The sequence below is a fragment of the Chionomys nivalis genome, chromosome 14, assembly GCF_950005125.1.
Source record: "Chionomys nivalis chromosome 14, mChiNiv1.1, whole genome shotgun sequence".
NCBI lineage: Eukaryota > Metazoa > Chordata > Mammalia > Rodentia > Cricetidae > Chionomys > Chionomys nivalis.
This window is the reverse complement of record NC_080099.1, coordinates 27,716,904-28,005,261: the sequence shown is the minus strand read 5'-3', so window position 1 is coordinate 28,005,261 and position 288,358 is coordinate 27,716,904. Positions and strand designations below refer to the sequence as shown.

Sequence of the window (288,358 nt, the reverse complement as noted above, 5' to 3'; positions counted from 1 at the left end):
CTGTCTCAAAAAACAAAAAAACAAAAAAAAATTCCAGGCCTTTGCTGTAATAAACTCACTTCAAATGCAAGTCAGTAATCCCTTGGTAAATTTTGCTTATTTATTATATTTTATTTATTTGTTGTGTGTTTGTGTCACACAGACGCAACCAATGTGTGTGTGCATGTGTTGCACGCATGCTGCTGAGGTATGTGGACATCAGAGGACAACTTACACAAGTTGGTTCTTCCACCCATTCACCACGTGCACCCCAAGGATCGATCCTCAGCCTGAGAGTCTAAGCCGCAGTTTTCCTCTTATGCATTTTAAAATACATGGTGGATATTTATAATCACTTTTGGCCGGTTGACAATATTAACAGGTTTTATTGCTTGTTCTGCCTATGTGCAGTTTAACTGCTTTTTAGATTGTGGTTGAGAAGATGACACTGTGCTTTGGCACTGAAAATAGAAGCTATTACCCACATAGAAAGCTTTGGAAGCAAAGCAGAAAGATATAAAATAGATGTTTGCAAAGCAAAGGTTATTGCTCTAAGGATTACAGTTCTACACAGTCTTGTGAAGAACAACCGAAGACTTCATAGCACCTAGAATATCAAGACTCTGAGCCAGATGAGTTAGCACACACCTGTAAGCCCAGCACTCAGGAGACTGAGGCAGGACATCCATGAGTTCAAACCAGAGTGGATTATAGCAAAGGCTTGCCTTACAAGTGAACAGAACATAGTGCCAGGCATGGTGGCACACTCTTTTAATCCCAACACTCAGGCAGATCTCTGAGTTCCAGGACAGGCTGGCATACAGAGCAAGTTCCAGGACATTCGGAGGTACACAGAGAAACCCTATCTTGAGTAAATACATAAATATAAGCAAGACACACACACACACATATATATAATATATAATATAAATTACATATTAACTATAATATGAAGTATATAATATAATTAATATAAATTAAGATTGTCTTCAAAGAATAGCTACAAGAAGACGAAAAGAGCAATAGCTATAGAGAAAGAAGTGACATTTAGCTCCTGAGAGAGATATGTGTAAAAAAAAAAAATGTACTACAGACTAAATAAAACAACTGGATTTAGGAGAAATTGGCAAGTCCCTCAGAATAATTAATGCATTTTATAACAAGCAGAGGAGAATGAACCATTGTTATTCATTTTTCAGGGATATAACTAAGGCATTACGCCAATTTCATTGAGTCTATTTTCCTAGTGCCATGTTTAAAATGGTCTAGTTCAGCTGTTGGAATCTTACATCAAGGAGACATGAAACATCACTTAGTTTCTCCTACATTATCTACACTCCCCTATACCCCTCCCACGCCACAACCCTTAACTGTTTTACTTTTCATTTTTGTTTAGTTAATCTGACTTGGACCCAGACATACAAATGAATTTTGAATGGGTTTCTATTTCTTTATCTGCTGTCATTTCTGATCTTGGACCATTTTGCTATGTATAATATGCATATAAGTATCTATAGGCTTTATACCATTATTGCAAATCATACCACTTAATATTATTAGTACCTGTCCTGGTTGGGTTTCTTGATTTGTTTTGTTTTTCGAGACAGGGTTTTTCTGTGTAACAGCCCCGGAACTAGCTCTGTAGACCAGGCTGGCCTCTAACTCACAGTGATCCACCTGCCTCTGCCTCCCAAGTACTGGGACTAAAGGCATGCACCACGACCGCCCAGCTCCTGGTTGGGTTTCTAAAGTTGTAATAAAGATCATGACCAAAGACAACCTGGGAAAGAAAAGGTTTGTTTTACACGTCCCAATCACATTCTATCGCTGAGGAAAGCCAGGGCAGGGGCTCAAGAGCGAACCTGGAGGCAGGAACTGAAGCAGAGACTTGCTTTCTGTGGCTTGCTCAGCCTGTCTCCTTACACAACCATGGACCCTCTGCCTGTGGATGGCACTGTCTACAATGAGGAGCCGAGCCTCTCTACATCAATCATTAATCAAACAAACAAACAAACAAACAAAAAACGCCCCACAGGCCACTCTGAGGGAGGCATTTCTCAACAGGGGTTTCTCTTCTCAGATAGCCCTAGCTTGTGACAAGCTGACAAAGACGGAAAAGGGCCGTCCTTGTCCTTGGTCTTGTTTCATGCTTTTTCCCCCATGAATCATTTTTGCCTGAAAGTAAGATGTCTCCTGTCCGTCTTTTATTTTCAGCCTTTGTGACCCAAAGTATTTTCCTTTCATACACATTACGGTTTGAACTGTGGCTTTGTGATCCGTTCTGGGGGTCACTTTGTTTCCTGATGGGACTTCAAGCACTCTTACATTTTCCTCATATGACAGTCACATCTGGTCTTGGTTCTATTAATTCCTTTTTATTTCCTGTCTTTATAATTTTTTTCAGTGTAATTTGTTTTCTTTGTTCTTTTGGTAACTCTAATATTTGTGGAAGTTGACATTTTTATAAATTTTATGATTAAGGATAGTTTTCTGGAATTTGAGGTATAGCTCAGAGGCAGGCACGCACTTAGCACATGCAAGGTCCTGCATTCAATTCCAGGGGTTTCTTTCTGTCCTGGCTTTGTTTTGTTTTTCAAACTCTCCTGTATCCCACGCTGCCCTTGAACTCATTTTGCAGGTGATCCTCGTGCCTTCACCTCTGAGTGCTGGGATTATAGATGTATGCCACCACACCTGTTCTATGTAGTGTTAGGTGTCAAACGCAAAGCTTTATGTATACCAAGCATGAATTCTACATACCAAGCTACACCCTAGCAGCCCCCTCAATGGTTTCTCTATAAAATTTATATTTTTTCAAACTGTGTATCTGGTAAAGTGTTAATCTTAACAGCAAGAATAAGACTAATAGAAAAAGACAAGATCTCCTGAGTAAATTGGGAGCATGGGGACCTTGGAGGAGGGTTGAAAAGGGGAGGAGAGAGGCAGGGAGGGGAGCAGAGCAAAATGTAGAGCTCAATAAAAAATTACATATAAAAAGAATAAGACTAATAGGTTTCTCTGCCAATGAGGTAGGCCAGATCAAGCTGAGCTGAAAAAGTAAAAAAACAGGTTTATTTGGGGAAAGCAACTCCCAGGTGAGCCCTCCAGCCCCAGAGATCCGGGTATAGAAGTCACATGCCCAAGCTAAAGCAGGGAACTGTAGGCAAGGGGGTAATGCTGTGTCCTCCACAAGCTGGGTTTGTGCCCGAGTATGTTCAAAATTGAGCACTTTAGACGGAGTCTTGGGCCACTGGCAACATCAGGGAAGGAGCTGCTGTAGTCGCTAAGACTGCAGACCTGGGCTTTTTGCCACTTTTCTTTGTTGGAGATTCTCTGAGAGGTCAGGGTTCGAAGAGAGAGGAATGAGGCTCTCTGGATCAAGAAGGAGTGAGCTGGAGGTTCCAGCCTAACAAAGACCACTACCACAATTTAAACCAATTCGAAGCAAACTTGATTTTTTTTATTGGGGTACAGTCAAGAGCTGGCCAGCAACCACCTCCTAAAATGGGTTAAAGAGAGTAGCCCTGGGGGCTGGAGAGATGGCTCAGCGGTTAAGAGCATTGCCTGCTCTTCCAAAGGTCCTGAGTTCAATTCCCAGCAACCACATGGTGGCTCACAACCATCTGTAATGAGGTCTGGTGCCCTCTTCTGGCCTTCAGGCATACATACAGAAAGAATATTGTATACATAATAAATAAATAAATAAATATAAAAAAAAACAAAAACAAAAAACGGGAGGCAGAGGCAGGCGGATCTCTGTGAGTTCGAGACCAGCCTGGTCTACAAGAGCTAGTTCCAGGACAGGCTCCAAAACCACAGAGAAACCCTGACTCGAAAAACCAAAAAAAAAAAAAAAAAAAAAAAAGTAGCCCTGAATTTGTTTATTGTGCCCCCTGTAGGGAGTAAAATCATGAGTAGTTTTACAGAAGAGAGACAATGGAACAGTAAGGAAATACAGAAAAAATTCTCAAAAAATATCATGTGGTCACTATGTGATTAGGGAAGGTGCAGGGAAGGCCAGGGTGTTCTCAAAAATAAGTCAAGGTTGCCAGGCAGTGGTGGCACACCTTTAATCCCAGCACTCGGGAGGCAGAGGCAGGCGGATCTCTGTGAGTTCGAGGCCAGCCTGGTCTACAAGAGCTAGTTCCAGGACAGGAACCAAAAGCTATGGAGAAACCCTGTCTCGAAAATTAAAAATCAATCAATCAATCAATCAATCAATCAATAAGTCAAGGTCATGAGTTGGGGAAGGTCAGGTTCCAGAAAACAGAGAGCAACTCAGTAAATAAAAACTTATTTTTACCAATACAGCAGAATGGCTCCTGCCTTCAAAATGGCGTCAGGCAAGTTTCTCAAAGGAAACTGTATTTGTAATATATAAATGGCAATTCACTAAGAAAAAACAAAAGCAACCAGGTGTAGTGACACAGATCTTTAATCACAGCACTTGGGGGTAGAGGCTAGTTTGGTCTACAGAGGAGGTTCTAAGACAGCCAGGGCGACACAGAGAAACTCTGTCTTAGGGAAAGAAGGGGGGGTGGGGAGGAGAAAAAAAAATGAACACACCAATGTAAAAACAGCCAAGCATTTTGAATAAATAGTTCTCCAAAGAAGATGCATAAATAAACATAGAAAGATGATTAACATCATCAGTATTTGGCAATCAAATCAAATCAACAAAAGATTTATTTATTATGTATATATAGTGTTCTGGCAGGTCAGAAGAAGGCACCAGATCCCATTACAGATGGTTGTGAACCACCATATGGTTGCTGGGAGTCGAACTCAGGACCTATGGAAGAGCAGCCAGTGCTCTTAGTCTCTGAGCCATCTCTCCAGCCCCATGATACCATTTTTTTATTCCCTATGTTATATGCTGACTATTATGTATCTATAATTAATATGCTGAAACTCTGATTCCCATGTCACCACATCTGGAGACAGAAACTTCATGAAAGCGAGGAAATAAAAGTGATTTTATAAAAGTCGTTGGCTGATGAGGTGGCTTAGAGGGTAAAGGGACATCTTGCAAAAGCCTGGAAACCTAGCTTTGATCTCCAGAATGAACATAAAGGTGCAAAAAGAAACTTTATTGTCATGTGGTAGATTAAAGACACGCACGTACCTTTAATCCCAGCACTCAGGGGGCAGAGGCCGGGGGGGATTTCTGTGAATTTGAGGCCAGTTTGGTCTACAGAGTGAGTACCAGGACAAGTTCCAAAGCTACAGATATGCTGCCAAGAGGCAAGATGGTTAGGGATAGAACTCAAACAGCCCAGTGAGGATGCTTGGAATAAAAGGAAACACTAAGGCATGTTAAGGCTCTTCTACTGCTATTATTCCACGTAGAAACCACATGTTTCCATTAGGTACAGTACCTTTGTTTTTCCAAGTTTTCCTTAGTTTTCCATATAAAATCTAGAGGCTCGACTCCTAAAGATATTTGTAGTTTTGTCTTTTTCTTTTTTAATTAACTATAAGCTATCTGTTCCATTCTCTCTAAGGACATTTAGTCAAAGAAAGTGTCAAAGGACAAATGTGTGATCTTCATGCCTTTTGCCCACACCACGCTCCCTGAATATCTTCCTTGTACCTCGAAAGCCTCACCCAGTGAGCTACATCTGAGTCATTCTTGGCTTTAGGCCAAGCATTCCATTTTGTGCACACTTGGAATTACAAAGCCGCTGGTGTAGGTAAAGCCGAAAATTCACGTAAGCATTTATAGTAAATACCCTATGACCACCCCCAGACCAAATTAGGAAATCACTAGAGGGTCCGGAGAGATGGCTCAGCAGTTAAGAGCACTGGCTGCTCTCGCAGAGGACCTGAGTTTGGTTCCCAGCACGTATGTGACAGTTCATAGCAGTGGTAACTCCAGTTGCAGGGATCTGAGGTACTCTCCGGCTTCCTCGGGCATTGTATGCACACTGAGCATGTCACTTCATGCAAGCACACACGTGTGCATAAAATAAACAAACAATCAAAACCATCTTTAAAAAGAGAATCTGCCAGAGCATAGGAAGAAAAGAGGAAACATCATACTCAGGTACTAAGGAAGAGGCTCGGCGTTGGACTGGACCGTGGAAGCCAGTGTCAGCAATAACTAGAGGCCGTTGAGTGTGGGAGGTAGATTGTGGTCTGCTGGGTCACTTTGCTAGCTGTCCTGGAGGTCTGGTGATGGTCAGTCTTGTTCAATCAGGCACCCAGGATGGTCCATAATATACCAGACACTTCTTCTATGAGGAATGCAAGGCGTTTTCTCAACAAAGCCTGGGTATGGGATTCCCCTCTTTATGCTGTAAATATATTTTATTACCATTGGTTAATAAAGAAGCTGCTTTGGCCTATGGCAGGGCAGAATATAGCAAGGGGGGAAATCCAAGCAGAGATAGTAGTTGCCAAAGGAGAAAAATGCCAGACCTTACTGGTAAGCCGTAGCCTCATGGTGATACACAGATTAATAGAAATGGGTCAATTTTTTTTGTTTGTTTTTTTGTTTTTGTTTTTTTGTTTTTTGTTTTTCGAGACAGGGTTTCTCCGTAGCTTTTGGTTCCTGTCCTGGAACTAGCTCTTGTAGACCAGGCTGGTCTCGAACTCACAGAGATCCGCTTGCCTCTGCCTCCCAAGTGCTGGGATTAAAGGCGTGCGCCACCACCGCCCGGCTAAAATGGGTCAATTTAAGACAGAAGAACTAGCTAGAAATATGCCTGAGCCACTGGCCAAATGATTAATATAGTTTCTGAGTGATTATTCGGGTCTGGGCAGCCTGGAACCAAAGTACAAACTCCATTTACAAAGCCTTGTCCACCACAACCATTCTCAGTCCAGATGCTCAGCTCTCCTTTCCCTAGGCTGATAGCTCTCACCTGAGAAGGACCGTATCTGATAGAAGCAGGTTTGACCCTCCACTGACTGGCACAGGAGATAGCACCTTCCTTACACTTCTACCTGATCTTAGGCCCAAGCAGTAGGTAGAAGAGTTGGACAGATGGAGGAGAATACCTCAGAGCTCACATTTCACACAACACTGCTTTCTCTGCCAACTCTGCCTGTAGAAGAAAATCCCCCCCACGAATGGGCCTCCCCGTAAGCAGAGGAAGGGCTAGTCTTAAGTGGAGTCATGTCCGTGCACACACTGAGGAGTGTAGGGGAATTATACCAGTGGGTTTGGGCTATTCTTCAGTATAAAAAAAACAAAAACAAAAACAAAAAAAAAAACAAAAAAAAACAAAAAAAAAACAACTCATTTCATTGCTTTACTTCCAGAGTGAGATATCAGCCCGCCTTGGTGGTGCAGCCCTGTAGTTCCCATAGGAAAAGTCAAGAATTTCATGTCCTGAGACTGGCGGGCTGCACTGCTCACACAACCCCCACCCCCAGCAGTGTGTGCTGGGTAAAGTTACAACAGCAGAAGTCCAGATGTGATTTAAAATACTGTCACTTACATCCTCGTCGCCAAAAAAAAAAAAAAAAGAAAAAGAAAAAAAATACTGTCACTTACATCAAGAAGTATGAAGTCATTTATTTGGGTCTATTGAGTTAGCCACAGCTGAGTTTTTATGAGGCTTTTTAAGCAACCCAAATATGAAACTTTTTTTTATTATTATTTTAGAAAAGAGTCTTTGACTGATTCAATATAGGTTTGCCGGTTCAATCCTCAAACCAAAAGGGCGGTGGGGGGGGGGAGCTCCCATGAACCTGGGAGTTCGTAATCCTAAGAATCTGACAGATTCCTTGTTCTGTGCCAAGTATCTAAGAACTGCATTTCTAAGCTCTGTAAACTCGGCCCTGATACTTTCCTTGTGTAATGCCGACTTCAGAGGTTCCAAGCGCCCCACAAAGTCGAACCAAAACAAAAGGGAAACAGCCAGGTACTTTGCAAAGTCCTATGCCAATTTCCTAACAATCACTTATTTTAATTCTTTTCTCTCTCAAACGTTTGGAGGCTAGAAGGTAAATGACACACATACATGCATGCACACACACATCACACCACACACACACGCCACACACATACACACACACACACACACACAACTAGCCTGGACTCCTAATCCTTCTGTGCCCACCTCCCAAATGGTAGGATGACGGGCATGCACCTCCACTGCTGGCTCCCAGGAGTGGACCTAGGCTTTGTGGTGACAAATACGGTTATTTCAGGTACAAGTCTTTCCAAACAAGGCTTTACAAAGTTCCACAAACTATTCTACAGGGCCTGGGATATGACTCAGTAAAGGATTCAATGTGATTAACGCATGTGAGGCCCTGGGTTCGAGTCTCAGCGCACTCTCACGAAGCTCTACTCTACTGCTGTTGTTTTTGGGTTTTCCCCAAGAATCTGCAATATTAATTTTTCAGAACTGGAATAGTAAAGATATTGCGAAATTGAATGCTGAAATTCCAAACGTGCTCATAATCTTTTGGGCTGCTCTTTTATCAAAACAGCGATAGGAATTTGCCAAATCTGGCATCTTCACTGATGTTTATAGGATACCCAGTCATGCCCGGAGTAGTGGTGATACCTTTAGTTCCAGTACTCAGTAGGCAGGCAGATCTCTGAAGCCAGCCTAGTCTACAAAGCGAGTTCCAGAACAGCCAGAGCTACATAGTGAGACCCTGTCTAGAAAAACCAAGAAAAGGAAAAAAAAAAAAAATAGATGGTCACTCGTTTAGGAACAGCCACAACAGGTTGCTGAATGCATGGAACGCACAGGATTCCCTGGAATCTGGAAGACTGGACCAGTTGTTCCTAGGAGTTTCTCAAGCAGCCCAATAGTTGCCTGGAGGGAAACAAAAGCAATACCTCACATAAAACTGACAGGGGAAGGCAGCCAGCAGTTGTACCAGCCATACCCACTTTGAAGTTTCTCCATCTCCCACACAAAAAGCCCTCCAGGACAACAGTATGATCCCGGCCTGTTTAAATAAAAAGCATAGGGACCTGCCACTCTTTCTTCCCAGGAGCATGGCAGACCATTCTTACTAGGAAAAACAGAACCCCTTTGAGTGTTCCTGGAGAGAAAGCTGGAGACTTTAGACCCCTAAGGCTCCAGCAGGTTTTGACAGGGAAAACAGAAGGTCCCAGGTTGCCTGAGGGTTTTTTGTGGTTGATGGTTAAACTCAGACTGCATCGTTTTAGACAAAAGGACAAATTTCAGCTTAATTTGTCTGTTTGCTTTTGTTTGTTTTCTCAGTCTGTAACCCAGGCTGAATTTATTACATAGTCCACAGGGACGCCGAAATAGCAGTAACCTCCCTGCATCAGCCTCCCTAGTGCCTGAGCTTACAAGCCTGAGCCACTATGCCCAGCTTTTAGATTCAATGTTCAAAATAACATGTTCTTGATGTGTTCTGAACATAGGTTGAAGAGGATCCAGAATCCTGGTTTCCATCCTGATCCGGCTCAAAACTGTGGAAGGTACTCAGCAACAAGATCTGAACATCAGGTGTGTGCTTCATTAGATGAAATTTAAAGTTGCTCCCATGTCCAATGTGAGAACTCTAGAATTTCACAGCAATCGTGCAGAGGAGCTGGAGAGATGGCTCAGTGGTTGCTGCATTTGCGGAGGACCTGAGGTTGGTTGGCAGAAACCACATCAAGAGGCTCAGTATGGCTTGTAACTTCAGCTCCCAGAGATCTGATGTCCCTTTCTGATTTTCTTGGGCGCCCACAAGTGTTTGCATTACACAAGGATATAGACTCGTAATAAATAAATAAATAAACGAAAGCAATAGTGTAAATTCTCTTCAAAGTGTAACAGTGCTGGGTGGGGTTGTAACTTGGTGGTGGAACACGGGCCTAATATGCATGAGATTCAGGGTTTAATTCCCAGCTTTGAAAAAACAAAAGCCTGATGTTGAAGCCAGGCATGGGGGATGTTGTTGAAGCCAGGCATGGGGGATGTTGTTGGAGCTACTTAGAAGCCAAGGTGGGTCATTTCATGTGTGCCTGCAAATTGCAGAGCCACCTAGACAGCAAAAATGCCTCAGAAAGACCTAACTAAGGTGTTCCGAATTATAATCTCGGCACAGAACTGCCTCCCGCTCGCAGATCCTCAGTCAGATTGTCAGTATGTTCAGAACCTGGTCTCTGAGTCCTCCTTTCCTAATACATTACGAATCCCCCAACATACTCACTTCAACGATTGACTGGTCCTGCTTGCTGAGTCTCACCCCTGGTACCAAATACAGATGCCTGTCCCATATGCCTGGCATTCCCCCCCCCCCCCGCCTTAGAGACATTCCCATCTGAAGATGGCTGTTTTAACACAGAAGGTGCCACCATGCTGCAGACAAAGGAGGCCTGATATCACAGCTGAGACAAAGTCTGTCGTGAGTGCTTGCTCTTGCTTGTCATGTCTGAAGCAAAATGGCCAAAACCTCGTTTCTGCTGCATAGAGACCTTGATCTTGTCAATCATACGGCATGGACTGTTAAAAGGAAAGCTTTATTAGAGAGATGATAGGTAGATATAGATGATAGATAGATAGATAGATAGATAGATAGATAGATAGATAGATAGATAGATAGATTAGATAGATGACAAATTGTGTGTGTGTGTGTTTGTGTGTGCATGTGTGTGTCAGAGAGTGTCAGGGTGTGCAGGTGTGGAACTCACTCTATAGTCCAGGTTGGCCTTGAACTCATAGATATCCCCCTGCCTCTGCCTCCCAAGTGCTGGGCTTAAAGGCTTGCAACACTATGTTCCAGCCCACTCAGCCTACTTTCTTATAGAAGCCCAGAGATGGCACCACCCGCAGTGAGCTGGGCCCTCGCACAGGCCAGTCTGGTGGGGGTATTTTCTCAATCAAGGTTCCTTCTTTTCAATGACTATAGCTTGTATCAACTAATAAAATACCGGGACAGCAGATAAAGGTGTTTGTTACCTGAATTCTATCCCCTGGATCCTTAGGGTGGAAGAAGAGAACCAGCTTCTTCCCACAGGTTAGCTTCCGACTGCCACACACATGCTGCGGCATGCATATGTCTCCACGCACAAATTGTGCAAACGCAAAATAAATAAATGTAATATAATACTTCATTTTTAAGGGAAGAAAGAGCTCTAAGTGTCTGGAATTTCGGGACTTTCTGAAGGCAGCTGTGTTTGTGTCCTACTAAGCAGACATATCTGAAGGCCCCAGATCCCATTGCCTTCTTGGTTACTTTTATTTAGTGCTGTGAAAATCCTTGGTTTTCAAAGCCCCAATCTGTCCTAGCAGTTGTGAGAACCGAACTCCTGGAAGGTGGTGAGATTCAAGTTCTCCTCGTCTGCAGCTCCACTCTATGGACATGAGGTCCCGAGGGCAGCCCTGTGTCCCCCTCTGTCCTTCACGGACTCAAGCTGGCACTCTCAGCAAACTAGAATTTAATCACGGGCAGAAAAAGAAATCAGAGACATGGCTGGCCTTCCAGTTCGCTAAGCCTTCTCCACCACAAGGAGCATAAGCTCTTGGCTCCTACCATGAATGGTACCCATGAGATGGGTCCAACCCCTCAGCTTGAGACACGCCCTCATCACAGCACACACACACCCTGCACATATCAAGAACCTCCCTCCATTTGGGGCTTCAAAGCCCAACCATAAAAACTCATTAATCAGAAGTACATGCATTATCTTTTCCCAATGTATCAGTTTAGACAAGCCGGAAAATGCTTTCTCTCTCTTATTTCTTTGGCTGTCTGTCTTTGTGTGTGTCCCTCCCTTCCTTCTTCCACTCCTCTCTCAAAACAGGGTTCACACTGCAGTACATGCTGGCCTGGAACTGTGTAGCCTAGGCTAGCCTCCAACTTGCGGCCAGTCCTCTTGTCTTAGCTTCCCGGGTGCTGGAACCGTAGGCTGGAGCCACGGACCCAGCTCCTATCTGTGAGAGACAAAATAAGGAATGATGAAAATAAGAGAGAAAAAGTAAAGGGGAGGAGGAAGAAGAGAAAAAGGGGAGGGAAAAGAAAAAGAAAGCAGATTCTTTCTTTTAAAAACAGGGGGCTGGACTGATAAGTGGACTCAGCTGGTAAAAGGTGCTTGCCACTAAGTCCAAAGAACAGAGTTCAATTCCTAGGACCCATGTGGTAGAAGAAGAGACTTGGGCTCTGAAAGCTGTCTTCTCATCCTCACATGTGTACAGTAACATGTATACGCACACACACACAGACACAGACACTAAGTAGAAGCGCAATAATAATACAGTTTAAAGATTAACTTAAGACAAAGAGAAGAGAACGGGGAGAAAGAAAAGAAGCCATTTCTTCCTTCATAACGAGGCTGTTTGTCATCAGCAGAGGCCAGGTGCAATTTGTCTTCGCTGCACACACACATCTTTGTTCTCGGCCTTGATTATTTTCTTAGTCTGGATCCCACTGAGCTAAGAGCTTAGACATCTGTTAAGCCTCTCCGGACATATCGCTAGGTTCTCCTTTGGCTTGCTTGGCCTGTGGAAAGCTCCCCCCGCCTCTACCCCCGATTTACCAGGACATTTTAATTCACCTTGCCTATAGTGTGCTTATAAGGTTTGGATGAATCAAAGTTGCCCCTTTCCAAATACTCCCTAAAAGTCAAAATGACAGCAAAATCCCCAGAGATGGCCATGGAACATCTGTATCTTTTGCTGTCATTAACAGGATTTTTTTCTTGTTTTCACCGATACATAAACAGTCCGGAGCTGGGAGATGACTCAATAGTAGACGCACTTGCTGTCCAAGCATGGGGACCTGAGTTTTGATCCTCAGTACCCAAAGCAAAAACAAAAATGCAAGGGTGGTGGTCCACACCTTTGATCCCAGCCCTCCAGAGGCTGAGACAGGCTGTTGTCTGTGAGTTCAAAGTCAGCCTGGTCTACATCATGAAAGCTAGTCATGACCACACACGTCTATAACCCTGGTGCTAGAGGTGGACAGGGAAGAGGGCGGGCAGGGACTGGAGGATTACTGGGACCTGCTCGACCTTAACTGACAAACGAAAACCTCTGTCTCGAGAGAATAAGGGGAGAGAGATAGAGAAGACCGAATAGCCTCTCCTGCCTCTATACATAGACACATCCCCACACGTGCACACCATTGCATCCATACACACACAGACCACACACACCTGTGTGCTTGTATGTGCATGCGTGTGCACACTCACACACACAAATACACCTCTGTGAAAAAGAAAAGAGAGAGAACAGGAGCTGAACCCCTTGCTGTGCTTCTTGGCGGAGGCACACCTCACCCTCAGGCGCCCTGAAACTGTTGGCCAAAGTACACCCTTCCTCCCTAATTACTCCTGTCAGGTGTCTTGTTACAGCAGTGACAAAGGTGACCAGCACAGCTGTGCAGCTGTAGTTTAATGCTGAGCTGGATTCCATTTGCTAACGTTTAGGATTTTTCTCGGCTAACTCATCCTCGTTGGTAAAGTACATAATCTTCAAAATCTAATATAATCACATAATTTCATTCCTTTATAGCCATGGGGATGATTTTCTCCTTTGACTAATTTTGAAGCAGCTTAAACGCTTTCGAATGTAAGCATGTTGCACACCATAGACTGGGAACTTGGCTAGGTATGTTATGCATAACTCCCTTAGTTTCTGCCATGGACATTTGGAGTCAGCACAGTGATTCCTGGTTTACACAAGAAAGAAACTGCTCCTATGGTTAAAAAAAACTTGTCAAAAAGATCAAAGTTAATCAGTGTGAGAGCTCCACATGTTCCCAAAAGATGCGAACACATTTGCCTGTAGGTAGCTCGGATGCTACTCATTTGAAAAAGAGGATCTCAAGCAGTAGATCACCAAGACGCTGGACCAGCAGCATCTGTGACCTTGAGTCAGAACTTTAGGCTGGAGCCTAGAGAGATGGTTCAGCAGTTAAGAGCACTGGCTGTTCTTAGAGGTCATGAGTTCAATTCCCAGCAACCACATGATGGTTCACAACCATCTATAATGAGATCTGGTGCCCTCTTCTGGCCTGCAGGCATATGTGCAGACAGAACACTGTATACGTAACAAATAAATAAATCTTTTAAAAATTTAAAAAAGAAAAGAACTAGCCAGGCGGTGGTGGCGCACACCTTTAATCCCAGCACTTGGGAGGTAGAGGCAGGCGGATCTCTGTGAGTTTGAGACCAGCCTGGTCTACAAGACCTAGTTCCAGGACAGGCTCCAAAACCACAGAGAAACCCTGTCTCGAAAAACAAAAACAAAAACAAAAAAAAAAAAAAAAGAACTCTGAGCTGCATCCCAGCTGTATCCCAGCTATTTCTGCATAGATGACAAAAGGAGATGCTAGAAGTGCAGCCTTGTTACTCGATAATTCAGCGGACCCTGGCTCAAACAAAAGGGAAGGGCAGATTTAAAATTTGGAATGGAATCTTCTGTTGTGTCTTTTGCTTTTCTAGGCTGATCTCTTTTTCCTTTGAGGAATCTGTCCTCCACAGCAACACAGTTTTGCAATTCTAGGGAGGACAAATAAACAAGACTCCTGTTCACAAGTGGGCTCCTGATGTTTCAGGCTTTTCTAACATCCTTCCAGCTTTCCTAATCATTCCAGGCCAGGGTATGTACGTAAACTGGACAGTTAGAGTCCCTGGGGAGAAACTGCTTTCCCTTCTGTACTTGGGAACAGACAAACCTAAAGCATGCCCCTCCCCCTCCCACATGTGTTACAGCTCTGAGGGAAAGGTATCCTGACTGTCAGGAGCCAAGGGATACCACAAAGTCACACTGTACAACAAACCTCACACAAGAGATTTATCAGGAGATACTCAAGAGGCTGTCTGCCTCTGCTTGAGCAAGTAGAACTGCTTCTTGGGGATGGGGTTTTACAGGGTGGAGATTTGCAGGGTTTGTGGGATTTCAAGGCAAGCTCAGGGATTGGTTGGATTTCGAGCTCAGGTATTGGTGGGTTTGCCAAGGACTGGTGGGCTTTGGTGAGTTTTCAAACCTGGAAGTAGACTCGGACCTTCTACCCTACACCCCAGCTCTGTGGGGGAAGCCCACCTGTGGAGAAGAGACCAGCTGCAGAACACTGGGACCCTGGCAGCGACAGCCACCACCACCTCAATTATCTGCTTTGTGCTGCCCAACAGCCCAGCACTCCAAGGCTGAGGCACTCCAGGTACATAGTGAAACCATATTCTAAAACTAACAAACAACAGGTGGCGCACGCCTTTAATCCCAGAAGCAGAGGCAGGCGGATCTCTGTGAGTTCAAGGCCAGCCTGGTCTAGACAGTAAGCTCCAGGACAGACTCAAAAAGTTACAGAGAAACCCTGTCTCGAAAAACCCAAAAAAACAAGACAAAAAAAAAAAAATTCACAAATTCACCATAAACCTAAACTGAGAGAAAAATCTTACAAACCCATCTGAGACATTAACTCTCATCTTGAAACCAGCCCCACCTTGAACACACTAATGACACAAACTGTCTCACGCTGTTTTGAGTTGGGTTTCTGTCCCTTGGGAAGGAAAATATGTCGGCTACTGCAGAAGTCGGGACTACACAGAGGGTGTTAATCTACTTAACAAGCATAATATTTTAATTCTCAAATCTATTAGTATTGTGGCAACATGGAAATGCTTCATGTCAATTAGATTTTTATCCTACTCCGGAGCTTAGACGTGTGTCATTAAAGAAACTTGACTTTTCTCTCTTGTTGGTCCAGACACTTGGCTTCCTTCAGTTTTTAACCCAAGCTGTCACTTCCATCTGTCATCAGGAAGCTACGACACTTTTGCTCCCCTACAGCTGGGAATGGCCACAGAATAGGGACTCTAAACCAGGACTCCTTGGGGAATTAGTTGACTCAGAAAACAGAACAAGGCCAGTGTGAGCATCTGTGTTCTTTTTGGCTCAACCATAGGGAAGACCCTGCCACAGGAGGCACTCAATAAATCTTTATTAGCGAGTGAAATGAAAACCCAGTAGAATTATGGCTTAAAAAAAAAGCAAATAAAAAACCGTTGAGGATTTTGTTTCAGCAACCATGCATGAATTTAGGAAATTTATTCTCTTTGGCAAATGTTTAGTGCCAGCGGAGTACCAGTCTCGGAGGCTAGATCATGGCATCCGTAAAGCTCGGGCAAGCACTGTGGGCACACCTGTCGCTCACAGCTTGTGCCTGGAGCTTGTCAGGTGGTAGATGGACTTGGAACGTTCAGCCACTGCTTATCTCTGACCCAGCTTTCCCTTCTCAGCTGTCTGGGTGGATTATTGAATTATCTTGGCTCCTGGCCAAGGCTGGCTTAGGCGTGTGTTTCTGAAATGTTTGTGGTGGGGGAGAATCCTGTCTGCATGTGCTAAGAGCTTCAGTCTGTGGTACGGTTTCCTGTGAGATAGAAATCCCAGTATGAAGTCAGCTCCCAGGCCTCTTGCATCCGATTGGTGGAGCAGCAGATTCCCTCCTGACAGCATTTTTGTTTTCTGTGTTTCTAACATTTTTGAAGACTGATTTTCCTAATGAAGAAAACAAGTAGGTTTCCTTAGAGTCTTCATTTTGTCCCTTAAGGCAATTCATGTAACGTGCAAATTTAAGTTTTTACGGCTGAACCTAAGAAGTATAAACTGGGGGCAACTGTGATGGCACAGGGCTTTAATCCCAGCCAGGACAGAGGTAGGTGAATCTCTGGGAGTTTGAGGCCAGCCTGGATTACAAAATAAGTTCTAGGACAGCCAGGACTACACAGATTGGGAAGAAAAAGGCTAAATTTTAATATTTATTTATTATGTATACAATATTCTGTCTGCAGGCCAGAAGAGGGCACCAGACCTCATTATAGATGGTTGTGAGCCACCATGTAGTTGCTGGGATTTGAACTCAGGACCTTTGGAAGAATAGGCAATGCTCTTAACCGCTGAGCCATCTCTCCAGCCCCTGAAAAAGGCTAAATTTTAATACACAAACTTGTTGCAGAAGACATGACAGCGCTATCTGCGTGCAGTCCAGCTGCTGGCTCAGCCTTTCTGGGCATTCCTGACATTCCTAGAATAGAAAGGAAGATTTCTTGAGTTTTTTTTTTCTTCTTCATGGTGGTGGAGTTCAAAACCAAGGTCATGGTTCCTTTTCTGTTGCTGTGATAAACACCGTTACCCAAAGTAACCTGGGGAGCAGAGTGAAAAAAGGAACTGTCGTGCCCAGTCCATGGGATCCCCAAAAGACCACCAGAGAGACCAACTCGCTGAAATGCAAAAAGCAAGGTTTATTACTGTGCATGTAATTGCAAGCCGGCCTGGACCTCATCAGCGCAGCAGCAAGAGGAGACACCCCACCCTTCTAGAGAGCACTATTTAAGGAACTAAAGAGGAAAGGAGAGAATGTGGCTGTTCCTAGGTATGGTGGAGAGTTCATTGCAGACCTGTGGGAGAACACAGTCAGAGGCAGGGACATCTGGGAGAGTCCAGAGTGGACAGGACCAGACTGAGCTGGGCCATGTGGAGTGGGGAGGGGAAGGGACAGGGGAAAGAGGGGAACCAGGTATGGCAGCCAGCAGGCCAAAGGTTCAAAAAAGGGGCAGATGGTATAGGAAAAGTCTCTGGAGGAAGGGCAGCTCAGCCGCTGGACTGGAGAGTTCAAGATAGAGGGCCAGCTATGACAGCCATACCCTGCAAAAGGTAGGGCCTGAGGGATGCTGGGAGAACCTGGACACCCCCCCCCCCCAACTCCAGCCTCTTGCTCAAGCCAGGGTTTCTCTGTGTAACAGTCCTGGCTGTCCTGTAGGTCAGAATGGCTTCAGACTCAGAGATTCACCTGCCTCTGCCTCCCGAGTGCTGGGATTAAAGTCATACACTACCACAGCTGGCCAGAGTGCTGTCTTATACCACCTAGGAACATCTGCCTAGGGGTGGCACCACCTAGAATGGACTGCGCCCTCCCACATCAACCTTTAATCTAGAAAATGCCCTGAAGACTCCCCCCACCCAAACCAATCTGTTGGAGACATTGTTTCAACTGAGGTTCCCTCCTTCCAGACGGCCCTAGCGTGTGTCAAACTGACAAAAGCAAAACAGAAAAACCCTCAGGCCAACAAAAAGTAGCAGTACAGTAAGCAAGCTCCCTTTCTCAACCTCACCTCAGATCTTCACGTTTTTAACCAGTCATCTATTTGTGAGGCATTTTGATAAATGGTATTTCTACTAAATAGCTTGTTCTTGTTTTTGTTCTCCTCTGTCCTCTATGCTTTGTCTAAAAGCTTTGATTTAGTTTACTATGATTACGATCACTACAACAACTACTACTGTTATTGTCGTGTGTAGACACATGCATGTTGTCATGTGTGCTAACACATGTGGCCATGTGCTAACATGAACGTCAGAGAGTAACTTTCAGGAGTCCTGTCTGTTCTTCCATGGTGGGTTCTGGGTCGGGTTGTCCGGTTTATGTGGCAAGCACTTTCAGCTGCTGAGCCGTCTTGTTGCCTCCCAAACCTTGAGTTATCACGGGGAACTATTATTATGTGGATGGGGATTTGGTCAAGTAACTGAAAGGAGCATTTAGCTGGGTGAGACCTACCCAGTGCAAGCACCATCCTTGCAGTGGTCCAGATGACAGTGCAATCTCCATCCTTGCAATGGTCCAGATGACAGGCCTGTGATGTTCACACAACTGGTTCCACCTCTTCATAAAAAGCTGGATGTAGGCGAGTTGGCTCAGAGGGATCTTTGACACCGTGAGTTCAGGGCTAGTCTGGACAAGGATGATTATATAAGCAGATAACACAAGTGGATATATGTGCGAGATTTTTCTGTGAATGCCATCCCAGCATAAGCACACAGACACAGTCCTCTGATGGTGCATGTGTGTGTATATGTCTGTGTGTGTATACTTCTGAAGAAAAGATAATCCTTTTAACAGATTGGGTTTTGTGGAGTTTGGGAGATCATTTCAATTCCCTTTATGTGGTTGCGAAATAATCAGTCATATTGTTTGTTATGGAAATGTTACAAGCTCCCATTTGCCAAGGTAAAGTGTCAAAGCAATCAGAAGTGAGGCACACCTGGGAGGTTCTGGCAAGCGGGGATGTGGTTCCTTTGTTCTCCTTCCTTCTCTCTTTACGCCTGCCAGATGAAGGCGAGTACCTTTTGAATGGTTTAAGAGGCGCTCCCACCAGGGTGAAATGTAAACCAAGACAACAAAAAAGACAGTTCTTCCCACAGAAGATGTGTATGGCTTTACAAAAGGGGAATTTGCTCGTTTTAAATATTTAAGAATATTACATTATGAGACAGGTGTGGAGGCACACACTTTTAATCCGAGGACTCAGGAGGCAGAGGCAGGTGGATCTCTGTGAGTTTCAGACCAATCTGGTCTATAGAGCAAGTTCCAGGACAGGCTTCAAAGCTACCAAGAAATCCTGTCTTTAAACCCCTCCCCCCCGAAAGAATATGACATTGTAAGAACATGTCTTAGTTTGGGTTTCTGTTGCTGTGAAGAGACACCATGACCATAGCAACTCTTACAAAGGAAAACGTTTAACTGGGGCTGGCTTGCAGTCTGGATGTTTAGTTCATTATCATCATGACAGGAAGTATGGTGGCATGCAGGCAGACATGGTGCTGGAAAAGGAGTCAAGAGTTCTACATCCAGGTCTGCAGAACGCAGGAAGTGAAAGTCACTGGGCCTGGCTTGAGCTTCTGAAGCCTCAAAGTGCACCCACAAGAAACTTCCTCCAGCAAGTCCACACCTCCTAAGAGTGTCACTCCCTATGAGCCTATGGGGATGTTTTCATTCTAACCATAACAAAGGGTGATCTTTTAAAAAAAGTTAAAAGTATTTGATGGATCATATAAAAGCATAGGAGTATGTAAAGTCCTGAGTCTGATATCTGGATCCTACTGTAGAAGGAGACAAATGATTCCTGGAAGCTGTCCCCTGACCTCTACATACTCGGCTCCTGGGTCAAATTAAATAACGAAAATTTCTTATACAAACAAAATTATTAAGGCATGATTGCTTGCTGCTCTTCCAGAGAACCTGAGCTTTGTTCCAGGACCCATGTCAGCAAGCTCACAAACGCTTCCAATTCCTGTAACAGCCCCTTCTTCGGCTCCCGTGAGCACTAGTGCATGCACAGCATCCACTTGTCCAGATATACACACATAAGTGAAGCATTTTTTTAAAAAAGAGGTAGCTGTAGTGGTACACAACTTTAATCCCAGCATTTGGGAGGCAGAGACAGGTAGATCTCTGAGTTCAAGGCCAGCCTGGTCCACAGAGCAAGTTCTAGGACAGTCAAGGCTGTTACACAAAGAAACCCTGTCTTGAAAACACAAAACAACAAAGTAACAACAAGAGACTGTGTTGTGTCGCATGCCTTCAATCCCAACACTTGGGAGGCAGAGGCAGGCAGAGTTCCTGGTGAGTTCCAGGAGAGCCCCAAAGTGGCTTACAATAGTGAATTCCAGGACATCCAGGGCTACATAGAAAGACTCTTGTTTCAAAAACAAATATTTTGAAAAGAACACAAATATTATATTATTTATCCTTATTTTAGTTTCTTGAGACAAGGCCTTATGCATCCCAGCTGGACCTTAAATTATCTGAGCCTGCCTCCTGCCTGAACCTCCAGAGGGCCGGGACTACAGGCTAGGACATTTAGCTTTTTGCTTTTCTGAGACAGGGCCAGCCCAGGGTGGCCTCTCACCTGTGAGTCTCTTCCCTAAGTCTCCTAAGCACTGTGATTACAGGTCTGTGCCACAGGCAGGTTACACTGAAGGACGAGGATTTAGACTCCCGGACAGGCAGACAATGAGAGGAGCCGTGGCTCAGTAAAGAAGGTGGCTAACGTCCAAGAGGGATGCCCCCCCTGCCCCCACCCTGAGACAAAAGGTAGACGCCATAAAACAAGGGCCTCCCGGGCTTTTTTCTTCTACCAGGAAGCTCCCTGCTGATGGACCGGCTCAGCAGGTTCCAATCGGGCCAGGACACCTTTAAGTATCAGTTGTGCGGCAAGTCACCAGCCCGCCAATCTTCAAAATGACCAACCCATAATTAGGGAAGGAAAGACCCTGAAGCAACTTAAAAAAAAAACAAACAAACAAATAAAAAACAACCCAGTCTTCAAGAAGTGCCCGGGTTCTGTGTGTCTGCTGTTTGAGTGTGTGACTCCTCAACCCCCATAAGAAAAAAAAAACTGCTCATTTCTGGGTGCCGTGTTGAAGATTTCTCTGCCTGCCACCTGTTGAGCCAGAGATTTTCCTGCCTTTATAACTCTTTAACTGGTGAGAACGCGAACCTAAATCAAGGCCCCTAGGAGGTTACAACCCACTGCTTTGACTAGCAAACAGGTGGAACTGGAGAGTTTTACTTTCTATAAACACCAACTTCTAAAACTCAGTGGTTTGGTCAGCTCTCCCAGATACCGTAACTTAAACTGATCTTGTTCCCAGCTATGCACTTTCTTCTTCCCACCTGTGAGTCCACTGTGAAATATTCTTCAGTCAGTAGGCTATAAAACTTAGCGTTACGTGATGATCGTGCCTCTAAAACCGACTCAGGCACCTTTTTCTCTCCATCGTAGGGAACATTCTTTCCTCTCCACCCCTAGTGCTGGGGACAGAATCCAGATCCTCTTGAACACTGAGCAAAAGCTCTACCCCTGAGCCTCTGAGCCCCACACCCCCGACATTCCTTACTCTTATCTGCCGGGCAGCTGGACTCCCCTGGCTCTGCGCTATCTCCCAACACGACCTGAGGCTACTTAACTGGTAGTTTGGGGCACACCTCTCTGGCGGCAGCCTTTGCCGGCTTGTGTCTACCAGCAGTTAGCCTCCGGAGAATCTCCGGTTCCTCAGCGCGTCCCTCACCACCACAGGGGTTATCCAGAGGCCTCCAGTTCTCCACTACTCAATCTGAAGGGTGGAGCCACTGTTGCTTCAGCTATTCTTAATTAGACCCTTTGGGGTCTCAGGAGAAATGACTCAGATTTTATACCCCATCCCACTCCCGGGATCTGTGTGTGTGTGTGTGTCTGTGTGTCTGTGTGGTGTATATTTGAAATGACTTGTATGGAATTCATTGTATAGTCCCAGCAAACTGGCCTCAAACTCCTGGCAATTCTAATCAGCCTCCCAAGTGGTGGAATTATGGAGAAGAGCCACCATGCCCTGCCCAGACTGTATTTTTTCTTTTAAGAGGGAATATATTGGCCACATGTGATGGCTAATCTTGGTTTTGTCCACTTGCCTACATCTAGAGTCAACTATAACGCAAGCATTTGGGCACACCTATGAAAGAGTTTTTGATTGGATCATTTACGTTGAAAAGACCCACAATAAATCTAGGTAACGCCTTCTGGTGGCAGCCCAAATAGAAGGACATAGAAGAAGAAAGCTTTTGCTTTTTTTTTTTTTTGCCTGCTGTTTTAGTTAGGGTTTCTATTGCTGTGAAGAGACACCATGACCAAGGCAGCTCTTACAAAGGAAAACACTTAATTGGGGCTGGCTTACAGTTTGCTTCAGAGGCTTCAGAGTCTATGGGAGCCATACCTACTTAGACCATTACACCTGCTCGCCCCCATTTTTGCTGGTAAGTTCTAGCTTGTAGTTGAAGCATTCCTTCTCTGGTACTAGAATCTATGTCTTCAGAATTTCAGTGCAGACTGAAGACCAGTAATCCTCTAGGAATCCTCAGGGACGCCATCGCCAGGTTGGGATGGATGAGACAACCAGTCTATTGGACTGAACAACTACACAAGTCTTGGCTCTCCTGTTAGGAGACAGCCATTGGTGAATGACTCAGACAGCTTGTCAACCACCCTAATGAAGCACTCACATACATGATGGATAGGATACACTTGTTCTAACTGTGTTGCTATTCTTTTAGATAACCTTAACATACTACACTTACACGACAAGACAGTCTTCTTGAAAGTGACTTTTATTTTCTGCGAAAAGAGATGTTAATCTAAAAAGTTTTTAAGGTGCTAGTTGGACATGGAGACAAACATCTGTAACCGCAGCAATTGGGAGGGAGAGGCAGGAAGGTCAGGAGTTCAAGGCCAACCTTTGCTACAAAGGGAATTTAAGACCTGCTGGGCCTACATGAAACATTGTCTCACACACAAAAAGATTTAATTAAAAGCTTTAAATATACTTGGAGGAAACTGTTTGTTTTGTTTTTCAGGACAGAGTTTCTCTGTATAGCTTTGGTTGTCTTGGAACTTACTCTGTAGACCACGCTGGCCTCAAACTCAGAGATCCGCCTGCCTCTGCCTCCCAAGTGCTGGGATTAAAGGTGTGCACCACCATAACCCGGCTTAGATGAAACTTTTAACTGTTTGTAGCTTTTATATTTTAAACATCACCCAAAACTTATAGGCTATTGCTGTTGCCCTTCGTTGTCTCCTATAGGCTGAAGGTAACACCCTGTTGCTCTAGACAGCATGGACTTCGGACCCAGGACTTGAGGAATCAGAGCTGGAGCTGACCTGAAAGGCCTCCTCCCTGAGGAATAGCTGTCTTAAAAGATGGTACACAAGCTGCTGAAGGAAGGAACCAACCAATAGTCTACCCTGCTGAGATACTGGTGTAAAACTGGCATGAGTGAACCCTGGCAGGTGGTCCCATGATAGGTGAGGGACAAACATGGCCAGGCAGACAGAACATGAGTGCAGGGTTTATTGAGAGAAGGATAAAGGGGAGAGGAGAGGGGGCAGGGAGAGAGAAACACAACAGAGAGAGAGAGAGAGAGAGAGAGAGAGAGAGAGAGAGAGAGAGAGAGAGAGAGAGAGAGAGAGAGAGAGAAACCCTCCTGCCTCTTCTGAAGAGCAGCGGATGAGAGTGGGAGTAGGCGGGACTTGTGTCTTTTTTTTTTTTTTTTTTTTTTTTTTTTTGGTTTTTCGAGACAGGGTTTCTCTGTGGCTTTGGAGCCTGTCCTGGAACTAGCTCTTGTAGACCAGGCTGGTCTCGAACTCACAGAGATCCGCCTGCCTCTGCCTCCCGAGTGCTGGGATTAAAGGCGTGCGCCACCATCGCCCGGCGGACTTGTGTCTTAAAGGGAACTTTGTACCTGCTTAGAGACTAGGACCCTGGACTACGACGGGGCAGGCCAGCATAATGCCTGAATCCTAACACCTGGGATCCACAGTAATGATCTGCATGGTAAGATATCTGTACGGATGCAAGGTGGCATGCATACCTTAGTAGTAACCACCAGCCATTTGATGGTTACTACTTAAGACCTGCTGCCCAAGAAAAATATTGTGCCTAGTGCTAGAATCCTAGCCAACTACTCTCAGCTAGAGAAGTCCTGGATCTTAGAGGGGAAGTTACTTGACTAAACTGTCGTAATCCCTAACTGCACTCTACATACTTATCCTTAATCCCCAACTGCACTCTACATACTTATCCTTGTACACATAGATAAATGTAGGTCTTACTCCTCATCAAAGAAACTGAAATTACAACTGGTCTGAAGGCAGAGAAGAAGTGATTGTGGGTTGCCCTGCTGAATATAAACATCTACAACGCAACTCCTGTACCTAAGGCTCGGAGAACACTATGGAGGAGGGGAGCAGCAAGCTTGTAAGAGCTAGAGGAGCAGGAAAACTGGTGTGAGATTGTGTTTCCTGGAAACGACAGCGAAGCTTCACCAACGATACGTCAACAATATCGCTGCCTAAACAAGACCTGAACAAGTACAACACCCATAGACACACCACCATGGAAGGGGAGAATCTCATGGGGCCTCACTCATGACAAAGAACTACGGTCAAGCTGGGTGGTGGTGGCGCACTCCTTTAATCCCAGCACTTGGGAGGCAGAGGCAGGCAGATCTCTGAGTTCGAGGCCAGCCTGGTCTACAAGAGCTAGTTCCAGAACAGGAACCAAAAGCTACAGAGAAACCCTGTCTCGAAAAATTTAAAAAAAAGAAAAAAGAAAAAAAGAAGAACTACGGTCAATTAAGGAGAGCACGAGAAAAAGTCTTCCCAGAAAACCTGTACATAAAGCTCACACTAAATGAACAGAGCAGGACGTATTTCTATATTCATGCATATATGTGTAACAGTGACAATTAAAGACAAAGAGGCCATTGATTTGAGAGGTAACAAGTCGGGGAATGTGAAAGACTGGAGGGAGGGAGGAAATGGTGTGATTATATTTTAACTTAAGAAATTTGAAAAAAAAATAAATACATAAATAATAAATTAAAAGCTGAGTACAGTGAAGCATTTCCCAGGAACAGATAGACGCCAATGTACATATGATGGAGAGGGCAAAGTCTGCTTGGGCATGCTCAGGGTCTCTGTTTGCGGACGATAAGAGTAGTAGTTATTCAGTAGATCTTTAGTTTACAGAGTCCAACCTGAGCTACAGATGGGTTCAAGGCCAGAGCTGGAGCAGGAAGACGCCAGGGAAGGCACCTAAGGTGGCGGACATGACGGACATAACGCAGGAGAGGGTCAGTAGAAGTGAGCAGATAGATATTTATTATTTGGTTTTCAGGTATGGTTTCTGAATCAATCCCAAATCCCTGCCTTCCAAGCCCCACATCCAAGTCAGATTATAAAAACCCGAACTGATAGAAAACACCAACCTTCCCTGTCTGTAAAAAAAGCAACCACAGAATCAGGTGTTAAACAGGAGACAGACCAAATCCACAATCATCCAATTAAAATAAGCTTTATTAATACTGGCCAGGATTATGAATTCCCAAAGAATGGTGGTAAATTGTGGTAGTCAGGTGCTCAAAAAGGCAGAACCCACAAAGCTATGGTACTTCCTGCCTTTGCCCAATCAGGGCAAGCATACATCCTGATGGACTTCCTACCTACATACCTCCCGCCTCTATGTGATCAAGCACTTCCTGTACAGTTGGGACAACCAACTTCATCTGCAAAAGTGAAAACCAACACAGGGCTTGCTATCTTAAGTGAACAACACCCACCAGCAGTCGAGAGGAAGTTATCTGTCCTTGGGCAAGTGGAGCTTATAAATTAACTTTAGCCCTTACTTGGCGTCATAAAAAAATCCTAAGCACAAATCAGGAAGTTGTCCTTGTAGCTCAGGCTGGCTTCACGCTCACTCTGAGAATACAGCTGAGAATAGCCTTGAATTTCTGATCTTCCTGCCTCTCCATGGAGCACTAGGATTACAGATACGCATTCCACACCAGATTGTACCACTAGAGATCAATCAAGAACTTCGTGCATGCTAAGCACTCCAGCAACTGAACTACATTTTGTTTTTCTGAAGTACTGTTTTGCTCTGAAGTTTATGTTAGTAGCCAGGTGCTCCCCCAGCCTTCCTTCAGCAACTCAGCCCCAGCAGTGACGTCATCACCAACCGCCAAATGGGACGTGGGTACCCTTTAAAGGTCCCTGCCATCACAGCCCACTTGCTTGTTCTGTCTTTCTGTCTCTCTCTCTCTCACTCTCTGTCTCACTTGTCCCTGCTCTGAGGTGCTCTTTGATCCTCTCTATCCCAAGTCCCCAGTAAATCTCTTGTGTTGATCTGTTGTGTGGTGTGATCTTTGTGGCATCCCTTGGCATTCCTCAGCTAAGCCATAATAGCTCAGGCTGCCTGGAACTCATGACAGTTCTCCAGCCCCAACTTCCCTAACGATAGGAATACAGGCATAAGGGATTATACATGGCCAATCTTATTTTTGTATTCAGGTATTTTTCTGTTATCTGAATAATGTCTTTTACAGCAAAAGAAAAACCTAGGTAATATATTATACAGTGTGTTCAGTGTGGTATCTCTTTATCTGCCTTTAATTAGAGGTAATTAAAAAAGTATCTTCACCATATTAAGATTTTTGAAGAGTCCAGGTTGTTTATGATATAACTCCTCAGTTGAAGTGTGCCTGAGGTTTCCTGGCAACAAAAAGCAAACGGCAGACATTTCCACAGAAATCCTACACATTCTGTCAGAAAGACTGTAATGGGATAACACCTTGTTCTCTGAGCAGACTCTCAGAGGACGCATCTTCCATTAGCCAGTCAGCTTTCTCTTCATGTCTCCAGGGCCAAACCTGAGTTCCTTGGTTGTTATTCGCTTCCTTGCTGTGACAAAACCCAAGGAAGCAAGGGGTTGTCTGGCTCCAGGTTCTCAGTTACGGTCTATTGTGGTGAGCAAGGCTTGGCGGCAGTCATGAGGCGACTCTTCAGGGGACAATGGCAAGAAAAGCCTGGTAAGAGAAAAAATGCCTTTTGTTAAAGTTTCCTTTATGGTAAGCTGGTGCGTGAGTACCTAGGCAGTGGAAGAGGTGGTTGGCGTCATTCTGCACAGAAGATGAGATGCATGTTCACGGTAAGTTGGAGTTTTTAATGACTTTTGCATGTGGATCTGTTTACATTTGCAAGAGAACTTGGTGACCAGATATGAAGACTTTCTGCACCTTGATCAGTCTTTCCGCCATGCGGCAATCCAAATCAGAACAAATCAAACCAAAGTAGAAAAAGCCCAGGTTTAATGGGTAAAATACTCCTGGATAATCCCCCCCGTGCCCCAGAGAGGGAAGAGAGATTGGAAAAACCACCAGTCTGTTTTCTGGGGACCAGTTTAAATACCCTGTGGGAGTTGTTCTTGAACATCTTTGGGGGTGGAGTCATGTTTGGTGGGCTTTCTGGGATGAGGCAGAATTTGAGGAGAGAGGGGAGGGGAAATGAGGATGAGGTGGAGCTTCCACCAGAACAAGATATTACTGTCAAGCCAGGTGGTGGTGGTGGCACACGTCCTTAATCCCAGCACTCAGGAGGTAGAAGCAGGCAGATCTTTGTGAGTTCAAGGACAGCCTGATCTACAGAGTGAGTTCCAGGACAGCCAGAGATACATAGAGAAACCCAGTCTCAAATAACCAAAAAGAAAAAAAAAGATATTACTGTCCCACTATTTTATTAAATATATGAGAGCCTGGGGTGTCCCAGAGGCCCAGAGTTATGTGTTCCAGCTGTAAGAACTGGATAGATAAAAAGGTTAAAGAATCCCAAGGTGGGCCAGTGAGATGGCTCGGGCTGGGGGACTGGCGGCACCAAGTCTGATGACTGAACCCTAAGGGTGGAAGAAAGAAGCAACTTCTGAAAGTTGTCCCCTGACCTCCACACACATGGCCGTGGTGCGTGTTGCTTCCTTTCCTCAAACAAGAGGATGAATGAATAAACAAAAACACGCAAAAAAGAATTAAAATTATAATAATCTCAAGATGTAGCAGAGTGGAGACCGAAACCCAGACTCTGTGTTCACAGTGCTGGGTTCTCTAGTCTTTGTCCAGTTCCTCACAAACACAAAGCAATGTGGACATAATTTATGATTGTGGTATGATTTCCAGAGATTGCAACTCGCTTGCCAAGTTTTCGTCTGTCTGTGTAAAATTATCATAATATAAAATAAATTATTAGTCATTTTAAAACGAACATTTTGGCTAGTGGTGGTGGGACACACCTTAAATCCAGCAGCCAGGAGGCAGAGAGAGGTGAATCTCTATCAGTTCAAGGTCAGCTTGGTCTATATAGTGAGTTACAGATCAGCTTGGTCCACAGAGTGTACTATAGGCCAGATTGGTCTATATAGTGAGCCCTAGGCCAGTCTGGTCTACATAGTGAGGCCCTGTCTTAAAATCTAAAATCAAATTAAAAGGGTGCAAGGTCTGTGTGTGGGAAATGGCTCAGTGGTTGAGGGCATTGGTGTGCTCGCAGAAGACTGAAGTTCTGTTTCGGCGTGGGGCAGTTTACAACGACCTACAGCTCCAGTTCCAGGGGATCTGACAAGCTCTCTGTTCTCTTTGGGCATCTGTATACATGTGCACGCACATACACATACACTCATGCACACACATGCGAGGACATGTGCACACACAACACACACACATACAAATAATATAAACGAGTCTTCAAAAACAAAACAAAAAGCATACGTTTCAAGCAGTGGTCCGAAACTATAATCCCAGCACTTGGGAGACGGATGAGAAGTACCAGAAATTCACTGCTGTCCTTCTCTGCATAAACTGCCTTGAAACACCAGTGAATAAAATGAAGCCAAAGCATAATTAAAGCATACGTTTCAGTGGGTTTCCCTATTAGAGCCGCGAAACTCTTGCTGACATGTGAAATTCCATTGGTCCCTTTCCTCTTAAGGCCCAGATAAAGAGTTGGCTTTCAGAGTACGATATGTGATATGTAGAAGTTTCTTCGACTTAGGAATGTGTGCAGGATTGTTGGGGTGGGGGCGGGGTGGGGCACTGAGTTAACCCCTTTGTGAGCACTCCCGATGACATCCCGGAAGCCAACTCTTCCAGGCACATTATTTCACGACCGGACTTCTGTTGTTTTATTCTTCCTGTTGACTGCCAGCCGGGTCTTCTGGGATCTACAGATTTATAGACTGGCAGAGATGAGGATGCCGGTTTGCCGCTCAAGGTTGAGCTCAGTTATCAGCACCAGAGCAAAAGAAGAGAGAAGAACAGGGAGAGAGGAGGGTGTCGGGACAAAGGCCTCCTCTTTAATTGACGCTTGCTGTGGTTTAAGTGCTACGCTCTCACCCCACCTCACCCTTCAATCCTCTCAGGTCTTCTGGGAGGTTAATTGATATGGTATGATACCTGTGTCATCTCAAGAGAGTACTCATTGGGCTCGGAGGCCCATGCTTTTAATCCCAGGTCCCAAAGAAACCCTGACATCTTGCTCAGTACCTGTGGCTCCTCCCAGTTCTTCCCCGCTCCACCTCCTACCCCAAACCTCATGCTTTCCTTACTCCCCAGCTTCCGATCTCTGTATAAGTCAGCCATTTTAGCTATGTGCCCTCTTGGACCTCTTGGCCACCTCTCTCTTCCTCTTTTGCGTCAGTCCCCCCCATATTATATAAAGTATATGTATACTTTTGTGTATGTATTATATATGTAAGTATATATAATACAATATTATATATAAGTATTATATACTTACATTTATTGCAAAATGAATAAAGTTGTTTTGTGCTCATAGTCTTTCATTTAGAAAAAGATATTGGACTGGAGATCTGATTCTGTCTCTTGCCACATAGTTTCAGGACAGGCTCCAAAGCTTCAGAAAAACCCTGTCTCAATCAAAAAAAAAAAAAAGAAAAGAAAAAAAAAAAAGAAAAGAAAAGAAAGAAAGAAAGAAAGAAAGAGGGGAAACCCTGGTAGCCTACATGACAGTTTTGGTTTGACTCATCAGCCAACTGAAAAGAACAAAGTGACTCTTTATGAAACCTTGTTGGTGACAGTCCTCAAGATCAGAGGGTCCCATCCTCAGACCAAAGGGTCCCATCCTCACAATCAGTAACGGGGTTCAATTAAAGACTCCAGGATGAGCTAAAGGGGGCTAGAAATCTGAGGATAAAGACCTGAGAGGTAAGAAATCTACTCACAACAGGACCTGTCTGTTCATATTTCTTTTTTTTTTTTTAAATATTTATTTATTTATTATGTATACAATATTCTGTCTGTGTGTATGTCTGCAGGCCAGAAGAGGGCACCAGACCTCAATCCAGATGGTTGTAAGCCACCATGTGGTTGCCGGGAATTGAACTCAGGACCTTTGGAAGAGCAGGCAATGCTCTTAACTGCTGAGCCATCTCTCCAGCCCCCTGTTCATATTTCTTTATTCTTCTCTCTTTCATCCATTATTTCTCATTGTTCCTTCTTGTTCTCCCTTGTTCTCCTTTGTTCTACCTGTTACAAATGTTCCCTGTCATATATATCCTTAAAACCAGCAATTCCTCAGCCCTAGCAGGTTCAAGGGCTGGAATTCTTAAATCAGATAAGGGTCTCTCTCTTTCTCTCTCTCTCTCTCTCTCTGTCTCTCTCTCTTTCACACACACACACACACACACACACACACACACACACACACACACACACTACACACAGATCCATGGGAGTGGACAGTACACGTCTGGTGAACTTCTTAATGGAGAAAGTTAGTTTTTTTTTTTTTTTTTTTTAGTTTTTCGAGACAGGGTTTCTCTGTAGCTTTGGAGCCTATCCTGGTACTAGCTCTTGTAGACCAGGCTGGCCTCGAACTCACAGAGAACCGCCTACCTCTGCCTCCCGAGTGCTGGGATTAAAGGCGTGCGCCACTACCGCCCAGCTAGAAAGTAGTTAAGAAAGGAATTAAACTATCATCAGGAGATTCTAGAGGAGAAGGTTAGTGCACTACGCTACAGTTTTAGGTGGTAGATAAAAGATTAAAAGGTTTATTTACAGTAAAATTATGAATAGGGAATAAATTGTTTAAGTCAGCATGCTGCTTCTCTTCTCCCAGTATGCACAGAGGCTACCAATTAACCAGGTAACCTATGTAAACAGGGAGAAGCTGGTGCCTCTTGATCAGATAGCACATACACCAGACACTGCAGTTTCTATGGGCCGAAGTCTGGAATTTGACTTATTGCTTTAAGGGAAGAAGAGACCCAGGCATCTAAATTATCAGTTCTAGTGTATGCTGTTATCAGCTGTTCTGGTCTTGGGGGTAAAACCAGAACAGCAGCTTGGGCAAGTAGTAATTCTTTGTTCTTGGAGATCTGTGAGTATCTTAGATGGGATGCTCTATGCCTGGACCCTAAGCACTGACCAAATGCCTGCTGGTAAGATAATTGCAGATCTCTGAGAGGAATGAAAGTCTGGCAGTGGGAAACTGTTTTCACGAAACAGTTCTGAACTGGGGAATTAATTCCCAAATATGTAGCAGAAGGAAAGTCAGCTACAGCAGAAAATCTACAGCAAAGGACAGCTACTTTATTCACAAGGCAATAACGCCGAAAAGTCTTGCCTTTTGGTTTAGCCTTTACCAGATCCCTTGGTTCTGATAAGTCGCTTGTGAAAAGATGACTCAGCAATTACTGTATAATTTTGTGGCTTATAGTAAGTCAGAGGGTCACATCCTCAGGTCAGAGGGTCCCATCCTCAGGTCAGAGGGTCCCGACCTCAGGTCAGAGGGTCCCATCCTCGGGTTAGAGGGTCCCATCCTCGGGTTAGAGGGTCCCATCCTCGGGTTAGAGGGTCCCATCCTCTGCTCACAGGGTTCCATTCTCACTGATTTTTCCCTAAAACACCGCTTGCCAGTATTTACCTCTTGTTGGGCCCCGCATATCTGATTGGAAGCCTAAAGCCGTGTTGTTTTTGCTTGGATTTTACTTGCTTCACTTGTCTGGTTTTCACAATTTAACCAAAGGATTTTTGTTTCTGCTTTTTTGCTTTGTTTTATTTTGTTTTGTTTTCTAAGACAAAGTTTCTCTTTGTAGCCCTGGCTGTCATGGAACTCTGTAGACCAGGCTGGCCTTGAACTCACAGAGATCCACCTGCCTCTGCCTCTCAAGTTCTGGGATTAAAGGCCCACACCACTACTGCCCGGTTTTGACACTCTTAACAGCAGGCTTGATACTAGGTGTGAGAGATGTAAAGATGGATTACACAAAGTTCTGGTTCTCAAGGACTCAACAGATAGTACAGTTGGGATTGCCCATTTCAACTGATACTAAGACACTTACTGAGAGTAACTAAAAGACCACAAAGTAATGTCTAAAATTCTCATTTAGAACAAGTAGAGTGTGGCCTTATATCTTACACAAGGTGTTGGGGAGGTGGTTGGCAGAGCGCTTGGCTAACATGCACAAAACCCTGGGTGTGATCCTCAGCACCGAATAAATCAGATGAAGAGTTCAAATCTCAGTCCTCAGAGATGATTCAAAGTGAACTAGGCTGTTAGCACATGCTTTAATCCCAGCACTCAGGAGGCAGAGTCAAGCATCTCCATGGGTTCAAGGGTAGCCCGGTCTATGGAGTGAGTTCCAGGACAGCCAGGATTACACAGAGAAATCCTGTCTCAGAAGACAAAAACAGGGCTGGAGAGATGGCTTAGTGGTTAAGAGCATTGCTTGCTCTTCCAAATGGTCCTGAGTTCAATTCCCAGCAACCACATGGTGGCTCACAACCATCTGTAAGGGGGGTCTGGCGCCCTCTTCTGGCCTTCAGGCATACAGACAGAATATTGTATACATAATAAATGGATAAATATTTTTTTTAAAAAAAAAGAAGACAAAAACACCACAAAACAAACAAGCAAAAAGCAATGAATTAGTGGGAGTGTGGAATTCATTCAATGACAGGATACTGTAGTTAGCTATCCACTGGAACTCCCATCCAGATCTCAGTGTACCCGACCTGCCCTCGGTTTTAGGTCATTTCTTTGGGGACCAAGGACATAACATGGATGATGCTCAGCAGTGTCCTGAGTGCAGACTTTCAGGTATCAAGGACGAGCTTTGCTGCTCTCTCGTAGTGGGCTGGGGGAGGGTAGCAACAGCCCCTTGGGGACTTAAATGATGCTGCTGCTGGCTCCACACTGAGCAGGAAGCATCTAGCACCTCCTGCTCGAGCCTATGAGACAGTAACATAGACTGTGGCAAGACGGGGCCCTGCCTGGTTTTGCTCCATTTCCTCCTATTGAAGCTTTGTTTTTTTTTTTTAAACTTTACTGGTGTATAGTGACTTAGGACTCTCACTTCCTGTGTCTGTAGACAAGAACGTTCATGTCTGATGACTAAACTCAAGAAGAACCGTCTGGCTAGGAGAAGAAGATGGGGCTGGAGAGTTGGCTCAGTAATTAAGAGTGGAGGACCCAGGTTTGAGTTCGAGAACCCCCATGGTGGTTTACAACTCCAATAGCAGGGGATCTGACCTTCCTCTACTGACCTCCGAGATCCCCAGGCACACATGTGAGACACATACATACAGGCAGGCAAACACTCATGTACATAATAAAATAAATCTGAAAAAAAAAGTTGAAAGATCTGTGTGACTCTGAAATTCTGAAAAAGTATATGGACTTTCCTCAACTTTAATCACTAACAGGCCTAATGTTTTTCTGCGAATACCTTAGCTTCTTGTTTTCCTTTATTTCTGGTTTGTTGGTTGGTTTGTTTTGAGACAGAGTCTAACTTTGGAGACCAGGATGGTCTGGAACTTATTGCATAGCCCAGGCTGGTCCTTTTTTTCTTCTTTCTCTAAGTGTATATCTGGGTGCAGGGAGGCACGCATGTGCCGTTGTCCGTGTATGGAGGTCAGAGGAACTTTCAGGAATCACTGGACAGACTGAAAATTTTCTTCTAGGGACCCAGAAGGGATCAACACACCTGCTGTGTTAGCAGTTTCCTGAAGCATTAGCAGGAAGATGGCTTCCAGCCCAGCTCAGCCTAGCCCAGCCCTGCCCAGCCCAGCCCAGCCCAGCCCAGCCCATCCATCTTGGTTTCTAAAGTTCATTGAAGCTTGATAGTCAGGCCAGGAGTGCAGAGGTGAGCTTCCTGCCTACTTGGCAACATTTCTTTATTCCCAGAGAACATAGAAAGCAATTTCTCCTTCTTCAAGGCCTTTAAAGTTTGTGAGACTCCTAGAACTCTTTACTACAGACTGAAAAAAAAAAAAAAAGATCAATATATATATTAATTGTACAAAATAATGGGTTTCTTTGCACAAAGTGCACAGCTGAGTGGCGCTCTGCGGTGTGTATTTTCTTTGTCCATTCATCGGTTGGTGGGTACCAAGCTGCTGCCTTTTGGCTATGGTGAACAGTGCCATGATAAAGAAAGCGGGACGGTATCGCTAATGCTCACAAACTCAGATTCCTTCAGCTTGTACCCAGGAGTGGCAGAGCTGGGGCATGTGATGGTTCTGTATTTCGTCTATTGAGGAGTCAGCACACTGGCCTCACAGTGGCTACCCTAACTCGCATTCCCACCCGCCATGACAGAGTCCCTCTCTTCCTCTCTCCAGTTGATGCTGTTGCTTGGTGATGGCCTTTCTGACCAGGGTGGGATCTCAACGTAGCTTACTTTCCTCTGATGGCTAAAGAACATTTTTCTGTTTTTCTTTTTGCCTTATTCTGATTTCTTTCCGGTGTTTAATTTCTTGAGTTGCTTGTGGATTCTGGATATTAATCCCTGTCTGACTAATAGTTGAAAAGGTTTTCTCCTATCTTATAAATTGCCTCTCCATTCTAATTCTTCCCCTTGCTGCACAGCAGCCTTTTAATTTACTGATTTTACTTCTTGGCCCTGTAAGACAGGGATACATACGGTCTCACCATGCAGCCCAGGCTGACCTGGACTAGCTAGGTTACCCAGGCCGGCCTTGAACTCCTAGGAATCTTCACGTCTCAGCCTCCCAGGTGCTGTAAATACATGCATGTTAGCAAGACCAGCACACTTTTCAATTTAAAAATTATTTTATATACATGAGTGTTTTGCTTACATGCATGTAGCTACACCGCAGCATACTTGGTGACAGAAGAGGAAGTCAGATTCCCTGCGACTTGAGTTACAGATTGTTGTGAACTGTCATGAGGGTGCAGGGACTCGAACTCATGTCCTCTGGAAGAGCAGGCAGTGCTCTTAACCCAAATCTTTCCAATGCCCTCTCCTTTGTTTTTCTTTTCTTCCTTTCTTTTTTCTCTCTCTTTCGTGTGTGTGTGTGTGTGTGTGTGTGTGTGCATGTCTGTTTGAAACAGGGTTTCTCTGGGTAGCCAAGGCTGTCCTGGAATTCACTCTGTAAGGCTGGCCTCTACCTCTCTAAAGCTGGGACTAAAGGTGTGCACCGCCACACCAGGCTTGGTGTGGTGGCTTGAAGAAAAATGGCCCTCAATGGCCCATTAGGGAGTGACATTAGGAGGTATGGCCTTGTTGGAAGAAGTGTGTCAGTGAGGTGTGTGTGGGGGGGTGGGCTTTGAGGTTTGAGAAGCTCAAGCTAGGTTCTGTGTCCTCTCTCTTCCTGCTGTCTGCCAATTCAGACGCAGAATTTTCTGCTACCTCTCTAAAACCTTGTCTGCCTGTGCTGCCACGATGATGGACTAAACCCCTGAAACCGCAGGTCAGCCCCAATTAAATGTTTTCATTTATAAGAGTTGCCAAGGTCACCAGGCAGTGGTGGTGCACACCTTTAATTTCAATGCAGGCAGAGGCAGTTGGAGCTCTGTAAATTCAAGGTCAGCCTGGTCTATAGAGAGAGTTCCAGGACAGCCAGTGCTACACAGAGAAACTCTGTCTTGAAAAAAACAGAAACAGGGGCTGGAGAGATGGCTCAGAGGTTAAGAGCATTGTCTGCTCTTCCAAAGGTCCTGAGTTCAATTCCCAGCAACCACATGGTGGCTCACAACCATCTGTAATGGGGTCTGGTGCCCTCTTCTGGCCTGCAGGCAGACACACAGACAGAATATTGTATATATAATATATATATATATATATATATATATATATATATATATATATATATAAACAGAAACAAAAACAAAAGCCCACCTCATCCCGGGGGAAAAAAAGAGAGAGAGAGAGAGAGAGTTGCTGTGGTCATGGTGTCTCTTCACAGGGATAGAACACTAAGATACCACGTTTTTATTTTTGAAACAGAGTCTCACTATGTATCCCCGATTGACCTAGAACTCACTATATAGACCAGGTTGGCCTCTAACTCACAGAGATTCTCCAGTCTCAACCTTCTAAGTGATGAAATTGCAGATATTAAGCCACCATGCCCAAGCCCACTTATCATTTCTCGCTATTATTTCCTAAGGTAGCAGAATCCTAATTAGAGAGTAAGCACTGATGTCGGTATCTTGAAGGCTTTCCTTATGGTTGCCTTTTGTTAAGATTTTTTTGTGTGTGCTGTGTGTATGTGTGCTGGTGCATGTGTCAGGACACGTATGTGGAGGTCAGAGGACAACATGTTAGTCAGTTCTCTCCTTTTACTACATGCATGTTGGGAATCTGACTTAGGTGGCCAGGCCAGGCCAGGCAGCAAGCGCCTTTGCCTGCTGAGACATCTCAGTGGTCCCTCTCTAGCAGTTTTAAAGATTCGGGTGCTGTAGTCAGGTCTTTGATCTGTCTTGAGTTGACTTTTGCACAGGGGTCAGGCTTCATCCTTCCACATCAGGGTATCTGGTTTTTCCAGTGCAAAAATGTATTAAAGAGTTAAAAGAAAGACATGATCTCATGAACTATTCTCTCCTTATCATTTGATCAATTGTGATTTTTCAAAGTAGCTTTAAAAATCAACTCTTGGCCAGGTGTGGTGGTGCATGCCTTTAATCCCAACACTCAAGAGACAGAGGCAGACAGCCTGGTCTACAAAGTGAGTTCCAGGACAGCCAGGGCTACACAGAACATAGAAAAACCAAAAACCCAAAACCCAAAAAACAAACAAATCACCAAAACAAAACAAAAATCCTTGCACAACTTTATTATTGAGAATTGTATTTATTTTAGTTTCTCTGTTAGTTTCGGTCCAAAGACCATGACAGCACATTGGTCACTCAATAAACACCTCCAAGGGAAAACAAACAATAAAACAGAAAAAGGAAAGAAAAGGAGTGAGGAAGAGGGGAGGGAAAGGGAAAGAAGGGAGGAAGGGAGGGATAGAGGAAGGAAGGATGAAAGGAAACACCCTGGTCAGGCTGGTTAGACTACGCCTGTCCTGTAACACCAGGAGATAAAGGCAGGAGAATCAGAAATCAGAGTTCAAGGTCCATCCTTAGCTACAGGGCGATTTCAGAACTAACCTTGGTGACGTGAGACCTTGTCTTACAAAAAAAATTTTTAAAAAATTAACAAAGCAAAATTGCTTTCCGGATTTTTCCAAATAAAGCTAATGAGTTTTCATTTCCCCTGTCAGAAGGAATCCCAGAAACCTGGGCGCAATGCTCCCAGTAGAGCCTGGGGAAGGCCCATTCCACCGGCACCACACTCCCAGGTTATCCAAGAAAGCAAAGGTCGCTTCTTTTATGGGAGTTATTTCAGCTGATTGTTCTGGCGAGGTCTTCCAGGATGGCATACAGGGAATGCATGGTTTGCTGTCAAGCGTTGGCTTCCAGTTTCGTTCTCACGCGGCAGGTCACGGTTCTGGAACAGGCGAGGCTGGCCCTGTACCTGGCACACGGGCTGAGCACAGTACTGCAAGGGTAATGATTACCCGGTGTTCTGCCTCGGAGGGACGCCTTCCTCCCTGTGGGGAATGGACGTTATACAAAGTGCCGTCCAAGAAATTTAACTGTAGTTCTCCCCCAATTCACAGAACCCCGGCACTTCGTTATTTGTTTTTAATTTATGATTTTTATTTTTGAGACGGGGTCTCCCTTTGTAATCCAGGCTGGTCTTGAATTTAACACCGATCCTCATGTTTTACCCTTCTAAACGTGGGATTACAGGCGTAAACCACCACACCTGACTTTTATTTTTTCACTTTGTGTTTTTGTGGTGCTGGGGGGGGGGGGGTGGAATTATGCCCCTAGCTTTGCACTTGGCATTCAAAAGCACATAATAATTGAGATACACAGCCAGTTTTTTTTTTAATTTACTTATTATTTCTCTCTGTCTCTCTATATCTGTTGGTCTGTCAGTCTGCCACTCACCCCCAACCCCATCCAGTGTGTGTGTGTGTGTGTGTGTTAGGGTTATGGCATGTGTGCCAGGGTCAGAGGACAGCTTGCCACACTCAGTTCTCTCCTTCCACTCTGTGTGGACTGAACTCAGGTCAGGCTTGGTGAAAAGAATCTTTACCAGCTGAGTCATCTCCCCAGTCTCCCAGCACTTGTTTTTAAAGAAGAGAGTAGAGGTGGGCAGGGCTTCTGATTCTGGCTCTTCTGTTTGCATTGCGAAACAGCAAGATGCCTTGAAATGAAAAGGGAAACCTTATCCACAGCTTTTCATGCCGGTCTAGGTAATCAAGACAACGGACAGGCCTTGTGGATGTCCGTGTGCCTGGGACACTGCTACTCTGTCACACAGGGGAGGTGGTTGGGGGCTCACCAGAGTAGGGCGTGTGGAATCCTAGGGTTGGTTACAGTCCAGGGCTCATTATTTCGGATAGGTAAGCTAGACATGGGAGATGTCCACCATGAATGAAGTCCTGTGCAACTAGACTAGATGCCTATACAATGATGGAGTGGATCTCAAGGCCACGCTGAGGGAATGTGGCAAGAGACAGAGTCAGATCTCCAGTCCAATATCTTTTTCTAAATGAAAAAGCATGAGCACAAAACAACTTTATTCACTTTGCAATAAATGCAAATATATATGTATATACACTTATATATAATATTGTATTGTATATACTTACATATAAAATACATACACAAAACGTATACATATATTTTATATATTATACATTTCTATATTATATAAAGTATATGTATATTTTTTGTGTGTGTATGCACGTCAAAATAGATCCAGGTGTGGTGGCATATGCCTGTACTTCTAGCACCTGGGATGTGGAGCCAGAGGAGGACCAAGAATTTGAGGCTAGGGGTTAGAGAAACAGCTCAGCAGTAGAAAGCACTGTTTGCTCTCCCAGAGTCCAGGTTCCCTTCCCAGCACTCGCATGGCACTCAACCTTCTGTAGCTCCAGTCCCAAGGGATCTGATGCCTCTTTCTGGCCTCTGAGGGCACCAGGCATACATATGGTGCAGATGTGCTTGGAGGCAAACATTCATACACAAAAATAAATGTAAAAGAAAGAGAGAGAAGAAATTTGAGGCTAACCTGGGTTGTATATTGGGAAGTCCCCCCAAAACAAAACAACTAGCAACAACAAAGATGATTGCCCTGAGGGTAAAATGCTTGCCTCACAAGCTTGAAGAGAGGACTTGAGTTCAGGTGCGCAGAATCCATGAAAAAGGCACATACCTTTAATCCTAGCAGCTCGGGAGGCAGAGGCAGAAGGATCTTTATGAGTTCGAGGACAGCCTGGTCTACAAGAACTAGTTCCAGGGCAGGCAACAAGACGACACAGAGAAACCTTAATATTCTCACCTGACTGGAATTGCAGTATAAATATAAATATTTAGACAGCACGTTGGGTTCATGCTAGTTTAACTACACTACAGTAGTGAAGTCACCCTTCCCCCTACCCCAGGGCCTCAAAGCTTCTCAACCATCAGTTTTGGACCGGGTTTAAAGTAATGTACACAGGTTCCCTCCTATAGTGCAGGCCTCAAATCCAATCAGAACACAGGTGGTTGCTCCCATAACAATTGTGCCACTATTGCCACATCTTGTCTGGCAGGTTGGTTAAGATGATTGACGCTTTTTCTCTCCTAGTGGCCTGAACAACAGCTTCTGGGGTTAGGAAAGCTAGCCAGTAAGAAGGAAGCTCCCATTCTGATTCTAACTAGATTTATGGTTACAGCTCTGTGTGACCACGCTAGACAAGCACTCTACCAACTGAACTGTATCCCCAGCTACCACATTAGCATTTCTGAGCTCCTCCATCACTGCCCTTCCTGGTTGAAAACATCTAGGTGCTGTGTCCGCAAACATCATTTTGAAATCAGTTGACTTGTATCGAAGGAGGCACCCTAGCTTGGGCAAAAGAAAGGGGAAGGAAGCATTTTGACTGAACCCCGAAAAGCTTGCAGGGTCCGGATGTGTGCTGATAAGTAGAAAGGACATTCCTGGAATAGAGAACAGCTAGAATAATTACATGGAAATGGGCTCGTCCAGGGCCAACCCAGGTGCTCATCCAGAAGTGAGGAATCGGTGCAGGATGTATCTGTAGAATTTGGTAGATGCGGTCTGTGGGGCAGCTCTGACCTTTAGTCAAAGCTGAATCTGCTGAGAGCTTCCAAGCACGTTATCTTATGAGTGAGTCTACAGCCATCTGCTGCTTTTTTTTTTTTTTTTTTTTTTGGTTTTACGAGACAGGGTTTCTCTGTGGTTTTGGAGCCTGTCCTGGAACTAGCTCTTGTAGACCAGGCTGGTCTCGAACTCACAGAGATCCGCCTGCCTCTGCCTCCCAAGTGCTGGGATTAAAGGTGTGCGCCACCACCGCCGGGCCTTTAAAAAATGTGTAGCCCAGGCTGGCCTCGAACTCGTGATCCTCCTGCCTCTGCCTCCTTCAGCAAATCCTACCAGTGTGCGCCACCACAACCGGCAGCCATCCACTTTTTATGTGAACATCATAGATTTTTCTGAAGTCATCTTTTGCTAAGTACAATGTTCATTTTCATTCGCTAGTTCTTAACTCCTCTCTGGCCAGGTTGCCACATTCTAGGTAAGGATTTTGTGTCGCTTAGCATTTTGTCTGAGACAAACCGTTTGGGGAGGAAGGTTTGGCTTGGCTCATGGCTTTGCAGTTTTTGGTCCTTGGTCACTTACTTGGCTCTGTTGTTCCTGGGCTGGTGTCTGGTGAGACCGAAGGCTAATGTGACAGAGAGCACAGTGTGGCAGATAGGAGGAGGGTTGGGGAGGGGAGAGAGTAAGGGACTAGAGACATGCTCTTCCAAGGACTTATATCCTAGTGACCTACTTCCTCTAACTAGGCCCCACCTCCCAATATACCATTTCACTATTGTGTTAGTTGAGCTCTATTGCTATGAAGAGACAGACAACACGATCATGGGAACTCATAAAAGAAAGCATTTAACTGGGGCTGGCTTATGGTTTCAGAGGTCTGGTCCATATCATCATGGTGGGAAGTGTGGCACCCACCATGTAAGCAGACACAGAGCTGGAGAAACGGCTGAGGGTTTTACATCCAGATCCACAGGCAGGAGGAAGAGAGTAGACTCTGGGCTTGGAATGGGCTCTTTGAAACCTCAAAGCCCATCCCCAGTGACATACTTCCTCCAACAAGACCTTACCTCCTGATCCTTTGAAAAAATGGCACTCCCTGGTGACCAAGTATTTAAATCTGTGAGCCTATGAGTCTATCTCTTTCAAACCACCACAGCTACAAACTCCTCAATGAAATTAGTGCTCTCATGATCCAATTATCTTTCAATAATGCTACTGGATAGATACCAATATTAAATGCTCAGTTGGAAGCTCCGCTTTGGTCTCATTGCCCCCAATTCCAAACCTGGCCCTTCTCAGAAATCCTACCAAGTGGAGACTCCTCCCCCAGAACTGTTCAAGACCTCACCTACAGGGTATTTAAACTGCCTCCTAGAGAGCAGTCACGTGGTTTTATTCCAGTCTCCTCTCCCAGTCTCTTCTCTGGGGGCTGGGAAACTCATTCAGAAATGTTTTGCCCAATAAACTTGGTCTCTTATTCTTCTTTTTCCGTTATCTGAGACACGGTTCTCTGCATGACAGCTCTGGCTGTCCTGGAACTCACTCTGTAGACCAGGCTGACCTCAAACTTGCAGAGATCCACCTGCCCCTTCCTCTGGAGTGCAGGAGTTAAAGGCAGGCACCACCACTGCCCGACAGTCTTTTATTCTTAATTCGGCTTGATTTGGCTTACTGCGTTGGAGAAGAGACTTAATATCAGAGTATGGAAACCTTTCATTAATCACCTGAAGACTTTATGTCCAAATGATAACAGACATTTGTCTTCCCCAGTTTGTTTTCGGTTTGGCTTTGTTGAGACAAGGTCTTGTACAGCTGTGGCTGCCCTTGAACTTGCTTTGTAGTTGGTGATGATCTTGAACCGATTCTACTGCCTCTTTTTACTGAGGTATGTAGCATTGCACCATGGCTTGGTTTTATGGAGTTCAGGGTATTGAACCCAGGGCTTCGTGCATGTTCAGCAAGCTCTCCATCAACTGAACTACATCCTTGGACCCACTTTTCCTTCTTATTAAGTCTCTGATGTATTATTTTAAACCTTGAGGCATGAGTGATTCTATTATCCCCAATTATCCACAGCTAATGTTTTGGGAAAGGAGAGTGACTAATTGATCGTCTATTAGACAAAAGGAACAATTTCTCAGCTCCTTAAAAGAGGAACTGCTTGCCGGGTGGTGGTGGCGCACGCCTTTAATCCCAGCACTCGGGAGGCAGAGGCAGGCGGATCTCTGTGAGTTCGAGACCAGCCTGGTCTACAAGAGCTAGTTCCAGGACAGGCTCCAAAACCACAGAGAAACCCTGTCTCGAAAAACCAAAAGAAAAAAAAAGAGGAACTGCTTAGCACCAAATACCAAATATTTAGAAGATAATTTGGGGGAAGGCAGAGGCAAGGGATCTCTGTGAGTTCGAATCTGGCCTGGTCTACACAGAAAGTTCCAGGACAGCCAGGGCTACATAGACAGACTCTGTCTCAGAAACCAGAACAATTAAATAAATGAAATGTGTGTTGTTTTGGATTTTGTTTGTTTGTTGTTTTGTTTTTTGAGACAGGGTTTCTCTGTGTAGCTTTGGAGCCTGTCCTAGAATTCACTCTGCAGACCAGGCTGGCCTTGAACTCACAGATAGGCCTCCTCGAATTCATAGTGTAGACCAGGCTGGCCTTGAACTCACAGGGACAGGCCTGCCTCTGCCTCCAGAGTGCTAGGTTTAAAGGCCTGTGCACCACCACCACCACCTAGCTATGTGTTAAATATTCATAAAACAAAATTTGCAAACTTCATATTCTTCTTAAATTTGTCTATGGCCATACCACCCTGAACATGCCCGATCTCGTCTGATATTCTTCTTAAATTTTACATTGATTTGTTTGTGAGTGTGTGTGTATGTGTGTGTGAATATGTGTGATACAGAACACACATGGAGGCAGGACAGTTTATGGGAGCCAGGTCTTCCCTTCTACCATGTGAGTCCCGGAAACCCAACACAGGTGTTGGGCTTGACAACAAGTGCCTTTACCCAATGAGCCATCTCATTAGCCCTTTATCATTCTTAACCACAACTCAGTGACGTTAAATATGCTCATAGTATGGTGTAATCATCATCATTATCTCCTTCCAGAGTTTTTCCATCACCTCAACGAAAATGTAGAAAATGCTGCTCTACTATCTGTGATGACTGCTCCTTGTTGTCAATTCGACTACACTGGGAGTTAACTGAAGGCCCAAGGCACTCCTGGAAGGGATTTTCTTAATCAGATTATTTGGAGCAGGAAGACCCATCCTATATCTGGGCCACACCTTCTGCAAAGGACACGGAAGAAGGAAGCTTTGTGTCTGTGCTTGCCCTCGCTCTTGCTGGCCAGTGGATGTGCTGTTGTTCTGCCTAGTGCTGAACCCAGCTTCTTCAGGATTCCAGCCTGGACTGAAGACCAGCAGCTCTTCAGAAATCCCCAGGTCTTCAGCTCCAGATTAGGACTGCAGAAGATTCAGCCTTGTGGACCGAGCAACTGCAAGACTGTCTTCTGTTGTGAGACAGTCACTGTTGGGCTACCTTACCTGAACCACATCCTGTAAGCTGGTCTGATAAATCCCCCTTTCCTGTCAGGCTGTGGTGGTGCATGACTTTAGTTCCAGCACTCAGAAGGCAAAGGCAAGTAGATTTCTGGGAGTTTAAGGTCAGCTGATTTACTTAGTGAGTTCCAGGACGGGCAGGGCTGTGTAACAGACCTTGTCTCCATAAAACAAACAAAACTCACTGTTTAAATGTATATATTCATTATATTGGTTCTGTTCCTTTAGAGACACCTAACTCATACACTATCTGATCAAACTTGGACTGGAAGTGTTTGGGCTATAAAGGGGGTGGGAGGAGAGACAAAGAGTCAGTCTCTGCCCCTGGCTTTCCACCAGGGTGCTCATCGAACCCCAGCTGCCTGTTGGAGTCTGAGCAGGGAGCTACAGATTCCGAAGCATCTGCCTTTACCTCTCGGGATCCATCTGTTTTGCTCTTCTCCAAGCCCCAAGGCTAGAGTTTCTTTTCAGGAGACCTGAGCAAAAGGAAACGGCAGACCAGAGCTCTTCAGATACTAGTCCTGCATTTTGCCTAAGTTTTGGGACCCGGACCTTGATAAAGACAAGCTTTCTCTTCACTGCTTTCAAATATCAGTAAAAGCCTCTTTCCCTCGATAGAAGCAAAATACACACATGTTTACATTAATCACTTTGCCCTTAACTCATGTCTTTGTGGGTAGAATATAGTTTTTAAGAGATCTTATACCCCCTTTCCTCAATTCTGCAACAGGTTCCCAGATATTGGCACAACTGACTCCATGATGAAAGAACCATTCAGACCATAAAACTCAGCACATAGACAGCACCACCTGCCAGAATGAAAACAAAGATCCAACCTAACCCATCAAAGTCCGTAATTATTGGGGAAGTGTAAATGGGCTAAGCTTGCCTTTTGGCCTCTGTAGTTCTGCTTCTGGAACTGCGCTTGTTAACCCAGGACGTGATTTTTGTGCTTAAAAGCTTCCCTTGAGAAAAGCTCAGGACTACACTGGGGTCCTGATCACCCAGTGTAGCTGCAGGTCAGCTAATAAAGACTTTCTATTGGCTTGAATCCATGTCCACGCCGTCTTCTCTGGTGGAGGTCCCACAACAATTCCTAGAATTTTTAAATTTTTTCCCTTTCTCCTTCCTTCCTTCTTTCCCTCACTTCCAAAGAAATTGTGTGTGGGGGTGGGGTGGGGAAGTGCTGCGGGTGTGGAGATCTGAGGACTGACAACCTCAGGTACCGGTCCTCACCTTCCACCTTATTTGAGACCAGGTCTCCTTGTCTCTCACCGTTGTGCCAGGCTAGAAGGCTCTGGAGCTTCTGGGGATTCTCCTCTGGCTGCCCTATCCCTCTGTAGGAACACCGGGACTTTCATTATTGCACCAAGCCTCTTCATGGTTCTGGCGATTCAAACTCAGCTCCTCACAACCGCCTGGACAAGGATTTACCCTCTGAGCCATCTTCCCATCCCTTCTTTTCTGTTTGCTTTTTGAGACTGGGCCTCTTGTGCACTGGCCTTGAAAGTGCTGAGTAGCTGAGTATGATCCCGAACCTCTGATTCTCAAGCTTAAGATCAAACCTAGGGCTTCAGGCATGCTGGGCAAACACTCTACCAACTGACCCACAGCCCCTGCCTATAATCCTTTCTGAGTCACTATTGGATGCTGCTTCTCCTAGAGCTCTTTGTTATAGACCCTAGAAAGTGACCTTGGCATAAGCAGAAGAGGGAAGTACTGAAAATGTGTTGTGTAGTTCTCAGACTCCTGGGAAGGCTAGAGGTTCAAGGTCGAAGAAGGCTGTGTGCAGGAGTCCTAGACTCTGGTTAGATTGTTCTTGCTGCCCAACAAGCATGGTCTGTTCAGCTGCCATCCCACAAAGACTGCCACCCAGAACTGGATGTGGCTACCGAAATGACTCACCACTCTTATTTCTTTGAGTCACTGGGTTATGGATCAGAATGTGGACCTGGTTCATCTAAGTGATGATTTCCTAAAGTTGCCAAAGAAATGGGTAATTGGAGGTTTAGCATCAAGGGTGGGAGGTGGTTTTGATCAAAGATTAGAACTGCCTTCTATTATTCTTTCCCTTAAGAATTAATCCTACTGAAAATGGGTGGTGGCACACGCCTTTATCCCAGCACTTGGGAGGCAGAGGCAGGCAGATCTCAGTGAGTTCGAAGTACCCTGGTCTACAAAGTGAGTTCCAGGACAGCCAGGACTCTGTTTACACAGAGAATCCCTGTCTTGAAAGACAAACAAAAAGAGACAAAAATTAACCCTACTGAGTCTGTCAGTCACCTAGAGACCACCCTGCAGAAAAGCTGACTCACAAGAAGACATTCGAAGAAGTCAGGAGGAGCAATTATGTTCTTAATGAGATGCTATGCTTAGCCGCCATCCCTGGAGCTGCCATCCCTGGAGCCGCTCCCCAGTTCAGAGCTTCCAACAGCAACACTGTTAGGCCCAGGCTTGTCTGCTTTTCTGAGTTCAAACGCAGAAAAGAATAACCTTTCCTTTCTACCTTTCCATATCTTCTTTGGCTACTGGTCAAAGGCCCGAGCATCTCTGGGACTTCTCATTTTTCTTCTGGAGACCATCCCCTTCCTCCCTCTCTCTCTCCCTCCCTCCCTCCCTCCCTCCCTCCCTCCCTCCCTTCCTCCCTCCCTCCCTTCCTGTGTGTGTAGGGGGCTGTTTTGAGACAAGGTTTCTCTGTGTGGCCCACACTGTCCTGGACTCGCTCTGCAGACCAGGCTGGTCTTGAACTTAGAGATCCGCCTGCCTCTGCCTCCTGAGTGCTGGGATTAAAGGTGTGCCTCACCACCGCCCGGCCTCTAAACTGCTGTCTTAGAGCCAGCTCTAACGTCACCTCGTCTGTCCTGCTCTTCTCAGCCTCCTCCTTCAGAGGCTGCCCAGCGTTACATCTTGTCTAACAAAATGGTCCTTGTACTTACAAAAGTAAAAAGAAGAAGAGTGGGTGGGAGGCGGCCCCTGTGGCTTGCTAAATTTCGGCGGTGAGGAATTCCCCAGACATTGGAAGCAGTAGAGTGGGTGAGCAGCTGAAAAAGATAGAGTCTCCCACAGGTAGGAACATTTGGGGATCTGTATGGATCTGGGTCCTGGGTTCATTTCATCTAATTTAGAAAAATATCCTACACAGAGTTTCTTGGCCTGTTATTATAATAAAAAGAACACACAGGCATTTCCCTGGATAATTGACTTCATTCCGTGTCAAAAACCTGAGGCTCTTTCTTTCTCCAGGTCTACGCTGCTGGGTCTGCAATGTAATCGCGGAGTGAGGCTTTTCATCCCAGGCTAACTATAGCCCCTTAATAACATCCTAACCGGATTCCGATCTGAGTCAGTGAGAGGGCTCTGAGTTTTTAAGACTGTTGCCTGCTGGACAGACAAAGGGTAGTTTTAAAGGTGCAGCCGCCAGCTTGCCCTGGCTCCTGGGGAGGCTAGACATGCTGACTGGCACCCTTATATATTATATGTGACATATATGCAAAGTCTATGATGGCAGTACAAGATAGGGAAAAAAAGGCATGCCTAGCCACAATAGCCCAGGCAGAGGAAGGTCGATCTCTGTGAGTTTGAGGCCAGTCTGGTCTACATAGTGAGTTCTAAGACAAGCAGAGCTAAATAGTGAGAGTCTGTATCAAGAAAAATAAACAAAACCCAAACAAATAAAAAACCCAACACAACTCAGAACAAGAACAAAAAGAGAAAAAAACATGAGTATGTATGTACCTGTGTGTGTGCGTGTGTGTGCACGTGTGCGTGTGTAAAACAGGAAAAACAGTGGTACAAACATCACCTTATCCAGATCAGTCAATCCTCAGACAGATACGATCATATTTCTTCTGTTATTAGCTACTTGGTACTTACTTATGGAAGGTTCAAAACCTCCAGAATCTTAGTCTGCCTTACTGGTGGTCTATTTCTGCTGAGTCTGCCTAAGAACTGGCACCTTTTGCGCCGTTACTGCGTCAGAAGTATACCCCTCACCGTTTCCTGTGACTTCATAGCAAGAGGCATGATATTCACTGCACAGTTTTTTTTTTTTTTTTTTGGTTTTTCGAGACAGGGTTTCTCTGTGGTTTTGGAGCCTGTCCTGGAACTAGCTCTTGTAGACCAGGCTGGCCTCGAACTCACAGAGATCCGCCTGCCTCTGCCTCCCAAGTGCTGGGATTAAAGGCGTGAGCCACCACCGCCCGGCCACTGCACAGTTTTGAATCCCATTTCTGTCCCTAACTGTCTAAGTCACACTGCTGGGAGAGAATCTCTGCAGGAACTGGGCTCTTGGCGATCATCAAACAACTGTCAATAACAAAGCACACTAGATCCCACACTTACCAGCTTTCCTAGACAGAGAAGAAAGGATGCTTTAGGTGAGATGACAGGGGCTAGTGAGGGGCAGGGTATGGTTGTGGGGACACAGAAGATAATCTGTGTAATTTCTTTTGAAATTTTACAACTCATGTCCAAAAGTTCTGAACCCTGGTTTTGTCTTTCTAGGAGGTTGAACATCTATGGTTTGCTCCAGCCAAAGGAAGCTGGAAGGAACTGATGTGGGCAGACAGGATCACCCAGCCAGATGGTGGAGGCATGATGGTAAAGAGTGTGGAGGTGGGGTAAGGGTGCCAATTAGCATGTCTAGCCTCCTCAGGAGCCAAGGCGAGCAGATGGCTGCACCTTTCATGGTACCTTCCTCTGTCCAGCAGGCAGCAGGGGTTGGTCTTGTGCAGAAAGTGCACATAGACTGTTCTTTTCAGAATGTGGAAGTGGTGGACATGCAGCAGAACGATTTAAATATCATGTCGAAGAGAAGTAGATCTTATCTCCTTCAGCCTCTTGCAATAGCTTGGTGCCTGTTCAGAGGCTGACACCACAGGAAAGTGATTGGTCGTCACTCAGCAGCCAGAGCAGCTTGTGCTTGGAGAGAGGCCAGAAAGTCCACCATGGCCTTTCCCCGAACACTCCAGTGGGATGATGGGGACTGCCTCTATCATTTCTTCTCTCTCTGGAGCTGGCTGCAATTGTATTCACTGGAAGTTTGTTAAATCAGCCTTAATCCCAGCACTCAGGAGGCAGAGGCAGCTGGATCTCTGGTCTACAAGGTGACTTCCAGGATAGTCAGGGCTATGCAGAGAAACAGTCTTGAAAACAAAAACAAAACAAAAACAGATGGCAAAAAAGAAAGTGTGTAAAATTGAATCAAGCTGTGACAATTCAGTTACTGCATGCACGATTCAGCATTTTCTGAATATGAATGCTACACCAGGATAAATGGTCACATGATAAAATACAATGGCCAACCCTGGAAAGGCTTTCTTTTTCATTTCAAACCGAATAATCACTTTCAAAAGTGTGAAGTAGCCCATCCCAGCACTGGGAGGAAGAGACTGGAGGATCTTGAGGTCAAGACTATCTTTGGGGGGCTGGAGAGATGGCTCAGAGGTTAAGAGCACTGCCTGCTCTTCCAAAGGTCCTGAGTTCAATTCCCAGCAACCACATGGTGGATCACAACCATCTGAAATGAGATCTGATGCCCTCTTCTGGCTGCAGACACACAGACAGAATATTGTATACATAATAAATAAATAAATATTAAAAAAAAGACTATCTTTGGGTACATAGCAAGTTCAGGCTAGCCTGGGCTACATAAATCCTCCCTCAGTACCTACCCCAGCCACGCATATGTGCGTGTATCTGCATGTATGTATGCTTTAGGTAAGTGGTTGACTTTCCCCTTTTTCATCAGTAACTGAGACCAGCTTTGCGGGCAACATTTTTAATATGAAATGTATAAATATGAAACCGAAATCGGGCAATGCCATTAGAGAGTCTCCATGTTTTTACTGTTTTCAGTGCCTTCTTAATAACACTAGATATACAGTATGTAGTCACTTAAAAACCATTACAGATCAGATTATTACTTTCAGACAGAATAGGGAACAGGAAGTCAGGCACACATCTTGTGTAATTCTTACAGAGAATCGCTTTAAAACATTTCAAAAGTAAGAATCCTGTCTGTTAGCAGTTTGCTCGGAGGGAGGTCAGTTGACTTCCACGTGGGTGTGCTGTTGCATGTACCACTGCACACCTCTCTCTCAAGCACATACAGACACACACACACTCACACACACCAGAGTCTTTTGCTCAAAGGAAATACACCCAGATATCTCTGCTACTTTAATACCTTGAGAGAAAGGGGAGGAAGGGCCTGGCGAAGGCCAGGACACTGAGACCACCCTTTGTCTGACACTGTCTACTGGCACATGGGTAGGGGACACAGAGGTGACGGTATAGCATCATGGCAGTGTCCCTAAAAGTCATGCTGAATCCTAAATGAGAAGGCACATGGTGTGGGAGAATGGCACGCTAGTTATTTCTGTAGCAGATGCTTTTATCCACTTGACTTGTATTATTTTATATTTCGTTTTTCCAAAATTTATTCATTTTATTTTATGTGTGTTTTGCTGTATCATGTATTTGCACCTTGTGCATTTCTGGTGCCCATGGAGGTCAGAAGAAGGCATCAGATCCCTAGTATCTGGCATTATGGATGGCTTGTGAAATTACACCATGTGGGTGCTGGGATTTGAACCTGGGTCTTCTGCAAGAGAAACAATTCTCTTAACTGCTGAGCCATCTCTCCAGGCCCCTACTTTTATTTTTTAGTTTAAAAATATACATTTATTTATTTGTGTGTGAATGCATGCATACCACAGCACTCATGTGGAAGCCAGAGGCCAGTAACTTGTCGCAGTCTGTTTTCTCCGTCTACCACGTGGGTCCGAGGGACTGAACTCGTGACATCAGTCTCGGCTGCAATCACCTTCAGCTGATGAAGGGTCTTGCTGGCCCTCACTTTATTTTTAGCAGTAAAATGTTGCCCAGCTAATTCATTTACAACACAGCTCCTGAACCTAAGACTCAGGGATCATTGTGGAAGAAGGGCAGAAAGGAATGTAAGAGCCAGGGGAATAGGACATTTGCTGGGAGATTGTGTCTTCTAGAAAAGTCAGATGTTACACCATGAAATTTTACCAGCATGGATGCCTAAAGAAGACTTGAATCAGCCTGATGCCAATACACATGGTAACATGAAAGGGCCTTAACCCTAGACAAAGAACTATGGGCAACTGGGGAATACTGAATGGGAGAAATGGTCCTCCCTGAGGAAGAGACCTCCCAGTTGGTTATCCAACAGTAAGTCGTCAGTCCTGAGATCATATATGTATAGGTGACATTATATGAACTGAGCAGGTTGTATTCACGTATTTAGTCATATGTGTGTGTGTGTAGATATATGTGTATATGTTTAATAATGAAATAAAAAGAGGCCATGAATTTGAGAGCAAGGGAGGAATAGTGTGTGGGAGAGGCTGGAAGAAGGAAAAGGGGTAAATGATGATGTAATTATAATTTCAAAGAACAAAAACATTTAAAAACAAGAAATAGAAATGTTGGACTACTGTAATTTGGTGACTTCCCTTTTTCCTATGACAACTGAGATTTCATTTCTCCATCCTTCATTTTACGACCAACCAACTGAAATCCCTTACAGGAAGTATAGTAAATGATGGAAACAAAGTGTTAGATTAGAGAAGTGCAACCTATTTCTTCTAAGTGACTACACACTTCTGGACCTCTGTGCAGGGGCTAACACGGGGAGGGTGCTTTTCCCCAGCAAATGTGGAGGTGATGGAATGTTTCTGCAGTCCCAGCTGTCATGGTACCTCGTCTGATCATTTTATTTCTGATCCAATCCTTGATAGTTCTGTATGCAACTCAGGATCCTAGTGAGCTGAGGCTCAGCACTTAGTCTCACACCTCTGTGTTCTCCCAGCTGTGTCTCATCCGTGTTCTCTGTAGCTGTGTCTCATCTGTGTTAAAGACAATTGTGAGCTGCCATGTGGTCACTGGGAATTGAACCCAGGTCTTCTGGAAGAGCAAACAGACAGTTCTCTTAACCGCTGAGCCGTCTCTCCAGCCCTCTCTCTTTTAAGATTTCTTTTCTTTTTTTGTTATTTGAGACAGGGTTTTTCTGTGTAGCTTTTGGAGCCTGTCCTGGAACTTACTCTGTAGACCAGGTTGGCCTCAAACTCAGAGTCTGCCTGCCTCTGCCTCCCGAGTGTTGGGATTGAAGGTGTGTACCGCCACCACCACCGGCTTCTCTCTCTCCTTCCTTCCTTTCTTTTAAAATTTATTTATGCATATGGATTTTATGTGAGTACTCTACATGTTTCTCTGCTTGCCAGAAGAGAACATCGGATCCCATTATAGATGGTTGTGAGCCATCATGTGGTTGCTGGGAACTGAACTCAGAACCTCTGGAAGAGCAGTCAGTGCCCTCAACCAATGTGCCATCTCTCCAGCTCCCAAGATATTTATTTATTTATTTATTTATTTATTATTTATTTATTTATTTATTTATTTGAGAAAGGGTTTCTCTGTGGCTTTGGAGCCTGTCCTGGAACTAGCTCTTGTAGATCAGGTTGGCCTTGAACTCATAGAGATCTGCCTGCCTCTGCCTCCTGAGTGCTGGGATTAAAACCGTGCAGCACCACCGCCCAGCTGATTTATTTCTTTTTATATGAGTATTTTGCCTGCGTGTATGTAAGCATACCACTCCAGTGTTTGTAAAGTATTCATGAAGGCCAGAAGACGGTGTCAGACCTAGAACTGCAATTACAGAAAGCCAGATCATTGCTGGGGATAGAACCTGGGTCCTCTGCAAGAGCATAAAGTGCTCTCAACTGTTGAATCATCTCTCCAGTCCTTATAAATCTCTTTTCAAATATACATACAGAGCAGTGCCGTGCACACAGTAGGTACGCAAGAACATTTCCCGCTTAATTTCCTATTTTGTTTTAGATAAGACATCACTATTATGTTTGTGCCATATTAACCAACTTACTTGTTTTAATAATAATTTCCTCAATTTTCCATTCTTATTGACTGGCGAAGGCCAGCCCAGTGACTGAAATGTACATCCCTCACCACTTCCTGAAGTACTCCCCATGTGGTATGGTTTAAAACAAAAAGCACAACATATGGAGATTAGGGGTGCCACATGAGAGTTCCCCCAATTTCCCCTGGAGGCTGTGGGTTGTCATTTTCATGCCCCTACAAGGTACTGAATCCATTTGCCAGTCCCTGGAGGGCGACATTCTTAGAAGCCAGCTCATAGAGGTCTTTTGTGCTTCCCCCTCCCACACAGAGCCCTGCCTAGCCCTACAATGTGTTCCTCCATTACTTTCTGCAGGACTCTTTAGTACCTGGCACTTGGAGGCCTAGATGATTTATATGAGAGCTTCGAAGTGGGGATCACCTACCCCAGTGTTTCCTGGCTGATATGTAGATTACACAGAATGTTATACCACCGCGTGCATATGTTCAACAGATGTCCAAACCTTTCCTGTCTCAACCCCTCACTTCAAGCTGCAGGTTTTCTTAGCTCCTTCACACCCTTTGGAAAGGTAAAGGAAGGTGCATTAGTCTAGTTTCCCTAAATGTCTCCCAGATAGACAGGAGGTATATTTACATAGGGCAGATGTATTTTCAGCAATCTGCTCAAGACCGGCAAGCATAGGTAGAAAGCTGGAGAGCAGGGAGAGCTGATGGTCAGCTGGAAGTTGGCTCATAATCCCTTTCCTTCCTCAGAGGAGAGTCCTGCCTCGTTTAGCCTCCCAGTTTCTGAACGAGACCCATGCACTCAAAGACTACTGAATGAAATTAAATGTCACCCAGACACCTTCCAAAAGCATCTAGAACGAAGTTTGACTATTAAGGTATCTGGCCCGGCCCAACTAACCATCACAGGTTACTGTGCTGTTACTCTTATGCTTTATTGCTTGCTGCCTTGGGGTTTTGTGCTGGGGATGAGCAACAGGAAAGTGTTCTGCTAGCTAGCCGCAGGCTCAGCTAACGAGCTCATGCTGCCTCTGCTGTCTTTTGGATGCTGCTGACCACCAGAGTTCCAGCAAGGCTGCTGTTGGAGTCTGATCTGCTGCTCTGACATGGAGGGAACGGGGGACTCTTCCGGTAGCCTCAAGTCACCTTTACTGACTGTTTGTATCTCAAACTCTACCTCTGCCTCAGCCAGCAAGTATGACTAGGAGCTGGGGTCTCACAGGATGCCTGGCTTCCAATTGTCCTTTACCCAGTTGGAGTTTTTATTAGGTGTGGAAGGATTCTGGTGGAGGGGACTGGTTCAGCCAGACTCTTTCTGGAAATCATAGCCCCGTCTGCAGTCTCAGAAAGGAGAACAAAGTAAAGATGAGACAGAAGAGTGGGGCTCATTGGTCGGGCTGAAACTTCATCCTTTTATTTTACCATGCATTTCCCGCTTGGCTTCCCTGAACTCAGTTGCAGGACTGGAAAGGAGGCTGTCTATCTTTTCAGACTGGTCTCAAACGCGGAGCCTTCAGGAACTGTGAAGAGGTCAAATGGGAAGGTGTATTAGGAAGTCTTTATAGCTCCTTGACAATTATGCTGATGTGTTTGTGTGTGTTGGTGTGTGTGTGTGTATGGATGTGGTCAGGGGACTGGGGATTGAACTCAGGTCGTCAGTTGTGCCAACAAATGCTTTTCCTGCTGACTAATCTCACTGGTCCATCCTTACGATATTGGACATGTATATATTTGATGATTTTCATCCTCATTACCTTTATAGCCACCTCCCACTCCTTCTGAACTGTTTCTTTTTTCTAACAAGTCTCCCTCATCTTTTTATTTTTGAGACCAGGACTTTCCGGGTAGCCCTGGCTGTACTGGAACTCATCGTGTGGGCCAGGCAGGCCTCACACAACCTGCTTCTGCCCCCAGAGCTGGCATCGAAGGCTGTGACACAATACCCAACATCACTGTTATTTTCACATCTTCCTTCGTTTTGGTGACCCACTGAGTTTAATAAGGGTTGCGGGCATGAGTATGTGTGTGTGTTGGGGGTGTGTGTTGGGTGTTCCTTAGTGGAGCATAGGCAACTTATCAGTGCCCATTGAAGAAAAGTGACTCCTTCCTCTTCAGTAACCATTAGCTGGCCACAGTGCTTCAGGGAGAAGAGTCCCATTTCCGTAGTAGAAGAATTAAGCTAATAAACTTAGCAGCTGCTGGGTAAGCCATACATACACCTCAAGGTAAAAGGAGTGACCTACCTAAGGTTGATCCTGAAGAAGGAAAACTCCTAAGGCTTTGAGCTGGGCCAGTTCCAATCAGATTAGAAGCAGCCAAATTATCTGCAAACCTCACACTCCCGACACCAATAACCAATAAAACACTGCTATTTTTAAATCACGCCCAAGGCTGAGATGCACAGTGGAGGGGCAACCCTTTTAAGATTAAACAAACATTTAAAGAACAGATACATAAACATTGATTTAAAAATGCTTTAAAATGTTTACAATGATTCCACTGTTAGAGCATTATGATTACAGTTTGTCATGTGACTCATGGCTAAGTAAGAGTACAAATCACTAAAAGAAAAAAACCCTAAGCAAGTCAGTAGTAAAATAAAACTATAAGTTGTGCAGTGTGACACTGCTTTAATATCAGTACTTGGGAGGCAGAGGGAGGCAGATCTCTTGAGTGTGGTGCCAGCTTGGTCTATAGAGTGAGATCCAGGACATCCAGGGTTACCTGGGAAAAGCCTGTCTTGCAAATAACCAAAGCAAAGCAACCCAACCAAATGAAAATGAAGCTAGAGTCAAAAGACATTAACTCCATTTATCCTATTGCCAAATGTAGAGATTTAACAAGTGGATGTGGAAAGCAACTTGGAGTATTACATACACTAGCAGAGGCTGTGCCATGAGTACAATCCTAGTCAAAGATGATCAGTGTACTGCACTTTATATCTTCTGGACCTTTTTTTTAACATACAAAAAATCATAATCAAGCCGGGCGGTGGTGGCGCACGCCTTTAATCCCAGCGCTCGGGAGGCAGAGGCGGGCGGATCTCCGTGAGTTCGAGGCCAGCCTGGTCTACAAGAGCTAGTTCCAGGACAGGCCCCAAAAGCTACGGAGAAACCCTGTTTCGAAAAATCCAAAAACAAACAAACAAAAAAAACAAAAAACAAACAAAACAAAAAAAAAAACAAAAATCATAATCAGAATTGGAAGAGATCCTGCATCTCAACCTCTTGAAACACAATTTATTCTTACACTTTTACAAATGGAAAAAGTATTTTGCAAAGCAAATATGAAGCAACTGAGATCTATAGAAGATCATGTGTTCAATTATTTCTACGTTCATCCACTCAGTAAGCACATACTGAAGAGTAGCCTTTAGCAATTCCTTCTTCTCCTTCTTCAGTTTTATGCCTCTGTCTGAGCCATCCTATTTGCACAGATTGTACGCTCAGCTATCTGCCAGATGCCACTCTCCGCTCCTGGGACAAAAGTGGGTGTGCTAGTACCCCCCTCTCCCCACTTCCTCTACCTTGCCATCCCATCCCAGTCTGGTCCCCTTCTTCCCAGATCTCTTGGGTATCCCACATTTTCCATCCCAGATCCAAATGATACACAGGAAGTTGGGCAGAAGCCATGTAAGCTCTCTAGAAGTAGTAAGTGGTAGTGACCATTCCAGTTGACTATAGAAGAGGAAAACAAAAGCATGGCATGCTGGAACTTGGTGGGGTATATATAAAACAACCATTAATTAGATATGTGCCCTGACAATTTTTATAGGATAAACAACACACTATATTTGAAATCATGATATATATATATATACATACATACATATATATTTCCAACATAGAAGTATTCTCATCACAAAGCAATTTTTTAGTTCTAAAACTCTGGAGGTGATGGGATTTCAGAAATCATTTGAATGAGGAGGACAGGAAAGAACCAGGGTAGGACACACACCCAGTAGTTAGGTGTGGAAAAAATAAAGCAAGTGTACATTTAGCAAAAATATGTGGCCAAAAATGGGCGACTATCTAAATCTAAATTTTTTTCATTGCTTTGATTGCAGAAATTGAATAACATTTACCAAGAGTTACAATGTTTCAACACATTTCATATAATTTACTTAATCTTTACACATCTTCTCTGGAAATCGTGGAATAATAGCCTCCTAATGACACACCTCTCTGGGGTGGCCAGGACAGATCAGCTGGTAAAGGTATTTGTTGCCATGCCTTGTTCCCTTCCATCCCGGGAATCCACGGTGGAAAGACACGATGTGTCTGGTCTCCTTTGACCCCTTTGAACTCACACACAAAATACAACGTATCAACTGCAAACCTGCAGTCTGAGTTTGAGAGATTCTATCCATAGAAGCACAGGTTGTGGAAAGCAGTGCAAGGTTGCTATCACTCTCCACAGGAGGTCTGAAAAAACTTCGAAAATGACCTCAAGGTGGTAGCTCTTACCAGTAAACCCAGCACTCGGGAGGCCAGATTGCCACAAATCCTAGATTAGCCACCGGGACATTGTCCCAAAATCAAAACCAATCTAGCTGCCAATTCTGTTATGGAGTAACTTTTTAAAACAAAACAAAAGTTATTTCAATTTTCACAAGCCCAGACTTTTTATTAATCTTAATTTAATGAACCACGACAACAGCTTATCCTATTAGTCGTGTTAAGACGATCATTCGTGGGCTGTTTCTGATTTGACAAAACCCTACACCAAGAAACGGATCCGGGGCCGCAAACCATTACTAGCAAATTCTGATTTCAGAAGCAATATCGCTTTATCCCGTGATAAACAAGCTGTCGGCTTCAGCACAGCTAGGGGCTGCCGCGAACCGTTTCCCATCCTAGAGAGGCTGGCACTGGGGACCGTCAAGCCGAGCTGGGGCCCGCAGGCACCCATTTAGGTCAGGCCTCCGGGCGGAGGTCGCGGCGCCCGCGGCCGGACTCGTTTACATTTGAATTTCCCTGAACGGTCAGCAGCAGGAGGCGGCGCGGACCCGCCCCGGAAACCTCGGGCTCTTTCCCGCCATTTGCAGGCCCGGCCCTTCCAGGGGTCCCCAGGGGGAGAGCACGAGCTCCGGCGGGCTCTGGGCTCCCGGCTGAGGAACGAGCAGTTCGGGGCGCCCCTCCCCGCCACGCCCAAGCCCGAGAGCGAGGCCGACGGTTGCCCCGGGGTCAGATTTTGAATTTCCAGGCCGGGCCCCCTCCGCGAGTCGCAGGGGCGCGCCGCCCGCTCGCCATTGGCCGGCGGCGGTCACGTGGGTGGCTCCGCCATGTTGCGGAGCGCGGCCCGTGCCACCTCCGCCCCCCGCGCCTCGCCTCCTGCCCGCCTCTCGCCGCCCTCCTCCCAGGCCCGCCCGCCGCTCGGAGCAGCTCGAGAGGAAACAAAGTGCAGCGGGCGGGAGACTCGCGTCCGCGGCGTGCACCCTCTCGGCCTCCGGGCTGCCCCGGCCTCTTCCCGCGCGCGTCGGCGAGTGTGCGTGTGCGCTTACAAAGAGCGTCTCGCCGGCGATCGCCCTCTCCGCGGCCCTCCCGCTTCGCTCTTTGTGCGGTAGCCGCCGCCGCCGCCGCCGCCGCCATCCCAGTTGCCCTCGGTACCCGCCGCCGGCCTGCCGTTTGTACCTTCGATCCCGCCGCCCCGCCATGGCGACCGCGACCCCCGTGCAGCAGCGGGCGGGCAGCCGCGTCAGCGCCCCCTCCACGCCGCTCAGCCCCACGCGCATGTCGCGGCTGCAGGAGAAAGAGGAGCTGCGCGAGCTCAACGACCGCCTGGCGGTGTACATCGACAAGGTGCGCAGCCTGGAGACGGAGAACAGCGCGCTGCAGCTGCAGGTGACCGAGCGCGAGGAAGTGCGCGGCCGGGAGCTCACCGGGCTCAAGGCTCTCTACGAGACGGAGCTGGCCGACGCGCGCCGCGCCCTCGACGACACGGCCCGAGAGCGCGCCAAGCTCCAGATCGAGCTGGGCAAGTTCAAGGCCGAGCACGATCAGCTGCTGCTCAAGTGAGTACGGGTTCGATCGTCAACGCCGCGAGGCTCCCGGGACGCCATCGGGCTCCGGGGAAGGGACAGCACAGGCCGGGTGCCTCGACCTTCCGAAGGGGACAGGGCCCTCGTGTCTTGAAAGCAGAGGAGGGGATCTAATGATTTAGAGTCGAACGGGGGTGTCATGGAGGGGTACTCGAGTTGTAGAGACGGTGGGGTCGTGGCGATAATTTCTAGGTGGTTGGGTTCAATGCGGGGCCTGGGACTTGGTCCCGGGACCCCATATCCCCCCCATCTGCAGGCCCCGGGTGCGGGGAGCTGATGCCACTGCGCGCGCTCGAGTGCACGTCCCGGTTTCCGGCGGGTGGGAGACAAAGCATCTGGTGGGTTTGCTGGACTAGGGCGGCTGGGCCGGGTGGACTCGCCAATCGCCAGAAGAATGAATGAGTTCTAGGCGGGCGGAGGAAGGGGAGGGACGGGCCCCGAGCATCCGCGGCTCCCGGGGGTGGGTCTTGCTTTGGCGCGCTCAGTCTCGGCCCTGTGACATTTTGCCAGCTATCTGCGCCCTGCCTTCACGACGCTGGAAGGGCGGGGACTGAGCTGCACGCCTTTGGCCTAGGGCTAGCTGGGCTTCCAAGCCGTAGCGTTTGCTTTCTGGTAGGATGTCCTCTGGTGGCTCCCGGGTCCTGGGTACTCTGCGCCCCAGATTCCTTTAACTGGGCTTTCCGTAGGCCACGACCGTCAAGCCTCTGACTCGCGAATCGCCCATCCCGCCAGCGATAGCGCTGTCTTCCCTGCTTCAGCCCTCCTGTAGAATAATGCTTTTCCTAGAGACGCTACTGCGGACCCACACCCCGCATACCTGCGGCCTGTGATGCAGTCACTGTGCCACGGAAAATGTGTTTGAGTGAGGAAGAGCTTGTAATCCCGATGGGGACTGCAGACATCTTTGTTGTCCTGTCCTTGATTTTCTGATGGGTAAAATGTGTGACTCAGTTGAAGGCAACAAGTGCTGGCGTCACGTTACAGATTTGCTGCATTTCAGTCTGGAATTTACGATCTTTTTGCCACCGCCAGCAGATTTGTTTGGGAGGTATCTGATTCAGACTTTGACCATTTGCCCCGGGATATCTTTCTGACGTTTTCCCTGACTCGTTACTTTTCTTTGGGAGCTTGCACCTTATCAGATATTTAAGAATGACTTGTAAAAGTGTGTGTGGTAACAATAAAACAGTGTATAGGCTGGTTTAAAATGAACATTTACTTTTTTCCGATACAAGACGGTTCTCTGTTCTCCAGGCTGGCCTGCAGCTCTTGGGCTTGCCCATCTATTGCAGCATGTCTTTCCTGCCTCTCTCATTATTTTAAGTGTATGGGTGTTTTGCCCTCGTGTGTCTGCACCACGTGTGTTCCTGGTAGAGGCCAGAAGAGAGTGTTGGATCCTCTGGAACTAGAGTAACTGACTTAAATAAGCCACCACGTGGGTGCCGGGAATGGAACTTGAGTCCATCCGAAGGGCATCTACCCTTCCTAGAAGTTAGGTGCTTCTAACCGCTGAGCCATCTCTCCAGCCCTGATTGTTTTTTTGAGACTGAATCTCACTGTGTAGCACTGGATGGCCTGGAGTTCTCTGTAGACCAGGCTGGTCATCAAATCTTAGTGTTCCACCTGCCTCTGCCTTCTAGCTAGAATTAAAGGCATGCAGTACTATGCCCAGAGCTCTTTTGTACCCTCACCCCTTTTCCACTTCTATTTTGAGAACGGTTTTCAGTTGCTGAAGCTGGTCTTCTACTCTTGAACTTAAGCAGTTCCACCGTGCCCTTCTTCAGTGTTGGCGCTAAGGCCCAGTGTCTGTCCTGGCAGCCACAACCTTTTTATTTCTGTGTCTTGGATTTACCAACACTTGAGGTCATCTTTTGAAATAAGCATTCATTCACTGATACTGTTTTCTCTTTATCTTCCTCTTTTTTTTTTTTTAAAGACAGGACCTCAACTATGTAGTCCTGGCTAGCTTTCCCTTGCCTTAGTGCTGGGATTAAAGGTGCTCCTCACCTTCTTCTGATATTTTCTTACTGCATTTCTTCAAAGTTTAGATGTCAGTGCTTGTAAAACTTGGCGACTGTGGGGCTGGAGAGATGGTTAGAGCACTGACTACTCTTCCAGAGGACCTGGGTTCCCAGCCCCCACATGGCAGCTCACAGCTGTCTGTAAGTCCAGTTCCTGGGGAATTCCACACCCTCACATAGACATACACGCAGGCAAAACACCAGTGCACATCGCAAAGAAAACAAAACTTGGCAATTATTAGTGCATCACTAGAAAGAAAAACAAAATCAGGGCTAGCCCGTGTCTTGGACCCATTCTCAATTTCAGAGATATTAAAGTGTTACATAGATCAAACATCTGGTATGTACCAGTTACTGTTTTGTGTATTGAGGTCACAGATTAAAAAAAAACCTAATTTTCTAATTTTAGCGTGCAGTGGGAGAGACCACACAGCAAATAAACAGAAATTGTCTTGTGTGGTCTGAGGCATTTTGATGCTGGGACTCTTGATAATCTTTCCAGAGGATACCATTGGAGGTTTGCTACACAGTGGCAATACTGCCACCTGGTGGACTGTTGTTGTAAATGTTAGGGACCAGTCACATGTTGGCTTTAGCAGGATTAAAAAATGAAAACAGCATAGGATTGTTTCTGTATCTTAGAATATGGTGTAATTTAGGTGATAAACAATGAAAGGAGAATAAAGTTGAGCAGCAAAGAAATGGGAAAGTCAAGACATGCCTTTCTAAAAGATGACAATTGGAAATGATCTTTCGAGGTGTCTTGGGTATATGTTCTTTTAGATTTGTGTCACAGTACATAGACTTCAAAGGTCAGGACCAGGTGCATTTCTAACATCACAGTTCTCCACTCCAACACTCCAGTGGTAGTGTCCTTTTATTTGGACTTCGTCGTGTTCTGTGTAGCTCAATAATGGCATTAATTTTATTTTGTTTTGTTTTTGAGATAGGATCTCTCTCACTATATAGCCTTGGCTGGCTGGGAACTCACTGTAGAACAGTCTGACTGACTGAACTTACAGAGATCTACATACCTCTGCTTCACAAATGCTGGGATCAAAAGGTTTGCATGCATCCTGATTATTATTTTTAATTTGTGGGTGGGGATTGTGGGTGTGCATCCTAGGGCTAGTGTAAGGGGGTCACAGGACAATTCTGTGGGCCCTGGTATCCCGTCTACCTTTCCATGGACTTTGAGGATCCACTCTGGGCAGCCAGGCTTCCTAACAAACTCCTGCATCTGTCTGAGCCATCCCACCAGCCCACAGTTTTCCTTTTGAGATCAGGCCTCACTGTGTCACCTTGGCTGACCTGGAACTCTATGTAGAAGGGACTGGCCTTAGCCTTCCAAACGCTGAGATTAAAGGCTTGTGCCACCATGCCCATGCTCTTCACCTCTAAGCCATCTCTCCAGCCCATATGGACACTTTTATTTTGAGCCAGTGTTTATGGAGTAATTACCATTTAGGCAAACATATATTAAGGAAGCAGTTGTAGTGTGGTCTTAAAAAAAAATCACTTTTTGGTTCATTAATGTATAGCAATGCCTTACTCAAGAATTGATGGGTCCAGGTGTTGTGGGCACCTGACATGGCTGCCCTTGGAAAGCTGAGACCGGAAGGATGCAAGTGTGACGTCAGCCTGAGTTATTGACAGAGACTTGTCTCAAAAAGTCTCCCAAATCAAAAACCCGAACACCCCCTTGCCAAACCAAATCAAATTCCAGAAGCATTCATGAAAATTCTTGGTGCTCCTGGAATCTGGTAACTGCTTTCCTACCCATGGCCTCAGGCAAGCTAGTCTAGGCTCCCTGACAGCCATTACTTCAGTATACCTGGGACAGGCCTTTAACACATGGGCTTTGATGGCTAAACCTTTCAAACAGATGTGAAAGTCCAGGGAACAGCCCTAAGTCCAATCCTTTCTTTCCTTTGTTTGATAGAAAGATAGAAAGATAGCTGTTGGAATTGTTGGTATAATTTAGGGTATAATGCAGTCTTTTGGAGTACTCGGTTTCAAGGAAGTAAACATAGGATGGAAGACGAAGCACAATTAACTATGTTGTCCTTTTCCTCTTTGAAGTCACTGGTTTGGTGTGCTCTTTCATTTGCCTAGATATTACCTCTGATGCAATACCCGAGTTAAAGGTCTACTGTGCACACGTGATAAGAATGAGCCCAGTTATTAGCTGGTGACAGGTGTCTTATTTCTAGGCTCCAAAGATGGCCACCAACCAGTGAACCCCTCTCTTTTCGTATTCTGTATGATAAAGAGACTGTGCTTTGGCGATTATCTTTGGGGACTTAAAAATGTTTTCAGGGTTGACTAGAGGGCTCAAAAAGTAAAAGGGCTTGCTGCCAAAGTCTGACCTTAGTTCCATCCACGGCAGAAGGAGAGGACCAACCCCTGAGCTGGCTTCTGGCCTCCACTGATAGTGGTACACGAGCATCTGTGAGCATACACACATACAGTAATAAAATTAAAAACTATACGAGAGAAATGAAAAAACAGATGAACACTAAGCAGAAAATTTAAACCACCCATCTGTCTCCTAGAATTAAGAGTCTGAGAATCCAGTGGTTCATACTTGTGATCCTTGTACTTAGGCTGAGAGGCAGGAGGATCACTTGAGTTCAAGGATGGGTTGTGTTGCAGAGTGAGAGCTTGTACCAGGATAACAAGCCACGGCCAGTGACATGGCTCTGCAGGTAAAGGCACTTAGTCTTCCTGAGTTTGCTCCCCAGAAAACAGACTCAAGTTGTTCTCTGATTTACCCCTGACCCCCACCTCAATAAAGCATGTTAAGAGATGGAGAAAAGTTCTGAATAATTGTGTGTGACAGAAAAGAAGTTTATAGGCAAGTAATTTTTTTATTTAAGTTTTTTTAAATTAATTTTATTGAACTCCACATTTTTCTCTGTTCCCCTCCCTTCCTCTCCCCTTCTTTTCAACCCTCTCCCATGGTCCCCATGCTCCCAATTTACTCCGGAGATCTTGTCTTTTTCTACTTCCCATGTAGATTAGATTCATGTATGTCTCTCTTAGGGTCCTCATTGTTGTCTAGGTTCTCTGGGATTGTGATTTGTAGGCTGGTTTTCTTTGCTTTATGTTTAAAACCCACTTATGAGTGAGTCCATATGATAATTGTCTTTTTGGGTCTGGGTTACCTCACTCAAAATGATGTTTTCTAGTTCCATCCACTTGCCTGAAAATTTCAAGATGTCATTATTTTTTTCTGCTGTGTAGTACTTCATCGTGTAAATGTACCACATTTTCCTTATCCATTCTTCGATTGAGGGGCATTTAAGTTTCCAGGTTCTGACTAAGACAAACAATACTGCTATAAACATAGTTGAGCACATGTTCTTGTGGCATGATTAAGCATCCTTTGGATATATACCCCAGGTATTCCTGGGTCTTAAGGAAGGTTGTTTCCTAATTTTCTGAGAAATCGCCACACTGAAATCCAAAGTGGCTGCACCAGTTTGCACTCCCACCAGCAATGCAGAAGTGTTCCCCCTCCCCGCAACCTCTCCAGCATAAGTTGTCATCAGTGTTTTTGATCTTGGCCATTCTTACACATGTAAGATGGAATTTCAGAGTTGTTTTGATTTGCATTTCTCTGATGACTAAAGATGTTGAACATTTCCTTAAGTGTCTTTCAGCCATTTTAGATTCCTGTGTTGAGAGTTCTCTGTTTAGGTCTGTACTCCATTTTTTTTATTGGATTATTTATTCTTTTGATGACCAATTTCTTGAGTTCTTTGTATATTTTGAGTTCTTGTTTTTTGTTGTTGTTGTTTTTTTTGTTGTTTTTTTTTTTTTTTTGTTTGTTTTTTTGTTTTTTGAGACAGGGTTTCTCTGTGGCTTTGGAGCCTGTCCCTGGAACTAGCTCTGTAGATCAGGCTGGTCTCGAACTCACAGAGATCCACCTGCCTCTGCCTCCCGAGTGCTGGGATTAAAGGCGTGCGCCACCACCGCCCGGCCTATTTTGAGTTCTTTGTATATCTGTCTGATGTGGGGTTGGTGAAGATCTTTTCCCATTCTGTAGGCTGACATTTTGTCTTGTTGACTGTGTCCTTTGCATTACAGAAGCTTTTCAGTTTCAGGAGGTACCATTTATTAATTGTTTCTCTCAGTGTCTGTGCTGCTGGGGTTCTATTTAGGAAGTGGTTCCCTGTGCCATTGCGTTCAAGTGTACTTCCCACTTTCTCTTCGATGAGGTTCAGTGTGGCTGACCTTATGTTGAGGTCTTTGATCCATTTGGAGGCTAGTAATGTTCTATTATACTTTTCCGGTGCACTTTTTACATGGTGGTCAGTGTGTTCAGTGCCATGAGTAAGCATATTTTAAAGGTGTGACAGGATAACTTGTATCGGCCCTGTCGTTTGCTATGACCAAAGAGAGAAACTTTGCACTGACTGAAGCCAGCCAATATCTCGGGCCAGAGTGCCATGTCCATCCAGGAGCCTTCTGGCAAGCAGTGTCAGGTTACTGGTGGTTACATGTTGCCTAATTTGCTGGTTAAGTATTAGCCACTGGGTAAAGGCATGGCCGTTTTACTAACATTTGGTCCTAGGAGCAGTGGCTAAGTTTCTGGAAGTTGATTCTAATTCTTAGCATTTTATGTTTATGGTGCTAACAGCAAAACTTTCTGTCTACCCTGGAATCAAAGTTGAATAAATGTCATTTGTGCTAGGCTTTGGCTAACCCACTTGCTCGGTCTTTTAAAAATGTCCTGTTCTGATGCTTTCACTTCATTTAGATCTGTTGCTATAGATCGAGTCAGGGAACTTTGGCTGCTGATGGAGCAGTAGAGGACAGACCGGAGGGCTAGTGTCTCACTTCCCTTTTGTTCTGGCGGTCAGACTGGACTGGAAGCTTTTCCACAGATCCCGTGGTGTAAACTCTGTGATCACCCCGCTGATGTAGGAAATGAGGCTCTGAGGTTGTTTTGTCTGAGGTTCTAGAGATGAATGGTTGGAGGTGCAGTGATGACTGCTCCGCCTGTCGAACAGCTCTGGGCTCTGCACACTCGTTTCATCGCACTGGTGTGGTCTGTAGGGCTCCGCTGGTTTCCTGACAGGAAGCAGTCTCCCAGAGCACTGACATCTGACATTTGGACGCGAAATCTTACAGGACAGCTGGCTTCCAGGGCCCACAGGTTGCTGCTTTTGGCAGTGGTACCTACCGGCTGTGTGGTTTTCATGGTGCTGGTAGTTTGGGATTTGTCAGGAGGGTACAGTGATTTAAATGCTGTTTGAAATACTGAGGGTGTCCTTTGCTTATAAGTAGGTGAAGATGGCGCTGGAGAGGTGGCTCAGTGGTAAGTGACTTATTGCTCCTCAAGAGACTCAGCTCTACCCCTACCCACTTCAGGTGCCTTACAAGCACCTGTGACTCCCGCTCCTGGGAATCTGACACCTGCTTCCCTAGGCACCCTCACTTCTGTGCTCAAACTCAGACACATACATCTTTTAAAGAACTTAAAACTTAAAATGCTTTTATGTGTATGGGTATTTTGCCTGCACATATGTCTTTGCGCTAGATGCCTTTTTGTTGCCTGTGGAGGCCAGAAGAGGGCGTTGTATCTCCAGGACCTAGGGGTATAGATTGCTGTGAACTGCTCTGTGGGTGTTGGTGGGAACCCTGGCCTGAGCTCTGATCAGCCAGTGCTCTTAACCACTAAGCCATTGCTCCATTCCCAAATAAAATAAATATTTTTTCTTAAGAAATGGGTGAAAGTAAATTAGTAAGCTTTCTTTTCTCCTTTGTACAAAGCTGCTGTCCTATTTTACTTGATGCCTTAATAATTTAAGAGAAATTAATGCCTCTCTAAATCTTTAATCCCTGTAACAGAAATGTGGCTCCATTTTGTACTGAGCACCCACTGGAACAGATCCGTGTGCTAAGTCTCTGCAGCAGGGGGTGGGAACAGAGCAGGACACTGTCGTCTAGAGTGGGAATCGAAAGCCAGCATTGCAGTACTGTGATACCGTAAAGTGCACTGGTGTAGGCAATAAGCGCTACGACATCTGGTGCTCTAGAGAAACACGGCTACTGCCTAAGGCTAAGTAGGAGTCAGGGGAGGCGGTGATGTCTAAGTATTGAGTTCCTTTTTCAATAGAAAAAAATAGGGTGCAATTGCCCTGAGTACCAGAAATTCATATAACTAAGGTCTATGGGGAGGATTGCATCTTAGTTCTGAGGGACCTCTTACAAGAGTGACATGGATCTGGCTGTGTTAGCACAATAAAAAGACAAGGACTATGGGACACTAGGAAGTAAGGAAAGTAGCCCTTGGACCTGAGGTTGTCAGGCACGAGAGAAGGTGGATCTAAGAGATTCGGGTGGGCATAGGGTTTAGGAAGGAGTCTAGGGTGACCACTGTGCATAGCGTCGTGTCAGCCAGGGATGACAGAGGTTGCTAGTGAAGGAACTGTTCTGAAGGGTCCTGCCTGGGTAGTGACAAGTTAGTGGTGCTTGTTTGGCTTTGAGGTGGAGATGTCAGCTGGCATTTAAGAGTTCTGAGATACTGGAGGTGAGGTAGAGGGTGGGGGAGACTCAGTAGAGATGCTCTGTAATATCAGAGAAAAAGAGTTGTCATTGAACTAGATGGGGTGGGGAGTGGTTAAGACCTAAAACGTGTCTATTGCCTTTGGTGCCTGAGAGATGGCTTTTGTTGTGGGGAAGCCTGGTGTCGGAGGAATGTAGAGGAACAAAGGCAGTGAGAGGGCACAGACCATGGTTTAACCCACAAGAACGTTGGCAGCGAAGGGAAGAGGACTTTAAGTTTGCTGCTGTGTTAGTGCTTGAACCAGAGCCTTGTACACGGCGGGGCAGCCGGGCAAGTGCTGTGTGGGAGATGTCTGTGTGTGCGTTCCTTATATGATGTGTGTGTAGGTTCCCACCCTGCCCCCTCCCCCAGGGTCTCTCTATGTAGCCCTGGCTGTCCTGGAACTCCCTCTGTAGATCAGACTGGGCTTGAACTCACAGAGATCCGCCTGTCTCTGCCCTCAAGTGCTGGAATTAAAGGCGTGTGCCACCACCGCACCCCAGCGCATATGTGGGTAGTCTTGTCTGTGCATGCACTGGCAGAGACCAAAGGGAAAGTTCTAAGGCTTGAGGCATCCTGCTCTGTTTCTTCTTACTCCTTTTGAGACACTCTGACCCAACCTGGAGCTGGGCCTGGTGGCTAACAAGTCCCAGTGACCCCTCACCCTGTGTGCCCCACCTCCACGGGTACTGATACAGGTGTGTGCAGCTGTCTGTTTGCTGGAATCTGAACTCTGCACACCAAGCACTCCTTCCTACCTACTGAGCCATTTTTCCAACCCTCAGGAGAGATTCTTTCATAATTATTACATTTTTTTTATTGGTGTTTTGCCTATATGTATGTCTGTGTGGAGGGCGCTAAATCCTGGAGTTACAGGTCTTCTGGAAGAACAGTCAGTGTTCCTAACCGCTGAGCTATCTCTCCAGCCCCTCTTTTATTTTTTATTTAGTGTGTGAATATTTTGTTTGCATATGTGTCTGGGCGCTACATAAGTGCCTGGTGCCTTTAGAGACCAGAAGAGGGTGTTGTGTTCCTTGGGTGTAGATGATTGTGAGCTGCCTTGTGTATGGGTGCTGGCATAGAACCCGGGTCCTCTCGAGGAGGACAGCTAGCACACATGAAATGGTCTTGAGCAAATTGGGACTTGTTGCTCTACCTAAGTAAGGTTCTTCCCTTGGTGGACTGGCTCCCTGCTGTGTGTCTCCCCCACAGTGCGTGTTTCATCTGATTGATGCATATCTGACTTGATGTCTACTGATGTGAAAGCCATTACCAGGTTCCCGCTCTCCGGGCTCACCGCTGATTTAGTCAGGGAACTCTTACCCTGACTTCTGATTCAGACTTGTGATGCGTACCTTGAAAACAAGCCACAATGACCATCCGAGGTGTGCCCATGTATGTGTGTGCTTGTCCATGTATGTGAGAGTAATTTAAGATTGCCTTCCTTTTCACTTCTGGTCTTTACATCCACGTGTGAATTGCATTATTGACTGGGTGCTATGTAGTGGTGTTGATCTCTCCCATTCTGCTTTGCCAGCATATCTTCCGTAGTCTAGAATTTGGTAGGACCACTTAGATCATCACCTTTAAAGTATTCCTCGTGCTCTCTTGGAAATGCTTCTGTGCCGTTGGCTCATGTGACTAGTAGAGAAATGATTTTATATAATTAATACATAGTTAGCTCTCTACACCGAGATTCAACTGGAAGTAAAACTTGCATCCATATAAATATGTAAGGACTCTTGCCCGTAATTCATCAAATATAGTAGAGCAGTGGTTCTCAGCCTTCCTAATGCTACGGCCCTTTAATACAGTTCCTCCTGTTGTGGTGACCCCAGCCATAAAGTTATTTTCTTTCTGCTTCATATGAAGCTGTAATCTTGCTGCTGTTATGAATTGTAATGTAAATATCTGTGTTTTCTGATGGTCTTAGGAGACCCCAAAGGGGTCACAACCCACAGATTGAAAACCGCTATAGTAGATCTTTTTCATGGCGTTCATATTGTCTTAAGTGTTATAGGTAATCTAGAATGATTTAAAGTTTGGAGGAGAATATTTGTAGATTTTATATATATATATCACAAATTATATCACATACTACTTTAGAAGAGGAAGTTACTGGCTATGGCTATTTGTGTAAGGACCAATCTCTTAACTGATACGATGAGAGAAATGTTCCGTAGTTCAGTTCCAGTCTCATTTATTGTTTTCCTATTTTGATTTGTTTGAATTGCTTTGCTTCTTACTGGATTTTGCGCATTTGTCAATAATGGTTTATTCTACCATTAGTGACCCTAGCAGCTCTTAGCGTGCGTAACACCTTGTATACTCTTTGCCCGTGTCAGAGAGACCCTTGCTGATGGGAATTGTTCTTACGGGATTATTGGGTATTTTGTGTAGTATACTTACTTTAATTGCAGGGAAGTTCATTAGGTTTCCTCACGGGAAATACTGTGGCTCATGTCCTTTCCCCCTTCACACAGTTTTGAAAATGATCAGTAACATTGGAATAAACTCATGTTATCATGAAACTGGAGCCTATTAGGAAATAGGACTATTTGGTTTTAGGAAAGCAGATTTGTTTATTTTGGTAACTTGGTCTTTGTCTCTAGTTGGCCTTGCCCTTGAGCACTCTTGCTTCAGCCTCCTGAGTGTAGGATTGTTGGCCTGACTGGCAATGAAGATGGCATAAATTTCTTCTCTCTCTCTCTCTCTCTCTCTCTCTGAGCTCTGACATTATTTGTTGTGTGAGTGAATGGGCCAGTGTTTGGAGTGCAGCTGCCCTCCACGGCTGTTCCGAAGAGCCCTATGGGAATTAGAACAGGAACAGCCTAGAGTGCTGGGCCACAGTGACTTGGTTTCCAGCCATTTAAACATTCTCTTTTTATGTGCTGCTGCCCCTGATGATGTGCACCTTTAATCCCAGCACTGGGGATGGGGGAGTGAACACAGACAGGTGATTTCTGAATTCAAGGCCAGCCTGGTCTACAAAGGGAATTCCAGGACAGCCAAGACTACACAGAGAAACCCTGCAAAACACAACAAAAAAGTCTTTTTTTGGTGATAATTAGAAATAATAACTTTTTTTTTTTTTTTTTGATTTTTCGAGACAGGGTTTCTCTGTGGTTTTGGAGCCTGTCCTGGAACTAGCTCTTGTAGACCAGGCTGGTCTCGAACTCACAGAGATCCGCCTGCCTCTGCCTCCCGAGTGCTGGGATTAAAGGCGTGCGCCACCACCGCCCGGCTGAAATAATAACTTTTTATAGAATAACTGAGATTACAGCTACAAGCGAAAAGTTATGTGTCCCCTTTACCCTCCAGAATTGCAGAGTGAGAATAGTCCTGTAATTTTCTCACTTAGCCAGCATCTTTGGTCCTGTCCGCGTCTGTGAAAGTGTTAGGAAGGTTCCTTGTACATTTAGTCTTTAGAAATGACCTTTTTCTCAGACAGTAGCTATTCTGCCAACCCAGACACCAGTGGTTTATGTCTCATTGCTCACTCTTTTGTTGTTGGCTTTGAGACGAGGTTTCCAAATGGAATTGTAGCAGGTCCCGAGCTTGCTTTGTACTGTAGGATGACCTTTTTCTCCCGGGGAAGGTTAAAAATCTGCTGGCACTGGGATTTCCTTCCTCCACACACTGGAGGTAAATGATAGCTGGTCTTGATCTTGCCGCCCACCTCCCCTGCCTCAGGCTCTTGATATTAATGTTAGGGCGTGTTTGCTTGCCTGTGGAAGCCAGAGGCTGTCCTCCTGTGTCCTAACTCAGGAGCTCTTGCTGGGTCTCACTGTTATCTGAGGCTTGCCGAGTAGTAGGCCAGGCTAGCTGACTGGTGAGCTCCAAGGATCTGTCCCCAGTACTGGCATTAGAAGTAACTCATTAGCCCCTTAACGTAACGTTTACACATATCCTTTTGTATGTGAAAAATCGAATAACAAGGACAGATGTACTTGAGAAAATAAAAATTGTAACACTCGTGTAAAAGGATCCCAACTTAGGCATTTTTCTCTGTCTTGACCTAAAGGTGCATAGATTCTTCACCCACAGCTACACTGAATGGTTTAGAAATTGTTCATTCTTTGTAGTGTATGACTGGTCAAACTAGAAATTTCACTTGAGTGAGCATTTATTTCTGTCAGGTGTAATACTAGAAGGGCAATCATTTCCTGACAACTAAAGCTATTCTGTAATGAGCTTCTAATTAGGTTCATTTAAGTGGGGGCAGAAAGGAATTCACTGTGTTATAGTTGAGGCTGGCTTTGAACTCTGCATGTCCCACCCTTAGTGTTCTGTAGATGAGTGCCACTCACTACACCTTGCTTGTTAGGATTTAAGTATTTGTTCCTAGAATTTGGCCTGATGATTTTTTTTTTTTTTGCTTCATACAAAACCTCGATTCTCCTTTTAATTAGTATAATTTTTTTCAAATGTTTATGGTGCACGGCTAAGTATACCTGTGATCACAGCATTTAGAGATGGAGGCAGGAGGATCAGGAGTTCAGTGCCAGACCTTTTCCTATATATAGTGTTAAAGGCTAGCCTGACTATACTCATACTATGAAATGTCAAAAATGCCTTTGATCCCAGCACTTGGGAGGCAGAGGCAGCCAGATCTCTGAGTTTGAGGCCAGCCTGGTTTACAGAGCTAGTTCCAGAACAGCCAAGGCTACACAAAGAAACTCTGTCTCAAAAAAACCAAAAAATAAAGGAGAAAAGAAAGAAACTAATATATTAATATGTACGCGGAAAATACTGATATGGTTTAGGAAGAAAATACCGATATGATGGACTTACTAGTTTATTTTTAAGTGGCCATTGTTATCAATATAGGCCTTGAGTAATTTTCTGAACATCTATTGAGGTGTGTGTGTGTATATGTGTGTGTGCGCGTGCATGACTCTGTAGCCTGGCTGGCCTGGAATTCATTTGCTGTATAGATTAGGCTGGTTCTGTCTCGCGAATGCTGGGATTGAAGATGTGTGCCCAGCTCCATTGAGCATTGTTTCCAGTGGTGCTGAAACTGTTTTAGTTGGAAAGACTGGTGGAGATAGAGTAGAGTGTTCCTGGAAATGTAGGACACAGACAGGTGGTGATGGTCAGACACAGTTCCAGAGCCCAATGTATCATGCTGAAGCCTGGGTTTACATGATGATCCGAAAACAAGTCAAGGCTAAATAAAAACAACTCATTAAAACACCCTAAATACCCGCACATTCAGAGGTGGCTGTGCTGAGGAGCCACGCGTGAGCACAGAACCAGGAAGCACATTGTTGTGTTGGTGCAGTTAGGGGCAGTTTCAGTTTAGTTCCTGGAGAGTGGGGCGTGTCCCCGGCCGCTAGCTCTGTTGGGAAAGTACAGCTCCCGCTGGCTGCTGTTGGGCTCTCACATTTTAATGTGAGTGGACAATTGCCAGCTGATTGTTTTTTTTGTTTTTTTTTTTGGTTTTTCGAGACAGGGTTTCTCTGTGGCTTTGGAGCCTGTCCTGGGACTAGCTCTGTAGACCAGGCTGGTCTCGAACTCACAGAGATCCGCCTGCCTCTGCCTCCCGAGTGCTGGGATTAAAGCTGATTGTTTCTTTTTTTTTTTTTTTTTTTTTTTTTCTTTTATTTATTTTTTTATTCTTTTTTAATTAAAATTTCCACCTGCTCCCCGTTGATTGTTTCTTTAATGATGAGGTTAGACCTAGTTAATTGCTTACTGTTCCTGGTGAACTTAAAGTTTACTTGAAAGGAAAATTAACTCTGGATGGAAATTCTTCATCAAGATAGAGTACTAACTACAGTGCATAAAACTGCTTAGCTCTTGGATGCGGCTGGCTTTGGTTCCTGTGTGAAGTGTCTGAGGGAATGTTTTATGACTTATTTTCAGTGGTGTGCATATTTATAGCATTAGATTCACGTGTTGAATTTAATTGAAAACTGATCTCTCTGGAGGTAGACATGGTTGACTCGGGCTGGTCGTAGCCCTGAACAGATCTGCAGTCAGGAGGATGTATTGCAGCGCCGTCATTGCCTCTGTCAAGTAACTTTGGATTCCTGTCTGAGTGACCCTCACAGTTGTCAGGTGTCACACAACAGGTGATACCGTTGTTTTAGGATGCCAGCCTGCAGCTTCCGTGCTGCCCTGTATGCTGATGCAGTTGGACTCTGTGCCATGTTTAGTGAATGAAAACTAAGAAATCTGTTGGAGAGGATGTCAGATTTTTTTTTTTATTTTTTTTTTTTTTTGGTTTTTCGAGACAGGGTTTCTCTGTGGTTTTGGAGCCTGTCCTGGAACTAGCTCTGTAGACCAGGCTGGTCTCGAACTCACAGAGATCCGCCTGCCTCTGCCTCCCGAGTGCTGGGATTAAAGGAGTGCGCCACCACCGCCCGGTGGATGTCAGATTGTTAACTCACTGAATGGCCTCCACGTGCCCTTTGCATTGGCCACTCAGCTGACATAAAACTTCTTGACTGATGGCCCTCATCTGGAGATGGGTGTAATCTTGAGAATGTTTTTATGAATCATCGGCATTGGCAGGGTCAGAGGGAGGACATTTAGGAAAGTGAATATCAGAGATGTAGAAATGTTGCTTTTTTTTTTTTCCTTAAAAGACATTTTATGTTGGGTGAAAGACCTGGGAAGGTGTTATTTTGGTACTATAATTGCACTCTCGGCTTTGTGTATGACAGGCACGTACTCTATTACTGAAATCTCCATGGCCTCAGATTCATTTAACATTTAACAAGACTATCGTTATCTTCGGATTTTCTGTATAGGACATTCAGGAATGTCTCTACAGAGGCCTTGCCCTTCTTTGAGTCTTCAGTCTCTTGAGGGAGTTAAGTTTCCCACAGTACTGGGTCTGTCTCTTGTTACAGTGGGCTCCCCTCCCTTCATGGGGGGGGGCTGGAGGCACCTGCATTTCCCTGTTGATGTTGGGGGCTGCAGGAGGAGAGGAGAACGATGCATGAACACTGAGCATGTGTTTGGGGGTGAAAGGTGCTTGGGGTGCTATGGGATATTTTGATTACACCCTGAGACTTGCCAATAGAGTTACACCTTGAATTGGGAGGGGGTGGAGCCAGTGACTAGCTGACTGAATTGGCCATAGAGAAGCTAGCAATTTGGATAGAGAAGACACTCAGGAAAGAAAGGACGGGACTTGAGTTTGGCACTTCCTTTTTGGTTCTGAGACAGGGAAGAGAGTCTCTTGTAGTGTCTCTGGCCATAAAGCAAGGTCAGCTAGTTGAAACTCAACCACTCTGGGCTAGCAGGTTTTCACCCCAGCCTTTGACTCCTGCATCTTATTGATAAATAGAATGATAGAGACTTAATTTAAGCCTACATATTGCAGCTGTGGGAAAGCCGGGGCTGCAGGATCCCCACCAGGCTATGACCTGAGTGGCTAGCAGGGTGCTGACTGCAGGGTGCTGACTGCAAAGCCGTGGGGGCCATAGATGATAATCAAAATATCAGTAGATTTGTGTGTACCTGTAAGCCAACAGAACAACATCCCTTGGGATATAAGAGCAGCTGCAGGGAATGTCTACCGCCAGCTTCCATAGCAGGCACACCCACAAGTCCATCTCATTCTTTCCCTAAAGCACCAGACAGCTACGTTCATAAGCAAAGTCCGCTCTGCCTAACTTGCCTACCTGCTGTTTTAGGTGGCCTACACTGAACCCTCAGTAGTGTTTGCTCAGTTAAATGAATAGGTGTCCAAGTTTAGGAACTCGACTGAGCCTTCTGTTTCTAACTTATGGGCCTGTGTGTGAGTGGCTGATGCCGGAGCCCTCCTTGAGGTCCGGTACAATACCTGTTTTCTTACTGCAGGGAAGGCCGTGGTGGCTTGTAGGGCAGATCTTGATTGAATTGGTCTCAGAGTAAGTGTGGTTCCTGTAACCAGAGGGTCATCACTTCACACTGATATTTTTGAGTTTTATGTGTACGAGTGTTTTGTCTGCATGTGTGTCAGGTCACCACATGGATGCCTGGTGCCCCCAGAGGTCAGAAGAGGGGCCAGATTCCCAGAAACTGGAGTTACATAGGTAGAGAGTCACTCTGGGTACATGGAGGTGCTAAGAATAGAATCTGGGTTCTTTGCAAGAAGAACAAGTGCTCTTGACTCCTGAAAAAAATCTAGCAATTTCTAAAAATGTGGGTTTTTTTTTTTTTAAAGGGGGGATATAACTTGGTTGGTAGAATGCTTGCCTAATATATATGAAAGCTTGGGTTCTGTTCCCAGCGTGCAGTAAACTGGTTGTGACTGTGTCTGTAATCTTAGCACTTTGAGGTGCAGGCAGGAGGATCTAATTTCAGGGTTGTCCTTGACTGTGTAGTGAGTTCTGGACTGATAACAGGCTACATGAAACTTGTCTCCAAAGAGTGATTTTCCCTTAGATTTTAGCTAGCATGATATATATTCAGCACTGGCCATTTTATGGTAGGATAAAATTGTGCCTTTTTCACAGGCTTCTACATGGGATTCCTGTGGGGACCCAGGGTGTGAATCAGCTCGTTTGGCTGTAATTCACCAAGGTTGAATCCTTTTTAGAAAAGAGGTGTATGACTGTCTCTGTGTGCTCTTGAATGCAGAAGAGGGTGTAGCCCCTTGCAGCTAGGGTTCAGAGTCTGGAGCTCCTGATAGAGCAGCAAGTGAGCTTAACCGTCTCTCCAGCCCAAACAGAAGATTGTTATTTGTTTTGTTTTAATTCAAATTTCAAACGGTTGCTTTGCCCCTTCTAGACTAGTTTCAGCTAAAGTCTGCCATCTCGTGGCCTTAAAGCATACAGGACTTGGCCAAAAAAAAAAAAAAAGTTGTGTTGGCTATATTTGTCATACCCCAATAATTCTTCTCCTTGAATTATGCTTTCTTACCATTGAGTCAATTTATTTTTTGTTTTATTTTAATATTAGCAGTACTCCAGTTTTAATTAAGAGCAAATATTCAGAATCTTGATATAATGAAGGCTTTCCTGTGTAATTAATGGTAAATACTTATTTAATTGCAAACATTATGTCTTTTAAAATGTAATTGTTCACATAATTATTCCCTGGGCTTGGTGGCACATACCTTTTACTCTCCTAGCACTCAAGAGGCAGAGAAAGGCCGATTTCTATGATTTTGACACCAACCTGATCTACATAGAGAGTTCCAGGTTAGTCAGGACTATACAGTGTGACTCCCCCCACCCCTATGGAATATCTATATAAAAAACATTGCTTTCTAACATAGAACTCCATGTAATTAGGGAAATTTCAGATCACCTTATTAGAAGTAGAAGGTGCTTGCAAGCCTTTTGGCATCAACAGGCAGTTGTTACTATCAGATTCTATGTGAATGAGTGTTTGCTGTCATGATGTCTGTGCTGCATTTGTGCCCAGAGCCGGTGGAAGCTGGGAGAGGGTGTCTGAGTCTTGGAACTGGACTTAACAGATAATCATGTGGGTGCTGGGACCTGAACGTGTGTCTTCAGTAAGACCAGCAAATACTCTTTTTTTGTTTTATTTTGCTTTTGTTTTTAGAGACAGGGTTTCTCTGTGTAACAGCCCTGGCTGACCTGGAACTTACTCTGTAGACCAGGGTCGCCTCAAATTCACAGAGATCCTCCTGCCTCTGCCTTCCGAGTGCTGGGATTAAAGGTGTGTATGTGTGTGTGTGTGTGTGTTTTGACAAGTGTTCTTAACTCCAAGCCATCTCTTTAGTCCCCAGAGACTGGGTCTTATGGGTTTCTTCATCCCACAGTCATTGGTTAACATGTGTTGTGGGAAAAATGTTGTTTACCCAGAAGTCTTTGCTCTGATGCTCCTGGGTAAGCTTCTGTGGCTTCAATAAATTCAGGTGGCCAGTTTTAAATTGCCTTGATTTCTTCCTTAGGCAGGCAAGGAGAAGGTTCCAAGGCAGGGCTTTGATGTTGTCTGTGCTTTTCTGCTATTACAGTTATGCTAAGAAGGAATCTGATCTTAATGGAGCCCAGATCAAGCTTCGAGAGTATGAGGCAGCCCTGAACTCTAAGGACGCAGCACTGGCTACTGCCCTTGGTGACAAGAAGAGTTTAGAAGGCGATCTGGAGGATCTGAAGGATCAGGTTGCCCAGGTAAGATTCTGCCTCTGACCAGTGTTTGCATGAGGAGTGGTTGGCATTCTTAAGCATGGTCTGCAGATTTATTTATTTAAATTTAAATTATTTTTTTAAATGAACCCTCGTTGTGTTCTTTGGCTTCCCCATGGTAGCTTCTCATCACTTCTGGTCTGGGTTCTGCAGATCTTTCTGTTCTCTTGGGTACACCCATCCTCTTCACGTTCAAAGCTTGTTTCATTATTGTACTAGAACATTGATGCGAGAAGGATTGCCCTCTGCCTCTCTGCTGAGGACTCGTCTGATAGGTGATCTGAGGTGACGTCCTGCGGTAGAACCAGCAAATGACTGGATTTAAGATGAGATGACCATGCTAGTAAATACTTACAAGCACTAATGCTTGCTGTTTCTTATCTTAAGTCAGTACCAGATTGCCATAGAATCTTTATCACTATTTTTCCTTATCACAGCTGGAAGCATCCTTGTCCGCCGCCAAAAAGCAGTTAGCAGATGAAACTTTACTGAAAGTGGATTTGGAGAATCGTTGTCAGAGCCTCACCGAGGACTTGGAGTTTCGTAAAAATATGTACGAAGAGGTAACTACATATAGTTTTCTTTTTGAAGGAAACGAGACTGGGCGTGGTCGCTCATCTGTATCCTAGCATAGGAGAGTTAGTTTGAGAGTAGCCTGAACAAACAAGGGCAGGTGAGATGTCATTTGCTGCCCTCCCCAACAACCTGAGTTTGATCTCAAGAACCCACATTGTGGAAGGAGAAGCTGCTCCTGCAGACTGTCCCCTGGCCTCTGGGCGGTACAGTCACTTCTGTGGGACACAGCCCCCCGCTAAGTAAAGATAACAACAAAGTATTGTTTCTTTCCTATAAGGAAAAGATAGCTGATAAAGAGATGGTAGGTTTGGGGGATAGGAGACACTTTGCGGGTGCCAATGCTAAAAACACTAAAAACTGAAGCCGCTGGGTGCACAGCACTAGGTCACCTCTGATGGGCTTTGTAACAGCTGGACCGTCAGAGATGCTTAAACAATTGTTTCTGCTATGGCTGCCCAGCAGATTTCTCCAATTAGCAGTTTAGAATCACAGTCTTTGATCATCTCACTGTTTAAAGATATGGAACCTGGAAGCTGGGCTCATGAATCTGTTGTCAAGCTTTAGCTGGGCTAGAAGAACCGCCTCTGAGCTCACTGTTGGCTGGAGGTTGGAGGCATTAGTCCCTTGCCACTTGTCCTTCCTTTTCACACGGTTTCTTAGGATGTGCTTTGTTCAGAGAGAGCCACGAGAGAGTGAGCAGAACAAGGGAGAAGCCACATTCTCCTTTATTGACCTAATTGATGAAGTAATAGACCATTACTTCTGGTGCATTGTGGAGAAAGGGACTACATTAAGTCTGAACACCAAGGATGAAATTATTTAGTGGCTTTATTGAAATCTGGCTACTCGCAATATTTATAGGTGTTTATATAAAACATGAGTAGCATTGACCATCCTTGCAGTGATTGAAGGGTCAGCAATACAGGTGTGACCAGAAAGAGGAAGCTGTGATGTGTGTTTCCAGAGGGTTGAAGAAGATAGGCATGAATTAAGGAGGAAGGTAAGCCATTAAGGAGTCAGTGTCTTTTAGAGTAGTGTGGTTGTGGAAACATTTGCTAACAGTGACTCTAAAGTTACTGTAGGAATTAGAAACAAGTTTGTTTAAATTAGAGAAAATAACAAGAATTGGTTCAATTTTGTAAGAACAGTATTTAAGATTGGTATTGTTGGGACTGGAGACCTGACTCCATGGTTAAGAGTACCAGCTGCTCTTCCAGAGGACCCAGGTTCAAGTCCCAGCATCCGTATGGTGGTTCACAGTCATTCTTAACTCCAATTTCAGGGGCTTCATCTCCCTTTCTGACCTTCTTGAGCACAAGACTTGAAAGCAGTATAGATATATATATGAAAGCAAAATAGTCATATACATAAAATTAAAAAAAGCAAAGATATTGCTGTTGCCAAGTGAACTAGAAAAGCAGTCAGATCATGGGGACAAATTGAGTCAGTTTCTTATTTAAAATTGAATATTGGCTGGGGAAATGGCTCAGTAGATAAAACACTAGCCATGCAATTTTGAGGACCCCAGCAAACATGTGACAAAGCCAAACAGGCAGGCTATAGAGATGGCTCAGTGGTACTGGCTGCTCTTCCAAAGGACCAGGGTTTAATCCCAGCACCCACGTGGCAGCTTACAACTGTAACTCCATCCTAGGAATCCGGCAGTCTGCTGGTCTCCATTAGTGCTAGGCATTTATGGAGACAAAACACCCATATATATATAAATTAAAAAAAAAGGAATGAGCTACCGTGCCTCATAATAATTAAAAAAGCCAGAAAATCCCAGCACTTTAGAGACAGATACAGGAGATCCTAGACTAAGCTAGCTGCTGGACTACTGAGATTGTGAGCTGTTCTCAGGGGACCTTGTGCTCACACGTGCATTTGAAGAACAAACAAAACACTGGCCCTACTTCTCCACGTAAGGAGTGGAAAGAATCAGAATGAATACTGCATATAAAAGTTCCTTGTAATGTGTAGCCAGCCTGTTCTCTAAATTGTTAATAAGCATTGAATTATCTAAGTGGATTTATATTTTTGTTTTGCTTTGTTGTGACTATGCCTGCTCTGCCATTTGTCTTGTTATTGGTGAAGAAACTAGAATTGTTTCTTGTACATAAGATAATAATTGAGAAATGGCAACAGCAACATAATTCAGTATCTTTTATAGCAGGAAATATGTTTGAGTATTTGGTGTCTATCTTTCTTTAGAATGATCTTGAAATACTACTTAATCCTCCTAGTCTTTTCCAACATTGAGGACTCTGCCCAATAAAAATATTTAATCTTTTTATTACAAACAGTTAAGGAGGAAGGAGAAAAAGACCCAAGGAGGTTGACAAGGATATGCTGGTAGCTAGGGCTCAGTTTTTCTCTAGCCTTGTTTCCTCAAAGAGCCCTTAGCTCCAGGAGGTCGGGAACAGAGCTGTGATTTCAAGCCTGGGTTTCTGATTTTTTTCCACCAAGTATATTTTCTTTTTTAATGGTTAAGAGAACCACAAAGAAATATGAAGGAAAATACATTTAGGAGTAGGCATTAGGTAGGTGATACAATATGTACCTAACCTGTGAGCTCTTGGGGTCAATCCTTAGCGCTATACAAATTTATACAGTCAACTCTAATGGGTTATAGTGCCCCCTTGTGACTTCTTTAATTATTCCCACTCGGGACACATGCTCATAATGAGAAGCTAAAACAGGCAATTTTTATTAGTGGGCTTCTGTACCCAGCCACATTCCCTATTCCAGGTTATTTGGGCAATTTCTGTTTTGTTTTGTTTTGTTTTAAGACAGGGTTTCTCTGTAGCTTTGATACCTGTCCTGGAGCTTTTGTAGACCAGGCTGGCCTCGAACTAGCAGAAATCCACATGCCTCTGCCTCCCAAGTGCTGGGATTAAAGGTGTCCGCCACCACCGCCCGACTTTGAAGTTTCTTAACACAGTGAAGGGTCACAAGTGCTCTATGAACTACGTTAGTGGATTGGGTTAGTCAAGGAATAGTGCTGTGAATAAGACCTACTACACTGTTACTAGTGGTGGAACAGCAGATTCTAAGGAGTCACGCACCCGAGGTTGTGCTGTCAGATTTGACCTTCCGTGTCTTTTAGAGGTATCCGAAGGATTGCCAGTAAAGCATCTTAGAAACACAAACCCTGTTTAGTGTTTGTGTCTAGGTCCCTATAGTTATGTAGCGCTTTAGTGAACCATCAGACCATTTCTTGCCATCAGTGAAGTGAAATAGCTGTTCCCCTGAAAGGAGCTGGGAGGTTCCTAGGACGTCGTCAGGCCATTAGTTATGCCCAGAGATGTTCTACCTGAAACAGAGGCAGCAGGGATCGCGGGCCTGTTCTGAGGTCAGTATATGAAGCATCAGATAGGTAGCCCTGGGGTTTCTCAGACTGGTGCTAGTGTGACCTTGTAAGCGACTTGTTTTTATGTTATCTCTCCCTGCAGGAGATCAACGAGACAAGACGGAAGCATGAAACACGTTTGGTGGAGGTGGACTCTGGGCGCCAGATTGAATATGAGTACAAGCTGGCTCAGGCTCTGCATGAGATGAGAGAGCAGCACGATGCTCAAGTGAGGCTGTACAAGGAGGAGCTGGAGCAGACCTACCACGCCAAGGTGAGCACTGCGGCTTCGTTTGCATCTCAGTCGTCCTGAAGAAGGCGACTTATTTCTTTTGTTCTAGGTTTTTCTTTTAAGTTTTATTTATTTATCTATTTTATGTGTATAGGTGTTTTGTCTGTACATCTGCATACCAGAAGAGGGCATTGGATCCCATGGAATTACAATTATAGATGGTTGTGAGCTACCGTGTGTGCTGGAAATTGAACCTGGGTCCTCGATGAGCAGCCAGAACTCTTAACTGCTGAGCTCTCTTCATCTACAGTAATCCTTTTTAGAAACCAAAATGAGGGTCTGGAGAGATGGCTCAGTGGTTAGGCACTTGGGCTGTTTGCTCTTTCAGGGTGTAAATTCAATTCCCAGCACCCACATGGCAGCTCATAACTGTCTATAACTGTAGTTCCACGGGATACAGTACTCTCCCTTTGCATTCAGTGTGGCGTACAAGTATACATGCAAATAAAATACCCATACACATAAAATAATGAAAGAAAAATTTTAAAGAAACTTTAAATAATTAGAAAAAAAGAAGGAGCTGGAGAGATGACTCAGAGGTTAAGAGCACCAACTGCTCTTCCAAAGGTCCTGAGTTCAATTCCTAGCAACCACATGAAGGCTCACACGCATCTGTAATGAGGTCTGGTGCCCTTTCTGGCAGGTATGCTTGTAGGCAGAATACTGTATAGCACTGTGTACATAATAATTCTTAAAAAAAAAAAATAGAAGAAATGGCCGGGCGGTGGTGGCGCACGCCTTTAATCCCAGCACTCGGTAGGCAGAGGCAGGTGGATCTCTGTGAGTTCGAGGCCAGCCTGGTCTACAAGAGCTAGTTCCAGGACTGGAACCAAAAAACTACGGAGAAACCCTGTCTCGGAAAAAAAAAGAAGAAGAAATGATTATCTTATTGAGGAATAAACATGAATATATTTTTAGTGTGCCTTCATATAGACTAAGTGCTACTAGGATGTAGATGGAAATGGGTTATTCCAGTATTACTAGAAGTAAAAGGTTATGTTTGTGTTGGCGACCACTCATGTCACATCAGAGCAATTAAGCCTGAAGCATTTTTTTTTTTAATATTTATTTATTATGTATACAATATTCTTTCTGCGTGTATGCCTGAAGGCCAGAAGAGGGCACCAGACCTCATTACAGATGGTTGTGAGCCACCATGTGGTTGCTGGGAATTGAACTCAGGACCTTTGGAAGAGCAGGCAATGCTCTTAACCACTGAGCCATCTCTCCAGCCCCAAGCCTGAAGCATCTTAAATACCGTGCAGTCCCAAGCACTTCTGGAGCCTTTCTGCACTGCCGCGGCTTCTGATGTCCACACTGCCAGTGTATGTAGATGTGTTGCTCCCTTTGGGTGCCTGTTCTCTTTTATAGAAAGGACAATGGGAACTCTTGACAGTGTTCATTTTAGAAGTGTGCAGACAGCCCACGTTCATGAACATATCACATGATACGTCTTTTTTGTTTGCAAATGATTCTTCTCTTATGTTAAATGTTATCTGACTAAATGAAAAATATTAGTTCAAGGCAGAGTTAGACAATCAACGCAGTCATTTAGAATAATTTCCATTGTTCGTCCTCACACTGATCATGTTAGTGCTGGCCATCTAATGAAGCGAGTTGAAGCCACCCCGCACTTGCTGAGTGCTGGCATTGAGCTAGACAGTTGAAGAGTGGAAGAGTCCCACAGACTGGATTAGAGAAGGAACATTGAAACACTTTGCCATCTCTAGTTCTCATTCCTTTCTATAACACATGTGCACATGCGCACACACGCACACGGCACATGCGGCATTTGGAGATGGAGGTGTTGTTTTTATGAGATCCACTTTTGCTTCTGAAAGGAAGAGTCTATTTGTTACAAAGTCTATTCTGTGTTAGATTTGGTGGGTTTGGAATATAGATGGTTTGCTTTACAAACATCACTACAGCCAAGTTTTTATTGTCGTTTGTTAGTGCTACCCTAGACAGTAAATGTTCAGTGGATGGAAGACTGAACTAGATTCATTGAAGTTGTTTAAATCCATAGCTTTAGAAGTGAGTGAGAAAAGACAGTTGTTTAGTGATGGCATCAGTGGACCAGTCACGATTTTCCTGTTTCGTCAGCCAGTTACTGTCAGGGCTTAGGTTGGAAGTGCCTTGGTGAGTCCTGCTTCCTCATTTGTTGATTAAGACTGAAGGCTTCCTGCTTTTACAGCTGGAGAACGCCAGGCTGTCCTCAGAGATGAACACTTCCACGGTCAACAGTGCCAGGGAGGAGCTGATGGAGAGCCGCATGAGGATCGAGAGCCTCTCCTCACAGCTCTCTAACCTGCAGAAAGAGGTGAGTAGGCATCTGCCTGGGGCAGAGTGGGAAGTTCGCTGGAAGGCTGGCCACCTGTCATCACATAAATATCCCGTAGCTTGGTGCACACCAGCAATCCCGGCACCTGAGAGACAGGGGTACGAGGACTGCAAATTCAAGGCCAGCCTGGGCTAGATAGTGAATGCATGGCCAGCCTGGGCTTTGTAATGAGATCTGTCTCAAAATTCCCCCTTCTTCCCAAAACACCTGAACAGCACCTTATTCCTAATTAATTAGGAGGTTATGTGGCGACCTCTGGGTCCCTCTCTGCACACATACACCACTGGTGTGCTGAGACCGTGCTCAGTCTCACCTCTGCGGCCCTGCTCCCACTCTCTGGACACACACACCAATGGTGTGCCATGATAGTGCTCTGTCTCACCTCTGCGGCCCTGCTCCCACTCTCTCCTTTTCTTCACACTTTGAAAACAAAATGAAAGAAAACAAAATTGTGGGCGAAATGCCTTTTTCCCCCCTTGTAGTTGAAATTCCTTAATGGTTATGAATCTCTGCATCCATTAGTAAGCCACTGGCCTCAACTTACCCATAAACCTCAGTGACAGGTGACTGCATTTCTGTTTGTTGATGGAAGCTGTTGTGGTGGCATGGCTCCAGGTGAAGTGAATGTAGACCTGGATGTGGCTCTGAGTCAGTTTCATACAGAGCAATGCTGGGTAAATCAAGCTGACACGTGGAATCCCGTGGATTCAATATTGCCGCTCTCTTAATTATGTGGGAAGTAATTCCAGCTTTTATTTTCTTTCCTGAGCGGAGAAACTTGTTTAAACTTTATGCTATTTATTGAGCAAACTTTCCTGTTTCTGTTTCTTTTTTTCTTTTCTTTTCTTTTTTCCTTTTTTAACCGAAATCTTCTTAGAGGTATAAAAGCATTTATTGTGAGCTTTGGAAAGTGAAACAGAAAGCAGTCACCTGAAATAGGACAATAAACAGCCAACACGGATTTTACGTGGCTGCCTGTGCTCTTTATTACCCGTGTCATAAAGCTTTCCATTATCTCAGAATTAGTCTGGAGTTTGAACTTTTCATCTAGCAATGATCAAGCCACAGACCATGGCGAGTTTAATGACTTGCCCAGAGGCGTCAGGATACCAAAGGGTTTTCTCTTCCTTCCCAGGATTCTTTCATACCCAACTCTTGTTGAAAATGTTCTTTGAGGAATTTGTTCTCTGTTGCAACCCAGTCCTCTTGAGCTGCCCAACAAAAGGTTATAAACTGCACACGTGTGTGCACACATGCGTGCACACACACACATCTCGGGTCTTCATGGTTGCTTGTCGAGCATGTCACTCACTGAGCTAGTTGCATAGGCCCTGGTTCAGGATTGGGAAGGCTAATACCAGGGAGGACTGAATGGTGAGACTATTTCCATTTCCTTAGATCAGGCTCTATCGTGTCTTCTTGTAGTCGAGAGCCTGTTTTATGAAAGTACTAACTCTCGTTGGGAGGAATCAACAGAAAGATCGTCTCTCTTAGTTCTGTCATGTTGGAGAGTAGGATTTTCAATGTGACTTTGGGGCAACATTAACTAGTAGCTTCTGGAAATGGGCCATTGTGCTCCTTCAATGAGTTGATCGATACCAGCCACTCACCACTCCTCATCAGATGGTGCTTACATTTGGCTTTACTTCTCTTGGGGCTGATCTTTGTTTTACAGCCTAGGAGGCAGAGACTGACTGTGGTTAAATAGTGGTAGGTCTGGGGACTTGAATCCGGTCTAGGTCCTGACCCAGTTTCAGTCTTTTCCTTGTTTCTCTGCTGTTTTTACTCCTTCCCTATAAGTGCCTTCAGGTTAGTGGATTTTAAGCTGGCGTCCTTGGGGTTTCTAGGAGCCTACTGCCCTAGTAAACAAGCTCCAGCTAGGTTCTAGTTTATCAGGGCAGAGGGAATCTTTCCCACTAGGCAGTACTGATAGCTTTTATGTGGAGGAATAAATGAAGACATTCACACATACATGTACGTGTAGTGTAGTCCTCAAACTTGCTGGGTGCCTGGGCAGGCTTCAGACTTGCTCAATCTTCCTGCCTTATACTCCAAGTACTGGGATTGCAGGTATGTGCCACTGTATCCAGCTTGATAAGAGGTTTTGGTGATTGTTTTCCATCTTAGGAAAGAGAACAACAACAAAATACCTGCTTAGTGCTCTTCTGTTGTGTGTCTGAGTGTGTTGAGTCATGGTAGTTTCATCACGCTGCTGTTGGGACATAAGTTTCCTCCTGCGAATGTGACCCATCGCTTATGACGTTCTTAAATTTCAGATTGAAGCAACCTTTCAAGAAATACTTTTAGAAGATAGTTTAAGTGTATAGATGATAGCAATATTGTTTTGGCACTAGGAATTTTGTACTTGTGTTTGATCTGAGTCTGCCTGCCTTACAAGAGTCTACAGTGGCACACCAGAGACAAGTGGCTCTGGTTTTCTAACACCCAGCTCTGGGAACTGTTACTGCATCTGCATCATAAATGAATCAGTACCACTGTGTTGTTATGAATTTTAAGTAAGACTGGGAGCTAGCACAATGACTCAGTAGTGGTTAAGTGACTTAGTGTTCCCTTTGAAGATCCAGGTTTGGTTCCCAGAACCCAAAGTACAATTCAGAGCCATCTGAGTCCAGGCTCAGGGAACTGTCACTCCTTTCTGACCTCTGTTGTCACCGGGCACTCATCTCATGGTCTACATACATGGTTGCAGGCAAAACACTCAGATCCATAAAAATAAATGAAGTCTTAAATATAAATCTGAGATCATCGATGTCAGGCATGAAGTTGTAAAGTTGAGGCAGGATCTGGAGGTAAGCTTGTTCCGTCCCTTTGTTGTATAGTGTGGGTGCTGGCTTAGGCTAGCCGCAGCTGTCCAGGAATGAATGGCAGATCTAGGGGCATTTGGGTCTGACCTTTTTTTACGTGTCTACAAAGGTGTAACCAGATAGTCAATGTAAAACTTAAATATTTCCATTTAAAATAATGAAACAACTCATAGTGGTTTAAGAAGGTTTTATACCTAGGTTGATTTTTTCACTCTTAATTCTGTATTGTCAAAAGCACTATGCGGTAGAGACATTTGGTTTCGATGCATTGTCTTGGTGCTGACTTGTTGATTTTTCTTCCCATTTATTTATTGTATGTGCAAGTATGTGTGCTTGTGTACCATGGCACACATGTGGAGGGGAGAGGATGATGTGTGGGAGCTGAGTCTTATCTCCTCCTTCCATGTGGATTCTGGGGATTGAAACTCAGGGCAAGCACCTTCTGCCCTCTGAGGCACTGCACAGGCCCGGCCCTTCATTCGGGGTTTGTTTTGTGGCTCATTGTGTCCTCTGCATCCCACATGTGAAATAAAGTGAAGAGATTCAGGACTGGGCATTTTGAATTTAGCTTGTTTAGAAAGGAACTAGAGACCAAGTGGATACAGCATGGTTCCGCAGTGCAGTTCAGTGGAGGATCTGAGGCCACCGTGTGGTCTCCCTCCCTTTTGCTGTACCCTCAGTAGCTGGCTTGTGTGGAGGTCAGAGGCTGCTTTCTGGAGTTGGTTCCAGGCATGGAACTCTGGTTGTCAGGCTTGGTGGCAAGTGCCTTTACTGGCTGTATTGGCCAAATTTTAGATTCAGAGTAATGTAGAAACAGGACAGTCCTGTTTTACCTGGTTTGCTTGCTTTAGCATCTTGTGTTACCTACCACAGGACATTGGTCAAATGCAGAAACTGGCAGCGGTGTATTGCTGTTGACTAGATTGTAGACTACATGGGTTCTGCCAATTTTTCCCTTGTTGCCTTCTTTCTGTTCCAGGGAACCACATACTTCCTACTTTGCTTGTCTAACAGTCTTGTAGGATATGCCTGGTTTGGTTTTTTTTTTTTTTTTTTTTTTTTTTCATGGCTTTGAGTTTCAAGGAGAATGGGACTGGTGTTCCTCTAGCTACTCTTGAGTCTGGGTTTGCCTGGTGTTTGTCACATGATTGGCCAGGCTGTGGGTTTCAGGTGTCCATCACTGGGGATGTGTTACTGGTGGGGGTTACCAGCTGTCTTTCACTGTTTATAGTCAGTGGTCTTTATTTCCTGCTGTCTGGCCCACCAAGACAAGAATTAGTAAGTTCCATGTCCTAGTTATAAAACTGCTCTATCAAAGCCACCAAGCCACCTCTCTAGCTCGACCACTCTTGGAGGTTTTGTTTTCTGTGTTGCTGGGGATTGAACCCAGGACCTTGTGCATTTTATGCAGGGCCACCACTGAGCCACAACCCTAGGATCATCTATTTCCTGGTTTTAAAATATGCTTTCTGTTTACCATAAATTTTCTGTGTCCCAGCCGTAAAATCAAATATTTCTCCAAGAAGTCCTGGCTCTCTTTACCGGATAATGGTTTGTGAGATCTGGACACTAGCGTGCTCTGCGTCCTCTCATAGGACAGAGTTAGCACCAGCCCCCGACACCCACACCTGTATATCTGAGCATTTTCATGGAGCAGGTTATACACTCACCAACACACATTTGGACCCCCATAGAGCAGGATATTCCCCCCTGGGCCTTGTAGACCAGGCTATTTACTGCACCCCCACACATCTGGGCCTTCTCATAGAATGGACATGAAGTGCAGGTGTGCGTGCATGCTCAAACACAGTATGCCTTTTGGTGTTGGTAACTGCTTCCTGGCCATCTTATAAAATAGATTGTGCACGCACATGTCTTCTTGTAGAACAGGTTATATACCCCTTGTGCACACATGCACATGCTAATTTAGCATAGCCATAATCTGTAATTGTTTTTCTGTCTAGTCATATGTATTTATATTAAGTTTTTGTTTTAATTTTTTGAGACCAGATTTCTCTGAAGCTTTGGAGCTTGTCCTGGAACTTGCTCTGTAGACCAGGCTGGCCTTGAACTCACAAAGATCCACCTGTCTCTGCCTTCAAGTGTTAGGATTAAAGGCGTGCACCACCACTACACAGTGTATTTATATTAATATTAAGTTAAGCAGAAATTCATGCACTTGTCTCATGGTACTGCAGGGTTATTTTTTTGGCTTCTCACCTGTTTGTAACCTCTGTCTGGGAAATTTTGTTTTTATCATCTAGTTACTTGTTGAGCCCCAATATGTGCTTAAAATTTTGAGCCAATACTTATTCAAGGAATAAATTATAATAGTGCAGTATTTAGTACGGTGTGTTTTTAGATTTAACTTTGTTCACAGTAAGTCCCTGTCTCTGCCACTGGGTGTGGATACTTGGGATTCTTTTTTTTTTTTTTTTTTTTTTTTAAACTCTGTATGCCAGATACAGCTTCTGTATTTCTGGTAATGTTTTTATACATATCATCATGTAGCACGTGTGCTTTATAACTAACTGAACAGGGCATGGTGGGGCTACCCTAAAGAGACGGGCACATTCAATACAGTAGCCAGAACCCTTTTCTTTGGTTTTTAGAATGTGCCCTAACAGTGTGTCAAAGCTTGCCCTCACATACCCAGCACTGTTCCCTTTGGCGTGAGGACCCTGCAGGAAAGTCAGACTTGAGGGTTCCTTGGCTATAGGGGAAATGTTCATTTGGCCAATACTGACAACTTACCCATACATTTCCAAACTTTAATTTGAGAAATAGTTCTTTTTAGGCTTTTGTTACCCAAAGCTTTTATTTTATTTTTTTTTATTTTTATTTTATTTTATTTTTATTTATTTATTTTTTTTTTTTTGGTTTTTCGAGACAGGGTTTCTCTGTGGTTTTTTGGAGCCTATCCTGGAACTAGTTCTGTAGACCAGGCAAAGAGTCACCCAAAGCTTTTATAAGAGCTGTGTTTTATATTTTAAGGAGTTGGGGTTTAATTTCTCACAGTCAGGATCTTTTGAGCTCTGAGTTAGAGCTCCTGCAAGGCTGTGTTTGCTCAGTTCAGGAGATGGTTTAAAATAGCTGCCTTGTACTCGTGTTGAAATGGTCCTGGAAAGTGAATGTGCTCCTTTGACTCTGAAGTCTAGAGCGTGTTTGGAAAGGATTCAAGAACTGGAGGACATGCTTGCTAAAGAGAAAGACAACTCTCGCCGCATGCTGTCTGACAAAGAGAGAGAGATGGCAGAGATAAGGGACCAGATGCAACAGCAGCTGAATGATTATGAACAGCTGCTTGACGTGAAGCTGGCCCTGGACATGGAGATCAGCGCCTACCGGAAACTCTTAGAAGGCGAGGAGGAGCGGTAAGGTTCTCTGGCATCCCCAGGCCCGCAAGCTAGGTTCTGCGCCCGCTCTCTCTCTCTCTCTCTCTCTCTCTCTCTCTCTCTCTCTCTCTCTCTCTCTCTCTCTCTCTCTCTCTCTCTCTCTCCCTCTCCCTCTCTCTCCTCTCTTCTCTCTTCTCTCTCTCTCTCTCTCTCTCTGTCTCCCTCCCTCTCTCCCTCTCATATCCAGTATTTTAGAACTGCCTTAATTCAAAGCCTTGTCTTCTGTCTCATTAAGACATTTATCATTTGTCTTAATGAACAAAACAGCCCAACTAGGATTTAGTATCCATGCAAGGAACTCAAGCATTCCAAAGTGTCTCTAAGAAACCTAGAGCATCTCAGCAAGGTGAACTCCTTTAATCCCAGTGCTCAGGAGATCTCTGTGAGTTCAAGACCAGCCAGGGCTACATAGAGAAACCCTATCTTGAAAAACAAAACAAAAATAAAACCTAGTACATTCTTCAACATGAATAACACAACCATTCTAAGTGGTTTACATGCCTTTCAGTACATATTTCCAAATGTATTACATGGGATGAAATTGCATTATTAAATGCTCTCACTTGTAAGGAAAAGAAAACATTGCTTTTAAAAAGGAAGAAAGTGACTTTGAAATTTTCCGTTATCAGTTTTAAATAGAAATAGACATTTTCTTTAATGATTTATTTATTATGAATAGTGTTCTGCCTGCATGTGTGCTTGCACACCAGAAGAAGCCATTAGATCTCATTACAGGTGGTTGTGAGCCACCATGTGTTTGCTGGGAATTGAACTCAGGACCTCTAGAAGAGGAGCCAGTGCTCTTAACCTCTGAACCGTCTCTCCATACCCTAGAAATAGATCTTCATTTATTGTTATTACTTTAAATATCAGGTGGGCTCTTTCATTGGAGATCTCAACTGCTTTAGTAATGTGATAAGAATATCCCAGCATGACTGGATATTGCTTTAGGTAAGACATTTATTGGTATTGTCTAACATGGTGAGGGATTCCTTGCTTTAGAAATGCCCACGGAGACCAAAGCCTAAGTGAAGCAGAACTTTTCTTCCCTGTGCAGGTTAAAGCTCTCTCCAAGTCCTTCTTCCCGGGTGACCGTGTCCAGAGCGTCGTCCAGTCGCAGCGTTCGCACCACTCGAGGAAAGCGGAAGAGGGTCGACGTGGAAGAGTCAGAGGCGAGCAGTAGTGTTAGCATTTCCCACTCAGCTTCAGCCACCGGGAATGTGTGCATTGAAGAGATAGATGTTGATGGCAAGTTTATCCGCTTGAAGAACACTTCTGAACAGGTAAAGGATGGACCTATCTCCCTGGGCCTGGTTTGCAAACTGCTGTGGATAGCAGTGGCTGTCCACCATGTGTGCTTCCGTCTTAAAGACTTTCGTGGCCTAAAGATTTTCTTTGTTCTTTTTTTATTTGGTGTTGGTTTTCTGAGACAGGGTTTCTCTGTGTAGCCTTGGCTATCCTGGAACTCACTCTGTAGACCAAGCTGGCCTCAATCTCACAGAGATCTATCTGCCTCTGTTTCCCAAGTGAAGGGGTTAAATGCATATGCCAGATTTTCTTTGTTCTTTTTATGTTTATTTATTATGGTGTAGGGTTGGTGTCCATGTGCTGGGTATGGAGGTCAGAGGAGTCGCCTCTCCTTCCACCATGTGGGGTTCTGGAATTGAACTCAGATTACCAGCCCTGATGGCAACTACTGTTACCCATTAAATCACCTTCCCAGCCTAAGATTTTCTTTGTGAATCTTAATTTATAAAGCTGCTTGACCTCTTGCCTAGACTTGGCCCTTTCATGATGGCCTTCCCAAAGATGGAGCAGAAGTTTTCTGCAGCCAGATTGGTTTAGTCACAGTTATTAATAAAAGCTTTGTAGAAGGATGTGGGTGCAGGCAGGTATATTGAAGGGGCTTTTTCCTCGCAAAGTTAATGAACAAATGCTCTTTATCTGATTCATATAAACATAGTAATAACATGATTCTCTGTCTTGAAATAGTTTATGTGAACAGGAAGTATCCACCAGAGGGATTTCTGAGGTTTGGAACCGGGACTCTAGGCTCTCTGGTTCTCATGGTGAAACTGTGAAGATGTGGGTGGTGCTGGGGGAAGCAGAGTTCAGCACAGGGAAGGCAGTGTCACTTGAAGCAATTATTCAGGGTTTGCTAAAAATTGTGAGCTCACTCCCTTTCTTACCAGACTGTTTAGTAAGTCGGAGACTGGGCTCTGGGCCTGGTTGGTCACGACTTGGAAACAGAGTAGCGACCATTGCTCTAGCTTGGTCTTTCAGATCCCAGAAGCGTGGCTAGCCTAGAGGGGAGCCTGATTGCTTTGCTGTCTTTCTGGCTCTTAGCTTTAAACCCTTAGTAACAGTTTTAAAAAAGATTGTTACTTTTGGGCAAAGCTGGCCCAGATGCAGAAGACAAAAGAAAAAATTCCCTCCTTTGTCAGCCGAGAGATTGTATGATTTAAAACTGGAAGACATTAGGTGTTTTGTTTGTGATTTCATGGCTCAATTTTGTTCTAAGTCATGAGGGCCTATCTGGTTATGCAGTGAACCCTAGGCTTTGCTGTGTTTTCATCTCTCCCCGTTTTGTCCCCTTTAAAACTCAGAACCTTCCTGGTGGGCTGCAGCGTTCATGGAGTTACTCTTTACTGGGGGACAAAGTTCAGTGCCTATCATGGGAAGGCCCTAGCTTCGGAGCCTGTGTGGGTTCATGGATCTGATTATTTCATAGTTTTCTGTATTTGTAAAGTAACCTTGTCATATTGTTTTGTGACTAGGATCAACCAATGGGAGGCTGGGAGATGATCAGAAAAATTGGAGACACATCGGTCACTTACAAATATACCTCAAGATATGTGTTGAAGGCCGGCCAGACTGTTACAGTGAGTGAACTCAGTCATTCCTTAGCTTCACTGTCTTAATCACAGATAAAACAGTTATAGTGGAAAGTGAGACAACAGCTTGGCTGAAAGATCAGCATTTTAGAAAAGGACTGTAAATGTCTATATTAATAAGTTATTATGTGTGCTGTTAAAGATTAAAAATTCAGCCTTAAGAGTGGTGCAAAGAATTGATTTTTTTTTTTTTTTGTCTGAGTCGTGGGCATGAAATAGGTCCCTCCTTTTTTTCTTTTTCTTTTTCTTTTTTTTTTTTTTTTTTTTTTGGTTTTTCGAGACAGGGTTTCTCTGTGGTTTTGGAGCCTGTCCTGGAACTAGCTCTTGTAGACCAGGCTGGTCTCGAACTCACAGAGATCTGCCTGCCTCTGCCTCCCGAGTGCTGGGATTAAAGGCCTGTGCCACCACTGCCCGGCCCAACTGGCTAGGTCCCTCTTGACTGATGCTTGTACTTAATGCAATCCAGGATACTGTAGGCATGAAGAATTGTAGGGAGCTAATACCAGCATCAGCCTGAAGCAGCGGCTGCCTAAATTTCCTTGGACCAACTTTAACCTGTTGATACCTTGGTTGAAGTTGTGGGATTGGATTTCAGCAGCCAGATATTGTTGGCTGCACATGCCTGCAACTCTTTCACTTGGGAGGTGAGGCCAAACATTGCAAGTTCAAAGCCATCCTGGTCTGCATTTTAGCAAGACTTTGTCTCAAATAATGTGCTTAAGGTAGAGAGATGGACGAGTTGAGAGCTCTTTAAGGTGGAGAGACGGACCAGTTGGCAGCTCCAGCCAGGTGAAATCCCAGCATTCAGGGGAAGGTAGACATGAAAACTCACCACTAGCTGAGGGGCCATTGGCCTTTGATAGTTGTGGGGAAAAGAGACTCAGTTTCCTTTAATGTCTTTGTGACTCCTCAGGCTGACCACATTCCAGTTCCAAGACTGGCTGGGCAACACCAGCTGGGCTTGATGGGGAAAGGTAACAAAAGTCATGTAGCTGGGAAGGGCTGGGAGGAGAAGGCAGGAAGGGGAGGAGCCGGGGGCAGGGCAGGAATATGCTAAATTACTTGGTGTGAAAAATCTCAGGAATTAGAAGAAAATAAAAGCCAGGCCTTTAACCCAGGGCTAGGGAGGCAGAGACAGCTATAGATCTCTGAGTTTGACCAGCCTGGCTTATAGAGTTCCAAGATAGCCAGGGATACACAGAGAAACCTAGTCTTAAATCCAGAAACACCCATTTGCTACTTTTCCCGAGGACCAGTTTCAGTCCCAGCACCCATATTAGGTGACTTAAAAACCACCTGTGGATTCTGCTCTAGGGGACCTGACACCTGCCCTCTTCTGGACTTCTGAAGGCACCTACACAGATGTACAAATGCAAACAAACAGACCACTGCCCCTCAAAAATGTCCTCCCAGGCAGGGATAGTGTAGCAAGGGACCACTTGTTTTGTTCCCAGCTGCCTGGCAGCTCAGACCCAAAATAACCGCACAGATACTGTATTAATTAAATCACTGCGTGGCCCATTAGCTCTAGCTTCTTATTGACTAACTCTTACATCTTAATTTAACCTATCCCCATTAATCTGTGTATTGCCACGTGGCAGTAGCTTACTGGCAAAGTTTCGGTGTCTGTCTCCTGCGGGGCTACATGGCTTCTCTCTGACTTTACCTTTCTCCCAGCATTCAGTTTAGCTTTCCTGGCCTACCTAAGTTCTGCCCTGTCAACAGGCCAAGGCAGTTTCTTTATTAAACAGCGGTATTCACAGCATACAGAGGGGAATCCCATATCAGGATAGTACCCGGTTATTCATAGTGCTAGACTTTGGCATAACATCATTTAAGTTTCTAGATTTTGAGAGGTGGGCTAAATGGCATTCTAATTCTTAGTTCTAGCTTAGCTTTCTACTGATATGTTCTAAAGCACATTTAAAATAGTAATATGTTGAGTTTAAGAGAAGTGTAAATCAATAGCAAGCAAAAGATTCCTTTGGTTTTACTTAGCAAGCAAATTATGAAACAGGAAAATGTGTTAAGTTTATTGTTTTCAAAGAAGGCATTTCGTCCTTGAAGAATGTAGATGTGACTGCTCTTTGCTCTTATGGATTCTTAGAAAAAATAGCAAGTGCTGCTGAGTGTGGTGACCACACTTAAAGAGTCCTGGCTCTTGGGAAATGGAGGCCAGGAGTCTAAGGCCATTCACAGCTACACAGTGAGTTTGAGGCCAGCCTGGGCTGTATGAGGTCCTGTCTCAAGGAAACCAAAGGTACCTATTTTTAGCACATTTATACCACACGCGCACACCCTTCATTTATTTATTTAATTTATTTATTTTTCCTTCTTGAGACAAGGTCTCTGTAACCTTGGCTGTCCTGAAACTTGCCCTATAGATCAGACTGGCATTTGAGCTCAGTTTGCCTCTGCCTCCCAAATGCTGGGATTAAAATCTGACACCACCACACCTGGCTTCCCTCTCCCTGCCGAGGTCTGCCTCTATCTACAGCCCAGGCTGACTTTGAAATGATCACAACTCTGTCTTAGCCTCCCACATATTTATAATTTTTCTCGATACAAACCTTACTATTTAAGATGAAAGGCTCAGAATGCAGGTTAGAACTCTTTAAAGTATAGAGAGCTTTGACATCTCTCTGAAAATAGCAGGGGTTAATTTTGTAATAATGGGTGAAAAGGAGAACAAATATCCTAACTGCTCTATTCTTCTCTTTAGTAATTATAGCGAGAGAAGATTGCTTGGTTCTATTGTATGTCGTAGGGAAACTGCATAATGTGTTTAAAAGAATTTGCTATTTTAATTCAGAAGGTTTAGATTTGAATATTCTCTGTCTCATAATGTGGAGCCATTATGCCAATCATCTGCTTTCCCCGTTGGATGTACTACCCCAGAGACCAACACTGTAGGTGTGATGTGGAAGGACTGTTAGCCTATGAGATAGATAACGCAGTGCATTTTTTCTTTAGTAGCTCTCATTGTGATCAGCTTTTTGGGACATAGTAGTGAGGGAGATTTCCCAGACATTGTACAAGGCAAATGCAGGATCAGTCCAAATACCAAGAGCTGAGATGAAAACCCTATGTATGCTTTTACAAATTTATTGTTAGTTTTTGTTTTTTGAGACAGGGTTTCTCTGTAGCTTTGCAGCCTGTCCTGGAACTTGCTCTGTAAACCAGACTGGCCACAAAACTTACAAGAGATCCACCTGCCTCTGTCTTCTGAGTGCTGGGATTAAAGGTGTATGCCACCACCGCCCAGCCTTGTTAGGTTTTAAAAACTTAGAGAGATATAAAGTTAATTCTGGAACTGTTGTTCAGAGTATTGTATCAAAGCAGGTCATAGTGGGGCCCGCCTTTAATCTCAGTACTGAGGAGACAGAAGCAGGCGGATCTATGAGTTAGAGGTCAGCCTTGTCCACAGTGAGTTCTAGGACAGTCAGGGCTACACAGAGAGAAACCTTTGTCTCAAAAAACAATCCCTCCCCAAGACAAAGCAAAACAAAACCCATATCAATAAAAAATTTCTTAGTTAAGTGTGTTAACCCTTTCCTCAGTTTGTGAGATGTGGGTGCACAGCATATCTTTTATTTGATTAGCCACATTTCAGGCACTGACACCTCATACTGACATTTATTCGTCACACTAAACCAACTGTGTGACTCTGTAGATCAGTGAAAAGTACTGCCAGAAGTACCTAAAGCTGGTTCAGGTCCTGTTGCATTTTCCAGTTATATCTGGTAAATGCGTCTTTCAATTTGTAATGCTCATGGAAGATCTTGATACCTCCAGGGGCCTTTCTGCCCAGAACTAGAGGAGTAATTTGGTATCTGTAGGGTGCATAGGTCCAGTCACCTCCTTGTGGGGGTTTAGGTACTCCTGCTCCAGGACTGAAACCCCACAAAGCCTGGTTTTCCTAAGACAGCGACTGAAAGGAAGTTTGTATGGAGACTCAGAGACTCCCGCATGAGCTTGAATCTGTCATTTGCATTTTTGGTGATCAAGTCTTTCATAACCAACAACCAGTTCAGTTTTTCATAATTTGTAATTTTTGAAGATTAGGGCTGGCTAAATCTGACTGCGAGGATAGTGAGACCACAGAGGTATAATGATTTGTCTAGGATTTATCTATTTGTCTAGGTTTTCTTTTCCTTTTTAAAAAGACTGTTTTTGTACTGCGTAAGGTTTGTCCATGCACATAACCCCCAGGGGCCGACTTCAGATTCCTTGGAACTGGGGTTAGATGTGCTCAAGGGAGCAGCCATGTGGGTGCTGGGAACTGACTCTGGGTTCTCTACAAGAGCAGTGCACACTTCACTGCCGAGCTCTCTCTCTCTCTAGCCCTCCCTCGATACTTGGGGTTTCTGGTTTTTCTTTTTTTTTTTTCTTTTTCGAGACAGGGTTTCTCTGTGGTTTTGGAGCCTGTCCTGGAACTATCTCTTGTAGACCAGGCTGGTCTCGAACTCACAGAGATCCGCCTGCCTCTGCCTCCCAAGTGCTGGGATTAAAGGCGTGCGCCACCACCGCCCGGCGATACTTGGGGTTTCTGATGGCCATTTTTTTCCATTCTGCCTGTTTCCTTCTGCCAAGAAGTACTTTTAAAAATACGGCAGAAGCCGGGCGATGGTGGCGCACGCCTTTAATCCCAGCACTCGGGAGGCAGAGGCAGGCGGATCTCTGTGAGTTCGAGACCAGCCTGGTCTACAGAGCTAGTTCCAGGACAGGCTCCAAAGCCACAGAGAAACCCTGTCTCGAAAAACCAAAAAAAAAAACAAAAAAAAAAACGGCAGAATTTCCATGCTGATGAAGGGAATGCATTTATTTTCTTTGGTTTATTTCAATAGCAATTATGTTTTACCTGGAACATTTCCTGTGTTCTCTGTGGACATAATTTGAGATGCGCTGGGGCACTGTGACACTGCTTCCAACTGGGGATGAGCCACTCTCCTGCATATAGACTGTTAGCTATAGAACATCATCTGTTGTTGAAATTGGAGGGTGGTATGCACATGTATGCGTGTGTGTCTACCTGTGTCCGTATCTCTTGGAAGGTGGCCCTTGACCCATAGAGCAGAGGTTCTCAACCACTGGAAAACACATTTCTGATGGTCTTAGCAATTGAGACACCTTTAGTAGCAAAATTACAGTTAGGAGTAGCAACAAAAATAATTTTATAGTTTGGGGATCAGCACAATGTGAGGAACTGTATTAAAGGGTCACAACATTAGGAAGGGTGAGAACCACGGCTCTAGAGCAATTGTTAATCGTACCATTGAATGAGCAGCGATCCCACCTATCATAGGTACCATTGTTGCCCATGTTTGTGGGTCAGCTGTTTTGTGGGGTGGCTAGGCCAGAGTGTGGCAGCTTTATTTCAGGGGCTTGTGTGTCCATGTGTTTATCATATGAGGAAGCGGAGGCCTGCAGAAGCTCTGAACTGTGCTGACCATAGGCAGCTGGGCAGACAGTTCACAGACCATTAGAGGAAGAGTTAAAGTCTCATTGCGTTGCTGAACTTGACGTGTGTGAGCCCTGGGCTCTGGGTGTACTTAAGTCCTTTCTCTCTTCCAGATTTGGGCTGCAAATGCTGGAGTCACAGCCAGTCCTCCAACTGACCTCATCTGGAAGAACCAGAACTCCTGGGGCACTGGTGAAGATGTGAAGGTTATACTGAAAAATTCTCAGGGAGAGGTATGGCCATTCTTCCAGTGCTGCTGTGGCCCCCATTTCACCAGTCCAACGTCTTAGCAGAATCCCACTGAAATTGAAGTGACTGAAGCTTCAGTTAGACCAGGGCTGCCAAGAGATTGATACTGAGTAAATGGAAACTGTCGCGCATTGGAAATAGTGTTTTAGAGGTATTGATTTATTAGCACAGACGAGGGCCCAGTTGTCCTTGTCAGGGTCTGTCTCCACTGCGTGCTGACTTTGGGGCTTTGAGTAATTTCACCTCTGAATGTTCACATTTTATCAAAACAGCATCTGATACAGAATGTTACCTGGTAAATGCTTACGCTGTTAACCTTGTGAATGCTTACACTGTTAGCCTACTAAATGTGCGTGTTGTCAGCCTCACTATGCTAGCTCTCAGTGCTCAGGAAACTAAGTGTAAGATCGTGGCACGCATCTTTTGGGTACCTTTTTGGTATTTTCTCCATGTGAGCCCTAGGATTCTTGTCAGAGAACTGTAGCTGCATTTGATGTCTGCTGTAGGACTCGGGTTCTGCATTATAATACTGTTGTTTTGGTTAGGACAGGCTGATGTTTATGGGCGGATTGTGTTTGTAAAGACTGGCTTCACAGAACTGAAGCTTCTGGCTGGGCCTCTAGCTTCCTCCATCCTGCTACACTGATTCAAGTCCACACAGAACCTGTCTTAGAGGCTTGTTTTATTTACAAACCATGCCTTGGATATGCTTTACATTGACAGATGCGCTTCACATGAAGCCGTTCCCAGGATACTGTCTTCGTGACACTGTCTTTTGGGGTTTCTTAGTCCTGTTTTGTTTTGGTTTTCAAGACAGGGTTTCTCTGTATAGTTTTGGAGCCTGTCCTGGAACTCACTATGTAGACCAGGCTGGCCTTGACCTCAAAGAGATCCTCCTGCCTCTGCCTCCCGAGTGTCGGGATTAAAGATGTGTACCACCACTGCCCGGCTGGGTTGTTTGACCGGGTGTGTCTGTTAAAAGCTTCTGCTGAAGTAGTTCCACTGTGTTTTCTTGAGTGACCTTTGGTCTTGGGGTGCTCAGAACACTCTCTAGGATATATTCATTTACTTGCTGCTAGATCGTCAGGTTAGCCTTGTGCTTGACCGGCAGCGTCTGCCCAGCTCATCTTTCTCTCCAGCATTTGAGCTTTTAGGAGAGTGGAGAGAGGTACTTTCTGTGCACCTTCATGAATGGTCAGAGCTCTCCTTCCTAGTACATCTGGACCTCAGTGCAATGCTGCTAGTAATTAGTGCTAATCTGTCCTGCTCCCAGCTGCTGATGGAATGAAAGGTGCTGTCTTTGTCTAGGCACTGCTCAGGTGGTCCTGCTGCCACCGTGTCCCTGAGGTACAGCAGTTGGCCTCCAGCTTCTTTTATTCAGCGTTTATTTAGCACCTTTTCTTTGCTCAGAGCTAAGATCTTTAAGCAGAGTTCATGTTGAGTTTTATAGAGAATTTAGTATGCCAAGTGACTTGCACAGAATTTTTAGTAACAGAATAGGACAAAAAGCATTAGAAACTGCTCAGCAGGTATTTCAAATTGGATCCCAGTAGCTCCCCTGCGGGAAAAATTGAAGGTCTACTAACTGCTGCTAATTACACAAAATTCACTAGCTAAAGCTGCTGATGAAATGGCTTTTTAAAAAAAAATCCTTGATACAGCCATGCTGTTCCTTAAGCAAAGGAAAGGGCCTCTTTCCCATGGCTTCTAACTTGAAGTTTGCTATCTTGCTTCTAGGAGGTTGCTCAGAGAAGTACAGTCTTTAAGACAACCATACCCGAAGAGGAAGAGGAGGAGGAGGAGCCCCTTGGAGTGGTTATTGAGGAGGAGCGTTTCCACCAGCAGGTACACTTTGTTATAATTCTAATGACATGGTGTGGGTGCCCTTGCTGTTTGTGGCCCGAGCAGTGGCAGGTCACCACTGGGTGTGCACTCAGCAAAGCAGTGCTCAGGGCAGCCAACTTGGTGCCCTGGGAAATAGTAGTCCCTTTCAGTTCTGTTTTCTCTTCAACTTTTACTTTTGTCATTTGTTTTCTGGTGTAGAAAGATAACGTGTTGTGCTGGACATGTGTGTTACTTGCAGATGCATAGATTAGCTCGTGTGTCTTGAAGTTTATTTATTGGATTCTGAAAAATTTGTGCTACTGAATGAGCGCAGCATTCCCATATAAGCTCAACAGAAAACAGAACCTAGAGTCATGCTGAGCCTCAGAGTGCAGCAAATCCATTGCTGTTGTATTAAGTTACCATTCATTAAGTAATTGTAAGAGTTTAGCTAATGCATGGGCTTTGTATAAGTCTTCAAATAAACCCCAAATTCAGCTTTAACTAATTAAATTTGGAAAAAATATATATTAATATAACTAATGAGCCTTCAACTTAGATTCTCAAGCTGTCGAGCATGGTCATTAATTGGTCTCTTGTTGTCTGCTTGTCTCCATAATTGTAATCTAAGTTGGCCTTGTTTATTAATCGGTGTTCTGTTGTGAAGAGACACCATGACCAAGGCAACTCTTTTTTTTTTCTTTTTTTTTTATTAATATTTATTTATTTATTTATTATGTATACAATAGTCTGTCTGTATGTATGTCTGCAGGCCAGAAGAGGGCACCAGACCTCATTACAGATGGTTGTGAGCCATCATGTGGTTGCTGGGAATTGAACTCATGACCTTTGGTAGAGCAGGCAATGCTCTTAACCACTGAGCCATCTCTCCAGCCCCCAAGGCAACTCTTAAGAAAATATTTAACTGGGAGCTGGCTTACAGTTTCAGAGTTTAAGTTCCTCATCACGGTGGGGAGCGTGGCAGCATGCACAGTGCTGGAGCAGTAACTGGGAGCAAACATCCTGATCTGTAAGGAGGAAGTCATCTGGCATGGGCTCTTGAAACACTTCCTCCAACTACACACGTCCCTTTCAAATAGTCACTCCCTGATGACTATGATGATGTGAGCCTAGGGGAGCATTCTCATTCAGACTACACTGCCCTCAGCAGACCTCATGTGTGTGACCTCGTGTGTGACCTCTCGTGGTGGGATTTTCTTCAGTCTGGATGCCTTGTCATTTTGCTGGCATAGTTAAGGAAAGTATGTTATGCTTGACTTTAATGGAAAACAAGCACCAAGATCCATTTCCTACCATCAGTGGAAACCTCACAGAGTAGAAGGAAGATAGCGTTTGAGGACAGTGATCTGTATGGGTCCTGCCAGGTCACACTGGAGAGGGCATTCTAGGCCTGGAGTGCCACTGTGAACAGTTGTGGGAATACTAGTGTTTTGAAGGATAGGACATTGTTTGGGTGAAATGAAAGCACAAAAGATACTGTCTGAACTACTGTCTCAGGGTACACCGCACTGTTTCTCAGTCTCCATGAGTCTGTGGTTTGACTGGGCAGCTGGCAAAGATAGTTAAAACAGCAAATGCTAGGCCTCCCAAAAGCTGGGCCCAGAGCCCTTTTTATCTCATTTTCTAGAAGTAAGCCAATGCCACCCAGCACTCGGGAGAAGGGAGTAGTCTTTTCCTTGGTGAAGGAGGGACCCACCAAGAGTTGTGGATGTCTTGTGGTTTTGTGGGTCAGACCCGGAGTGCTCCTGCATGCTAGGGAAGCACTCTGCCATTGGTTGTCACAGCGGAGCGAAGTCATCAGTTTGTCAGTTGTGTCATTGGGTTTGTGGGAAGGATAAAGTTGAAAGCCTGCTGTTGAGCTCTTGGTTCACATTGCCCAGGCCTGTAGTTTTCACACAGTCTGCAGCAAAGAGAAATGAAATATCAGAATATCACTAGACAGACCAAGTTAGGGGTTGACTCTGGAGCCACTGAGGAGGTAGGTAAATGCAGACTCCGAGAAGAGAGAAGAAAAGAAACAGTCTGAGGTGTTTTAAGTTTTGCGCTTGTGATCATTATAGATGATAGTAACCTCAGAGTTCAAAACAGCCAAAAGAGGGAAACCGAGCACAGTGGTGGGGATCCAGTACCCCGGAACTGATAACCTTCCGTTTTAGTTCAGTTTAGTTTTTAGTTTAGTTAGGAGCGAGTCACACAGTGAGCGAGTTTTGCAAGTGACCACGAGTAATGCCCCAGCGCTATAAAGGTTTAAAACCTTTTTATCTTATGTGTATGAAGGTTTTACCTGCACATCTGTGCACCTTACCATGCGGTACCTGGGGAGGCCAGAAGAGGGCATAGGCTCCCCGGAACTGAAGTGACAGGCATCAGACCCAGGTCCTCCTGGGAGGGCAACAAGTGCTCTTAATGAGCCGTCCATCTCTCCAGCCCCTGTTGCGGCTCTTTAAAAAACACTTTTTAAATTTTTTTCTTATTTATTTAAGACCAAATCTTGCTATGATTGTAACCTCAGCTAACCTGAGTTTCTATTTCACCATGGTGTTTTCAGCTCAGTTACATAGGAGAATTACTTTAAAATTACAAAGTTAAGTAAGAAATTCTTGTTTTCAGGCTTTGATCAGCTGTTGGTTCTTTGCTTTGTTTTTTGTTTTAAAACCCTGGTGCAGCTAGTGTAGAAGCTCAATTGTGGGATTTGTTGAAGTGAGTCGTTATGATAATGCTAAAAAGAGTGACCTGTGACCAGGCCTGTTTTAAGTAGGTATGCAGGTCTTTAGTCCTTATTTTGTTTTTAGAACATTGTGACATTGTTAATTCTGATTGTTCCTTCTGTTTCCCCTCTCAGGGATCCCCAAGAGCATCCAATAGAAGCTGTGCCATTATGTGAACTTGTCGTGTCACCTGTCTTGGTCAAGATAGGAGCATGGTGACCCTGTCTACAGTGCAGCGCCTCCTCAGAAGCACACAATATTTTTGTATTTCCTTTATGTGAATTTTTAAGCTGCGAATCTGATGGCCTTAATTTCCTTTTTGACACTGAAAGTTTTGTAAAAGAAATCTTATCCATACACGTTGATGCAAGATGTGAATTATTGACACTGAACTAAATGTACTGTTTGGAAAGGGGCCCTTAAGTTTTTGGCATTTTTTTGTATGTGTGTATGTATTTTTTTTTTTAAGTTCTTTTAAGAAGGGGAGGGGAGGGTAAGTAAGTATACCACTGTGTCCGGGCATAATTTGAAGACTGCTCTGTCTAGTTGGGCGGTCTGCTCTTGATCAATCTCTGCTATATATAAAACGGTGCTGTTTGGGATGGGGGAAGCAACTTTTTCAATATATTGAACTTTTGTATGGATTTTTTTTGTAATAAGTGATCAAGGTTACAAATTTTTTTAAATAGAAAAGAGAAGAGGCATTTTGTAAGAAGGCAATATTAATCCAGTCATCATGTACGTGCTCTGGATGGAGGTATTCCACAGAGCTGTTGTCTGTTCAGCTACTTCTCTTAAATTCCTGATTCTTGGGGGGGGGGGCAGGTGGGGTTGGGGGAGGGAGGGTTCTCCTCAATGCGCTAGTTGTGTTTTTTAAGATAGTGTAACATGCTTAAATTTCTTATGCGACATTAACAAATAAACAGCTGTTTTACTATTACTCTGTTGTCCTTTTAACTCTAGGTCAGAGGTTCTCAGTCTGTGGATCTCAACCCCTTTGGGAGGTTTCGAATGACCATTTCACAGGGGTTTTATATCAGATATCCTGCATATCAGATAATTACATTATGATTCATCATAACAGCGAAATTATAGTTGTTATTATAAAGTAGCGATGAACATGTTATAGTTGGTCACCACAACATGAGGAACTGTATTTTTTTTTTTTAAAATTTATTTATTTATACAGTATCCTGCCTGTAGGCCAGAAGAGGGCACTAGATCTCATTATGGGTGATTCTGAGCTACCACGTGGTTGCTGGGAATTGAACTCAGGACCTCTGGAAGATCAGTCAGTGCTCTTAACCGCTGAGCCATCTCTCTAGCCCGAGGAACTGTATTAAAGGGTCACTGTAGGACTAGGACGGTTGAGAACCACTGCTTTAGACAGATCTTGACAGGGTAGACATGTATTAGTTTTGATTGGCTTGTGCGAATTGGACTTTTATGTTATTTAAATAATATTTTTCATTTTACATATGACCTCAGTTTCCCCTCCCTCCTCTCCTCCCAGGACCCTCCCTTCCACCCACAACTGAACTTTTCTGGGGTGCATTCAATATTGAGGAAAGAGAAATAGATTCCGAGTCAGAGACTCCGGTGCTCTGTTGTCTTGCTCTTCAGCTTCTCAGCAGTGGATGAAGACACAGAGTAGGTGTGCACAGTGGAGAAGAATAAGATAGACAGGGAAGGAAATGGATTTAGGATCCCCTCTGGAAGAGGAACTGAGCAGCAGCGAGTGCTGTGGCAGGTGGCCTGGCTGTGTGCTCCTCGCTGGGGCATCATCACTTGTGGATTTGAGGAGTTTCTGTCCTTTGGTTGGTTCATCTTGTAAGAGCAGAATGTCAGAAGCCTCCCTAGAACACATGGATGATATTTCAGAAGCTAACCCAAGGGGTTTGCTCTCCTGAAAATACCCTGCAGAAAGCTGTGTAGAGACTGCCAGCTTTGGCTTGGAAACGACTCAGAAAGCCCCAAATTACTGTGCTCACAGATTTACTGCGTGCACCGCCGCCGCAGACACGAGATAAATGCTGGGTCAGAAATTCTGTCTGCTAAAGCAGATAAAATGATAACTTCTCAACACAGATTTATCTTCTGAATGGCGAGACGGAAGACAGCGAACATGGGTGTGAAATATTTTGTTGCAAGATGGGGATCTTGTCATCAACGTGTACTCTGGGTTCTTTACCACCAGATTAATTATGCTATTAAAACCAACACTTTAGCCGGGCGGTGGTGGCGCACGCCTTTAATCCCAGCACTCGGGAGGCAAAGGCAGGCGGATCTCTGGGAGTTTGAGGCCAGCCTGGTCTACAAGAGCTAGTTCCGGGACGGGCACCAAAGCTACAGAGAAACCCTGTGTCGAAAAACCAAAAAAAAAAAAAAAAACAAAAAAACAAAAAAAACAACACTTTAGGTAGACATTAAGGGAATAAATGGCAGTTGTGACACAGTAGAATGTTATTTGATCTGGTGACATTTATAGTAAAGATCCCAGGGTTCGATTCGCCAAAGTAGTTTGGAGCTTTGGGCTGTTTTTAGGGGTTGGCTACTCTGAGTCTGTCCTGTGGACTTTGGGGTGCTGGGGATACTGCACCCACATCTCCCTTGGAGGCCAGACACAGGAACATGCTTTGAAATTACCCTTTTTTGTTTGTTTGTTTGTTTGTTTGTTTGTTTTGGAGACTGGGTTTCTCTGTGTAACAGCCTTAGCTGTCCTGGAACTTGCTCTTGTTGACCAGACTGGCCAGACCACCTGTCTCTGCTTCCCGAGTGCTGGGATTAAAGGTGTCTTTCATCATTGCCCACCTGAAATTATTCTTCTTTTATAACAAGTGGGAGTTCGTTTTCTCCCTTGGTTTGTCTATTTTGACCTTCGTGTTTAGCTTATTTTCGTTCCTCTGACTTGGGTCTTGGGTCTCAAGTTCTGGAAACCACGTCGCCGATGTTCTCTGGTTTGTGTCCTTGTCCCCGTTGTAGACCAGGCTGGCCTTGAACTCACAGAGATCCACTGGCCTCTGCCTCCCGAGTGCCAGGATTAAAGGTGTGCGCCACCACCGCCCCCCAAACCTCATTTCTTATGTTATAGATTTCTTGGTGCCATGTTCTAGTAAGTCCTTTGTGCTTGTCTCACTAATTCTCCTCTTAGCCCTGTCTACGTTGGCATTTGTCCAAGCCATTGGGCTTTGATTTCATTGGCTTTCTGAAGTTGCCTTTGATTCTCTTAAAGGGAGGAAGGTGGGGAGAGACAGGGAAGGAGGAGGAGGGGTTGGGAGATGCGGGGTGCAGAATGAGTGTGTGTAAGCCAGAAGACGACCTTGGGCATCATTTCTCTGGAGCTGCCAGCCTTATTTTGACATAGGATCTCTCTTGAGGCCTGAAAGCCCCAGAGTTCTGAGGGTTGCTTATTTTTATTTTTTTGTTATAGGTGCATTTGTTGACTTCCTAATAACAGGTGGTTTGCCTCTTGGAGTTTTCGGATTGTGACCATTCCTCAGCAAGAGTGGCTGTTTTGTGAGAAGTGCTAGGATGTTGACTGTCGTCCTGTACCATCCCACTGAAGAAGACATGGCCGATTCTATTTTACCAGTCTTAGAGTGGAGGGGGGCCTTCCCTGTGCCGTTTAGTTTATTGTTGTGTACATATGTGTATAGATACATGAGGGCTTGCCCGTGCCATCTTAATTTGTTGTCATACATACGTGTAATAGATATATGTGTGCATTTTTAGGGTGTGATTATCCCAAGTCATGTGCCTATTGACTTACGCCTCATCCTCAACTTAAGCACCATCATTATGTTAACAAATATTGCAACGTTCCTTTTCGTGGCCAACATGCATTTGAAAATGAGAAAGGTTCTCACCCTGCACGAGGTAGCTTGCGCCTCATGAGACTGTGAAGGAGAGTCTGGTCCAGTGTTGCAATCCCTGAAGCAAGGGTTTGATATTTTTATGTATGGCAAAAGCCAGAATTCTGACCCTGGGGCTGTTGTGCTTCCTGAAGCGATGGTGCCGATGCGGGTGTGATTTAGAATTCCATTTCTTCTGTTTGGCCACCTTTCGAAAGGGATAATCATCCAAGTTGATGGGAACAGGAAACTTCTTAGGTAAGATAGAGGCGAAATGTAGAGAAGTTGCATTTCCCATAGCTGGAGGATTGGCGTCTTGCTTTACTAAGTGTGGGAAGGCTATCTAATTCACGGGTTGTTCTGGGCTAGACGCTGCTAGACTGGGCTGGTGTGGAGGTGTCAGGGTGCAGGCAGAGAACAGTACACAGAGAGGCCAGTTTGCCCTGGAGACCTGCACCAGCTCCTACCTCCCGTGCCCACTTCCACGGTACTGCTTTCTCTTTCACTTTGAACAGCTCAGTAAATCTGTCGTTGGCTGACTTTCTCCAGAGACAAAGGGCACCTCTCAATTTCGGGAGACAGCCTGCACGGTAGCTTAATGACTTTATAACAATAAAGCACAGATTCACCCAGATTTATATGCAAGTCCCTCTCTCCGCGTGTGAGTTGGGAGTCTCGGCTTCCCTGGCAGCCACCACCCTCTTCTGGTCCTGGCCTGCCCGTTAGACCCACTTTGCTTCTGCGGGGCCCCCTGAGAGCTTGGGGCTGGCTCTTGAAGAACCTCCTCGTTTGTATGCTGTTTTAAGCAAAATTGGTGTTGGTTTCTTTGCGTTAAATGAACCCTCACAGGCTGGAGGAGATGGCTCAGTGGATAAAGTGCTTTCTAAGCCAAGCCTGGCTGCCTGAGATGGGCTGAGTTTTCCTGGGGTGGAAAGGAGAACTGACTCCCCAAAGTTGTCCAGTGACCTCCACACACCTGCCTTGGTGTGTGAGTGCACAAACAAACAAATACAAAAATGACCACAATAAGCCAGCACTTTGCAGCTACATTTCATGGCCTACTTGCTCAGCTTCCTGCCCCCCACCCCATCCCCCGCGAGTCTGCCTTCGAGGAGACCACACCTCAGTGTGACAGGGCAGAGGTCCCTGTGCCCAGGTTTTGTTTCCCTCACTTTTGTGACTCACATTCTCAAACTGTCGGGATTGCTCAGTTTTTTTTTTTTTTTTTTTTGAGTTGGTTTTGTGTTTTGAGCTCAGGTCTCACTCTGTAACCCAGACTGCTGCAGGCTCGTTTTTCCTGCCTCCCTTTCCTGAGGTGTGGGGGTCACGTCAGGCACCCCATCCCCCAGGTTAGCTGGTCTGGGGTGCCCTGAGGAATTATCCATGCTTATTCAGCCAAACCTCCTTGTGGTCCTGGGACCTGAGTCTGGCCACAGGTGTTAACCACAGAGTATCACGTGTGCGCAGGAAGGACAGCTAACTCCTGTTGGCTTTCTGGCGTCCTCACCGAGTATGATCTCCATTACCCAGCTCCCAAGCGGAGTGCCAGCTCTGGTTTTCCCTCCACCCGAGCCAGGGAGCTTTCTGGCTCACACTGCCTGTAACAGCACCAGGTTTTTTTGGACGTCAACCCTGCCATTCATACGTTCTGGTCCAGTGCCCGAGGCCATGACCCTGCCTTCCCCATTTGGCTGCCAGTTTCCCATTCTCTTGTTCTGGAAGCTGGGGCCGAAAAATTCCTGTGAACCATTTTCCCAGATGAGAAGTCAGAGCGTTTCCCCTTAAGAGTTTGTCAAGAGATTTAAACTCGGGGGTGGGGTGGGGTGACAGACATACATGGCACCGACAGTCCAGAATGCTCATTCTTCGTTATAAAAGAAACAGTGGTCTGGGCTGCACCCCAGAAGCTTCCTTCCCTGCAGTCGACAGAAGTGCCAGTGCCAGTCCTGGAAGGGGTTTTCTGTGTAGAAAAAGGCTGAGGGCACGCACGAGGGTGACCTTATCCCAGATTCTTGAGAGAAGGCCGAACTGGCTCCCTTGGGTTTGTGCCTCAGAGCTGAGGGGACGGACACTTGGAGAACAGGCTTCTAATACACGGTTTTCCACATGGGGTGGGGACAGAAAAGCCACCCAAGAGCGGGGAGGGGGAGGGCCACATTCATTGAATATTAATAGTCATTGACTCAAATACTACCTTCCTCACACCTTGTTAGCTGGTGGGATTCTCTGCAGATAGGATACTGAACGGGCTCAGACGTCAGGACTACCAGAGGGAGAGCCATTTCCTTCTGACTGGCCAGATCTGTCCTTGACAGCCCCACCTCTCCTGCCATCCTAGGCAGTGGGCAGCGGACAGTTCACCCAATTACAGTTAGCTTACCGCTCACTGGCGGTTTCAGGACAGAGTCTTTCTCGGGGAGGAAATTAAGTCTCCTGCGGGGGGAGTCGCTGTTCATAAGCCATGCGGAGGCTGTGGGGGCACAAGAAAGCAGTCGGAAGTAACTGTCCTGAGTGAAGCAATGTGTTGGCAGTGTTTGTGAATTACTGAGTGACCCAGCGCCAGGGGTCAGTACCTCCCTTGTCTTCTCCTTGTGGGGTGGGGGTGGCTGTGATAGGGATTATGGGAACTGGTGATTCAGCTGTGATTAGAATGGAGGTAACAGTGACCATTGTTTAGGACATGCCAAGTGTAGTCATGGCTATGTTCCAAATTCGTACTTTCCCAGACAGGCCTCCATTGACAGGGTTCAAACGGAATAACATTGATGACCTTTAACCTAGTTCTCTGAGTGGAAAGCCCCTTATAAGAGTGGCAGTCAATGGCACCAGTGCTGTTAGTCAGAGGCATGGCCCTGGAAAACCGGACATTCTTTTACCTCCATGTTGTTAGGTGTGAGTTTAAAAACCCAATCCAGTGTTGGTGGAAGAATTCAGTTAGGTTGTGGTTGTAGGTGCATAGGAATTCGAAACTGAGCTGAGGATGATTTGACCAAGAGAATCGGGGTGAGGGTAAGGAGACTTGGGATGGGATGGATGGTGGGGTTCCTGCGGGTTTTAAGTGCACAGTGTTGGTCAGAGTCAACATTTCCCCTTGAGTTTGTCAGTGGCTCGGCATGGAAAGCCGCTGAGAGCACCGGAAGCGACACGGATTTCATTTGAGTGAATGATTCAGCAGGCCTTGTCAGTCATTTATTAACTGCCCTGCTCAGCTGAGACCCTGATAGTGCGGCAGCCCTTCCCTGAGCCCGACATATGTGAAAACCCCAACTCCTGGGTGGGAGCTACCACCCGTGCTGTGGGCGGGTCTCACAGCACATGGCCTCCAGGAGGGAAGCTGGTTTCAAGAGGACAGTTTTTTTTTTGTTTTTTGTTTTTTTTTTTTTTTTTTTTTTGGTTTTTCGACACAGGGTTTCTCTGTAGCTTTGGTGCCTCTCCCGTAACTAGCTTCTTGTAGACCAGGCTGGCCTCGACCTCCCAGAGATCCGCCTGCCTCTGCCTCCCGAGTGCTGGGAAGAGGACAGTTTTTAACTCTGAGGTTAGGACCATCATGGCCCCACAGCCCAGCCTCTAGTCTGTTTCTCTGGACTCCTCAGGTGGTTCCTGTGGGGCACAGGGGAATAGAAAAGTAACTGGTACTCAACCTGTTGGTCCCAATCCCCAGAGCAGCCCTTCCACAGGGGTCACCTGTCTGAAAACAGATATTTATGTTATGATTCGTAACAGCAGCTAAATCACAGCTAGGAAGTAGCAACAAAGTAATTTTATGGTCTAGAACACACCATACACGTTTGGCCATCATTTCTGGATTTCCCACTGAGACACTAAGCACTAAGGGTCTTTTGGTTCCCGCCAGATAGATGGCCAACCTCTGAGCGCTTCAGGAGGGCATGCGCCTGCGCACTGTTGAGCCGGAGCCGTCTTCCTCGCTGGCCGCTCGCGCTTCCACCCTGAACAAAGCTGGGTACCGCTCTGCTTGATTCACAGACGGGAGACGATGGCAGCGCTCCCGTCCTTGATGAAAGCCGTAGTTTTATGTCGGACTGTCGTTTAAACAAATACTGGAAGCCTTTAGCTAGGACAGAGGATTGATGTGCCAACAGACAGCCTCAGGCATGATGGAGCCGCAGCTGCCCCGCGAAGGGCTCGGCTCGGCTCCACTCCGCAGGCTGCTGAGAAGTGACAAGGTATCTTTGGCAGCTGTTTAAAAAAGAAAAGTTGTTTTGGGAGGTTGGGAAACGCTGCATTATGAAATAAAGGAAGAGGAGTCTTTTGTCATTCTTGGCACCAGTTCGCAAGATACAGGAATGGGACCCGCCCATTTTCCCACAGCCCCTAGGAAGGGCCGACTTGGCTGAGGGATGGGACGGTGATAATGGGAACAAGTGAACGCCAGGACTGCCCTGGGGAAGGAGGGAAGCTGAGCCTTGCGGAGATGACTGTTAGGAGACAAGATGGGACAGACAGGGGACAATGCAGGTGCTGCCTGCTCGCCGCCTTTCATCACAGCAGTGGATCGCAGTGGATGGTCCCTGTCAGGGAGGGGGCATGGGGCTACTTCATCTCTGGCTTCCTGCTGGGCGACCTGCTCTTAGTCCTGCGGCAGGCCCATTTTTCCTGGCTAACATGCTCATGTGGCCCAGCAGGGCAGTCTTTGGGAGTGAGACAGGAATGACAGAGGGAATAAGGGGGCTTTTCAAGGGTTCCCTTTGAGACTGGCCGTCCTGGAATTCCTTCATTGTTCTGTGTCTTTCACAGGTTTTTCTGCTTGTACTTGTGCACACATACGTGCATAAGAGGACATGTATACATACAAGAGAGTATATGCCTACATACGCGTGTGGCTGAGTTATTTTCCCAGTCAGAGGAACCTTAGTTTCCCTGAGTTTCGCTCTCTGATAGTTTTGTTTTGTTTTTGAGACAGTGACTCTCTCTACATAGCTCTGGCTGTCCTGGAACTAACTTTGTAGACCAGGCTGGCCTCAAATTCCTGATCGCAAGATACAGGCATGGATGGTCTGCCTCTGCCTCCTGAGTGCCCAGATTAAAGGCACATGCCACCATGCCCGGCTTCACAGGGCCACTTCACTTGGGCCACTGAGGGCTCTTGTGTTGACAAAGCTTTCTCGTCTTCATTTGAGTGGTGGAGGTCTCTGCAGTGTCCAGTTGCCCACACTGGGATGGGAACCAGAGACACTGTTGGCTGCTGCCGGACAGGGTGAGGTGGATGATCCACAACTGGGAACAGACTTGAACACATTCCTCACACCTCCCCTGCCTCCATACTGCAACACTCAGCATTGAGAGCGTGCTGGAGGAGGGGATTTCTCTTTGCGTAGTCTCAGCCCACCACCTCCACCCCCTGCCGGCACATGCCGTGCCAGTGAAGGCAGTGCCGGGGTTTCTGGTGCCTTGCATGGTCTATTTCTGGCGAGGAAGGATGCTCCCCTTCACTGCCCTGTCAGCAGTGACCTCTAATTTGAAGACGACACAGGTTTGATTTTTTTTATCTTTAGCCAGATGCTCTGAGGCTTGTTGGTCTTCTGCTCACGATCAAATAAATAAATAATAGATAAATAAACATGTTTGGAAGCAAACTCAGGCCTCTTCCCTGACACCCGTGCATCTGGGCAGTGACTGACTGCGCAGTCGGTCCATGCTACTTGACTGACACCAGGTTTTGCTTTGATGTACACAGTGCCTCTGTAAACCAGAGGGCCGGCTTTGAACCTGTTCCCCCCAGAAGCTGCCAACTGCCCTGGAGCCCCTCCCCACTGTGTATGCTTTAAAACCTCACACATGCCCCAAAGTCTCTCCCCCTTATACACGCCCGAGAGCCCCTCCCCTTCATATACACCAGAGAGCCCCTCCCCCTCATACGCCCTAGGGCCCTGCCCTCTTGCGCTCCGCTGAGGGCCCCAGAATGTTGCTGTCTTTGTGGACCTTAGGCAGCCAGCAGAGAACTCTGACCACTAGTTTTATCCTTAAGCTGTTGCCTGCAGGACCGAGTCCAGGGCCCTCACACAGATGTACTGGATGATTTAGCCTCACGCTGCATTCTGTGGTCTCTCCATCTCTGTCTGATCAGGCCTGTCTGGGCATGGCTAACCTCCTGGTATCGTGTCACCCAGGCTGGGCCACCCAGCTTCCTCAAGAGCTGAGCTGGAAGCATCCATAGTGAGCCTTGCAGTTGCTAGGCAGGGGCAGTGAGAAGGAAAGTCGGAGATGGGAAAAGCCTGGTGACATTTCGTATATTAGCAAAGCTAATTGCAAAATGCCATGAAGCTTGTCTGCGCCGCCCGTTTTAAAGGGTATGGGGGAAAGTTACATTGTAAAAATATTGCAACCAAGCCCTGCCTTGGTGGCACTGGCGACTTGGGGTTTCCTGCAGAGTCACCCTCACAGACGCCTCCAATTAGGAGCTGAAAATCACTGCACACAACTAATCCTAACAGCAGCAACCGCTGAATTCCATCAGAGCAACTGCATGGTAGGTGTGCAGCTGGGATGGCCACAGCTGCCTCCTTCCTAACAGCAGCAGCCACGGAATCCATCGAGTGACTACATGGTAGGGGGAGCAGCTGGGATGGCCACAGCTGGGATTGCTACAGCTGCCTCCTTCCTAACAGCAGCAGCCGCTGAATCTTATCAGAGCGACTACATGGTAGGGGGCACAGCTGCCTTGAGCTGTGCGTCGTTTTTTGTATTGGAAGACACTGTTGGGCTGTCCTACCAAGTACTCTTAATTACCCTTTGTACTGAATAGAATCACGCCCCAAAGCTGCGGAGCCAGTGGATGCTGCCCAGAATGTTAAGGACTTAACATTCCAAACACTGATATGTAGCAGCTGGGCCCCCTGCTGTGAAATCCAGCCCAGATGTCCACTCTGAAGCTGGAGAGTGGTTGATGCTCGTTCTGGGGTTACCGGTCTCTTTCCTATGCCATGCCCCCCAAAGCAGTTCAATGGCTCTACGATGGTCATTGTGCTGGGCAGCAGGTATGCCACCTCCGCCAGCTGCTCACCCCAGTCACTGCTGGAAGGCCACGTGTAACAATGGATCTGGGGAAACAACAACCAGGGAGTGTGGAAGGGTGGAGCTAGAGGCGGTCACAGTGCCACCAGCAGTTAGGGAAGGCTGGACTGCAGTACCTGCTCACCCAGTAGATGCATACAGTGTGTGCAGGCACATGGGTGAGCCACATGGAATTCCTTTTCGAAAGCTCTTCGCTTGAAAAGGGCAAGCTGGGGCTGGAGAGATGGCTCAGAGATTAAGAACATTGCTTGCTCTTCCAAAGGTCCTGAGTTCAATTCCCAGCAACCACATGGTGGCTCACAACCATCTGTAATGGGGTCTGGTGTCCTCTTCTGGCCTGCAGGCACACACACAGACAGAATATTGTATACATAATAAATAAATAAATAAATATTAAAAAAGAAAGAAAGAAAAGGGCAAGCTGATGACAGTCTATGGAGGTGGGCCCTACAGGACAGCAGCAGGTCCCAGCGTGAGGTATGGCAAGTGAGGACTGGCTAGGTCTGTATGCAATGCCAGAGAATCTCTGATGGGTACCCGGCCCTCTTTCACCCCCGAGGGAAGCAACTCAACCACCAGTCCACATTGCTAGCCTGGTAGTTGTGGTCCCCGGAGAATTTAAGAACGGGAAAAACCAGCCGTGGAGATAGAGGGATGAAGGCTGACCAAATGGAAGCTGATGGAGTTCACTAGCTCAGAGTCTTGGATTATATTTTTAAAGTATCCATCAGTATGTTGTCCACAGGGGACTTAGAAGGTTAGGGGTATGCTTAGTACTGAGTAAAAGATTCTAAACATCGAAATGGACAGGTGGGATATTAGCATATTTTGGTAAGAGGAACACTGTATTAAGATGTGATGATAAACATCAATATAATACTTAAATACATAAAGTAAGACAAAGGAAAACTAGGCAACAGTAATTAGAAATTTATTCCCTTTTCAGAAATAGATCGAGCTAGAAGAAGCAAGATTCAACCTGCACAATACGCTGTCGTTTCTACACATGGGTAACAGCTGTTTAGTGTGTGCACGCATGCATTCACGCATGCATGTGTAGTGTAGATGGAGGTGTGTTTGCAATGGTCAACCATGTGTTAACCCACAGAAATTCCATGGTTTTAAAGAATGCAGATCACAGTTGATCATAATAAGCTAACTGAGACATAGAAAACCCCACCTCTCAAACCCCTGCTTATTGATAGATGTGAGAAACTCGCTATTAAAAGGCTCTTAGGCCAAGGAAGGAAATGAAAAATTCAAAAGTACTTAGAACTAAAACTGAGAAATTTCAAAAATTAGAGTAGCAAGATCATACTTAGAAAAAAAAAAGAGTAAACTTAAATACAAAAGATTGAACTTGGAAGAAAACTTGTGAGTCTATGCCGTTTGTCCTAAGGCAAAAGAGAACTGAAATGGACTGAGTTGAAGGAGAAGGGAGTAGTGGTTCATATAATAAGAGTGGGAGAGGGCAGTGGACAGTGAGTAGGGAGAGAAAATTAGGAAAGGTCTAAGTTTAGTGGTGGTGCACACCTTTAATTCCAGCCCTCGAGTGGCAGAGGCAGGTGGATCTCTGAGTTCAAAGCCAGCCCAGTCTATAGAGTTTGAGGACAACCAGGGATACACAGAGAAACCTTGTCTCAGAAAAACAAACCAAACAGCAGCAAAAATCCCACTGAATTTCTGCAAAAAGACTGCTGAAATCCATATTGCTAAATGAACACAAAAAGAATGAAATAGAGGGACCACTAAACTGTGGGGTGTTTGTACACTGTGTGAAGGTGTATTGCTGTGATTGGTGTAATAAAAGGCTGAACTGCCAATAGCTAGGCAAGAGGTACAGGCAGGAATTCTGGGAAGAGAAAGGAAAAGGAAGAATACGGGTATGCAGGAGAAGCCAGGAGATATAGAGAGGAAACGGGAGGTAAAGATGGAAGAGGTAACCACGTGACAGAATGTACATTAATGTAAATGAGTTAATTTCAGTTATAAGAGCTAGTAAGGAACAAGCCTAAGCTATAGGCTGAGCTTTCATAATTAATAAGTCTCTGTGTCATTTGGGAGCTGGCTGGAGGGACAGAAAAAGACTCGCTACACCAAACAATGCCAGAAAAGATGCAAAAGGAGAGGATTATCAGCCATTGGGTACATCACAGACTGGGCGACATTCAAAGTGGTCACGGGGTGGAGGGCGGGGCTAGTGGTGGAGATGGAGATGCCTTCCATGCAGGGGGAGTGATTTAATAAGCAAAGAGCAGGGATGATGAATGCCAGTCTCCTCTCAAGACAGGGAGCTATAAATAGGGAGATGGAGTCTACGGCCATACCACCCTGAATGCACCCGATCTCGTCTGATCTCGGAAGCTAAGCAGGGTCGGGCCTGGTTAGTACTTGGATGGGAGACCGCCTGGGAATACCGGGTGCTGTAGGCTTTAAAAAAAAAAAAAAAATAGGGAGATGGAAAAACACCAGACAGACAAGGTTCTGTTATCGGGCACTGCATGGGAATGGTGGTGTTGGTGTGAACTTTTGGGTTTTAACAGAACCAGACATAGAAAAAAAAATCCTGTTAAAATACATTCAGCAGCGGAAGAATGGCGTTACATTAGTGAATCTCACTAGAGTGGGTTAAAATAGAAAATTATACATATTTCTCAATGTTACTATATTTAATTACCTTAATAGCTTTAAAAATATTAGGAATAGAAAAAATTCAGCGAGATTACATGAGGGCAATTGGAGGAACTGGGTGCATTGTGCCTGAGAGAGCAGCAGGCACTTTGCTGCCACAGAAAGGTCGGGATGGGCTGAGCCGCTGCATTGGGATGGGAAGGCACAGGTTAGGCGGCTGGAAGTGCCCAGGATTATCCAGCTGTGAGAGCAAACACAGGCCCCAGGAGAGACACTCACTGCCAGATTAGTGTTCTCATTGGCGCCCAGGGACTAGGAGGTGGCTAAGGAGTCAGGATTGGAATTGTATGCAAATTCCATGACAGAGCACAAAAAGTCGGAGCCAATGGGGTGTGGAGCAGCTGGAAATGGCAAAGACGCTGACTTTCATGAAATCGAGTATAAATTCACTCGAACCCAGATTCTTTAATTCCAGCAAGACTGCTGTGATTTAAAATTTCTACACTAAAGTAACTAATTTGATAATAAATAAGCCGATCTGGGAGTGGGGGTGGAGTCGAAAGGTAGTGGGAAGCTGCTGTTCTTCCTTGAGGATAGGAGACTCTGGGAAGTCACAGGAGAAAGGTGCGAGCAGACAGGTGACAGCAGGAAATGGTCCCCTAAAGCAGACGGAATTCCTGGAACTCAGCGGAAGACCTGGTTGACAGGCCAGGGACTGAGCAAGGGAGAGAGACTGTTTAGTGGGAAATTAACCTCTCATAAGGAGACACCTGACCCCTTAGACCACAAACAGGTGGACTCCAAGCCTTTTGTGTTTTGGTTTTTCAAAGATAGGATTTCTCTACATAGCCCTCGCTGGCCTGGAGCTCACTCTGTAGACCTGGCTGACCTTGAACTCAGAGGTCTGACTGAGACTGCCTTTCCTTCCAGAGTGCTGGGATTTAAAGGTGTGCACCACTGCCACCAGCACCCAGGTAGATTCCAGGACTGTTAAGAGACTGAAGGGTGGAATACAAAACCATAAAGCTGGAGAAGGTGGTTCAGGAAAATAGTTTCGCATTTGGAATGAGACAACACTTTAAAAATAAGACCTCTTGCAGATAAAGAAAACACAACCAGAAAATTAAGGATCTATGAAAATTAAGGATCAAAGATCCCACGTGCCAACTTGAAAAGGGAGAAGGAGCTGGAGATGGCTCAGAGGTTAAGAGCATGGACTGCTCTTCCAGATGTCCTGAGTTCAAGTCCTAGCAACCACATGTCCTGAGTTCAAGTCCTAGCTCACAACCGTCTATAATGAGATCTGATGCCCTCTTCTGGCATGCCGGCATGCATGCAGACAAACAATGGATACATAATAAATTAGCCTTTAAAAAAAAAGGAGAGGAAATAAGACAGCCTATTACACTGACTGGGGACAGTAGAGGTGAGAGAATGCAGCAAGAAATAGAGAAATGTAAAATTGACCCTGAACGAGAAAACAGGTTTATAAGATTGGTAAAAATGAACACATAAATACTAGTGTTGTGACCGGAGAGATGGCTTCGTCGTTGAGAGCACTGGCAGCTCTTCCAGAAAACCCTGGTTCGATTCCCAGTACCTGCAACAAGTGGTTGTAACTCCCGTTTCAAAGGATCTGATGGCCGGGCGGTGGTGGCGCACGCCTTTAATCCCAGCACTTGGGAGGCAGAGGCAGGCGGATCTCTGTGAGTTCGAGGCCAGCCTGGTCTACAAGAGCTAGTGCCAGGACAGGCTCCAAAGCTACAGAGAAACCCTGTCTTGAAAAACTAAAAAAAAAAAAAAAAAAAAAAAAAAAAGGATCTGATGCCCTCCTCTGGCCCCAGCAAGCTTTGCACTCTTGTCTACAGACTACACGCAGGCAAACCAATGAGTCCACAGATAAATCTTACAAATATAATGCTAGCATAGATAACTGAGAAAGCAGCCGCTGCTGTGTGGTGAACACAGAAACATTGACCCAGCATGCCATCCCATGACCCAGCATGCCCACCAGTGGATGCTAATCCAGAGAAGTCCCTCTTGTGGAGATGCTCTCTGCCACCTGCATGCCACAAGGCCACTGGTTACACCAAGAGATCACAAAGTAAAATGGAATTGAAGCCAGTTACTACAAGCTAGACGTGTTTGTAGGAACACACGCAGTAAATGGGGGAAATAGTTATGCTTTTAATGTAAATTAAACTGCGTAATCCCAACACTTTACACATTCAGTTTCTCTATCAAACTGTGGTGCTTCTTGGGGAGAAGATGAGAATTGGGATGCAGGGGGAAAAGAGATTAAAGTGGGGTGCTGGCTGAGCATCCTGGCTAAGGACCTGGACCACCGAGTTGGCTACCTGGCTTTGGACCCCATTTGTGCCTCCTCCCAGCTCTGCTAAGCAAATTCAGGTCATTTGATTTTAGAGTTGGTTCTTGTCTACTCTTTTTTTGTTTGTTTGTTTTGTTTTCGTTTTGTTTTTCCAGACAGGGTTTCTCTGTGTAGCTTTGACGCCTGTCCTGGAACTTGCTCTGTAGACCAGGCTGGCCTTGAACTCAGAAATCCTCCTGCTTCTGCCTCTCAAGTGCTGGAATTAAAAGCGTGTGCCACCACTGCCTGGCCTTGGTTCTTGTCTGCTCTTGCTTCATTGGGAAATGGCTTCAATCACCAAGACTGACCATAACAGCAAACAGAAAGACAGAATGTCCCCAAGCAAACCTCTAGACACTGCGGCTGTTGCAGGAGCCTACGTTTCTGCGGAACTGCCCATCTTTTGTGTGTTAGCAGTTGCCCAGGTATCACTACCCAGTGTCGGTTTCTCATGACTCCATCACTGAAGCATCAGGCTTCATATGGCCTGACCCTCCGTTGAGAGGTCCTCTGTTCTCAGCCAAGAGCAATATCAAGCCAGTTCTATCATGGTTCCAACCCTCACTTCCTTAACCAATCCGAAACTCTCTCCCCACGCGTGGGCCCAAGCCTCCCACACATCAAGCTTTAGGACCACTCTCTGTTTTTCTCATGTGGTATTAGGGAACATAAACTGTGTGGTTGGTCTTCAGGTGACTTCTAGAATGCTGGATTGAAGTGGAAAGGAAGCATTTGCTCGTTTAATTTCTTAGCTGTCTTTTTCTCCTTGGGTTCTTTGGTCTCTGCCTTTCTAAGTTTGGGAAGTTGGGGAAGCTATGTGGGCTATTAAGAAAAGTTGATGGGATTCAGATCTACGACAAGGAAGTCGTATAAGCCCTGGAGGGCCGTGTGCAGAAGGACATGGAGTGCCTGGGAAAAGATGGGGTCCTCCGCTGATCTCAAGTGTAGAACAAGGGTTTCCCACCTCTTCCTTTGGCTCCTCCATGCTCCAGAAGACTGAAAATGAAGTGGCTGTGGCTATAGCTCAGATGGAAGTGACACTCCATGGCAGTGTCTGGGGACTGGGACAACTGAAGACAAAATGAATTCTAAATCATTCCTTTTCCTTTTGACTGTTGGATCTCACAGTTCATCTGGGCACAGGCTGTAGAATTCATGTGCATGCCCCATGTCCTCTGTTCCTTCCCCAGATGAGGATACTCGGAAGCACATGCATGCATCATGTGTGCATCACAGGGCAGACAAGAGCGTGTTGGGCTTGTTGTTGTCTTCCTGGCTTCCCTGCCACACACGTTTGTTTCTCCGTGATATTCTCAAGACAAATGGTTGGGAAGGGAACATTACCAGTCAGCTGGCTGGGATCCTTTGCTCTGCTCAGATAGAAATCAGGGGTAGGCAAATCTTCCTGTTCATCTTTGACAGCTTCTGCTTGTCTCCATATTTGGCAGGAGAGTGTGGTGGCCGCAGGCTGTGGAGTAGCAGCAGGTGGTACCTTCTAGCGTAACAGTACTCTGGTAGACCTTGGGAATCTGATTCTTAGTCCCACACTCTTACTGTTCCTATACGGAGCCCAGGAAATAGGTGTTCATCATCCCTTGCCTGTAGCTGGCAGGGAAGCTTCCAGGAAGGCCTAGGTATCAGGATCCCTCTTAGTCTGAGATTCTTGACCCTAAAGACATGATGGCTTCTTGGAACTCAAGGTGAGTGGAGCCTCGCCTGCAGTTTCTTCTGACTCATTACCACCTTGTATCCACCGCTCTCTCTGCTCTCTGACCTCTCTTCCTATCCCTGTCTTCCCTTCCTGTTCACCAGCTGTTCAGCAGCTGCTGCTTCAGCTGTCAATCAGCCAGAGGCTTTGCTGCTTTCACAGATCAGCGCATGGACTGCTAGGCTGATGCTTCCCCTGACACCCTGCTGCCTCTTTCTTTGTTAGCAGCTCGCCCCGCACCAAGGTAGACAAGAAAAGATCGCTTGAGAGAAGCTTTTTATTAGACTTACGTTTCTGGCTCAGGGGAGGCAGCACAGGGCTGACTTAAATGAGCCCTAGCAGGGAGGCTTTGGCCCCGTCACAGCCTCTATCTATCTATCTATCTATCTATCTATCTATCTATCTATCTATCTATCTATCTATCTATCTATCTATCTATCTAACCAAGCATACATAGCTTTGACTCTGGCATCAATCACAGCCACAAAGATTCAGGTTTGGACCAATTAGAGTCTTACCTTTTAGCACCAATCACAGCACTTCCTCTGATAGGTAGCCAGGGGGAATGTCCTCCTCTGGCCCAGTTGAAAATGGTGGAGGTTTTGCTCCAGTTAGCCAGTAGACCCTTTCCCCTCAGGCGGACGGACCCCTGTCTGTAGATTCCCTACCTTGCATAACCTCGGGTTACATGACCAAGAGGGAATGAGATGACCTCCAGAGGTTTAAGAATCCAAGATGGGTGCTGTTGCTGACGGAGACTAGGGTCCTCAGTAGAACAGGTGTTCTCAACCTGTGGGTTGTGACGGGGGTGGGGGTGGGAGGCTGCCAAAGGACCCCTTCACAGGGGTTGCCTAAGGCCATCATAAAACACAGACATTTACATCACAATTCATAACTGTAGCAAAGCTGCAGTTATGAAGTAGCAATGAAAAAGATTTTATGGCTGGGGGTCACCACAATGCCAGGAACTGTATTGAAGGGTCGCAGCATTAGGAAGGCTGAGAACCGCTGCTCTTGAAGGACCAGGCACTAATGTTATTCTTGGCTACCAGAGGTGCCCTTCTCACCGCCCTACATTCAACCTTGGGGCTTTCCTTCCTGAGGGTGGGTTCAAACTGGTAGGAACGAGGCCTGGCAGAGGCCTAGTACCAACGTGCTGCCCTCCTCAAAGTCCCAGGGAAGCTCTCGGAAGCACCCTACTTTTAATACTGTTTTTAATCTCATGACCCAAGGCAGCAGGAATTCTCTGCACCCTAACTCAGCAGATCCTTAGATGCCACCCACTCCTTAATTCAAGTCGGTGGCAGCCAAGAGAGGGAACGGACCTTTCACGAAGGTTGTGCCATTTGCTTGAGTGGTGTCACTGGTTCCCCTGACAGCTCAGGGCCCAAGGCTGGCTGGACGTCATTTATCAAGTATATTGCAGTGCAGCAATTCGCAAGCTACCAAGCTGGACTCTGCTGAGGAAATTTAAATGCGTGGCAGCTGCGTGCAGCCAGCGGTGTCCAGCATTTTAAAAAGGTCAATTAAGAAATGGTTGATGGTGGTGCGGCTAATGACAGCCGAGGGGGTGAGCAGGGCCGTGTAAACAGTCGGGCTGAGACCTGGATTACTGGAATTGAAGTGTGGAAGGGAAATGTGGCGGGGAGGGAACCTATTGTCATAAGCCATAAAGCACATCTGAGTTTCCCAGTGAAGATCGTACAGCTTTTTCCCTCCCTGGGCAGCGCAGAGAACAGCCTGGGCGAGGAGGGTCTGGCCCACAAAGGGGACAGCTGCAGCAGCTTCGTCAATCTGCAGACCCAATCGTTCCCTGGTCCCCTCCGAGCCTCTGCCTGCGCCGCTGCCTGCACTCACGCAGTCCTGCTCCGGAGCAGAAGGCGGTGCTGGAGCGGTTATTTAGAATGTGGGTCATGTTCCAGAGAGCCCGATTTTTTGTCTGGGTCAACCTTGTCGCCCTGAGCGTGTATGGGTGGGTGGCCAGGTGGGAGCCGCCCCAACCTGTGTTTGCCTCAAAGACATCCGCTCCTGACTTAAGTGGACACACAATGCGGGCTAGGGGTCAGCCGGCTATGCTGTGTCGGATAAAAGGGAGACATGAAGCCCTCAGACAAAGTCTATTTTGGCCTGCGACAGAATTGGCTCCGTGGCTGAGGAAAGAAACTATGTGGCACTTTTTTTGTTGTTTTTTTAATCTGACAACAGGGTGTTCGACTAAGCGTCAGGCTGCTGGGACAGGCTTTATCTCACATCTACCTCTCAGGCAAGAAATTCAGGAGAGCCACGGGGATGCTAATTGATATGCAAAACAGGTCTAGGGTTCCTAGAAGCCACCCTGGATCCCCAGTTCCCTGCAAAAGCAGAAATGAAGACTTGAACTAACTGAGGTGAGGCGGGGACAGGAACAGCCGGTTTTTTTGCTTTGACTTTTTCATTTTGTAAACCTAGTTGGGGAGCTATACAGGTTTTAAGAATTGAAAAGAAAGAGCATTGCACCAGTGAGGCTTGGCTTTCACACACCAGATATTTATTATTAGAAAATAGCCTCTATCAGCTGTCAGTACCAAACAAGTTGAAAGGCGCGAGCTTCTTGCCTTCATTTTCCTCCTTAGTAATATTTAAATAAACAGCTCACGGTGTGGCGAGTTGCCACGCCTGCTTTTCCCTTTAAAAACTGAATAACTAAATGAGGTTTAGTACAAAACACCCTTCAGATGTGACTTGTTCTGCAGTAATTACGCTGTCGCCTTGAGTAAGGGACATGAAAGAGATGAGAAAGACCACTCTGGCTATCAAGTTAGCCGCCAAAGAATCCACAGTAGAAACCGGGAAAAGAATAAACTAGCCCAAATAAAACCCATCCAAACCAAGAAACCAGTTTGTACATTGGCTTTTAAATTTTTTGATTATCGTCTAAATTATATATTTATATATCTATATATATATATATTTGAAATAGTAATAAAAAAGGAAGAATTGAATTGCATCCGCAGCAGGACAACCTTCCTCGTATGGTAAAGAGGTGTTCCGAGAATCCCATACAGTATCTGCTAAATAGACGTGTTTGGCAGCTTAGCAAGTATCATATGAGTGCAGCATTCATGATTTTGAAGTCAAACGGCATTTGCTTCCTTCTGGCCGAGTTCGTTACTCAGGCGATGTGGTCACATGGCTCCAGATGTTCTTAGACCCACACGGCTAAGGGAAGGGCTTCGGGGTGGTGGCTCAGCGCAGGGCCCCCAGTGCAGAAACTTCCAAACAGTGGGTCTACCCACTGACCACGCGGACATCAAACAATGGTCTCCTTTGAGTTCCTCTTAGCTGAGTGGAGCCCCAACAAGGACTGCTGATGAGAGGGCACATTGACAGACTTTGGAATGAGGAGAATCACCCTCTGATTGGTCCGACGCCACTCATTGTACAGTCGACAGTGGTACCGAAATGACACCTGGGGCAGGGGAGGAAAAGTATGAAAGGGTCAGAGGCGGCAGAAGTTGACAGTCAATTCATGTCAATAAACACGCCATTTAAAGCTACAGTACTAGGGTGGACAAGGATTCTGGGTAAGGGTCTCCAGCGAGCAACTGAGCCCGCCATGTCCTCTGTCGGGGCTGGCATGACTGCTTCCTTTTCTCCTCCACATTCTGGGAGAGATCAGGAGGTGAACAGGAAAACATAGTTCCTTCTGAGTTGGGATCTGTTTCCTGTCTAGTGGTGCCCTGGTTCCCAAGCCTCAGTCCTGAAGAAGCCTGACCAGAGACAGCCCCAAGCCCTGTCCAGCTGTGGACCCCAGGCAATGCAGCTGTCTCTTCTCCATGTCGCACAGTTAGAGGGGAGGGGTGCTGGGACTCCTTGTACTCCTCAGCAGCTTAGACTGCATGGTGTAAAAGACCCCATTTGTACTTAGGAATAAAGGACGTCTTTCGTCCTGTGCTAGACGGGCTGCAAAACTGTCGCCTGGCCTAACCATGGTGCGGAGTCTTGTGGTCTCTCCCCATGGGCTCCCAGTGTCTGGGGAGCAGAGATGGTGTTGGCTTGCCGCTTCTCACAGTGTTAGACGCTTTGGAAGTTGCTGGAATGAGTTGAGCGAAGAACTGAGAAGATCCCATGTTTTGTGACCAAAACACTGCTTCAGGTTTCAGGACCTAAGTGTACCTTAAAATGCTTGCTTTTTATCTAGATGCTTTAGAATGGGACGATTGTTTTAGAAAAGGCTGGCAGAAACTGATGGCTTGCTCAGAAAATTCAGATTTCACGACCCCCCCCCCCATTTTTAAAGAAGAGACAGGGCTTCACTATCTAGCCCTGGTTGACCAGGAATTGGTTATGGAGACCAGGCTGACCTTAAATTCATAGGGATCTGCCTGCCTCTACTCCCAAATGCTGGCAAAATGTGTGTGCCACCAAGCCCAGTTGGAGACATACTTCTAAAATTGGGGGTGAGGACTGGGAGATGGCTCCAACAGACAAGGAAGTTACCACAAAGCCTGAGGACTTGAACTCTTGGGACCTCTGTGGTGGCAGGAGCGAATAGACTTCCCCCTCCCCCAGAAGACAAATAAATGAATGTAAAACAAAATAAAACAAAACACCAAACTGGGGAGGTTTCAGTTTGAGTGCATCCAGATCCCTCGGTTTGTGCCCTGAGCTCAGAGTGACAATTCACTGTTGAATAGTCTTGGGTTGGGGGAGTTCTGAGACCCTAGGAAGGGTCCACAGAGTGGCCTGATCTGATGGTTTGAGTACAGTTTCTCTAAAAATAAAAGAAAGTAGAAACTCTGACCAAAAAAGCTCCACATCAGGACCCTGAAATCGAAGGCCACCATTGAACATCTTGAGGTGAGGAGCAGATGCCCACGCTGAGCACCAGGGAGGTTTAGTTGTGAAAATATAAGCTTCCAGCTCTCACAGATGTACTGCTTCCAAAACGTCCTGACCATGCTGCAGTGCATCCATCTTTTTTGTTTGTTTGTTTGTTTGCTTGCTGAGTCAGGGATTCTCTGTTGTTCTGGAACTCATTCTGTAGACCAGGATGGCCTCGAACTCACAAAGATTCATTCCCCCGCCCCCCATTCTCTTGTATCTATTCTACAGTGTTGCTGTTGGTGCTTCCCTGGAACTTGGAAGGCAGGTGGGAAGCCTGCTGCTCAGGGCCAAGTGCAGGAAAGACGAGGAACACAAGCAAGTACTAAAGAAGGGTTAGCAACCCGAGAAGTCCCGAACCCCAAACTGCTGACAGCGGAATCTCCAGTCAGCAAGCACCAGTCAGTCACTGGAGTCTGCCACAGGAGACGTGGCTGTGGGAACACGCAGGCAGTGGACAGGCACAGGCCCAGAAGTCTTGCATGGACATCAGTGTTCTTGACCTCGGATTCTTTTTTTAACGGATTAGAAATATGAAGAAAGGGACGATGATAATTTTGAGAGGTACTGGAAACCTGAAGAGAGATGGAGCTGTTTCCTCTAAGCCAGCGCGGTATGGTAGTGGACCGCTGCAAAGGCAGCTGCTGGGAGCTTGTTAGAGCAGGAGAATCCCGGCCCCCGCCCAGGCCTGTGGAATCGGAATCAGCGTTAGGCCTAACAAGATTCCCGGGCGATCTGAAGGGATACTGGAGTCCGAGAGGTGCTGATCCTAGGGACATCAGGGCAGGAGTAAGGACTTAGCAGGTTCTGTGATCACACACAAAGCTCACTGGTGTAGACAAGCAGATGAGACTATATTAATCTATTTAATTACTGCTAACTACCAAAGTCTGCAGGCAAATTCAATCAATGGGAACATCTTGAAGACAACGTCTCAGGGAAAATAAAGGAAGTCAAGCACAAGGCAGAGGAGACCATAAGTCTGCAGTGGCCCCGGGGCTAACATTTGCTCCTTCTCCAGATGATCAAGACACCCCCTCCTTACAGTGCTTTGTTATAGTGGGGGAGAAGGAAAGTTTAATTTACAGAAATAAAGAGAAGTGGCAAGAACTGAAAAGATTCTGGGGAGAGAAAGTGAAGAGCCTCATTCAGACTTTATCTCCTGGGTTTTCCGGATAGGGAGAAGAAAGGGAATAGGACTTTTTTTTTTTTTTTTTTTTTTTTTTTTTTTTTTTTTTTAATTACTATTGCCTGTGGGTTGATTTCCAAAGTTTATTCTCTTATTCCCCCCAGGACACTAACCTCCTGGCTGGGGTCTGTTTACAGTGAGCTCTGACCACAGGAAGGTTGAAGGAAGGCAGCTGAAGGAAGGAGATGTTAGCACCATACCTCCCTCTGAGGGAGGCAGCTGAAGTGCTGAAGGCCTGTGGTGGCATCCCAGCAGGCTTTGGGAAACCTAACCAAATCTCTTGGGAAGCATACGGATGGGACCAGGTTATGAGGTGCCGCCCCCCCCCCCCCCCCCCCGTGGTCTCAGCTCGCTTGTCTGACTGTAGAACAGAAGAGATCTCTGATAAGGAATAGATTGACTGTAGAAAAAAATCCTGCTTAGGCCAACTATGCTGGCAAAAGCTTGATAAAATGTGGGTGCTTTGGCTCCTGCCTGCAATCCCTGAACTCCAGAGGCTGAGGGATGAGGATAGCCATAAGTCAAGACCAGCCCAGGTCCTACAACAAAAACCTTCAACTACTAAACACAACACAGTCAACCCCCACCCCCCCACCCCCACAAAAAAAAAGTTCAAAGACTTTGTGGTTGTGAGCCAGTCCCACAGTGAGCATGGGCAGGCAGGATATAGAACTAGAGGCATCTTCCACATCCAGAATTTAAATGATCAAGCCATGGGATGAAGGTCTAGCCAGGGATTTGGTCCTGCACCCACTGGGTTGGGCCTTGCAGCATCAGTAATGTGACTTAGGAGAGATGCCCGGCACCACGGCACTGGACTCTTCAGCCTGTCTAAGGCCGACACCCAGTTCACCAGTGTTCATGCTACGGTGGACCCAGTTCTCAGATGTCTGTCTGCTCTCAGACTTAAATTCATGTACCTTCCCTTTAAGCATGGAGAGTGGAGAGTCTGGAGGGCCTGGCCTCCTGCCTTCAAGGTGGTGGGTTTCTAGAACACAGCAGGTTGCCTGGGGCAGGCCTCTGAGGTCACATCATGACAGGGTCCTTGTGGCCGTGAGTTATCAGAGGCTCTTGGAGGTTTATAGTGTGAGTGTTCTTCCTTGGCACAGCACCTGGCTGAGAGGCTCTTCCAGGAAGGGCTCCTCTGAGGAGCCAGGCCTGGACTGATGCCCTGTTTGTTTATCTGAGACATTTTCACAGCCATAGTCTCCTTAAGCCTGACAGCTTGTTTACAATGGGCTGCTGCCGGAGGGCGCTTTCCGAGTGCTGTCAGTGCCTGAATTACGGCTTTGCCAGCGCCGCTCAGGACGGCATTTATCTGGGAAGGAATTATTCTATATTCAGTAACCTATTGCTGAGCTGACTCCACAGCGCGTGCGTGCGTGCGTGCGTGTGTGTGTGTGTGTGTGCGTGTGTCTCATGCCAGTCAAGGCAGAGGAGAGTCATTCCTTCCCTCTTGCTACTCTGGATTTTCTGGAGGGCAGGGAGAAGGTAGAAGTTGGAGGAGCAGAGAAGACACAGGAAGATGACCCTGGCCCTGCCCTGTGGGGGATACTTAGACTTCTGTCACCAGATCTTAGGGTACTAATCTTTATGAGAAAGAACCACAACCCAAGAGTTAGCAATTCTTTCCTAAGTTTCTCTCTGGGAAAGAAGGATGAATATGGAAGGGTAAGTTATTTAGCTGTGGATGTTGAAACTTGCTGGGGTCTAAACATGGCCTCCGGATGCTAAAGGCAGGGGCCACACAGTGCATTCTAAAATGCTATACACCATTCTAGAAAGCCTAGCTTAAGATACCTTCTCCACCCCGTTCTCTCTAACTACCCACCATCTCTCTCTGCTCTTCCCCATAGCTGCTCCTTTGTCTGGCAGGTGCAGTTTACAGAGCACCTTTGCAGAATCTCCATTGGCTCTGGAGGCCCAGCATGGGGGTTTCACCTTTCTTCAGCCTTTCATCATACATATGGTTCTATGAAAAATCACAGACCCAGGAAAGCCTAAACATGGTATAAAAAATAACAAGCAAACAAAAACCTTCCCACGCTTAACTACTGTTTCCAAAGCAGCTTGCTATGTACTTCCTTTGATCCAGCCGCCTGGTACCAGGGGAAGTGGGTCAGAGAAGTGACTTTACAAGGTGTGCAACTGACAGAGTGGGGTGCAGTCAGATTGCTCAACCCGTGGTGTGTGTGCGCGCGTGTGTATGTGCTCGCCCTGGATGTGCATGAGGCCAGAGCAAGGCGTGGATGTCTTAATCTATCCCAAGCATTACTGCCTTGACCTTAGGGTCTCTTGAACCAGGAGCTCATCTGTTCAGCTAGGCTGATCGGCCAACAAGCTTCTGTGCTCTGCTTTGCCTTCCTCCCCCACAACACTGAGGTTACAGGCATGCAGAACCATGCCTACATTCTATATGGGTGTTGGGGATTTGAATTCAGGTCCATTGGATTTATGAACTTTTACCCACTAAGCCATCTCCCCAGCCCGGCTTAATTTCTTATTTCTAACCGTTCTCTCCTCACGAGGAAAGCTTGGGATCAGTTTCCTTGTTTGATTTATAGCAAAGCAGGATACATAAACAAAACAAAACAAAACAAAACAACAACAACAACAACAAAAAAAACGAAACAAAAAACATGGACCATTACAGGAGGAAAAAGTAGTTTGGGGAGGGGCTTCATTATGTGGGAGTTAAATTTCTGAACCAATCAGAAGTCTCCCTGAGCTCTTGGCAGTAGAATGCACCCAGTTTACCACTGCTTAAGTCATGTCCCTCTTCGAATGTATCCCGTGACAGCCTGAACATCCCCCCCCCCATCAACGTGGGAGGGGAGGACTGGAGCTGGAAGAGCTCAAGATTAGTAATAGGGAAATGAACAGAGGGTCTGATTGACAGCGGAAGGAAGAGGGAGGGAGGTGGGGGGAGCCAGGAACACTGTGTGGAGCAGTGCTGTGCTCTGGGGTAAGGGAAGGGCGCACTTTTGACAGGAAATACTACTGAATAACAACGGGATGTGCTCAGATTACAGCTGAGCCCACACAGGAGACTCAGACCAGGAAGTGGGAGGCTGGCTGGCTGGCTGGCTGGCCTCTGGACACAGTCTTGCATTCTCGAGGGCGGCGGCCTCCCCTTCAGCCCTTCAGTTCTCACCAGACAGCACAAAGAGGGGGCAAAGGGGGTACTTTGTGGGTACTTCCACCTGGTGCCCCAGCAACCAACAGATTGCATGAAGTTAAATGAATGGAAAAGGGGATGCTTACAAATCCTTCCTCATACACAGCAGGGGCACTTATGAAGAAAACAGCTTTTCTTCAGTGGCAGCAAAGTCTGCTCAACTGCTTTTATGGATAGCAGAGGCAATATCCCAACACACGGGATAATCATCAGAGGGCAGCGCCACGTCCAGCAGAGACTCTAGACTGGGTCAGGATGCAGGGAGGAAATAGCCAGCAGGCAGGATTCATGACCTGGGCAGGAGGCTGCAGAGCAGCGATCATTCCTAACCTACCACGGGCCCAGCAAAAGCCAGGAGCAACTGGAGAAAGCAAGCACCACGCCTAATACCAGTGGGAATCCTAGTCCACTAGACTAGAGAGGACTGGTGAGGGCCGGGAGCCTGGGTTTTCCTCCTTTCCTGTGCTCTTCCTCCCAGTGTGCTTGTACATACTTCTCATTCCTACTCTCAGCCCCCCAGTGCCACCAAACCACACAGGTGCGCCACGCCAGCCTTTGAAGGTCCATTCTCCATCGGGCAGGTGAGAGGCGCTGCAGCCCTGAGGGGGGCTTGTGCCTGTGGTGACGGCGCTGCCACCCAAACCCCAGCGGCGGGCGGGCCATACTCACTAGTGTCCAGAAGAGGTAAATAGTGAAGAGCGCCACAGTGAGTGCAATCAGTCCAACGGCCTCCAGCCGGCTACTAAAGTGCAGGTGGTCCACGGCGCCCCGCAGGCACAGCCAGCCCGAGATGGTGGCCAGGGGCGTTATGAACAAGAAGCACACCATGTCTCCAAACAGAGTCCGCTTCTCGTGCTGGGGGCCAGGGTTTCTGAGCCACTGCCAGGAAAAAGACAGGGAAGAAAAGTAAGGGGGGATTGCATGGCAGAGAGGGCTGGGCACACAGGGCTCTCAAGTTGCCTTTGCTTCAGGGTCTGGGCGACTGTGCTCTGGACCCACCTAAGGTGATAAGGAAGCATTGAGGGCTTATTCTCACGCCTGTCCTTGAATAATAACGGCTGCAACAGTTTGCAAAGCCCTTGCTGAGGATGACAGACAGCTTCTAGTGAAAAGAGTTCAGTGGCTACTGTTAGGAACTGCAATGATCCTGTGAAGGTAGAGGGAACGTCACTCTGCCGTCCCCCAGAATTTCAAATGTGACGTCTTGGTGATATTAGGTACTGTGGAACTCTGGGAGGTGGCGCCTCAAAGGGAGGCAGCTACAGAGGTTATCAGGATTGTTGCCTCGAAGGAGATCATGGGAGTGGGTTTCACTCTGTCGCCTGCTTAGGATGAGACCACTTGCTCGCGCAAGCTCTCACCCTGATGGGCTGCCTCAACATGGTTGGCAACCTAGGCCTTGCACCTTCAGAACCATGAGCTTGAATCAAACTTTTCTCTTTGGTACTGTTTCAGAGATTTCCTTGCAGTGATGGAGAGCTGACTAATACAGAGGGTAAGAGTTGAGGCCTGAACTCACTCAGCCTTGGCTTCCCTGTCTTAACTGAGAATGTGTGCAGAGGAGGGTTAGCTCAGCGGGCCTGGGGTGCTGAAATCCTTCCTGTAAATCCCTAAGAAAAGTCTATTTGCAGGACTGGCTTTGGATTGACTCTTAGGAAGTCTGTGTTCTTATAATAGCCTGGCTGATTTGCATGCTTGAGGCCTCAGGGCACAGGATCAGAGAGTTTCTATCAATAGTGTGGTACATATTCCATGCCTATTTTTATTCTGAGGGTCTGCAATCCAGTGGCGGAGGTCAGATTCACAGGTATTCTACACCCGTGTGGCTGACCCAGTCATTCTAAGGCTCAGGTGAGTTCCCCTGATGGACAACGTTTTACAGATATTAGTACAAATTACTGTGAAAATTAAAGCATATTTAGAGGGGGTATGGTGGCTTCTCTCCATAATCCTAATACTCGGGAAGAAGAGGCAGAAGGATCATGAGTTCAAGGCTATCTTCAGTTACATAATGAGATTGTGTCTATTTTTTTTAAAAGTACATCCATCACCCATGTGACATCACTGGGAAAGGACATCTGGAAGCTGTGACTGTATCCTAGGTCCTTTGTCCTATTCCTTTAAATCTGTATCCCTGCTGAGTGGTGGTGATACACACCTTTAATCCCATCACTCGGGAGGCAGAGGCAGGCGGATCTGTGAGTTTGAGGCCAGTCTGGTCTACAAGAGCTAGTTCCAGGACAGGCTCCAAAACTACAGAGAAACCCTGTCTCGAAAAACAAAAACAAAAACAAAAACAAAAAAAAAAAAAAAAGAAAAACAAAAACAAACCAAATCTGTATCCCTGTGATGTAATGGACCATAATCTTGAATGTGACAGCTTTTCTGAGTCCTGCAAGTCCCTGAATCACTGCATCTGAGGACAGTCTTGGGGACCTTCAGCACTCCATGAACTCAGTCATGTCCCTCGTCTGGCTTTTCGGACCCCAAGTGTCTTCACTTAGGGTCACCTCTCTCCTTGCTGGTGCTGCTGGAGCGTGTGGGAAGACCAGGGATGAGGATGTCTTGTGAAGGACTGAGAAGGAAATACGAGCTGCTGTTGTCATACTTGTCAACTGCTGCAGACGGGAAGTGCTCCCCCAGCACAGTGGACTGAGGATCACAACGTGATTCTGCATTTACATATTGGAGTCAGCGTTTACCAGAAATGAAGCTCAGTGGTTTCTCTAAGATTAGCATGAATGCACACCCTAAGAAAATGACATCTCTAGCGCACTTGTCCCACCTAGTGAAGAGGCCAATGAGGCCTGAGAAGTGAGGTACCGTAGGACAGGTGATGGGGTAGGGTGGACTTGTCTTCCATGTGTCCCCCACCAACAAACAAGTTCCTGTATTGTCTGTCTGTTGGCCCATGCTCAGCACTGCCATTTGAGGGTACCAGACAAGAGCCCTGCAGGGTGTTGAGGAGAGACCCCCAATTGGCCAGGACGCAGACTATCAGCTGTGATGCGTTGACAAGGGAGAGTGGGATTGACTGGAGAAGGAAGGGAGAGCCATACCTGAGGACAGAAAGAAAACGCAGTTGCTGCACAGAGGGAAGGCAGAAGCCTCAGGAATAAACAGAAGGGGCAGGAGGACAAGGCACAGAATGATGCATGGGAGGGGTCCTGCCTTGTGTTTACCTGGATCCCAGCATGGCAGCTTCCTGTGATCACTCCCTGGGAAACTGGGTGAGATGCTGGAAGCAGTCAACCCTAGCTCAAAAGCGGCCATGGATTCATGTTAGGACACAGAAAACAGGGAGTCCGCTTGTTTGTGAATGTGAATCCCACATTATGAATATTAACACAGATACCCAAATGATCAAGTGCAAATATATTAACCCTGCCGTGTGTTGTCATGCCACCTCACACGTTCCAGAAGCTTCAAAGAGCTCTCATTAATTAACATTTTCCTGCCTAAATACCGGCACTACCCCTAAGAAGTAGAGACTAGAAATAGGTCATCATTATCCCAATTTCACAGACTCAGTAGGTTAAATGATTGCACCATGAGACACAGAGGCCACAGTGAGGAGACGACCCGTTGGGCTCTCTCCATTCTCCGTGTCACCCACATATGCTATTAGTAAAATGTTTGGAAATCTAAATCGCAAACATTACTCAGGCACCTAAAACAATGGTGCCCAAGGTTTAGCAGGGCAGTCCCTTTCGAGCTGGATTTTCCCAGACAGGAAGTCGGTACACTCCGCTCTGCACCCACGTTTACAGGAACACGGCCCCCGGTAAACACGCTACTCATGTGCTGAGACTGGCTCGCTTCCTTGGCTGCACCTTCCCTTTCTTTTACCGGGGAACTCTGGACATGTTTTATTTATTTAGAGAGAGGGTCTATGTATTTCTGGTTGGCCCAGAATTTGCTATGTAGACCAGGTTGGCCTCCAATTCACAGAGATCCACTAACCTCTGTATCTCATGAGCCACTACACCTGGCTGTCCTTTTCTCTCTCTCTCTCTCTCTCTCTCTCTCTCTCTCTCTCTCTCTCTCTCTCTCTCTCTCTCTCTTTCTTTCTTTCTTCTTTTAAATTTGTTTTTTCGAGACAGTGTCTCTGTAGCTTTGGAGCCTGTCCTGGAACTGGTTCTTGTAGACCAGGCTGGCCTTGAACTCATAGAGATCCACTGGCCTCTGCCTTCTGAGAGCTGGGATTAAAGGCATCCGCTATCACCACCCGGCTACCTTGCCATATTTTATTAACATTAATTTATTACTTTACTTATCTATATGGCTTCTGACAATGTCCTGTGCAATGGATGGTCTGGATATAGAAGGAAATAATTGTGAGTCAGTATGTTAGATTTTCATTTATGTATTTATCTAACCTATCTTTGTGTGTGGGAGTACATGTGTGTGCATGCCGTGATGCCTGTGTAGAGCTCCAGAGGACAGACGTGGGTGTTGGTCTCTTAGTTTACACTGGTGGCCACACCAGGCTAGCTAGTACAAGAGCTACTGGAATTTTCCTGTCTCTTGACTGGCGTCTTCCTGGAGTATGACGGGGTGGGGTGGGGGTGGGGTGGTGGGAAGGGCATTACAGATATACTGTATCTGGTTTTATAAGGTCCTAGGGATCCAAACTCGTGGTCCTTACTGGTACACACAGCAAGTGCTTTAACCACAGGACCATCTCCCTAGCCCCGTGTTTATCTGGTGAAGCAAGCACACAGCGCTGAGGGTGCAGCTCAGGGGCAGAGCGAAGGCGAGTATGCAAAGGCCGTTGGTTTGATCCTCACAACCACCTTTCTTCCACAAAAGTGGAAACAAGCCTGTGACAGACACAGTCCTCTGTGTCCTATATTTTAACTGTTCTCTGATCTTCTGTTCCCAAGTCTAACCCACTTTGTCCGTCTCCGATTGTACTTGATCAATACTCTTTAGGGGAGGACTTGCTTACTTTGTTGATTCTGTTTTGATGAAGTGTTCTTAGGACTGTTTTGCAAAGTATGTGCTTTCTTTGAACCCCATGGGTCACTGCCTCTCTGAGCAAGAAGAGAGGCAGGAATCTGCTGCTGAGAAAGACCAATATATACCAACACAGAGGTATTCATTTAAGTAGTTTAAATTAAGTTTGTAATAGAATATTCGATTAGTTTAAATTTCTAACAATATGAAATTATTTAAATATAGGATTTATTTAAAATTATAATGTTAACCAGGCGGTGGTGGCACACTCCTTTAATCCCAGCACTGGGGAGGCAGAGGCAGGCCGATCTCTGTGAGTTCGAGGCCAGCCTGGTCTACAAGAGTACTTCCAGGGGCTGGAGAGATGGCTCAGCTGTTAAGAGCATTGCCTGCTCTTCCAAAGGTCCTGAGTTCAATTCCCAGCAACTACATGGTGGCTCACAACCATCTGTAATGAGGTCTGGTGCCCTCTTCTGGCCTGCAGACAGAATATTGTATGCATAATAAATAAATAAATATTTAAAAGAAAAGAGTACTTCCAGGACAGGTTCCAAAGCTACAGAGAAATACTGTCTCAAAAAAAAAAATGTAATGTCAAGTGATAACGTACATCTTTTGTTTATAAACGTGGTACATTGCTGAGTAGAAAACCTTCTTCTGGACAGCACATATACTCTGGTCCTCTGAATGTAGATATAACTACACGGACATAGAAACTGACATTTACTTCAACACGGCATATTGCATGGGCAAGACTAGAGGGATGCTCGACAAAACAGTAGCTATACCCGGCGTGGAATGCTGATATTATGAGTAGCTCTAAAGTTTTATGAAGTACATTTTGTTTTCCTGAAATGAACATGGACCATATAGCTGTACCTATACATATCCACAAACACATATGTGGAGAGATTGGGGAAGAGAAAGGAAGGAAAGCAGAGGAGAGGGAAAGAGAGAGGGGGAGAGATTAGAGAGTGACAGTGGGGTAGACAGATGTCTACCTAGTGCACAGCTCCAAAGCACTAACACACTGTATGGAGTCACGGCTGGGGTAGGCTCAGGGCTAGGGACTGGTGTTTATTGTGCATCACCTCACGGAGTCCTGACAACACAGCTGTGAGATACAGCCTGCAGTACTCCCCTGTATCTGTATCTATGAAGCAGGGGCATCATAACCTAGCTTAGGACAGCTAGTGAGTGCTAGAGGTGGGATTCAAACTAGCTTCCACTTTTTGCCCCTTGATTTCCAAATTAACATTTTTATTTTACACCAAATGGTAACTCTGTGTGAGTACATGTGTATGCTAGGTTTTTTCAACATAGTAAGACATGCTAATTTTATGGTGTGCAAGGGGGTGGTGGGGGGATGTAAATCAAGTTGATGAATGGTTGGCTGCCCAGAATGTTATCACGGAAATTTTACACAATTTCCTGGGCTTTGATCTGTGTTAATTGGACCCAGAACGGGTCCAATTCCTGGGCATTAATCTTGTAATATTATCATGCACTAATTCATAACGGGCAAAGGGTTGATCTCAATTACTGTGCCTTTGCTTTTTTTTTTTTTTTTTGAGACAGGGTTTCTCTGTAGCCTGTCCTGGACTGCCATCTGTAGACCAGGCTAGCCTTGAACTCACAGAGATCTGCCTGTCTCTGCCTCCTGAGTGCTGGGATTAAAGGTGTGCACCACCACTGTATACACCTGAGCAAATTCTGCAGCAGTGCCTCATCGCCTAAACCTGTAGCAAATGGCAGGGAAGGTATAAGCAGCTTTGTTTTTCCTGCTGGGCCGCATCTACATTAGCAGTACCTAGGATAGTGCTGGCAGCATACAGGGTACTTAATCCTGAACCAATGATAGCAGCTTGTTTCCTAAGCCCTTACTATATAACACCAGCATTATCGTCTATGTGACATGTAATAATCCATACAGCAGTGTCTGGAGCGGGCCCTGGGCTTCTGTCTCGGGGAGTATAGCACTAATGAGTGTGCTCGTAACAGTTCTACAGCATCCTCATCCTTAGCAGGCATAGGCGAGAGAGAAGGCTCAAACTGAACAGTTCTTATCAGTACAAAGGGTATCCACTCATGGGCCTGCCCCAGTGTGAGGCAGCGCCATGCCACCATGGATAGCTTCTGCAGCTGGAAGGCCAGTGCTGAGCCGCTTAATTTTCCACCTCAGCTCACACTTGGTGTTTAGCTGCATTTTAAAGACTGAGGTCAGTGCAGGGGTTGGGTGGGGGATACTAATCCATTTGGCATCTCTCACCTGGCAGGCCTACCCCAGTGGCTGCCAGGGGCATTCTTCCTGCCCTGTTTTCTCAGGTACCATATAAAAATGGGGCATCCAGGTATGACTCATGTCTATAATCTAGCATTTGGGAGGCGGGCGGCAGTCAGCTGGGGCTCCTGAGGGAGCTCTTGTCTCAAAAAGTCCAAACAAACAAACAAACAAACAAACAAACAAACAAACGAACAAACCAACCAACCCATGAAGCAGACAAAAACTTGGCTGTTGGAATACCCAGCAGCGGGCAGAGCTGCCTACTTTTCTATGGAAATCCCATTTTAATCACTAACTGGTTCCTGAATCACGATGCTGATCTATTCTTGGAAATAAGTTCAACCCACAAACAAACCGAGGAGAAAGCCAACGGTAATTAGCAGAGTAGGGCCGCAGACATCTAGAGTGGGCACCGTCTTCTCCTACCTGTGACAGTCTCCCTCACTGGCTGCGATGAACCTGCAAGGTGGGCAGCTATGGGTTCAGCCGAATTACAGCATCACTACGCTACGTCTTGAACTGGAGGGTGGGCGTGAGGAGATAGTACCCTCAGCCCTGAGCACTGCAAGTGAGTCAGCTCAAGTCCCCAAGCTCGGAAGGTCACCTGGTAGGTGTGGGCACTCGAACCGGAGTTTCGATAGTTCCCTCTTAGTGGCTGATAGTTCCCATCATTTGTGATATCCCCACACATCTCCTTAATTGAAGCCACCATGGAAAGGGAAGAACTGGGAGAAGGACATTATCACAAGGCCCTGGAGCTGGAATTGAAGCAGAGAAGGCAAAGTTGCAGAGTGTACTCACTTGGGGATATTGTCTGAATGTGTCTTGTTAACTTGGCCCTTGGCAAAATTATTAACCCAGGACTTACAGTTCTTGGATAGTTTTTTTTAAAACTTTATTTATATTTCATGTACATTGGTGTTTGCCTGTGCATATGTCTGTGTGAGTATGTGAGATCCCCTGGAACTGGAGTCACAGTTGTGAACTGCCATGTAGGTGCATGGGAATAAACTCCCATGTGGGAGAACAGCCTGTGTTCTTATTGGGATTGTTCTTACTTCAGGAGTGCATACATTCTAGGCTGAACTGTATCAATTTGTCCCTCAAGCCGCAGCACGGGGTAGAGGCAGTGGGATGAAAAGGAAGTATCAGGTCCACTGTATGTTTAAAAACTGGAGATAAAATCTGAAAACCATGCTTCTTCATTTGTCTGCAATAAAGAAGAGAGCGTGACCAGAAAAACGCTCCTCCCAGTATTTGAATCTCTGGACCCCAGAGGTTGTTCGTGTGTCTCCTGGTCAGCTGGAATGGCACAGCAGCAGAAAGCCTGACTCTAGGGAAGTGGAGGAGATGCTCCCGGCAGCTGCCAATGCAGCCAGGCTGGAAGCGGCACACCCCACATCAGAGGATTGCTCAAGACTTGGCCTCCTTCCAAAGCTCTCGCCGCACACTTCCAACAGCCCACTCAGCATCGCCGCTGGGATGACTAACAGACCACCCGAATGTCATCTGTCTGACAGAGCCAGCCCGAGCCTTTATTTCCAAATCTTCTCTTTATCAGTAAATGACAACACTGTTACCCTCCTCACTTAGGAGCCGTTTCCTTTCTGCCTCTTACCGGACTCTAGTAGCTCTTCCGGAAGTCTTGCCAGCCCCACCTTAAATGGACAGCTATGGCCTGTGCATTTCAATCCGCCCCCACTGCTACCACATCAGTCTGGGTCGCTACATGCCCTGCCTGGAGACAGTAGCTCCTAGCTCCCTCCCTGGCCAGTCCAAAACAACAGTCATTGTCATCTAGAATGCAGAACAGAGCATGCACTGTTGATTTACAACTCGAACTCCCAGAGATCCGCCTGCCTCTGCCTCCCAAGTGCTGGGATTAAAGGCGTGCGCCACCACTGCCCGGCTGAATGGTTGACTCTTTATCATTTACATCTTAGTTCAAAGACTAAGCTAAGACGTAATTCATTTACTCATTGAAAATGCTTCTTACAGGACTGGGGAGATGGTTCAGGAGCCCAAGCGCCTGCTATGCAAGTGCGTGGACCTGAGTTCGGATCCCCAGTGTCCATGCAAAAGGTGAGCATGATGGGTGTTCTTGTCACCTTAAAGGTTGGTGGGTAGGGAAGAGGCATGAGGCAGAGATAGGAGAATTCCAGGGTCTTACTTTAAGCTTGTCTAGCAAATCAGTGAGCTCCAGGTTCAGTGAAGAGACTCTGAACAAGCAAGGCAGACAGCAATAGATGAAGGCACCAGGTGCCCCCCCATGTTGTTCACATGCACAGACACGTATACACATGAACACCACATATACACATTTGTGAACATTTAACGTATTTTCTACAGGGTGAAGAATGACTGTCTGAAGGGCAATCATTCCTTCGTTACTTATCCATTTGTTGCTACTCATTGCAATAAAACCTTGAAGACATTCACATTGTTACACACACACACACACACACACACACACACAATTTCAGGGCTGGCCGCTTTGTGTTGGATAACCAACAGGGGGCTCATCTCTGGAAGAGGCTAGTTCTCTTAATATATTTCCAGTATTTATTCTAGCAATACCTCAGTGTTTCTTCCTTTTTTAAAAAATTGAAAATAGATTTTTCCATCCAATATTTTCTGATTAACGTTTTACATCCTCCAGTTCCTCCCAGATCTTCGCCACCTCCCTCACCCCAATCTATACCCCTTCTTTTTTTCAGCAGAAAACAAACAGGCATCTAAAATAAAAATAAATAAGTCAAAATAAAAACAAACTAGACTAGAAAGAAAAAAAACAGGAAAAAAGAGCCACAAGAATAGATGTAGAGACACGTCATGGAAATCCCATAAAAAAATAGAACCAGAAACCATAAAATATAAGCCAAAGATCTAGAAGTCATATGAAACAAAAAACTCCAAAAATACCATTGAGTTTGTGTTTTTTTTTTTTTTTTGCTTTGTTTTGTTTTTAAAAATACTAATTTTGGGGCTAGGCCTTGGCAGCACATGCTTTTAATCCCAGCATTCAAGAGGCAGAGGCAGGTGGATCTCTGAATTTGCAGCCTGGTCTATAGAGTGAGTTCCAGGACAGCCAGGGCGACACAGAGAAGCAATGTTGTGAACAAACAAACAAAAACAATGAAACAAAACAAAATAGCTCATTTTTAGTTTATGAGTGTGAGTTTTTGTTTGCATATGTGTATACATATCATGTGTGTTCCTGGTGCCCAAAGAGCCAGAGGGTGGATCCCCTGGAACTGGAATTATGAATGGTTGTGAGCCACCATGTGGGTGCTGGGAACTGAACCCTGGGTCCTCTGCAAGAGTGGCAGGTGTTCTGAGCCACTGAGCCATATCTCTGGCCCCAGGGACCTTGATCTTATTTATGCATACATGGCTTGAGCTGGAAGCAGTGCTGAGACATGTTAGACACTTAACGACATGAAGCAGCAAATAAGCTGTGGGCATCCCTGACCGGGGATGATCCGTTAGCACTAATTAGACTGATTAAATTGGGTTCATGCAAACACCAAGTCATCAAGTTCATTGCTTTTAGTCTTCTAGACTAAAGACAACCATCTACAGAAAATCTCACTTGATTTCTGAGACAAATAGCTACTCTGTTGTTGTTGTAAGATGAAAAACATTTAGTTTCTATTCAAGCTTTTGTCTAAGATGAAAATGACCACAAGTCATGAAATGGCATGAGAAACCCAGCAAAATTATTCAAGGTCCTTTGTATTCATTTGATGACATTTCTTTCTCTCTCTCTCTGAAACCACCTTGAAATAATGGAGAAGTCCACAATACCAAATATCCATTTAAAAATTAAGCAACTCTAGTTTAACCAGAAATGTGCGTTGAGGGTTTCTCCCGTGGCCAGAGGTCTCCTGAATGTAATAATGCTGGCTAGTGTCATTATCCTATTCTGGACAGACTGTTAGGGCTCAGGAGGTCAAGTTGCCTCCTCAAGGTCAGATGGGTGAGGAGCCAGCACTTGAAGCCTCCAACCTCCACGGTCTTAGCACATCTTTCCCCTTGTTTTTGCTCTACCTGAAATCTTAATGCACACCTTTTATTCTTTCCCACGTGGATAGTATCGAGGAGGCACTAGACAGGGACAAAATGCAAGCTGGGCAGAGGGGGTGGGACACAGTCCATTTGTTCCAGGTAGGTTTCCCCGACACTATGACCTTTATCAAGTTCTTTCACCTCTTAGGGAGTAAAGGTGGGAGTCTTCCTGAGTAGGCATAGAAGGTGCAGCTCTTTCATGCAGAGATGAAGGGCCCTCCCTCCTTGTTGCAGGGACGACACAGAACTTGCAGGTTTCCACCTGATGTGAAAACAGCAGGCTCCACTGAAGAGCACGCGCATCGTCCTTCAGGCTCCCCTCTACGAGCTCCGGGCTTGTATGTGGTAGCTTACTCTATACCGCTCCACATGTGGAAGAAGCAGCTCAAATCTCACAGGGCAGACGATGGAATAACACACTCACCACCCACCACCCCAGCGAACCCACACGTTGCTCAGACTGGGCCACACCAGCACGCTGCGGCACCAGTGTAAACGGCCCTAGTCCTACCTTCCATTTCCTCCTCTCCTCCCAGCTCATATCCAGTCTATCAGCAACGCCTATCTCCTGGATGAGTTCACGGTTCTCTAGCGCTATTACTTCCTCCCCGACCCAGGACGGACTCTTTGCTAATGCAGGCTGTCTTCAAACTCAGGATTGGTTGGCCTTAGCCTCCTGAGTGCTGAGATTGACGGCAGGGGCCACTACACCAATGTTTTTAATGCCATTTGTTACATTTTCCAAGTTCCCTTTTTGTTACAGGGTATGATTGCACTATGTGAAGATGTGTTTGTCCTTCCTATGGCACCCTCTGATCAGTTTAATAAAGATTTCAGTGGCCAATAGCTAGGCAGGAGAGGATAGGTAGAACTTCCAGGGAGAGAGAGGAACTTGGGGGAAGAACCTGAGAAGCTGAATTCATCAGCCAGATGCAGAGGAAGTTGGAGGTACTGTTCCGAGGCACGTGGCGGAATGTGATTAATATAAACGGGTTAAGTGCTAAGAGCTAGCTGAGAACAAACCTAAGCTAGGGTCAAGCTTTCATATTTAATAAGAGGCCTCTGTGTCATTATTCAGAAGCTGGCAGTCCAAAGAAAGACCCGTTACACCTTTTTCTTTTCTTTTCTGAGCCGTGCAGCAATCTTCTTTCATGCTCTTGCATTCCTGGTATCCTAGAAGCCTGTTTCCATAAGGAGGGAGACTGTGCCACTTTCCAGGCTTAAAACCCCACATTCTCTAAAGATTCTTGCATGATTTTGGTACTTATATACACAGACCCAAGGGGTCGATGGTAGGTTCACAGGTTCCATGGTTTCGGATGGGGGAAAATCTCATCTTTAACTTTACAAATTCTAACTACAGTTGAGTTAAGCAGAAAATCTCAGTGCCATTAGCAGCACTTGTCACCCCAAAGCCATAGATATTTCATACCACATCACAACTGTCACAGGTAGTCTGAAATATTGCTATTTCAAAGATAATTACTTGGTCTGCCATAAGATGTATTAATGAAGAAGAATTTGCCTTTCATTGCATCACTGCCTTTTAAATATTTTGATAAGCACATTTTAACTTATTTCCTTCCCATTCTGATGTAATTATTCTTATACAGTTAAAAAATACAAGACTCTGACAGACAGCCAAAGGGCCCATGAGGAAGCATAAGCATCTCCAGTCTAGCTCTGTGTATTTCTCCCTTTCTGCCCTGGAACCTTTGGAGTGACCTACTGGGCATCCTCTATCCCCGCTTCTTTCTCATGGCCAGGCTTTCAGCTCCTTTTTCACAGGACTCCCCAGATCTCCACACACACCTCCACTCTACCCATTCTGGACCACGAGCACTTTTCAATTCCTTTATGACGTTCCTGACTTTCAGAATTGATCTTGCTTGTGTGCCCTTCTCTTCCTGAGCCTTCTGTCCTGGCACATAGACCCTCTTATGACACTGGGCACACCGGGCCTGTTCTCAGCTCAATTCCTAGTCCTGAGAATCCCTAACTTACTCTTGATAAATAACAGCTGAAGAAGTAAACAAACCTTGCAAACCAGAGAATTTCTCTGGGTAGAATTCAGATGAACAGAACACACACACTAGCATAAGACTCGTTCCATAAAACATAGTAAAGTAGACTTTTCTAGCTACATGTGCAGAATAAAAAAAAAAAACCCACAGATATTTAGGAGGATCTGGCTGAGCTTGCTGACATTGGACACGCCCCAGCACAAAGAGGGCTGGAAGGCTCTCTAGGCTCCTCTTGCGGCAACGAGCAGTGCTGTGCCTCCTAATGCTGCCTGATAACTCTGTGCTCCAATTTCAAGGGAGTCCCTACTGAAGAGGGCTTTGGGCTGTGTTCTACATCTCCATCTGCATCAGGTGCGCCACTCATCCTCTCAGGAGTTCAGACAAGCTCTTCGTTAGGCACCTCACACAGACTGAAGAGTCTCTTTCTTGCTGCCTGGTCACCCGTTCTTACTTCATCCTCAGACTTTCTGAGTATCTTCCATGGGGGTGGTTGTGCAGATTATGATAGCAGGTGAAGATGGGGCACTCTGTCAGAAAGTGGGGGCAGTGCTGTTTGTTTTGGTGGCATTTGTTTTATTTGGTGTTTATTTTGGTGTTCAGTGCCTATAGACTGCTTTGTTAAACAGAGGTACCTTCAGGGAAGACATTCTTTTTTTTTTTTTTTTTTTTTTTTTAAGACTATTGTTGTGTGTGTGTGCACGTGCATACCATATATAAATGAGTGCGGGCAGAGGCCAGACTGGGTATGAGATGTCCTGGACCTAGAGTTACAGGTTGCTGTGAGCCATCTTACACAGGTACTGGGACCTGAACTCAGGACCTCTATTAGGAGAAGCAAGTGCTTTTAACCACTGAGCCATCTTTCAGCCCCTAGAGAAGATTTTCTTAAGGGGTAAGGGTGAGAGCTCACGTGTGGGGGTGAGGGACTGATGTGTGTAGAGAGCATGGAGGATTCTGACCGAATGAGTAGCTGCTGTCTGGGGAAGTGTCTGCTTCGTCTGGGAGGCAGACACATCTCGAGCTTCAGTACTCCTGAGACATATACCCAGAGGTGTCCCTACGGCAAAGCCAAGACAACTGTAGAGGAAACCAAATTAGTAACTAGCTGAGGCCCTGTGTGCACACAACTGAGTAGTGGACTCTCCACCAAAGACAGCAAGTCACTCACTGTGGTGATACACATGACATACAGTGGGGCCTCCTTGTGCTGCTGGGAAGGGTAGAACATAAGCGCTTGCCAGATTCTCAGACCCGCCAGAAAAAAGGGAGAGGATAAGAAGCCGGGTCTGAGAGTATTTCCCCACATTTTCTTAAGACACTCCCTGGTCCAGTATGATCCTATGGGGTTTGCTGAGTTGGAGATGGGCAGTAGGGTTTGGTTGCCTCAGAATTGGATTTCTCCTTAGGCCCTGAGCACCACACATCCCCTAAAAATTTAAAAGCTCAAAGAAAGGCATAAAATGTGAGTTTTTTTAAAAAAATGAACTCTGTAGGACATAGGACCAAAGAATAAAAAAAGCAAGTAAATTAGATAAATGAACTTAGGATAGCGCTCACTGACCAAGGATGGCAAGGACTCAGGTAATATATTAAAAAAAAAAAACAATGTACAAATGAATTCCACAAAATGAGAAGGAATATGAGCAAGGTCTCATCATCTTACCATGGTAGCGAGCAAGCCAAACTTCAAGAGGGCAGACTACTGCCGCCCCAGTCCTAGTTTTCCACCTGCTAACATGGAGGTGCTTGTGCCCAGGAGCAGGAGAGCATTAAGTGCTTAGCAGAGTGGCACAGGCCACAGCTGCGGGAGATAACCAGGGGACAATGTGAATAGAAAGAGCCAGCAATGAGGAACACAGCTGCGGCCAAGAAATTCACGGCTGGATCTCACGACCACTGTGGCAAGGGAACGAGGCCAACGGCAAAGGGCCAAGTGACTCGTCCTGGAGGCTGCGGGAGGATTGCATGTGTGATGCTTCTCTCAGGGGAGGGGACAATGGAAATGTTCTACAGTTGGTCGTGGCGATGGTTACACAGTTCTGGGAAACCACTGCATGCCACTGAGTTGGTATGCTTATAAGTTCTAGTTAAATGTGTAAAGCTCCATGAAAATGCCTTGTTTAAAGACACCCGAAGTACCCTTCTGCAAAGAAACACTCCATCTTGCACAACGAGCCTTGCAGGTGTGTCCTGTTACCTTGACACCCTTCTGCTGACAGGGTGTGTGTTCAGATGAACACGGGTGTCTTATACAGCAGCTGGGACTGTACTGTGACAAATGAGTGACCTCTGGGGTTTAGGAACATAAAGGAACCATTTCACTCCTATTTCTTTTCTCACGCTGCCTTGGTGCAGACAGCAAGCCTTTGGAGGGGGTGGTTAATTAGGAAGGGCCACATGATTTTCTAGGGTGGTGAGGATTTTCCCTTCATCTCCCAATTTCTGATTTTTACTGAGTCTTCTCAGATTGAAGCCTGGAGTGTCCCTACATTCCATCTCACACCTCTCCTGATGCGGTTACTGCCAGCGTCTCCTGTGAACTATCGCAGCGAAACTCTGGGCCTCATCACTTGTTCCATCTTCCAGTTGCTACGGCCACCAAAGCTAAAGCCGTGACACACGGTGAGTGGACAACACTGATTCTCTCAGTCTGACCTCAGTTGTCACAGGGTCTTACGCATCCTCCCAAGTGGAGCAGCCCAAAAGCAACTTATCTTTCAGAATTCAAACAGTAAGGAAACAAAAAAGAGTTTAAAGACGCTTCTCTGCCATTTTTGCTATTCGAGCAAACACAGCTTTCTTCTCACGTGCCATCAGAGCATATAGGTCCCTCTAACTCGGTAATGATGGGCTGCAAAGCATGCATTATCCTGACAAGCTCGCAGGGTTCCCGTATTTTCGCGAGAGGAAGCCAGGCAGTAGGGAAGGCAAGCATAGAAATGTGCGCATGATGGATGGATAACAGAGGAGAAGGGCAAAGCCCGAGGACCCAGAGACCTGGCACGGTCTCTTCTTCTCTTTCCCCAAATCAGCTGCATCTGTCGAGACAGGGAGCAGGGAACTGAGGCAATTACACAGTAATTCCAGGGGAAATTCAGTGTTGTTTTTTCACAGGTTGTGAAGCGAAGTTTGGACAAAATGAATTATTTTGATGAGCATTTTTGACGCACTTAACCTCACTCTGTTCGGCCAGCACTCAACACTGTGGACTTTCCTGGCTTTCTAATTGCATCTCTCCTTTGGAAGCTGTCTCAGAAGGAACCGGTGATGTAATGAATCCGTGAAAAGGAGACTCAGATGGGGAGCAAGAGTGACTAGGTGAGAGGAGAGAGCAAAGGACGCGGGAAGCCCTCTGGAGATGAAGAGCAGTTTTTCTACCTTTGCACAGAGCAGCACAGCTAATGTGTATTTCTCCAATAGACCAGAGTGCAAGAGATAGGTGAAAAATACCACTGTTATTCCAGTACTCACTCTTGTGCATTTTGAGATTTAAAAAATTATCATTGTTTGTTAGTGTGTGTACAAGCACATGTATGATAGATGACTGTTGGCATGTATGCTGTAACACATGTGTGGAGAATCAGTTCTCTCCTTCCAGCTTTTCTTGGGTCTATAGGTTATTGGGCTTTTGTGGCAAATACCTTTACCTACTAAGCCATGCTGATGGCCCAGGGGTTATTATTTTTTAATTAATTGCATTTTAGAGCAGTTTTTGGTTCATAGAAAAATGGAATAGGAAGTACAGAATCCCCACATATCAATGTCCTCACTCCCAGTATCCACTGAAACATTTTTGTGTGTTTGAACACTTGTGTCTAGCTAGTAGCACTGTTGGGGGAAATTGTGGAACCTTTGGAAAGTGGGGGCCAGCTGGAGGAAATGAATTACCTGTAGGGGACACAGGCCCTGTAGGTCTTGATCAGACCCCAGTTTGGGCCTGTGCTTTCTACGCCTTTGCTAACTCTGATGTGAGCAAGCAGCCTCATGCTCCCACTGCCGTGGACAGGAACTCACCCTGCTAGTAGGCCTTCTCTGTCATGATGAACTGTACACCCCAAACCAAGAATAGATCCCTTTGCCTTAAGTTGTTCCTGTCATAGAACACCTGCCACCATCAACGTCCCTAACAGGACAGCACAGGTGTTAGCCAACCAACACCGACATGTCACAATGCTACTCAAAGCCAGAGCTGACCCTAGAGTTTTACTCTTGTTGTTATACATTCTTCTGCTTTTTTTTTGAGGGGGGGGGGCACTGGTTTTGAGAGAGGATTTCTCTTTCCAGGAGCCTTCCTGGAACTCACTTTGTAGACCAGGATGGCCTCGAACTCATGGAGATCTGCTTGTCTTTGCCTCCCAAGTACGGGGATTAAAGGCGTGTGCCACCACTGCCTGGCTGGTGTCATACATTCTATGGGCTGGGCATAGACTGTTTTGCATGCTATTGCCATGATATTGCCATACTGAATTAGTTCCACTTCCCTAAAAGCTTCTGTGCTCTATTTATAGATCCTTCCCTCTTGACAAGCAGCTCTGGAGTTAATAGACAGTATCACAGGAAACCAGGGCTTTAGTAACAATGATTTTCACTTTCTTTCCCTCCCTGCTCTCCCCCCCGCCTCTATCCCCCATATTAAGGGATGAACCTAGGGGCTCACTCATGCTGGGCAATCTCATTCTTCTCTTTCTGAAGTATATCTAGTTCTGTGGAAGGGAAGCCTGGGGACTGGTAAGGAAGCCTTGGGTTCTGTGTGTGCCAAGCATATGCTGATGAGCAAAGGAAGAAAGAAGGTGAACAGCCAGTTTGTTGACATTAGAGAGGGAGCCTTTGGGAGGGGGTCAGGTCATGAGGATGGGAACTCTCATAAGTGGCATTAGTGCCCTCACAGAAGAGACCACTGAGAGTGAGATCATCTGTCACTTGAAGATATAGCAAGAAGCCAATTAGAAGGGAGTCCCCACCAGAACCCAATCATCCTGGCTGATCAGATTCCATAACTGTAGGAAGTGAATGCCTATTGTTTATAAGTCACCTTATTTATGGTGTTTTGTTACAAGCAGTCTCAGTTGGAGTAAAATGTTAGGTATGTAGAGACCATGTGTGCTTTAGTGAGAAGGGACCTGGCCTGTTCTTCTGCCTTACCAGCCCCCAGGCTACAAGTATTTAAGATCTTGGGAGAGTTTCTTACTACCTGAGTTGCAGCTTGCTCATCTACAAAGTTGGACAAAGCCTTTGTTATTGTAGGAATACAGGAAACATTGAAATAGGATATCTTACAATATTTTCCCTTTGCCTGGTCATCAGGAAGGGAAAAACTGGGGTGTGAACACCTTTATGGTAAAATACAGGTAGATTCAAAGTTAACTAGTGGATCGAGGTGCATTCTGGAAAGTGAGGCTCTTAGCACAGCAGGGCACAGCAGGGCACACCAGGGCATAGCAGGGACCGAAGACTGAGCTCCCATCACAGATGGAACACTCTTCCACTTTGGCAAAGAGAAGTTACCATATCCACTCTAGCAATGCCAACTGCCAATGATAGTTGTTCGTTAGGCAGCACCTACCCTACTCTCAACATTTCCTAGTGAAATACTGTAAAGCTATGCATTTCTTCAGAATGAAATGCCAGTTGACTAAAGCTGCCAATGCACACGGGGCTGGCAGAAGCCCTCAGCCGGGAGCGCTGTGCACACTCTGTGACTCTGTCTCAGCAATCTGCACAGGCCCCCTACGATTTATGTCTCCCCTAGGCTCTACCAGGTGTCTTTTACCTTGCACAGGTAATTCCTGAGAGTTAACTGTGCCTTCTTATTTCAGAGGATTCAGGAAGAAGATGACTACCAGTTGCAATCATTCAGTGACATTTTGCTGTTCTTCTCTCAGACTCCCCTTTACAAAGCTCTCCTGCCAGCAGCTCAGGGATACCTTTGCCTCCACCTTCCTGACTCTCGTGTGATAACATTTAATCGTCTGCCTTTCCAAAGACTCAACACCTTAACATCCAACATTTGCTGTAGGGACAGGTGCTTATATTGAAGTCAGCCATGGCAGCCCAGTCACATTGTGTTGGCTTCCTCTTACTCTCCTTCCGGATGTGTTTAAAGAAAACCTGGCTGGATTTTCTTGCACATGTGGGAAGGCATAGGGATGAGTTTGTGAAGAGCACAGACATTTCTCTGCCACTGAGTGGCTGTTCTGGGAAGGCACGCTGATAATATCCGGGCCTCAGATGCACACCTGTTTGCTATGCCATACTTTGCCTCCTCTCTGCTTTTTGAAACACAGAGAAGGGAAAATAACGCCACAGGGAAGAATTCTTGGTGCTCCTTGTCTTTGCATCTTATCCCACTGAAGTTCTCAGATGGGATGAAGAAGGGGGAGGAACCAGGTCTTAATGAGCATGTGGATTCCAAGGCGTATCTCAACCCAAGTTCAATGCAAGTGCCAGGACAATTTAAAATAGAAGAATCCTCTCATGTAACTCATTTTATCCAGGGAATTGGATTTCCCCCCAAATTAATCCTTTACTAGCAACGAAAGGGCTGAGAGCACAGGCGCCGAGCTCTTAACTAACTTCCATCTGGCATGGCCATGTGAACACTTCGGTTGGCTTGCTTTTTTAATGAAGTGATTTTTAATGAAGTAAGCTGTGAATTTAATAGATACCTTAAAACAGCTTCTTTGTAACTAAGCGTTAAGTAATGAAACAACTGCCAAATTAGCCACCCAAACCAAGAGGAAATCATAAGGCCAATCAACTGTAGGACCTGGGGTTGCTGCGGCCTCTGGCTGTCAGATCTGCCATCTGAATGGCTGGCAGAGTCAGGACGGTGCCACAAGGCCACACGGAGGCAGGCAGCCTGGTGGTAGGCCTGCTAAATGACCTTGCCAAAGGTCAAGGGGACGTGTGGCTAGCAACAGTCATCACAAGGGCAAGGGATCATAGCTACTGCTACTCTCATTAGTGTTCATGCAAGGACACTCTTCAGAGGTCCATTCACCTCGTGGTTATAGATTGGCCTCTCCAGCCTGACTGGGGACAAGAGGGAGAAAATCACTATAGCAGATAGCGGTAATAAGACATGTATAAACAAAAGCCTGAAAGGTAGAAGAAACCACCCCATTTCAGTAAATAGGAGGCAGGCAATGCAAGCCGGTGGAAGAGCTGAGTGGTATAAGCAACAGGCAAGCCGGGGAACTGGAAAGTGCGGGTCCCACCTCAAGATATTCAGACTCTTTAGTGAAAACCGAAGTTATCAACGTAATAAGAGTATCACATGGTCTGACTGTAGGCTACAAGCCTCACTTCCTGCTGCACCCACAGACTGCGAGGGGCAACCAAGTTTGCTGGGGCTCCAAAAGCAACAAAATTCACCTGGGAATTTCCTCAAATCCGTTTATACCCACTATGGCGTCATCCCCCAATTACCCATTACCACAGGGCTTGCTGATGGATACATGAAAGCAAAACTTTCCCCTTTTCAATTGGATGAATATTAAAAATGAAAACAAAACACACTAAGAGTACAACATTGTTTCTACCTGTAGGCCTGACATACATGAATAAATGTATATATTCACATATAATGTAAAAAATTAACACAGTATCCTACACATACACAAGTATTTAATATTTTTGCAAGATTTACTCATTTTTATTTTATGTGTATAAGTATTTTGCCTTCATGTATGTCTGTGTACTGTGTGTGTAGTGCCCACAGAGGCCAGAAGAAGGTGTTCTATAACCAGAAACTCGAGGTATAGACAGATGTGATCTGCCATATGAGTGCTGAGAATTGAGCCTGGTGTCTTGGAAGAGGACCACTGTTGACTGCTGAGCCATCCCTCCAGCCCCAGAAGTAACTGAATATATTAAACAGCAAGTGGCAATGCATAAAGTAGTTTCTCCATTGAGGCTTTCTCTCTCTGTGTGTAGTTCTCTCTCTGTGTGTATGTGTGTAGTTCTGTGCTATGTGTGTAGTTCTCTCTCTGTGTGCAGTTCTGTCTCTGTGTAGTTTTCTCTGTTGTGTGTGTTGTTCTCTGTGTGTGTGTAGTTCTGTGCTATGTGTGTAGTTCTCTCTCTGTGTGTAGTTCTCTCTCTGTGTGTAGTTCTCTCTCTGTGTAGTTTTCTCTGTTGTGTGTGTTGTTCTCTGTGTGTGTAGTTCCGTGCTATGTGTGTAGTTCTCTATCTTTCTCTGTGTAGTTCTCTCTCTTTCTCTGTGTAGTTCTCTCTCTCTCTGTGTAGTTTCTCCCTGCTGGGTAGCTGAAGATTAGACTGAATCCAGAGAACACTTTAAAACCATATTCCTACAGTATCCTAAAAGAAATAAAGTCACAAATAAGAAAATTGATGAAAAATATCCTTAACTCTATTTCCCTAGTTTTATATTCATTCTGTAGGTAGCTGATATGTTTGAAAACAGTCTTTAGTTTCAATTTAGCTAAATCTTTGACTCACAGGGAACAGCTTTTTAAACTGTTTGTATAATTTTTACCAGTTTTCAGGTCTGTGTAAAGGAAACAGAAACATGGAAACCTAACCACGCCCTCTGTGAACAATCACATCTCTCTGATTGAAGAAGACCCGTCTTTTTTACCACACCCCCACCATTCCTTGCTGTTTCCTTTCCATCGCCACATTGCTGAGCTGATCTCTAACTTCTGGGCGAACTTTTGATCTGAGTTTTCTGGGCAAAGGTGGCTGTTATATACACATGTCCTAAGAATCTGTGGCAGATATTAGATCTTTAGGAACTGATGTTGCCAGCAATCTGTTTGCACATACACGTTGATATGGGCTTCCCTGGCAAAGTGGTCAATCAGAATCACTGTCATAGCAGTGTGCTGGAGTCCAGGCTGTGTGTGTGTGTGTGTGTGTGTGTGTGTGAGAGAGAGAGAGAGAGAGAGAGAGAGAGAGGGAGAGAGAGAGAGAGAGAGAGAGAGAGAGAGAGAGAGAGAGAGAGAGATCAGCTTACTGTATCTTACTCTTTGTTAAAAAAAAAAAAGAGTTTCAGAATTGACCTCATCAAGAGAACCAAGGAAAACTAGAGGAGCAGGAAGGGCACTATCAACCTCCCAGGTGAGCCATCCAGTGGGTCCTCTTACAGTTAGTGCGTATTTATTCACTACATTCTAGCGGGCCATTATTGTGGGGAGTAATTCATCTTATAAACTGCCTCTGGGCACATTTTCATTGTCAACAAACTCACAACAGCTTGCTGAGGGCCGTGCTGGCTGTGAAGGTATGGGGTGCACGTGTCAGAACTGCCCCCTTTTCTATGTCTCCTATAGATTGACCATTTTCCTTTCTTTCAAACCATGCATGACTGGACACAGACTCATGAGACTGCTTTTGCTGGACCACAGCAAAAATTCATCCACATCTGACTAAAGGAGATGACTGCTTTGTCACTCTCATGGGCCGAAACTAACTTGTTTTACTGGTTTGCTTTGCAGCAGGAAAATACACAGGACATAACATTCGCAATGTGGACAGGTAGGCAAGTTAGGCAAGAGGCGAGATTAAGCATGCTCATGGAAAGCGCGGTTTGTTCGTTGGGTTGGGAACCCAGAGCCTCCTGCATGCTAAGCAAGTGCTCTCCCATTGAACATTATTTAATCCAAGAACGTATTTTTTTTTTTTTAAATAATAAAGACATTTAGCTTTATAGAGACCAAAAGATGCCATGGAAAGCCCCTCATCTACCCTCTTCCACAGTGAAGCAGAGGAACTGAGCAGACACACAGATGGCCACACAGATGGTCAGTGGCTAAGAGGGAGGGGGTGCCCAGGCTGGAGGTTCTAATAAAAACCAGCTATGGGTTTGGCCATTATGAGCAGAAACTCGCCCTCTGAGGGGAAAACATTTCACATCACAGCCTGTGTATATACAACAGTCCTGGGCTCTGGACCTCCAATGAATGAGTAAGAGCTGGTGCAAAGTTCAGAAGAGGAGGTGAAAGAGGATGCCGCAGGGACAGGGAGGAAAGGGCAGTAAAGGGCTCTGATGAATGCAGGGCTGAAGGGGCTTCCCAAAAGTGCAAATCTGAGATGCTGAAGTTATTGCAGCTGGTGTTAGCATCTCGTTGCTGACAAATAAAATTTACAAATGACTTCTAAAACTGCTTCCTCCAGCAACAAGAGCTGCATTGTCACATTGATTTTAAAATTAAATGCTATAGAATTTTCTCGCTTTAATGAGAAGGCAGATCCGAGTGGTAAACAAAGTAATGATTAAAACAATTAAGAGAATAAAAATGAGAACTAATGCGACAATACTCCTAATCCTTAACCCAAATAGGCAGCTTTGGCTGGCATACCAACAAGATGCATGCTCGTCTCTAGATGAGTTATTGAGACGCATTGGCCTCCACGAATATGCTGCCCTTTGGTAAGACTGGGAAAAGTCAATCAGCAATGTCACTTGTTTAAAAGTCTGCCTGCACCTGGTTCTCATTTGTTCTCCAGCTGAGAAACCAAAGACCACCTTTTATTGCTTGTGGTTAAACAACAAGTTCACTTCTCCATGGGATGATCAAACGGCCAGCCTCCCCCGTCTGCGAGGGTTTGCCTTTCACTTTCAACTTGTTCAATCATCGTTAACTCTGAAAACTCACAGTCCATCTGGGCGATGAAAATTTCACCACTGCTGCCGGCCTGGGTGAAGGTTTTGTAGGCGAGGCCCTAAATCTTGTAGAGCACCTCACACATTCTCAAGGTCATCTGCCTTGTGGCCTTGTTTAATGGCAGTTGGCGACCATCCCGACGGTCAGCCTGGGACCTGACACTGGCAACTTTGAAGAGTCTTTGCACGTGATACGCTCTCTGAGATGGCAGAGGGTCATGGTGCGTTATTAAGAAACTACATTGTGAGCATGTGAGCACACACCAGCAGCCCTCTCTTGGATTTTGGCCAGTCTGAAGATCTCCATAACGAAGACCATTGGGAAGGATCCATTTAAAAGCCTGATTTCCTCACCAAGGGGAAGCCAGCTCCCCTGGAGAGACTGCAATGGCAAATTGGGGAGATTCCAAATGTTTCTGGAAAGGAGAAATAGATTTCTTTTCCCTTTTGCTATTCGACTTGGGAAATCTTTGTGTTCTCTATTTATTATTTCATTGCCTCTGTCTCTCAGAGGGACTCTGGCATGTTAGGGTCCTGAGAACCTGGTACAGGGCCAGATCCTGACAGGCAATCTCTGAATATGAATTTCTGAAAGTGGCTGTCAAGTGGCAAAATGGCTACAAAAGAGGTCGCTTGGTGCAGCCTTCACAGAAGCAGAGTCTGCTGGGGCAAGCCAATAACTGTTGCACCACTTGGGAGTTAGGTCACACACCAGGCTAGCTCCAGTTTAAGTCCTGATTAAAGTTTCAAGGTCAAAACCGCGAGGACGTACACAGAGCTTTCAGTGTCTCGACGTCAGCCTCTGCTGTACAGTCTCCAGGAAGAGCCCCTCGATTTCAGGCTTGAGTTATGGTTGTGGTTTCCCTGGGATGCCTTGACACAGACATACAATTCTCAGTATATCTGTACTACAAGCACTCTACCTCATAATGCATTAAAATATTTACTGTTGCCAATGACTGGGTCTTTAATTGACTAGCAGGATTTAGAGGTAGGAGAGAGGGCAGAAACACCTGAATAATCCCTCTCCTCTAATGATTCTAAGACCAGCCCAGTCCCTAGGTCTCAAGGAAAATCCTGTGCGTCTGAAAACAGAAAGGAAAACATCCTGCTACTTCAGTGAATCAACAGCATCACCTCTTACGAAAGGAAGTCCCAGCTTAAGGCAGTTCACTGAAAAGCATCGGAAAGACCTTTGCTCACTCAAATATTTTCATGTTTTCTGATTCTAAGTGTTCTATACTCAGTGATTGTTTAATCCTTACAGTGGTTCCAAGGGGTGAGATGAGTTACCCGGGTGACAGAACTCAGGAAGTCTGGGTCTAATCCACTGTGCTACCCAGTTATCCTTTCTCAAGGAGACTTCTCGGGTATACAACCCTAATACCCCTTTATGTGTTGCTTCAAGTTGGGGAGATGGTGTGCGGAAACGGGTTTGACACGTATATTCATATCAAAGGCGTTAACAAATGGAGATCCTGTCCTCAGCTTCCCCTTCCTCCTTACACTGAATTCTTTCTTGTTTCCACGAAACCTTGTGGAAGTTACACAAGGTTTAACTACTGCTGGCTCCTGAGTGAGATGGTAAGCTGTCCCTCTTGGCCTTTCTCTCTGTCTCTCTCTGTCTCTCTCTCTGTCTCTCTCTCTCTGTCTCTCTCTCTCTGTCTCTCTCTCTCTGTCTCTGTCTCTCTCTCTCTCTCAGAGCTATTGCTGTGCTCCGGTGAAGCTCTACAGGATTTGTGACTGGACATAAAAGCAGACATCATTTGCTCATTACAGCTAAGTTTTCAGGACGTGCTCCACTTACTGACCTCCACCAACGGCCTGGGCTTGCGCTCGACTGCAAACCTGAAGTGGCAGAGCTCACAGTAGCTGGTATTGGAGGATGACAGCCAGTGCTCCAGGCAGCTCCGATGGATTGTCCCCAAGGTCCCCGTACATTCACATGGAGAGAGCAAATCCTCTTGGCTGCTGCCCTCATGGCAGATCCTGCACATTGGCCGGTCATTGAAGGGGCTGCAAGAGAAGGAGGGGTACCTGCTGGTCACTGAGTGACAACCCACCGCCCTGTGGAGGGCCCTTGATCTGCATCATTGGGCCCTCCCCAGGGGCAGCTGCTCAGAATACAAGCTGCGCTAAGCTCCCCTCCTTAAAGGTATATGTGTGCCTGAATATATTTCCTCTGAACACTGCGGACTCATATTTTTTCATGTGTGAAGCCAGTGAGCCTTAATGACTTGACCTGTTAATTTGTTGAATAGACAAATGATGATATGTTCATTTCTATCATTCTTTTCCTTTATCTGTTGGAATACTTTTAGGTATAAACATTACCTTCAACATGGTTACCTAGTAATGTGGTTTGGACAGGAATGTTAGGATTTATAATTGTTTTATGGGACATGTTTTGGAAAATTTGGTCCTCTTGCATCTTCAGAGTGATGAAAAACTTGGTATCTCTGTGAGCTGATAGGTTTAAATATGCCTATATGTTTTAAAAATTTATGGTTTCTTTGCATGTGCATGCGTGTGTATATTTACATGTGTGTGTGCACATGTATATATAGGCACACATTCCCATGTGTGTATGCTAGGGGCCAGAAGTTGATGCTGGGTGTCATCATGGATGTTGCTCTCCATCTATAAATTAAGGCTCTCTCTCTTGAACTCAGATCTAGCAAATAGATAAACTAGTCTGTGTAGTCAGGCAGCTTGCTCTGGAGAGTTCCCTGTCTCCACCTCAAAAGTGTAGGGATTAAAAGTGAGCAGTCACATCTGTTCAGCCTTGATGTGGATGCTGGGGATCCCAACTCTGGCCTGCATGTTTGTGTGGCAAGTGCATTATCCCCCGAGCATCTTCCAGTCCACTTCTTTCTTTCCTATATTTTCCAGCACCAGATTTTTGTCTTGAACATAGAAAAAGCTCAGGCAAACCGCCAATCAAAAAATAAAATTATGGGCTAGGGAGACGGTTCCATGGTTAAATTCACATGTTCTTGCAGAAGACATGAGTTCAATTCCCAGAATCTACATGGTGGCTTGCAACCATCTGCAGCTCCAGTTCTAGGGGATTCAGCATCCTCTTTTGACCTCTGTAGGCACCAGTCACACAAGTGGTATTTATACACATACATACAGGCAGGCAAAAGACTCACACATATAAAATACAATAAATCTACAAAAATCATTCATTACTATTTAGAACAAATTCTTTCAAAAAGCTTTTTAGAGCTAGGTGGTGGTGGTGCACGCCTGTAATCCCAGCACTTGGGAGGCAGAGGCAGGCGGGTCTCTGTGAGGTCTAGAAAGCAAGTTCTAGGATAGCCAGAGCTGTTACACAGATAAACCTGTCTTGAAATACCCCTCCCCCCCAAAAAAAAGCTTTTTAGGTTTAATTTTATATGTGTGAGTGTTTTGCTGGCAGGTAGTATGTACACCACACACATGCCTGGTGCTCACAGAAGCAAGAAAGGGGCATTGGATCCATGGAACTGGAGTTATGGATGATTCTGAGCCACCATGCGGTTGCCAGGAACGGAATCTGGTCCTCTGCAAGAGCAGTGAGTGTTTTTAACAGCTGAGTCATCTCTCCAGCCCCAAGAACAAATTCTTTTGAAATGACATCAATTGTAGTTTTTAGACAAAGAGCGTCATTTGAGTCAGATGAAGGTATACACAAGGTTACCTTCATTTCTCTTTTCAATGCTGCAGGAGAGTGAGAGCAGGAAGTAAACTGGCACCTGACTCTGAAGCAGCATACTGAGCTGGGCACAGACGGGAGGTGTGGATGGCCCTCTGAGCTTGTGGAGACACTCCCTAGGATGCTGGAGACCTAAAGGGCCCTCTGAGCTCAGGAGACACTCCCTAAGATGCTGGAGACCCAAAGGGCCCTCTGAGCTCAGGAGACACTCCCTAAGATGCTGGAGACCCAAAGGGCCCTCTGAGCTCGTGGAGACATCCCTAAGATGCTGGAGACCCAAAGGGCCCTCTGAGCTCGTGGAGACACTCCCTAGGACGCTGGAGACCCAAAGGGCCTTCTGAGCTCAGGAGACACTCCCTAGGATACTGGAGACTCAACAGGGCCCTCTGAGCTCGTGGAGACATCCCTAGGACGCTGGAGACACTACACTGCAAGGGAGTGGTGGATATGTCCTACTCTGGTGGCCTCTAGAGTTCTGCATTCAAGGGAAAAGCCAGTCCCTCCTATTTCTTGAAGAGGGCATGGCACTGTCAAGGGTTCCCAGCTCTGCAATCTGGCTGCCTAGGCTCAAACACAAGCTCGGAGCTTACTTGTCAGACAGCTGTGAACAAGTAACTTCTTCTTGCCATAATTTAGTCTCCTGATCTCTAAAATGGGCTCAAAAGTGAGAAAAGTTGGTCTGGAGCTGAGGCTTAGATCTGAAGGACCTAGAACGACCCAGGCTGTGGAAAATCAAGTGACGCAGACCTCACCATGCAAGCCTAATGGAAATATCAAATTAAGATGACTTCAGTTTTCAATGAGAGGGGCCATCTGCCTCCATGACTGGCATTTTAAAAGAATGTTGTCATGGTGTGTGACAACCCAGGTTCCTTTCACACTTTTGCTTTCTTTCTCCCAAGTCCGCCAGAGAGGATGTTAACCTAGGTCCATGCCCCATTACTTTTTAATGCTATCTCTGAACCAAATGGAAACAGCCATGGAAACACTACTGATCGCCAAAGGCCTTTCTGGAAATGATCCTGAGAATGAACAAGAGTTAGAAGCGGGCAGGATCACCCTTTCACTCGTCCAGGAAACCAGTCCAGGCTCTGGGGAGAGGACGGTGAGAAGCTGACAGCTGGCTTTTGTCTCTTGGCCTCCTTTGTTTGTTTTGAATCTTATCAGGGAAAAACTGTAGTGTTTTGGTGTATACTGATGTGTGGCCCAGAAGTAGTTGAAAGAGAGACACCCCCCCACACACACACACATATAGACAGACAGACAGAGTTCTCAGTTACACTGACAGACACAGTTTTCAAGTTACATCAACCAGCCTGCTCTTCTTGATCAAGCAAAGTGAGTGGTGCCTGCTAGGATGGCTGGTGCACATACTGCCATCCATCCTTGGTTCATAGGGGGCCAGTGACATTTACCACCTCTTTATGTTCTGAGCACTAGCCAATTGCTGGAAACTCTCCAAGAAGCGGGAAACATACACTACATATTTTTCTTTCTGTCTTCTGTGACAGCCACACATATTTTAAAGATTGACTTTGTTATTTTTAATAGTGTATGTGTGCGTGCGTGCGTGCATGTGTGTGTGTATGCACATGAGTACACTTGCCTAGAAAGGCCAAAGGTATTAGCGCCCCCCACCCCAACTGGAATTATAGGAGCCTGTGAGCTGCCTGGTATGGGTGCTAGGGAACTGGAGAAGCCATGTACATGGTACACTAGGAGTCTGTAGCCCCCAATCTGCCATGGGCAACAGCAGCATAAGAGGAAACCTTAGGGACAAGGAACTGGCCTGAATAAGGGGTCTCCAGGCTGTTTAGAGACAGGGAAACCAGCTGTGACAGCAGTTTACAGGCTGGACTGTGCCTGGAGAGGGAGAGGCGGGGATGGGGCTGTAGAGTGAAAGGGATAACAGGACAGACCCCTACGTGGAGAAAGGATACGCCCCCAGAGAACAGCCTGGACGGCATATCCACTGGGTAGTGCTAAGTGGAATACACACTGGGAACATTCCTTCAAAAGTTTTTTCCACAAAGCCAGGCATGGTGGCACATGCCTCTAATCCGAGTATGCAAGAGGTGGAGGCAGGACCAGGCCTTCAGGGCCATCCTTAGCTACACAGTGAGTATGAGGCTAGCCTGGGCTACTGGAGACCTTATTTCAATTTCACAAATCCAATCACTTTGGCTCTGCCACCTGAAATCAGGTGACTTCTACCTTCTGTCCTAACAAAGGGCTAGCTTTGTTAGATGCTGGGGACAAGAGGACAAAACCAGCCACAGCAGTGTCAAAATAACAAATGTACAGCAAGCAGCCCCATATCTCGTGGCAGCTTTTCCCTGCCTAGCTCTCTACAGTGGCTTTAGGAGGAATGTGGCCACATGAATTTTAGCTTTATGATCCTGCTGCTGTGGAAACAGCCACAGAACATAGATAGCCTTTTTATTTTTTCTTTTTCCCAGTACCTTTCTTCCCGGACACAAAGACCTGAACACCAATTATCCTCCCTTTAACATTCTCCACTTGACAAGCAGCTCTTTGGATCAATTGCAGACCCGTGTATTTTAACGGTGGCACTACCTCTGGGTGGCAAGAGTCCGCACTACGGTTGACAGCAACTGCCCGTCCTTGGCTGAGACTTGCATGACATACTGTGGCTGCCCATTCACCAGGCTGCCACAATCCTCCACAGTCTTCACCACAGGCGCAGCTGAGCTGGTGCAGTCTGGCAAGACTTCGGGCAGGTGACTGCAGCGGCTGGTTGTCATGGCAACAGACAGCAATTACTCTGCTAATGGCTTCCACATTCATAGAGGATTTCCATCTAAGAGAGATCAGAAAACAGTTTACTTGGCTGGATGGTTAATGGAAAATGGAGAATTATGGGCCACCAACATCAGCATGTCATTATTTAATATAAATACTAGGGTAGCTTAGATGCGGCATTATTATCTTGTTACTATTTAACACAAGCATACTTGCATACATTTGCACACACACTCACTCATACGTACACAGGCCACGAGAGTGATGAACACCTGCTTATAAAAAAGACAACAAGCATGTGCACACACACAAACACATACACACATACACACACATTTCAGAGCCCTGCTTTCCATGGGGGGACAGAATGATGGCTCCGAAGCTCAGACCTGAAGAGAAGATAAGCGATTCTCCCACTCTGCACCAGCGATGCAATAAGTCTTTGTTGACACTCACTAAAAGTTACTAGAATCATTATTAAAACTGCTCGCAACTAGTTTTTCTTGTAAGCAATTTATTCTTTATGCAGTTTTATTCAGAGATGCTAAGATTAAAAACAGGGAGGAAAAAAAAAGGAAGGGAAAGCAAAGAATCTGGCAAAATTGCACACTCTGGGGCATCATTCAATCTGCCACATATACGTCCTGTAATGTAACCATCTACCTCAAAAACCACAGACTAACTTCCTGTGAAAAACTAACCCACCTGAGCCAGGTTCAAACAGTTGCTCAGGCAATGATTAGTTTGATGAACTGCTTTGTTTTTCAAATGGGTATTATAATAAATACATTAGCATTGACTTTCGTTTGTGTGCTACGGAACAAAGATGCGTGTGTGAGTCATGAGGAAACTTGCAGGATTCATTACACCCAGAGGTGATGTGACACAGCGCCACCACCCACTGTGCCCTTTCTGTCACCTCATGCTCCACATGGTTCGAGCTCAGTACGTGGGATTGGTTGACAGATGGAACTCTTGTCACGCAAGCAGTCAGGGTCATCAAAGCTCAAACCCAGGCAATGTAAACCTTGTCTTTCCCCCTCTAACTCAGAAAAAGATACTTGGGATCCCTCCAGGGGTGGTTTCTAGACATTTGTCTCTACTTTTTATGTTTTACTTGATCTCTACAGGTCTGGAAGACAGGATCTTCCTGTGCATCAGGGCAAGAACATGGTGTTTTCAGGTGGACTTGAGTGGACAGTTTCCCTCCTGACAGGCTCAGGTCTCATTGTTTGAAACAAATGGCCCTGATCTATCCTTGCTACTGAGGTGCATGACTGACTGCCTTTTTTCTTGTTACCAGAAGCCTCCCTGGGTGCATACTTGCGTGCATGTGTGTGTGTGTGTGTGCGCGCGCGCGCGCGCGAGCATGCGCGTGCGTTCTGTCCAGCAGCCCTCTGGAATCCATAATGGAAAAATGGCTGTGGATACCAATTCTTGGTCAGGGGGTGATGCAGGAACATTGACAGTGGCTGTCCATTCAAGTCATTTTACAGTACCAAATATCAAAAATCCAAAGAAACAGATGGATAGTATAGAGCATAGTTTTATTTTCCAAAAATAGGCTTTGTTGGGGTCTGAGGAGATAGCTCTCTGGATAAAGTGCTTGCTGTAGAAGAATGAAGACCAGAGGCCCGCAGAACCCACATGCAAGCCTGGCAGCTATGGTGGCTGCCTGTGATCCAGCACTCAGAAGACGGAATCAGGGGATCACTGGAGAAAGCTGGCTAGTTAGGTTGACAGGAATCAGTGAGCTCCAGGCTCAGAGGGAGACCCTGTCTCAATAAACAAAGTGGTGAGAGGCTGAGGCATCAACTTTGGACCTGTGTGACAAACATATGTGTATATTTCGTACATGCACACATACATGTTAACATGCATACACATGTAAAACTAGATTTTGTTGCTTTACTTTCTATTATATATATTGTATGTTCTAGAAAGCATGGAGAAACTCGTTCACGATCCCACTACTCAGAAACACAGAATTCTTATGGGGCAGATACCTTTTTGTTTTTTGGGCAGAATTTGCCGTGTGGAGATTGCTTGTAGCTGAACCAGAGAGACTCCCCCCCCCCCTTTAAATGGAGTTACTGTAGCGTTCAGGCCAATAAACAAAGGGATGCTAAAAGATGGTCCTCCTCTCAAACTGTGTATAACCCCTCCTCTAGCCTACCCTGACAAAACCTCATTGAAGTGATTCTAAATTCTCATAGTGCCTCACAGCCACAAAGTGCAGCTTCCTGGCACAGCTCGCTTGCTTCACAAAGCAGCCATAGATGAAGAGCCAGGGGTGTGTTGGCAGGAAAAGCAGACACAGTGACCTTCTGCTGCACAGAATCATTATGTCTGGGTGCACTCCGAGAGTCTATTTTTGGCTTTTGCATAACTCCAGTCCAGAGAGTGGAGCTCTCTCTCTCTCTCTCTCTCTCTCTCTCTCTCTCTCTCTCTCTCCTTGATGAACTGGAAGGGGGGGAGGCAGAGAGTGGTGCACAGGGGCCAGTGGGAGCCAGGGCTATCCCTAGTTAGGTTACCCACTTCAGGCATGGTCAGTCACTAGTAACAGAGTAAGCTCTCCTCAAAGGAAGTAGTGAGTGCCCTTACCTCTACAACAAAATGCCTTTAAAATATTCTAGACACAGTTTCTCTTGGACATATTTTCATCTATGATTTAGCTTCTGAATGATATATTCCATTTCACTTCTCACCTCACAAGCAAAGGGTTCTGGGCACTGTGTTCAATAAGGTACCTCTACCTTGCCTCTCTTTCAAGCAAGCCTTGACTTCTTCTCATGTACAATGAATATAGAACCATGCACCCTGGATCCTCTAAACTGTCACTGAACTTAGGAGTCAGCTGAAGAACTATTCCAATCTAGCACTCCTGGAAGAAAAAAAATCAGCATGCCTGCTCTATACCACTGAATACCTTTGAGAGCCAAGGGCTGTCACGCTGGCAGAGAATCCCACTAGATGTCAAAAGACTATTCTTTGGATTAAAACTGGGGTGGGAGGGATCACACAGAGCATGAATGTACCTGATCAAGTGGAGATGGCTGAGTTGGTTCCAGCCCCAGATGAATAGATCCAATCACCTACTCATGCAGAGGAGGAGGGAAGAGGGCACGTGGCGCCCTGATCTTAGGGAGGAGGACGTTCAGGGGTTGAGATGAGGTATGGGTGGGCATAAGTGGGCCCGCAGGCTGTAGGTATTGATTGGCATGCATATGTTACACCTGGGGCAGTGACAAATGGCCCAGCGCATTCCCGTCTTGATTGGAGCCTCTTGGGAAAACAGCAGGCTGTTGCTTTGGATGCTCAAAGGAGCCGAGCTGTGGGTGTGCAGCTAGCACTGGTCTCCCACTGACCTTGCAAACCTCAACCACCATTTGACTGCTTTCTCAGCAGTGCCCATGCAACTTCTCTATAGAAAGGGAAGTGGCTTCCAAGCCCACCTAAGAATGCTTTTCTTTTACATTTCTGCAGTGCCTGGAAAGATGGGTATGTGTAAGCTTGAAATCTCAAGCTCCACCGGTAGGAGGGGTCCTTTGTTGGTTGGGTTTGACATCTTATTCAATTTCATTCTCAGGTTGAGAATAAAGGATGATTTGGTACTGGACAAACTCAGCTGCACACAGTGGGAAGAGTGGGCGTAGGTGGATAAGGGGGAGACAGTGAAAAATGGATCAGGAGGCTAAATAAATGAAAGCCTGATTACCGAATTGTTAAAATAGAAAGGCTTGTCTGTTAAAACTATGACCCTTGCAAAGGACGGAGTACAGGTTTTACAAAAGCAGGAGCCCCAACCAGGCTGCAGCTAATCATCGCCGGGTTTCTGGAACAGTGTGCCACTGGTAAGTGATTTCCATGGGAACGTGGCTGGCATCGTGAAGACGCAGACTCAGGACATGGGGGAAGGGAAGGGAAGAGCTCAGAAAGTACATCCAGGCTCACCTCTCCAATCTGGTGCCCCAGACTCCAAAGAGCTCCATGAAGATCACAAAGTAAAACACCCCCCCCCCCCAATAAGAAAAATCTCACCTCTGTTCTTAGAGGCACAAAATTCACTGGGTGTCCAATATGATATGAAGTCACCTACAATGTGTCAGGCAGTATTCAGAGCTTTCTGGGACTCATGTGGCCTGGGTAGCAGGTTGAACATACCCGAGGTGCCCCACACATTAGGATAAATGGTGAGGACGAGCATCCTTTTGGACTTCCCTGAGCTCTTTTGAATATCTGAACTTTGAGTATTCATATTCCCTGAGCCACCTTAGCTGGTGGTTTGTGAGGCCTGAAAGTAATTAGTCAGTTTTCCATTGCTATAACACTGTACTTGAGGTTGGGTAGCTTGTGAGGAAGCTTATTAAGCTCATAGTCTAGAAGCTAAAACTCCAACAGCAAGGCACTAATGAAGATAAGGGCCTCCCTGACTGCATGGCATCATGACAGACAGCATCATGGTGGAGCTTTTCTAAGAGGAGAGGTTGCATGTGGAGACAGCAAACTTTAGATCTTCCACAGGGCAAACGCTTCTTAAACACAAAACAGAGATCCTTGCACTCAGAGTGGGGACGCGGCTCAGAGGGTAAAAGTGCTTGCTAAGCAGTCTTGATGAACTGATCTCAGAACCACATAAAAACCTCGGTGCAGTAGTGCATCTATAGTCCCATCACTTCTCTGGCAGAATGGGAGACAGGAAGGAGACTTGGCCAGAAGCTCTGAAGCCAGCTAGCCTTGGTGTAGCACAGCAAAAACATAACAAGAAAGGTCTCAAACAAGATGGAAGGAGAAACAAACTTCTGCGACATTATCCTCTGACCCCCACAGTACACACACACACACACACACACACACACACACACACACGGCCATGACATGTTTATAGAGGTCAGAAGACAACTTGCAGGAGTTGGTTCTCTCTTTCATCTATGAGAATCCTGGGGATTGAACTTGAATCATCAGGCTTGGTGGCAGGCACCTTAATCCTCTAAGGCAGTGATTCTCAACCTTCCTAACACTGTGGCCCTTTAATACAGTTCTTCATGTCGAGGTGACTCCCAAGCATAAAATTATTTTTGTTGCTACTTCATAACTATAATTTTGCTACTGTTATGAACTGTAAATATCTGATATGCAGGATATCTGGTATGTGATCCACATGAAAGGGTTATTTGACCCCCCCCAAAGAGGATACTACCCACAGGTTGAGAACCGCTGCTCTAAGCCATCTCTCTAGCCCTAGGTTCCACTTCTTTAAAGTTCAGCCACCCCACAATCATTGCAAGACCAAGGACCAAGCTCCTGCTACATAACCTTTGGAGGTACAAACTATATCCAGATAATAGCACAAGATAAGACCATGCTGTTAGAGTTGGGATCTGGAGAGATGGCTTAGTGGTTAAGAGCATTGTCTGCTTTTCTGAGGACCCAGATTCATTTCCCAGCATTCACATGGCACCTTAGAACTATTGATTACTCCAGTTCCAGGGGATTTGATGCCCTTTTCTGATGTCCTTAGGCAAGAGGTACACATGTGGTCCCTAGACATATGTGCAGGCTAAACACCAATACACAAAATAAAAATCTTAAAAGAGACAGAGTAAGAAGTTAAATGAAATCAATAGGGTTGGCACATATTATCTACATATTTTATGTTTTGAACTATGCTAACCCATAATTCCTATTCTTTTGCTAGCCTGGGCTGTACCTGAATTCTGCCTTTTAAAATCCCCTTCCCTCATGGTGTTCGACTTATTTTGTGCTATACTTGAATGCTGACATGGTGCCGCTTTATGTGTTGGACAGGAGACCTTGTCCATGTTCACTGACTTCCTGTAGTGATGAAAATGTAATGATAGCTGATCAACACTTCTGTGATATTGGAAATGCCTGGGTCTACTTGTTATAGCAGCCACTCACTTCTACCTCAACTAACCTAGCATGTAAGAATGAACTAGAAAACAAAACATAAGCCACTCCCGAGTTCCTTTCCAGGCCTGATTGTAGCAGAACTGGATTTTTAGTACCAGTTCAACTGTCGTCTCTGGGACACAGGTTGAGAAGCTTGAGAAATCAGTTCAACCAATGTCTCTGAGGTTCTAACTTACCCACAAGGTCTAAAGGCGGAATAGCAAGCCTAAGAGTGTGAGAGCTGACTATATGAAGCTGTATGAGAGCTGCCTCGGTTGGATGGGGCCAGGGTACGGCCTCAAAGTCAACCTTAATGCCTAAGTGCAGAAGTCTGAAGAAGTCATAACAAACTACGGCAACGGTCCCTGAAAGTGCTGAGGCAGTTACTAGTCAATGGGCAGGCATCAAGTCAAGCAAGATGAACGCACCCCAAAAATCTTTGATCCTGTAATCACAATGGACAATAATGTATCGGATACTTCAAATTTGTTAGGGGACCAGATCCCATGTGAAATTAAGTACAAAGTAAGAGAAGTAGGTGTCACAGGTGTCACAGGTACAAGTTGTCCTGGAAGGATCTCGGATCACCTTCACAACCAGAGCTGGTCAACAGGGCAATCTAAAAAGAAAATCCACCTATTCATTCTTTCAGCTGAGTAAATCTTTAAATAGTTTTTGAGAATATATTAGCTAGTCCTAGGAAGTTTCTGGTACTGTAGGGAGCAGCTATCTCAAATTGTGCTTGGCATTTCCCAAAGAGAAGTGCAGGGAACCAAACAATCTGGAGGGCCAGGCCTCTTCCAGGCTGCAGAAACCAGCACCTTTTCATTGCCATCTGTGTCCTTGATCGTTCAGGGAACCCTGTTACCCTGACTTTCAGGGGAAGGAAAGACACCGCAGAGCTATGGAACAGCTGGACATCTTGTTTACAGAGTTCCACGTCCCCAGCACTGGTCCAGAACTCAGAAGTCTGATTTCAACTTTCCTTCATGCATCTGCTTTAGACAGGAGCTGTAAAACATCCCTAGCTTTCTTGAAGGGGTGATGCCCAAGGAGCATGGCCTCCCCTAATGAGACCAGTGAGTGGGCAATGCGGAGCAGCTGGTGATTGAAATGAGAAAGCAGCAATACTGGTCTGTCTGCGAACTTCCCTTCTGAGAGAGCTTGGCAGACTAAGCAGACCCCGAGAACAGAAATGCTCTTTGATGGAACATTTCCTTGACTTTCCAGGCATGTTAAAAGCGGACAGTACACTGCATGGCTGATGAACTTAGAGTATCGTGAATGTTCAGAGCAAATAAGGGGAGGCAGAGAATCACACAGTGACCTTCCTTTCCAAAGAAAATGGAGCAAATGACTAATCTCAAAACCATTAAGGCGTAAAAGCTGCATATTTCTTCTGAGAACAGCATACAAAGGCTCTCCAAGGAGGTTGCTGGGACGCGATTACCAGCAACACTGAAGTTTTCAAAAACACGCCAAGGAGGCCATTCACCATGCATGTGGAGCCACAAAGTAGCTGCTTCATTACTTAAATGGCCACGGCAGGGCTGTGCTTACAGACTCATGCTTCCAAATTATACATTTCTTTCTGGATGCTTCACCGACCTCATTATGTAGAACATAGAGTATGTCATTCCAAATAAAGTGACCATCCAAGTTTTAATAAACCTGTCCATCAGGCACTTGATGAGTCTATAGGGGGAAATACTGGCTGACTCAGTAAGTGAAAAATACAAAACAAAACAAAATAAACAAAACAAAGCATCCACCTTTTCTGTTTGGTTATTTTCTGTTGTGTGCTTGTCACACATACAGAGTACAGTAAGCAAGTAAATTGCCTGTTTCTAAGCATGATAAAGGTTTTGATTGGGGGTGGGGGGTAATGGTCTTCTTTTTGAGGCATGTGTAAATATCAGTGATGAGCTACAGGAAGGAAAAGGCCAGAGCCCAGCATAAGGGAAGCCAGCACGGTAGGAGTTCTGACAACACATTCCTAGTGCGCCATGTTAAAGTTAGATTCAGAGTTATTTATCAGTTCTCGTCCATGTAATTAATTCTGATTTGTAGCCACAAGAAGTATCAGCAGCATCAGACAAGCCTTATTTTTCTCATTAAAAATGACTATATTTTCTCCTCACTCAGGTAAAAACCTCCTCATTCTGCTGAAGGCAAATAAAGTACCAATTATCATATTTATACATATTTTTTCCCCTGAAGAAGTTCTCATGAAATTAATTCAGATTTTGGAGGCTATCCATTTTTTCCATTTAATTTTAATTAGATAGATGAAAATGACAATTAAAAAAAATCCCATAACAACTCTGTGTGTTCAAAGATCCAACAACAGCTGAATTACATTTGTAAATAACAACTGGCTCCTACACACAGGGTCCTCGCCAAGCTGAGGAGGAGGTGGGGCTCTACAGATGCGTTCTGAGGGCAGGTCAGGAAGTTTAAAACCACCACATTAGAAAACAGTATGAGGGGCAGGTGAAACACACAGAGATGCCTATGTGATGTCTCTTGGGAAGGAAATAGACGAGTATAGTACAATCTTCAAGCGACTCTCAGAGTGCCTCATGCCAACCAAACACACTCCCTGTCCACGTGTGTGAGGAAAGGGAGGCACAGGACAGTATGCTAGGAAGAAAAGAAACTCCCTAGATACAAGGAAGCTAAACACATTCTAAATGAGAAGTTCCTAATTTGTTGTTAGATTCATGCCTCTGCTCTGTCAGCATGCAAGTGAGTGCTTGGCACCGAGGAAGCCAGTCTGGGACTGGTCCTCAAACTGTGCTCTCCTTCTTCGTTATCCTCAAGCAACCCAGCATCAGCTGTGCAGATGTGCGGGCTCTTCAGTTGAGTCTCTACAGGCTTATTTTAAGTGAGGGTTCTCTGTGGGCTTCCCTTTCCCCTGGTGCAGTGAGGCCATGGAGAAGTCCCTGCCTTGCCTCTTCACATGTCCAAAGTTCTGTCTTGTACCAGAGGTGGGTGGCTGAGGATCCATGAGGATCAAGCAAGATATCTGGTGGTCCTGCCTCTTATACACATAAGGATAACTACAAGGCAAGTGCAGAATGAAGAAGACCTGTTTGGAGTTTGCTTTTGGGCCCTGCCCTTAGCATTAGAGAGATGGACTTCCTTACTATATGCTTCACATTAACAAGAGACTTCAAAACACCAAGTTTCTTATCTGACTAGGTCTCCAGCTGTCTGTCTGTCTGTCTCTCTGTGTGTGTGTGTGCCACTGGCATTTGCTTTGGCAGCTTTTATAAACATAAGCTAAAACCACAGAGTACCCCAGGGAATTGCTTTTCTTGGTCATAGACACTGTTCTGTGCATCTCCTCTTCTTATTCCAAAATTCACCAGTGCTCTTTTGAGGGGCAGGCGGGGTTTTGCTATGTATCGCAGGCTGGCCTCAAACTCACCATCCTCCTGCCTTACTCTATCCGGTGTTGGGATTGTGGCCATGTGCCTCGCATCAGTCGAACTCATAGACTCTTTTCTATCATTTCCTTAAAATGGCTCCATTTTTTAAAAATAAGAGAAAAGCAAGCACGAAGTAAAGTAACATATAGCCGAAGGATGCAGTCACGGAGGTCACTTTATCACACAGTCATTTCGGTTTGCATCCTGGGTTCTTGTGAACCATGAAATTGGCCAATACAATCTCTTCCTTGATTCTGGAACTCATTTCATGCCCACCTCAATGCAAAGCGTTTGCAAATCTTTTCACAGAACCTCACTCAGCATTCTTCTTCCTACATGGGCTTGTCAGCTTCTCTCCCCTGTATGCATACCTTTGCTGGTGCCTGCCTAGCTCTCCCTTCATGTCATCCCTTGGCCTCGGAGCTTGCAGCAGCTCCCTGTACCTCTCACATTCTACACCACCGTATTGCTGGTTCCACCTGGTCTTTTTCTGGGTCTGTATCCTCCCTGATCTTCCACAAAAGACACCCGTTGAAGCCTGGCAGAAGTGCTCTAGTGCACGTTCAGTGTACACAGAGGGCTGCCACCCACCAGAAGATCCCCTAAAGTCCCTCAGCTCCAAAGAAAAGGTCCTGAGTCAAACATCTGTTCTGGCCCATTCTCTATAGACTCAGCACTATCAAAATTAATGATTAAGTCTTAACTCAATTCAGCCTGTTTTACAGAAAGAGAAATAACTTTATATTGATACAGAATTATATAACCATCCCAAACAAAACAACTAAAAATGTACAGAGGTCCACATTTTAAAATTTGTATCCAGTTTTCCTTCAAAACAGACAGAAAATCACATTATTAATGGCAACAGTGTGAGCATATTTTTCTACGTTCATAGCACTATTCATTTTCCCTTTTCTAAGTGCTTAATAAATACTGCAGGTCTTTACTGCCTTCTAGGGTGAGAATAACAGCCATGCCCCCACAGAGCTCGTTCATTTGCTTTATGGGCTAAAAAAAAAATCTCTGGTGTGTCACAAATTAACACAATGTTCCTGAGGACAGTGTTTTATTCTTGAGTCTCCAATTTCACTAATAAATGTGAAAAACACATGAAGTCAGATAAATCTCCAGGGACCAGCCACTGCAGATGCTAAGGAATAGAAAGTTATTCCAGCTAAGATCAGCACTAATACCCAAGACAGATTCCCAAATTCTGTTCCAACTGCCTGGTGTAAAACAATGAAGTGCTTTGTAGTGATGACACCAAAAATGAGGAGTTTATTTAAATGTATTTTTTAAATAAAAATAGTTAAAAACAGTAAGAACATAACATCTCCTAATCATTAGATAATAACCTTTATCAAAATCATAGATCCCAATTTGTCTTTAGGCAATGTGACCCCTACTGTTGTCCCTCAGAAATACTTCAGGTTTTTAAGATTTTTGTCATAAAAACATCAAATAAATGGAGCATTATAGCAAACCCATAGATACACATTGTTTCAATGTGAAAAGTAATCAGAACTTTGCAGTTCTCACTTTGCCTTTCCTCCCTCCTCCTCTCCCTCCTCCTTTTCCCACTTCTTCCCCTCCTGCCCTTCTTCCCTGTTAAGACGTCACAGCAAATCTTCAGGCGTCCTGTCATTTCACCTCTACATCTTTCAGTGTGTTGCTAAAAATATAAACATTTCCTATTTCAGCCCAAAGTAATTACACCTAACAAACTTCATAATAAATTTGGTATTATGTAATATTTATATCATATTCAAATTTCTCCAATTGTCTTAAAAAATCCCTTTATGACAGGCTTTTAAAAACTATTCAAACAAGTTGTACAAATAACATTGTGTGTGTGTGTGTAGTGATATTTCATTTGTATTTTAATAAAGCTTACCTTAAGATCAGAGAGCAAAACAGCCCCACTGGTCAGTCTTACAGACCAGGTAGTGGTGACATACACCTTTAATCCTAGTAGCCACACTAGTTTGCCATAGAAATAGGGTGGTAGCAGTGCATGCCTTTAATCCCAGTCCTCAAGAGGAATATAAGACGGGAGAAGACAGCTCTCAGACACAGTCTCATTCTGAGATTCCTGGAGGCAGGATCACCATTTTGGACTGAGGTAGAGGTAAGAGCCAGTGGCTGGCTGTTTTGCTTTTCTGACCTTCAGGTTGAACCCTAGTTTCTGTCTCTGGGTTTTTATTGATCGTGCTACAGGGTGTGTGTGGTGTGTGTGGGGGGTGTTTGCACGTGAGCATGTATGTGTGTATTTGCCAAGGCAAGCATGTGGAGGACAGAGGATAATCTGCAAAAGACAGCTCCTTCCTCTCATCATGTGGGTCCTGACAATTGAACTCAGACTATTAAGCTTGGCAGCAGAGGCCTTCCCCTGAGTCATCTCACTGGCCTCCTCTTCCCTTTGCTGAAAATTTATGTATGTCCCCTCTAAAGCCCTGTCTCAAATTACACTTTATTTCTGCTTTGCCTTGTGGTATCTCTGACTTTGTTGCAAAAGAATTCCAACTACTAAGAGGAAAAGGGGCATATAACTGGAGGAAAAAAGGATTTGGTATCCTAGACTATTTTCTTTGTGGTTGTTGTTGTCTTCTCTCAGGCCCCATACTCTTTGTACACAGAGGCCTTCTGAATTGACTTATTCCAGAGGAGTAATGAGACCAATTCTAAAATGACTTTTCTTTTGCTTGTTGATCTGCATATCATTGGTGCCTCTTGCTCTCAAAGGTCTGTAATCTCAGATTATTTATTATACATACCAAGAGATACTCCACGCCCGTAGATAGCATTGGCAGAGGGATTAGTGGAGGCCACTTTGCTTGAGTGTTTAGACTTTGTGATCCTGCCCACTGAAGCTTGTAGGTGGCCATACCCTGACCAGGGCCATGCTGGTTAACACATTAACAGGCTGGGCAAGTTTCCACACATGTATGAGAAACATTTCCCTCTTCTTCTAATAAGGGCGGAAATGATTAGACACTTCATAGATACCCCCCCCCCCCCCACAGAGGCAGCCGTAAGTCTTTTTAAACTACAGTTGACAAGTGTCTCTAAGGCAGGAATACAGGGTCTTTCTTTTCTATTCTCTTAAAGTAGGCATTTTTTTCTTTTTCTTTTTTATTTTTGTGCCTATTATCTCCTTGTTTTAGTGACAGGCATTTGTCAGTTAGACATTAAGACAGAGCGATAATGGGAAGATAATATGCTGGCTCTGTCCACACAGTTCAAGAAGCACTTATGAAAAACGTGTATTTTGGGAAACCTAGACACTCAAGTGCCCATCTGCATTTCCAGTTAGTTTGAACTGAATGTAGACGCGCAAAGCAGTGACAGCAGGAATAAGAGGGCTGGGATCAGAGGCACTTCCTACACGGCCCTGGAGACGCTATTGTGAGCACTGCTGCTCTACAGAGAGGGGCCGTCAGCAAATATATTCCAAGTAGGCAGGGCAGGATGGAGGTGTGTTTTCCAACTTCAGTAGAACTTACTAAGGGCAGTTGAACCAAGAAGAGGCAAGATGTGTCTTCTAAGTGAGGGCTTTGCCTACCTTATGAAAAGACTGATGTATTCAGAAGTAAAAGAGAAGTGTGAACTTCAAACACTGACAAAAGCAGTCTGCTGCCGCCGCCAAACAGTCTGGTGAATGGCTCTGACTGGAGAGTGCTGCTGTATGAACTTGAATATTTGCATCTACCAGTCCTGACTTCTTTACTAATGTAAACCGAGCACATCATACATAGGGATCTTCGGTAAGACTATGCTTATGTTACTATTAACCATAAACTCTAAAGCATCCCAGATTTAATCATAGATTTCAGGGACTAACTGAAGTATAGTCCCTATTGCAGAATTCCAATATGGGCACATGGAGGGAAGCAGGTGTCAGTGGTCAGGTGGTTGGCACCATCAACTTGACTAACATAGAAACCGGAAAACACCAGCTGCATCAGTTTTTGGACAGGATAGAGTCTTACTGTGTAGACCAGGACAGCTTTGAACTCATGATCCTTCTTCCTCAGCTTCTAGAGTGCTGGAATTATGTATGCCACTACACCCAGGTACAATTTCCCTTTCTGAAACAGCAGATGATACGATGATTTGACATTGAGTCTTCAGGTTAGACACTTTGGGTTTGGGTCCCTTTGCTCTTCCATTTATCGGTTATTTCTCTGCATGCCGGGGATGAAATGGCGGCCATCGCATCTGTTTGAAGATGAAGTGCAATCTTGTGCATGAAGTTCCCTAGCACAGAGGTCGGCACAACAGCAAACACTGCTGGCTGTGATTACTGTACGAGGGTCACCTAACATCAGATATCTCCAAGGCATTCACTGGTCTACGGTGTTTTTGTTTGAGACAATTCACATATTCTTTCTACTGACATTTATTAATTTGGAATGCAAAACAGTACTTTGAGAGGCAAAGTGGATAAACAGAAAAAAATGTGGTTGGGAATGAAGCAAATGGAGCTTTTGCTACCAGGTAGTAGGGCTCAATTATTTAACTCCTTCTTACATCAGAGAAAAAGGAGAATGTTCTTGCCATGAGTATTTAAAGGGCCTCACCTGAGTGAGTCCAGGATGAGTGGTTGCTCTCTTTACAATTAGAATGACTGAGAAACCCTGTCACTAGATGGTATAATCTTGGGCTGGGAGAACTAACCAGAGCAGTCAAGGGAGACATTTGGGTAAGACCGAATGCACACATTGAGACACATGAGATACTTAAGAACGTTGGGTGTTTCTGGAAGGTGAGATGTGCAGAGGTTATTCCCCTGTAACACAAGTGGTACAGGAACCTTTCTCCCTTTACTTATGTCTCAGGGAATAAACATGAGGCTCTGGTAGGAGCCAGATGGGCCACTACAGTGCCTGACGCTTTCTCTTTGTGCATACCATTGTGACTTCAGAATGAGGTCACTACTCTGAAGTACTCGGTGTAGATACAAAGGAATGTGTGTTCATATTCTTTCTGGAAAGGATGTAGCTGCAGTTTTCTGAAAGCAAAGGAAAAAGCCAAACTGAATTCATCCCTGTAGTCTGATCCATTGACCCATAGCATTTCCAGAAGCCAGGCACACCCCTCCCCGTTTGTGTAGCGTGTGCAGGCCTACTAATGTGTTTACCAGGTATACAGGGAGGAATGTATGGCTTCAAGAAACAAAATGGGGGTCTTGGCAATGCCTGGATCCCGGCCATAAGAATACGTATTCTCTAAAGAGACTGGATGACACTTTATTATGATTCTGTATTAAGTTCTATTTTCAAGGCCACAGAAGATACGTGACCAAAGGTAACCCATGGTAGTGCTTAAGTATGCAAGCAGTCCTTGCTTGGTTGATTCTTCCAGCTCTGTTCATAAACTGGACTTATTCTTTAAATTTACAAATGATGATCACTGTGGCAAATCCAATAACAGAATTTTCTGCTGTAAACATGGCATTCTCCTCAGCATCATTTTCCAGCCCTTAAGCGGTTCTGATGTACATGGAACTAAAAGCCTGGAGAATTAAAAATTACACAAATAATGAAAATGAGTTCCTAGGTGAATTGCCCATTACTGTGGAGGCTTTGGAATATTTTCATTAAATAGAGTAAAAAGGCCATCTAAAGACGTTTGTATCTCTGTGGATGATTGTGAAGTCATCTTCTTTATTTCTTTCTAGCTCTCATAAGCCTCTTTTATTAGTTGTGAGGAAAAAAAAGCGCCAATCTGCTTCAGTAAACCGCATTATTTTTTAAACTACAGAAGTATTCGTGGTTTCCTTACATGAGCAATCTTTTTTAATGGCAATGCGGTGCTTGGGAAGAGGGCGCCAAAAGGCAGATTTCACAGGACTTCTTTCCATCTGACAGGCCTTCCTTTCTTCTACCTTCTTTTCTTGCTATATTAGGACCCATTGCTTCTTTACAAGTTCCTGACATACAATGGGCACCTAAAGGTATTTGCTGACTCAAAAATGAAAGATAAATCCACTATCTTAATAACAGGTTTTGTTGTCATATAGTCATATGGGTGACACAGTCTTCCTACTTAGGAATATGATTTTCTGGACAAATTAAAAAGCATTCTTGTATCCCTTCCGCTATTTGAGGGTTGTTTTTTATATTTCTCTCTTGAACTTTGAATGGCTTTTGTACTCATTTGCATATTGTAAATCAGTTATTCTTATTTGTTCAATGAAGAAAGTGAGTAGGCAGGCCATGAATTTAAACTCAACATAGTAATGGGTGATATATCTAAAATAAACTTTTTACCCCCACTTACACAGTCTCCTTAAGTTGTCATGAAGATAAATTGTTGAAAGAAAACTGAGAGTGCAGAGTTTGTGGCTCATGTCTGTAATAGCAGCACTCCGGAGCCTGAGGCAGGAAGATTGTGATTTGAGATCAACTTGAGCTACACAGTGAAATCCTGTCTCAAAACCCAAGCAATCAACCATCCAAGCACTCACTCACCAACCAAAGAATAAAGGACATGTAGATAAAGGACCAGAGCACTTCAGATGGAAGGGCATCTCCATTTCCCCACCATTCAGTGTACTGTTACAGTACAGAAAGGGGGATTGCCATGTGCTAAATAAGATCATATCACCCTACACAAGACCTGGGTCCTTGGTTTGCTCTGTGAGATACAGTGGGAACATAAGTGAGCAGTGCTCTGTTTCCTAGATTGGAACTCAAGGCTACACTCCCCTACCCCCTGGGGACAGAATGGCTGAGGAGAATTGGAATGCTACCACAATTTCCATACTTGAAAATACTATTTGCAGTTGGGCTTTTATGAGCTGGTTTCAGTATGCAACCATCATATAACCTAGTCTCTTTTTGTTGTTTCATGCAGTGCCTGTATTTTGTTTCTGAATGATGGGCTGTGGACATGGTAAAATCACAAGATACAGCATCTGTTGTAAAGAAAGCAAAAGTTACTATTTCAAATAGTCACCTGTAACTGCAGGCTGGAAAAGACAGGCAGACAAAGGTGGCACGAGGCTGTGATGTATAATTTTATGTGTTATCTTGACAGGGCCACAGCTACTCAAATATTTGATTCAACATTATCCTGGGTATTTTTTTGAGGATGGGTTCTTTTTGGATGAGTTTAAGGTTTAAGCTGATAGATGGATCACCATCCTTAATGTGGAAATTTAGAGTTGGGAAAAGAGCAAAACCACTGGAGCTCCCCCAGGAAGACGAAACTCTTCCTCCCTGCCTGCCTTCTGTATGAGCAGAAGCCATTACCTGCCTTTGAGCACAAACTCAAACACTGGCTCTTCTTGCATCTCCAGCCTGCTAGATTTCAGACTAAAATGACATCATTGGCTTCTTGGGGGTAGCAAAGGTTCTCCCCTCACGGTTTGGAGGTGTGTATCAATAGTCTTGAGACTTTTAGGACAGAATGTTTTAGTCTTTTCTTTAAGACATTTATTTTAAAAACATTTTCAGAAATGCAGACAGAGTTGCACATAATCAGCAGCACCTTTTTATACCCTGCAGTATCCCTTGCTTGTAGCATCATGTGACACATCTGTCCAACAGCAGGGTAAAGATGGGACAGAGTGCCTCCATCTCATGGATTAGAAGTAGGACCTCTGACATTACTTTATAACAAATGTTTGATGGTACTAGGAAATAAAACAAAAGACTGTGTAAGAAAAATCAGGATATGAAGTATTTATACTTAGACTTTCAAGTCTAATTTATCAAAATGAGAAAGATGGTTCTCCCCCAGCTGTAAGTTCTTCCCCAGCTCACTTTTGTTGTTTACCTTTTTACCTTCTTAAAATAAAATGCATTTTTATATTTTAAAATATGGGTGAACAAATGACTCCCTTTTTACAGGTCTTACAGGGGAAGCACATCAAACTACTTCCTGGAAAAACAACTACTGAAATCAAACCAGAGCAAGTCCAACTCAAGCTTGAAAATTATATACCTCCATCAGGGATTTCCTTATTCCAGAAGTACTAAAGGACATTATAAATCTCCGGGGGAAGAAATCCAGTAAGCTCTCTCCATGGTTGCTTGCTCCAGGAAATGCCCGAGTTAGTGAGTGGAGAGATGCTGCGTTGGGCCCCACAGGCCCCTGGCTCTTTGCAGCTGACTGGCTTTGGGACCACCAGCACATCTTTTCTGTCCCTTAGCTGCGGGTCTTTCATCAAGGACATGCGAACATTAAATCAGCCTCTGAGCTACAGCACGTATTGTCAGAATAAAATGAAGTGGTGAACCTACAAACTGTCTCAAGTACAAGGCACTGTGGCCATGTCAGCAAATGGTTATCAGAGTTCAGCTCCATGTTCACATTTGTGTCCTCCTGCGGTCTCCTGCTCCTTGGTGGCAGCCACAGATTCTGGTAGGTAGAAGGACAAAAAAGGATACTCTCTTTTTTTTCCTAGCACAAATACAATGTGCCTAAATTAGCATTTAGTTGACTTTTTTCTTTTCAACCAGAAATATGCCAAATTAAATTAAAAATCCATATACTTAACTGAAGTCATATTCATGTGAGAGGAGACAGATCTATAAACAGCAGCTCGCTGCAATGATCTGCCAGGCTTTTATAAGGCCACATTTATCATTCCTCTGTGGAATTTATATATCCAAATTGCCTGGCCAGCAGATGTATATTTAAATACATGGCCTCATGTGAATTGGCGGGCCTCTGTTTCATAATGAGGAAACTAAAAGCAAAGGGATTTTATGATTTTCTCAGCACCCTAAAGTTAGCAGGAGAACCTGATTAATTCAATTTCTGACCTCAATTTCTATGAACAGCTACCATTATGATTATCCTCAGGTATGGATTAAATAACAGGGGCCTTAGTGTTTTTGTCTGGGGGTGGGTAAGGGTGGAATGAAAAGAAAATAATGAGGAGAGAGGACCCCCCCCCTCAAGTGAGCACTGTAGGTGATAGCTGTAGTGATGGCAAGCATATTCCATAGACATTCTCCCAGGTTTCCTAATCACACGGAGTAGTGTGGCTGGCTTAAGGAAAGCACATGTTCTTTAGATACATGTGCTGAATTTTGAAACAGGAAGAATCTTGGTGTTTAACTCTTGGGCAAGGTGATGAGAAAGGTTGTGGGATGTCCTGAATAAATCCTATATGGTGTCCTGCGGTGTCTATCATCAACATGATGAGCGCCCCTGCTTCCCCCAGCATTTCGGAGGACTGTAGAACACAATCCTGTTCTGCTGGTCTGGTTCTCCAGAAATCTATTTATTTAAACTAGCAGTTCACAAGCAGAGAGAAAAAACAAAAACACCCCACAAACACAAGGAACCTTCAAAGCTGACCTCAGACCCCCTCCTTAGTGTCCTCAAAGTTTCACGCTGCAGATGCAGCCTCTTACATCTGTGAGTCATCACACGTTTTTTTTTAAGACATCAAAACTCATTCATGTTCCATCTTCCTCAATGATTTACTTCCCCCTCCCCCAGCACTTTAGAACTGTAGGCAAGAAAGTTCTGGGAGCTGTCCTACTGAATTAAAGAAATTAGAATCTGGTTTGAGGGAAATAACTTCATATGTGCATTATGATGAAGGAAATGTAATATTTCCCCAGCTTCTCAGGGACCCAAACAAATAATTTCCTTTTCTTCTTCTGCATAGCAAAGGAAGGCAAGTGATCTCCTTTTGATAGCTCGCACTTTGGAAACAGAGGAGGAAGCTGAAGGCTACTTCCCCCTGGGTAAAAGTATACCAGAAACATGACATACAACTGTCCTTCTTGAGAGAGAGCATGAGCAAGGAACTCAGGACCGCGAGGGGTGCACCCACACACTGAGACAATGGGGATGTTCTATCGGGAACTCACCAAGGCCAGCTGGCCTGGGTCTGAAAAAGCATGGTATAAAACCGGACTCGCTGAACATAGCGAACAATGAGGACTACTGAGAACTCAAGAACAATGGCAATGGGTTTTTGATCCTACTGCACGTACTGGCTTTGTGGGAGCCTAGGCAGTTTGGATGCTCACCTTACTAGACCTGGATGAAGGTGGGTGGTCCTTGGACTTCCCACAGGGCAGGGAACCCTAATTGCTCTTAGGGCTAACGAGGGAGGGGGACTTGACCGGGGGAGGGGGAGGGAAATGGGAGGCGGTGGCGGGGAGGAGGCAGAAATCTATAATAAATCAATAAATTAATTTAAAAAATAAAAAAAAAACAAAACAAGACAAAAAAAAAAAAAACCCAACTGTCCTTCTTCACCTTACAGAGGCTGCCAGAGGTTTCTTTCTCCCGACTTTGTGTAATAATTGCACACTTACAAGCTCCTATTACTACAGATGCAGCAACAAAAGTAACCTAATGCTATGGGTGATTTCTTCAGGTAATGACCAGCTTAAGCACTATGATTATTATTTATGACTCGGCTATGCCATCTTCTCGACATGTCTTCTGTACGGTTGCCAGCAGCGTGTCACCTACATAACCCCCACCTTTATGCCCTTTCATTGGAAAAGAAGGCTTCCTCACATGGCATAAGTGGCCACGGCTGACAAAAGGCCTGGGGGTGGTCTGGATGAGAGCACACTACTTTAGCACTACCCCCCGTATTCACGTTCTTCTCATCCCTGACCCCTACTATAATTGGGCGCAGAGTTAGCTCCCTCCACTTGGGTTACTTGTGGAGCATGGTGCGGAATGAATGAAGCAGAGCACAGTGGTATCTTAGAAGGCATTTTCACTAGCCCTTTTTGAAAGAGTTGCGACTCTAACATCAGAGATTCTTCTGGACTACGAGTATGTGAGCCTCAAATCTGAGATGAGACTAGAAAGAAATCCAAGTGTTATGCTTCGTGTCATTCATCCACGGCACTCTCCATAAATCATCACAAATACTGAATTAGCGGACAGTGAACCACTGTTCCTAGGGGTTAGGTTCCTGGCTAGACCACGCTCACTTGCAAACCAACATATAACACTGTTTTGTGAGGAATTAAGTGTTAGTTAGCATCCATTGGTGACTCATTAATGTTGAACCCATGGTCAAACACTGTGGGTCACAGCTGAATGGAGCTCATCTGTCACACTTATTTTCTCCACAAGGCATTAGTCTTCTTGGGCTCTGGGACACTCAAGAGCACTTTAGCATATTCCTTGGAGGCCACTTTAAAGAGTGAGATCACCAACCCAAAGCACAAAGCTGAAAAATGGGGAAAAATCGGACCACAAAAGGACACTTAAAAAAGTCTGTTAAAGCTAAGACAAGAAGGCACACCATTTACCTTGCTTGACCTCAGCTGGACCATGTACATAAGGGTGACTCAAACTTTTTGACACCCCATGTATGTCTGTGAAAGACTGTGAAATTGCCTCGAGTATTGACTTGGGAGTTAAAAATACATTTTAGTGAGTAAGAATTTGCATATAGGAAAGTCTTGAATAACAAAGATTGAATGTGTAAATTCTCTTATTCAATAGCATATCCTGTATTCTTTGTCTATTTTTTCCTAAAATTTTCTGATTCTCTTTTTCTCTGACATCCTCAATTAACCTTTCATGCTAAGCAGAAATCTTTTTATTCCATGTGCTTATCACAATAGCAATGCAACTGTGTCTTACCCATTTATTTACGTGGGACTTAGGAGCTTGGATTTTCAAAAGTGGAAGAATAATGTGAATGGTGGAAAATCCAGAGTTACTAGTTCACAAAACTCTACTTTCCTGTTTCAGAAATGAGGCAAAGCATTGTGTTTGAGCTGTTCCAATAAATACAGAGTTTATTTCATAAGCTCTTAGTATTTGGTAACATTTTTTGCTTCATAATTTTACAGAATGACAAGACATTACTAAGTATTATAGGAGAGGGGCTAAAGGAAGCACCTGGGGGAACAAGGCCTCTGTCTCCTTAAGCATGATGTGTGCCAAACTCACGCCAGGAGCTTTCTGATACCAGGTAGGATTAGAAGTTCAAGCCCATGCTTTAAAACGTTGCCTTCCCTAAACCACTGAGGAAGGTTTTGACACCATGCTCCCAACAAAGAAGTAGAATAAATAAAAGCAAACTAACAAAAACAAGTGAGAAAATTCACACTTGTTTAGAAACAGCTTTCAGAATTGTGCTTAGGTTTTCAAAGCCGAAATGCACGTTGTGTGTGCTAATGGCCCTGAAGAGCAGAGCATGAATACGGCTGGCAGACTGGCACTTCCTCTAGTGCGGCACTGAAGGAAGAAGCTGGCAGTGTGATTGTTCACATTTGGCCTGGATCCCAGGAAACTGGATTCATTCATTCAGTCATCTACTCACTGGTTCATAGGTGAGAGTACCACAGGACTGACTGGGGTCCCTTTGCTTTGCCAGAGTGGTCATCAGATCCTGACCCTATTGCCACCCACTTCTAATGAAGGATGGATATTAGCATCCTGTGGAAGAAGATTTGAGAGGATGACAGGTGCGTTCTGCAAGGGCATGCCCACAGTGAGGCTATCATAGCTTCTAGCAAGGCAGTGTGTCTCACGGACCCCATAAAGTCAAACTCCAAAACTGCACCATGCGCCATTATTCCCGGCTATACAACGATGGCGCTTCTGTGCTTCTGAGACGCACAGTGCAGTCTTCCTAGTGCTTCACACCTAAAATTATCTTCATAACCCCATTACAGTTCTCTTCAAGGCTGAGCGGAAACCCTCGAGTATTTTCAGCTATTTAATCACATTGTGGTTTAAAAAAACGCTATCAACACTGTTCCCACCACTTCCCACATGGTTTAAGAAGCAATAAAAACCTTGAAAGCCTCGGTGTAATCACTCAGTGTAATCACTGAGGCTTTTACTAATGACATCTTAACTCTTGAGGGGACCTGTCTTAGTTATTCCAGCCAGGACTCCGCAAACCTTTAGAAAACACTTTCCGTCTTGCATACTGTGTGATCTTTCTCACGGTTACTTTACTAAGCCACGGTAGCACAGAAAGAGCCACAGACATTAAACAACCGAGGACAGCTGCATTTCAACAGAATTTAATTTGGGATACTGAGATTTAAATTTCATATAAATTTCACATGTCACAAAGTATCAGTCTTTGCTTTAGTTTTGTAAAAAAAATTAGGAATATGAAAACTATTACCATAGTCTGAGAAAGCAAATATAGTTGTTGCCCAGTAGGGATTTATCAACCAAAGCAAAGAACAACGATACAGCCATAAAATACAAAGAAATAACTATTTACACAACGTGGTAAGATAATGGCTTAGGGTGAGCTATTTCTATTATATGGTCAAAGTCTCTAAGGTTTTACTGGTAGCAGTATTTTGTGGGGGGTATCTCAGGCCATTTAAAGCCATGAGAATAATCCACATGGCTATCGACTCCCATTCTGACTAGGCAACTGTCTTGAAATTGCATCAGAAGCCCTTATTATTTGCCCAGACTCAATGCTGCACAGCTTTCAATTCCTACTGTACTAACAGCACCATATTATTGGCAAGCTTTCCTTTTTCTGGGATTTACATAAAGAAATGATACTAAAATGTAGCAATGCCTTGCAGGAAACACTGGAAGAAGAGGAAGTATTGGTGGGCATAAAAACAGCAGTGCTCCCTCTATGCTATGTGTAGTTCCAGACACCTGACTTCTGTTATCCCAGTTAACCCTGTAACCATCCCAAGACAGGAATTTTAAAAATTGCTATTACTGTATTAGCAGGAATCTACAGCACAGAAGGGTTAAGCCCACTCTCCATGGTCACTTAACTTAGTCTGGAACTGAACCCAGACATGAACCGTGCTCTTGGGGACTCATAATGCCACCTCCCAATAAGGAAAGAGGGTTCTAAGAACCAGTAGAGCTCTGTCACTTGCTTGGCATTACTTTGCCAAACTCATTTAAAATACCCATTCACCACGCCTATCTCCCCCTGTCTCATTCTGTAAGGATTAGTAAGGATTAGTGTTCCATTTTCTAAGAGCCAGCGTCAACCTATAAGCCCCACCTGCCAAAGGATCAGGTAACTTCTTGGAATGCTGGGAGTTGTAGTTCTTGGGAAATAACAAAACCACATGGGAAATACGGTGGTTGTATGGTTTTGCCCATAAAAAGCCCCTACAACACGTTTCTTATCACCACTTGCTGTGATTCCAGGGAGTGGTCCTGACCAGACTCCATCCTGGTTAGTATTTATTTAAATCTTGCTTCAAATTTGGCTCAAAACTGTGGAACTGTTTTTTTCTCTCGAAAATCTCAGATCAACAATCTCCACTTGGAACAGGAATGGTCTTATGAAAGCCACACTGAGTAGTAAGAGTGCGGGGTTGGAACTCAGGAAATCTTGACTCCTGCTTAGATGTGAGCAGATGACCCTGCTAAGATCACTTGAACTCTGGGGGGATCCGATTTCTTCGCGGACAAAACAACAGCTGTTCTTATGGACATGGTCAGATGGCCCCACATGTGTGGAAGTATTCTATCACCTCTGAGAAGCCAACAGCTTTGGTAGTTATTTTTATTGCACACTCAGCTTTCAGTCTTGCCTCTTCCACGCCTCTGTACTCACTGTAAACAAGTAATATGTTTGACTATCACAGTATTTTGCACAAGATTTTTCTTGGCCGGCCCTTCCTTCCCTATTTCTCCTCTTGATTCACTGACTCCCCCTTATTCTGACTCCTACCCCTCATTAGAGACGATGAGACAGACACGGCAAGCTGGAGCCAGCTTATCCTTTCGCCTCCAGATCTTCCCAACTCCAGTTCAGGGAAACCATGCCTTGAAATTGGTGATAGTGGGAGTATTTATACCGCGGAAATGGCAATTATACAAATCACCTCCCTTTATTCTCCCAACTGAAAAAGCACTTGCTGCATACTTAGCAGCACACATCTAGTTTTAGAAGCAAAATAAGAGAATTATTACAAGTGCTAGGAATGAGAGCACAGAGTGACTTGAACGTAGGTAGCGACTGACCAGAGCTATGAGGGCTGAGCAGAGGCAGTCAGAGGAGTCCTCAAGGAATGGGTCTTAGGCTGAGACAAAAACAATAGGAGGTAGCCAGACAAAGGAACCAGGAAAGAAAGTTCCAGATGGAAGTAAAGAAGAGGGTTAGAGTAACCGAACACAGTTCCTTAAGACGTTGGTGCAAACTGTTATGGAGAAGAGAAGAATGAGGCTAACGGGGTGAAGGATACAGCTTACCCCGAGGACTGTGGCTGGCTATGAGCAGCTCTATGAAGGTTATAAAGATGGACTCAGAGTCAGGGAGGTGGCATTTAAATTCTGGGTCTCCTGAGTGATTTCAGAAGAATGTTTGCCTCAGGTGACAGCTGAGCCTCACCTATAAGTCACAAAGGTGCAGGGTTAGCGCTCAGCACAAAGCCTGGCTTATAGGAGTTGCTCTGGAGGTATCCAAGTCCAGGCCTCTGGACAGTAAACACAGGTACGCATTCTGTAGGGTTCTTTCTGTAACTCTCTCCTCCATAGAACATCCCAAGTCAGTGTTTCTCAAGCTCTGGGTGCTGTTGATTCATTTATTAAGCAGTATAGCCAGTTTATTGAATCTTGACTAGCACTTCAAAACATAAAATAGAACCACATACAAGCACACACACAGGCATATAGACACACAACACACAGACACACACAAATCAAACACCAATGTTGCATGTGTGGTTCGGTGGTAGAGTACTTGTGTAGCATGCATGGGTTCTGGGGTTCAATCCCTAGTGACACAAAAATCAGTCAAGTTGGAGGAGGCAGTAACGACTCTCAACTGCCTTGTTTTTAAAGTCACCCTCCGCTGTGAGTCAGTCTCAGAGACTAGAACTATCGAAGGCAAGATACTGCCCTGTGACTTGGCAGATGAAGGGACCGAGTATATAAAATTGCTTTTAGTTTGGTGTATCCTAGAAAGATAATTCTATATGTGAACTGACTTAAGAATAATTTATTTTCAACATATGTCAAAACATATCCAGTTTGCCCTTTGGAGTCGCAAACGCTGTTTGGCATTTCTTTTTCCTTTTCAATTTTAAAAATGGAAAACAGTGGTGGGGGCCTAAGCAGTGCTTGGTAGAAAACAAAGCACCCCATGATGATTTAGTTTCCTGAGCCTCCACAAGGCTCACACCCCAGGCATATGCAATTGGCACCAGATTAGCTGCCGACATTTATTGACAAAGGAATTAATCTTCACCAATGATGTTTCTTAAAGCCCATTCTTTACAGGAAGCAGGCACCGACATCAGGGCTCCTTTATTTCTTTTCCTCTTTCTCTCCTTTTCCTCCAGATTAAAGTGGCTGAAAAATAGTCCCTAAAACCCTTGATTTGACTGAGGAAGGTGCAGGAGAAAAAGAACATGGTGGCAGGGTGGGTGGCTGATGAGCAGAGCATGGATGCTTTGGGGCGGTAAAAGTATTCTGTGAGTACCATATGGTGGATATACACTATTACACACCTGCAAAAGCCCATGTAATATGCTACACCAGATGAACCCTGATACGAACTCTGGACTTGGGGTGATTATGATATGTCATAATGGGCCCATGGATGGATAGGACACTCCAATGGGCGATGTTGCTAATAGGTGAAGCTGTGGGTTTGGTCATGGGGAGACTTTTCAAGTATGTCTGTGAACCAAAAATTGATTTAGAAATAATGTTTCTAGGGGCTAGTGAGATGGCTCAATGGAAGGCACTTGCTGCCAAGCATGAGTTCACTTCCCAGAACCCACACGGTGATGGAGGGGAGAACCAACTTCCCTAAGTTGTAGCCTGACTTTCACACTTGTGCTCTGGCATGTGCCTGTTCCTGCCCCCACACGAAATGCAGAAAATAAAATGAAATAATTTTAAACTTAAAACCACTAACAAAAATAAACAATATATATATTCACAGATGATCAGCTCCTCAACTTCAAACCTTCTTTTCCCTGGAGCACAATATCATATGCCCACTTCAGGCAGTCACGGAAACCACTTGTCTCATGAGATGCCTCTCACACGGGCTGGGAGTGTGTCTGGGGTGGACAGTGTGAAAGTAGATCTCAGCATGCCAACCGTACACCTGGTTAGAAACATTCCACTGGTGACCTGCTCATGCCCAGTTCCTGAATTAAGTACCTTCTGCTAATATGTTTCTCACTCAGAAAAGAAGCCACACATACTTCCCAAACTAATAATACAGCACTGAGCTGGAAAACTCCCACTTCTATTGCCCAGACATCACTTGGAGCCCCTACAACCTTGAGTTCATGGACAACTGCCATGCTCCTTAGGATGCCTTCAGTGGGGCCACTCATTTTTGTACTTAGTCTGTTAAGTTTCTGCTGAAGATTCGTCACGTGTACCAGGCTAGGGCACATGCAGAAAAACACAAAGGAATAAGAACAGAAACTTTACCTCTGATAACTTCCATACACCATGGGAAAAGAGTGAATATCACTCATGTCAATGACATACTCAAAAATGCTGAGGACTGAGGACAAATGCTGCCTGCTCAGAAAAGTCAGTCTTACCAGGACATCTTCCTCAGATTGTCCCTGCCAATGGAGGTATTAACTTCATTATAAGAAAACTTGCAAATAAATAAAAATATCACATATCTAAATTAACCAGACCCAAAGTTTTTACAGCTCACTGGTTAATTTAGGTACGTCATTGTCATCTTACATCTAAATTGGTGGGGGAAAGGGAACCTGTGGGCATGTAGTGAGGAGGACTCTTTTCATCTTGAAATAAAATCTGTCATGTCAATCAACAAAGCTTCTGATACAAGCATAAACATTCTTTCCAATGGAAGTTTAACTCTATTAAAAGGAAGTCTCAGTGGAAGAAATACCTTAAAATACATTACTTAGGAGATAAACACAATGATAAATGCCTTCAAATCTAAATGCCAACGCCTACATGAACATATGTTAAAGGAAACAAGACACAGCTAATAAATAATGTGAAATCTCAAATTCATCCTAGAGGATTTAATTATCTTGTGAAACTGACTTGCCATTAACAATCACAACACACAAATCATTTAAACCAAGAAAAACACAAGGATATTGTAATAGTGTTTTCACAAGTCACATTTAGAGTGGCTCTGATGGAACAGGAAGCATAGAATGTCTTTTAGAACGGAGTGGCAGATGGCATTCCATATTGCAAGAACTCTGTGAAGGTAGAGGTACATCAGGGAAAATCCAAACTCATTTATCTTTGCATTCCTGGACCAGAAATCTAGAACCCAAGTAGTAAAAACAACAACAACAACAACAACAAGGAAAGACCCTACTTCGCTCCCTTCCAGCAGCCCTTTATCTAAGACCCGGTAGCCAACAAGGAGGAGAACTGTGTACGAGACCTATTAGGGGCTGATGAGACACATGCAGCACATTGGCTTTCTCTCACTTCCCTTGATGTTGCTAAGGGAATCATAAGGTTCCCAGCATCATCCAAGGGCAGCCATCCTTAGGGAATTGGGATTAGGGAGGTAAAGAGGCTTAGAGAGAACAGTTAGGTTTGGGTTAGGTGGTCTGGAAGGAAGGAAACGGACTCTGCAAAACTTTCTGTAACCTAAGTGGGAAACAGCCACATCCAAGAAATAAGAGGTAGCATTAGTAATGAAGATGTGTGGATTCTGTGTTCCTCCTGTCATACAGGAGTCTTTAAGCGGTCAGACAAAATCTATATATTTAAAAACATATATGTGTATGTATATATGCATATAATGGAACACCACAGGAAGCATCCTGCCCTCATTGTCTGCCCACCTTTCCAGCTCACTTCTTCTACTCCCCCAACACCAATAAACTTTGTTTCCCCAGGATCTATGATGCATTGATCTTTCCTCCTTTTCATTATGGCCATCCATTAGGATCTCCCTCCATATCCAGTGTAAACAGTGGCCCACCACCAATCAGCCTCTTCCATGCACATAGCTACTTTGTCTAGTCTCCCAGCACAACAATGATCAAGCTCTTTGCTGAACCCATGCCTGCTTTTTTTGCTGAGGAACATGCTGGAGAAAGCTGCCTATCTGGAATCATCATACTTTAGACACAATCAAGAGAACTATCAGGAAGCATTCCTCACTCCACTCACTTAAACTTTCTCTGGCAATTTCACACTGACTTTTGTTCCACCAGTCTCAAATACCTTCTCACTCTTAGCTGACTTTGCCTCGTATTTCAAGGAGAAACCAGGAGAGATCTAGGACTTTTGTAGCTTCCTGTGATCCCATTTCTCATGCATGGTGCTGCCGGTATGGTGGACTTTGTCTCTCAGCTGTCCTCACTTCTGTACTAAATCCCATCCCTCTGTATGCCTTTCTACTAACAAGACCAGTAGCAACCTGATCTCTATACAATACCATCAAACTCTCCTTATTTCTGGACCATTATCTTCAATTTCTTTCTTCAAAAATTTAAAGTTCTTGTCATACAAGTCTTCTGCTTGTTTGGTTAGAGTTACTCCAAGATATTTTATGCTATTTGTGGCTATGGTGAAGAGTGTTGATTCTGATTTCTTCCCCACCCCTTTTATCATCTGTGTACAAGACGACTACTGATTTTTTTTGAGTTAATTTTGTATACTGCTACATTACTGAAAGTGTTTCTGAGTAGTAGAAGTTCCTTGGTAGAATTTTTGGGGTCGCTTATGTAAACCATCATACCATCAGCAAATAGTGAGAGCTTGACCTCTTTTCCGATTTGTATCCCCTTGATCTCCTTTTGTTGTCTTATTGCTTTAGCTAGGACCTCAAGAACTATATTGAATAGATATGGAGAGAGTGGACAACCTTGTCTTGTTCCTGATTTCAGTGGGATCTCTGTGAGCAAGTAAAATTTTAGCCAATAGCATATTATCCTTTACAGTAACCATGGAGTTCAAAATGGTAGACTATGTATATAGTAGTATTATAGAATTTGTACTCATGGAAGGTTTTGAATGACACTTCAACTATAGTAACTTCTGAGGGAATGATGAACTTGACTGGACAGCTTCATCTTTGTTCTTATACCCCTATGTGTCTCCCCCATTAGTGTGAGCCTACTTGTTTCTCTGTCGACCATGAGTTCATAGGACTCATCGCCCCCTTGTTGATGTAGGGTGATGTTTGAATGACTGACCTAAGGTTGTATAAAAATGTGTAAATAGCTCAAATGGGAGCATTAAAGTAAGGCAGTACCTTACAGACAGAGCTATCAGGTGCAACCTGAGATACAGACAGCAGGCAGATCTCTGAGTTCAAGGCCAGCTTGGTCTATAGAGTGAGTTCCAACACAGCCAGGGCTACACAGAGAACCCTGTCTCAAACAACAAAAACAAAAAACAACACCACCAACAAAAAAGTGAATTCCACCAATTGTTCAAAATTGGGACACATTCTCATTTGCTTCATGGTCAACTGCACATTTACCAAGAGGTTTTTATTTTTCCTGGTGATGCTTATTGCTTTTATTTTATTTTTGTTGTTGAGAAAAGCAGTGTATATTTAACCTTAATGCTAAGATCATGCAGATGTTTAATCAAATCATTATAGAAAAATCCAAGTTCTTATAGACACATTTCCTGACTTCATTCTATGTCCAGACAGTTTTCTAAACCTGCTGCTCACCAGAAGGTTGTCTTTTTATCATACTCTTTTGAGATTAGGAAAAGATTTCCTTTTCTAAAACGTGTTCCAGGTCTACAGACCCAGGATCCCGCACTTGCACAGCAATGCACACTCACCCTGCCTCTCTCTCCAGCCCCATGATTAATATTTTTTGAATGCTTTTTCTTCTCTCTCAATTTTCTTTTGCTAGAGAACTATTTTCAGTTTTTGGAAGAAATCATTATTCCAAAGATGTCCAAATTCTTTATTCTTCCTTTATACTGATGAATGTACCAATAGAATATAAATTATAGGTTGGAAATCATCTCCTTGAAGAACTTGAAGTTTACTACCATGTCTCTGTAAAATACACCAGTACTATGCAGTTTGATTCTCTTTTTTTATTAACCTTCTCCTCAAACTGTTAGTGTCTTCTGTGTCCCCTGTGTTTAAAATTTCCTGTGTAACTTGAAGGCTCTTGCCCTTCCTCAGCTCAGGGACATATCCTAGCATCTCTTTCTGTTTATCTCTGCTCGGTGCCTTTGTTCCCACTTTCTGAGGCCCTTACTAGCCAGGTGCTGGACTCCTGGGATTGGGTATCAAAGCCCATTAAATATCCTATCTTTTTGATCTAATGCCTAGGAAAATTAATTGACTTTCTTTTACACCCAGGAAATAAATGCTGCATTTCATTCATATTTTAATTTCTATTGCTTTTATTGCTTACTTCTTTTTTAAAATAAAGTTATATTTATTTACCTCTTCTTGTGTGGAAATATAACTAGGTTTTATTTAAAAAGCCTAGTAAACAGAAAAAAAACAGGAGTCCACATATTTATAAATTAGAATTCCCAGGTTTTATATTTCTGTCATTTGTGCTTCAAGAGAGTTTTCTAGTCTTTAAGATAAAATATCTGAGACACACTCTGAGGTTTCCCTGCTCCTTAGCATCCATTGTCAGCCTATAACTGACTCTTCCTTGCCATTTCCCCCTTCCTTTCCAGGAGTCACTAGCATCATAAAGTGTTCCTTTTTTGGTCCAGATTTTAAAATATTGGTGTGTGTATAGTAGCTACGAAAAATATACAATATTGCTTTGTGTATTACAGCCATACAATAATGTACATATTCCAAAACACCTTAGCCTTTCTGACTCAGTGCTCTTTCTGAAATCTGAGTTGATACATAACAACATACATTTTAATTATTTTTAACCGCTGTGTGCTTTGACAAAAATGTATGTCCACCAGCAGTGCTCCACAAAGTGTTCTAGTGGCTGGACATCCCAAAGAAACAAAACCACAGTCATTTCTAATTATTTTCTGATCCCTTCATTAAGAGGCATTGGGTTTTGGCATGGCAAGACTGTTTAGATGACTGGCTGTCCTTTTACAAGTGCTCTTAGAGACTATATTACTAGAAGTAAACATGGAGGAAGGTATTCATATTTCCAGTTTTACCAGGCATTTCCACCTTACTTTCCACATAGCAGCAAGTTGGGCAAATTCTCTTGTGCATCCCAGAGGGCAGCATCACTTCTTTATTTGTGTCTTTTTGATGGGTGAAGAGGGTACCTTTCTGTCTTAGTGTTTCTCTTAGAACTCAGATGTGAGCAAAGGCTAGCAGCTCTTCTTCTGAATATCGTTTAAATCTCCTCCCTGTGTATTTCTTGATGATCTCATTTGCTTCCCACTTTTGTAGCCAATTGTTTCTCTTTTCAGACTGATTCATAAGGATTCTCCAACTATATAGCATGGAAACCAACATATGTTCTATTTTATATGCTAAAACATATATTTTTCTGTCCAAGGTTTGTCTCTTAACTTTATTTATGGAGGCTTTTGCATAAAATAGTTTTATCTCTTAATGCAATTTTTTCTTTATGAACTATCTTTTTTGTACTGAGAAATAATCTCTCCCCTGAAGTCGTAAAGATATTCCTCCATATTCCCTTCTAATCATTTTAAAGTTTTATTTTTCACATCTAGATTCATAACATATCTAAAATATATCTACCCATTTGTATAGGATGAAACACCACTACACTGTTCTAATTCATAATGAAAGCTAAATCATTATTGAATAATTCTGTCTCAACATTTTTAATGCTTTGTCTACCATAAGCTAAGTTCCTGTACACACTTGGGGGATTTTTTTCTGGGGTTTTTACGCTCACAAAGAATACATCTCAGATACTTTTTAAAACAGCCTTCTTCTTTCTCCTAACTGATCATTCCCCCTAATCTCAGCACCTCTCCACTTTGCTGACTATATTTTAAGTCGAGTCTCGATTTACAGGTGGGGAAATGTGGGTGGAGAGATCTTCCACTGCCATGGGGCTTCAGCAGCGCTATGGCCAATCTTCCCTGACACTCTCTCCGCTAACACTCTCCTTCCTGAAAGCTTTCTCTGTCTGTCATTTTTGACTTCCACTAGAAGTTGAGTAAAGTTGTGCATTTCTCCAAATCTTTGCTAAATCTATTTTTAAGTTTTTATCATTTACTTTTTTTAATGTGTGAGTGTTCTGCTTGCATGTATGTATGTGCGTCAAATGCATGTTTGGTGCCTGTGGAAATCAGAAGAAGGTATTGGATCCCCTGGGAGTGGAGTTACAGATGGTTGTGAAGCACCATGTGGGTGCTGGGAAATGAACACAGGTACTCTGAAAGAGCAACAAGTGCTCTTAACCGTTGAGCCATCTCTCCAGCTGCAAGTCTGGGCTTTATCTATGACAGCCTGGCAGGTAAACTGGCAGGTAAAGAATGGAGTCTCATTTTAAACTAGTAACTAGAGATAACACATATACGTAACATATACCAGGTCTTTAAAGGTTTATTGTGTATTTCTTGGCCATAGTATCTAGTCTTTGTCAGTCTACTCAAGTCTTTTGTTTTTGCAGAAGCAAGCACATTGTTTTCTATTTTATTAATGCTGCTTAAGAATTCTATGCAGATTTTAGTTATTTGTCATAATGCATTTTTAGCTTTCAGAAACTCTTGTCATTTGTTTTCTAACTTTTCCCCAATGCCAGGGATCAAACTCAGGGCCCTGGGCATGCTGGGCACAATCTCTTCCACCAAGGTATATGCCAAGTATAGCCTTGGTTTCTAGACTTGCTGAACATCTAGCTGATGTAAGGCTTAGAGTCAGGCATATTGTCATTTTCTCTATATCTCTTCCATTATTCACTTATCTTCAGAAAAAGTCATCCTAAATTGTCCAGAACTTCTGTGATTTAATGAATTCTTCAATCCCTTTGTAGATTATTTGGTATACTTTATGATGTTAAAAGCTAACTTAATTTTCTACCAATGGTTCATCAATTGTGTCGATTTAATTTAATTAATAACTTCCCTTATGTCACCTTTATCTATTGTAGATTCTTTGACACACTTGAGTCAGTTTCTAGATTCTGATTCATTTATCAAGATATTCTTGTAAAACAAGACTTCTATAGTCATTATAACCTTAGAACTCATTCAAAGATATTTTTACACTTATTTCTGTAGTATGTGTGCATGTCAGAAGACAACTGGCAGGAGCTGGGGTTCTGTCCTTCCACTCCTTGTATTCTGGGGTTCCAATTCAGGGGTAAACACCTTTCCCTGCTTAGCTGTCTTGCTGGCTCTGATTCGTTTTAATCCCTGGAAGAGAAAGCTGCCTAATCGCGCCATCTATAGTTTACTGACAATTGCTTTTGATTGTTTTTCTTCAACGTTATTGAATCACCAATTTAAAATCAATGCTGTATTTCAAGTGGACAAACCTGATAAGGTAAAAGGATAAAACCTTGACAATATTCTGTCATTTTATTTAGGCACAACTTATTTGTAGATTTTAAAGGAATTTGTTCATAATTATTTGTTTTCTAAGTTTAGATTACCATGCAATACTTTAAACTCTTGTAAACAGGGTCCTTCCATTGTATTTCTTAATTGCCCACAAGCAATAAAGTTATTGATCTTAGTTTGATAGTCCAGTTGATTTATTGTCTTGAATTGTAAGTTGTTTTAAGAATTCAATTTTTAATTTTAAAAGCCTCACTGCTTTTAAATTTTGAATTGTTTTCATTACTCAATCAATCCTTTTTTCCTTTTTGGTTTTTTGAGACAGGGTTTCTTTGTGTAGCTTTGGAGCCTGTCCTGGAACTAGCTCTGTAGACCAGATTGGCCTTGAACTCACAGAGATCTGCCTGCCTAAGTCTTCAGAGAGCTGGGATTAAAGGCGTGTGCCACCACTGCCTGGCCATTACCCAATTCTTCATAATCTAATCTTAAATTCCTAGTTATTACTGATCTAAGTTTATTTTAATTTTTTTCTTATTTAAAATGGTCATCCTTGAATCCAAAAAAGAGCATCAGAACTAGGCAGTGTATAGTAGAAAGATCAACGGAACTGATAATAATCTACTTCAATATGACATGTCTTAGAATGATCATTTGGATAGAACTGATTGGCTTTTGTCATATGTAGCAAAAATTGACAATTATCATTTGTTTGATATTTTTTAGTGCAATATAAATTTAACTTAAGACAAATAATCTTTAAAAAAAAAAAGACAAGAAACTGACCCTCACAATATGGAGCCATTTCCAAGTGGCATAGGACCAAGTGAAGGAGGTCACAGTGGCAAAGGGCAGAACAATCAATGACAAAATAAAGTGAGGTTACATTCTAGTTTGAAGCATAAATAAAGATCTGTTAGACACTGATTTGAGCAAATGATTGATTGATCAAATTAATAAGAGTCCAGGGGAGAGAAAAATCTCTGTAGAGAAGGAACTGCAATTATTTCTGTAGAGATAGAGCACATATCTCTATTTCTGAAATGTGGGCTGAACACAGTAACTTCCTTCCAGTAAGTAGTGGAAGAAGAGGAAAAAGATTAAATTTACCAGGAAGGAAGCTGATAAACACTACCTCACCAGGTGATCAATGTCAACATCAACAAGTCATTTGATATCATGTACCTTTGATATGACAGGATAAAAGTACTTCCATGGTCTTCCTTCTCAAGTCTATATACCACTATAACATCAGGTATATTTCATTGTTTGTGTGCTATATGCAATTTAAATATATTTAAAATATCTTGCACAAGCTCGTGTATTAAAGGCTTGTTCCTTAGCCAGTGGAAACTTCAGTAGTTGGATTGGAGCGGGAGGAAGCAGGTCACTGTGTGGGGGACTCCAGAAGGCAGGGCTTCACAGAGCAGATGCTCTGCCAGATCTGTAATGTCAGCTCACTTTTCTCTGATTCTGGTCATTATGAAGTGTGAAACTTTGTCTGGCACAACCCTCTGTTGTAAAGTTCTACCTCACTGTGGCCAAGACTCAACAGAATCAGCTGTTGTATACCAAAATGTCTAGAACCTTAAGCCAAAATAAATAATTCTTTTTAAGATGTTTTTCTCAGGTAATTGTCCTGGTGATGTCAGTCTGACTAACACAACAATTTACAAAGTTCCTTAAATTAGTATTTACTTTAAGACTCAATCTCAGTTCACTAGCTGCAACAAATATATAATATGGATGCAAGATGTTAACAATGAGGGAAATCATAGAACCTTCAACCACCAACTGTTGGAAGCAGATACAGAGAGATCTATAGCGAAACTCTGGACTGAGCTACCTGAGACCACTCCAAGAGAGGGAGGAGTGATAATATGAGCAAAGGAGTCAAGACCATGATGATGATACCCACAGACACAGCTGACCTGAGCTAATGAGAGCTCACTGACTCTGGTCTGATAGCGGGCAAACCTGCATAGGACCAAACTAGGCCCACTGAATGTGGGGGAGGGTTGTGAGGCTTCAACACTGTGGGGCACTGGATTGTGACCAGGATTTATCTCTAGTGTTTGTATTGGCATCAAGAGCACATTCTTTTTGAGGAATACCTTGCTCAGCCTAGATATCGCGGGGAAGGCCTTGGTCTTGCCTTGAAGTGAAGTCTCAGACTTTGTTGACTCCCCATGGGAAGCCTTACTCTTTCTGAGAAGTGGATGGGGAGGTGGGGTGGGAGGAAAATGGGGGCAACAGAGGAGAGGGAGTGTGAATGGGAAATATATGTAAAATGAGAAAAGACTGTATTAAAAAATTCTTAATAGAAAAATTCATTAAAAAGGTTATACTTTAAATGATCACAGCTAATAGTTTCTGCGTATCCTTTCACTTATTTATTTATTAAATTGATGTATGTAAGTGTTTTGCCTGAAGGTATGTCTATGCATCATGTGTGCCTGGTGACCATGGAGGCCAGAAGAGGGTGTCAGATGCCTTGGAACTGGAGTTAGAGGTGCCTGTAAGTTGCCATGTGGGTGCTAGGAATTGAACCCAGGCCCTCTGCTAGAGCCATTTCTACAGCTCTTCTGTGTATTTTTAAAGCCGTGATTACTAAGTCTCTATGGAAAACTACTCAGTAATAACAGGCAGCCCAGTATGCTTGCCATCTTCATAATCTACACTACCAATGCACCTGTCTCCTAGGTTATTGCTTAATTAGCATTGCACAGAGGGCACCTGGTCATTCTCATCAGGGTTCCTCCGAGGGAAGAGTGAGAGTAAATGGACACAATTGCTGCTGGATGGTGGGTTTGAGTTAGGGTTCTGCTGTGCTATGAAGTCCAGTTGTCTAATATTCCTTGCTTGTTGTCTTTCAAAGTATGAATTGAAACGGTGGCTTGGTCCAGTCCAGCTTCAGCTCATGTTGGGGATTTCTACAGTTTCCAGGTATCCAGAGACTTGTAATATTTTAAGCAGCACATTTCCATAAACTGAAAGTTGATTTAAGTGGAACAACTCACCTGGAATCGCTCGTCAAATGTTTAGTCTGCACCATTTACTCCACTGACATGTGATTTATTAATTTTGTTCTAGAGATTTGAGTTCAAGCTGTACAAGTCATGAATAAAGATTAGTTTAATAATCACACTGCCTCTTGGGACAGTACTTCAAGAAAAGAAAATTCAAAATTGTCTCAATGTAAAAATAATATGACAGTTGTATCAATATTTGCAAGTTGAAATGATATTCAATATCCCACGGAGGCAGTGGATACATCTTATTCCTGCTTATTTTATGCAAACTTTAAAACTTCCCCTTTTAATTTTATATTAATGCTTATTAATATATTCTCCATGAAAATGTTTAAAAAGTAAATCTAAGCTCTTCCTAATCTGCCTCCAGCCATTGAAAACACTAGACCTCTTGTAACTGTTTTGATGACTTAAATTCTTCTGAAAAATAATATATTTCCAGGGCCCCAAGTCATTTACAGCAATATTATTTTGCTATTTTTCACAATTAAAAAAAGATAATTATGTGGCAATGAGGCAATACCATAGCTTTAATATTCAAAATTAAATCCCTTTGTGTTCACTGGCTTATTTTGCCTGTCTCCTTAACTCGTAGGAAACTCTAATTTTTAAATACTCATATGTGTAATTTAGAAAAATGACCAAACAATAAATACTTTGATTAGAAGCTAAGTACTCACAAGCATGGGTTAAAGATGGACGCGGAACCTTAATGTTTCTATTATTTATAATATTATTATGTAGCTATTGGTATGGGTGGTATAGATAATACCATGTGTTGGAGGCGATTCCAGCTATGATGTCATATATTCAATGACATCTCTTGTAACATTTATTTCAAATGCCCGCGTCTCCTATGTGCTAGATAAAGAAAAGAGAGAACTGAAAAAGTCACCATCCTCCCTTCACACTAAATTCTTTCTTGTTCACTACTGATACTTTATCAGAAAGGTTCTAGCCATTCTCCTTATAAAAAATGAGCAACACTGATCTACATCTAGGGCTTTCATAAAGGATATCAAAGTAAAATTTTAGAGAGCTGGTGGGCAGATTTCAGTGTATCAAACTCAGAGATGCCAAAACAGAGACCCAGGCATCTGTCTTTCAGAAGTGACCAAACATAAAGCTGAGCAAGAAGAGTTCAAGGTAAGGTCAGAAAAAGTACCAACAGTCATACTTCCTAGTATAAAAGTATTTATGATATAACTGGATATCAACATGTAGAAGAATGAAAATAGACCCATATCTATCACCATGCACAAAATCAAGTCCAAAACATTGAGTCTATAATTTGTGATCCTAAAGAAGCTAAATAAGAAGGTGAATCCAAAGAAAAACATATAGTTATCCTCCTGGATATGGGAAGTAGACAAGATTGCCAGGCAAAAAATTGGGATCTTGGGGGTGGGGTGGGATAGGGGTAAGGGGAGATGGGGAGAGAAAAGTGAGAAGGAGAGGATGGGGGGAATTTGGGGAATTGGGATGGTTGGGATAAAGGAAGGATGGATATGGGAGCAGGGAAGCATATATCTTAATTAAGGGAGCCATCTTAGGGTTGGCAAGAGACTTGAACCTAGAGGGGCTTCCAGGTGCCCAGAGGGATGTCCCCAGTTAGTTCCTTGGGCAGCTGAGGATAGGGAACCTGAAATGGCCCTATCCTATAGCCATACTGATGAATATCTTGCATATCACCATAGAACCTTCATCTGGCGATGGATGGAGATAGAGACAGAGACCCACACTGGAGCACTGGAGTGAGCTCCCAAGGTCCCAATGAGGAGCAGCAGGAGGGAGAACATGAGCAAGGAAGTCAGGACCGTGAGGGGAGCACCCACCCACTGAGACAGAAGGACTGATCTATTGGGAGCTCACCAAGGCCAGCTGGACTGGAACTGAAAAAGCATGGGATAAAACCAGACTCTCTGAACACGGCGGACAATGAGGGCTGATGAGAAGCCAAGGACAATGGCACTGGGTTTTGATCCTACTTCATGTTCTGGCTTTGTGGGAGCCTAGCCAGTTTGGATGTTCACCTTCCTAGACCTAGATGGAGCGGGGAGGACCTTGGACTTTCCACAGTGCAGGGAACCCTGACTGCTCTTCGGACTGGAGAGGAAGGGGGAAAGGAGTCGGGGGAGGGGGAGAGGAGTAGAAGGAGGGGGAGGGAAATGGGAGGCTGGGAGGAGGCAGAAATTTTTTTCAATAAAAAATAAAAAAATAATCAAGTCCAGATAGATCAAAGACCTCAATATAAAGCCAGCCACACTGAACCTTATAGAAGAGAAAGTGGAAAGTACACTTGAATGCATTGACACAGGAGACCACTTCCTAAATAGAATCCCAGCAGCACAGACACTGAGAGAAACAATTAATAAATGGGACCTTCTGAACCTGAAAAGCTTCTGTAAAGCAAAAGACACGGTCAACAAGACAAAATGACAACCTACAGAATGGGAAAACATTCTAACCCCACATCAGACAGAGGTCTGATATCCAAAATATACAAAGAACTCAAAAAATTGGTCATTAAAAGAACAAATAATCCAATAAAAAAATGGAGTACAGACCTAAACAGAGAAATCTCAACAGAGGAATCTAAAATGGCTGAAAGACACTTAAGGAAATGTTCAACATCCTTAGTCATCAGAGAAATGCAAATCAAAACAACTCTGAGATTCCATCTTACACCTGTAAGAATGGCCAAGATCAAACACACTGATGACAACTTATGCTGGACAGGTTATGGGGGAAAGGGAACTTCTGCATTGCTGGTGGGAATGCAAGCCGGTACAGCCCCTTTGCATGTCAGTATAGTAATTTCTCAGAAAATTAGAAAACAACCTTCCTCAAGCCCCAGCAATACCACTTTTGGGTATATATCAATCGTGCCACAAGGACATGTGCTCAACTGTGTTCATAAGCAACATTGTTTGTCATAGCCAGAACCTGGAAACAACCTAAATGCCCCTTGACCCCTTGAATGGATAGGGAAAATGTGGTACATTTACACAATGAAGTATTACACAGCAGAAAAAAATAACGACATCTTGAATTTTGCAGGCAAATGGATGGAGCTAGAAAACATCATTTGAGTGAGGTAACCCAGACCCAGAAAGACAATTATCACATGTACTCACTCATAAGTGGTTTTTAAACATAAAGCAAAGAAAACCACCCCACAAGTCACAATCCCAGAGAACCTAGACAACAATGAGGACCCTAAGAGAGACATACATAGATCTAATCTACATGGGAAGTAGAAAAAGACAAGATCTCCTGAGTAAATTGGAAGCATGGGGACCTTGGGAGAGGGTTGAAGGGGAGGGAAGAGGCAGGGAGGGAAGCAGAGAAAAATGTAGAACTCAATATAAATCAATTAAAAATATTTATGATAAATGATATAATTTGTTCTTTTTGGCCTTATGTTGTTCTCTATTCAGTTATGTGACTATAGTACTGAATTTGTTTATTAGCTCACATTTGGGAATGAACAAAACTTGATTAAAATTCAAATTATATTTCTATCATGATGTTGTCTTTACTAGCTTTCTCAATATCTAATAAGAAATTGTGCCTCATCAAACGTATATGGTTTGGCTTGATGTGAGTAAGAGTGGGAAGCTAAATTTATAGTCATAATAAAGTTGTCTAGGCTAGATATTTTCATTCCAGAGTGCAATAGCATTGGGTAACCTGTCCCCAGGCAATCATTGAGTCATTTACACACTCTCTGGGAGGGGTTTGCTTACATCCTATAATCACATCGCTAATAGTCACTGCTAAATAGAAAAACAAAGGAGAATATTACTGGCTTATTTTGCAACCCTAGTGAAACCACAACACAACTTCACGGACATGCTCATGATCAAATGCTGAAGTAGGGCGCCCAATCACATTTCAATCAACAGGTACCTGCAAAACATGAATGTATGATGCGTTTCCCTGACCTACAAAGGGTGGAAAGCAATACCATGTGAAGAAACAAGTACGGAACTATGGCATTAGCATGTGGTTTTGCAATGTGGGAATAAGAGAAGGAAGTTTTGGACATGCTGCCAGTACTCAGGGAATGTGTGTTCACAGGAGGCACATGTCTGCTGATCGATTCTGGACATCAATTAGCTGACTGTGTCCCCAGGGGCAAATCATCTCACTCCCGTGGTCCTTAATTTTGTTTGGGAAATGAGAGTTGTAGATGTTTCATGGCACCTCCTTCCAGTCTAAGATTATGTAATAATAACCATGTGTGTTTATGCAAACACACACATAAACTATATGCTTTTACTAAGATCAACAACCATAAAACTAACAGTACCCATGATGCTATAACTTGGTACTGAGTTCACTTTATTATTTTCTAATAATAAGGGAATTTTTCGGCTTTCTGTCAATGTAATTATAAGAAAGTTGCTGCTATGTTAGTTTCTTTAATAGCTTTAAGTAATAATGCCCCAGTATTATTTATGGCATGTTATGAGCAATAACTAGGTAATGTATAGCTTAGTGCATGGTACCTAGCAAATATTCAGTAGTATTTCTCTACCCTTTCTTATCCTGTAACTAGTGAACAAAGCATGAATGGTCCTGTGAGTATCTACTTCCGAGAAAACCTGTTTTGAATTATTGCAATTTTGGTAAATTATAGTGGCAGAAGAAACACTTGAATTTTGGCAATATATTTTTTTGAGCAAAGATAAAGAACCCTAAAATAATGTAAGATGATGTAAGTTTTCTTTAAAACATAAACTAAAATTATATCTCATATTTATTTATGGGATAATTTTTTTTTAATTTACTCTAAAATTTTAAGATGTAAGCCCAGAATTTCCTCCATCCCTTTGTTATACTCTGGTTGTTTTTTAAGAGAAAAATAAGATTCCATAGCTTCACTAGTCTGGGGTCTATATGACAGATACATCCTGTTCCTCACTCATACATTTTATAGGTCTCTCAATGGGGTATAAAATGTTGAGACTATTTGGGAAGAGAGTTTGGCAGCTTCTTAAGAAGCTTAGCATCATGCCGGGCGGTGGTGGCGCACGCCTTTAATCCCAGCACTCGGGAGGCAGAGGCAGGCGGATCTCTGTGAGTTCGAGACTAGCCTGGTCTACAAGAGCTAGTTCCAGGACAGGCTCCAAAACCACAGAGAAACCCTGTCTCGAAAAACCAAAAAAAAAAAAAAAAAAAAAAAAAAAAAAAAAAAAAAGAAGCTTAGCATCTATTTAACATAAGCATGTGAGAAGTCAGAAGAAGCTTCTGAGAAAGAGAATGCTTCAGTGTGAGAGTAGCTGAAACAGCTGAGCCAGACAGCACCATCATGGGTCAGCCAGGATCCAAGGTCCAAGTAGGAAATGAGAAGTCTCTCACCCCCATCTCAAGTGTAGAGCAAGGAAGGGATAGCTTGGGAGAAGGTGGTGCTCATGAGAAGAAGCTAACAGAGTGGGAGCATCCGAATGTCCAGGAGAGGGGAAATGGTCCAGGTCAGTGCAAAGGGAGACAGAATTTATATTCTAGAACACATCCCCATGTTTCTTATGATGACCTTGCTTTGATCATATTGTAGCACATCTGTTTTAGTTTCCATTGGCTGAGCAATAAATATGATTAACAACACTGCCAAAAGTTTTACATCAATGAGATCATTGTCGTCGTAATAATCATATGAGATATGGGTAATTATCACCCCTACTCTTCAGATTGTAGATGAGGAAAACAAGGCTCTGCACGCTACACGTTGGTCAATGGAAAGAAGCCGAGATTCTCACACTGGTCTGAGCACCTCTTCCAGCTCCAGTACCTTATCACTGGTCTGTACCACCCCTCTTTCGTGAGCGAAGGGCTGCCAGAAGTAGTGGCATACAACTTTCACACCAGCACCCAGGAGACAAGGCAGGCGAATCTCTGGGAATTCAAGGCCAGACTGGTTTATGTAGTGAGTTACAGACTAACCAGGGCTATATAGTGAGACTCTGTTAAAACAAAACAAAACAAACAAAGCAAAACACCCTGAAGAGCTGACTTTCACAGAAAGGCAACATCAACATGAAAAAAAATGTAAGCTACAAAAATAGCTAAGATGGAATGGCCAAGGACTCACATCCCTCCATTGCCTACAGGCCAGAGACTGACACAAATAAACACAGTGTTAGAAACCATTTTAAACATTATTGTTCAGGAAAAATTGTGTTTAAAACTTTTCCTGAGATATTAACAGCATGCCATTAATATTAATGCTGGACTGAGGCTTAGGAATGTTTATAACTCTATGGGGGGGGTGGTTTCATAACTACAAGGTGAAGTTCCTAAAGCAGTAGGCAAAACAGCAAATGAGTAAGTGAAAAACTAGAGGAGAAGCCGGGGAAGCCAAGGTCACGGGCTGTAACTGACACGTTCTTGCACGGCTAGTGGAGTCTAAAATGTTGAAACTACTGGCAGTTTCTTAAGAAGCTAAACATCTATTTAACATGAGCGTTGTGTGTTTATCAAGGAGAAATCAAAACATAGATCCCCAAAAGACGCATACAATCTTATTTACACAATCAGAAACAACAGGTGAAGGGATAAATCATTTGTGGTATATTCATACAGTGACTGATTTTCAAGAGTAAAATGGAATGCCCACTAATAACATGCAAGGACATGGGTACAACTCAGAAATACGCAGAAACAGAGACTCCAGACACAATAAAATACACAGCTTAAGTCTTCTCCTGTACTATTTACGTGTCAAAACTAATAGATGGCTCTGTTTAGTCTGATCATTTCACATACGTGCACTCATGCTATCATACATGTAGTCATGGTGACGAAATCATACCAGCAGCTTCCTGGGGAAGAATAGTGTTGGGACAGGAGCCTGACTATAAAGGGCACAGGAACCCTAGAAAGGTAGGAATATTCTATACACTAGTTGTATATACTATACAAGTGTACATTTATCAAAAGCCTTCCACCAATGTGCTTAAACTATTTCATTACATTTAATTTTATCCCAGCACTGTGGGTTTGAAGACACATTGCGCCTTAAAAGAAAGTGCATTAACAGCCAACAATGGAACCCCTTTATTCTCTGTCTGCTTTTTAAAAATGTTTAGTGCGTCCAGTTCTTATTTCAGAGAGGCAGTTTATTTCCTGTGGTTTGTTCTCAGTTGCAAGGTAGATTTTTGTTTACAAAAGTCAAGCAAAGAAGCTGGAGAGATGGCTCAGCAGCTAAAAGCACTTGTTCTTGAGAAGGGCCTGGGCTCGATTCTCAGTAACACATGATGGCTCACAACTGTCCATTACTTCAGTTCCAGGGAACCCAATGCCCTCTTCTGAACTCCGGCACCAGGCACAGGCATGTGATGTGAGTAAAACACCCTTACACATATAATAAAATAATCTTTAAAACATTTTAAAAGTCAAGCAGAAAATTAAGAAGACTTAAAGTTACTAAGGACTTAGAAGTCAAATTACCTGGCTAATCAGATTTCCTAGGTGTTTGAGGTTTGCTGTTTTTTTTTTTTTTAATATTTATTTATTTATTTATTTATTTTATTTCTTAAAGATTTTTGCCTCTTCCCCACCACCACCTCCCATTTCCCTCCCCCTCCCCCATCAAGTCAAGGTTTGCTATTTTGTAAAACAATTGCTTGTCTCCATTTGCCTTAAGTAACATCTCCGAATATAATTCAACCCTTTCTAAATGTTTCCAGGTCATCATTATGGATAGAAAAATCATGCCATTCTGTGAAAGGTGATGGTTTCCTGGCTTGTTACAGGGCACAGAGCTGTCTGCTTTTAAATTAAGTCGCCCCAAAATAATGATCTTTTAAAGTTCTTTTATTTGCATCTTACTTCTTTCCGCTGTCTCTCTCATTGAGCTGCCAGGGCTTTCTGCTTTTCCTATTTATCTACTTGTTCCCTTAGCAGCGTGGCTTTCTTCTTTTCAAAGCTGCTAGGGGAATGATGTTTACAGAGGTGCATACACAACACTAGTCCCTAGGGATTAGTTTTCAAACTAGCAATTGATTGATTTCAAAAGAATAAACTGGAATCTGGATGTGGTGGTGCTTGCCAGTAACTTCTGCACTCGAGCTGGAGGTCAGTCGGGCTGCAGAGTGAGTTCCAGGTCTGACTGAGCTAAATGTCAAGGCCTTGTTTTCAGCCACACCGCTACCAGCACCAACACCGCTGCCATTGGAAACAAGTTGTTAGTAAACGAGATGATAGATGTCCAGGTTCTATCCTTGGAAAGTTTAATATCCAACTCAGTAAGCCTCACTCATGATGTTTAAATTAGAGAGGCATACTTACATAAAACAAAAGTAGAGAAAACAATATAACGAACCACCAGTGTATCATATAGCTTCAATTACTAACCTTTTGCCAATCTTTTGCCATCAGGGGTAGAGTGAGAAAAACCATGACTTTACAGAACTCAGATATAATTTACAAACCACAAATTTCACCTCCTTAAAGTGTACAGTTCAATGTTTTTAACCTTTCATAGTATTGTGAAATCATCACCAACAAATTCCAAGATATTATCATCCCTCCAGAGAAAACCATGCGTTCACTAGCAGTTACTTATTCCCTATTTTCCAGCCCCTGGCAACCACTAATTAACTTTGCTTCTATTGGTCTGCCTAGTCTGAGCATTACATGTGCCTGCAGCCATGAAATAGGTAGCTTTTTGTGTGTGGCTTCTTTCCCTTAGCTTAATGGCTTTCTACTTCTTCCATGTTTGGGGGATTGTGAGGCAAGTTTTCATTAGCATACACTATCATGGAACTCAGTATGAACGCCTCATCCGCCTGCTACCACCTCCCAAACACTTTGCCACTGTATGCCAGGCTTTGTTATATGTGCTTTATAATTCCAGCATTTGGGAGGCAGACATAGGAGGATTGCTGTAAGTTCAAGGTCAGTATGGTTCATATAGTAAGTTCCAGGCCAGCTAGGATTACATAGGAAGTTCCTGGTTTTTTGTTGTTGTTATTATTTTTTTTGTTTGTTTTTAAAGCTTTGCCAGATCTTGTGTGTGTGTGTGTGTGTGTGTGTGTGTGTGTATATATATATATATATATATATATATATATATATATATATATATTTGAGACATAGTTTCTGTGTAGCCTTGGCTGCCTCTAACTCCCAAGAGCTAGGAGGTATGTGCCACACTGCCTGGTAGTTTTTTAAAATTGTAAATTATAAATGCTGTGTCTCTGTGTGTGTGTGTGTACTCTGGATATTAGACTATTTTCAAATATACAAATGTTTTCTTTCTCCCCACAGGCTCTGTTCTTACTTTTATCTTGATAGTGTCCATTGAAGTACAAAGGTTTCAAATTTTGTTCTTTTTTTTCCCATGGCTTGTACTTCAGGGGATATATCTAAGAAATCATTGCCCAACCCGAGATAACAAAGCTTTGCATCCGAATTCTTCAAGGGTTTTATATTTTTTAGCTTTTACACTTACATCTTGTGCATCTAAAAGTTTAGAAAAGATTCTCATGCACTTCTCAGGCAAAGGGTCTTTAGAAAATGAGTGAGTGTGTTTTGACAAGAGTTAAAAAAAACGAGCATGAACTTTGACGCAGTTTCAATATACATGTTGAATGATAGGAGGCTTTTTTGCTCTCCTTTTGGTTTCTGTTTTTGTTTTCTCTTGCAGATGGCTGAAGTATTCACAGAGGCCTGCAGCTAATTCCGTAACCATATAATAAATATATGAATGCTTTGCTCAGTTCTTCATACCAATAAGGTATCAAACACGGTTAGGAGATGCTCGTTACAGTTCCAAGTCTAAAAATACTTTTAGCACACTGTTATCCTAACGCAGGTTGAGAAATGAGGAGAAAAGAAAGCAAAAGTCAACGGTTAAGACCTAGTTTTCTGCCACGGGATGATGGCACAGAGGGCTACACTTTGTCATTGGCGAAAAGAAAGACAGACATCTAAGCACAACCCCTGATCATCAACTGTTGGTTGACACTTTGCGCCAGGGATGCAGAGGTCAGGATCTCAGATTGCAGTGAGGATCACAGTCATCTTGAGTTTGTAGACCAGCATCCTTCAGAGATTCCACTACGGAGGGCTGGAACAGGACCAAGAATTGGCATTATCAGTGGGCATCCAGAGGCTTCTGCTGCCGATGGTCACACGTAGAGCAGCACCACTTTAAATACAGTGACCCTCCTGTCCTTATGCTCCCCGAATCTTGACCAAGTGGGCATGGGGCTGGCGATCTTGCTAAGGGGGCCAAAAGGCTGGTAAGTATATTTTCCAGATTTGCTTCAAATTCCAAATAACTGACGGTCTCATTTCAGTGTAGAGATGAAGTTTTTTTTTCTTCCCCAAAGTCATTTGGACATGTATGAAAGTATCTTGATTTCAAGAATATTAGTATGAATTATGCAAATGATATTTTACTTTTTCTGTGTTTTTATTTACTCTTGCTCAAGCTATGTGAACATCAGCTGTGGTTAAGAATGCTGCTCAGGAGAGGGTGGAGCTGAAGGGATGGGAAATGAGTGGGATCAGGATGCATGATGTGAGAGCCACAAAGAATCAATAAAAAGTTTTTTTTTTTTTTAAAGCTATTCAAGAACATCTTCTGTTTTTGAGATAATGTATTTGACCTGTGGCCAAATGAGATTCTGGAGAGATGTGTTTGTGACTTTGACAGACTGAGTCAAAGTGATAGTCTGATGATTTGCAAAGGGATTTTTATCAGTCCCACTGTGGCTGCCAGTTGAACTGAGTACAAGAGTGACTTTCCAAAAATGTCCAGAACAATCTACATTTATTCTGCCACCTTTACTTTCTAGTAACTTAGAAGTTGGATGAGAACTTTATTTTCTGGTCTCTGTCATTTCTAAGATTATAGCTTAAACCTGAAAATCAAATATTAAGCCATGCTCCTGCCTCTTACAAACTGACCATAACAGAGATCAGCAAGCAGAGGGGCCTTCATGACGGAGGTGGGTCTTGTATCTTATCTGTTGCTTTCATTGGTTAACTAATAAAGAAAACTGCTTGGCCTGATAGGACAGAAAATTAGGTAGGCAGAGTAGACAGAACAGAATGCTGGGAGAAAGAAACTGAGTCAGGCAGTCGCTATGATTCTCCCACTTCAGACAGATGCAGGTTAAGATCTTTCCTGGTAAGCCAGCTTGTGGTGCTACACAGAATATTAGAAATGGGTTAGATCAATATGTAAGAGCTAGCCCAATAAGAGACTAGAACTAATGGGCCAGGAAGTGTTTAAAAGAATACAGTTTCCGTGTAATTATTTTGGATAAAGCTAGCCAATGCGGGAGCCGGGGCGGCCGGAACGCAGCCGTTCTTCATACTACGTAGCCCGCAGCTCCCTTCAACATCACTACACCTTCATAGCCTACTGATGTCACACAATGCAGGCTGAGCTTTCAGATTATTTAAGTAAAGAAAGATATGTGGAAAATTAGCTTCATTGGTAAATTGAGGAATTTCAAGAACAGAGAGAAAGTCTAAGAAAAAGAATAATGGTTGAAGGCATTATGATTCCTGATTTTAATAATGAAACAGTGTGGCACTGGCACAAAAACGGATGTGCAGATCAGTGGACTGGTATAGAGGATGCAGGATTAAACCCAAACTGCTGTAGCCACCTGATTTTTGACAAAGAATCCAAAAACATACACTGGAAAAGTATAGCCTTTCCAACAAATTATGATGGGAAAAACTGGATATTTTCATGTAGAAGAATGAAACTAGATCCAAATCTCATGATTGGTATAAAAACCAACTCAAAATGGATCAAAGGCCTTAATGTAAGACCAGCAACTCGGAAGCTGTCAGGGGAAAACACTCAGAGACTCAGGTGTTGGCGAGGACCCCCAGCAACTCAGGGAATAATCCCAAGAACTGACAGGGGACTTCAGGAAGTTACAAGGTTGCATTCCAGTGGGAACAAACACATAAGGAGTCTAATGAAAGGAGGTCTTTGAGATGTATTTGACAGAGGATTAATACCTAGGAAACAAAAAGAACTGAAAAAAATCTAAACACCAAAGAACCAACCAACATGGAATGAACAGACAGTTCTCAAAATGCAAGGTACAGAAGGCCAATAAACACAGCAAAGAAAGTCCAATATTCTCAGCCATCACAAAATGCAAGTTAAAACTATACTGAGCTTCCATGGCGCCCCCTGCCCCCAGGCAGAATGTCTTTCATAAAGAAAACAAGTAACGACGAATGATGGGCAGAATGTGGGAAATGGGAAGTTTTATAACCTGCTACTGGAACGTAAATTAGCTCAGCCACTACGAAAATCTATTTGGAGGTTCCTAAAAAACTGGACACAGAGCTACCATGTGACCTAGCTATACCGCTTCTGTGTGCACATCATAGACATACCTGCACATGCGTGTTTATTGCAGCAGCATCACAACAGACAAGTTGTGTCCATCTCGGATACGCAAAGAAAATCTGATACATAAGCAAATGGGGTTTTGTTTAGCAATAAAGAACAATGAGATTATGTCATTTGTTGGAAAATGGATACAACCAGAGAATACCGGCCAGACTGGAGGAAGATAGATATTTTCTCATATTTGTGGATACTAGGTTTTCATATAGAAACATAAAACCATAGGGTTATGAAAGTGTTTGTTTGTATGGAAGAAAACAAGGGTACAGAGGAGTGAAAATGGGGAACACAAGAATCACCCGCCCCTAAAAAAAAAAACCCTCATGATATTCTTGAAAGAAATTGTCTTTATGTAACTATGCACAATGAACACACATCAATAAAAAAAGGAGTAGAGAGAATACAACAACAGGCTGGCCACAAGAAGACACATTTACACTCTTAGAGTTAGCTTTAGCTCTACTTTAAGGTAACTAATTACATTTGGAGAGAAGTTGATCGTTTGTTTAAGAAGAAAGCACAGTTCCATTCCAACCCTTCCTATCCCTCCCTCAGCATGTCTGACTGGACTCTTGACTATGCTCTTTATTTGCGGACTCTATTCCTCTGCCGACTGTATCACCCATGGGAGGGCTTCCATTTATCACATGGAAGCCCTTATAATGATCCAAGGAGGAAGGAAGGTTTTCTTTCAAATAGGCTGTAACCCAACCCAAAGGCAAGCCAGTTATCTCAGGGGCCATATGGCCACCGGAGGAAATACGTGTAGCATTCTAATCCCAGAGAGTGATATTAGTCACCGGGCTTCTCAGAAACTGACATTGTCGTTCCTCCCCCAGTTTTCTAAATGACAAAGGCAGTAACCCCTTTGCATGGAAATCACCCTCACTGGCTAGCAACTTCATTAAATTACCATATGATTCCTATTTTATGGATAGAAAATAGTTGATCTCAGTGAACTGGCAACTTAGAAACTTAGGAGGCAAATTAGAGCAATTACTAATAAATTACACATGTGGTAACTAACAATTTGTCTATCACTGTGAACTCTGAGGGAGAACTGCCAGACTCCCTGGCTCTGCAATTCTGAACAGGTCTTTTAGTTTCCTAGACCAGAAGCTTTCATTATCCACACTGGTTACACCATTACTGTTGCGGCTTTCGTGGAGCCCAACATTTCTCCTTCGAGTTAGAATATAACAGGTAGGTCTGCACTCCGTTTGGAACTGAGAGTTTTAATACTTTAAAAAAAATTTTTTTTGTTAATACAATCACCCCCTTCATAAAAACCCCAGTAAGAAGCAAGTACCACGTCAGCTTCCCTTAGGTAAGTTTACAGGAGAAATAGCAAGAGATAGAAGCACAATGTTTCTGCATTCATAATTGCTACCGCACTTCTGACTGAGTTACTATGATGAAATTAAAGCAAGTTGTGGGCTAAGGTGTGTCGTTGCTGGGCAGGAGGTGGGATGAGGTCAGTTGAAGATAGGATCTTTCTCTTCCGGTCCGGCTCGTCTCACCTAGGCCTTGGGTGTGCCGTGCAAAATGAAAGGTGTGGATGCCATTCATTAATTGAGGGCCAGATTCCTCTGGCTGATATCCTCCCACGTGGCAGTGCTTCTCCTCTCTCCATACCCCAGCCCTGAGCTTCATGGCTGCTATGAGAGCTTGGTGGATGGAAACAAGGCTTTCTCGCTGCGTGTGTGAATTTATTGCCCTCCTGTTCGAATGGGAACTAAGAGTATCTGCTCATACTCCTTTAAACAACCCCTCAGTGCGATCATGTAAGCAACCCTAGTTAAACTTCGTAGCCACAAGAAAAGAAGATGGGGAAATAGACGGGGCTAACTGGAAAGAGGAAAAGGGTCGGTGGGAATGGGATGGGACAAGACAGGGGAATCGGGGTGAATATGATTGAAATAATTTATATTCATGGTTGAAAATGTCACAATTCAACTTATTGTCTAGACTCTAGATGTTAAGATAGGGTGATAAAAAACTATAAAACCTAACAATAACAACAAAAAACTTGTTTTTAAAAAATAAAACAACAAACACGATCTTAACCTATTGCCCAGGCTAGCTCAAACTCAGCAATCCTCTTGTCTTAGTCTCCCAAAAGCTGAGATTCAAGTGTGAGCCATAACACCAGGTTCACAGTTGAGAGTTTGGTATCAATCCCAAATATCCTCAAGTAACAGAAAACATTATTTTTCTTTGTAATTGATGTGTGGCATTCCTCCATAACCAACCAAAATTATGTACCTCTTTCTCTACATGACATGACGAATTATCAGTTTTAAAGCATTTTCTCTCTATCTATCTGCATTGAATACAGATGATCCATCCCTTTGTTCAGCCCTCCCATGTCTGCCTTTGGATTGAAATTTCATTATTTCTTCCCTAGCTCTTTGGTTATTTTTGTCATACACTTGGTTACAGGACCTACTTTCAAGCTGGCACGTTTCCCTGGGGGACCATGTGGCAGGTATCTCCCCTGAGAAGCACTAAAGTTCGAGAGAATACAAAAGTAATCAACACTGTTTTCTACTAGTGTGACAAGGAGAGCTCACAACAAAAGCAGTCTTCCCATGACACCCAAATGCCTTCTGAATAACTTGAGGTGCTTCAAGACTTGACTGGCATGGTTCCTTTGGGTTGCCGTGGGACATGTGTCTAGCCCCTGTCCACACATGTGCTAGCTTGGTCACACTAACCCAGCAAACATATTCCAAATCAGCGTGGGCTTGTGGGGATCGAAGCAACTGTCTGTGTAATCAATCCCTTCTTTGGGACTTTGAACAACCACTGGGGGCTATATCCTCAAAACCCTGAGGCTACCTGCTCTTGATCATGTCAGATCGGCTTCTTGCCTAGAGAGGTGGCAACGAACAATTACAGAAGTATAGAAGTGGGCAGAGAGTCCAGGGTTGTATTTCTCATTCTCACATCCCTTTTGCCTAACAAGAAGCATAATGAGTATTCCTTGTCCTCCACACTAGAGAAAGAAAGAGTTTGTATGGAGCATTGCTCTGAGGGATTACAAGGCAGTGAATTATCTGTGCGAGAACACAGATAATATATCTCATATAGTTTATCATCAAACAAACTACCTATGTGATGGCACAAAAGAACATCATTTTAAAGCATTAATTCTAATTTGGGGACAGAGGATGATTTAGAACAATGGATGCTTGGTATCTGTGATACTAAGCAAAAGCTATTTGTCACAGCAAGGAGCCCAGAAAGAGAAGCAGATGGAGGGAAACCATCCCTTCCTTACGAGGGATCTGATTGATAGGAATGATGCCACAGGAACCTGGTTGCTACTTTCTCCTGTAAAAGCTCCATCACTTGATTATAAGGGGAAAATCCTGAAGAACACAGCACAAGAGAAAGAAGTCTCCCCAGTCTGCACAACTTCAGAGTTCTGTGCTTGCCAAAGAGCTCCTGCTCTCCTCCTCCATGTTTTGGCATCATTCTCTGGGTAATCAGAGGCAGATGGGAAAAACAAACCACCTTTGCCTGATATTCTTGCCCTTGCATTTTTGTGTGAGACTCTCTGTTACCAGGGAAATGATTAAGAACCTCAGCTGCAGGTTTTGAAATTAAAATCAGGATGCTGATCAAAGGTAGGACCTTGAAGCACTGTTCTTCTGATAAACTCATCTTCAAACCCAACTCAGGAATCTTGGCCAAGATTTCAGACCACCACATTACAGTTATGAAGACAGGGATTATGTAAACAATAAGAAAATGGGGTTCTTTTATAAGCTAAGTTTTTTTTTATAAATTCACTCATGTTTGAGTATTTCTTTATTCCATTAAATTAATTTTGCCTATGACTTAAAAGTCTTAATGAAAAGCTGTATAAGACACACGCAACAGCTGAAGTCATCTGCCTACCATTCATTCTTAAACCTATTTTAAGGTAGAATGTGATTCTGGTGTTGAGATTTTATGATTACATTTTCATGTTTTCCATATATAAATACAAATTATTTTTAACTCGCATAATATTTTGGTAAAACAGCCTATGCTGCTCTATATGCTGTGCCCCAGGAAGCTCCTCGTTGCCACCTGGAGGAATGCTAAAGGGAAGATGAGGAAGCTTTTCCTCCAGGCCAAGCACCAGCAGAATCCTGTGGCAGCTGACCTGTGTAGGGGGGCTGCAGGCTTTTATGTAGTAGGCACACCAGAGGTGCAAACACCCGGCACTGTTTTGGCCTGACTTGTGAAGATTCGAAACGTAAACCTTCACCTGGATGTAACCAAAGGAACCAAGCACATTTAAAGCTCTTTAAACACTTCCATCCACTTCCCTCCTGGGGAAACATGCCTCCCCGACTCACATCATACCCCTCCCCGCAGGCCTGACTTGGTGCCGCTTTTGATTCCTCTTACTCCCTCTGCAGCCTGCAGTCTCTTTGTCCTTCTCTTGTGGTTTCCCCAGGGTGACACTCTCAAACAGCTCCTTGGATCAGATTCCCCTGTCATTTTTCTCTGCTACTCCCTCCAGAGAACAACCAAGGAAGCTATTTCTCTTGCACTTGTGGGACTGAAGCATACACTCTTCACTCTTTTTCTCCTTGCTCAGAACACATTCCTGGTGTCATGTGTTCTGCGGTTCACACCTGTGTGTCTACACATTCTGAGTACATTGACAGCTGTGGACTCCTGTGACCCAGTCACCTTAGCCCTGCATTTGCTAGCCTTGAGCCTGGCTGTTTTCAACCCGGGTTCTACTCAACAGAGCTCTCTCCAGCTCTACTGCCTCTGCTTAGGACCACCTGGTTTCTTAGTCACCTGGTCCTCCGCCAGGACATGTAGGTCCTTCGCAAAGCTAGGTCCCTTTTTACTTTTTTTACTTCCTTTCTATCTGACTAGGCCTACGACATCTTAATCATGACCCTGTCCGTCCCACCAGGGCAGCTAATGAACTCAGTCTCTCCAGTGGTTCACCTCACTCTGCTTCCTCCTCTCTCCATGTTCTGAGGTTCCTTGCTCTTTAAGCAGACACTCCTTAGCATCTCCAGCTCCATGGGAGGCTTCCCTGGGACACCAGGAGAGCATATTCCTCTGGCACTCTGCCCTCTCCCCTGGCATGCCATCCACATACCAGCTAGGAAGTTCTGCCCTGACCTGGTTTCCAGCTACTGACCCTAGATTTGTTGTTCCTCCCAACTCTGAGGGTAGCTCCCAGAGGCATTTAGGAGCAGGAAGGCCCAAGGGCACAAGTGGCAATGCCTGCCCTACCCACCCTGCTATCTAGTCACATTTGAGAGGCAGGGGTAGGCTTATCAGACTTGGCCAGACTGCTCTCCACCTAAAAGAAGCAGGCTGTACGTGACTGGATGCAGAGCTCGGTTACTCAGGCAAGTTGTTTCGGGTTTAAGGCAAAGAGCAGATACAGGGGTGTGGTGCGGACCACACTGGGGTGGATTTGTTTTCAGTAGTGTATTCTGTAGTTAATCAGTTTCTTCCACTTGCATGGTCTTTAGAAAACTTAGTACTTCAGGAAATAAGAAAATGAATGCACATGAATTAAAAAGAAGTCTTAATCATCAGTCCATTTTGTGCACTTATTTTTGTTTTCTGTCTTTTTCTTGCCAGCCACCTAGTACCTTCCTAATCAAGTCAGGGTGTGAATAAACAATCATATAAAAGTAACTTATGGAAAATGGAATTGGGGTCTCTTTTACACAGTAGGTTGGGATACAAGATTCTACAGAACAGTATTGCTAAAGGTTGCAGTACACATTCATGACACAGATATATCAATTCCAGAAATTTAACCTATACTTGTGCTCATATAAGTGTGCAATATCTGTTTGGTCACAGTATTGTCTGTGATAAAAAAAGAAAAGAAAACAAGATAAATATATAATAATGGCTATACATGTAGTGCTGCATGTATCTAAAGGAGCATTATGCAGCTATTCAAAACTGGAGAAGAACAAATAATCAATTTAAAAAAATGGAGTACAGACCTAAACAGAGAACTCTCAATAGAGGAATCCAAAATGGCTGAAAGACACTTAAGGAAATGCTCAACATCCTTAGTCAGCAGAGAAATGTAAATCAAAACAACTCTGAGATTCCATCTTACACCTGTAAGAAAGGCCAAGATCAAAAACACTGAAGACAACTTATGCTGGAGAGGTTGTGGGGAATAGGGAACACTCCTCCATTGTTGGTGGGAGTGTAAGGGTACAGCCCCTTTGGATGTCAGTGTGGTGATTTTCCAGAAAATTAGGAAACAACCTTCCTCGAGACCCAGTAATACCACTTTTGGGTATATATCCAAAGGATGCTCAATCGTGCCACAAGGACATGTGTTCATAGCAGCTTTGCTTGTCATAGCCAGAACCTAGAAACAACCTAAATGCCTCTCAACAGAATAATGGATAAGGAAAATATGGTACATTTACACAATGTAGTACTACACAGCAGAAAAAAATAACGACATCTTGAATTTTGCAGGCAAATGGATTGAGCTAGAAAACATCATTTTGAGTGAGGTAACCCAGACCCAGAAAGACAATTATCACATGTACTCACTCATAAGTGGATTTAAACATAAAACAAAGAAAACCAGCCCACAAATCATAATCCCAGAGAACCTAGACAACAATGAGGACCCTAAGAGAGACATACATAGATCTAACCTAAATGGGTAGTAGAAAAAGACAAGATTTCCTGAGTAAATTGGGAGCATGGGGAACTTGGGAGAGGGTTGAAGGGTAGGGGAGAGGCAGGGAGGGGAGCAGAGAAAAATGTAGAACTCAATAAAAATTAATTAAAAAAAGAAAGAATCTTGTTGCAAACTATTGTTACCTCTGTCGTAATTGTTATGTATGTGCAAATGTATTTCTGGAGGTTGGGGTCATACACGAAACATACTTTAGTTTAATGTGATGTTCGTAGGCTGTGACTTTACTGGTCTATTTATGCTTCGGTAACAGTGCAGTCCCTTGAGAAGTTTTCTATATGTTACTGATTCTGTTTGTTAGTCTAGAACTTTCTTCTTTAGTAAGAATAAATCTTTTAAAAAATCTTTATTATTAGTGTGTAGGAGTAAGAGAGAGAGGGAGAGGGGGTTCATGTACACACGTGAAGGTCAGAAGACAACTTGGGAAGTCAGTTCTCTCTCCACCTTCCCACAGCTTCTGAGGATGCATTTAGGTCATTAGACTTGCACAGCGGGTCCCTCTTCCTGCTGAGCCATCTCACCAGCCCAGGACTTCACCTCTTCAGGACATGGACCACATGTTGTTGCATTTTCTATTTCTGAGACCTAGCACAAAGCCTGGTGGATAGTTGACATTTAATAAATAATAAGAGCCCACAATGAGCATTCAGAGTATACCAGACTCTGGGGTCGTAGTTAATATGATCTTATTTTGTAGATGAGGAAAATACAAGTATAGACTCACACTTGGAAAACTCTAAAACCATTCAATGCCCACTACTTTCTATATATTCTGTTGACTGAATGCATGCAGAATGAGATGGTGTGTCATGGTGTTTACCTGTCATCATTCAGGTGGAGAACGGGGCTGGAGATGTGCGTATAGGAATCTGAAGGCTGGAGAACAGGGAGAGACTGGGGCACACACGGGTGCGTGGTTGGGGGAACAACAAGGCAAAGTAGTCCTGTGCAAACCCAATGGGTTTGAAAGTACTAGGATCTACCATGTGTGACTATATATATCCATCATTCAGGTGAACAAATGGGCTGAAGATGTAGCTCAGTGAAAGATCAACAGTCTAGCCTGCATCATACCCTGATCTCATTCTACCACCAAATAAAACAAAATAAAACACTCTGTAAGAAACTTGCTATCACTTAGGAGAAAGGGCTACATCAGAAGTTAAGATACGTGTCTTCCATCTATGTGTTCCTTATATGTTTCAAATAGTCTTCATTCCTTATTAAAAGTCACAGAGTCCAGTAGATACTGGAATTGGCACACAAGTCTTGGTGGGAACCAGGCCAGTCAGGAAGCAAAGCTTGCATTCACACTATAGGAAGCACTACCTACTGGCCGCATGGGCCCAGAGACTGGTCTTCTGAATTCTAAGAGAAGCCAGAAACACAGATGGTATGTGGAATGCCTGAGTTTTAGATGATCACAGCTTACATAAATGTATTTGAAAACTCATTACAGTCAAATAAAATAAACCATCAATGGCTGAGTGGGCCTAGGGGATTCCAGCTTGCAAACTGGGTTTCATCTGGGGAGGAGCCAGAACCACCTTTTGCCTACTCTGACAGATTAAGGGACTGCAGGAGGGAGGCGAAACGAATGCATTCAGTTTTACTGCTTGTCAGCATCCTTGGCGAGGAAAGGGCTGGACGATGGGCTAAATTTTATTTTAGACTATCTGTGGGTTTGGAATATGCTGTTGATGGCCCAGATCCCAAGTCGAGAGTGGCTGGTAATAGTTGTGGATTATTTTCTCCCTCCCAGCCAGTCAGGCTTTCTGCTGCACAATGAACTGACATGACTTCCGCATTCTTCCAGCCGACTGTGAGCGTGCAGAACTCTGCTGAGCATGCAGAAACGTTCACAACTCCAATGCAAGCCTTCTTTACACGGCACATGCTTCCAAGGGGCAACAACCACCCTCCAGCAACATACAATGCCTTCCTCCAGGGTGTCTTAGTTAGATTTTTGTTGACTTGACATAAGCCACGGTCAAATGGGGAGAACTTCAATTAAGAAAATGCCTCCAGGTGGGTAGTGGTGGTGCATGCCTTTAATCCCAGTACTTGGGAGACAGAGGCAGGTGGATCTCTTGAGTTTAAGACTGCCAGCCTCATCTACAGAATGAGTTGTTGGACAGCCAGGGCTATACAGAGGAATCCTGTCTTAAAAAGAAAAAAACAAAACCAAAACAACAACAACAAAAACCCAAAAGAAAAAAGAAAAAAAATGCCTCCATTAGATGTGGATTGGACTACAGGTAAATCTGTGGGTCAATTTCTTGATTGATGATTAATGTGGGAGGGTCTAGCCCACTATGGGTGGGGCCAATCTGGCAGGTAGTCCTGGGTTGTATAAGGCAAGCTTAGTGAGTCATAGAAAGCAAGCCAGTAAGCACAGTCCCTTCACGGTCTCTGCTTCAGTTCCTGCCCTGCCTGTGTGCCTGTTGTGACTTCCCTTTTTTGTGGACTGTAAGTCATAGGAAGAAATGATTTCCTTTCTTCCCCAAAGTTGCTTTTGATTCTGGAGTTTGTCACAGCAAGAGTACCCTCTTTAGGACACAGGGCATCTCTGGACAGTTGGTGTGCTGTGAGGGGAAGAAGTTTTTCTGAAAAATGAAGTTTCCTGACAATGATCCAACTTCCCTACTTACTCAAGCAAAGCTGCAAAAAACACCAAACAAACCTGTCTCTTTGGGGACCTGCTTTTCTGGCACAGGCATCTTGGGCCTGCTGCCTACTGCATGGACAGCACAATCTCTGGTTTTGATAGCGGAAGCCATATAAACTCAACAAGAGGAGACTTGGGAGACCTTTAAAGATTAGTTCCTGATGTAGTTATAAGAGCCATATTTGGACATAGTTTCTCAGAGCCTCACTTTCTGTAAGTGCAACAGTGAAACAGTGTGGAATATTAATGGACTCGGCGAGGCTTGGGGAATTAACAGTTTCTCTCCAAACTAGAGGTGTCACAAGCAGTGCTAGTGGAAGACAGCATTTGTTTCCCTCCCTCATTCAGTGCTGGTGGAGGACTTTCTAACCCTCTTCTCTCTAAGCAACAAAGAAAGAGCACCCATTCAAGCCAACACTACCAAGAGTCTGCAGTGTGGGCCACATCAAACCTTCTGATTAGAGTGACATGTGTCTGATCACTGGTTGCCAGGTGAATACCTTTCCATTTTGCAAGGACCACGTGCTTGTTCCTTGACTGCCATGACATTCAAAAGCTGTGAACTGTCTGAGGCTGTTTCTAGAAAGCAGATGACTTCTGTTAATCCCTTCCTCATCACATTCGCTTGGTAGATAGCTCTACTCCAAAGGACTGCCAAGTGGTCACAAAACTGGTCTGACTGTCCATTCAGGGTGACAAAAGCTGCAAGCCTGGTTCACTTCATCTACTAGTGTAAACCCGTCTTCAGTCACCAATGAACCATATCCCAGCTCTTCTAGTTCACCTTTTCAACTCCTGGAAATAGAAGAACTTACGACTTGAGCAGTGGGAAGTGAAAGGGTCAATGGACCAAACAGTGTAACCTTTTTTTAAACTACTACAAACAAATGAGGATCACTTAACTCTTCCTTAAGCTGTTCACCACCTCCTGACTCAAAGTCAAGGCGATTTGCATCTCTGTGTGTTTCCTCTGTATGCGGAGCTTAGCTACCCACATATACACGCAAGAGCTAAAGCTTGAGGGTGAGTTGCACAGTTTACCTGAGTTTATTTTCAGTTAAGTAAATAGCTACAGTTTGAAGAAGATATATGCGTGTGTTTTTACTTTAAAAATTGAGAGGTAAGTTATGAACTCCATAACTCACTCACTTAAAGTGGATTATAGTATATTCATAGAGTTGTGCAGCTATCACAGTAATCAGTTTGGAACACACCACTCTAAGGAGAAACTCAATAATCCTCAGTCGCCCTCTTTACTCTCTTATTTCTCAGCCCCTGGCATCCCCATGAATCTACTTCCTGTCTTTACAGACTTGCTTATTCAGGACATTTTATATAATTGCCATCAACAATATGTGGCCCTTTGGGAATACTTTCTGTTTTCAGTACACATTAAGTTCTCAAGACTCGACCACGCCCACAAATTCAGATTAAGTGCTCCAGACACACAAGGGCACTGGCTGTTCCCCAAGGACCTGCAAGCACTGCTCTTGCTATTCACGTTTGTGCCGTCATTGGGTAGTGTGCACCACACCTTGATGCACCTAGGCCACCGAGAAAGCCCTGTGTGTCTCCATATTTCACACACCAGCCGCCATCTCCAGGTTCCATCCCACTGCACCTCAGACTCACATATACAAAGTAACCTCACCCTCTTCCCTCTCGACACACAATATTCCCCACCATCTACTCGTCTTGGTTAACAACAGGACCGTCTGCCTGAAGAAACTTTAAAGCCAAGAAGTTCTGACATCATTCAAGCCCAATTTATTCAATATTGTCCTAGAATAACTCTCCATTGCTTCTTCGTCATCTCTTTTCTGCCTGCCTACCACAAATCACAGGCTCAGGAACGCCCCTGGTCCATTTCCCACCCTGCTCCAGCCTCCTCTGTCACGACTGAGGCTTATACTTGGTGAATGCAGCAGATGGCTCTATTTGGAAGGCAAAGATGGGGAGGGCAGCTCACGGTTTTCTTCAGTTTCCACCAGCGCCTGAGATGACTGATGTGCCAGGTATCCCTCCAGTGCTGAAGAGAAAGCCGACCTGCTTCAGGCTCCTCAGGTAGCCTGGGCCCCACCTGCACTGGTTCTGACAATTCTTTTTAGAATATCCCACTTACGTGATTCTAAGGGGCAGCCTTCAGGTTGCCCAGTCTGCCATGGCAGGGTGGTACACAGGGTAAGTGAGGGTCCATCAGAGGCCAGGTGGGGTCCTGGAGGCACCTTAGTTCTTCACTTTCTCTGGTGGTTTGAATGAGAATGCTCCACATAATCTCATATATTTGAATGTTTGGTTCCCAGTTGGTGAACTGTTCAGGAGGTGTGACCTTGTTAGGTTTTGCTTTGAGGTTTCAAAAGCCCATGCCATACCCACTGTCTGTCTGTCTCTGACTGCCTGCTGCCTGTGCATCGGGGCATAAAGCTCTCAGCTATTGCTCCAGGACCATGCCTATTACTTTTCCACCATGATGATAATGGACTAACCCTCTTAAACAGTAGGCAAGTACCCAATTAAATGTTTTCTTCTATACACTGCCTTGGTTATGGTGTCTCTCTTTAACAACAGAATATTAACTAATATTGAGATACCCTCTATTTCCTGGCACATAAAGACACTTTGGAATGGAGGGTTCAGTTGGAGTGCAGATACCTTGTCCTGAATTTTCTGTTATATATACTGCTAATATGAACAAGACGACAATCATGAACTAAGTTGCCTGTCTCCCATAAGGACCCACATGAAGGTGATTCTTTGATGCATGAGAAGAGACTCATGTGTCTGAGCATACGGGGGCCCAACCACTAATCTGTCACAGGAACAACCACCAGTTTCTTTGACGGGAAGGAGAACAGGGCATGGGAGTAGTGAGGTGCCGTCTGTCTCCTCCCCCTTCACTATGTCTGTTTTTACCTTCCCCCTGCAGAAGCTCTGGTTTAGGAATCAGGGGAGAACTCCATGTATATCACCACTGTGGCTCCCCCTACGACTCCAATGTGGAGCTCACTTTGGCTTCACAAGAATGTTGTTTGCTTTTCAGTTAACGAAGACACGGATGATCTGTTCTGAAAAGTCAGTTTCAGGAGGGGTAGCGGAGGTGGAAGAGGTGAGGAGAAACGGAATGGACGAGAGACCTGCCTGTGGCATCCTTGTCTTTTCCTGGAACAGGAACTAGCTAGCTATCTGCCTGTGACCTGGCTTTGCTGCAGTCTGAGGCCACAGGCTGGTCACTTCCTTGGTGTAGGATCATATGTCAGACAGCTAGGGAGCCTCTTAGAACTCTGGTTTACGAGGCGAGGATCTAAAAATGGCAGGGCTCAAAGTCCCTCCTTTAAGTACCAGAAAAGGCGATTGAAGTGTCAGCAGGTTCAGAATGCAGACCTGTGGGGAACTAACCTGGGCCTGGAATGGCAGTTTATATGGGGTTTCAAATCCATCCTCACTGCTAATTTATGATGCTGGGCTTGTCCATGGAGGCTCATAAGCAAAGAGACAAGATCCCCAACTTACTTTCCAATTGGATTGCTTTCTGCTCAGTACTCTCCCTGGGAGGTGAGGCAGAGGAAGTACAGGACTCAAAGGGTTCTCTTAGAAAGACCCAAAAGCAAACTCTCAAACCAAAAGAGTCTCTAATCCTTTATCGTTTCTTCATCTGTAGTTCTCTTGATTGTTTCATATTTTATTTCTTTATTTTATTTCACATAATACTTGACATTATAGACGGTATTGTCTATTATTTTCTTAATTCTAACATTGAGAAATTAGCTAGAATATGTAAAACCAACTATAGAAGAACTAAGTAGGAGACAAATTTAGTTTGGGTTGTCGGGAGGAAAAGCCTTAGTTTTTACTTAACCTGCAGCTCACTCCAGGTAGGAAGAGAAGGGTTAGCCTAGAAGGCTGATAAAGGATCTTGAGATTTAAGATCAGTAGGAGAATGGGCGGCAGGTGGCAAGGACCATGGATGGACATGTCCATGGATGGATGTCCCAGGACAAGGCTGTGCTACCACTCTTCTGAGGCTCACTGTTCTTGAAGAAAGCAATGCACTGATCTACCAGTAGCTCTGGGCTGGAGGAGGCAGGGAAGAGGTGGGCAAAGAAGGATTAGGAAAGTTTCTGGTGAAAGTCTATATTTAGAAAAGAACCTCGGGATGGTGGCGTGCTGTGGGAACAGACGTTTTCTACAGGGATGTGAGAAGGAGTAAGGGCAACCAATCAGGTCAGGTCTAGTTGAGGCAGAGTACCCTGAAGAAAGAGGGTAGGAGGCCCAGCACAGTGGTCAGGCGAGAAGTCACAAGGCAACATGCTGCAGCTCCAAGGCCTACGGGGTCAGTGCCTAAGATGCGCCTAGGATCAAGTAGAAACTGAAGGAGCTGGCTAGGAACCAGCCATGTTTCAACATTCTTGGGTCGTGGGTTCCTTTTAGAAGATGAGGACTACGGAGCCACTCCAAGAAAATGTACTAATGTCCGCATAATTCTTCCTTTCACTTCTGGGGATCGTAGGTTCCCAAAGTCAACGCACAGACCCAAGGTTGTAAATCTCAGGCCCAGAGGGTGCTGCTATGCCCTGGAAGAAGAGGAATGATGCCAGGAGATACCTGATGGATTGTTTAATTCTCCCAAAATGAGATAATATGAGACCTGGCCTGAATAATAAATCATTTGCCCCAAAGATAAATTTGACACTTAAGCTGACAGTGTGGAGACTGACTCTAGGGGAAAGTTGGGGGCTTGTGAGACAGTAGGGAAGTCTCCGAAACAGCCCTGAATAAAAAGGAGAATAAAGAAAAATTAGGGAACCAGAGGTAAGGCGTGAGGTTAGCAAAATGACCCTCTATTTAGTGCCAATATTCACAGAGAAAGTCAATCCAGAACCATGATGCACAGAATAGATGATGGGACTTTGCTTTTGGAGCCTACATCTCATTCTAGACTAAGATACATGAAGAAAAAGTAACACAAACACACACACAGCACCTATATTTGTACTAAAAGGATGCCCACCCGCTTTCTGAACTGAGTTATGATCTAGATATTTTCTTTTATACAAGATATATAATTTTGATCTAGATATTTACTAAAACCATAATGTGATTCTGAAAAGATGTATCTTGGGAAGTATAGGTAGAAAGGAATACAGCTCCATGTACTAGTACTGAATTATACAATGGGTTTAATTTGATATTTTATACTAATACTAGAACTACATCTTTTATATAGAAGAATTTTCAGGGGATGGTGGGGAGGCTTTGGTTCTGAAAATATACAGTGTTTTTTTTATATTATTATTAAGCATTCTTTTGCTGGGAAAGAAACTGACCTTGGAAGGGTTTTTCATGCCTGACTCATTTTGGTCCCTGGGTACACAGCAGTAGGGTAGATTGATTGTCCAAAGAAATTTAGCTTCTTACAAAAGAAAGTTTAAATCATTAGCAGAACCATGCCCTGCATGAGCCCACAGCAAGCATATCCAGCAGTACTAGCATTTATAGAAATATGCTCATTGTCAAATGTTCCCCAAGGATATATAGAGCATACTGTAACCTATGCAAAATAAAAAAAGCACAATATCAGGGGTCTGAAGGCCCAGTCCATAGCAAGCTTGAAACTAAGGCATATGACCTTAGGCAAATTATTATACATTTCAGACAGAATCCAAGTGTCCAAGATGAGATTAAATACATCTGCCACCACTCTATCTCAGAAGCAGCATCAACTGTGAGTAGATAATGGAATATCAGAAATTAAAACACATGAAACCATCCAAGTAGCATCTAAAATCACGCAATTATTATATAAAGCTAGTAGTTCTAGAAAATGTTAAATTTTTTGAGTGACTACTTTGGATAAAGCATTTCTCGAAATGTTGTGAATTCCAGGGAAGAATAAGCCCGTAAGAGATATTGGTCTATTTTAAAAATTGAACTCATATTATGAAGACTTTAAAAATATTTCAAATTGGATGGGATCATAAACAAATAAACAGGCTAATAAATAGAGCCATCTAGACACATGGCAAATAGAATGAATATGTGAAAAATTTGAAATAGCACAATACAAAGGGACAGCTAAGGATGCAAACTGGCAAATCTGAAAACCTGTAAAATTTGAGCTGAATCATGGGATACCTTTCTTTGTTTCTTTTTCCAGTGTTGAAAGGACTTGCGGCTTGTTCTGGAAGAGATATTTGTGGGGCTGAGGATACAGCTCAACAGTAGTTACACGCCTACCACGCACAGGGCCATAGGATAGGGTTAAAGGAATTATGTACATGAACTTTGGTTTCTAGTAGAAAATGGTGGGAATGAGTACACAGCTTAGATCCTAACCCTATTACAATGGTATTAGGACTGAAGAGATGGCTTAGTTTGTAAAGTGCTCACTGGGCAAGCCTAAGAGCCTGGGTTCAGATCCCCAGGACCCACATAAAAAGCTAAGTGCTAAACTATCAGTGCTAATCCCAGCTCTGGGGCTTCATAGAAAGGAGAAGCCCTGGGGCTTACTAAGCATCTATCTAGTCTAAGCAACCTGTGAGTTATAGTTTTAGTGACAGACCTTGTCCCAAATAATAACTGGAGAGGTGATTTGGGAAGACATTGAACACTGGCCTCCATATGCATGTGTACCCACACATGTGTTGTCTGTACACAAACAACATATATATGTATATAAACACTGTCTTAGTTAGGATTACTATTGCTGTGATGAAACACCACCACTGAGGCAGCTTGGGCTGGATAGGGCTTATTTGGCTTACGCTTCCATATCACTGTTCATCAGAGAAGGAAGTCAGGATAGGAACTCAAGCAGAGCAGAAACCGGAGGCAGGAGCTGATGTCAGAGGCCATGGAGGGGTGCTGCTTATTGGCTTGCTCTTTATGACTTGCTTAGCCTGCTTTCTTCTAGAACTCAGGACCACCAGTCCAAGGAAAGCACCACTTACAATGGGTTGGGCCTCCCCCATCAATCACTAATTAAGAAAATGCTCTATAGGCTTGCCTATACCTCAACCTCATGGAGGTATTTTCTTAATTAAGGTTCCCTCCTCTCATATGACTTTAGCTTGTGTCAAGTGTGTGTGTGTGTGTGTATGTGTATGCGTGTGTGCTAAATGGGAGAAAACACAACATTTAAATAAGATGAAGTGGAAAAAATGTCAGGAAAAGAACAAGTTCAAACTTTGGGAGGTCAGAAAGACTTCCTAACAGAGACTAGTAAAGGAAGAGCACACGACAAATCAAATGGGCTGGGCTATGGCACTCAGTTGTTCTACTAAACACTACTCCAGCCGGGGTTGTGATGTGATTGACACTTGGAAGCAGATTATCCCTTATAATCTAGACGGGCCACATTCAATCAGCTGATGGTTTTATTAGTAAACCCGAGGTTTCCCAAAGAAAGAATTCTGCTACAAGATTATAGCACAGAGAAAAGGAAATTATTAATCAATGGGCAGAACTTTTAGTTAAATAAGATAAATATTCCCTAGAGATTTGCAGTACAAAGTTGTACACATAGTCAGCAGTGACACACAGTACATTTAACAACTTGTCAAGAGGGTGGCTAATGTGTAGTTACCACCACAACAATAATAGTGATAATGAAGAGGAAATTTAGCATCTACAGCCTTGCCGAGTTTTCTGCTTGCTGTGCCCTGTAGATCTGAATCTCAAGACTGCAAGATTAATTCTTACTTGAGTCTGTTTACCCTATGAATTTTGGGCTTCCCAGCCCACACAACTAGTGAGCCATAAACAAACAAAGTCAGGCAGTGGTGGCACACACCTTTAATCCCAGTACTCAGGAGACAGAGGCAGGTGGATCTCTGCGAATTCGAGACCAACCTGGTCCACAGAGTGAGTTTCAGGACAGGCTCCCAACTCAAAAAACAAAAATAAACAACAACAAAAAACCCCCACAAAAACCAAAACAAACAAAGCAATAAATCAACACCTCTCACCCCTTCTCTCTTTCCCCATCTCTGTTTTTGCTCTATCATTCAGCCTTTTATTTTGACTTTCTCTGGAGCAAACTGAGATGGGCAAACTAAGGTAAAAGCCTAGAATATACAGGATAAAAATGGGATGCTGAGAAGGGAGGAGTGAGCTGCCTAGTCACCCGCCCCAAGCATTCCAAGCACATGGGCAGTAGAGACTGGGGGTTTGCGTTGGGGTGGGAAGAGAAAAGGGAGCTGATGTCTGCCCAAGGTCTACGCGGCCTGTGGACGTTCCTCACTCTTTTTCTGCCCTATCACCTGTCTTAGGTCCATGCAGTTTTGGAAATCAGGATTGATTTGAGGGGAAAAAAAGTCAGAAAATTATATTTATAAAGAAACTTAAAAAAAAAATGCCTGGGAGTTATTCTGTAGGTAAGACAATAATATTAAGGAAAGTCGAGTGAGGGATGAATAAAAAATTAAATTTTTTTTGTAACTTTGTCTTTAAGTCTAAAATTAGACCAAAACACAAAACTTTATAAAAACTGGAAAGAATCAGGTGGGCCAGGGGATGTGTAAACTTAGTTACCCCGATATTTGGACCATCTAAAACCCAGCCCACTCTCAGTTGATCCCACAGAGAAATTGCTAAGATCAAAGTTCCCCACAGACTTCCTATTCACGGGCAGCAATAACAGGAAATGAGATCTACATATAGAACAGCAGGGGAAACCCACAACATCTATAAAGAAAAATAAACCAGACCCTTGTTCTTAAACATGAATGGGGGCCAAAGCTCACTGCTTCTATTAGAAAACAAAAGAGAAGCGTTAAAGAGAAAAAACAAGTAAGTCATGAAACAGGGTGCCCCAAACAGGAGAAACTGAAGAAAACGCACGCTCTGTTTTACATCTGCACACTAATGTACAGACTAATGCTTTATCTAACAGACTGGAGAGTCAGGGTAGACCACATAAGTGGACAGAACAAGATTCTATGGCTTGAAACTCTTTATTAAGACATAAAGGTGACTAGTAGACTATTTTAAACAATAATTACCAGCTTAGGAAGGGTGAAACAAAACATAAGGAAACAAATGGCAAGATGACACATGCATTATTATTATTATTATTATTATTAACTACATCAGATCACCTTTACATGTCTATTAGCAGAGACAAATGTCCTAGGAAAGGAGACTTTAGCTTATGTGTTAGGGGGTCAGAAGACAACCCTTGGGAGTTGGTACTCTCCTTCTGTCCAGGGACTGAGTGAGGTCATCAGGCTTGGCAGCAAGCAATCTTACCTACAAGCTTCTCACGGACCCTCAATGGAAGATTTTTTTTTTTTTTAAAGCTTAACCTTGTTTTAATTAAGTAATGTAGCTGCTTGAAACAGAAAACTTTAAGGCAATCCAATAGAGCAGTAAGGATGACTCCATGAATACCCTCTATGATTAATTCATACAAACCCAGACTGTATGAATTTCATTCCCACTGGTTTAGTACCCAAGCACACTGTGCAATATCGAGAAGGGCAGGCTGTTCCCTTTGGACTCTAAAGTTTAGAGTAACAGCGATAGCACTAAGGAAAAAAAAATCTTACTGGCTTGATTCTGAATATGAGGAACTACTAGAAAATCTCAGAAAATAGTAATGAACGGGCCAGGCATGCAGCAAAGAGTGTGAAACCCAGGGAACATGTGAGTTTGCAAACCTTCCCTTTTAGAGTGACATACACATCCCTCTGGGTATGTAACTCCTATCCTAGTTCAAGCTCACCAGAGTGTTACTGAGGTTTTATTTTTATCAAATGCTTGTATAATTTCAATGGGAAAAGTTTTACAAATAAATTATAGTATTATAATTGAAGAGATGGACGACACCAAGAATGAGAGACAGATGATATGAGCTAGGATGCCTCACAAATTAACCACATGAGCTCTTAATTCTCGCAATGCCTGTTTGTGGAAATGAATAGATGCAGTGTTCCTGTGCTGAAGACATGCATTCAAATATAGTTAGGAACACAGACTGAGTTTACATCAGTTAGTAAGGAATTCTCTTGTGTCTCAAGTCCAAAAGCCTGAATGAGCTGGTCAGGCTTTAGTTAACTGCACCCACTACCCATCATCCAGACTTCTCAGGTGCCCAGATAGACACAACAGGAAGTAAAAAAAAAATCCCAAGTCTTATACCAAAATATGGACTCTGACTCAGAAGTATGATTTTTAGCTTTCTCTTTAAATAAGACAATTTGAGAGAGAAAGAAAATGAATGAGTGAGTGTGTGTGTGTGTGAGAGAGAGAGATAAAAAAATCAAGCTTGAAATACAGAAACAATTATTTTGGTAAGATAGCAACTAAAATCTAAAGTACAAGCTATATGCCTGAATGTTAAAGGCATCGAGGAACAAACCACAACATTGTAGGGGGAGCACACCAAACACAAGATACTTAAATTATAATTTAAAGTTCTCCTGGTTAGGTTTTTGTAAACTTGATACAAGCTAGGGTCATTTACAAGGACTCTTAATTAAGAAAATATCTTCATCAGATTGTCTTTAGGCAAGTCTGTTGGGAATTTTCTTGTGGGAGAGAGCCTAACTCACTGCCAGTGCCACCTCTGGTCCTGAGTGGTATAAGAAAGCAGGTTGAGCAAGCCATGGGGAGCAAGTCAGTAAGCAGAGTTCCTCCCTGAAATCTGCTTCAGTTTTTGCCTGTCCTGTGTGGCTTTCCTCAGTGATGGGCCAGGATGATGAGTTGTAAGATGATGAAATAAACCGTTTCCTCACCAAGGTGATTTTGGTTACACTCTATATCACGACAGCAGAAGGAAAACTAAGAATTAGAATAAGCTATTGAAAAAAAAAAACTATGTTCAGTTTTAGCTAGAGGTTAAGTGTATCTTTTCCTATTTTTCCCAAATAAAGTCATAGTTTACTACTTAATCTCAACTCAGAGCTCTTCTCTGAGAGCAAAGTGACTGCTATATACACATTGAAAACTCTCTGATTAGCCAGGCGGTGGTGGCGCACGCCTTTAATCCCAGCACTTGGGAGGCAGAGGCACGCGGATCTCTTTGAGTTCGAGACCAGCCTGGTCTATAAGAGCTAGTTCCAGGACAGGCTCCAAAACCACAGAGAAACCCTGTCTCGAAAAACCAAAAAGAAAAAAAAAAAAGAAAAAAAAAACTCTCTGATTAAGTGTAGTCATTTCCTTGGCTCATTCAACATTCAATGCACATTACTCCAAGGGCTATAATCTGGAACAAGCGTACACAGACTGAAAAATTACAAGTTTCAAACATTGTTCTTAAAATCGCAGGACATCCAGGTCATTTTTACTTCTCACGAGGATGTCACACTGTCATTTGATCATCAGATTACCTTAGTATGATAGGAATTACCTGTTGCCAGTTTGAAGGGACCGGAGATAAAACTTTAAAAGAACTAACTATATTTCTGAATGGCTGAATAAGGTCATGGCACTAGTCTGTTTACATTCTGCTTTAGTTTCAGCACCAAACAGTCTGGTAGGCTCAAGGGCTTTATCAGCTAAATGATGGTGCAGCATCCTAAAAAGTAGAAAATTACTTCATCATAAGCCATTCACAGCCCAAAGTCTGAAGAATAACCAAAATCAAATCTTTATTATTATAACTGCATACATGTGATCCAAATTCATCAATAATTTGGTTACCTTCTTCCTTCTGATGACAAGGATCTCATTAGTGGATGAGTGCCAGTGCACTGGAAATCTAAGTGCAAAAACGGACCAATAGCTGTGTAAGCTGGGGCACAAAATTCATCTCATTGCCTCTCTGGCTGAGAAAGAGGTGAGATCTGTGGAGTGTTAGTGAATATTCCTACGATCCAACAAACTAAAAATTGTAACACATTTCAAAGAAAGGAACATTTCATTGGTGCTACCAGTATGAACATTTTAATTATAAGCCTTACGGCTCATCAGTGTAATTAAGACTCATTTCTTTTTGTATTATGGCTACCCCTCGATGTCTTCTACAGTCATATCAATCTGTGTTTACTAAAATGAAGTGGTACCTCAGCTTCTTTAATCAATGCCTTTCTCTCCCTGTACCCATTATCACTGCATTCTTCTCTTGGCAAATGAATTCCTTTATGAATGTTCCCCATACCTCACAACTGTGCCCAAAGACATTTCCATTCTCTTGTTTCCTTTCTGAATTGATCTCTAGGTTCTGCCAACTTGGTCTTTTTCAGGCCATGTAGAAAATACAAAGTTGGGCAATTCACTTGATCTACAAACACTAATAGTCTGAGAAAACTACTTATTGGAAAATGAAAGGGCACAATATTGTGCAGGCTTAGGTGATACTAGGTGAACAGTTGCAAAACTTCTGGGCATTTGGTACAATCAAAACCTGTGATTGTTTTTCCCAACTTCCCTTAGTGCTTATATTCTGACAACTCAGCTCTGAAACATCCCCCTGTAGCGAGAACATGAGCTGAAAACAAAAACAGGCCTCTTCATCTTGATAGCACAGGACATCACACTTCTCGGTCTGTACCACCCTGTCCAAAATGACATTTATAAGAATATTAAATTCGCCCACAGCAAAAAAGCCTACCAAGGGTTCCTGAGAATGGTCACTGCCATGGCACCTTCGGAGAAGTGGGCAGGAAGGGTGCATGTAGCACTGTGGCTGGCAGGTAGGGGTTTGAAGGGGCAAATTCCTGAAGCAAAAATCACAGAAAACAAGAAGTTTCCATTTGTTGCCTCCACTCCTTTCAATTTGGCTAAAGCAGAGGAGTGAGAAAGCTACAAAAACCCCACAGAGTCTTGTGACCTGGGCTGTACATTTTCCTTAGTCAGGATCCCTCACTAATTCTGGTCTAAGTGCTGCGTCTTAGTTACCTACTCTTGGGGTTACTGCCCAAATTTCCCGGTCAGGGTGCTGATTTGGTTACCGTAGTACTCTGACAGTTACAAAGGGACATGGAGGGTCCACAAGTTTTTATCTTTTTTCTTCTTGTCTTTGACAACCATCTGACTAGACTGATCAGGTTACCATGACCTCACGACAAACCACAGGAAGATAAGAGCTTCCACTCAAACAATTTTTGAGCTGATTTCTCTGCTCAGTACAGCAGATGCTGACTCCAGCAACAGCCAGACGGCACACAGACACATCCTTCTTAAATTAAGGCCAAATTCCCTAGACCAGATAGAGAAGCTAAATTCCAAGATCAGGTATAGCAGACACGCCCATAATCACACATTTCAACCATGTGCTGGTTAGTACTTTTCTAGTATTGTCAATTTGCCACACATTGGGGAATTGCCTCCATTAGACTGATCTGCAGGCAATAACATGGACACACTTCAAATAAAAAGGCTTTGAGAAGGAAGCCTGCCTCAAACCAGGATATATACGATTCCAATTATATATGATTACCTGGAAAAGGGAAAACAAGAGTTAGAAAATGTGTCACATAGCTGTGGATGTAGCTCAGTGATAGAATGTTTGCTTGGCATGTGTCAGACCTTGGATTTGATCTCTAGTAGAGCAAACCACCACCACCACCACACATACCACTATGACCATGACCACCATCACTGCCGTCACACCACCACCGCCACCACCACCGTCACCACAACTGCCACTACCACACTACCACCACCACCCCATCATCAAGTAGAAGGAGGCTGTTCGTTCATTTCCCAGCCACCCAGACCAGAAATGATCACACAGAAATTATATTAATTGCAATACTGTTTAGCCAATAGCTTAAGTGTATTCCTAGCTACCTCTTACATCTTAAATTAAGCCATTTCTGTTATCTTGTAGTTTACCACGAGGCTTGTGGTTTACTAGTAAGGTTCTCCAGTGTGTCTCTTTAAGTAGCTACATGGCATCTCCCTAACTCCGCCTTCTTTTCTCCTCTATCACTGCTTAGAATTCTCGCCTTGCTCTATTCTGCACAGGAATAGGCCCAAAGCAGCTTCTTAATTAACCAATGGTAATAAAACATATTCACAGCATACAGAGGGGAATCCCACATCAACTATCCACCACCACCACCACCAAACAAAAGAACTAGGTCAGAGTGAATAGAGATTGGTTGTAGAGGAGGAACAGACTCCAAAGGGCATGAGAAAATTTGGGGTTGTGGTGATAGTTATACAACTATATGTATTTATCAAAGAGCATAGCATCATACACTTAAAAAGTTGAATTTTATGAAGGTAAGCTATGTCTCAATCAACCAAAGTGAAATCTCTGTGTGAAGGATTCAGCGTGAGAGACAGAGACTTCTAAACAACAGGTTAGCATCCCACTGTCGCCAAGATCTGCAGCCCTCATCTTGAGAACTGGAGATTGAGAGCTGGGGGTGGTAGCATCTCAGAGACAGACACCTCGTCCCTCTCAGATACCATCACCACCTAATGTGTGCTAATATATAAACCTCTTAGTCAATGGTTCTGAGGGTATTTAGCCTTCTTCATGAGCCCTGGCATTCTGATGCCAAGGTACTGTTTATCTTGCAGGTTGCCGTACATGTTCCTTTGTATAGAATCTGCCTGGATGCCAATGCTTTCACAATCATGGGAGTCAAGAGGTTATTTCAGACTGAGAATTTGAGCTTACTCCATGTGTTTTTTATGAAGAAGCAAATTAATCTTTATTATTTTGTCTGGACATAACATAGGGAAAAACCTAATTGTTGACATTCTCATAGAATATTTCCACAGAATTAATATTTGAGCAGAAAAATATGCCAACATCATCATATACTGTCTCCATTTTGAATGGTTATGATTTGAATTTAAGTCTTATTTTTTTCTCAACCTTCCCCCAACAAATAAATCAGTCAAGCATAAATGGAGAACACTTATACAGAAATAAATACTAAGGGAATACAACATGAGCAACTCTAAGGCTCAGCCTTCAGCAGCTGCCAGGGCTACTCAGATCCTGACAATGGAAGTGTGGTGTGATGTGTCAGAAGCAGGGGCCTACATAAACTGCCAAGACAGCAAGGGGAAGCCACTGGAGCAGCCTCAGAAAGTAGAGTCTACTCTGGGTCCTTCTAGGATGGACAAGGTGGGAGACTCCAAACATTTCAGGTGGAGGGACTAGCTTTGCATACCTTGAGTTCATGTTTAGTTAAGCAATCTGTCACGTGCTGGCTTTGTGGAACCTGGAAGTTAGGGGTATTTAATTTTTTTCTCCCAAATTCAAAGTCTTCAGGCCTCAGGTCTCTCCATTTTTTCACAAGTCCCAGAGAGTCTATAATTAATGGGGACGAGAAGAACTAGAGATGGGATCATAAATAATTCCGGATTTTGCAGCAACGTCAAAATGGTGGCATTTGATTCAGCAATTAAGAAACCTGATTTGGCAATTAAGAAATCATTAAGGGGCTGGAGAGAATGGCTCAGTGGTTAAGAGCATTGCCTGCTCTTCCAAAGGTCCTGAGTTCAGTTCCCGGCAACCACATGGTGGCTCACAACCATCTGTAATGAGGTCTGGTGCCCTCTTCTGACCTGCAGACATACACACAAATATTGTATACAAAATAAATAAATAAATAAATATTAAAAAAAAAAAAGAAATCATTAAGCAGCTGTAATAGGGAAACTTAGCAGACAATGGGTGAGGGGTCCAGATGGGTCATTCTTGTGACAGTTCCACCTTTTGAGTCCCCCACATCTTTCATTAGGTATTCCGGCAGGGATTCAGATGGGTGTGTACTGCTTGTGGTCAAGCATAGGGATACACAGAGCTGAGTGTGAGAAAAGCAGGAAAGGGGGAAGAGGACACGCTGATGGCACACTCTGAGAGACACTGGGGCACTTGCTCTCACTAGAGACTATGCATCTAGGATCTAGGGACATCAACAAAATAGCACTGATATGGAATTCATGAGGATCTTCACTATAGCATTACCATCGCCAATGAAAATGGATATTACCTACATGTTCAAGAGAGAGCTGCTAAAATCAATAATTGACTATTTATATATGGTGAATTCAACAAGATCAGAAAGAGAAAAAATAGTGTGTAGAGAAAGTGTCCAGTATAAATTAGTTAAAAACCAGAGTTTAGAAGAAAAAGAGTAATAGGCTCCTACTGCATATGCATACACACTCAGAGTAGAACACATAAAAATGCTAATATTGATTATTGGTTATAGCTGGGAAGGAAAGACTGAGAGACAGGAGAGGAAACTTTACTACTCAATTTACATCCTTCTGTAACTGTTTATTACTAAAATCAATCCCAGAGTATTTTATCTTCATCTGTTAATAAAACGAGGGTAATTGAAACAACACGAGCAACTGTCTTAGAACTAGCCTCCCAACAAAGGGCACCTAAAAAACTGTACTGCCTTCTCAACAGTTCCCCACTTCATTGACCATCTCTGGAGACAACCTGTTGCAGAATCAGAATATTATCTCCTCTGAGCATGACTTGACTAGTTGTTTTCTTGACTTTTAGAATGAATATCGTCTTCATCATCTACTATGAGCTGCAAGTTCCTATCCAAACCAATAGTACAGCCATCTCTCTGCATATGCATGTGTTCATAGAGCCACACGCGCTTCCAGGACCTGTTTTGCAAGTATCTGAAGATGAAGTTAATAGGATACACTGTGGTCTTCTGCTGGTTTTTCCCGCAACAGTACATGAAGGCAGAATCTCACATAGCCCATACTGACTTGTGTCTGTTTGACTTTGCTTTTAAATCATACTTCATAATAAAGAATGCTAATAAACACCATCTGAAAACTAGGTGTAAGAGGGCTATTATTAGGTAATAGAAGTCTTAACTTTCACTTAAGGCTGTAGAGATGCCTCAATGAGGAGGAGTGTTTGCTGCCCCCAAAATGAGGTTCTATGTTCTGATCTCCAGTATCCACATACAAGCTGTGTACGGCTACCCAGGACTGTAATCTCAGTGCTGGGGCAGGGGCTGCAGAGACCGTAAGATCAAGGTCACTGAGGACTGATGGCTAGCTAGCCTAGCTAGCAATGTTTCCAGGTTCAATGAGAGACCCTATCTCAAGGAACAAGGTGAAAAGGGAATAAGGACATCTGGCATCCTCCTCTGGCCTCTGCATGCATGTCTATGGGCGCACACACACACACACACACGAATAAGAAGCTTCAATAACTATGTGGTTATGGTATGTTACTGTCCAATGCTTGAGCAATTAGCAATTAGCATTAGAGTATAGAAGTTTAGATACAGAAAGGCAACAGACATGGTATGAATGCACAAGAGAGCTAGTCAGTCAGAGAGAACTTCCCTGGTAGAGTAGAGGCTAGGTTTGGATTGTCAAAGCAGAAGAAACACAGCAGACAGCAGAACGAGAAGACAGAAGAGGCACACGGTTAGCTTTTCACGTGACACAGAAGGGAAGTGCTAAAAACTCACTCCAGAAGGGCTGGAATGCTGCCCAAGGAGACTGAATGTCATTTGCTACTCCAGGACCACACTAAGATTTCTTGGCATAGGCATGATGGAACCACTGAACCAGAAAGGAGTTCTGGTGCTGGAGAACTGGATGACTCAACGTTAAACAGTGTGATGAGCCAAAATGAGGTGAGAAACAGTGGGAGACTTTAGGTTGTGTGAGCAACTGGCCAGAGTCAGGGAACAGGCATAACTAAGGTAGAGGAAAGAGATTTGTTAACAGAGGCAGATGAAGCAGTGCAGAAGATCAGAGAGATACCAGTTTGTTATTTACTTGTTTGTTTAGACAGGGCTTTCTATGTAGCTCAGGCTAGCTTGAAATTCTCAATCCTTTTGCCTCAGCCTCCTGAAAGCTGTGATTATAGACAGGTATGTGCCACTGTGATTGTGGCTTGTGATTGTCCTCATCCCCTTGAGTTTGGGAAATAAGGAATTTTCAGTGATTTGACCAAGAGTCAGTGAATCTGCTTGATATGATCCTTGTGAAAGATTCTGGATTCTTCCACCTCATCTGAGGATATGATCCCAAACACACAGATATAAGCCCCTTCTCAAATCTCTTTCAGATACAATTAGTACTGGAAGCAAGGAGGGAAAAGTCCCCAAATCTGAAAAATCTCGATCCCTTCCAGCCATAAGTATACACACTGCTGGAACACAGACTTTGAAGATGGAAATGAAGTGGCTCAAGACTCGTGATGAACTGGCCTTAGTGGGAAGCACTAATGAAGACACTGCCTCCCTGCCCCTCTGCAGGCCTGAGTGTGCACTTTAAAGCAATTTCTGATATTTTTTTTGTTAGAGTTAGAAAGCTTCACCACTTTTTGAAGAGGATTTTGACTAAAGTTCCACCTTCTGTGCCTCCTTGAGAAATGACCTCATTTTTGCAAGTCAGAAGATGGAGTATGCTTACATATCAAGGGGACGTTCTTCCCTAGTCAACAGGCATGCTGAGGTCCCCCAAAGCAGGAGAGTCTCTAGGGCTATCTGTCCTGTAACTTTAGAGTCTCTTCCTTCCTTTAAGATTTTCTGTTATTTTATTTTATATGTATGAGTGCTTTCCCTGAATGTATGCATGCATGTATGTAATGGAGGTGCACAATGTGGGTGTCTGGTGTCCTGGAAACCAGAAGAAGGGTTGGATCCTCTGGAACATGGGAAACCTTAGCTCTTGGTGGGTCTTTCCCTTTAATTTTGTGTAAGCTGCAGAGTCAATAGAAAACCCCAAGTATGAGGGAAATGGGGGTTTGTGAAACACAAGCCAACAGCTTCCGTGTATCTGTGGACTAGCCAGTGAACTTCTAACCTAGAATCAACCAAGCCCATTTGATGATCAGGAAGTAGAAAGTGCTGACTTACAGTGCTCAGAATTCTGCTCCAGGAGCTAAGGATAAATGTTGGTCCCTTTGCAAACCAGTTTGGCTTATTCCAGCTTGGAGAATGTACCCCAGCCTGGAATGACCGTGAACTGGAGAACTACACTAGGCGGGCATTTGGCCTCTCCCCAACATGCTTGTTTCTTGACTTGGCTCCACATAAACTCCATGGAAGCATGCTGCATACCATGGCTCAGATCCCACACAGAAGCCATCAGGTGGAAATGAACCAATGTACTTTCTCACACTGGGCAGGGCAGACAGGGCATGAGGAGGGAGAAAGTCCAGAGCAGGCTGAAGAAGGGACCTGTATGAATGCTTTAAAGCCCAACCCAGCAAAGGACAACTTAGATATTCCTCTTTCTCCCACAATCTTGCCTCTCTTTCTCTCTTGAGAAATTCTGTTAGGTCAGCCATATGCCTTTGGTATATCAAACTGACTAAGCTGATAGTATAGGCTTGATTGGCTTGACTCGGGGAGTCAATAAGACTCTACTATCATTGCCACCAAGAAGCACAGCCAGTTGTTTTGAAAAATGTTCACCACGATAATAATAATCTGCGTATTATTATCCATCATTTAAATGTCAGAACTCTCACTCATTCCTCTGTACTACTCCCACCCTCCCTGTCAATCCTTAGAGACCGTAAAAACTCGGGAGAGAGGAAAGCCCTCAGATAACGATGGAGCTACCGGAAGGCACTCTAAGTGATAGGATAGAATGACAGGCCAGCAGGACGGCTCAGGGGGTAAAAGCAATTGCTGCCACCAAGTCTGATGACTCGAGTTTGATTCCCAGACTCCACGGTAGGACAGAAATGACTCCTGGAAGTTGCCCTCTGACCTCCACATGTGTGCTGCAGCCCATGCATGGATGCACACACATGCACACACGGACAACAACAATAACAATAAGCAAGTAAAAACCTTTGCTAGGGAACTGGAGGAATCTCAGCACAAGGCATAAGGTATCAGTACTAAAGCATACGTGTCAAAGCCCCAGAGGCTCCTGGCAAGTTTCTCCTTCGAAGCCCTCAAGGAGACACGACCTACTGTACTTTCACATAATTGCTTTTCAGGTCTGCCTCCCACAATCCTTCAGTGAATACCTAAGTCAGCAAAACAACAGGAATTTTCATATTGATCCTGAAATACCGGCAAGTCTTTAAGCTATGGGACTCAGCTGGGGCAAAACCAAAATACTGCCAACTGCCTAGGAAGTTCTTCTTTAATAAGATGATGCAGAAAACGTGTCCATTTTCTTCTCCTTTCCAGATGGCAGATTTCTCTTTCCTTACACAATGCCCATTTGTGTGGCAATTATGCCCCAACCAGCGGCTTTCAGTGAATCCATTACAGCTATCTAGCCCAGCACAACTTCCTGAGTACCCTGCCCCTTGGAGACATGGAGTATGTTTACATGGCAAAGTCCCGCATCCTGTGCTTCTGAGTTTCAAACTTCATCCTTGTTTCCCAAGCTTGCTCTCTCCCTGACATTCTGATTTGATCCACACTTATCTATTCCAAGCCACCAATTTACCCCCACAACAGTACCAGCATCCTGTCTAGTCATTACAGTAATGTCTCTCAAGCTGACCTGATCTTTGGCACTCTGGTACCTGGCCACTTCAAGGTGGCCTCAAAGAAAGAAAGTAATTTCAAAACATGTTATTTGTTTCCATGTGATAGACTTTTCTAGAAGTCAAATATTTGGTCTAACTTATTCATTTAAAAAACATACAGAGCATCTATTATTATAAGACTCTCAGTGCTGAAGCTACAACAAACAAGGCATTGTCCCTTTTGGCTTTTTTCCTAGAGCACTCGTCTACTACAGATGTACCACAGAGGGCAGCTATCTGACCCATCAAAGGCCAATCATGGTAACAAAGCAAAATAATAATAAAACCTTAAAGTCAGGCTTAAAGCTCAGTTTCCAAAGGGCTGTTATGTGTCTTTTAATATTTATGATCTTATGTTAAATTTTCACTAGTGAGTTGAAAGAGACCTTTAGCATCATTTAAGCAGCCTTGATTGTGCTATTCCTGTTCCCCTGTAGCACAACTTCCTCATCAATCTTCCTTTCTCTGTAACTTCAACAAGAATCTCTTGGAAACATGGTTCCTAGGCTTCCCCACCCCCAAATGCCTGCTCTCATATACAGCTTCTCACTGATAGGAGAATCAACTTTGGGGCTTAAAGTGGCATGACATTCAGCTCTAGGCTGCAGAGTCCATTGGTCTGGGTGAACTAAATGACTTAATCACTGAGTTAAATGTCAAGAGAGCCAAAGGACCTCAAATCTCTCAATAATTCTAAACCCTCTGATTAACAGAACAGCCCTAGATCTCATATTGGACTGATCAGGAAGGATGCAGGAGAAGCAGATGCTGTTGTTGAGGCAATTCACATCACAGGATCACTAAGAGCAAAAGACCTTTGGAGTGCCTTCACTAACAGAGCAGAACACAGGGATTTATAAGCATCCTTGAGTAAATGTGGTGCTGACCCATGTCTCTCAATTTGTCCTCTCTTGAAAAGCCCTATGGTGTATGTAATTCAATTTCAATTAAAAACATATAAGAACAAAGTCAGTATTGTTATAAAAATACTAATACATGTTCATTGTTAAAACCACTAAAATCAAGAAAATACCGAATATATATATATATATATATATATATATATATATATATATATATCCCTACTGCCAGCCATCTAGAGTCCTTTTGACATTGTTTGACAAGGAAAGTAGAAATTTGGCAATTCAGTTTTATTCTTGCCACCTTATCATAATGGGTCAGAAAGATGATGCTTCTTCCTGTTCAGAAATCCTAGCTAAAGTCTTTGGACATAAACTACGTATAAACTGAACTTTACTGCACTACAACTTGCCAAGGTTTGAATGGCACTCACAAACCCTGCCTCTCCCACTGTGCCACCGTATGCCTAACTGCTCAGGCCTAAACCTTGAAGTCGTCTTTGCGTCTTTTCTATTCTTCACCCCACGTATCAAACCTACCCCCAAGTCTTCTTTGTTCTGCTACACTGAAATCATTTCTCACTGCCCCTGCTGCTAATGCCATACTCCAATCAGGGTCAAGTCTGAACTACAACAGTGATGATGATGGCTGCTTTGCCTCCACTTTTATCACTGTATAATCTCTTCTTCTTTATAGCAACCAGTGACCGGAGTGCCCAGAAAAATACAAACAAATCATGGTGAATTTGACCCCAGCAATACGGCACTAAACATGGAGGATGAAGGGTCGTTTGGATGTGTGAGATCTAGAGGTCTCACAGTACCACAGCACTTTGAAAAGGCAAGAATGAATCCTTTCATATGGTACTCAAGGAAGACAGCTGTAATCATTTGGATGTATGCCACTTCGAACACTACAGACACTGCACATAGCGACACATTCCAGAGGATATAGAGTAGGAAACGGGAAGACAGAAAAGGAACTGAATAGACTTTTTGAAGAATGACATGACACATAAGGATTTAAAGAATGAAGCTGTGAAACCAACCCAGCCACCAGGAAGATGTTAACTCTGTGGCAAGTGATGAAACTGGTTAAGAATTCCAGCCATGCCCTGTGGCTGTTAGGGGAAAAGATCTTGCATTATCTCAGTCCCAATGCCATTTGTCTGCTGATTATCAGAATGCTGAGCGATGGAGATGAGAGTTATACTGAAATGCTTGTTTTCAAGTTCCTTCCTCACCACTTAAACCTGGCTTAGTGACTATGGAAAACACACCTGCCTGCCTCTTTCCTTGGTGGCTCTCTTGCTGAAAGAAGCATGATGCTCATTACATTCGTATGGGCAAAGAAACCTGTATACATAAAGTATCTAAACAAAAGAGATGGGCGTAGAACAAGGAAAGCCATTTCGCTAGCTCCAAACTGGAGCCAGTTGTTACGATGGTCAGCCAGGGTTTGTTTTCTGTAATGAATGTAAAGATGATTAGAAAGTTCAGCACTCTACTCACTGCTGCACGGGTACTAAGAGGGAACTGTCAAGAAACCATTTTCCAGAACCTGCACTTTTCCTCAGGTGAAACAGCATCATTCAGGTGTCCAGAGGTGACTGGGCCCATTAGTCTCCCTGTGGCATGCTTCATGAAGTACACAGAATTCATGACTGCTCGGACCATTTTTTCAGGCTGGGTGAGCTTCTTTCTAAAACCCAGTTTGTAAATCAGACATTGTCAGGAGTTTAAGACGGAATTAATTTCCACGGGGCCCATGTTTAGTTGTTGCTACAACGGGACGAGCTGGAAGAAACTCCGCCTGGAGGGGGCAATCGATAATCAGAGTAGAGAGGAGAACAGAACAATGACAGCACTAGACGGAGCAACTGGGGAGCAGAGATCCCATCTTATTTATCTCCTTAGTCTTGGAACCTAGCAGGTGCCTTGCACTGACAAAAATGCTTGGTGAATTGAATGGACAACTGGACCAAAAGGGGGAAAAAAGGCCCAGAGGGGGAAGTGAGTGAGCGGGGTGGAAATCTAGAAGAATGGTTAGGGGTCCTGGAGAGAGAGAGAGAGAGAGAGAGAGAGAGAGAGAGAGAGAGAGAGAGAGAGAGAGAGAGAGAACACTAGTAGTCAAGGTGTGGAGAGAAAAATTATAACTATTTGTAAAAAATGGGTGAAGAATTAAAGTCAAAGGAAGACCTATCAAAAACATTACATTTACACAAAGGTTTTCACAAATGTAACATGCACACATTTATACACACATGTGCAAACGTAGTAACTACTACCAGAGTTAGCATTTGTTACAAAGATGAAAGAGCAGAGAATTCTTGGAGGTACCCATGTTGGTTTTAGCCCCTGTTCATGGACAGGGGTCGTTGGGGGAAGCTGACTTATAGCCATTGAGGGCAAATGACAACTGGAGATGGCACATACTGTGGAGGGGAAACATGTCCACCAATAAGGTCTTCAAGTAGGCTCTTAGTGCCATAGAAATGTCACCTATTCTAAAAGAGATCCCTTCTAATTCTTCTTCCTAATTTAACCTCAGATCTACCTGAGGACCCACCTTGTTTTTACCATCTATATATAGCAGCGAGTATCTGCTCTCTATAAATAGGCTGCCAAGCTGCGCTGTGCTTTTGCAAACATTAAAGCAGAAGCAGTCCTAACACAGATCAATAATGTTTGCCCATTTCTTCATGCTTCTCTGCTTATTTTTAGCCCCTACGCAGAGCCCAATATTTATAGAAAGAAAACTTCATATCACCTTCTGGAATACTACCAACTGATGACCAGGACAGCAAAAAAAAAATTAATTTACTTTAATCTTGTCATGTCTTTAAAAAATAGTAATAAATTCAGATTCGTAGGCACTTGTTCTACCACCTCACCACATGGATTTGGGCCTTTGGGGAAGAAGATCATGAAGCTTATAAAATCCTATCCTTAGTTTAGTACCCCCTGTGTTCTTTTCTCTGCCAATTTATCTAAGGTTCGATTCTTTATCCCACAGGCTCATAATCCAAAGAGAGAGCTCTGCGTTGTTCGGAAATGGGAAGAGCTATAACCCTCAGCTTTACCTTCCTTTACTAAAACATCACTTAGTGCACAGACAAATCACAGCCGCAGAACCCCGGTGAGAGGGACCGTAAGGCTCAGCAATATAAAAGGCTATTAGAAACAGCATTGGACGCCCAAGCGGGTAATTGGGATCTGACTTTCTCTAGGGGAACTTTATCATTTCTGTGTTTCCTATGGAATTTCCAGCATAAAATTCACATACAGTTGGTGTCAGCTGATACTGGTCAGGATAAAAATAAGTTTCTTTTAAACACAAATTGTATTAATGAATACTTGAGTTCCCAGAAGACCTGGGAACTTCAGGGGTGGAGTCCCAATACATAAGTGGATCTTGGAGAAACAGACCAATGCCTGCAAAAGCACACATACTTGAAAGATTAGTTTATGTCACTCTGTGACCCTATGCAAGTCACATAAGTCCTTAGGGCATCCATGTCCTCATTATGTCACTTTCTGACCCTTTATAAGTCACATAAGTCCTCAGGACATCCCTGTCCTCATCTGGGGTATGAAGGGGGATCCATGACAACAGTCATCAGTGGGAATGTGAACAGCCTGAAATTCTGGACATTTGATTTCTCATAATCTGCACGTTCTTTTCATGAGAAGAGCATGTGCATCTTTTATTGCCCTAAAGCAATCTATGATTCTTCCCTGTCCCTGAAAGTTTAAGAACCTTTAGCAGCTTGGAAAATGATTGAATCATGAATTTCAACGCCGAGAACCTTTGGACTATGTGTGGTGTGTCTACATACAGACATACACGCTGTGCTACACATCAGAATCACAAAGTTTGAGGTGAATGCGGAATAAACAATGGTCCACTGGTGTTCGGTTTAACTTGAGGCCCATGCCATGAGAGGAGCCTATGTCCTACATTGCCTGGATAACCAGGAATCGGAGACTGCACAGCCCAAGCATATAGGACCAATGCCTTTTCCAGTCATCATCAGAGAGGCTTCTTCCAGCAGCAGACAGAAGTGGGTACAGAGATCCACAGTCAGAAATTATGCAGAGAGAGAGCCTAAACTGAAGGTCTCCACTGGGTCCCTCACCTCAGAAGGGGGTAGGAAAGACGATGAGTCTAAGGGGATGGAGGACACCAGGAGATCATGGTCCACTGAATCAACTAAGCAGGGCTCACATGGGCTATAGAGACTGAAATGGCATGCACAGGGCCTGCGAGGTCTGCACAAGGTCCTTTTTAAGTATGGCTGCTAGCTTGGTGTTCTTGAAACTTCTAAATGGCTGTCATCTCTTAGAAATCTTCTCTTTTCTGAAGAGGAAATAGAGGGAGAGTGTGAAGCAGGATTAATAAAAACTCAGAGAGAAACTGGGGTTCAACCTGAAGATCTGAAACGCAAAGCAGCCAGTCACTGGCTCTTACCTCGACCTCAGTCTGAAAATGAAGATCCTGCCTCCAGGAATTTCAGAATGAGATTGTGACTGAAGCTGTCTCCTCCTGTTTTATAATCCTCTCCAGGGCTGGGATTAAAAGCATGCACCACCCAGTTTCTATGGCAACTATGTGGCTTCTGGGATTAAAGGTGTGTCTGTAAGGCTGACCAGTGGGGCTGTTTTACTCTCTGGTCTTCAGGTAAGCTTTATTTATTAAAATACAAATGAAATGCCACTAAGGAGTGGATCTGGAAGAGGAGAGGAAAGGAGAGGAGAGAAGAGGAGAGGAGAGGAGAGGAGAGGAGAGGAGAGGAGAGGAGAGGAGAGGGGAGGTGGTGGTTGGGGGGAGGCCAGGAGGAGTGGAAGGAGGGGAAACTGTGGTTGGAATGTATTATATAAAAGAAACTATTTTCAATATAAAAGAAAAAATTTATTTTAGTATAGCTGAACATAAAACTTTTTAATCATCCTAAAGGATCATTTTACCAAGAGGAATATGACTGAATGTGTTTCAGTACCTTTGAAATCCACACTTAAGTATTCATGACATTAATTTGGAAGTGTAGTTCTAAATTCAATTTTTTTATTCTAATGTGTAGGCTTTAATGTTTACCATAGTTCTAGGCAATAAAACCACAATAAGATAAACATTTCCAGACATTCTTTTCATATATCTGTCTAGAATAGTGTTTATTTTCTTGGCTAGTCTTAGAACACACACTTATCTTGAAAGGACAGATTTGCTGCCGTGCCCCTCCCCCATCTCTCTGCTAAGTAGCAGGGTAGCAAAGTGGTGTTATGATCACAAGAATGTAGGGCACTTTCTTCACTTCTCAAGAAAACAATAAATACAACTTGTCTGTAAGTCTGACCACTCTTACAGCTGTTTCAAGAAGGCAATCAGCAGATCTCCATGAGGTACAAGAGATTTTCATGAACTGTCAACATTGTATGGCTTCCCATACACAGTGAAGGAAGTCTTGTTCTTAGAAAACCAGCCATATCAGTAACGTCCTATGACATTCTGTGTACTCACTCTCAACCCTGGGCCGCTCTGGCCCGCTCATCATGTAGCCATCTTTTGTCCCTTCACCCTGGGGTCTTCCTCAAAGCGGCAGCTGCTTAAGAGTTGTTTTTCATCAGACATTTTCATTGACTCTGAGGGAACCTGTTTATCAACAGGAAACTTTCAGCATATTTCAGCCATGGGACAGAAAACAGCCAGGGAGGCAGGTTAGACCGCACACCTTCCACATGTCTTTGCCCATGTTCTCCTGCGGAGTGTGTTTCTTTGGATTTCAGTGGCATTTTCTTCTGATAAAGAAACACTCATCTTAGATGACATTTTTCTTTCAACATCTTACTTTATCTTATGTTAGGACAGGGACAAGGAGGCAACAAGTGTGTCCAAAAGATAAACAGTCTCTCTACTTTTGCAAATAACAGAAGGACCACAGTAGAGGATTCAAAAACATATCATTTAGTTTGATGAAATTTTATTAAAATTCACTGTGATGGACTAAAGATTCAGCTCATGAGAAAACGTGTGCTAACATTTTCAAGGCCCAGAATCAACTCATAGCACTAACATCAAATGACAACAAGAAGCTCCCTCAAATTGTTAATATTATCATCAGTAAGTTCATCAAGGCAAAGTACACATTTAATTCTCATAAGTTCATTCTTAATGATAGTGGGTATAGATCTATATTTCAATTAGTTTTGTCAGTTTTGAGGTGTAAGAATCAACTTATAAAATATGATTGGATTGTTATTTTAGCTAATAATTTGGATAAAAGCAGTTATTCTTAGAATAAAGTATCATTTCCATTTTTTGTGTTGCTTATTGGTGCTTGCATAAAACATAACTTTTCAGTTATATTTTGTATTGGTTTGCCCTTCCTTCCTTCCTTCCTTCCTTCCTTCCTTCCTTCCTTCCTTCCTTCCTTCCTTCCTTCCTTCCTTCCTTCGAGACAAGGTTCTATTAGTTAGTCTTGGCTGGTCTGGAACTGGCTATATAGATCAGGCTGGCCTAGGACTCGGAGAGATCTACCTGTTTCTACCTCCTGAGTGCTGAGATTAAAGGTGTGTATCACCTCACCTGGCTTTGATTTTTATTTTTTTATAATATTTTTGATACAATAAAACGACTTGACCTGTTTTACTGTTATTGCTGTTTTCTACAACTGGAGATAGTTAATATTCTACAAGTTAACTTAGGTATACTGTATATATTAAGCACAATGCCAGCAGATGAGGGAATAACTTCGAACTCGACATGTCCAGGGAAAGTCCTCCCTTAACATTCTTCCCCTCACTTAACATATTATGGGAAAGGGCAAATGTCAATTCATCTACATAATACTTTAATTGTCATCATTTTGGTGGACTAAAAATGAATCAGGGGACTATCAGATAGCTCAGTGAATAAAGGTGCCCGTCACCATTTTTAAAAAAGGTTTTGTATATAAGCTTGGTGACTTGGATTTGAGTCCCCAGAACCCACATGGTAGAAAAGAGAGAATGGACTCCTACAAGCTGTCCTCTGACATCTATACACACATTACAGCATTGACACACAATACACATGTGTGTGCACACACACACATGCACACTCACTGTATTAAATGAATGAATAGAAATTAAAATTCCAGCATTTTTTTCTTATGCCTTCATTGGTAAATCTTTCAAACTCTGCTCTGAAAACTTAAATCTAGCTTACCCCTGTTGTCATATCCAACCTGCAGATTAAAAGCAATGGGCCTGTGCTGAAGGGGTTTCTGACTGCTTGAAGAGCCCCCTGGGTCATCTCTAAGGTCACGTTTCCTTCCTTGTGGATTCAGAGGTTTCCCTTCAGAAGGCCTGAGAGAATAACCAAGGAGCGTTCCTTGTTGAGTTTCTGCTGTGGTTACTTAGAAGAGTGAATCCACTCTGGGGGTTGGATGGATCTGCACATGTTAGCGGTAATGCTGAGGAACGCAGGAAGTCTTTCTCAAAGCAGAGTTATTCAGCACACACAAATTGCATTAGGAAGCCTTAACAGCTGCAAGTGGAGGGAGGTGATGGGATCATGCAATTTTCATACTCATTTTTCTGGACAGCTCTACTTTGAGTGGGAAGAAGAAACAAATCACATTTTATTGAGTGGAGAGTAAAAGATTTCTAAATTTAGAGTCTTTATCACCTAGATTCTTTGCTTTGAACATGGTTTTCCACATGTGCCAGCCTGGGGGTAGAACTTCAGTGTGTACTACCACAGGAAGCAGTGTCAAAATCATGTGCTAGATAGAAGCCAGACAACCTGGTCCTAGGATCAAAGCTGGTATCAAGAGAGGACAGTCATAAGCATGTAAGAGACTGTTTCTAGGCAGGAGTTTCTGGTTAACTGCAAATAACAGGTTTAAAAGTCCTTACACAATAGCTCAATAATTTTAAATTGAAGAGCAATAGGAGCAACAGATGACTTCAGAATATGCCTGGCCACATTTTCCCCCATCAAAGCCATCCCTCTTGTTTTTAGAGAACCCCCAAGAGATCCCAAGGCCTCTCATTTCTTCCAGAGGCTGTGCAACAGGTACTGTATATAACAGTATTTCTTTGGAAAAGGTTTTTGTTAGCAGAAAGAAATGTAATCAAATCTAAGTTGTGTTTTCTGTTAGAGATCCCACTGATATTGCCTATCCAAAAGACTACAATAAATCATATGAAAGAGCTGCATCTTATTTAGAACTGTAATAACTGTTCCCTTGGTTGTCTAGTGATAGGGTGGATCTATGACTTTCATGTTTGTGCTACCTCTTGTCCAGTGCTGGTTTACAAGCACTGGTGTTGTATTTCATACGTGAAGTGACAGAAGTAGCTATGTGAATCCTCCCTGGGTTCTGGTTACATGTCTGCATATTGAGTTTCCCTCTTCATTTTCCTATGAAACTAAACCTACCACACCCCACCAACTCCAGTCACCCAGCTCAGGTGACAAATGGTCTTGCTTCTTCTTGTATTAAAGAATGAAACTTAACCGGCTATTCTTTGGTGATCAGACACATTTAATTGAGTTCTTTAGTGTAACATGGGTTAAATAAAGAGTCCAAATGCTAACTTAAGCCACCAGCTAGTGTGTAGTGAGCACTGCCCTTACAATTATAAGTTACCAACCTGATACTGGTTTGACACCTTCCTAACTGCAGAAAGGAAGCCAGTCAGAAGGCTTACAAGATGAACAGTATCACACTATTAACACCAGAGCATGTCCATAGAAATGAACTAAATTTTTGTTCCTTTTCCAAAAAGGAAACATTAAGGCCCTGAAAGGAGTCTGGTGGCTTCTATATCACCTCCAGCCAGAGGCAGAGGCAGAACTAGAGGTCAGGATTTTGACTAGGGTCAAAGCAGAATAGAAGACCTGACCATCTGGTTATTTATGTTGACTTTAGAAAGAAATATTATAGTAGAAACCCAAAACAGATAACTAATTTTTTAACATGGTAAGTGGTTGTGCAAAACACATAAGGATTTAAATATTTATTGTTCATACATTTTTGAAACTAGAAAGAGCAGCCAAAATCTACCCTTCCATTTAAAAGCAAAACTTTCTTTCAGACATTCTTAGATCTTTTCTAGGATGCTTCCACAAATCCGTCAGCTCATGTTCTCTGAACCAGGTCTAGACAAGGAGCTGAGCCTACAGCTCACGACCAGCTCACACTGTGATGACTGAGAACAGACACGTAGAGGGAGAAAGGGCTAGCCGTCACATCAGCTGTCATGCTTCCCGGGATCTCTCCAATAAAATTCCTACCGTCTTTTCATTGCTGACAGGAAACAGCTCCCATGACTTTCATCCTCGAGGGCTGTATTGCTAACCCGTTCCCCAGTATACTCTTCTTGGATCAGGCACGAAGATCTAGGTTCTGTGTTTGAGCTGGAGAAGGAATACAAACTAAAATACTGTGGACATTTTTCTCGCTTATGGATATTATTCAACTGTAAGAGGAAAAGTCTGATGTATAGAATAACATGCATGACTACTGAGATCATTATACCAAATGACGTCACTCAGACAGACAAAAAGGCAAATTCTTCACGGTCCCTCTTAAAATGGGATGAAGCCGTCAAAAACACAGAGACAAACACCGTAGGGAACGGTGCTTGTCAGGGTGTTGTGGAGGAAAGAATAGGCGGTTACTGTTAAATGGGTATAGATTTCTAGTTGAATGAGGTCTGGGGATAGATGGCATTAACAGTTGCACATCGTGAAGGTATTTAATACCACTGAACTGCATGCTTTAAAAGCGGAGATGGTAAACACTATGCTTACATTCTACCCCATTAAAATAATAAATTTCAAAAATACCTATTCCACTGAGATTTCCTTCTACATCTCTGCCCTCTTCAAAATTATAACCTACATGAAATAATCCCCGTACAAAATAGAGTGCTTTAATCTGCATTAAGAACCTTTGAAAACACAAGCCTAGGGAGACCTCTGAGATTCAAGCAATAAAGCTCTCCACTCAAAGTACAGTGAGTCTGTAAGCCAGGGTACACTTGTGAAGGACTCCATGCTGGAAGTGGATGAATAAGGCTCTAATGACAGATCCAAATTCAGTCATCACGGCATGTCTCTATGTCCTCGTCCAAATAACCACAGGCTCTTTGGGCATGTATTCAACTGCTCAGTGTAGCACGAAGGAGTGGCAATGCTCAGAATCTAAGGCTCCATTTTGGTTTGAGTCCTCAAAGTGTAGTATTATCTCTCATCAAAACAAAGGCTGGAGAGTACTGCTCCCTCTCCCTTCAGTCTTTTGCCTAACATCTAGAATATCCAAGTGTCTTTGTAAAACTCAGTATCTTCAGTGGTGGAAATTCCCTCTTATAAAATACTAAATGTTCCTCGTATTGCTCCCAATGAATTGATAGTTAGATCTCCTAAAGGCACCCTCTGTCATGTGCCTACATTACCACATTTTCAAATATGAAGACAAGGGAAACTTTTAAGAGAACTCGTGAGAACTGTTTTCAATCTATTATCCTTGTTAACAATTTCAAATATCAAGTGAACCCATCCATGTAAGTGTATACAGCTGATTATGGCTTTCTGTGTACACTTACAGAATGTAATGGCTATCATTTTAATTGACATTCTCAAGTCTGTCACTGTGCAAACCTAAGCAGCTCAATTATTTTGCCCAATAGGAGAATTACACTATCCAGAAACAAATGAGAAAAAGACATTAAAAGGCTATCCTTTGAAAGCTAATGCTTTCAAATTGGGCTAAAGTTAGTTATATCCTGTTGAGCCTTCTAATTCTTTGGACAACCAATGCAAGCATGGTGAGACATACTGCTTGGGTCTCTAATCTTAACTGTGACATTTCCTGTCTCATGTTTTACCATCAATAGTGACCTACTTGTTAGACCATGTGGTTTTCCAACCAGAGCTTTTGATGCTAACACATGGGAAACACAATTATTTTTATATTTAGCACAAAGTGTAGCCATGGAACATTTAAGATGATTTTGAGCTTAAACTATCTGTACTAATCCTATTTTGCAGTAATTTTTCCCTTTGTCATTTAGAAATACAGTAGTTATGGTCTGCTAAAAGCAAAGCATTCATCCTTTGTTTTCTAAGCAACCCATGAAGATGTTAAGGTATGTTAATATTTAATAAATAGAAAACTAGCCAAGAGTCAAAGAATCATGTCCTAGTTACTCAAGAGGAGAACTGGTAGCAAATGACTTGTTGAAGATGAAAATAAATAATGCTAGCAGTATCATTTAGAGCTGAAATCCTTAGAAAAGTGGAGCTAGTTCACTAAAATTATTAAGAAGAGTAGACAAAAATCTCATATTAGAAACACAAAAAAGAACCCTAAGTTTCATAAGGGAAAACTGGGCAAAACCTAAAATCTCATTGAGAAACAGTGCATTAGAAGGTACAAATCCCTGGGAAGAAAGTCTGTCCATACAATGAAAGAAACTTAAAGGTAAGCCAATGTTTTACTAGGCAAAGTAATACTGCTGTCCATAGCTTTCAAAATTAAGAGGAAAGTCATCATTGCAAATTTCCATTTGTATGTAACATTGCAAACACTGCTGAGAATGTAGTTTTGATATAAAAAGCCCAATGGAATGAACCAAGTGTCCCACAATCTAACCATGAATACTTGCTTGGTGTCACTTGTGAATAAGTAAATTCCCAACATGCAACCAAATCTCCAAATGGATGTCAGGAGTTTGCAGTATTTAAGTGATTTTTCAAAGCTATGGCTACCACACCAGCTCAAAGCAGCTGCTTTTATGAGCCATAAAGGACCTTTCAAATTATGGTGCTCACACATGGAAAAGCACATGCTCCACTTTGCCTCGGCCAAAGAAACCTCACTACCACCCTGCAAAGTACTTGGGAAATACTCCAGCAATGCGTGTACCCATTGTGAATTCTTTCTCATCGCTACTCCGCTTGCTATGCATTTTCTATAACCCCATGCTGCTTCTCACCTACACAGCCCTGACAGGGAAAAAAAGGAGAAAAAGAAAAAGAAAGAATTCAATTGGTACATAAAAGGGCCAGTCTATTATACATGGAAACCACCCGGCCAAAAGCAGGCCCCCAAGAGCCATAGACTATATGCCCATAAAACTTAAATAATAATAATATTTAAATAATAATGACACATTAGCCCAGCCATTTAATTCCTGGTCTCATTTTCACTAGGATCCCGGTGAATGCCAACAAATTTATATCTCCAATCTTACTCAGATTAAAAAGTGCAAATGAAACAAGAAGAAAGGGCTCTCCACCAAGACACATGAGGAATGAAGAAAGCATGATGTCAACATTAAAACGTCCTTCTTTCATTTCTTCTGACTTGTTTCTAAGGCTTAATATAAAAAGAATCTGCAAGAACTTGACTACAAATTGGTCTCAAATACAAACACATTTTACTCACTATAAAGTTTAAATCTGTTTTTGGAAATCAGATCCTGGAAGTTTAGCCTGAAATATATTTCATAGTAAGTGACTAGCAGGTTTTCCTGACAAGGGAACATCTGGTGACAAGAGAAAAAAAAAGAAAATGAAGCCGAATGACTCATACTAGGGGCTGAGGGCTAAGATATCTTAGCTTGTGGGGTCCCCTGCGGGGAGGGCCTAGAGGAAAATGAACAGGGACGAAGGGAATGCAAAGTTTTTGTCCAACTTAAATATGGTTTACTTAATTGCATGCCAATATCACACTGCAAGCCTCAGAAAAATAATACCTTGCATGTAATTAGCATGACACAACCCACAGAACAACAATAAAATTAAAAACTGCAGATACTTACAAAAGCACTCACTTTGATGAAGAAGGCAAAGCCAGAGCAAAAAGGACATTGGAAGAAAACACTGCTTCATGTATGCCAATTGCTCATGAATTAACATGTGCGGTAAAGCTATCTTTCAATTTGCACCTCCATAATTACTTTGGAACAATTAAGAACACAGTTCTGAGAAAGGAGTCATTTAAGTACATATATGAGTTGAAAAATTAAGTGCATGCAAAGAAATCAATTTTAAGTGAATTTACCATTATATAATTCTCCCACTTTAAAATTCAGTCTTATAATTAATTTCCCTCTTAAACAGTTGAAACCAAATTAAAAGTGTTGGTGTCAATAAACTATTCTAAATAAGAAATCCAGAATTTATTATTCAAATGCCCCTCTTGCACTAGGCTTTCTTAAAACTCACATGTATATAACTATAGTAAGTGTATTTTTTGCGAAAGAACTTTGATATATGTTTCTTTTTCCCTTGAACAGAATAATACAGATTTAATTAGTTTTAAAATTTTACAAGAAAAAATTCTGAGCTTGATATATTCAGACTCAAATGACAACTGGCATTTACCTTACAGTGGGAGATAAAGGCTGATTCTGGGTTACTAGAAATCAAGATTTGTAAGCACTCATTCATTAATTGACTTATTCATTTGTTTGCTTGTTCATTTTAAAATATGGGTGGAAGGCAACAGATCAAAAACTAGATAACTGAGTAAATTATATAAGACTATTACAAGTACTATAAAGCAAACAAAAGTGGGGAGGAAACAGTCAGGGCTGGGGAGGACGCCTAAACAGATAGATGGGTTAGTCCTTGGATATAGTTAGAAAGAAGAGCTATTTCAAAGCCTGGTTAGAAAGGATGTAGCCATAGGAACGGAGGCTGTGTGATCCAAGCAGAAAAAAATCACAAATGCGAAGGGTCACAGGTGGGGAAGAGACTGGCTTATTACACCAACAATAAGAAAGCCATATGGTTAGAAAATTGGTCAAGAGCCATGGAATAAATAATGAGGCCATGGAGATGGGCAGGGTCCATTCATTTAAAGCTCTGCTGACCGTGATAGTCTTAGGATTACCTTCCGAGAAAATAAGCAGTCATGTTGAGTAGGGAGGGACATGAGCAGGTGAACTCATGTCTGAATTCTAGCTTAGCCACTTATTACTTGTGTGATCTCAGCAAATTACTAAGTCCTCTTGGATGCTAAATTCTTACTTTACAAAAGCATGCATAAGAAATCATGTCCAGTTATAAACATCCATAATTACCATTCTTGTTAGCAGAATGATATATCAAGTTAATACAATTGTTTACATTCATATAAACCTATACTACAAAATATACCAGAGAGAATTATTGAGAAATAAGCAAATTATTTAATTTTTTTTTTTTACTAATCAAAGAGCATCTACCTCTTGAGTACAAGAAGACATAAATTAGTACATTCAAACTCATTAGGGATTATTGTGGTTGTAATCAGAATAATTATTGATCTTAGCTCACTTCTCTGTCCCTAATTAGTTTGCATTGTATCTTTCTTGCTTCTATCCATCAGTGGTACCTACCAATCGCATTGCAGCCATGACAAGGAAATGTTCGAAGTCATAACATGCAGTAGACATTTACATATGCCTCACTGCCTACCCTGTACCCCACCTCTCCCAATACCTGTATACCTTCCTACTCTTCCTTGTTAACAGAATGCCAATTGTGTTTACCCTTCCCCCTCAGGCACTGATGCATGGTTAGTGACTCAGAGGTGGGTGGGCATGTGAGCCACTTCTTCAAGGGAATGTTCTCATTATCTTCAGAAGAAACTGAAATAATGGCAGTGGTTCCATTTTTCTGTGCTCTAGATGTTGTCATGTTTGCAAGTGACATCTGAACTGCTACAGCCAAGTCAGAAATACAAAGAGAAGTAGTCTTAGGATGAAACGGTCCATGGCTAGAGCAGGGAAGATGAGAGGGACCCTACCTTGAGAATGCCATTGCACCCCTTAATCAGCCGCTCTTGCTATATGCTCTATTTCCACTTAAAATTTTCATTTCTTTACTATGTATATCAGTTTGAATTGGATGCAGATGATCTTCTAGGGAAAAAGACCCTACCCATTTCTCTTTCTCTGGGAAGGTCCAGGGTTAGAAGCTAGGACTCCAACTCTAGTTCAACAAAGTTTAAGGATCTTAGAACACAGGGTAATACAGCATTTTCCTCGGCATCGCTGAGACACCATACGGGCAAACACACGGGTGACCAGTACCAAATGCTCTCTCGGTTGCTTTCACTACCTGTTTCAAAAGTTTTACTTTTGTTTCCCACCTGTCTGGGACATTTGTTCTCCTGAGACATAAATGGAGTATAGTTTTCATGGATCTTTTGTTCCACAAGGTTGCCAACTAAGTAAGCCTTTATCCAGTTATAAGATTCTCAACAGAGATCACACAAGGATATTGCAGATCTCAGTCACAGGCCAGATATTAAGGAGCAAAAAACTGCTTCATATTCTACTTAGGTCAGAGGACTAACTTGGGAGGAAAAAAAACCACTCCAGAGAAGATTAGGATTTCAAGTTAGAAGGCAGATTTGCCTGAAAAAAATATCTGACAGTTTGCTGTTTTCTTTTTCTCCCTTTGTGTAAAATTTCATTAAATGTTTTTACAGGACAAAGACAACATCCAACCTCCAAGCAGCTGCCAAGACCCTGTTATGTTGGAGCCACTAGCTAGGGCATGGGAGGTGGCTCTAGCCTCCTACCCTTCTGTTCTGAGATGGAGGTGGTGGGCAGGATCTCATCTTTTGGTTCCACAATGCTTGCATGATCAGGTGGAGGCTTCTTAGGGCTGATTTTACCACTTGGGTCCCAGGGCAGCATGGTCTTTACTTTGATGCCCAGAACACCCTGTCTGGGGAGAACGTGGAGCATGACAGTGTCAACATAGTAATTAACAGGGTATCCACTGTGGACCATCAGCCCATCCACAAACTTCATGGACACCACAACTTTGCAGCCCTGGGCCCCACTCTCTTTGCCCAGCAAGCCCTCCTGGAGTTTGTAATGCAGAGACTACCTGAGCAATGGCACACAGACCTCTTGTGGCCACCTTTTCTGCATAAAGTTCTACACTACTCTCAGGGAAGCTGAACCTCTTCTGGAATACTGCTGTCAAATCTCTTATCCAACGACCCTTCTCACCAAGATCCATCCTCTTTTTGAGATTACAGTGAAAAGGCCCAAACTACGAGGAAGAAGGCCCACACCAGACACCAACGATGATATCATTTGATCTTGGAATTCCCGAGCTCTAGACCTGTGAGCAATATGTTTTAGTTGCTTATAAGTCACCCAAACTCAGGTACTTTGCTATGGCAGGCTGAAGAAACTAAGATACCATCAAAGAACAGTGTTTACTTTTCCCACCTATGTGGAGTTTCTTCTTCTTTTTAAGTGAAATAAATAGTGCGGGTAGGGAATACACTCATTTCTTTCAAAATAATAATATGCCAGAGGAGTTGGAACAGGATTACTGTGTGGGAGAGCTGATGGCAAGGACTGGGAATACGTTAAGAGGCAGCATAATGTCTAATGATTCCCAATATGCCAAAGCCACTATGGCTTGAAACCAAATTAGCCATTTTAGTCTAATATGTATTTTCCTACAAGAAAATCATAGAATTATAAATTTAAAACATAATGGCAAGCATAAATGTAAGGAATACAGATTTTTTTTATAATTTTATATAGTATTTAAGAAACACTACTTGGAAAATGGGCTAAGCATCATAATGGGTAAAAATTGGCTAAGAGACCATAATTAAGACCGGAATACTAAATGATGCCTCAGCTCGTGAAAGGAGCACTATCAGAATCCCACTTAATGTCTTCATTACTAATGTGTAGCAAAGGTGGAAACTCATTCAATGTGTGAATGGTCTCTAAATGTGTAGATGTGGCCGGGGCAGGAACGCCGTAGGAAAATAGATGGATGGGTTAGAAACAATACAACCTAAATTAAGCAGATCAGGGAGAGCAAATGAAAACATCAAAAAAGAGAAAAATGAAGTAAGACAAATGAGGAAAATTGAAAGTTACTGTCAATATTTTTTTAAGGGGAAAAAAAATCCAACAGATAAAGGGGAATGTCACCAGCAAAAGTTGGAATGGTGAAGACTAAGGTTTTAGGAAGCTAATTACTCTATAAGCATGCTGTATACGGTTCTCAGAATATCCAATACCCCACCAGAAAAATGCATGGAATGCTCACACAAAGTCCTTTGAGAATGATCATAATTACAGTTACTCACAGGGAAGAGATTACTGGTAACACTGGCTGTGAAAGAGCTTTTATCAAGAAAGAGTTTTACCTGAAAACAGCAGAAAATAATACATAGGAAAGAAAATACTAGAGGGTGGATTGAGACTGAATTATGGAGAAAGGTTGAAGTTAGGGGCATCTAAAAGCTTAAGGGACAGCAGCCTTCTGGCCAAGAACATCTTGTTTGTGAGCCGTGTGCACCAAATGGAAGAAGAGTAAGTTTCTTTAAAAAATACATAATACTTTGAATATATTCTTCAAGAATTTCATATTGTATACAATGTATTTGATTCTATCTACCCTACTCCTCCCAGACCTCCAACACCAATACATCCCCACCACCTACCACTGTATACCCTGACCACCCCTCCTACAGCCACACCATCACCTATATCCTTCACAGCTTTGAGGAGAGGAAGAGATTTCCTATCTAAGATATAGGAAAAGAACCTGAGAAACTACAAAGCAAAATACCACCAGGAGGATGCTTATCTGTTGCAGGGAAGAAGGTGAACTTAAATGTACCACTTGGCCTCTGCACTTTATCTGGAGATCCCCTTAACTCTTCCAGGCACCTAGATCCAAAGGTGAAAATGTAGCCCCTCCTATATGCTGAGAGATATATTCCTGGTTTAGAAGATCCCAAATGTTGGGGGTTGTGGACCCAGATCCTAAATTTCCTGTAAACAACCTGTTATGCTTGCAGCTGCTCTGAGCAAAACAACACCTGAGCATGAGACCCTCAGGAGTTCCTAATGGCAGGGGAGTGATTTCTGGTAGGTTTGGCTAGGGCATGGCTATCAGTTAAGGATCTGGTACACAATAAAGGGGGCAATCTTGTTTCAAGGATGAACTGTGTCTCTGTCTCTGTGTTTGTGTGTTCAAATCTCCTGGCCCTTTGCCTGGCTCGTGGATGGTCCTGTAGTGCAGACTCTGCACTACAGGCGTAGTACTGTAGTGCGTAGTAGTACAGACGGTACACCCAAACCAGTATCTGAGCTCACGTTGCTCATCTTGGTGGCCCTTAGATATCTAAATTCCTTTGGATTTAGACTGTTCAACTTTCTCATGTCTTCTTGGCAGATACAAGAAGAAAGAACATAAATTAAGTGAGACTCAATCTCTCAGATAAGACAAGATAATTCTGGTCCATGATCCCTTGAATCCTCTAAGGCCCCATGAGATCAACATGAAAGAGCTGTATTAATGGCTTTATTTCAGAAAGTTAAGTTTAATTCAACTGAACTATAAGCTACTTGAATGCATGATCTATACATGACTGTAGTAACACAACTCCTGGCACTAGCTTACCTAAGCCACTAAACCATACTGACCATGTTGAGGGTACTTCCTCAAAGAAAGGGAATTTACAAATGGAAAATACTTTGAAACTTAGTCTCTAAGTTAAAAATATACTTCAATTATTATTTTTGAAAGCTTCCCTATCACAGTGACTGGATGACAGCCGCCTCTATGCTCAGCAGGGTCTTGCTCTTCAGAGGACCCTTACATCTCCCCACCAATACGACCTGGCCATTTACACTGGACAGAGAGGGGAACCAAGCCATCAGTGACTTCAGAAGATATGAGTGAGGCAATGCCACATGTCAAAGAGGAGCTGCCTTTCAGGAGTGTGAGAACAAGAAGGGCATGGGAGATGGCCTAGAGAGGGAGAGAACTGGGGCGTTCTTGAGGGAGTCACATCAGCAGGCAGTAAGAGGAGGAGGTAAGGCAGGAATGAAGTAAAGGGGCTTTGATGGTAGAGCAGGAATGGATAAATATTCTATGACGTACTGACACTGGTTCTACAGTTCAGTAACGGCGACACTTATGCTTTAGATGGATGATTTTATGTAGATCCCTTGGAGCCCCAAGAACCTCCATCTGTAGCTCTCTGTAGCATCTAGCACAGCTCGCCACTATTTCTAACAATGCTTTCTTGAGACATTATAGGATGAAAAACAGGTTGCTGACTTTAAATACGTCCAGGCTTCCAGACTGCAGAGGAGAATGCAGGAGGTTAAGATGAGAGCGTGAGTCCAAATGGGGCATGGAGAGAAAACTTTCTCCAAAGTGTCAATGATTGAAATGAATTTTGAACTAGCTAAGCAGACAAGAGCTAATAGTCAACTACAATTCTTTTGAAAAAATAATGTCTGCCCATGACAGGTACTCAATTCGGATTTGTTAATTATGTTTAGCTTATTTTGATTTCTAGACTGGGAGCTACTTCTTACCATATTTGCTTTGTCAACTGAAAAGATAAATCTATCCATATTAGGATACAAGGGCATAATCTTTAGAAAAATATTGTATTGGGCTGGAGAGTTTGGCTCAGTGGTTAAGAGCACTGGCTGCTCTTCCAGAGGTCCTGAGTTCAATTCCCAGCAACCACATGGTGGCTCACGACCATCTGTAATGAGATCTGGTACCCTCTTCTGGCCTGCAGACATATGTGCAGACAACATCTTATACATAATAAATAAATCTTTAAAAAAATATTGTATCTTGGGGACTGGAGATACGATCAATGGTTAAGAGTACTTGTTGCTCTTGTAGAGGACTCAGATTAACTCCCAGCAACCAAATGGTGACTCACAACTGTCTGTATTTCCAGTTCCAGGGGATCTGATGTCTTCTTCTGGCCTCAGTGGGCACAAGGCAAGCATGTGGTGCACACACACACACACACACACACACACACATATGCAGGCAGAACAGTTATAAACATCAACTAAAATAAAAAAAAAATTGAATCTCAGAACCAGACATGGTTGTAATCCTCATATTTGGGAGGCAGAAGCGGGTAGATCTCTGAGTTTGAGTCCAGGCTAGTCTATACAGAGCATTCCAGTTCAGTCAGGGCTCCACAGTGAGACCTTGTCTCAAAAGAAAAGTCTTAGGGTATACACTCATAATTTTTCCAATTATGTGGCATCTTCTCGCTCTATTTATTTCCATAGCAAAAGTTTTAAGAACCTTCAAAAAGAGTGTATTCTGCTCACTTGAAATATGTGTGTGTTTTAGCATAAAATATACTTGGCATATCCTAACATAATTGGATAGCTACGCCTTGCAAAAACTTGATTTCTTTTTAATCAAATTTTTAGAACCATACTGGGTTTCTTGCCAGGGCTGCGATAGTGTGCAATCAATACATCATTAGATCAATGGTGGTCTGATGATAGATTACTTGAAAGACATTTCCAGCCAAGAAGAATAAGATCAGATGTCTCATTGTGCAAAGATTAATAAAATATTGTTTAAAGCATAGATACCAAGTTAATATAACAGGGAAGGAAACATTGCAAAACAGAACGAGAACAGCCAGGGGTTTATGATGTAGTGGTATTGATCATGGATTTTCCTGAGCACTTGAGACCAGCCACACTATTATATATGCCTCGGATTAGACCTTGAGATGAGAAGGGAAAAAAGTTATAAAAAGAAGAAACCAGGGGAAGGCCTGCTGCTACAATAAATTATTAAAAGCAAGCAGGGTGAGTGGGTTGTGAAGACAACAAGGAACAGAATCGATGCCCGCAAGAAACCCCAAACCATCCCCACTTCTATAAATTTCTCACCACTCTGTCTGGCATTGCACTAGAGATTTCTTTCCCACACAGTCCCCGCCCCACCCCCACCCTGGTCCTTCACTCTCGGCCTAGTTCCTTTTTCAGAGCTAAGCATTTGTTTTCCTTGTGTAACCCAGGCTCTGCTGTGTGCAGTCATGTTTTCTGCGGTGTATTAGCGGTGTCTGTGAGGACACAGACGAGTGCGTCTGTCACTCCATTCGTCTGGACCTTAAATATAACACAGACGCTGTAAGCCGGGGGATACTGAGTAGGAAACACATATCAGTATCACTTCAGCATCATCCTCCACCCTTTTCCTTTCTCCTCATTGCTGAAGCCACAAAGCCAACGCCACACTAAGACTTTTCTAGCTCAGTAACTATTTTCTACAAGAAAATACCACTAGACTGGCAAACAGAGGGACTCAAAGGAGGATTTGGGGAGAACAGTGAAGATGGTTAAAATCTCTGTTAGGAGATGTTAGGAGAATAGATTGACTTGAAAAGTGAACATTTTCTTTCTTTTAAATGATTTCACTATGGGAATAAGGGTAAAGAAAAAAGGGTCAAACACTTGAAAAGAATTTATCAAATGAAAGTTAGATGCCAAAAGGCAGACATGGTTAAAAAAAAAGAATTGTTACATTGAAGCTTGTAATGACCTATGGCCCAGTCCCCCAAAAAAGGCAGTGTTCTACTGTGGCTGCCTGCTTTCTCTTTCCTTCCTTCCTTCCTTCCTTCCTTCCTTCCTTCCTTCCTTCCTTCCTTCCTTCCTTCCTTCCTTCCTCCCTCCCTCCCTCCCTCCCTCCCTCCCTCCCTCCCTCCCTCCCTCTCTTCCTTCCTTTCTCTCTGTCTGCCTGTCTGTCCAAATGGGCATAAGTCAATGCCATTGTGTGTCTGGGGCTGTGGTATACCTCAGGTTTTATAGCCACTCTAAATCCATCAACCCATGTGGAACCTGGGAAAACAGAATGTAAGTAATAATTTTGTTAGTGTAAAAACAGTAGTATTAGTGTAACATGACAACAGACAAAAACAGTGCAAGGCTAAAATGCAAGTCCAAAGAATTCCTCATGTAGGCTTTGTCCCCAGTTGTGCTCTGTGACCTTTATCAGACATTAGTCTCTCCACGTCAAGGCTGACTAGTTAAGCTCAGGGTCACCCAAACAATTATCATATGTGCTGGCTGACTTTATAAGTTTTCCTTATAAAGTCAAATCCAATAAAAGGAAAAATGTAAAGACAATGGTTAAACAAATAAAAAAGCATTATGACAAACTAGACAAAGGCAGCTCACAGTATTAGGCCAACATCTCACTTAAGGGTATTGTCTTCAAACACGAAAGACAGAATCCAAGTATTGTCCTTTTGTGGCTGCTGTTTGCTCATCTGTCACTAAGTGGGAAAAAAATCATTGTCCTCTAAAGATTGAGTGACCTATCAAATGCCAACTGTTCCCCTATACAAAAATCGCTCTGTAAAGGTCTCTGTGATAATCCAATAGTCTGGAACTATATAATTTCAGTGTCTCAATCTATCTATATCCTTTTCTCATCTAGGAAGTAAATATTCTCAACATTTATGACCTCCAAGAAGTCTTTTTTTTTTTAAACTTGAACAGTAGAGTAGAGAGGGCAACTTCTGATAGAGATCCATTATCTTCAAATCTTACCTAAGAGTCTAATGTGGAGAATTTTATCAGTATGAAATAGAAGAACAGAACACAGAACACACATACTGGGATCAGAAGGTAAATTAACAAAAACTAATCAGTAATAATTTATAATAAAACTAACACTGATTTCAGTAAGAATGCAGGTAGCAATCAAATTTCAACCCATCTCTGTGGTGATGAGAAATTTCACCCAATTCACGGGACAGCGGTAACTTTCAGAACATGAGTATCGTGGCGAGTGGAGCTCACGGCTGGTCATCCAACTCATTACAGTCTGCCAAGGAAACACTTGATTTGGTTAAGTCTGTACCATCCCTGACTATATGCATGCTTCCATCCTATCACCAAGAGGTAATGATAGGCCTCCCCTTTCATCCTTCAGGGGAAATGATTGACAACGTGTATTAGGACTGCCAAAATCATCCCAGAGCATCCCAGAATCAAACGGTCAGCAATATGTATTAGGACTGGCCAAATCATCCCAGAGCATCCCAGAATCAAACGGTCAGCAATATGTATTAGGACTGGCCAAATCATCCCAAAACGTCCCAGAATCAAATAGTCAACAATGTGTATTAGGACTGGCTAAATCATCCCAGGGCCTCCCAGAATCACAAGTACAGAAGCAGAGAGTGGATGAGAACCAAGGCCAAGGAGAGGAATTAAATTATTTTGCTTCTCCAGGAAGACTTCCTTAACACTGGGGCCAGTTTGGAATAGGAATGATTGAAGATGACAGGCTCAGGACAAAAGAGTCCCATAGTTGAGGAGAGAGTTAATAAACTAACATTTTCATAAGGCCAGTAAATGCCAAATTTATGAATAATCAATTATTATCTTATATCATAAACACAATTCCACTATTTCTTGAAATATGTTCTAGAGGTCCCTTATACCAGAACTTGCCTTGAGTGCTTGGAAATGCAGATTCCTAAGCTACCCTGGGCCCCAGAACTGAATTCCTGGACAAGAACTGAATTTCCAAGAAGCCACTCAGTTCATTTGGATGATTCATGTGAAGCTAGGAGGTTCTGTATAGCCCTTCACAAATTTAGACATATATATTAAGGATTTACATATTTTCTCCCAAATGTTTATGTACCATAAAAATGAAAATACTTCTTGTGTTGAGTTCTTAAAACCACTTCAATTTATAATGAACACCACTATTAAAATGTAATTAAGAACATAAAATTATTGTGAAAAAGATCAACGATGCTTCTTGAAAGTATTGACCTTATTGTCATTAAAAGTAACTATACTATTAAAGGAATTTATAGCTTTTTAAAGTATCAGTCATTTGCCTGCAGGAACTTATTAAGCTGTTGTAATAACACTCCTCCCATACCTTTTTAGTCATCAGAAATTTTATGATAAAGCCTTTTTATTATTTTTAAACTACAAATTGTGAACCATTGTTACTAGTGATTAGGCCAAATTTAAACTTATTTCCAGCGTATAAATTCCTGAAGGCACGCTTCATTGGAATTGCTAAGGCAATCTGGACTTCCACATTGGCAATAAAGTTCTATTTACTTCTATCTATTAAAGTGTGTGTGAGCATGTTTGCGTGTGTGTACGTGTGTGTGTTCAAAACAATTTATTTTCAGTGCATTCTCTGAAGCAAAAGAAAATAGTTTGTGATATACGTGTCCCTGCAAGACTGTAAACCAGCCTTACTGGCGACATGACAACCACATTTCTTCTCAGGGAATTATTTTTTTCCCTCTTGTAATTCCCCCTCCTCAAATTATGGCTACAACTATCTCAGAAAAGCCAGTCGCCCCTTTCTAGAGACAGCATTCCCTTCATCTCCCTCAATAAAACTGCAAGTCCAGGCCAAATAATGGACAAAAATAGAAGTCAGGAGGAAGGCTTTGTTTGTAGCGAGCTGTTTTGCTAAGGGTTGCCCCCTACCCACGATCCACCCCGGTACTCTGGCTGAAGGGTACATGCTATGTTTTAACAGATGGGCTGGCTGGCGGCTGCTGGGCTGTAAAACAGGAACGTGGAATCTGCACTGAGTAGCATTGAACTGAGTGCTTGTAAAGTTCACGGACACGTACTGACCCAGACAGACCAGACAGATGCTGACATGCTTACACACACACGCACACACACACACACACACACTCACAGACACAGACACACACGATCACATACCTCCTAGCTAAGAGGGTTCATCGCTGTAATCCAGGGGAAGTTCAAAGCTGAGTTAATACTTCATTTATTTCTACCTCATTCCCCTATCAATCCTGCACATATATAGACGCTCTGATATATGTATATGTATACTCACATCTACTACATAAAACATTTTATATATTTTAAAATACCGAACTACTCCCAACTCCTGATCCATCTCTCTCTAGTACTCTTAATAAGCTCTCACGCACATCAAATAAGAATAACAAGACAATACTGCCCTGAATTCTATTTAGTCCATACAGAATATAAGCGCTATCTGTGCAACTGCCCTCAGAAAAACAAGCAGCTTTTACCACAAGAGAGGTAAGGAAGAAAAAAAAAATGCAACGCACGCTTAATCACAAACGAAGTGTCAGGTTCAACCTTGAATCCTCTGTTGTCAGTTCCTGCCACAACTTCAACGCTTCAACACCCAGGTGCTTAAACAAACACCTCCAAACCAGGCTGGCAGACTCTCAGCCTGGCCTTAGCCTCTGGTCCTAACCAAGTTCCTCAGACACACCTTGTTGTGGATGTGGAGGTCTGCGCACCCCAGGAAGAGGGGCGCCCAGTCAAGGGTTGACAGGCAGCAATTACTTCTCAAACTTAAACGTTCAGTACGGCTGTCAATTTCTTCGGATCTGCAGAGTACGGAAGGGGCCTGCTGAGGTCCCCAGAGGGTCCTTCCAATTCTCACATGGAACGCGACCGGCGCTCGCAGCGCACGCCCGCTCGGGCGCCGGTTAATGTTTAGAAACCAGTCGCAGCCATCTAGGAACTGCTGTGCGCTCACCCAGGCGTCCCCGAGCGCCGTGTCGCCGCCGCAGAGGGGCAGGGGCGCGCCCGGGACCTAAGGGTGACTGCCATCAACGCCAAGTCGGTGCCGACGCACAATCGCGTCCCGGGCCGAGTTGGGATGCTTTGAAAAACAGAAGTTCGGAAGCCGGGACGCTGGCAGCGAGTAAGTGTCCCCTGCCTTGCCCAGCCCTCGCACGGTCGCCACGCTCCCACCCACTAGCACCGACGCCGTCCCCTGCTCGCTGGCAAAGCGGCGCCGAGGAGCGGCTTGCACGACGCGGCCACTCACCCTCCTGGCCCAGTGCAGACGCCAAATCCACGCCCCTGCTGCAGATCCTCAATCCCAAGTTTCCCCGAACCGCCTGCTGCTTGCGCCCCGCAAGACCTGGGCTCATTGGAGCTGGTGGGGCACCTGACGGGGATCGCCGCAAGCCCGGCGGCCGCCCGGCTCGCAATCTCCCGGAGCGCGCTGACAATTCACGGACCCGCTCAGCGAATGAGGCGGAACGCCGCGCTGTGCTGACTAGGCGCCTGGGGGGCGGGACCGTGGGGGCGTGGTCTTCCTCGGGCCAGCCCCCGTAAGGCGGGGCGTCCACTAGCATCTGACTGGCGTTGTCCATAGCCAATCGTCGGGGAAGCAGGACTCTTGGAGGCCGTGGGTGGTGCCTACCGCGTGGTCCCGCCCCTCGGTCACTGTCCTATCGCTTTCGGCCGAGCGTTGGCCGGGAGACGCTCGGGCGACCCGACCCGTAAGTTGACGGTTGTGAAGTGCGGTGGTGGTGGTGGCCGCTGCTACTCCAGCGTGGCCCCGGGAACGAGGCAGCGGCCAGAGAAGGCCCTTGCTGCTGACAGACGGCTGGAGCTCCCAGAGCCGTCGCGAGTGGGCATGCCGCGGAGAACAATCCTCGTACCTGGCACCAGTAGGAGGTGCGGGACTTGGACCCCAAAGACGCCGCAGCCGTCTGAGGACTCTGAGTACCCATAGAGGGTGAGTCCCCCCAGATTCAACTCTACTGGAGATGGCTCTAAGCTCCGAGAGGAAAACATTGCGGCCAACCTCCGGGAAAGTGCAAAGCAAGACTCTCCCTTTTCCTCCACACCGCTAGGGACCCTTTGCAAAAGCCTGATTTTTCTCACGCCCCAAGGCGCCCCACGCACTTCCCATCCTCCCCAGTAGGTTCTGCTGCTGTCTGCTTGGCCCTCCACGAATATCGAGAGGCCAGAATCATCCATCTTCTTGGACAGAAGACCGCAGAGCAAGCTATATATGTCGGATTCTGCGTTCCCCTCTCTCCACTTCGGAAATCCTTGATTCGGATGAAGAAATGAAGCAGCTTATAGTGGAAAGTGCGTTGGGAGCCTTTAGGTCGTTGTCAACTTACTTCTGCTGCTGCAATCGTGCCAGAATGGTCTTTTCGACCAGGTTTGAAGGCTGTACATACATACACAGGACTGGGGATCGAAGGGAATGTACAGTCAGAAGCAGATACTTGAGTATTGCCGTCTAATTAAGGCTTAAAATATGAGCATGTCCTAGACTGTCCTCTGGTGTGGGGCCTAGACCTGTACCCATCACCCAACTCGTGTCAACAGAAATGCACAACAGAACAGAAAGAAGCCAACGTTGCTGCTGTTCTGTCGTTCACAGGCCCCCACCACACCCCACCTCTTACTTGTGCTTGCAACCCAAGCGCTTCAGATCACTGTCTCGGTTCTGAGAAATCCTAAAGGGTCTCTGTAGTCACTCAGTACAGGTGGCTGTTCATATGTGAGAGCGCTGCAGGTGTCATTTCAATGGCCACCTGGCTGCCACAAGTCCCTGCATTGCACAAGCTCATTGTAATATGATGTTTTACTCTTTTTTGGCTTTTTGAGGGGCCTGCCACCCAACTCCCAGATAAATCACACAGAAAGGCTTATTCTTAGTTATGAAGGCCTGGCCTTAGCTTGGCTTGTTTCTAGCCTGCTTTTCTTAACTTATTCCATCTACCTTTTGCCTCTGGACATTTTTCTTTTCTTACTTCGGTATATCTTACTTTCACGCTTACTCTGTGGCTGGCTGAGTGGCTGACCCCCTAATGTCCTCTCTCTTCCTTTTTTCGCTCCTCCCTTGGAGTTCTCTTATTTATACACTCTACCTGCTAGCCCCGCCTACCCTTTCTCCTAACTCGCTATTGGCCCGGCAGCTCTTTGCTAAAGCATCAGGTATTTAGATAGGCAAAGAATCACAGCTCCACAGAGTTAAACAAATGCAACATAAACAAAAGCAACAGAGCTTTACATCAGTAAACAAATGTCCCACAGCATAAACAAAAGGAACACACCTTAAAATAATATATCACTGAATAAAATAATATTCAATAATACAACAGCTCATGTCTCTTGAGAAGGTTCTGATGACGTCATCAGGGAGGAGGACAGTAAAGGGCCAACTTCCATCTGGCAAGGAGTGGAAAGGCACCTGCAGCAGGCAAGGCTGCAGTTCTTAGGTGAGCTCTGGCATGGGTTGTTTTGAACTCTGTGGGAAGAGGTCCAGAGGCAGGTTGTCAGAGAGGGGAAAAAAATAGGACCTGGGTAGTCCTTAACACGCTGTTAGAAATTAGTGATGCCACTTCTGAACCAAAAGCCTGGGGTTTAATGCCAGCAGCCACTGAGAAGCTGCAGAGTGACTAAGGAGAACAGTCTTTGCCTACAACGTAGAGGTAGAGAAGATTAATAGACGATAGGAATCTCTGCTCATGTTGGGATGGAGTGGGACTGGGATGGGGACAGGTCTGGGGATATCAGACAAGAGAAAAGAAGGCCCAGAAGACTACTCTCCGGCTGTAGTCACGTGTCAGTCAAGTTTTGTCACTGTGACAAACCCTGAGAAAGTGTGCTGTATAAGAAGGCTTACAGTTACGATGGCACAAGTTCATGGTCTCTGGACCTCTTTGGGCCTGTGACAGCATGGTGCCTCATGGTAGAAGCACTAGATAGAACAATGCAACATACTTCAGTGGTGATCAAGAATGGGGGGTGGGCAGAGAAGGGAGATGGATTGACGTGCCCTAATGTCCTGACTTCCAGGGTGCCCTGCCTTGGTAAGGTTCTACCACTTTTCTATTGTGCTGCAGGCTGGACTCACCCACCCCCACCCTACCGGGTCTTTGATCCAAACTAGAGTTAGCAGGAGCACTCCGTTCTCCTTTTGAAACCATGCTCTTCTGCCTGCTTTCAAGACCCTCTAGAAGACTCTCCACTGAAGCTGCCGAGAAGCAGCGTCTTCGACTGGGGTAACAGACTAGGAAGCTCCCAGGGAAGAAATGCCTGTCTTTGGACTCTGTCCATTCACACTTGTGAATGTAACTGGAGAAGCTGGCTAGAAGTACCCATCACGATCACCCCAATGAGGGCTTTTCACAGGTGCTAATTGTTAGTTTAAAAGTCATCTTTGGGCTGTTAGGATGGCTAAGACAGTAAGATACTTGCTACTAAGCCTGAATATCTGAGTTCTATCCCTGGGCCCCACTTAGGGGAAGAGAACTTATGCCCCCTCAAATTGACCTCTGACCTCTACATGTGCACCATATATGCGTACACATATACAAACGAATGTAATATTAAAGAAGCTAAAAGTCATGTTGGCCAATGGAATACTACACAGCAAAAAAAATAATGATATCTTGAATTTTGCAGGAAAAGGGATGGAGCTAGAAAACATCATTTTGAGTGAGGTAACCCAGACACAGAAAGACAATTATCACATGTCCTCACTTATAGGTGGTTTTTAAGCATAAAGCAAAGAAAGCCAGCCTACAAACCACAATCCCAGAGAACTCAGACAACAATGAGGACCCTAAGAGAGACTTAAATAGATCTAGTCTACATGGAAAGTAGAAAAAGACAAGATCTCCTGAGTAAATTGGGAGCATGGGGACCTTGGGGGAGGGTTGAAAGAGGGAGGGAAAAGGCAGGGAGGGGAGCGGAGAAAAATGTAGAGCTCAATAAAAATAAAAAACAAAAACAAAAAACAATAAATAAATATTTTAAAAAGAAAAAAGAATGAGTGGATCTTTGTTAAGGTTTCTGTCGCTGTGATCTATAATCAAAATGACCAAAGCAGCTTGGGAGGAAAAGTTTATTTCATCTTACAGTTTATATTTCACCGTCCACAGAAGTCAGGGCAGGAACTCAAGGCAGGAACATGGAGGTAGGAACTGATGCAGGAGCCACAGATGTTTACTGGTTTGCTTTGCTCATGGCTTGCTCAGCTTGTTTTCTTAAACCATCCCAAGTTTTCTTAAGCCAGTCCAGTGGAGGCACCACCCAGGATGGGCTGAGCCCTCTTACATCAGTCTCTCAGAAAATCCCTCCCAGGCTTGCCTACAGCTGATTCTATCTAGGTGTACCAAAACTAGCCAGCACAGATGACATGGAAAAAAACTTACTGTATTATTTTCACTTTTACCTTTGTATAAAAAAAATTGAGACTAAAATGTATACATTTCCCCGTTCCCTTTCCTCCCTCCAGATGCTTCCATTTGCTCCACTCTGCTTTTCTCCAAATCCATGGCCTCTATTTCTCTGATTGTTATCACATACATATATGCATATACATATATATTCCTAAATGTAATCTGTTGATGCCAGATAATGCTACTTGTATGCGTTTTTTTTCAGAGCTGACCATTTGACACTGAACAACCAATTGGCTTTACACCATCTTTTATTGTTTCCTACAAGAGCCAATCACAAGATGGAACATTCCTTTAGCTGCTGCCTCCCAAAACCCTATTGCGATTGGCCTACCCTGATATTCTAGGAAGGGAAACAAGATCTCTTCCTATTTCAGGAACTCAGGCTAACACTGCCTGTAGGAAACCAAAAGAAAACCCAAAAGTCTGGCTGCAAAAGTCATTTGTTTACCTCCAGCCCATTTCATAAAATTTCTTTAGAAAATTTAAAGGGGTGAGGAAGTTTGTGGAATGCCTTAAAGGTGAGAAAATGGTATAGCTGGGTTGGATGGCAGATCTGCTTTTAGACTTTTGAGAATTCTGCACCCTGATTTTATGATGTCCTAGTTTGTAATCCCAGTATAAGTGAATGAGGCTTCACGTTTTCCACATCCTGGCCGGCATTTGTTGTTACCTGCTTCATTGGTTCTAGCCATTCTGACTGGGGTGAGATAAAATCTCACATAGTTTTAATTTGCTTTTTTTCTAATTGCTAAGGATGTTGAACACTCTAAAAGGTAACTTCTCAGCCATTTTTCTTCTTTTGAGAACTCTGGATATGCAGCCCATTTTTAAATTAGGTTATTTGTTTTCTTATTTATTTATTTATTTATTTATTTATTTTTAAATTTCTTGCCAGGTGGTGGTGGCGCATGCCTTTAATCTCAGCACTCGGAAGGCAGAGGCAGGCAGATCTCTGTGAGTTTGAGGCCAGCCTGGTTGACAAGAGCTAGTTCCAGGACAGGCTCCAAAGCTACAAAGAAACCCTGTCTCAAAAAACAAACAAACCCCCAAAAAGTTTTTCTTCATGTGTTCTGAATAGCAATACTCTATCAGACAATTAGCTTCAAAGGCTCCCTCCCACTTTGCAGTCTTCCTCTTCACTTGTTTCTTCTGTTATATAGAACTGTTTTAGTTCTATGAAGTCTCCTTCATCCTAAGGGAACGGAGTCCTATTCTGAGACTCCTTCCCTACACCTCTACCTTAGAGGTTGCTATTTATGTTTTCTTCCAGAAGTTTTCACATGTCATGTTTCCCATTGAGATCTTTGGCCCATTCGAGGCTGATTTTCATTCAGGGTAACAGGTGTAAGTCTAATTTCATTCTTCTCTCTGTGGACATGCAGCTTCCCCAGCACCACTTGCTGAAGATACTGTCTTCTCTCCAGTGTGCACGTTTGACACCTTTATCAAATTCAAACATCATATGGCAATAGTTATGTGCAGTTGTATTTGGGTCTTTTGTTTTGTTCCATCGGTCTAGAGGTCTGTTGTGTGCCAGGTACCATACTGCCCTTACTACCATGACTGTGTAATATAACTGTAGCCACTCCAGCGTTGTTCTTTTCGCTCAAGAAGGCTTTGGTTATCTGCAGTAGCCAAATATGAATTTTAGGAAATTTTCTATTTCTGTGAGGAGCATTTTGGCTGGGATTGCATTGAGTCTATGGATTGCTTTTGATAAGATGGTTGTTCTCACAATATTAATTCTACCCGTCTATGAACATAGGGTGTCTTTCCATCCTTAGGATCTACAACCTCTTCAGAAATTTAAAGGACTTGACATTCTACTCCAGAGATACTTGCTCTGCCATATTCATTGCTGCCCAATTCATAATAGGTAAGGAATGGGAAGAACCCAGATGTCCTTCAGCTGTTGAATGGACAGTGCACACATGATGCACACACGCGATGCACACGCGCGATGCACACACGTGATGCACACATGTGATGCACACACTGGGACTCTGTCCAGATGCGAGCAAAACACAATTATGGAATTTACAGTTAAATGAACGAAAGCAGAAAATATGCTGAATGAGGCAACTTGGACTCCGAAAGACAAATGTCATGTGTTCTCTCTTATTTGTCCATCCCAGATCCCAGCCTGGTCTACAAAGTGAGGTCCAGGACAGCCAGGCCTGCAACACAGAGAAATCTTCTCTCGACAAAAACAAAAACAAAAATAAAGACTAAAACAATAACAAAACAGATCCAAATCTCCGAATCTAAGTCTATAACTTGGAGTAATTCCAGAAACTAGGAAAATAAGCAGAGCAGGGAGGCAGGAGGAGGTGTTCTAGGGAGGGGCAGTAGGACTCAGGTGCTAAGAATGGGGAAGTGGAAAAATGGAGATTTAACTAAGAAGGGGAGGGAGGGCAGCATAGCAGGAGAGGGATGGAGGACAGATAAATAACACTAACGATATTTGAAAATGCCATAGGGAAACATTATCTTATGTTTACTTTAAAATACATGTATAATATATATTAAGTTATAAAGGTAAAAATGCTCACCCTAAGAAATCCATACAGTAGCCTTATAAGGCCCACTCATTAGGAGGAAATTTATGCCTGGTACTGTAAACCTATCCAACTCCCTGTGCTTAGTGGGTGTTATTGACCCTAAAAGGAACCCACTGTGCCATTTTCCCGAAGCAGTAGAATTTCTAACTGCATTCTGAATATACATCCTTATACCCACAGGTAAGTAGACCTCGGAGAGCTTTTTTGCAGTCGATGGAGACTACTATAGACATCCACAATTGGTCAAAATGTAGAGAAAAACTGGACATTGGATGCTCAACCCCAACTGACATCACAAATTCCACATCCGAAGCCTGGGAAACATTGCAGAAGAGGGGGCAGAAAAGTTGGAAAACTGAGAGGACTAAATTGTCTGCCGTGAGATTGTGTCTTTTACATGACAGGGCTGTACCCATAAAATCTCAACAATATGGCTATCTAAACAAGGCCTGAACAATGACAATGCCAGTTGGCATGCCAACGTGGTGGAGAGAGGAATCTCGTAAGGCCCTACCCTTATGTGAAGAGTTACAGGCAATTAGTGGCCACTTTGAGAAGCAGGATCAGTCTTCTTCAGAAATGAGCCCCTAATAGGTGATCCAATCCAAAGCAGTCAGCCTTAAACATATACACACATATGAGCAACACTAAATGGACTCAACAGGAGATATACATACTTACATACATAATACATAGCTTTAACAACAATTAAGAAGTCATGAATTTGAGAGGGACTGGAGAGGGCATAGGAGGGCAGAGGGGTGGAAATGATACAAATACTCAAGTATAAAATTCTAAAAACACATTTTAAAAATAATGAGAAGACTCAGAACCATGGATGCAGGATTTTCCCCTTGAGGATGATAGGAAAATTTGTTTTTAGGCAGTGTGGTCCCTCTCTGACAAGCTATATTTTAGAACCTTTCAATGGGCTGGGACTGGTAAGAGCCATGAGTTCCAATCTGAACAACTGCCATGGTGAGTTTTTCTGGCAGTCACTTAACCTCTGTTTACCTTTCTTCCTTGGCTGTGAAACAGCTGGCAGAATTGTCCTGCTGCTTTTAGCTGCTCAGGGGGATCCCATGGCAGTGGTTACTATGCACTGTAAATACTTTGCATTTATAGCTCACTGACTGCCGAAAAGGGGAAGAATGTGAGGCTGAAATGGGGAAATAGTGTGCTCAAGACAATTGCTTACACATGCAATTTCTATCTATTTAGATCTCATTGGACTCTTGTCCTGGAAATGGAAATGAGGGGAAAGGGTCCTTTAAATCAAAGAATGCTTCTTTGATTGCCAAGTATTTCAAAAGATGTTAAAGAGAATACATAATGGCTGACTAGTTTTTGTCAGCACAAGAGTCATCTGAGAAGAGAGATCCTCAGCTGAGAAAATGCCTCCATTAGACTGGCCTGGAGGCAAGCCCGTGGAACAATCAATATCTTGATTGATGATTGGCATGGAAAGACTGAGACCACTGTGGGCAGTGCCGTACCTGGACAGGTAGTTCTGGAGTGTATAAAAACAAAAACTGAGTAAGCCACGGGAAGCAAATCACTAAGCAGTGGTCCTCTACGGTCTTGGCTTCAGTTCCTGCCTTGATTTCCTTCCTTCAGTGGATTGTGACTTGAGATGTGTAAGCCTGACAAGCTCTTTCCTCCCCAGGTTGCGTCAGGTTATAGTCCTTATCACTGCAAGAAAAGCAAACTAAGACCCATAGCGACAGACAAAAGGGCTCCTTGGGTAAAAGTCCTCATCAACATGGCCTGATAATGAGTTTGATTCCCAGAAAAGTGGAGGTAGAGAATCCACTCAACAAAATCGGCACAGGTAAAATGGCCACCCATCACACTCCTCCCCGACACACACGCTTTAAAAAGGAGAGAATGCACAATTAAAATGGAAAGAGTTGAAGCCCAGTTAGAGTTGAAAAATCTGCTTAATTAAAGAATATATTTCCCCTTCCAGCACCACCATTTCTTTTTAACACAGATTTACTTTGAGAATTGTTGACAGTTTTTACTGGACCACCCAAAAGATTTTGTAAGGAAATGCAGAAATTTATAAATCCCTGCGAGAAGCTATACACTCTGACATCACCTTTGCTTGGGAATCGTTCTGAAACCTTGAACAAGTCATTAACTTCATCAATAGTTTTCCCTTGTGTGACAATGCAGTGATATTTCACACAGATGGGAGGGATAACTAACAATAAAGGAGCCTGAAATATTAATTTCTGCATAGACTACAGAATATCAGAGAGGTGTTTTTGGACAAGCGGAATGGTTTGTATATATCAACAAGAAGAAATTTTCATAAAGATTTCGATGACACAGCATCTTCAGCCAGTGTGTCATCACCCACAAAACAATGCAGTCTTCTGTTTGGATGTCAAAGCAACTTCTCCATTGGAGAGTTAGGTTGGTGCAGGTCCAACCAAAATGAAAAATGTGCTAACAGAAGTGGGTAGAGAAGAGCAGTTTTGCCGGGCGGTGGTGGCGCATGCCTTTAATCCCAGCACTCGGGAGGCAGAGGCAGGTGGATCTCTGTGAGTTCGAGACCAGCCTGGTCTACAAGAGCTAGTTCCAGCACAGGCTCCAAAACCACAGAGAAACCCTGTCTCGAAAAACCAAAAAAAAAAAAAAAAAAAAACAAAAGAGAAGAGCAGTTTTTGTTCCACAAAAGATTGGGATTTCAACATACATTCTCAGAAGAAAAACTATGTTGAATTTATACCACGGAGGACAAGTCTGATGGAAGACTCTAATGATTTTGAAAAATGCTGGCCTAGTATAAAACTGCAGAAGGTGGTCAGGAGTCTACCAGGGGAAATTCAAAACAAACAAACCTAGTTTCAGTGAAGTCAGGTACAGTGTTGCATGCCTCTGATCCCAGCTCTCAGGAGACAGGCAGGTGGATCTCTGTGAGTTTTGAGGCTGGCCTGGTCTACATAGTGAGTTCCAGGACAGCCAGAGCTACTAATAAGAATGAGACCTTATCTTGTAAAAACGACTTGGGGGGTGAGGAAAGAACAAAAAGCAAACAAAACACTTTATAGTGAAATGAGCAATCTCGAGGGATTAGGCAGTTGTTGTAAAAGGGAGGATTATATGCTCAGGGTGGATGTGGGGGAGGGGCATGGATTTCACTGCGGGTCCCTCCAGAGCAACAGAACCAATGGGGTCTATATAGGCATACACAGGAAGAGGCTCACAATGAGAAACTGACTCACTCATGGAGGCCAAGAAGTCCTCTGATCTGTTTTTTTGTAAACTGGAGACCCTAGAAAATCAATGATTTAACTCCCTGTCCAGACACTTGAAAGGCAGGAGAGTTGGCGGCCTTGACTGTTGAAATGACCAGTGTTCCGTCTCAAGCAGGCAGATAGGAGGTGGGATTTTCCTCCTTGTGTTTGTCAGTCCTGCACAGATTGGAGGATGCTCACAGTAGGGAGAGTGGTCTATTGAATGCACCTGTTCAAGCGCTACTCTCCTCCAGAAGCCGCTTTATTTCAGTGTACAGTTGTAGTCCACCTGGCAGGGAAGTCAGGGCAGGAACTCAAGGCAGGAACCCAGAGGCAGGAACTGAAGCAGAGACGGGAGAGGAACACTGCTTCCTGGCTCGTTCCCATGGCTTGCTTAGTCTGTTTCTTTTATAACTCAGGACCACTTGCCCAGGGGTAGCACTATCCACAGTGGGCTGGGTCTCCTATATCAATCATTAATCAAGAAAATTCCCTACAGCCTTGCCTATAGGAAATTGGATGGAAGTGTTTTCTCAACTGAGATTCCTATTCCCAGATAACTGTAGCTTGTGTCAAACCAAGACCTCACCGCAGAAAGATCCAAAAATAATATTTAATCTAATTATTCTGTGGGTTGGTGAAACTGACACATAGAATTAACTGCCACAAAAGAATTTCTTGCTCTCTGAAGAAATCCCGTTCTTTGGAAATTCTATTGCTGAGGCTGGGAGTATGGAGGTTATTAGATCCCCCAGCCCCCATTAGCTTGTTATGAAGCTTGAGTGAGAGTTAGCACAGGACTAGGCTTACAGAAGGCCCTCTACTAATATTTTTATAGAATACTTACTAAATATCAATTCTACCTTGACCCTTTAACATGCAAGGACTACTCCTTTGATCCCCGTGACAGCCTGTCGTCTCCCCTTCTTCAGAACTTCTAGGCTGAAGAACTATTATAGGAAAAAGAGAAGGCTGTGTACTTACAGGTCCAAAGCTCTTTGAATAAACTAGTGATACTATAGGAAAATTTATTATTTGTTTTTTTGGCCACCTCTTGAACGTATTAAGGAAGAAAATAGCATCTTTAACTAGCACTGATCTGTTTCAATGCGGAAAGACCTGATCCTTACCTTTCAGGATTCTTAGGACATCACATTGCAATGAGGGCTTGGTGACACAAGGGAGAGGAAGGCCATAGAAAACAAACAGCATTTTAAAGCCCAAGCCATTTCCAGGTCTCATTGTAAAGCTCCTAGGCGATTTAGGCTTCTAAAAAAAAATCAACATTCATCACCCAGATTTTAGACTTAATGGGAGCTAGTTCCCTGGAGGCAACCCTATTGGAATAAAAACTGGCCAATCAAGGACTGAAAAAAAAAGAGGATTATCCCTTAGAAATGAATTGTATCATTAGTTATTATGAATACCCCAAATTATGACAGATTCACGTGTAAACCTGCCAAGGAAAAGTAGCTGTGATCTATAATACACAAAATTGTTTATTACCCAGGAGAATCTGGGTACTAATGTGAACGGTATTGCATCTGTGAAATCCTGAAACCCACAGAGGATTTGAAGATATAAAGCCAAACTAAACATAATACAGAAGGAAGAGATTTTGATTATGTAACATTTATATATAGCATCTCATTTTACAATTTTAAATTGCTTTTCAGTCATTGGTTTATTCTTCCCACACACCTGGGGAGTATGCCTGTGCTGTTATCCTCTGTTCATAGCAGAGGCATCGAGACTGAAAGAGGCAAGGGGTTTTGTTCAAAAGCACAATAGGGGCAGGGTGAGAAATTGTTCATTCAATCAGATACTATTCAGTACTACTCTTGGCAACACACTGAAGTTTGCGTAGAGGCGGCGCACAAACGTGGCTACCTTATGTGTGGCCTCTGCCTCGCAGGAACTTGCATTCTGCTGGACCAGGAAGTGATCTGTCGATCAGGAGTGCCCTGTTGAGAAAGAATTGCAGTTTAGAGGAGGAGGAAGTGAGAGTTTGCTAAGATTCCTGGAGACGGTGGCATTCAAAGTCACTGAAGGGTGTGTCGGTTTTGACAAACGAGGGCTGTGGGAATGGCACAGAAACGTGAAAATGGGCAAATATTTTAATACAATCCAGGAGAATGACCAGCTGTTGCAAAGTAGTTGTGGGGAAGGGACCAGAGGGTAGATAGGAACAGGTTTTCCAGGTCATTTAGATGCCCAGATAAAATATATGGACTTCAAGCCTGTGGGTAGGCCTAAGGGGCTGGACTCAACTCATCTCTGACTTCTCTAATTTTCTCATTATTCTAACAGTGACTATATTGAATGCTAATACATTCTTAGTCTGCAAGTATTTTTCTTCACATTAGTTTTCCATCACATCAGTTTTAAAAGATATGTTTTTTGCTCCTTTTTATGAATGTGTGTGTTAATGTGTATTTGTGTGTATGTGCACATGTTTGCAGGTGCCCACAGAGGCCAGAGAGGCCCCGGATCCTCTGGAGCAGGGATTACAGGAAGCTGTGAGGGTCCCCCATGAGATTATCTACCCAGTAACGGACAGACATGGGGCTCAAAAACAGGACCCCTGACTTCCCACTTGGGAGGAACAGGTGCAGATGCTGGAGTGTGTGTGTACTCAGGATACCCAAAGAATAGCATGCCCCCTTCCCTAGCCGAGTATCTTTCCAGAAATAAGATAAGGCCTTAACATTCAGGGTGTTTATGTCTACATCCAGCTCCAGGGCAAAAAGAAAGAGCATCTTCCTGTGTTATTTTTCTACTCTATAATTACAGCAAATATCGGCATTTTGATGACGTTCTTCTTGTGGCTGCTGCATACATTTTGATCTAGGTTTAGTCTTCAACTAAATAGACTCTTTCTCAAAAATTGTCATTTCTCTCACTAGTTCCTGCTCGTAGCTCTGCAGTCTAATCCATTTAACCTCTGCCTGACTGTTTAAAGTTTTGCCTCTCAAAAACATCTCTCTCTCTCTCTCTCTCTCTCTCTCTCTCTCTCTCTCTCTCTCTCTCTCTCTCTCTCTCTCTCCTCTCTCCTCTCCCTCCCACCTCCTTCTTCTTTTGTCCCTACTCCCTCCATCCCCCCCTCCCCCTCCCTCCAGATCTCCAGATACAGGCTGTTCTTTGGCATTTTTGATGTCTAATCATCTAGATTAAACAAGAGGAGCATTATCATTAACCCCAAAAGATTTTTGAATGAAAATATTGCTTATTTAAATTTTTCTACAGGGAGAAGAAACCCTGAGGAGGCTACTTAGATAACATAAAACTTAAAACACAGAAACTTTTTATATTTGTCAAATAAGATGCTTCTTTTCACTGATCTGGTTTAGAGTTAAAAAATTCTTACCAATAATCAGCAAAAAAAAAAAAGTCTTTAGACAAATAGGTACTGTATATGATGGGCCAGACATTTAGGAAAATATCAAAATGGGTCCTACTTCTTGCCTTTTAATCCTCCAGTGATGTAGAAACACTGAAACATCTCAAAAAACTCAGATAGCCTCCACAGCAAGAGCTGTGGTATTACCCACACATGTTAGGATTCAAAAAAATATTTATTACATAGAATTTAATTGTTACAAATCTTAACCAAAGAAATCAACTGTCCTCAGGAATTCAACCTACCCCTCAAAAACCCAAAGAGATATGCATGAGGTCAAACTCAAGCACCAGGAAGGCCTGGCTCCTTTAGGCTTGTGGATCACATTAGCTAGTGTAGAGAGTCACAGGAACCACTCCCCTGCGGATTAAACAACATGCAAAGTGAACCTGGCCCTTTAAACATTGACCTTTTCAAAGCAAAATGTAGGAAAAAAAATTAAAATACAGGTTAAAAACCAGGCTCATTTTCTGCTCCTTCTTCCGAGAAGCTGAGGTTGCTGAACTGAGCTTTTGCTGTGGGTCAACATGCTTATAAAACCTAGGCGGATTCCCAGGCGACAGAGTTCTGGCTCCTCCTTCTCACCCAGGCCCACTGTGACATGGAGGTGAAGGTCTCATTTGACCATTTCTCTTTCCATGAGAAATGAGGCTAAAAGATGCAGAAGGTATCAGTGAAGAAGAATACAGCTTCCAGCTTAACATCAGCAAGGGGTGAGAAGTGTTAGCTAAGGGACCTGTGTGAACATGCATAATTTTTGGCATAAATATTTTTCTAAGAATTGTTTTTTTTTCAATGAGTGCATTTATAGGTATAATCTCTAGTTGCCTCTTAAGTAGGCAAGAGACAGCAAAGTGATTTCAGGACTTCTTTCTGTATGTGTTTACTGCGTTGTCTTCCTGTAACCACAGTTTGGGTCTTCTCATTAGTTTTTGGTAGTGAGACGGAATTGCTATATGTTCACGTTGGGAAAGGATCTTTCAAATGATGATAAAGGTTTCCGGAAGGCCTACTTAGGTGCTTCTTTTGGTATTTGTGTCGCTTTAAAAGGCTGTGACTGGGACTTCATACCTGTCTAATAAGCACGCATGGAACACTCTTGTGTTTGGTGACTGCTTTATAGGCCTCCATTAGTGTCTCTAGAATCCCTCAAGGGTGGGTCAGTACTTCCACCTACAGTTTACATATGAGGAAATTTAAGACACAAAAGGATTATGGGATTTGTACAAGGTCACCCACCATGTGACTCTGGCTAATAAACGATGACTGCGAACTCTTTCCACATAAAAAGGGCTTACAGATGGGAGGCAGCCTTAGTAGTAGCATCGTCTCAGGATGAGCGAAGAGCTCTCCAGGACTATGATGCTTGCATCATTCTACATAATGAAGTATTCAAGCTGCAGGCTAGCTTTGAGACAGTCATTCTCAAACCGGAACTGTGAATACCTGGCCCTTTCTCAGCCTCTAGACTCATAGGCTGGTGGGGGGCGGGCGTGTAGAAGCTAGATTATCTGTACCTGGAAAAGCTCCTGGTTGGGGGTTTCGGAGAGAGGTCTGATACTCAGTCAGAATCAAGAACCAGCACTCTAGAATTCAATCATAAGCTAAATCTAACCACAGAACACCGTGGTTCAGTTCAGGGAAGGAAGTCCGGTGTCTCCAGCCTCCATCCAACCAGATCAAGATTATGATCAGCAAAGGAACCACATGCATGAAATAACTATGACAACCACATGTTGTTCCAGGAAGTGATGCAGAGATTAAGGTTTATTTGAGAACCATCAGTCTTTGGAATTTATAATTTACTGGGTAATTATACCGTTGCAGTCTTTAGTTATTGTTTGGTTCACTTTAATGTAAGTACCTTGTGTTTCTTCAGAAATCCACAGGAGGAGAACCAACAATACCTGCTCAGGCACCCTCCTGTCAAACAGGTACTGAATGCTTGCATAGTTATAGGTAAGACCAAATTTAAAAAAAAAAAAAACACTCTAGAATACTAAGCCACCCACTAAATGTTAATAAAAAGTAAAGGTATGTGTTAGGTAGGCATTCTTCGTAACAGTTTAAAGTAGAAACAATTCAAATGTCTGTATTCTAGTAATACATAAATAAATATAATGAACCATCATTCAACAATAAAAAAGGGCTGCAGATATAAACCCATGGTCGAGTTACACATGCCTAGTTTGTGTAAGGTTTGATCCCAAGCACAAACCATCACCACCAAAAGCCATAATAAGGTGTGATAGAGTAAGTTTATATGCTACAACACAGACGGACCTGGGAGACATTATGCTAAGTAAAAAACAGTCATAAGGAGTGTAAAAATCAGACACAAAGAGTACATACTATCAATGCCCTTTATAGAAAATGTCCAGAAGAAGCAAATACATGGCGGCCTCAGGCTGGCAAAGGAAAGGAAGAATGTGGACTGGTATCTAATGGACATGGGATTTGAAAGGCAATGAAAAAAATCTTCAAAATTAATTCTAATAGTTGCACAAATGTTTTGATTATACTAAATCAGATGCTTTAAATGAGTAAATCAGATAGCTTTAGAATATCTCAATAAGGGAGGTAGGAGAGAGAGAGAGAGAGAGAGAGAGAGAGAGAGAGAGAGAGAGAACTCCCAAAGGAAGGAGTGGTTAATAAGGATTAGAAGAAGAGTAGCGGAGAACACTGTGAAGGAAGCAGCATCCTGAGCTGGGTCAGGAGGTGACTCTGTAAGGTATATTGGGTAGTGAGTCACGTTCAGGGCTGACACAAAAATAGTGGGTGATGCTTTTACGCAAAGACAAATTACCTCGAATAAACGGAGTTTTGGACACATGAAGTGGATGGTAGGTGGGCTCTGGACGACATCCCAAACCCCAGAATTTGATTTTCTTCTTACTTTTTTCCCCCTCTTTTGGCAAGGGAGTCATAAGCTTATCAGCAGCACCCTTGGCTTTGAAAGGATTACGGCAGACAGATATCGATGGGACGAGAGAGCAGTGAGAAAGGGAAACATTTAGGAAGAAAGGTTCTTGAATTGTGTGAGTGAGAGATGGGTCGAAGGAAGGAGACAGATGTGACAAGATGGTTAAGGAGTAGAATTATAAAACTCGCCGACATTGGGGAGCAGGCGAGAAGAAAAGCACAGGTGTATACCTCGCCATCTCCGACTTTATAGAGGACTGGATCTGGTTTGATTTGTTATTTAGGATCATAGTATAAAAAAAAATATTGTTTAGATGGCACCCGGCAACCAAACTGTGGCTGTTTAATGCCTTGCCAACAGAGGTTTGATTATAGAAACTTTGACATTTTTAAACAAAGGAACATGCCTTATGCATCCAGGGTGGACCGGCGAGGAAAATAGCATCCTGCCATTCTGTGAGCACTTTGAAAACAGACCTCTCCCCTTGCTGGTGAACAGGTCATTTACGGCCTGTCCCAAATGACTAAGTATTTACCACTTACTCAGATAGCGTCCCTAGAAACACTGCCTTTGGTGTGAGCAACTTGGATTTACTGCCCGGGCAACACCTCCCATCCACCACCCACACTGCTACTTGGCTCTGTCCTCATCAACAGGTGTTCTTAAGTATCATTTTGTTTTGTTTCTAATAAGGGTACAGACTCTGAAATGTAATGCATATTTAAACTTTCCCTTATAAGTGTTCAATAGGGAAGATGGGAAATCGTGACGTCTTAAGGATGGGGAGACAAGGGCTGGTGTTACTCTTAGTCACCTCAGGCCTTCTTTGTGTTTCCCATTAGGAGGAGAGGCAGCCAGATCCTGAGCTTTAGAAGTAGTTTCTTCCACTGACTGCTGCTATGCTGCCTGGGGACCTGTCAAGGCGTCCCTGGTGGGCTGTGGGAAGTGTCGCAAGGGCCCTGCCTGCTGTTTGCAGAATTTGAGAAGTGTCCCGGAGAGATGCCTTACCGGAGTTTACCAAGCAGGTTGCACCATTTAGGATACCACTCAGTGAGATGTGCTTACCTGAGCCTGTCAATGAACAATGATTGCAAGTCATTTTCAATGACACTTGCCTCTGCTGGCTAATGACAGCATTCGCAGGTGAGAAGACTATATATATATATATATATAAACAGTCACCTTTGAGGGCTGGTATCACAGGTTCTGTGGAGGCCGGAATATGTGAGCTTATTTCCACGTTGACCAAAGGTCAGAGATTAGGAACTTACCTCTATTCCTTCAAGGTTATTGTGTTTCTACTTCAAACAAAGGTCTCACCCAGATTTGGAGCAGAGAGTTATACTCTCTCCTGCTGTGGTTAATAGCCAGACCTTGTATTTCAGGAATAGGGAAGTAGATGTGTTTCTATCTCAAACAATAGTCTAAGGATCCAACTGTGGTTCTAGTTCCTTTAAGGAACCCAGGGAGTGGTTTGCCTGCAGAATGTTTTGGTCTAGGGTGTGAGCATGACTTGTTTTGTTCTAGCAACAGAATATTTAACTGTGGATGTAGCCTGCGACCTTCAACTGACCTGCTGATTTCCTTGTATCGTGTTAATGCAGTTTTTTTGTCTTCTACCTTTTGGGATCAGGGGTGCTTTAAGCAAATGAAAATTAAACACGGTCAATTTCAGTATTCACTAGAACTCCCTCCCAATACTATTCTATGTTTTTCTGTCTTATTATTTTCATGCCTTTGTATTCTTTATTAATATTTCTAAATCCCCATGCCCATACCCTGACAGGCTCACGCCTCAGGTAAGCAGTGGGATTCTTCTGACCAAAGATTGCTATAGAAACAAAGGGGAGAAAGACCAAAAGGGTCAGATAAAGGTTTAAATAACGTGGCACTGGTATCGATATCTGGTATGAGTTAGTTAAAATGGCTGCCACTGGCTATGTGGGCAACCATGAGTAAGCAATTAACTTGACCGTCTTGCAATTCATTATGTAACTAGTTTTGGCAAGAGGCCACTTTTGTATGATTATTGCATAAATGTCCTTGGTACCCAGGGCACATTCTTTTTCCAACTGTTTACACTGGCCAGTGGTTTGACTCATCTTCCTTAATTTCTCAGCTCTTTCAGCCCCTCAGACTCTGTCTTCTCTTAGTCTTAGGCAGAGTCATCATTAGGGAACCTCAAGCCTTGTTTTCCACTGACTCTGAAGAGTTCTGGGATTTGCTCATACGATGTTAAAGGTTTGCTTTCTAGCTCATAGTATACTGGAAACTGATGGAACTTTTTACAGGGTAGGAAGGGCCTAGTGGGAGGGAGTTAAGTTGGTGAGGGTGTGCTCTTGGGGAGGGCATTATGAACTTGGACTCCTGTGTGTTTGCTTCCTGGCCACTATGAGGTGAGAACTTTGCCATTCCTACCCTACTATTGTATAGTAGCACCTTGCCGTGGGCCCAAATACAACAGAGCCCACTAACAATGCATTAAAAACTCCAAAATTATGAGCCCAAATTAACCTTTCTTCTTTTAAGTGCATTATTTCAGATGTGCTGACCACCACACTCATCTTTAGATTTGCCTCTTTTTCCCTAGCTACTTACTTACTTGAGACAGGATTTTACCATGTAACCCTGACTGGTCTGGAACACAGTGGTCTACCTGCCTCAGCCTCCTGAGTGCTAGGATTAAAGGTGTGCATCACCACACAGGACAAGAGCACATTGTTTGATGCAAATTCATTTCCAGTATAAAGTGTGGAGGAAGTCCCTAGAAATCTGAAGAAGCCAAGACCCTGTGACATGGCTTGAGTGTGAAATGTGCCCCAAGGTGTGTGTATCTGAACACTCAGTCCCCAGACGTTGGTGCTATTTTGGGAGGTTGTGGAAACTTTAGGGCAGATGGGGCCGTGCTAGGTCTTATGTGGTAGAGCCTACCCTCACTAGTCCTCTTCTTCCTGAGCTACTGAAATAGTGTCTATGTGGGTGGAGCCCCTCCACCATGTCTTCCTCACCATTAATTCACTCTTTCCTCATTGACTTGCTTTCTCCAGGTATTCAGACATGGATGGAGAGAGTAACCGATACCTCTGCAATCATCCTGTCTTCTGTTTCTGTGTCTCTCATGTGGAGGATCTCTCTTTCCTGTGGGGCACCTGACTTGGCCACCAAAAAGCATCCCCTTTGTCACTCTGGGGTTTTAGAGGACACTTCCCAAACAGAATCAAAGAAAGTCTGTTCCAACCTATGCTGATCACGTCTTAACTGAGGTCTACAACTATATTCCTAGTCCTGATGAAAATCACAGTGGGCTTCTCACTGGGCAAGGCATGTTCTCTTATCTGCCAGTGCCATGCCAGTGATAGGAAAAGATCATCTTACGGGTTTAGTTAAAAAAAAAATTTAGTTTCAAGGTTTGAAGATTTAACTTTTTGAGAGAGCAAAAAGGTCAGAGCATTTAAAAGATATCAGTGAAAAATGATCGTGCTCTGTGAACCAGTCTTGATTTCGAAATAATAATGAAGATTTAGAAGGCTTGCAGATCCTTGGTTTAAAGATGATGATTTGATAATAGCATGCCAGTGGGACGACCAGACCCTTAACTGCTCCCTCCTGGTAAGGCGATGTTTCTATTTAAATGAACATCTTGTGTCGAGTGTTTAAAACTCCCTTCTTTTCTCCTCCCCATTATTTAGTTTTTTTCCAGTGTTCAGCATAACTAAAGAGTCTTAAGCAGGGAATTGTACATAATTATAGGTTCTGCACCAGTGGCAAAATGATGCCTCTTCTCAAGTGTTGGAAATGATCAGCTTTACTCTTCTTCCCTCAACTGGACAATTTAGTTAAAATGGCAATAGTGTCTTCTGCTACCACTGAAGGCATCATCTGGCCTTACTGTGTACATTGCAAAATACATCAAGAACTATACAATATACGTTCCATGTATAACAGACACTAGCACTGTGCATGAATAGGGTAAAGGGGAGGATATCTGAACTTTCATCTATTAATAAGGCGAGGAGATTCAAGACTGTCGAATTCAATGTCCCTGACTCCGCTGGACTGGAGGTGGCCTGCATCTTGTAGGGCTGTGGGTGGAGCTCCGCAGCCCCACTGCTCTCTCTGCCTTTCCTCTCTCTCTCCTCCTTTCTGCCTTTCCTCTAGTCCTGGCTGTAAGAAACCAGCATCGCTAAAACCCCTCACTTGAAAATGCTTCACAGAGCAGGATTCTTGCCAAATTCAGGGATCTTACTAGTCTGCAAGGCAAGAGATGTCATGCAGAACAAAAGACTGGTACTACAAACCAGTCGTCACAATGGGAATAAATCCTTCAATCTGTAGTTTCAGAATGTCTTAATTTCTCCAGCCTTCAGAGTGAGGCTAGCTTTATTTTTGCTAAGTTTCAAACCCAGGACGAATGTGTGAGGTGCCTATTTAACATATGAAAATGGACCTGGCCTTTTGGTTCTCCCAGCATCCCTTAGTCTCTACCTGTTACAGGTATGGCTGGCATATCCTGTCCCTACTCTAAACTCTCCAACCCAGGGGCTGATCTGCCCTTCTCCCAGAGGCTCTTCCCTATAATTCAGACATTTTGGTTACCCTTCCCTTTTGGAACTTTGACCTCCTGGCTGCTGCACCTGGTTCTCCTTTTATCTCCCCTCCCTTTTCCCCTTTCCCTTTCCTCACATAGACAGCTAAGTCTGGTCATGTCCACCCTGTACTCTCCTAGATGTCCCTGTCCCTGCCTCTACCTATATCCTCCCTTGTTTATCTACAACAAGCTCTCTCCTCCACCATACCTAGGAACAGTCATGACCTTTCCTTTCGATTTCTTTTTTTAAATTCAATTTTGAGAATACATTTACAAAGTAATATTGGATGAGTTATAGTTAAGTCCTGAATCTCAGCTCCTCTGGCAGTTCTTTCTTAACCCCATCTCTGCCCTGCATCTCTGTCAGTATCTCTTTTCTTCTCTCGGCATTAAATTCATAACGAAGAACACAAAGCAACGCTTTACTGATCAAGCCAAGGAAGCTATTCTATGTAAGGGAGTTTTCCAAGTGATGGTTAGCTTAGAGCGATTATGTATTTAAACACTTTGACTCACTGTTTTCATTTATTTCTGTGTGTCCACATGTGTCATGCCTATGGAGCCAAAAGACAACTTGTGGGAATTGGTTCTCTCCTACTGTGTGGACCCCAGATACTGAATTAAGGGCTTTAGGCTTGGAAGCAAGTACTTTTATTCCTAAGCCATCTCACTGGCCCCTTTATTCATTTTTTTGAGGAAGTTTTAAAAATAAAATTGGTTTATATTTATATTTTTATATTGTTATAAAATTTGTCTCAGTGGCCAGAGTACGGGTTGATCTTGTGGTGAGGAATTGGACCGATCTTCTGTAGAAGCCCACACTGCTATCAGGGTTCTTCTGGAGGAAGTTATAGTATGTTGGTGGACGTGAGTAGCTTATTTTGGCGGACTCAACTTGCCTTTAGCTCGTATCATCTCCATATCCTGCTGTGACAGAATCACTCAAGAGTCTCTAGTGATATCAGCCTACTTTGCTCCTAAGGACAGAAGGCTTTCTATCATGAACACATCAAATGGAACATTTCTATACTCTCTTGACTCTCCTATGGGACCCTGGCCAGACTTGTTCCTATTCCATTGACTGGCGCCATGTTTCGGTGTTACTATTCTCTATCTTTCGTATGACTCTAATATTTCTCCTTTTTCCTGAAGGTTTACATTTCAGGTTTTCCAATTCAGAAACTTAGCTTTGGTAGTCATTTTCTTTGAACCAGAGGGGTGGTAAAATGTAAAGTGTCAGTGCCTAAA

The 288,358-nt window shown here is 43.9% G+C and overlaps 2 protein-coding genes and 1 non-coding gene across 4 annotated transcripts; 2 read left to right on the top strand and 1 right to left on the bottom strand.

The window, feature by feature from the left end:
- The first annotated feature begins 58,256 nt into the window (after positions 1 to 58,256).
- On the top strand, positions 58,257 to 104,392 carry Lmnb1 (lamin B1). Its single transcript, XM_057788612.1, has 11 exons — positions 58,257 to 58,949; positions 77,476 to 77,632; positions 78,085 to 78,210; positions 81,676 to 81,846; positions 84,059 to 84,184; positions 90,184 to 90,404; positions 91,483 to 91,708; positions 93,203 to 93,307; positions 98,894 to 99,013; positions 100,767 to 100,874; positions 103,717 to 104,392. Exons 1-11 carry the CDS (start codon positions 58,591 to 58,593, stop codon positions 103,756 to 103,758), a joined length of 1,761 nt encoding a protein of 586 aa, XP_057644595.1. The 5' UTR covers positions 58,257 to 58,590; the 3' UTR covers positions 103,759 to 104,392.
- A 12,386-nt stretch (positions 104,393 to 116,778) lies between these two features.
- On the top strand, positions 116,779 to 116,897 carry LOC130887089 (5S ribosomal RNA). The gene has a single exon (XR_009058325.1). It is a non-coding gene; the product is annotated as a 5S ribosomal RNA (ribosomal RNA).
- Positions 116,898 to 123,698: 6,801 nt separating this feature from the next.
- On the bottom strand, positions 123,699 to 266,439 carry Marchf3 (membrane associated ring-CH-type finger 3). 2 transcript variants are annotated; one of them, XM_057788729.1, is made up of 5 exons: positions 266,223 to 266,439; positions 160,639 to 160,882; positions 156,173 to 156,377; positions 131,072 to 131,281; positions 123,699 to 124,620 (listed from the first exon to the last, which is right to left on the bottom strand). In XM_057788729.1, the coding sequence occupies exons 2-5, from the start codon at positions 160,824 to 160,826 to the stop codon at positions 124,462 to 124,464; spliced, it is 762 nt and encodes a 253-aa protein (XP_057644712.1). In that variant the 5' UTR covers positions 160,827 to 160,882; positions 266,223 to 266,439; the 3' UTR covers positions 123,699 to 124,461. The 2 variants fall into 2 exon arrangements, with proteins under 2 accessions (XP_057644712.1, XP_057644713.1); XM_057788730.1 differs by lacking the exon at positions 131,072 to 131,281.
- Between the last annotated feature and the right edge of the window lie 21,919 nt (positions 266,440 to 288,358).

Coding starts and splice junctions, on each gene's coding strand:
- Marchf3 (XM_057788729.1), bottom strand. CDS start 160,826: ATGACAACCAGCCGCTGCAGTCACCTGCCCGAAGTCTTGCCAGACTGC. Junction 131,282..156,172: donor AGCCCAGGCCGTTGGTGGAG/GTCAGTAAGTGG, acceptor TTTTCCTGGCAG/TGGCTCAGAAACCCTGGCCC. Junction 124,621..131,071: donor TTTACCTCTTCTGGACACTA/GTGAGTATGGCC, acceptor CCCCTGCCCCAG/GTGTCATTTCGGTACCACTG.
- Lmnb1 (XM_057788612.1), top strand. CDS start 58,591: ATGGCGACCGCGACCCCCGTGCAGCAGCGGGCGGGCAGCCGCGTCAGC. Junction 78,211..81,675: donor GTAAAAATATGTACGAAGAG/GTAACTACATAT, acceptor CTCTCCCTGCAG/GAGATCAACGAGACAAGACG. Junction 91,709..93,202: donor TGAAGAACACTTCTGAACAG/GTAAAGGATGGA, acceptor TTTTGTGACTAG/GATCAACCAATGGGAGGCTG.